The 214641-nt window shown below is 42.7% G+C and overlaps 3 protein-coding genes across 34 annotated transcripts; 1 reads left to right on the forward strand and 2 right to left on the reverse strand.

The window, feature by feature from the left end:
- The first annotated feature begins 2970 nt into the window (after positions 1–2970).
- ranbp3b (RAN binding protein 3b) lies at positions 2971–15170 on the forward strand. Of its 8 annotated transcripts, none has more exons than XM_034613748.1 (18): positions 3142–3416; positions 5387–5442; positions 6081–6117; positions 6203–6280; positions 6391–6462; positions 8929–8994; positions 9199–9291; positions 9502–9611; positions 9701–9820; positions 10115–10215; positions 10318–10393; positions 10504–10600; positions 11003–11080; positions 11714–11838; positions 11930–12050; positions 12609–12751; positions 13151–13352; positions 13954–15170. In XM_034613748.1, the coding sequence occupies exons 1-18, from the start codon at positions 3395–3397 to the stop codon at positions 13995–13997; spliced, it is 1641 nt and encodes a 546-aa protein (XP_034469639.1). In that variant the 5' UTR covers positions 3142–3394; the 3' UTR covers positions 13998–15170. The 8 variants fall into 8 exon arrangements, with proteins under 8 accessions (XP_034469642.1, XP_034469645.1, XP_034469644.1 ...); XM_034613747.1 differs by having other exon boundaries at positions 3143–3416; positions 11711–11838; XM_034613751.1 differs by lacking the exon at positions 11003–11080 and having other exon boundaries at positions 2971–3416; positions 11711–11838.
- Positions 15171–28246: 13076 nt separating this feature from the next.
- On the reverse strand, positions 28247–35992 carry LOC117778862 (neurturin). 2 transcript variants are annotated; one of them, XM_034614724.1, is made up of 3 exons: positions 35429–35992; positions 29509–29800; positions 28247–29063 (listed from the first exon to the last, which is right to left on the reverse strand). In XM_034614724.1, exons 2-3 carry the CDS (start codon positions 29771–29773, stop codon positions 28627–28629), a joined length of 702 nt encoding a protein of 233 aa, XP_034470615.1. In that variant the 5' UTR covers positions 29774–29800; positions 35429–35992; the 3' UTR covers positions 28247–28626. The 2 variants fall into 2 exon arrangements, with proteins under 2 accessions (XP_034470615.1, XP_034470614.1); XM_034614723.1 differs by lacking the exon at positions 35429–35992 and adding an exon at positions 30207–30994.
- Positions 35993–41161: 5169 nt separating this feature from the next.
- On the reverse strand, positions 41162–200699 carry LOC117778858 (receptor-type tyrosine-protein phosphatase F). Of its 24 annotated transcripts, XM_034614700.1 has the most exons (37): positions 200416–200699; positions 200193–200281; positions 146061–146235; positions 134304–134449; positions 133169–133310; positions 114048–114236; positions 112384–112401; positions 109729–109839; positions 102582–102851; positions 101111–101692; positions 100729–100862; positions 100032–100176; positions 96395–96700; positions 93806–93999; positions 88772–88798; positions 85652–85769; positions 84734–85306; positions 83903–84003; positions 82475–82722; positions 80724–80802; positions 79322–79546; positions 72897–73042; positions 71329–71343; positions 69087–69199; positions 65149–65181; positions 63651–63748; positions 59995–60118; positions 59539–59714; positions 54433–54552; positions 53508–53662; positions 52790–53075; positions 50835–51013; positions 47373–47499; positions 45996–46121; positions 44702–44856; positions 44203–44338; positions 41162–43311 (listed from the first exon to the last, which is right to left on the reverse strand). In XM_034614700.1, exons 3-37 carry the CDS (start codon positions 146158–146160, stop codon positions 43243–43245), a joined length of 5766 nt encoding a protein of 1921 aa, XP_034470591.1. In that variant the 5' UTR covers positions 146161–146235; positions 200193–200281; positions 200416–200699; the 3' UTR covers positions 41162–43242. The 24 variants fall into 24 exon arrangements, with proteins under 24 accessions (XP_034470591.1, XP_034470592.1, XP_034470590.1 ...); XM_034614701.1 differs by lacking the exons at positions 200193–200281; positions 200416–200699 and adding an exon at positions 162091–162426 and having other exon boundaries at positions 71329–71340; XM_034614699.1 differs by lacking the exons at positions 200193–200281; positions 200416–200699 and adding an exon at positions 162091–162426.
- Between the last annotated feature and the right edge of the window lie 13942 nt (positions 200700–214641).

Here is a 214641-nt window from a genome sequence, read left to right on the forward strand (position 1 = left end):
TTTCATTCAGATTTATCCATCACTCAGCTGTTTTTTCATAGTATCCAGAAGATGTGTTCACACATGACACAAGATGGTTTTGAGGTTAAAAGAAAGAATGTCTGCATCATAATTATCCCCATATCGCTTCCAGTCAAATCTCCCTGGATTTTACATGAAAACTGACAATGAACATTTAGCTTTATTATAATCAGAGTTTAGTAGGAATTAATGTCCTTAATTAATGGCCTGCTACCAATTGATACGGTAAGTAATTCATAAACAGTGGACATTGGACGTATCATACGGTGGTGATGGGTTAATAAAAAAAGAAATGAAAGGAAAACTGTTATAGCTCGAAGTACAAGCCGAGCTCTTTTGACAGATGAGGGCCTTCTGTGGCAAACAGCATGAACACATGCAGCAGCTTGTCTGCAAACTGAGTCCTGCCTGAAGGCAAAATTGAAGTATGAGTCTTTCTGAAAACTTTGGGTCACTGTTGAGCAATACAGACTCTTAAGAAATGTTCTCTTTTCACTTTTCCTTCACCATAATTTGAACCTACAAAACAAACAGGGAGTTCATGTTTATTTCTGTTTTGTACTTGTCCAGTAAATTCTGCCTAAGCCCTGTTTCTTTATGAGACTGAGAGAGAAGGTCAGAGCAGGAAAAAAGGTTTTTACTCTTCAACAGAGAAGCTACAATTGTTATCACTGATTAAATATCTTTACCGCAAGGTCATAAAAGGGGATCTCATTATGGCAGTTCCATTTTCTAATGATAACAAGTTAATTTCCTTTTTTGTGCTACCAGTTGGTCTGGAACTTACAAAGATGAAGAAATGTGCCTCAATTAAAAGTTGGTATTAAACAGTTTGTGGCCCTATGGACCCATTCTCATGTTTAGAACATACTGGTGCTGAACTTCATGCAGCTTATCTCAGGTTACAGGAGGACAAAGAAGACGGTTTTACATGCCCCTTCATTTAATGTGAACACTTTAAATCAGGAACATTTGATACTCATAAGTGTGTGAAATGTGGTGCAGACTGTTTGGCCTTAGTCGAGGTATGTGCTGTGTGCCACCCTAGTGTTATCTTACTTTGTGTTGTATCGATAGAGCGTTAAAGGAAAATCAGTGGTGCATCTCGGTTTTAAAGAAACCTCAGGGTGAAACGTTTTACTCACCCTGATAACTATCTTGATCTCTGAAAGTTAATCTCAAAATTTAACTGCTAATTTGCCCTCTGGTGGAAGGTGCGTTGACCTGCATTTTCTGTACGACCAAAACTGACACATGCAGAGCAGCAGACGAGCACATCACTGTCTGTACGCAGCATAAATCAAATGAAAGTAGTTTGATCAAACACAAATGTCAGATATTAATGCTCTGAATGAAAGATGTTCACTTAGAATCTGAATGAAAGCTTCCTAGAGTCACCAAATTTCTGCACAAGAGCCAATCCAGGGTTCAGTCATTTTGGAGCTGCTTTGTGTTCCCAGTTACAGGAACAAATCAGCACTACAGTCCGGTCCATGATGCTTTCATGTTTGATTCCCAGTGAAGTGAAAGTGGCTGTTTAAAGGTACAAAGGCAACAAAAAAAAGAGAAGCTGGTGCGAAAAAAAAAGATTTCAAAACATCCAAAAACTCTGTGTACATATTTTATGAGGAAGGAAATGAGTTCAACATGTTTCTCAGACACTGACAGTAAATGACTAAACATCTACGACTGACTCCAAAGATTGGGGCTTATCATCGTGGGCCTCATAGATAACATTACTGACACATTACAGAATGAGTTTGTTCTTTTGTTTGGATTTTATTTCCTCTCATCAATCATGCCTGTTTTGTCCCTGTCGTGTGGAGTCTGGGTTTAAAAGAAAGGCCCAGCTGTCTGCTGTATTCAAACCCTCTCACTGTGAGGCAGCACTGCGCCACCGCGTGCAGAAACGTCAACATGGTGAATACAATACGGGAGAGGGGGGAGGGGGGAATCTGAATCAGTGAAATGTCGACTATGCCTTGTTTGTTTTAGTTCACATTCACCTCCTGTGCAAGGACACCTCTAGGGGAGAAACTGGAGAGCTACATAAACAAGAGGGAGCAGTAAAAAGTGTGTCAAGAAAGAAATAGATTAAAAACTGAACGTTGAGGATTTGAATGTCCCTCAAACTGGGAATAATATGTTGTCAGGATCATCCCTCGTCTGTCTTATTTTTTTTCACAAATTACTCATCTTTTCTTATGACTCCCACTCATGCCTGTCACACATGGCATTCCTCAGGAGCTTCTGCTGAATGGGAGATTTCTCATATTGTTTCTTTTTGTTGTGCACTTTAACCTGATTGTCATGTTTATACAGCAAGTCATCCTCCTGTCAAGTGGTCTCATATATCATTATTTATTTATTATTATTATTATTGTAGTTGTTGTTGTTAATGTTATTATTGCTGAAATTGATCATAATAATCATTATTGTTATTATTCCATTGATAGTTTTAAGAAACAACTGAAGACTTATTTCAATGATCTTGCTTTTAATTATTTATCCTTTTTTTGAGACCCTTGTGTTTATGTTAACTTGATCTATCTTATTTCATGTCTTTGATTTGATTGTAAAGCACTTGGAGCTGCATGTTATGTATGAAAGGAGCTGTATAAATAAAATGTATTATTATTATGTTGTTGTTGTTGTTAATGTTATCATTACTGTAATTGATGATGATGATGATAATAATAATAACAAACTTGATTTGTATAGCTCCTTTGAAAACACAGATGTTTTACAAGTCCAAAATGAAAACTTGAATACAAACAATAGGAGACAGTTCCAAAGCAAAGGTTAAGAAGCAATTGAAAGCAATCTTAAAATCAGAAATAGAGAAATTAGAAAAATAAAAAATTTCAGAGATAAGGACAATGATGATGATGATGATGATGATGACGATGATACCGAGGAAGACTGTGCTTGAGAGGTCAGGAACGGGTCAGTAAAGGACTTTTGAGTTGTCAAACTTTTCTCTTAAGATCAGTAAAGTCTGTTGCAATCGAATCCTCGTGATGTAATAACTTTATTTTTAAAAGTCTGTGTCATCCTCGCGCCGCAGCTCATCACATTGCTCGGAGGTCCTGGCGAGCTGCTGCGGACCTTGGATCAGTTTCTTGGAGCTCATTTAAAAAAGGCTTTAGATTTAAAAAAACAAAAAAAACAACAACACTCTCGCGGGGACAGGGCGACGACGGGCGGTGTTTCTGAGGCGGGTCGAGGGGCTCGGACGCGGTCAGGGGTCGAGTGACATCTCCAGGAAACAGGCCCAACGTGCTGCTGCCCCGCCGCCGACAACACATCCCTGCGTGGACCTGTGTGTGTTATCTGCGCGGTGGGTTGTGGGTGTGTTGAGCGTCGAAGTAAAATGGCGGACTTGGCAAACGAAGGTGAGTGAGTGGCAGTGAGAGAAAAACAATACGGCCGCCGCGGCGTTACGAGCGGAGCCCGCACACCGTCCGCGCGTTCGACCGCCGGAGCGGGGCTGCGTGGCGGCGAGTGGTGCGCCGAGTCCCGGGGAATTGCGAGCCCCGCGGCGTTTGCAAGACCACGGCGTTAGCGAGCGGGGCTAACGATGCTAACTGGCCCGGCTGCGGGTAATTCCTGGAGCGCCTTCGGAACGCCCTCGAACGTCGCCTGCCGCTAGCTGGGCTTAGCTCCCCCGATGCTAGCACCCGGCTATTTATAGGCGGTGTGTTTTGCCATTTGCGGCGGGCTACGCGATCTTTTTGTGGGTATAAATCAAAGCATGCCGGGGGGCCCTTGGGTGAATCGTTGTGGAGCTAACCAGGCTAATGTTTTATCTCCACTGTAGCTGTTTACAGTTTCACATCCTTGTTTGTTAGTGCAGTCTAGTTTTGTCAGGGTTCATTTAGGCGCGTAGAAACGCAAACGTCAAACAGGAGCTAATGCCTCAGTGGGATCGCTTCTTTGTGGACATTTGCTAAGTTCCCCCGATCGCGTCCACTTGTTATCATGTTGATTTGTTGGGGGGGGATCGAGCGAGCATCTTGGTGTCCTTGCCCGGCTGAGATGACTCACGCGGGATGGAGCGCATTAGCAAGCTAGCGGTAGCCGGCCAGCTAAGCTACGCTCTGCCCCCGTTAGCGAGCAACCGGCGGCGCCGACTATTTGCTGGAGCGGCTCAGATGTGTAGCCAAAAATGCTAGCTGGTTAACATAAGCCGGGAACGTCTCCCGCTGCCCGAGTTTCAGAAGTGAACATCGGCGTTGCATGCTGGTTTTCTAACAATCATTACAACAGGACAGCTGAGCAACGCAGAGGCAGAGGTGAACACAAAGCTGGGCGATTAGTAGAGAAATGTAGGTCACACGTTATTGTCATGTTTTTTTTTCTGCCATTAAACGTGTAGCCTACATAAACAGCCAGTGTTCGGCCATGAGGGGCTGTGCCGGGGGAGGCAGGGGCTTGGCACAGTTACCGTGTCCGCCTGCGTGTTGTCGTGTATTTTGGACTATTTTTTCCACGAACGATGCTACACCTGCTCGGTGCCACAGGCCCAAACCCAGACGGAGGGAAACCTTTGTCTGGTAACGTTACAGGATTACACCTCCTTAAGAGAGGTTTCACTGTGGAGAGAGACGCATCAAGTGGCCTGATGGGAGTTCAGCTGATCACCTGCCCTGGGTTGAGTGTTGCCCTTGTTGCGTGTGACAGTGGCTATAAGCACAACAACAGGGGCAACACAATATTGGTGGGATTAATTGACACAATTCCCCCATTTGATTACAAGAGCACCGTGGCGATGTGGAGTGACAAAGTTTGATGGTCTCTTTTCAAAACGTGGCTATTACAATATCGCCCTTTTCATATTTTATTTATTTCGTCCCCTTGTTTTGGTATTTAAGGAGGATTTAGTTTAGGTCCACACATTGTGATCTCTTTCTTATTGGTACTTGTTTAAGAGCCGCGTGGTATCGTGGGATTGCTTCTGAAAGTCAAGTCATGGTTTTTTTATCTCCACCGCCACCTTCGTCACATTGTTCTCACGCTTCCCTTTTACTGTTTCTTTTTTTGGCCGAGCTCAACCTGACACTTGAATAAGCTGTAAATTAAAGAAACAACATTTTAACCTGTCATATGATCTGTTTAATGTGGAATGTTATGGATGACTTTTTGCATCGTATGTTTATTTCTGTGCGATATAATTCTGTGCATTTCTTTGTTGCTGATTATCGTCAAAGGCCTGAACAACATCGATGTGGTCCCTGCTTTTAAGGGGGGGTTAAGGCCACATGAGTCAATTGCCTTAACTACTTTTTCAACCCTACAGTATGAATGTGATAACTTCCCACCTAATTTGGTGCCTGGATGACAAGCCTCCATCTTCTCTTAACAGACAAGCCTGCCATAGCGCCTCCTGTGTTTGTTTTCCAAAAAGAAAAAGCACAGAAGGTAAGTTTCTCTAGATGTCAAGTGTTTATCAAGACTGAAAACCAATGTTATGATTGAGCAGATTTTAAATATGTGCAGATTTTAAATAAGTCAGTATTCATTCAGGAAAACTATGTCTCTATGTCACTGCTAAACTATTACTGTGTAATTTGTAGTATGTTTTTTATGCTGCTGTTAAATTGTAATTCTGTTATACAGTGATGTGTTGTTGTTGTTGTTCGCTGGTCATTGATATAAATAGGCTGAAAAATAAGAGAATCGCTTTCTGTATAACTCTAATAACAAACTTCAGCCTCCAAAATGATCATAAACTTGAATCAACACCTCTCCTAAACAGTTTCAACACAAACTGAACATTTTAACCTTCATAAATGTAGGATATATGGCATGACTGCTGTATTAGGCTGCACTAGTTTAAACTCTCTGTACCAAATAAACTGCGGATTAAGTATATGTTGACGTCCAGTCAACCATATCTTGCTAAAACGAATACCAGTTCTCACCTTTATCCATTATTGCAGGTTGGGATTCAACCTTTTATTTTTTTATGTGTTCTCAACTTTGTAATGATTTCATAGGATAAGGACCCTTCTTTCGGGAGAAACAATAACTAAATGACTTATTGCGTTTTCTTTCAGCGATCTGCAGATGGCTCAAGTGCAGAGGATGGAGAAGGTGAATCTAATGTCCAAACTGCCACTTTCTTTGTTAATAGTTTCACATGAATTTATTCAAACTAATATTTTATTACCACCTTCAGATTCAGACAAAGACGAAGGAAGCTATTGCCCCCCAGTGAAAAGGGAAAGGACCTCTTCGTTTCCACCCCCACATTCTGGTGAGGGCCAATGGCGACCAAACCAAGAGCATTTGTTTTGTTTTTTCTTGATTGCCTGTGGTGTACACAATGATTTGTATGCTGAGTGCAATGCCTGTCCTACTTTGCAGTTCCCAAGAACAATGTATTCATGCCCTCGAGTTTCTGCCAGTCTCCGACTGGGAACTCTGACTCTGAGCCAGGTGAGACATCTAGATCATTACTAGTTTCTCTTTGCAAGTTAAAGGCCACATGTCCATGGATTATAAATCAAAAGTCATTCTTGAGGATGTTTGTTTGTTGAAGTCGTAACAGCAGTGGTTTCAAATAAGATGTCAAATAATCTTTGTGTATTCCCTGTCTGCAAATGTTCCCCTTTCAAATCCTACCAGCTCTGGTTAATTCGCATGTTACCTCAGAGGAGGAATTCATTGGTGGTCCTCCAGATTTATTATTGGTCACGCTGGTAAAATGGATGTTTCAAGTCAAAACACAACATTAGACATCTTTTATGTTATCATGAGAAATGTATTGATAAGTTCTAGGTTATGGAAACATTAACTAAATGTACATTGAAGATCAGTGAGTGCCGTTAAGTTAAATATACAAAATATTAACTTAATTGTTCCCTTTTTACATGTATTACTTTGAATATGTTTTCTAATCTGAAGAAACTTGCTGTTCCAGATTAGTGAATTCCCAGTCAAGTTGGATATCTGTCGGCTAGGCTCATTTCTTGTGTTAAGGTCTGGTTGAGATTTGGTTGTTTTAAAGGAAATTGGTCCTCTGTCCTCTCTGTCTCTGTTTGTGTCATGTGTTGCAAATAGATGGTGGAATATAACAAGCATAGAGAGGAGAATCATATAAGTTTTTATTAGCCTGGTAAACTAATTTTCAGTATTAGATCAAATTGAACTTGGTAAAAAAGTAGCTTCTTCACTGTGGGAACACTATGACCTTGTTTGACTCATGAGGATATCTGTACATAATGTTGTAACTGTTCTAAATTATGACTGTCTGAACTCCCAAGTTCGATTAGGAAGTTCAGAGTTTATCACCCAAATGTTATGATGCCAGTATTGTAAAGAGGCCAAGTTTACTTGGATATTGGTCAAGGCAAAGCGTTTGTTGCTGTGTGTGTGTGTGTGTGTGTGTGTGTGTGTGTGTGTGTGTGTGTGTGTGTGTGTGTGTGTGTGTGTGTGTGTGTGTGTGTGTGTGTGTGTGTGTGTGTGTGTGTGTGTGTGTGTGTGTGTGTGTGTGTGTGTGTGTGTGTGTGTGTGACTCCTGAACATGTCAGAGGAATGGATTATAAGGTAGTTGTGTGTTTTGCTGGTGAGCATATAGTCACAGTTCCCGTACAAGTTATTTGAAATTGGTGGGAAAATCTTTCAATTTGTCTCTTTTTAAAGACTCCAATTCAGCAGCAGTCAGTTGAATTTTAATTGGATGTTGGTAGAGACCGCGTTCGGGTCTCAGCTCCATGCCAGTGCCGTCCTTTTGATGTGATTTGGGTCAAACTCAATCAATCACATTTATCACTTAACAGCTGATCATTTTCAGTTTGACACCAAGTTGGTTATGGTTCATCACATGTATTTTACTGGAGTCACTGTCCAATGATGAGGCATTTCCATCATTAATATTTAAATCAACCGTGGTGGACTTACTCTGAACAGGATGAGATTTCTGCTAGGAAGGAGAGCCGAGATGAAACTGATTAATTTGGAAAAGAAAGATATACTGAAATTCTAACTGCAGTTGGACTGTTTATGATTTTGTGAATTATTTATAGTTAAATGTGTTTAACATGTTGGAAAACTAAAATACTCCACAGCTTTTGATGAATAGATTAAGACTTTATTTGATAACTTATTTTTAGTGTCTGCCTATAATTCTTATCGCCGCGATTGATGTCACCAGCGTTACAGACAGGATGTGGCATCCACTATATTTAATAACCACTTTAAGCACATTACATAAAGTACTAACTTAAAAATGGAAACAAATAGGAACACAGTAAAATTGAAACACAGATTCTTGGTACAACTACTTCAAAAGCCGGCAGAAACTCTGCAAAGTACCAGACATAATGATTTCATATATTTCACTTCCCAAGCAATCGGCCTTCTTAATTTAAAACAGACTTGTGTAGATTGCTATGTGGTTGTGTGTATTTTTGAATCATTGTACAACTGTGTGTGGTTCCTCTGTGTCTTATGAATTGGGTTGGTTAGGGAAATGAAAATAAGGTCTGGGCTGAGGAAACACAATATGACATTTAATTAAACATGAATGTTTGCTCGACATGGGGATAAGCTCATAAATGTTGAGGGAAAGCGGGTTGCAGTTTATTTTTTTCCTTTTTTTTTTACAAGTGTTTAGGTTTTGTACTTAAGCCCTGGTTTAGTCCAGGTCATGCCAGGCTAATAAAGCTGCTGAGATGGAGAGAGACAGAGGTAGAAATAGATCAGAGGCCCTAGAGCCCGTCATGTTATGGCACAGGAGTCGGAGCGCTTGACAACTATTGAGGCTATACAAGGGTTGTTGTGGTAACTGGCATTGTGGTTTTGAAAGTGCAAAGACAAAGGGAATGTGCCCTTTGTATGTTTCTGTGTAACTCTTGGATCTGTTTTTTAATGTCCGTCTCCTCTTGTGCTCTATCTCGCCAGAGGAGAAGCCTGTGGGATTCCGTTTAAAGCCACCAACTCTCATACATGGACAGGCACCAAGTTCAGGTTGGTTGTTTCATTCATAAACATTGTCTCACACAGAGTTTACTGAAATGGAAAATAAATTCATGAACCTGAGCCCAGACTTGCACTCATTTATATGACCCCTCTCACAAGTGGAAAAGGTACATCTAGACTTGAACTCGTAGACTTAAAACATCTTATTGTGCTTAAAAAAAAAAAGTATGAGACAAGTTTTGTCTTTTGCAGGTGTCCCAAGTCAGAAACCCAAGGAGCAACAACGCAGTGTCCTCCGCCCTGCAGTTCTCCAGGCACCACCCTCTAAATCACATATAGAGTCCAGTGAGTTAGCTTGGAGTCACCTGCCCGCATTAGTTGATAAAAACTTTTACTCCTCATTAAAATCTTCTTAGTCTGATAATTCTTTAACTGTCAATACTGATGACTTATGTGTTTTTTTTTTTGCATGTGTGTCACAGGATGAATTTCCTTAAGAATGGTAAACAAACAGTGATGTAAATGATCAGTCTTCTTTTTGTCTGTACGTTAAAGATTCCAGTTGTGGAACCAATGGTGTGAAAAAGTCATCAGATGGGACACTTGCGACCCCGTCCCTCTTCCTGAACAACACAGAGCACTCGGCCACCCTGACCAAGTCAATGGTGAGGAGAGGCTACTGGTTGAAAAACTGCCACGTGGTAAAACACATCTGTGAAAATGGACAAAAGATTGTTTGTTTTTCTTGTCTCAGAAACATGAAAATGAGGAAGATGGAGCAAGTGGTAACAGCGATGGAGGTGGGAGAGAGATGCAGGAGACAGATGAAGCAATATCTTTTGTGTTTGGTCAGAATATTAAAGACAGAGCAAAAGTAAGTTGATTTCCAACTGTTCACACCAGTTTGTGATTTACTCGGATCATACAAACTTGATATGTGACAAACAAAGAGACTAAATCAATTAGAGGTGGCTCTCAGAGGAAGGCCCTTTCCACCTTCTTTGAATTTTCACTCTATATTAGCTTGTCATAGTCCACATGTTGTCACTTGCTATGCAACATGTGAATCAGAATTTCATTAAATATAGATTTGTGAATTTTTGTTTGTTTGTATTTAATCTTGGATTTTGCATGATTCCATATCTAACACGTCAGGGTTTTTTTCTAGGTGGAGGAAAACAGTACAGAAGGCAAGTCAAAGGATGGTGTGCCACTGGACTCTCAATCAGAGGGCACTAATTATTTCCTACAATACATCTCTACCCCAAGGTAATGAATGTGTCCTCCTTTGAGTATTTTTAGAAACTCATCTTCATTTATGATTAACTTCCATAAACTCACTACTGGTTTTTTTTTTCTTCCTTTTTCCAGTTCAAAAAATGCCACAAACAGTACAGACAGTGCAGCAAAATTTGTTTTTGGGCAGAACATGTCTGAAAGAGTTCTGGTGAGTATAACCGCCTGTTGCAGAGACACTCTGCATTTTGCCAAATCGGCAACACTCCTAATTATTCGGCTTTGAGCGAGTTCCAGTGACACGGTTTGTTGTATTTCCAGAGCCCTCCCAAGGGTGAGTCTGCAAATGAGGAAAATAAAGAGGTTTTGGCTGCCCCAGCTTCAGAGCCCTCATCACAGGAAGCCACCCCAGAGAAGGGTAAGAACACAACCCCACTGATTACTCAAACAATGCTTTGTGTTTGATTAGACACCTGGCTTCACAATCATAAACCACAAAAAGACCTTGCATTGTTTTAACAAGCAGCTTATCAGACATCCAACATGTGTTGTAATCCTAACAGCAATAGTCATTGAAAAATGTTACATCAAGTCTTTTGATTTCAGCATCACATTGAGTAGTTTAGTAATTGTGTGTTTGATCATTTCAGCCTAAAGAACTGTCTGTAATAAATGCTCAATCTGAGATGCGCATACCACCAGTGATGCATCCCAACAATTAAACATTAATGCCGGTTTCTGTGTTGATAGCAGTGACTGATTTCATTTACATTTTTCCCACTAAAGAGGGTATTTAACTGTCCCCTTTCTTTCCCATCAGACTCGCAGTTTATTCACAGTGCATACAAATTACTGCTAAAGAGGAATGAGGTGCCACAGAGAATTGTGTCACATTTGTGTGAGTGTGAAGTGAATTCAAATCATTTGAAAATATCTCCTGCTTGTTTATAGGGAAGAAGTAACAGATTACAAATGTAAGAATACTGTAAGATTGGGTTTGATGGAGGCTGTAATTTTATTTTGTTTGTTTTTTAAATATGAATTTTGTTTTTATTTGGTTTCATATTCAACCAGTCATGAACATATACTTTGCAACCAAGGCCAATATTTCATGTATGTTATATTTTGGGGGGGGGTCTCTGATTTGCTGAGACGATGCTGTACATAGAGTTTTGGACCTTGAGAGTGACTGTCCACTTTGTTCAGTGACAATGAAAAGAAATCCAGCATTTCAAAGCTGCTGCTGCTCAGACATTCGTCAATGTGGGAACAGACAAGTGCTTATTTTCTGCCAATGATCAGCAGCGGCCTTTGCAGCTCTGGTGTAAGTGATAGAGTGCCTCCACGTATCCTTCACAGTTACAGCACTGTCTCGTCCACAGTTCTGCAGAAAGTATTGCTTTTGTGTCCCAATATAATATCCTGGAAGAAGGAGCACACTTCACACATGCCCATGAATTGATGAAAAGTGAAGGGACCAAACATTTGGAGTAGGATTCTAATTTCTCTCTGACGTGTTTCATCTCAGCAGTGAACAGTGTCTCGGAGTCTTTGGAGGAGTCTGCAGCAGCGTACACCAAAGCCACAGCCAAGAAGTGCATCTTAGAGAAAGTCGACGTCAAAACTGGAGAGGAATCAGAAAGCAATGTTTTACAGGTAGAGGCCGGGCTCTCTTGATCCATGACATGCACTAAATACACGTGTCAGGAAGTGCTACAGTCCTTGTTTGTCTGCACTTGTTTTACAGATGCAGTGTAAGTTGTATGTTTTTGAGAAAACCGCTCAGTCGTGGATAGAGAGAGGTCGGGGTTTGCTGAGGCTCAATGACATGGCATCGACGGACGACGGATCGCTACAGTCCCGTCTAGGTAAACACACCTGCACATGAAAACAATGGATTTAACAACATGTGTACAGCTGAATTTGTCTAGTTTGCATGTATTTCTGGTTGGTTGGGTCTGTTTGCCAGAAAGAGCTGGGATTAGATAGTTCATAACAATTGCTATACAAGACATTGAACACAAGGGGGAGCCCTTTAGTGGACGAGACACCACAACAAACTTATACACACTGTAAATGGGGCATGATGTGTAAAACATTTTATTCCATCAAATAAGCAAAACAAAAGTTGAGATTTTGCTTCATTTTTAAAAGTATTGAGTTTTTTTGTGCATGTTTTGCTATATCACAGTTTTAGATCATGAGTTCATTGTAAGTCACATTTCTTAATCCTGTATTTATGCTAAAGGACAAAAAACATAGTCACTTATAACATCCACACTAAAGGCCTATCGTTATTACTATTTCTATTCCTATTGCTGCTGAGATCATAGTCGGGTAGAATGACATGGACTGAAAAGACAGTGAATCATGTGGCTGATTGTGCCTGTAATTCATTGCTGCTGTTTGTGGTTCCATTTTTCCAGTGATGAGGACCCAGGGCAGCCTCCGGTTGATTCTCAACACTAAGCTTTGGCCCCAGATGCAGGTGGACAAAGCCAGCGAGAAGAGTGTACGAATCACTGCCATGGACACAGAGGACCAGGGGGTCAAGGTCTTCCTAATATCGGTATGTCCGTCATCTTTAAGCTCGGGCAATTGATGGAATTTATCTGATATGTTGCTAGTCCATATTTGAATGGGGGCTTTATTTCAAACAGACCTTTTATATTTTAGTAATATATTAAATTGCAGATCCAGTCAAACGGACAAATCCTGGGAATTTCTTTTTTATCACTTAACGTTTCAAAGCTTTTTTATCTTTTCATATTTGTTTAGATCTATGGGTTTGTGCAATTTGGTGAATATTATCAGACTGCTTATCTTTTTCTTTTATTTTCCATCATTGGAGCAAGAGAGCTGTGTTGTTTGGCCTTGTTGGAGGAATGTTCTCTACCTTGGGCCGTTCTGGTTTGTCTTTGTTCTCCAGTGAGGCTGACTTGTCTGTACCCGTGTCTCTCTCCTTTAGGGTAGCTCAAAGGACGTAGGTCAGCTGGCTTCAGCGTTACATCACCGTATCTTGGCCCTGAAGAGCAGGGTGGAGCAGGAGCCTGAGACACCGACAACAACCATCCCTGACACCGATGTACCACAGTCCAACGAGGACGACAGCGACGAGGATGACAATGCCTCCGCCTCGGCCTCAGCCCCAGCCTCCGCTCCTGCTACAAGTCAGTGATTTTTATATCTTGGTTCAAAGTTTTTTCTGGTTTGCTTCAATTCAAATTATTGTCGTGATTTTCAGTGTTTATTTTGTTGTTACCTTTTGCTTGTTTGTGCCACAGCAGTGGTGATATGCACTCAGTTGGCAGTTTATTAGGAACACCTAGCACAAACGAATGCAGTGTAATACAAGTATCCTGTATTAAATCTCTTGAAGGTTTTAAAGTTCAGTTTAGTGTTTAAACAGTTTTAGAGAGGTGCTGATTGAACTTCCTGTTTTGGAGGCTACAGTTTTGTGGTGATGTTATGTTGCATTATACAGTGACAGGGTTTCTATTATTTTGTCCATCCTATTTATTATGGCAGGAAGGCTAAATAACACCTCTTGTATAAAACAACATTACCACAAACTACATCCTCCAACGTGTTCATTAAGGTGAATCAATGCTGCTTTAAAACAATTTAAATACAAACTGGACATCATGAAAGAAGGATATAGCGTTTGTTAGCTGTAGCTTCCTAATAATGAACTGCCAGCTGAAGGGACGCATATCCAGACCACTCGCTGACAAAACATTTGCCAACCTGCTGTCACTCTTCTTACTGCAGGTAATTCAGAGGGAGAAGAGAGCCAGGCAGCAGGAAGCACATAGCGCCACTCGTGGACAGCCTGCCAAGATGCTGCTGTTAAAGCTTTTTTGCTGTAGGCATCTCCATGGACACCCCTTGACCAACATGGGTCCTCCAGACCAGTACTTTTGGATATTAGAAGTCTAGCTCCAGGAAATAACCCCCTGTGCCGGAGTGTCTCACCCAACTTGTGCAGTTCATCTTCTCTGCATTCAGCGTAATATCTGGAGTCGTTTTTTTTTCCCCTCCCTCTCCTGTTTTTTGTGTTTTTATTTTTGTTTTCGAGTATTTTTTTTATTTTTTTTCCTCTCCCCTATAGCAAAAATAAAGACTTCAAAGCTTTGGTTTGGGACTTTTCTGCTCATCATATTGATGAGCGTAAGGGTGTTTTCCTCTACATTTTAAAGTATGGCACATGTTAAGACTGCAGTTTCTACTTTGGGACCTTTTTACTCACTCTACAGCCGTGCCCCTGGACACCACACATCCAGAGGAGCTTCATTCACAGTGTATTTGACTAGTCATCCAGTCATTTGTTCCTACATCCAGTCCCATCCTCCCTCCTTCCCCATCCCGACCCGTCTGTGCGTTTAGGTTTTGGAAAATGTAATTTATTTTGGGCCGTCATTTTCATGAAGCATCTCAACACGTGTGCTGTTTGTAATGGCTAGCCAAGACCACTCAAGTTGTCATTAATAGAAGTTTCTTAAATTTCCCATTGACCTACATTCTAGTGATAAAGGACTGAAACAATGCGGTTTCTGCTAATGTGAGTGAAATGTGAGGACAAAAGGGCAGAAGAAGGATTCACCTCAAAATTTTCTCCAAATTGACAGGATGTGTAAGTAATTCACCTCGAGGGTTTATTTTTTATTTCTTTATTTTTATTTTTTTTCAATCAAAGAAAATTAACTCATCAGTCTACATTCTGCATGTAACTGTTATTTCTGTTTTCAGCATTCTGAGAATTTATTGTGTTTATATTTTTTATTTTGAAAATATACAAACTTTTTATCCATTTACACTTGGAGAACATGTTGGAACGAAGACTTAACTACATGTGTGGAAAATTGAGTGAAACTGTAATACCCTTTGAATGTCATGTACATTTGAATATATCATCATTTAGTAGCGCACCATGTTTTCTCATCTCCTCCAACTGCCCCCTTTACAAAATAAACCATTTTGGACTGACATCTGTGATATATTTTTTTTCCTGATTTAAATTTGATTATAATCGCAAGATCCTGATGATTAAGACATTAACAGAGTATGATGCACTTTGGCCACTTATCATCAGGTAGCTGTGTTAAATCAAAACACTCAATGAGGAGTAAAAGCCAAAGAAAACGGATTTTAACCTTGAACATAAGGAAAATGCGTGGAATGAGTGATTCATCTGTTTTGTATGTGTTGGATCTCGCCCACAGTTTGATGAATGCTGTGCCCCGACTGCACTGAGCAGGAATCAGACCAAACCTTGCTTATAAACACTGTGCACAAGGTTGTGAGTATTTGATGCATGAATCTATCGTAACAGTCCAACACAATCTGTAAATACAAAGTAGGAACAACTGCCGCTGCCCCAAACCTCTCCTCCCTATCTGCCTTCCTGTAGTGACTCGCTGTGAAAGTATATTTCTAGTGTCTCCTGGAAATGGAAATGTTGAAGCAAAGTCTGACTTCAGATGTTGGGGCAGTACAATCCAACACATGGGTTCTCATTCAGTTTCACAAAATGTGATGTCTTTGAAAAGTACTTGCATATAGTACAGAATACTGATTTTGGTCAAAGCTGCAGGTTTTTTATGCAGTTTTCCCAGTTATATATAAGATAAGTATCAGCGAAGAACCTCACCGGACTTATTTCACAAACTTAAACGTCAAATCAACACTTTATCGACAAAGCATGTTAGAAAAAGGCGAGTGAACTATGTGCAGGTCTTTAAAGAATATTTACAAAGTGCTTTCAAGATCAAGGGGGCAAAGGGACAGAAGACAAAAAGCTAAATTAAATATACAACCCTCAGTATTCAAACTACTCAATTATCTGAGTGCTCAGCAGTTATCACGACATAACATCAGCACTCGGTCTTTACATTATTCATTTAGCCTTCAGTAGTTATTGCTGCATTACTACCTTAGTACTCAGTAGTTATTACTAAATTAATACAGTAGTTATTAGTACATTATCACATGAATGCTCAGTAGTTATTACTACATTAGTACACATGTACACTGTTATTACATTGTCACATATGACGATTGACTGTAATTTACTCAGTGGAGATTGTTTGAAATAATCATTTGTCTGTAGAATGTCAGAAAATTTAAATACAAAACCCCCCAAAAAGACGTATACATCCTCAAATTCAAAATCATCTCTCTAAATATCTCAATGTATCGGACCGACAGTCTAAAAGAAGTTCAATGTACAATCATATGAAAAAGAACAAGGCAGTAAATGCTGGTACCACCAGAGTCTAGTAATTTCTGTTTGAAAACCATAACGTATATTAATTGTTTGTACAGTTGCAAATAATAAAAGTCAAACTAATATGTTCCAGCATTGGTTCTGTCCCTTGTGGCTTATTAAGCTTATTTGTCTAAATATTTCCACCAGAATTATTACTGGACCTTATGTTTGTCTTAGTTTGTTGCTATAAACATTTATTATTTTATTTTAAATGTTTATTATCCTCCCCATCATCCCCAGATACAATTCTCTTTCCCATTTTCCTTTGTTATTCTGTAATTATTTCTCTCCATGCTGTCATTTGTATGATCTTTTGTTATTTTAAGGCCTTTAAGTGAAAGTCTATCCTAACGAGGGACCGGCTGTGACAATAATTCGTATTGAGTCTTCAGCCATTGTTTTCCTCTGTGTTATGTCGGCATCAAAGTGATTTCCCCCCTCATTCATGGGATGGAGTTGCCTGTGGAGTAATAAAAAACACTCCACTCCTCCTCTCTCGTAGCCTTTGTTGATTTATGAGGATTAGGGCCATTCTCTCCTCAAAAAAAAAATTGTTGCGCAAGGAACACTGCAGCAAAATAAACAAACACAGGCCCAGTGAGAGCAGTGTGCAGAGCTGGAGGAGCTGCTGTCCAGTAGGGGGCGCTGCGGTCTGAGGATGTATACATGGAGATTGAGAGATCTGCTGCTCGGCCACTGGCTTCAGGCAAGGGAAGGACTGAGGATTGTAACTTCTGTTATTTATATTGACTCGAGCAGGTCATTCCTCCTTTTACGAGCTGGTTTTATAAGCTGCTGTGTTCAGTAAGACAATGTTTCTTCCTTTAATGCCTCATTAAGGTAGCACACCGGCTTAATGTGCCAGTGGACTTCATCAGGGTTTATTATCTTAAGTAAAACCACACATTTATATTTTCACTCTGAGTTTCACAGGTACATTTGTAATACAATGTTGAGAGCTGGTCATACCTGTTCAGCTGAAGCATGTTGCATAGTAACATAACAGTTTTTCTGGTTCGTGCCTTCCCTTTAATTGTTTGCTGTAGGCGTCAAATTCTTTACGATGCACAGCGGTGGTTCTTAAGCTTTAATGAAAGGATTATAAATAGTGTATGAAGATACAATTTTATAACCCCTTGAAAATGCAGCAGTGGCTACCTGGGAGCAGATGTCGTGACCTCAGTGTGGACGCGCATAAATATATATACGACCACATGACCACACGACTAAACACAGGTCACTTCACTGGTGAAAATGTCTTCCCTAAATCACCAGCTTTCCTCACCCAGAGGTTCACATTTGTGGTTTGGAGGGAATCTGCTGGACGTACGGCTGATGGTCTGTTTGGATGATACGGACGCTGCTGCAGACGGTTTGGTTCCGCTCAGAATAACTGATCCTCTGATTTGTCACCTCGTGCTGCCATGAGGTCAATAACGTTTTTCTTTCTATTTCTTTTGCTACTGACAGAATATCTGTAGAACTACAGACACTCACAGCCCCAGCTACTGAACGTGGCATTAAGAAAAGTACGACAGTGAACATCAGTGTTTGTATTCGAGCTGCCACAGTGAACACGTTAGCACGCTGATGTTAGCATTTAGATCACAGCACCACAACAACAGTCAAGCATCCCAGAGCTCGATTTAATACTTTATCTGAAGGCACTTAGAATTGGCCCTTATATTTAAATACTTTATATTTACATAGGGACTTTCTATGGAGGCCACCATGTTTTTTTTTACAGTAGCCCAGACTGGACAAACTAAAAACCTTTTGAGTTTTTTATTACGACTGAAGGTTTCCTCAGGTTCTCTTTCATGTTTGGAAGCGGAGGGTGAGATGAGGGGGTATTCAGCTGCAACATGCACCTTCACCACTAGATGTCACTAAATGCTACACACTGAACCTTTAAAGTGTGGTCAGCATTGCAATGATTTCTGAGGCTTAATATTTTACAGTTTAACCATAAACTTTATCATAAATAACGAGATAGATAAAAAGAAAACACTCATTCAATAAAAAAATATATAGAACTTTAACTAAGATAATTAACATATATATTTATGTGGAAAGTAAACACATCTGTTCTCCAGTGTTACTTCCACCAAGGAGGTTATGTTTTGTCTGTTTCTTTTTTTCTCTGTCTGTCTGTGTGTCTGTGTCTGTGTGTTTGCAGGATTACGCAAAACCACCGGACTGATTATCTCAAAACTTGGCAGAACAATAAGGTTTTGAAGCAGATCTGGATCAGGGGGTTGCTTCAAGGATGTTTTCTTTTTTGTGAGATAAGGCGTTTTGCCACATTTTCGTGGATTTCTCACAGAATAATATCAAAGCAGAAATATTTAGTGGACTGATGTTCATGGGTGGGTGCAATTTGGTGCAGATCCCCCCTAAAAATCTGTATCTAGTCAATTTAAATGTGATTTCATAAGGGGACTGTTGGTCGCTGAGTGCCCTTCTAGTTGATTCTGTAAAATACAAGTGTTCCTATCGATCAGCAAACAAACAAGTGCTGATATGTCTGTGAAAGGCTCATATCGGCCGGTACATCGGTCGGTCTCCCTTCAAGTATTTAATGTTGATGCTGCTCTGAATGAGACGTCCTCCTTCGTCCCTGCGGGGAATTCATTTGTAAACCTTTTAGATCCAATGAATATTCAGATCTCTGCCCATTAAATGCAAATGACGCAGCGTGGAGATGCATGACTTCAGACCAGGTGGAAGTTGTTGTAAGATGATACGTCTGTGTTGCAGCGGCTCCTGAATTTCAGTCGACTTCAGGTCGTGACCCGTCGTGATGTCAGAATGAGAAACGGCTCATATACATTGTTAAACATGTAAAAGGCCAGAAATTTATCTCTGGTGTCATTACGCAAACAGCTTCTTTTAAGAATTTCCTTCTGCGCCGAGGACGAATCCCAACGAGGACGAATCCCACCTGCTAACCCTCCACTCATCGCTCTTCTTTACACAGTTGGCTCAGTGCTATAACTCACACAGAGTTAAAAGGCAGTGAGAAATTCAAATTACAGCTGCGGACGTCCACATTTCTCAAGATCTGTTATCACCTGTGAGCTGGAGCATGTTTACAATGGGCCCATCCGTAAATGAGTCATGCCGTTTTAGTCAAGTTGCAAAGGTTTGGCAACGCTTTGAGAAGACCATGTCAGAGTGGATTAGGTTCAGAAGGAGAAGCTGACAAAAGACTGTGATGAAAGTATGAGAATATGTGGGACGCTCAGAAGGAGCAGAGGGAGTGGATGTGTTGTTTTTATATCAATGAAGTGAGGAAAATATATATCACAGCTATATTATACTGTATTCTTCTCTCCGAGCAGCCTGGGAAAAACAACAGGGGCCACATAAAAAAAAATAAAACACCATCAAAACTAGAGCAACATTTATATGATCCCATAAAGAATTCTTTATTTGTGTCACTTGTTTCCTTACAAGGAATCGAGTTCGTCCTGCGAGGGATGGGAAAATGAGAATCACTGCACGCGACTGTCGGCTGTGAGGAATTTACGAGAAGCATCCTCCTCCCCCAGGATGGAAATGTTGGACAAATAAAGTGCGATCACTAACCGGAATGAACGAGCAGCATGACGTGGATTTTAGTTAAAAGTCCTCACGTAACCTAAATAAATACATTACTCAATAGTCAGATATGGTTCCACACTATTATTGGAGTCAGACGCTAGAAACACCCCATATACAGTGTGTGTGTGTATATATATATATATATATATATATATATATATTCTGTTTATTTATCATTCATCTTTAATATGTCATCTGTGTTCACTTGTTTATAGCTTTTACCCAATTATCATTCTCGTGTTATTCCACAAGGGGGAGCTGTTATGTGAAAAAGCCACAGTGTCTCAAATATCAAACAGATACTTGATTTTTGAACACTGATGTTGAAATCACAGCTCAGCAAAACTTCCAGCCTCCTCATCGTCCTTTGTACTTTTAAGAATAATAAATGTGTAATAACAGCAGAGTGTCCTGAAAATCCTAGAGAGTCTTGAAATGATCATCTCATGAGAAGAGGATGCGACTAAGGTGCCAAAAATGTCAAATATGTAGGTTCTGCAAACTTGTGTCAGTATTTCAAAATAAAACAGTGAGCAGAGCTCTTGTTTGAATTAATCTTATCTAGAAATCAAGACCTGCATGGTTTGGAATATAGTCAAATATTTATTATTTGCATGTTCAATTCAGGTACAAAAGGCTTTCTCTTTTCTTCCCGTTTCCATTTAACTTTCTGCTGTTATTTGCATCAACTATCTCTAAATTTACATTTTGACAAAACGTAAGTTGATTAAATGTGTAATGTTCCCAATATTCAGCTTCGTTATCTCGCCAACACTGATGAACAAATGGATTTAGTTCAAATACTAGAAATCTCACTTTAGCACATTTCTCCACCGAGGCCCAACAGTCCCCTGAGATTCCATCAAGCTGCACCAGATTCCAAACACTCGGTTCTATAAACGTTTGTTTAAATTAAGATCCATTAATCACTCCTGAAGAAAACGGTGAAAAGGTTGAAAAACGCCCTTTGTCTCGCAATGTTACAGAAAGTGTTTTTGCATAATCGTGCTTACAAACAACAGACAGGGGTGAAAACGTAACCTCCTTTGGCTGAGGTAACATGCGTGATTCCGTTTTGTGTATTATTCCATTTATTCTATTTGTTTTTACATTTAATCATTACTCCGTGTCATTACTTCACCTTGCTCGACTCCTCCCTCTGATCCAACCATCAAATCCTGCCACTCCCGATCCCAGCCCCGCCCCAAAGCCCCTGCAACACTCACACACCCAACAACACACACACCCACCAACGCACAAGCAAAAACATCCGGCAATGAACAGTCCTTTTCTTTGTTTCAATACATATCTGACTGGAATTAGAAGTATTTTAAATGTAAGTGTAAAGGTGTCAAAGTGCAAAGAGACGAAAAGGAAGAAGAATCCAGAGGGAGAGATAACCTTCAGCTTCTCTACAGAGGCCGGACGTATCTCTGTGTGGCATCAATAACACGCTGATGTCTGATTGTTCAACAATGCACCCGTCTGCTAATCGTCCAACAGCTCTTCACAACACGGGCTATCAGCGGCATCTCCACAGCAAGAAGAACCAAGCGGGACTGTTTGCAGGGACTCGACCGAAGGACATGAAAACCAGAGGACAGTGGATCCTCTGTTCAGCCGCACACACGCCAGCCGCGCTCACAGAATGACCATCATTCTTTTGCACCAGCAGAGACGGTTTCTTACGAGATCTATTTAGAGACGACGCTGCCAAGTCAAGCGGCTTTTGCTCCTCTACCACCGCGGCCTCAAACTGAGAGCGGTCAGTCGGAGATCTGAGCTGCAGCAGCAGCAGCAGCAGCAGCAGCAGCAGCAGCAGCAGCATCTGGACCCCGTCAGACAATAAATTAACACTGTTCACATGTCTCACATGACAGTCGCCCATTATGAGCTGAACTGTAGATTGAACAGTTCCTCTCTGAACATCCATTCATTATCTGTACCACTGATTCCTGAAGGGTCGCGGGCGGCAGCTGGAGCCAATTGGGCGAGAGGCGGTGTCATCTGGACGGGTCACCAGCGAATCGCAGGGCCACCGCTTTCACATTCACGCCTCATTTACGTCAAATTACAGTCTGCGATCAACCTAATCCCAAATCCAGTTAGAACTCCACGCCGGCCGAAATGGGATTCGAACTGGGAACCTTCTTGGTGGGAGGCGACAGTACACCATGCCGTCATCTCTATGAACTATCATATAATTTTAGTGAATTATTAATGATTATTTAGGTATAAAGGTATTAAATATTCATGTTTGTGTGCCACAGGATGCTCGTGAATTATAAATGAACACGAGGAGTCAACAAGTACGTTTCTATGACCTGTGCACATCTCTGCTTTAAAACGATGTTTCCACAACCTTGTGTTTTACAGTAAGAATCTTCTAATCGAATGAAAGTGTCACGCCCAATGTTTTAATGTAATCATGTCATGGGGGAAAAAACAAAACGGCCTAAATGGATTGTGTGAATTCATCTTTGGAGAGTCCCGAGCTGCTCAGGAAGAGGAGAACCACCTGCTCGCTGCAGTTGTTCGAGTCCTCCAGAGTCACCACTGCATCCTCCGTCCGCGCCATCTTTCTCCGAAGAGCTGAGGCAGCGAGCTGCAGCTGGACATGGGAGGGGGGTTTTAAAAGTTTGGCATGTTTATTGTAGATCTTGTCAGCGCCGTTACCAACAACAGATGTCCTGTATACACTAACACTATTATCCTCCAACACGCTAGGATGTTGACACGGATATCGAGGGGGTTTCCTATTAAACCCGCAAACACAAATAATCATTAATTTTGCCTAGAATGTGCTTTTCTCCCGACAGCTCGTTTTACAAGATGAAGGAAGATTATCCAGGAATCCTTGCGTAAAAACGAAGAACCCAACTGAGACGCTAATGGGCGAAGGGGGTTCATTGGGTGTTGCTGGGCGTCCCTGTTAACGTCAAGTCCTCCGGAGGCAAAGAGTGTCACCTCTTTCAATTTGGACCTCGTAAACCCCCGCTGGCCAGAGGTCTCACCTGCCATTATCACCCAGTGAAAAGAACGTCAGGAACAACAAATAACTGTAATGATTATTTTTTTTATTTGTTCTAAATGTCAAACCACAGCCTCAGAATGCTTCAGATTCCTGGGGATGATTCATACTTTGTGATCAAATGGCTGCCATGTGTTATTACGCTGTATTTTCTTACATGTGTTGCTTTTGATCGTACTTTTTTTATCCCCGAACGTCCTCTGGATCTCAGCCGAGCCTCTGGGGACATTCTGCTTGAAGAACATTTACCACAGTGGCAAGTAGCGGAAATGTCTGTTTACATCCGAGACGAAGTGGTTCCACTTTAAGGCAGCTATAAACATTTTAAAGCATATTTTGGGCGCTTTGAGTCGGAAGGAAATTACACATAGAAAACAATGTAAATAAAACCTGCTGGAGGAATGCTGTCCAGGTTTTTCTATTCCCTCTGGTAGCTGGTGTGAAAGTTTAATTTCAAGAGGAAATTCTCCATTTATCAGATTTTCAATTGCTCCAAATGCGGAGTGTTGAAATCATTTCTCCTCCCGCAGCTGTAATAAATACAGTTACATCACAGTCAAATTCAAACATGTGCTCCACTTGGCCAAATAAACGCCAAAGGGAGAGGATTATGTTTTCACTCACAAATACACAGCAGTTTAACAGGACCGAACCTCCGCCACATCGTTCTGTGTGACCTGTCTCTGATCTCTAAACTCAGATAACTCCCGTGCTGCCGCTAAACGCCTGCAGCCATCGTATAAACTCCAAGGTGGTTGTTGTCTCGTTTTGTTGGGATTTGTGTCTGCAGGGCGTAACAAGCTCCCCGTCTTCTCGCATGCGTACCTCAGGAGGAGGCTTCTCCTGCTACCCGGGAGGTTGAAATATGGTGATAACACATTAAATCCCAGATAATTTACATCTGCAGTGCAATAAAGTGAGCGGATTCTTTGCAGGGGTGGGCCGAGAGGGAAGCAAACCCTTTTACCCACATCTCCAAGTCAGGACTGGCATCTGCAGGGCGGCATATAGCTCAAATAAATAGTGTTCTTGAGTTACCTCCACATGATTTATTTCCAGAACACACAGTGTATGACAGATGTATTGCTGCTGTCACATGAAAACACTCGGACTCTCGTTTTGCGTGTTTTATTTTGCCTTTAATTCAAAGCCAAATTCCTGCTCGGATACTCGCAAACTGTTATATATATATTATCAAATTGCGGGAAATGTCTTGAAGTGCTGTCATTCGATTTTTTCTGATTTGAGCACATTACCAAGGCCTCCGCCCCCCCGCCTCTTAGTGATATCCCAGAGTGCATTTCAACACAGCAACAGACCCCTTTTCCAGGCAAACGCGTTGACTTTTCCAGGTGTAACTAATTAAATCAATGATGGGTTTGTAGCGTGTCGGTGTGTCGGTGAGTCAGCGGCACAACAACCTGAGCCTGACTCACATGAAAGGAATGCAGATACAATTAATGATATCAATTACACGTATGCTTTACCTGCCATGACACGTTTAAATGTCTGCAGCGGATCAGACCTATAGAGAGTTGTACCTGGCAAAACCCAACAGCTATGCCCCACAGTCAAAATACAAGATGTCGTGGGCCTGCGATAGTTTTCGCTTTGCTAGTTTTACCCTCGGCGGAGACTTTTGTAAGTTGAACAACACATCTGACCGTCCTGTGTAATTATATGTTCATGCTAATTGTCATTCTTTAGTATAATTTCCTCCCAATCTCATGTCAGTGATGGCTGTTCTGCATTTATAAAGTCATGTTAAAACTAGACCGGCACTCAGTGGAGTGCAAACCTCTGCCAAGGACAAATACTCCCCTCACCTGCGCCAAAATTTAATGCGTTCTTTCTTGGCCCACGTCCCATCCTTCCACCAAGTTTCACGAAAATCTGTTCAGTAGTTTCTGCATAATCTTGCAGAGAAAGAAAATACAGACGGGGAGAAAACACAACTTCATTGTTGGGGGTAAGAAATGTCACTTACCTCCTGTGTTTACTTGCAGAATTACAGGTTTCGATGTTTCTTTCTGGGAAATTGTTGCCTCAACCCAAAACTATTTCATTTGTGATGCTCACGGCATCAGAGCAATTACATTTAAGTCCACGTCTCCCTGACACTTTGGAAAAGCTAAGCTAGAAGTTCTTAATATACCTTAAACAAAGAAACCTCAAATCAAACTTCCAATACGGAATCACCATCAACACACAGAATATACTTAATAAGTTATTAGCCTGATACCAAGTTCTTGCATACTCTTCAAAAACTTTTAAATCTCGTACATTTTATTTAAAATATTTTAAATTTAAACCGAAAAATGGAAATCTAGTGGAAAATTATTTGAATCTAAGCCATAAAAACTTAAAATCTAAGCCAAACCCTTCAAATATAAATCAAAACTACAATTTTTAAATCAAAAACTTAAATTTTTTCCAATAGAAACATCTAAAGAAAACATTTTTTAATCTTATTAGAAATGTTTCAAATCTAATTAACAATTCTTCAAACCTAGATGAAAATTCTTAAAATTCCATCGATTTAAAAAAAAATCTGAACCTAAAACTGAAAATCTAATTGTAAATTCTTTAAACTCTTAAAATCTATACGAAAACCCTCCAAATCTAAAGCCACAATTTAAAATCTCATTGAAATATCTTAAAATTTGTCACGTTTCATCGCAATTTGTCAAATCGAGACCAAAACCTGTTCAAATCTAATCTAATTTTTGAAATCTCATTAGAATCTAATTGAATTTCTGATGACCCTGTGGCACTCCACTCAAATCCTATGAGTTCATTCTGAAGATTTAAATCTAGAAAAAGGAGAAAACTAGGGCGGGGGCTGGTTTCATTTACAAAAAGACGCTCAGTGGTTTCTTTGGTTTTGGTGGTTTTTTTTGCAAAAGTTTCTAAAAATAGACTAAATAGGTCATTTGTTGGGGACTATTTTCAGCGGATTAATCCGGTGAGTATTTCTGGCTGCACAGTGTCATGAGCTATGTGGTATTAACTCAGAATAAACTTCAGTTGCTGTTTTCATGTCGACGGAGGAACACGCCACGCAGTACAATGACAGTGGAGATTCAGGACAAAAGGTGTAACTTGTGTTTTTATTTATCAGTTCATCCTCCTGCTGCTGTGATCCTCACATTTCCTCACAGCGTTCACTTTGTCTTTATTAACAGGATGTTGCATGATAACATTTTTATTAATACGTATTTCTTTATTTATTTTAAATACAGTCTGAGTACAGATTATCTGACACCCAAAGATCAATAGTTTGGGAGAAATGATCACCATCATACCTCTGAAATAACGTTTATTCAGCAGTCAATATAGAATGTTAGATAAAACATTTTTTGGCACAGTTGCTTAATGATAATAAGCTGTCCCTCTTCTGTGTGGTAATCTAAATAAATATGCAAAAACCATAATTTACTTCCCAAATAAATACAATATAAACTACAATAAAGATGCACCGCATCCGCGCCCTGCACTGCACCTCCTCAGAAAAGAAATAAAACAATATAATTTATCGTACTTCAGGCAAACAGTTGCAACGGGTTCAAACCAAATAAAGATTGAAGGTGAAAAAAATGCTTCATGATTAATTTCAACAGCTTATTTTCCCGCTAAAAGTCTACGAGGCAAAACAACAAGGAGGCATTCGATGGGCCAATAGAAGGCTGCTCTGATCATAGCAGGCTACAGGGGGTGTGAGGGGGGGCAAACACATCTCAGATCACGTCTCTACTTCATAGTTTTCTGTCAGCAAGAGAAACACAACTGATCGTAAAGAGCGTTCTTCTCTTTCACACGTGAGCCTGAGATTTTACAGAAACTCTGTGTGTAAACATTCACAAGTTACAACCAGAGACGATTACAGAGGTGTTAACACGTGAGATGTTCATGATAGATAAATTAGTCACAGGCTGTTTATAGAGACGGACGACACGTCTCCGCCTCCTCCCGTTGGGCAAAGACAACGTCGAGTCTTGACCAATCGCTAGCTGACGTTTTCTTTTTATAGCATCACATAACTAATTGAAACCAAATTTACTGGAGAACGAATATCAGTGTGACAAGAACTACCGAAAACGACAGAAACAAGTCTTTGAGAAAAACAATTTAACTTCTACGTAAAAGTTTTTTTAAGCTTGTTTCATGTCCCATCATTTGCAGCACGAGTTGGAAATGTGTTGTTGTTTTTAGCAGCTGGTTGGTGACGCTTCCCGGTCAAATTGCGGGGTTTCCATGTTAATGCTACGAGTTTGATATTTATGATTCGAGATCGGGAGGCTCTGATTCAATCGGTTGTATTAAGATTATTTTGTAAACTTCTCACCCTTCAGGATTATTTGGGCAGATAATCGGCACCGACTGTCGGATGAGACAAATCGGGTCTAAAATCGTCCTGAATATCCTCTAGTGTGCAGCAGCCTCAACACGGAGGAAGCAGGGTTGATGCCCTGTACTGCAGCCAGCCACCAGAGGGCGATCAAGATCGCTTGGTGTCCCTTTTGGGCAGTTTTCTCGTCGTCCATCTTTCTAAACAGTCTGTGATATAAGTTTGTGAATGAATTATGCTCGTTGAATTGACTTGGTGTGTTTTGGCAATTCCAGGGGATTATGGGTAATTGTAATACTGGGTTATTTAAAAAAAAAAAGACTTGTGATTTACTATGAAGAGCAAATGGTAGCAATGTTCATATTGTTCACGTGTGTGTTGTGACGCAGGTCCTCGCTGTTAATCTACACAACATCGATATACAAAACATTTATTAAGAGTGGGTATCAAACCTTGAGCTATAGAAAAAAGTCTTTTCTTTCATCATCAATAACACTTCTTCTTATACCTGTGTAATAACACTGCAATCAGTAACAGTGATGCAAACAAACACAGTCGTGCCCTGTGTCAATATAGCTTATCACGAGAAGCTATAATTAGGTCAATGGCGCAAACTGTCCCGCACAGAACTTAAAGAAAACCTTGGTGCATTCAATGTACTTCTGTTTGTTTGTTTGTTTGTTTGTCTGTTGACATTTGAGCCCTTTATTTTGCCTGAAAGTTGATTCACTGTCTCGTGGATCTGAAATGCAGTAACAGCATTAATCGAGTTTCACCGTGGCTCATCGTCTTCATGACTCTGTCCCATGTTCCACCACTCGGATGCAATATCACAAATAATGTTGCTACGTTGTTGTTAGACCACAGTTTACAGTGTTACTACACAGATAGAAAAGATGATAAAAAACTTTTAAGAACAGTCGTGTTCTGTCTTGTTTGTTTTTTTACATGGAATCCACAGAAATGTCTTTCGTGTGATTCTGTCCCGAGTTGTGGTGACAGACACCAAAAAGTCTGTCTGTCTGGCATGGCCGCCGTGCAGCAGCCAAATACATATTCCCTTCGTTTCCTCCTCTCCTTGAGTTTATATTCCAAAGATTTCTGCGTTTGTCTTTTAAAAGCATCCCTGTTTAACTCATCCACCTGAGGCCGAGAGCAGCATGAAGAAACAATACGTCCGTTTCTCTGGGGTCATACGCACCCACAGTTCTTCGCCGACACATTCTGTATCGTGTGGTAGCGGCTGTTGTTGTCCAGGAAGGAAAAGTCGTTTTCGAACGCCGTCGGCCGGCAGCAGGGCCCGTTGCCGACCTTGTCCTTGCGGCCCTTCTTCCTGAAGCCCGTCCGCATCATGTGCTCCATGGTAATGTCGTAGTTGTGCCGGTGGGCCAGGCACTTGCCGCTGCAGTAGCGCAGCAGCACCGTCTCGTCGCTGTCGTAGCCGAGACCCAGGTCGCTCACGGTCATCTCCAGCTCCCTCAGAGAGCAGGGCTTCGGCCGCCGCGCTCTTTTAGTCCTTCGGGCCTGGTTGTCGCCCTGACGCCGGCTCTTCCTTCTCTTCCTGTCGAGCAAGGTGCCGACCACATGCTGGAGCTCGCCTTCCGTGAAGCTCTGGAACATCATGGTAACTGAAAGAGGAGACAAATCGACCGTTATGGACAGGTGACGAGCGGTGTCTCTGATTTCTGTGTACTGTGGATTCAGTTCTCAAGAAATAGTTCAGATGATCCACAGATAAAACATGTTGTTGTTGGCAAACAGATTAGGTTCAAAGAACAAAATGTTTATCGAGATCATTATCGGAGCTTGTTACAGCTTTGATGCATCATCATCATCATCATCATCATCAGCATCATCATCATCATCATCATCATCATAACAGACACCTGCAGAATGTTGTGCAGTTCCAGTGAATCGCGAGGTGCTTATTGACAGCAGGTCACAGTAAATGACATTAGAACCGGTTCTCTAAACAACAGAGTCAGGTAAGTGTTCGGCCTGAACCCCCGGCGACCTCTTCACACGACACCTGATCAGGACAGGAAGTAAAAAGGAGAAAAGTGTTTATCTTACAATCAGTGAGGAGAGAGTTCACGTTGTCCGCCGAGCGGGTTCTCCGATGAGAACCACCCATCTGCCGGGACAACACCGCTGGTGGCAGCGAGGTTCTGGGCGTCGATCCTGGCGATGAAGACGCTCTCGAGGAGGATGAAGATGTGTGTGGATACTTTGTCTTGGGTCTGAACTGTCCGACGGCGGCCATGTTTCTAATGAGGAGGATGGACAGGGCTGCGCCACAGAGCATGAAGGCAAAAGTAGCACCTTTCCATAACTTCATCTTAGAACACGGAGGAGCATTGAAACTCTGCGGAGAGAAAGAACACGTAAGCGTCAGTCGTCCGGAGCGGTCACTCATCCGACCATGTAAACCAGAAGTCACAGAAATCACAGAGAACAGCGTCATAATTGATTTCGTCTGTCCACGTCTCTCAACGGCGGCTCTTTATTTTACTGTCAGTTTACTTTCGCCTGATTCTGCTGTCAGCTCATTTTCACACCGAGCACTCAGTTCACGATCTGTGGGCTCGACATCACTTGCTGACACCTGAGAACGCAGTGTGTGTTTAAAGTTGCATCGCCCGAGGGCAGAAAAACATCTCGGCAGATTTTTTTGATTCAAACAGATTCAAACAGCTGGATGAGTTATGCAAGGACCATCCCCCCCCTTCTCCCCATGAAAACCTCTTCAAAGCTTGTGTCATTTAAAATACCTGATGTGAATTTAAGCGTCCTTTCATGATTCCTGAAGAAAACAACACACACCTTTTTGCAGATTTTTACAAAACGTCCTTTTAAAAGAGGGAAAATCCATTTCTGTCTTTTAAGGAATCTCTTCACCGCACCTATTTCCTATGCTGTGTATGATTAGAGCCCAAAGAACATGTGGGCTCGAACATCCCTTTATCACAGCCCCTCCCTCCCACTGCACACAGCCCTGCTCACTTATTCTTTAAGTTTTCTCTTTCCTCGCCGTCAGTCCGCAGGTATTTGAGATGTTTTACAACCTGACCTCTTTATATTTTTCGTATCATGTCACCAGTGAGCAAAACATTTCCCCAGAGCCGGAAACGGTAAACTGGCAGCGACTAACAGCAAATCCAGACCGGCGTTACAAAGTGTTTTACCAGACTGGGTCCTGTACGTATACAGACTGCTGGATTGTTTACAGTGGGACAGAATGTCACATATCTCTGTTGGGTATAGAAACAAAAAAGCTGAAATTAATGATTTCTGCACTTTTGAGCTGCTGTTGGAAAATGTTTTGGTTTTCTTGTGGAATTGAACTTTTGCCGGGAAGTAAGTAAAAAAAACACAAAAGAACTATAGGAGAGCTGCAGTGCGTGTGAGTGTTTTGGACGCGGCAGTGGGAAAATACAAAGACGCTGCACACGCGAGCTGCAGTGGTATAAACAGTGTATAAACAGGTAGGACCAGTCCTATCAGTCACAGCTTGACTCATCACTCATAATTCCATATGGGTTTGTGAGTGGCCTCTGCACAATGAAGGGGTTTTCATTTGAAAGTCAAACATTTCAGCTCACGAGCTCATCTGGGAATCAAACATGGAACCACGGCTCCTGCAGAATGAGACTCGCTGCCCGGCTGCACCTCTGAACGCTCTCTGTTTGATTTCCACACATGACGGAGAGAAGCCTGGGTGGAAAGTTTCCTTTAGTTTCTGTCGGTTCAACACCAGAAAGCTTCTCATGATCATTTCTCAATTAAAAAACAGAGTTTATTATGATGTAAAGCGAAAGGATGAGATCATTGTTTTCTTCTTCTATTAATCGGTCAGTTTGGGATAATTACTCATCCTCGGAATTAGTCGCTTCACATCAGCGTCCTGAGCCCGTTCGCTCCGAGGCTCATCTTGATAAAACAATTAGCCTCGCAAAAGACAGATGAGTCCTCCGACGCCTCCGACACTGGACGGAGGCCGGTCGTCGAGCGGTGATCTCATGTCCCCGAGGACACTTTGATTGTCATAATTGCTCCACTCTGAAACACATTAGTTCTATCTCCAGTCGATTGGCACCAATAAAAGTGCCAAGGAGCATTCTGCCGCTCGCTCAGATGGTCGCAGATGATTAATCAGCGCAGACATTTAATATCCACCACTGGCCCCTGCTCCCGTGGACATAAATACACAGATATCGATAGGGGGAGGGAGCGCCAGTGTTTTCTTAGGTGAGCAGCAGAGGGACACGAGGGAGGAGGAGGAGGAGGAGGAGGAGCACGTTCCGACAGCACAAACGCTGCTGTTCTCCAGCAAACAGACAAGAGCATTAACAGAGGATATGGTGGAGGCCCCAGAGGACTCGGCAGCAGAAGGAAAAGCCATCGACAAACAAGAGGCATAAAAAGTGCAGACGAGTCGCAAAGACAACTGGAGCAGCTCCCACGCAGCCGCAGCATGTCTGGCCCTCGCACACACCAGCGCTGATGTGCCCGTGCACGCTCGGAGGCCTGGTCAAACGTGCGAGGGCCAAAAACGCAGAAACTCGTCTATTCACTGGGAGAAAAGGCAAAGTTCACAAGTGTGAATTCCCCATTAGGATGTTGTTTTGATAGTGAGAGTGGTGGTGAGGAGGAGGTATGTAAGAAGCAGCACACCTTGTGTTAGCTGTCAGTCACACGTCACCTGAAGGAGCTACCCGCTGAGGGAAAACAGGTCATTAAAGCGTTTGAGGCAACGCGGGAAAAAATGCTCGGCCAAGAATTCCCCAGTGTCAAAGCCATTCCTCAGACATTATGTATCCTCGGATTCATGCGTCGCAGCCGGATCCTCAACCGACTCTCAACCGCGCTCTTGTTGCGACTCAAAGGTCGCATTATTTCAGATCACACCAAAGAAATGAGTGTTTTCAAAGGAATAATCGGGTCAGTGGCCGTGGCGCTGCTAAGCTGGACGTTAATGTAATTACAGTAGCATGGCACTCGAGTCCTCCCCTCCCTCCCATGCCAGAGGGGGACGCTCAACAGAATGCCACGGCCTATATGGAAGATGAAGTAGAGATCTGTCACCATGAGGATAAGGGGTGTCTGTGGTTGACACTTATGAATGAAGCTGGCAGACGGGAGGTGGGAGGAGGGGGACATGTTGTCAGCTTGCTTGGATCTGGACCAGTGTGACATGATGACAGAGGGATGATCACAGACAGGCGCCAATGAAGAGCATCTTTGTGCGAGATACCAACTTTTATGTGCCACCAGCTCTGTGGCGTTTTGCTGCTGGACATACAGCCTGGTCTGTCTGCCCCGCTCTCCCACGCCGTGACTCACACGCCATGAATACACGTGCATGAGGCACTTGCGTGGCTTCACTTTCACTAACCCTTCCCCAAATCATACGACGCGGTGATTGTGCAGCGGAGATCGAGGCAAAGTCCAATCTTCAGCGGTTGTCCAGACACCCACTTCACTTCCACACACACACACACACAGACACACACACACACACAGACACTCCCTGCAGCACCATCACATAACACCAGATAATCCAGTTTACATAATGCTGCTGCCACTTGATGTCTACAGAAGTCCGCAGGGCTAACTCTGCGCAACCTGAGGCCTCCACCTGGAAACACACGACTGTCACCGCTGCTGTGTGTCTCGGCTCTGCCCATGTGACCCAGCTGCCTCTGAGCGACTCTGAACACACCCCGTAAATACCTGCGACGAAAAGATAACATGAGCGTAACAAACAGCGGGAAAGGCACCTACTGTGTTGTTGTAAGGAAACAAGGTGCTTTAGTGAGTCCTAGAGAGGCCCTTGTCTCGTCTTTTCCCTCTTAAGTGAGCATCAGGAGGCCTGGGGACAGCTAGAGAGTGCTTGGGGAGGTAATAGGGACATATTCCAAAGATCAGGGCGGGATTAGCACTAATGCCTGCCGGCTTTATCTGCAGTCACGTGGGTTAACACCTGGCTGCAGCGTTGGTGGCGGAGCCCAGGCCCTCGTCGTGTGTGTGTGTGTGTGCGCGTTAATCCACCAGACACCTCAAACTCAGGGGTTAGGCCAGCATGCAGAAGAGCACTTCTCATTCTGTCCGTCTGAAAACCGCTCTCCCTGCTCTCGCTGGGAGAGCGGGGACAATAATGAAGACGGGAGAAAGCGACATGCTCTGCGGGCGAGGGCTGTTGTGGTGGCACCAGGGTGGGCCGCAACAGGGCCGTTAAATAAAGTGGATGTTCTGAGCCAGGATTGGCGGTTCTAAATCCAGCCTGGGTTCTAATGCAACTGGAAACGACTTATAGGTTAGAAAGTGCTGTAATTTTTTTACTGGGCATCCACTTCAGTTGGCTGCGGCTCTGTCACTCAGTAACCATAGGATAATTAAAACAAGCCGGTTCCTTGTTAGTGAGAAAGCTGCTGTTCATTATTGAAAAGAAAAGAAAAGGAGGGGGGGGGGACATGTGCGGGTCAGGCCAGAAACATTCTACAAATTCTAAACACGATTCCTGCATCTTATCAGCGTGCGTAGGTGTGAGGCTTCAAAAGATCCCATTTTATTTTGGAGGGCCTATTATTGTGTCCAGAGGATTTATACAGATTAATCCAGTGACCCAACAGCCTAACACGAAAACGCACAACTCAAAGCTGTTGCCCTCAGGGTGGCGTTCGACGAGGTGTGACGGCGAGATGGATTGCACGCTTTGACACCTGTCCCAATTTGTCTGCCCTTTGCTATTACAGGTCGGGTGGAGCCGAGGTACTGAGCATTTAAATAGCTTCTCCTGACGGACAATGAGGCTCTGCAGGGAGACGTCACCTCACTTCATCGTTTTGTTTCACGCGAGCCGGTGTAGAAAAGATTGATGCCATCTCTGCTGCTTTGTGAGGACGAGTCGGTGTGAGCTGCTATTCTGGCTGCTAATCTGTCCGTGCCAGATCCTCTTTTAACACAACAGCCCCGGCTCTAAACCCATGTTAAACATGTTGATGTTGCAGCTACAAAAGGTTGACGGCGATCTGGCACACGTTGAATGCCGTTTCCAAGTATGACCCACGCCAGCAAGCACCAGCAAGTACAGACATCTGAAGTATGACGACGTTTTACATCTTTAAATGTCTGTGGTTTGCTCGGTGCAAAAACAGATCTTCATTTTCATGCGTGTGTGCAGTGAATATTTGAGGGAGAATCTTGCAAAATGAATGCTGCACAATGAGGAGTGGTGCACGAGTGCAGCTTATCCCCTCAGTTTCCTGCAGTTATGACCAGCTTTGGCAGGTTATGAAAGTTGAGCAGCTCAATTGACTTTAGGCTTAACCTCGATCTGGCCTCTCGGGGCTCCGCGAGATACAGTATAATCTCTACGTATGATATGGGCTTAGTGAGAGGGGGATCATCACTTCAGTAAAATGCCCATAGTGAGTATCATCAAGTTTCCCCTCCGGGCACTCACCATTATAATTTCAGATAAAAAAAAGTTTGAGCCAATTATTTACAGCATTAAAGGTGCAGCACTTCAGAAATGATAAATAGGGAGAAGTATAATTAGGTGGAATTAGTGTTTGGTGAGATGTCAGAACGGCGCTCGAACCTTTGGGAACGGAGCGCCAAGGCAATCACACTTGTTAATGATGAAAACCACCATCTTGGATAAGTGTCACGAAAGGAAAATATTCCTCCCTGAAAAAATAAACTTTGTGGCGAGAGATTCAAATCCTGTAAAAGAGATTAAAAGACTATAAATCATTTATTTTTCTCGCCGTTTTTTCCCGACATCGTGGCGTCATCGACCGCTTGCAAACATTTCATGACACGCGCCCGCTGACATGCGGCTCCTGCGAGGGCCGCCTGCTGATACAGATAATCTAACGTGTGTTCTCTGCCAGTCGAGCGGTCGGCGAGGCTTCCCTGTCAGCGGCACCTAACGCCTTCCCCATAAGCTGCTGGCTTAAACTAACAAAAGAAGATGTGGCGTCCTTACCGTTCGGCCGGCTAATCCAGACTTAGCTGCGTGGCGTCGTCTTCAGCTGACCTCCACAGGCAAGTGCTGGATAGGTAAGTCCATCATCATCACAGGCGAGGCGCTGGGACAGGATTCCCGCTTGTTCCCCTGAAAAGCATCACAACTCCCTGTGCCTGCAAGTAGGGGAGGTGTCCGGACTTGATTCAGGTCCAGGCTGTATTTCTCTTTTATCACATTTGTACCTCCAAAGAACTCGGCTGTTAAGTGGCAAAGATCACTATCAACATTCCTTCAGATGTAAGCATGGGCTTCATGGCTTCATGGCTTCACGGCAGGTCGATCCACTCAGACAGACGAGAGGCGGCTGTTTAGAGAAGCCCCCCTGACTTGGCATCTGGTTCACCTCAGACAACTCCTGTCATCATCGCAGAACTTCTGGTCGGCAACTTCACTCCACGGAGGAGCAGGCTGCGACGCAGGACCTGAGGAGCAGTGTCAGGTAGTGAGCAGATGACTTTTAAGATTTACTCCATGTGTTGGGAAACTCTCTCTCCTTCCTCTAGAAACAGTTTTTGAAAAAAGCTCATCTTCTTACCCTCTCTCCAGCAGCAGGTCTCCTCCTCAGCTGCAGCCAGGGGGAACTCTGCGGGACGAGAAGATGGGTGAGGTTGAGGAGGGAGAGCGTGGTTACTGTAAGTGGAGCACAGAGCTTCTCTGATGCCTCGGCCTGCCTCCCCCCCTCAACTGTTGCTCCTCCTCCTCCATAGTTGTGCTTGTGGGCCGAGTCGGATTACTCCTGACATGATAATCTCCCTGGCTCTAGCTCCAGGAGCACTAAAGGATGCTTTGGCCTGACCGAGGGCTTACATTCACCTTCTGCCACCAGAGAGGCTGCCATCTTAAGCGGGAGATTGATAATAGCCTCAATTGGGCAGATCGGTCCGCTGAAGCAAGTGTTTTCCAATCTTTTAGGAGGAATTAAGAAAGTTTACAATTGGTTTAATGGTGCTAATGCAACGTTAACCCGAGTTAAATAGAATTATCACAGCAGAGGTATTTCATGATGATTCAATCTACAGTTGGCGGCGGATAAAACCGCGGCTGTTGTTGTTCAGGATCTCACGTTCATGTCTCCTCCAATACAAACCAGTGTTTTAGCCCCTGAGCCTGGAGCGGCAAATGAGGAACAGATGGTTGTGCTTTTGGAAGGTATCAGGCTCTCCAGACCGAAATCTAAATAAATAGCCCGTCCACGGAGTAAATGCGTCAGGTGTGTGGGGTCGGTCACGTATGTAAACAAAGGCCAACCCGCTTGGGGACCAGCGGAGGGATGGAAGGGAGGAGAGAGGAGAGAGGAGGGGGACACAGGTGCAGCTTAAGAGTCTGATGAATGTAGATTTACAACGTTGACCCAAACACAACCGACGAATCAGATCTGAGCCAAACACGCCGACACAAAGCAGGAACCTCCGGTGAAGGCAGCATCATAACAGGAAACAAATCATTTGCTCTCAAGTATCTCATTCTGACGCCGTGAGTCACTATATACCCTCACGCCAAATTAAACACAAATCACACTGTGTGGAGTTTAACCCTAACCCACACGCAAACTCTCCACGACTTCAAATGTGTTGACGAAGACAAAAATTCCCCCCAAAAAAGCGAAGGAATCTTTACCCAAACGTTGCCTCGCACCAGAAATGTGCGTTGACGGATTTCGTTTGTTATGCCTCGACTTTAGGGACCTAAAGTCCAGATTAGGTGTAAACCCCGAAGTAAAGCCGACACAAATTCTCCTCTTCGCTTAAACCCGGAGAAATCCAGAGGAGATTCTTGCTCTTGAAGTTCGGCAGGTGCACACAAAAAAAAAATCAGAGAAATCATTAGAATTATTAGAACTAACTTGTTTGACATGCACCTCAATTATTGGCCAGAGGAGGCTGCGTAAATACATAATGACTTCCAGTTAGCGGGAGATATCGTGCTTTCTTGGCCTTGAGAAGGAACGTTCAGCGCAGAAACATTTCCTGACACTGGGCAGGAACATTTTTGACTCTATACATATTGTTCACAGATGTGTACGGTTTTCATAGGCCGACCTCGGCTGTAATAAAACCCCAACAGCTGTTAATTGCTAAATCAAGTCAGAGACAAGAGAGTGATACATCTGATCCGTATACAACAGAGTCTCACTCGGCAGCTTCGCTTACATTAGTCAGGGAGACAGTCGGCATATACAAGAGGAAAATAACCCAACAAAGTGTGTTTCCATTTTGAACGAGATAGAATTCCATACACATCGAATTGAATCTTTTCCACTGGGCGTGGATGAGTGAAGAAACACATTTTGTTTAGGTTTGGGCAAGATTTTAAGGAAGCCCTCAATCAGTTACACTATAAACACACCATTCCAGTGGAGGTGTCATTAGAACGGCTGGAAATAAGGCACAAATGTTGCTACTATGCTCGTCTTGCACAAGATGTGGTTCGGTGATTGGACGAGGATCCTTCAGCCAAATGTCATCTCGGCGAGTGGAAAACTACTTTTCGGAGAACCCGAATCTAAACAGGCGTTTGTGTAAAAGATGCACTCGGACAATGAGGGTCTCTTTTTTTCCTGCGGAGCGGTTGAAAGCAAACACCTCCTTCAGGGAGAACGTGGTCACAAGGTAGAATCCCTCCTGGCTACAGAACAAATATACAACGCAATTTGTGCAGTTTGTGAGCAGACGAGCTGGGGCCCCGGTCAGGAGGAGGAGGGCCGGGGGCCACTCGTGTTTCACAAGACGCTCGTGTTGACCCAGAGACACTTTGACTCCAGCTCGCCTCAGTTTGTGTTACAATTAGTCCCCTCAGCTACTTTCTATCAGGCTCCACTTACATGCACTGCATTGCGTTTACTTCACACACAAATACTGCGAGACACGTGAACCACATGTGAGTGTTTGGAACAAGACGCATGTGAACGCGGCTAAATGCTGCCCCCACCTGCCAGAGACTCAGAACTGCACGTCACCCATTATAAAGAGCCTCTCCCACAGAGACCACAGAAGTTAAAAAAGCTTTAATTGTAAATTAAACACAACAAACATTTTGATTTGCTCCAGCAGCGTTTACGACAAGTGGCCGCTCCGTTAATCTGCCACAGTTACTCAGCAGCACAGGTGGCTCTGCTCCGTCAAGGTGAGAGTTTGATCTCTTCTTCTTTTAATCTGCTGCATCCTCTCTGCCTGTAAACCGTTCTGCTGCCGTCAGGGCCAAGCGGGCTGACGCAGCACTCTCTGCATCGAGGAGTGCACGTACAGGTGTGCACGTGCTCTGCGGTTTGACGCAGCGGCTGCAAATCTGGGCCTCATCACCCACCAGGGTTGGAGAACTCCCAGTCTGCAGAGGCCACAGCTCATCCCACTGGACCCCAGGTCGCTGCAGCTGGAGAAGATCTGCTGGAGGCTTCTCTGAGTCCAGTTGTTCAAAGTGTTCTGGAGCTGACGTGTGTCTCCCGTCTCCTCGTGAAGCTTAACTGGAGAAGAAGGCTCCACCTGGTGTGAATCTTCTGAGGTTTGAAGAGCATGTGTTTCATTCTTTTCTTCTGAGGATTCCTCCCTGCTGATGTGGTGCTGAAGTCTCCAGCGGCTCCACACACACAAACCTTCCCTCTGGACTTTGAAGGCCTCACAAACTGCCACACAGCTGTCAGACCTGACCACATCACACAGACGTTGGCCGAGCTCCTCGTGACGTTGTGAAGCTCTTGTCCACTGAGTGTTTGGATGATCCTCTGTGAAGGTGAAAGTGGCTCCAGGCCTCCGTCTCCTCCAGTTTGCTCCTCAGAGATGTTCCGGGCGAAGAGGAGGCAAACGTCTCTGTGTTGTCTTTCACTTCCAGGAGCTCTGAGGACTCTGCTGCTGCTGGAGTCACGTGCCCGGCTGTGGCCTGTGTGAGGAGCTCGAGAATCTGCTGGTTCCTTGTAAGGTGACAAATCCAACAAATGGGCTTCAACAAGGAGGCAGAGCCGCTCGAGTTCACGCAGATGTTGTGACTCAGCTCTACCACAACACATGACTCAGCATCATGATGTTCTGCAATGTAGATTATTCAGTGACCTGTTGGATCGTTCACATCATCTCCTCAGGTTAAATAACACTGAGCTGCAGGGTTGTTTGTTAGTGAAGGAAAGAAACAGCAGGTGAAAGAAGAGCTGAAGAATCAAAATGCTCCACCAGTGATGATGATGATGATTATGATGATGATGATGATGATGTCAGTCGGTTCCTTGGGATCCAAAATGGAATTGTAAGATGCTAAAATGAAAACTCCACATTACACATCATAAAAACAAACAGAATCATCTTTCAGAAACAGAATATTATCACGAAATAACTCGGGTGCATCGGGATCATCATCATAACACATAAAAACAACAGGATCAGCCAGTTCAATGAAAATACATCAGAGACAAGAAAATTTAGTTTGTTTCTATGTTTTCATCAGGAAGGAGAATCTTAATCTACAGGACTGGAGATAATGAAGCTTCACCATGACAACACATATTTACATTCACGCTTAGAGAAACAGTAAAAGTCAAAATGAGTTCAAATCAACTTCGGTTCTTCTATCGTCAAAGTTTTAGACTTCAAAACTAAAAATATACACTTAGTATTTAGCGGTTAGTATTTGCTAGTGATCTCCATGGCAACATAAGCACAGAACTGTTGTTAGGTTGTGTATGACGTCACTCCTTCATTGAATGAATTCCCTTTCCTTGCATCATCAGCAGTAGTGATGTGAGGGTGTAATATTTAAATCCACAAAATGAGACAGAGCATGAAAAGATTTATAGCAGAAAGTACTGTAAATATCATTTACAAATATAAATATAAACTTTCAAAACTCAGACACTAAAATGGTGAAGTATAATTATATTGTGTGTGAGTTTGAATATGATTACTGAGTTATTCTGGACACAGACTGAGCCGATCTGATCGATCAGGACGGATCAGCTGTGGTTTGATTGGAGGTCTCCATGGCAACATGTTTAAAACACACTATAAAGTAGTTGTAAGCAGATATGAGCAAATTTAAGGGCTGATTGTGTGTTTTATTTTTCAACAATATCTCCTCCTAAAGACTTTGATTCATTAAATATTTTGTGTTATTTGAGTATAAGTTTATACACCAGGCTCCACTCGTGTGTCTAATTATTAAGTTGCATCGTTGGAAGAAGTTTCAGAAAAAGCCTTGAAACAATTGACACATTATATTGAAGTTAAATCACAGTGTTCATACATCAGATGATATATTCAGGCAGAATAACAGGCGACATTCAAGGAGATGAAGTGAGACTCATGGAAGGAAAAGGAACAAATTAGAAATCAGTCAGAAGAGAATCTACCTCTGCACCAAAGTTCACACACTTATAAACATTAGTTCCCTTAATATTCTTACATTTTTTCATCCATATCCATGAATCATTCCTTTAGAAATCAGTAAGAACGTCAATAAATGATCCTAAATTACAACGTTGAAGAAAAGTGAAAAGAAATTCCTGGATCAGCACCAACATGTTTTATGGGTTCTTCCCGGACTCAAACCACATCCTTCCACTAAGTTCCCTGGAGATTTGTTCAGTTTTTGTGTAATTCTGCTCAGAAACAAACCAGCAAACAGACGGGTGAAAACAAAACGTCCTTGGTGGAGGTATACAAAAAAACAAAACAACACCTTGAAGGAACAAAACCTCAGAAGCCGGGATTTGTACAAAAACCGAATTATTTAACTTTATTAACATCAATGTTTTTTCTTTTTCATCAACAGTTTCTTTTTAAATTCCAGTTCTTTATCAACAAATAGAAAACAGACTGTGTGTACAACAGATCGAACCCCTACAGCACTAAGCATTCACAAGGTAAAAATGAACATTTGTGTTTTTCGCCAGCGTTTTTCAAGTCCCCCCTCTTCCTCCCGCCGCCGCCGCCTTCCCCCCCACCGCCGCCGCCGCCAGCACCACCGCGACATATAGGCTTCTTGGATCAGACGCTCCCTCCTCCTCTTCCTCTTCCTCCTCCTGCGGCAGAGGACGTGTGCTTGAGTGGTGCGATGGCCTGTGCTGAGTGAGGAGTCGTCTGTCTCTTGGATGGGTGGGGTGGTGGTGGTGGGGGGGGGGGGGGGGGGGGGGGGTTGTGCTGCTGTTGCTCATTCAGATGGACGACCAGCTGTCAAAGTTACTATGGTTTTACAGTAGATACAATGGTGTTTCCATTAATACACACTCTAGGACAGCAGGCTCTCTGCAGTGTCTCTAGTGTTGGTAGATCAGCAGAATTAATCCTTTTTAACAATATACTTTTGAAGCTGTGTATATATCTTTGTGTAATTGTACATATATATAATCAATCATAATTATATATATATATATATTTATAGTTCTATTTCTGTATAAAATAATATCAGGTATTCAGTCCAAAGGGCTGAGTCTCTTTCCCTCGGGTAGGAATGGTTGATTCTGTACAGGTGCCAGCGTTGGTGGCTCCACTTCTCAGCCCATACGAACCACTCCCGCTCCGTTCAGTGTGTGTGTGCGTGTGTGTGTGTGTGCGAGAGTGTGTGTTGGTTCGACTCCAGCGAACTGTCCAGGCTAATGGGCAGCGAGGAGACAGGGAGGGACTTGAAGAGCGTTAATGTTCAGAGATCAGGGAGTTTTCTTTTTCTGTCGACTACCCTTTGGGTATAAAAGTCTGTTTTCCTCAGGTAAGTTCTCCGCCGTGGAGCATGAAGGCCTCAATGCCATTGGCTTCTGATGAAAAACAAACAACAACAACAACAACCAAAAAGAAAAACGTAGAAATCATGTGCTTTCCATTTCTGTACACCTCTTATTTCGTCTCTTGTTAGCCAATTCACTTGGTTTTTTTCTAGCTAGCTACCAGGTTTGCAGAAGGACACCTTTATCAAGTTTGTGCTCGGAAGTCAATTTTCTCTGATTATTATTATTTTTTTTTTGTTAAATCGGAAACGGCAAGTGAAAAGGCAAATTGTTTTGTGACGTGTTGAACTGAATAAGACCATGAAACACAACGTATATGACACATGGTATGAATAAAACGATGATATGATAAAATAAATCTGACAGCAGCTCAGAGGACAGTGGTCCTCCTGTATTAGTATCTAGGAACGTGTTAAAAATACATGTCCCTTGTGCTAAAGTACCCTAAGATAAAATAAAAAAAGTACCGATTATGAAAATAATGCACGCCCGAGGCTGGGCCGTTTTTTAAGACAGGAGAAAAATGTCTGATGTTAAAATGATTATTAAAAACATCCACAAAAAAAAAGTAAAGAAGTATACCAAACAATAAGATAATGACATAATGAATCAATAATATTGACAAGTCGACTAACAGAAAGAAAAAAGTGAGAGAGAGCTCTCTTAGTGCTACCAGTAGCCTTTGACAATCAGGGAGGTTTGGCTTGGACAGAGCCGAGCGGCGGGGGCGTCGCTCGGCTCTGTCGCGTCTGTACAAGAGTCAGAGTCTTGGTGATGTTTCCGTTATTCTTAAAGCAAAAAAAATTTCACGTGGTTGGTTAAAAGTCGTGGACGCGAATCTCTGTGATTGGTTGAAACCCGTCACTGGGTCTGCAAGCACGTGCCATTCTCCTCCCCTCCGGTAGCTGCGGGGGGGGGTTGTTTTTTTTTTTTCTTCGCGGGGTTGGGGGTTGGTTGGAGAGGGGGGGAGGGGGGGGGGGCAGGGGTCAAGTGAGTGGATGGTGGCTGAGATGGGACACTTGGCACACTCCTGAGAGGTTTGACCAGGGAGGCTGCTCGGAGGGAGTGGTTACGTTGCATAGTGGTCAAAGCTCCCCAGGTACTCCAATGCTGCCCTGTAGCACAACTGGTACTGGTCCTGAGGAGAGGAGGAGGAGGAGGAGGAGGAGGAGGAGGAGGAGGAGGAGAAAGAAGAAGAGAGTGAGGACGTCTGTGTGCATCTTTTAAAAAATTACAGATCATTCATTCTTGTGCTTATGGCTTCATTTTAGATGTTAACCTACAGTAAACACATTCTCATACTGCGTCTTGGTTTTGTTTCATACTTTTGACTCCAAAATCTCATCTGACACACATTTATCTTTGTGTTAATTAAGATGAACCAAATTAATAAAGTGACTCTGTAACTTCAGGCATAAATGAAAGTTCAGTTTTCTGCGTCTACATGTCTGAAAATCTACTTTTTAAATTTCATTTTCCTTAACGTACAAAATCCCTCTGAATAAAATCAGTAGCAAACGACCTAGTTTCATGATGACGCCTGAAAATGAAACGTCCTGTTTCTTTGAATAAACTGTGGATTTCTCTGGGTTTGAACCTTGTTGGAAACACTTTAACTGATGTAAGTTCACAAGTCAACAAAACATACAACACAGGTTCCATATTATATCTTTAAAATGACTGTGAACTCATTTTAAATTAACACCATGACTCTTTCCTCTGATGGGCTTTATTATCTCCTTTCCCTGTTTGCTATATAAAGTATTTATCAATCCTTAATTCTTAGAAAATAATAATCACAGCTGAGCCTGTGTGATGACACCAGATGAGTTTGCTGTGTGATTTCTGATCCGCCTCTAAAACCTCTATTAAAGAAGGATTTGTCTCTAAGTCTTTGTTTCAGAGAAGCTTTACACCAAAAGGACACTTAGATAACATCATGTTTACACATTCAAAATATACAACACTGACTTTGAAAACCCGTCCCATCACTGTGGGATTTACATCCTTGTCTGTGCGTCGTCCTTACCTCCGTCTGCACCATGGCAGGCCGCTGGGTGCGAAGTGTCTTCACCGTCTGGAAGAGGTCGACCACGCCCTCGTACCTCATCCTCTCCAGCACGATACTGAGGGTGATGAAGACTCCGGTCCTGCCCACCCCGGCACTGAGGAACACACACACACACAGATATGCATCACATCTACTGTCGGAAGTTCTTTATGACTTTATGTTCAAAACACAGGAATTAAACCTCAGTGTACTTTCAATGATGTCAACTATATATGAAGGTTTAGGAAATAATGGATTATAATACTTATTTTTATTAGAAAACACTATATGTGTATATGAGAATCGCTGGATGCTTTTTATCTCACACGACTTTGCACCAGTGATGCTGCTTCGTTATTTTGAAGGAGCTCTGTTACATCAGTAACACGTGTGAGCCTGTTCAAAGCACCGGAGTCGCTTCCACCCTTTGTGTCTGTCGGCTGTGTTTTAATTTCAAGATGAATCTGAGCCGTCTAACCTGCAGTGTACAGTGATTGGTCCGTCTTGTCCAAACTGCTCCTTGGTTTTGTGAACTTGTCCGATGAAATCAATGAAGCCCTCTCCAGTTTTTGGCACTCCTTGCTCGGGCCAGTCAGTGAACTGGAACTGGCGGATTGTTCTGGACTGGCCGTCCTGGGGGAGAGGAGGAGTTTAAGTGCATTTGAAAGGCAGCGGAACATCCAGAGAAAAACTAGATTGATGTGAATTGTGTGTTTAACTCAGCTTTGCTCACTTTAGTATTTCCATTCATCTCTTTAATAAGATAACACACACACACACACACACACACACACACACACACACACACACACACACACACACACACACACACACACACACACACACACACACACACACACACACACACACACACACACATCTCTCTGTGGCCTTTGCTCCTATGTGCACTCAACAAACACAACAAAACACCACAGCCGTGTCTCTCAGGTCGTCCCATGAGTGTGGAACCCCTGCTGGTTTGTTTAACAGCAGCCATCTAATCACCTCATTTACACCTGGGATGTGATATGAATGAAGTTGACAGGCAGGAAGGAGAGAAAACCAGCGGGGCTGTGGCGTCCAACCACCAGAGCTGAGACACTGCACACGTTTCACACGTCTGACAGCATCGAGGCTTCAGCTTGTGGGACTCAAAAGCTGTTTTTTGGTACAAATCGAGACTATATTTCCAAATCTCCCTCTGTTTAAATGTATGTACACACAGTATAGATATGTAAATGTAGGGGAAGGAGTGGGATGAGTGTGTTGCTGCACTGGGAGCCTTGAGATCACAGTATATAGTGTATTTATAGCTCATTGAAACTACTGCATCACAGGGAGTTTTGGCACTGGCTCTCGGGGATAGGAGGCTATGGTTTTCATGTATTTTCACAGTGATCTCGAAAAACACACATGCACTTACACACACCTCCACAGGCACAAACACACACACACACACACACACTGACACACACATACATACAATCCATGGAGCAGGCATACTGTTTACTAAATCTAGATAAACATGTTTGATGGCACATTCACTGGATGTCAACCTGTCGGGAGAAATAACACGCGATGCGTTCACATCATCTCCACCTCGGAATCACAGGTGTAATTCTTAACACTTAGAGCGACTGTCAGCATTTGAATGAAAACAAGCATTAGGATGGATTTGGGTTGGATGGTTGTGTTTGAGGGAAAATGTAGATATATCGTCATCCCCTCCCACACACACACACACACACACACACGTAGAAAATCCAACATACCCTGGCATCTGTGACTTTAAACTCTCGGAGGATGTACTGGGGCATGTTGTACTCAGCCATTGGATCCACCACAAAGTACTGGTACCTGGCTGAACGCTCTGCCGGCCAGTACTGGTGACACTTCTCCTACAAAAGAAGAAGAAGAAGGAGGAAGAAGAAGAAGAAGAAAACATTAAGCATTTCCATTTGAAGTCTTTTACATAATAACTGCCGGGGTGTTATTAGAGAAGGTTACTGTACGGTGTTAGTCATATTGAGTCATGTGAAGGACTCTGCTCACAAATGAAAATCCAGATCGACTAATCTGCGGCTGTGAAATAATGTCTGATTCATGTTCAGTGGGAAAATATTTACATAATTTGTTTGTGTTCTTAAGCGATGATGTCTTTTCATAAACTCTGATTATGGGATGAGAGGGTGATAGAAGCTGTGAGAGGCAGTTGAGTGCCGTCGGAATCACAAGCATTCACATGATAGAAAAGCCCAGTCAGAGACATTATGGATTCAATCAAACAGGTACAGATGTAAATGCGCCGATGTTTGTTTAAATAAACAAAGTGTAAAGTTTTGGGAGATGCGTTTATTTGCTTTCTGAGATGATTGATACCACTTCTCATATCTGCCCTGAAAACGCGAAGCTGGAGTCAGCAGCTGTTTACTCGTGGAACATCGATGCGATCTCTGCCCAAAGGGAAAAACATGTGTTGACTAGCATCTCTTTGTTTGTTTTCCTTTGGTATCTTAGGCTTTATTGGGCAGTTGACAGAGTGGAGGCAGGCAAGAAGCCACAGGAGAGTCAGAGCGAGAGGGTACGACATCCAGCAGAGGTGGAATCAAAGGGAAACTAGAAGAAAGTACAGGGATGCACGTCTGGCACACCACTAGTTTCTGCCTGTTTCCAGCAATTGTGCTAAATTGTGACCAGGATGCATCGACTGCACGTGCTTCAGGTGTGAGGAGGTCTGACACCAACTACATTTGTACAAAGCAGCTTTAAAGGCATATAAAGACGTTCCCAGCTATCATAAGAACAGCATATACCTGTAAACAACTAATCTCAATTGTTACCAGATTACATTTTTATGAAAGGGTAATACAGCAGGAAATATCTGTATCCTTGGAATGCATAATATAGTGACAAATGGGCACAGTAGCATGTTTCCTTCCATGCTGATAAGGAAGCTGATTTTTTATTTAAGTTACAGCTCAGAGCTGGAATGAATGAATATTTGAGCAGTGCGACGCGGAGGCTTAGCTGAACCGACTCAGCATATAAAGATCGTTTCATCTTCCATTGAAATGATCCAGTGGGTCTCATACATGTAGGTGCTGCATGCGTTGATGTAAACCACAGTCGGCGTGTGTGTGTGTATTTACCCGCCCCATCTCTCGTAGCTTGGTGAGCATGACGACGATGGTGGAGTTGTGCTCCCACAGCATCCTCCAGAAGTCCTCGGTGGTCTCGGCCAGTGGGCCCTGGGTGGCCAGGTAAGCCTTCTGCTGTCTGAGGACGCAGATTCACACAGAGGAGGCAGAGGGTTAAACATTAGACAGAATAAATACAACATTTACAGCACAAAGTAATGACCAGGAAAGGATTTTGTTGTTGACTGGTTCACAAAGGATGTCACTACAACCCTCACTGTGATAAGAGACATACAGAGGATATAAGACGTGCAACTAAACTGAATATTAAACGATCAAACACATTCTGACACAGATCCATTCAAATAGAATTGCAGCGGAGCTTTCTCTCTTACTCCACTTTTGTTCAATGAAAGCAACGTACCCCATCTGGGGGATTTTTTATATATGAGGCACCTTCAACAGACTGACTTGTGGAAAATCTGATTCAAAACCCATAAAAGGCACGTTGTTAAAAGCATTCAGCTGCAAACTGAAGATAAAGAAATGTTCCGTCGTCCTTGCACTGTCTGTCAAATCGTCTGTGCCATAATGCGGACGACAAATTCCTACACATTTAATGAAGATAGCAAATAATCCCTGGCAGCCACGCTCATCATTGAGCTATTTAAGCCTGTATAGATCCTCTCCCTCTTCCTCCTTCCTCTCTGTAACACAACCCAGAATGAGAGAGCCAGCCCTTGATATGCTCACAAAACTAAAGATGAGCTCATCCTCCGAGCTGCCGGAGCTGTGCTTGTGTCCTACGTGACTTTGGTCCGGCGGAGCAGTTATTCTGTCAAACAGCAGGTGGCAGCAGCGCACCGATCGACAGCGAGCGAGCGAGCTGAGTAATCCCACACAAATGCATGCGTGGGCGTGCATGCACACACTCACATGTTTGTGGCACATGTAAGCCGCATCCAGGTGTGCACATCTAGGCGTGCAGCAGTTTGTATGTATATTCAGCCACGCTACTACGAACGCACACACTCGGTCACACACTGAGCCACGGCTGAACAACTAATGAAGGTGCTGCAGGCAAAGCACTAATGTGGAACCGGGAGATTAGAATATGCTCAGGGCCTCGCTCGCACAAATAAAGAAACAACAGATCGGTGGAGAGGAGCAGAGATGGTATAAGAAGAGGGGAAGGCAACAGAGAGAGGAATGAAATTAAAAAGATGAAAACGAGGGAGGGGGGGGGGGGTGCAATGCAAAGAGTGGAGGTTGTGCTAAGTACAAAGAGAAGATGTAAGGAGGAAAAACGTGAGAAGATGAAAAGGGTGAGCACTGCTCTCTCAGCTGGTCATTGGAGTTGCAAAGTAGGACTGACTGCTGAGGAGGAAGAGGAGAGGAGAGAGGAATAAGAAGAAGCAAGGGAAAGGAAGGGGATGAGGATGAGGAGAAGGGGAATTAAATAACAGAGGAGTCAGGCAGAGACGAGAAGGAGAGCAGGGCTAAGCAGGGGATGAATGCTTAATTTTAAATTGATAGGGTGGACCCCTCTAACCTCTCCAAAAAAAACAGCCCCTAGCCAAAACAAAAACAATTCTAACCGTATCACACAATACTGACTTCTCTGCACACATTGTCCCGACGAGCGCGCTGCCAAACAGCACAACGCGCTCTCTGCATCATCCCACATGACTGTAGTGCTGGAGGACATAGTGTTTCATTTCAACCTCATTACAATGCTAAAACTCCAGCCTGCATCAGAGCATATCCAGGCTCGCGCCCCTGATAGCATAGCTGGAATCAATGGTTCGCCTCTCATTAGCTTAGCATATTATTGGCTTTTCTTGAAGGCGCTGGGGTGAAGGGCACTGGAGGCTCCTGTTTAGTTTTTATTTATGCCTGGGCTTTAAAAGCAGCTTAATTACACAGTGCCGCCGGTGCACACTACAGGTCCCCACCCGGATATGTCTGTCTCTGCCATGATGTGGGGATAGAAAATTAAGATGGTGAGTGGGAGAAGAGGGTGGTGGGAGAGAGAGAGAGAGAGAGAGTGAGTGAGGAAGTGCACTGAAGACAGATTAGGGAGGAGAATGGAGAGAGACAGAGATGCAAGGGAGGAGAAATAAAGAGGGAAAGGGAAGGAAAAGGAGAAAAGCAGAGAACATAGAGGAGGGAGGAGTGTAGAAAACACAGTTCATTACATCCTCTCTCGCTGCAATTATGCCATTTACACAGCAACAACAGAGGGTCGGCCTCTGCGGAGAGCCTCCTCTTTAACAACAGGGCCGGAGGAAGAGAGGGAGCTGGGGGCCGGGGGCCGGGGGGGTGGGGGGGTGGAGGTGTTGTCTCCGCCACAGCCCCGTATGAAGCAAAGCCTCGTATGGACTGAATGGCATTTCATGGCTGCTAAATCCATCTCCGCGCTGTACACTCCAACCGCAGAAGAGTCGGCTCTGTCTGTCTCTGCCTGTACTTATATAGATATAAAACAGAGGGCTGCCTTTTCATCTTCCTCCCTCTAGGAAGCAATTTGGACTCGCGGAGCACACGAGGACATGCGGCAGCTTCGATGTGAAAGTGGTAGCGGCTCAGCGGATGAGAGCCACATCAACAGAGCAAGGAGTAATTCTTGCAACTTGATACTGGCCACTGCAGCCTCATCCTCAGTCCCCTCCCATACATCTTTATCTGGTCCGCTGTGAATACCTCCTGTATTTTTCACACCAGTGGCAATCTCTCAGAGAACAGACCTGTCACATCCAGAGCAAGTCGGGACAGTGTCAGGACAGTGATGCAATTTCTGTCGTGTCGAGTCGGCGCTCCGCGACATTAGACTTGACATTAAAAAAACGACTGAGGTTAAAGTGCTGACTCTCTGATTTAATTAAAGGATGTTTTGGCATTTGATCAGTCTCCAAAACCCACACACATAAAAACCACAAACATTCATGTGATATGAGCAGAGGAGTATCTGCGAGAGGAGTATCTGCGAGAGAAAAACCATCCTCGCAAAAAATAACATTTCCCCTGAGACGTTTCCTGTGACGAGCAGCGGCTCGACCTTCCTACATGCTCGCCACAGAGCAACAAATGACGCCTCTGCTGTTTTGATTGGTCACTTTGAACACTGTTGAGTATTATCTCTCTATTTAAGCAAGCAATTTAGAAATATATTCCAATCCCATTCCAATCTCTAAGTTAAATTATCCATAGTAACATCCATTTCCACCATAACTTTATTACAAGGAAACGTGTTTTTTTCCAAACATATTCAACTGGACAAAACTAAATATAAAATATCAAAAAATCCTAGTTAAATTTCAGATATCCACAATTATTCATACATCAATAGTTAGATATCGTTCCTTCTAGGTCATTGTCCAGTTTCAGATACCCACATTTACATTTTTGATATCCAGAAGGAACATTATTTGGAGTAAAGAAGTCATTGCATTCAGCTCAAATCTCAAAGTTTACCTGTAGCCATCGATGCAGCTGGCGTTGATGTAGTCGGAGCCCTCGACGCCCCGGATGGGCTGCAGGCAGACGCGGGTGGACTCAAAAGGCATAATGTTGACCAGGCGGTTCTTGAACTTGTTGCAGGGTAAGTTGGCGCTGATGAAGCGTGACGTGTGGGCTTTGGAGTTGGCCAGTCTCTGTTTATTAAAAAGAAAGCAGACAGGAAGAGAGAGAGATGGAGAGAGGAAAAATTAGTGACCCGTGACCTGAAGTAAACAAAGACAGAAGTCTGAAACGTTTCCCTGACAAGTCTTTATTCAGACATAACGTTTTCCGTCAAGATAAATAAGAAATTCAGCCGAGGAGGAGGCATCGGAGTCAAGAAGAGGTGTGACAGCTCCTCTGTTTGGTTTACTCTGCTTCCTGTCACCAGGGCTGCAGAGCATTCTGGGGCTTAATCAGCAGCTTTGGAACACACCCAGGTCCACTGTGCCCCAAACATTCAAGTCAGAGCAGCTGTCAGTACCAGGTCAGTCTGGCTACATCCATAATACTACGTTATTGTTAGAAAATGCATCAACTCTGCTACAGATTTGCCTGCGTCCACACTACTCCGGAGTTATAGAGACACTTAAACTGAGAAGTTTGGAATTGCTGCTGGCCCTGTTTTAGTTTAAAACTCAGCGGCTGTGTTTTAATGGAAACATTTGTTAATGATGACCCAGTCATTAGATGAGGTCTGTGGACGTTTTAGTCTGAAAACAACGTTTTAAAATGAAATAGTAGTAGTTAGGATGTAGCCTCAGTCCTCCTTACCTGACAATTCTGTTATTGTTTCCTTTTCTTTGTTTTTAAAGCTCAGCCTACACTCGCTCCCTCCCTCCCCACACGACAGATTGTTTTTCTTTCTGTCGTTTTGCTAATTTAATTGTGAATAAATTACTTTGTTATTTCCTAAACCCCCTTTTGTCTTCTGTTTTTGTGGTTGTCTACTAGCAATTAAATATCTACTGGTGTAACAACATGCAGTTGACTTGTCTCCCAAGGCGTCCCAGAGCTTCCTCGGAGGACTGCCTGCGTTACAGTGCTTGGCCCTGGCAGTGGACAGAGCACAGATGGACGACACAGGAGCGAGCACGGACAGTCATGGCTACGTCGGGAGAATTTGTGTGTTGCGGCCAGACTGTGTGGGCACGGAGGCTGTGGCCCCCGTATACGCCACAATCCTTCTCTCACTCTTTCCATTCTCCGTCTTTGGCTGAAGTGTAGATGTTATTATTACTTCAAACAGAATGGATTATGGACATAAGAGGGCTGATGCTGCACTGGGAGGAAAGTGTGAAATAACATCACAGCTGATGGCTATTGACAGACGGTGTGTGTGTGTGTGTGTGTGTGTGTGTGTGTGTGTGAGATTTCGAGTAACCTTGAACAGCAGCTGTGTGTATGTGTAAGTGCCAGTCATTTTTCTAATTCTCCATGTGTAGGTGTGTTGATGTGTTTGTGTTCTGGTGCCTGAAAAGTGTTTTTCTTTGTGTACTCGTGCTTCTGCTGTGACGTTACAGCACCGTTGTCAATACAAATTGTTCTGCATTGAATTTTTTTGGGGTGAATTCATTATTTCTGACACTGACATGCGGTGACACCACACTGAAGGTCGGCCTCTGCAGTGTGTTGTAGTTTGACAAGTGAAGACAATGAAAGACAGAGTCAAGGGAAGATGGAGAAACACAGGCGGACTGGAAAGATGATTTTCTTTCTCTTAATTATTAACACTTCCTGTACAGTCTCACCCCTGTGAACTACCCAGTAAACTATAATTTAAAAAACAAGCTGTTCTAAAATGTGTTTTGTTGAGTTACACGCTTCATTTCCTCCTGTAGGAGTCAAGGACACGACTAGTGAGGCTCATTCAGTGTGGACTGAATGAGTAATCAAGTAATACATGACTGAGGTGTGTGCTTGTCAGTCACCTTGAACTCCAGCTCCATGGCAGTGACCGTCTCGCCGGGCGGGGGCTGGGTGAGTTTCTGGATGTGTGCATACAGGTTGCGGGCCAGCACCTCGGTGTTGCCGCAGGTCGCCGCCTCCAGCAGGGCTTCGTGGATGAAGATGTACTGGTCCTCGGTCTGGACCATGTAGTTCCTCTGGGCGCGCATGCACGTCACGTGGCCGTAGATGTCCACGGACTTCTCGTGCTTCATGCGCTCCAGCATGGCATCGATCACGATGAAGCAGCCTGTCCTGCCCACGCCAGCACTGGAGGGGAGAGAGCGAGGGAGATAGAGGAGGGGTAAATTATTTAATGTTTAACTTTTGTGTAGCAGGTAATGTCTTACGTCTGTTTACACGGTATTACGAGATCAACTGCAAACACAGAGACAAAACTAGCTCTAAAGCACAGGGCTGAACTGCAAATCAAAAGCCCTTATAAGCAATTTAATCACAACTGAGTTAGAATTTAAGCTTCAAATGACATCATAATTAGAAGGTGTCTTGTTTTTTTACATAGAAATGTTTATTTAATTTCTGTAAGCTTCTCTTCTCCTTGTGTTTACCTCTATTGTAATATAGGCAGTATATGGGTGTCTATCAAAATCTGACTTCACATTATATTAAGTGTGATTGTATATTAAAAAAGAGATAAGAGACATTTTGCAAAAGAAGCAATTCCTTTCCGTGTGCACCAACCTGCAGTGGACCACCATGGGCCCTGCGTCTGGAGGATTGCAGGACTTAACCCGCCGCAGGAAGGACAGGATGGGTGTCGGGTACTCTGGTACTCCGTGGTCTGGCCAGGCCATGAACTGGAACTGTCTCACCTCTCTCTTCTCACTGGAGCCGTTCTGCAGGAGAGCGAGTGGAGCAGCGAGATGTGAGTGTGAGCTCGGTAGGAGACTGTGACATTGTGAAATGTAATTGGCTGCTTTTTTAAAAGGAAACTTGTCATGCTAGGAACAACTGTTTTGAGCAGGTAAAGGTGGCTCTGTCTGATGAAAGGGAATAGTTACAGTTTGAAAAGAACAAGTCATTTAATTGTCAGAAATGTAGCTATTTTAAGCAAAGGTCTGGATTTGGCTCATAACTTTGATAGCAGCACATTACGTGCTCTACTTTCATGGCTGTGATTATTCTGCGAGTGTAAGTGTAGATAAACGTGTGTAATTTCAGGCTTGAACTCCAAAAAACAGTTCTGTGGCATTTTCACCATTCCTGATTGAAACCAAGCAACTGCTCCAGCTGGAGACTTCCTTTAATTTAGAATTATAATGTTTTTGAAATTATAAGCAAGTAATGGGAAGAGGAGGAATTAAAGGACCAAGTATCAGTCACATCAGCACAGCACTGAAGTCTATGAATCAAAGTGGAAAAACTGTAATTTTTCATTGGCTTTGTCGAGAGCAAGAGACAAATCTCGGGCGTTAAAAACCAATTACACCGGTGAAAAAAAACTATTCCAGTGGTAATAGCCTTTATCGGCCTTCAGAAAAATAAGAAATTACATTTTAAAATATGACCCCATTAATGATGAACCGCAAATTACCTGCTGGTAACACGTCCTTCATGACAATCCCATGCTATAAGTGTAACTGCAAAGAGAACGGCAGCACTGTACCTTGTAGAGGGCGAATGTACGAACGCTGTAAGTAGCCAGCTCCACAGTGTCCAGCATGGTGACCTGGATCATCCCGTAGGTCTCGGTTCCTCGTGATGGCCAATACTGGTCACACTTCACCTGGCAGAGGGAGAGAGAGAGAGGGCACAGTGTGAGGAGTGAACTGCCTCCCACATCCACCGTGAGGCAGGTGAGAGGCTTGTAGGATCACACTGATTAGCAAGGAGGGAACAGAAGAGAGGTCAGCCTTTGTCCACAGACTAATTAAAAGCTGGAGACTCTGAGTCAGCTCCTCTATACTTAAAAAAAACAAAACAAGCACCAGCGTATCAGGCGAGTGCATCCATGTGTGTCTGCAGCTGAAACAGGAATCAAAAGGGCATTAAAAAAAAGCTGACGTTGTCTTTTACCAGCCTGTGATCATTTTCAATAAATTAATTGCCAGGTGGTTTGCAAAGCCTTTGTCATTTATGCTTTTGGTGCATTTGTGAGGATTGGGCCTCTGCATTGTGGAGGGAGACGTGTCTCAAAGCCAGTTCTGGTCTGCGGTGACGGGACAGCAGGCTCAGCCACCTGGCTCCATATGTGCAGAAAACACATTTAGCTGTTGAGATCCTCCAAACACTGGCACTTACTTCACTGTGTGTGTTAGAGAGTGACACACTGGCCTTTGCTACAATCTTTTTTACTCCTTGTGGTTGGCGAGGCTTAATTGGCCACAGTCCCTACTCAGATATCTACACAGAGACCTTTTTCACCACAGTGATGAAATGGACGACTGGCTGTCTCTGAAGTTTGCCTCTGGTCGACAGTAAAATGTCTTTTGCTGGAAACAAGCACGCAACGGTGCTTCATTTAGATTTTTACACCTAATTCCATAGTTTCTCATAAGGTGTGGAAGTTTGAGGTGAGTCACATCATTATCTGAACACTCTGCACAGCCAGCTGAGCTCTGTTGAGTCTTCTGGGTTCAGAAAATGTCCAGTAAATGTCTAAAACACCCAATGGCACGGTGGTACAGTGAGTAGCACTGAATCTGGAAGAATCTAACTTGTCCATCGGTGTGACTGAGTGTGAATGTGTGTTTGTCTCTGTGTGTTGGCCCGGCGACCTGTCCAGACCCTCTGGGGATAAGAGGTATAGACAATGGATGGTCTTAAACACTTTTGGAGCTTCCTCCCCTACAAATCTACTCTGAATTTATACTCTAAAATCCAATTGACAGAAATCCGTTGTAGTGACAGTGAACTTTAAGCCCTGAATACCACAGGTCTTCTATCAGTCAAAAAGTCATTCTGGAAAACAAAATGCTGAACATTAAAGATTGTAAAGAAGTACGTGGGTAAAATGAATCATCTCAGAGAAGCACTAGCACTATACTCTGCTATATCTCTTTGTCCGTATAGAAAGTGAACGAATGCAGGCCCAGTTCTAATGTCAGGATTTCTGGGACAAGGACCTGCTGCTATTGATTCGGATCACATGAGGGGAAGAGATGCGATGCGGGTAAGCTAATCATATCCATACTGCAGCACTGAGCTGACATTTGGAAGGACCTTGGCTGTCTCAGCGAGCTGCTGCAAATCGACAGACACAACGCGCTGAAATTCACCCTTCATAATTCACCTCGTCCGGTGACAAGCCTCCATTCAGAGGCAGAGGGAGACATTGCAGGGGAAACTCAATTGACTGATAGGGGACCGCTCGCAGTACAAACATATGGATTAGCAGTCACCACAGTAATGAATATCTCTGTGCAGTCTGAGGTTGGGTGGCATATTCTCCCTCGGAAACACACACACAGATTCTGCTTTGAACTTCTCACGTGTCATCACCTGGCCTTCTGCAGGATACACAGATGATATGCACTCACTCACACACACAAACATGTGCCTCTATCATTGTGAGGACACTCATTGACATCATGCATTCCCTTCACACTGACCTGAACATTAAAATCAAATCTTCACCCTCAAAATGCCCTTTGGGAAATTGCGGGGAAAAAATTGTGAAATGTTCCCACTTTGCCAGAATGTCCTCTGGAAGGTCTGTAATTCAAACTGGTCCTCACAAATATAGAAGTTCAGGTTCTTGGGATACAAACACACATAAGTGGGTAATATATTTGGTCTCATTTCAAGTTCTGACCTTTTAGGGTTTTACTAACTTGTTATGATAGCACTGAAATTTTCCTTCTTCCGGATCTTATCATATTTGTCAAGCTCCTGCTCTGTTTGGCACAAGACATCAGTCTGCCTGGGTGGTGGGAGGTTGACTCATTCACCATATGTGTGTGTGTGTGTGTGTGTTTGTGTGAGAGGGAGATAGTGGAGGATGTGTATTTATGGAAAGGGCCGGGACAAAATAGCAGGAATCCCTGAAAATGCAGCCATAACTGATGTACTGTAATTATCTTATTAAATGACTCCTCATTATCAACTTGCAAACATTATTTGTTTGATGTAATTTGCATTTTGATAGTATTGCTCCTCTTCTTTAGTAATTATTAAATAATGTCATTTTCAACACAGAGGCAATTTAATCATTTCGTGATGTTGAATCGCATTACGCTAATTGTCATTCAACTAAACAATTACTCTTCAGAATAATGGATATTTTGACTTTAATTAATATACACTTTTGTTTAAAGAGTAATATAATGTACATATTGTAATAATTTACAAAAACGTTTAGCTACTAGCATTAATTTATTTTATTTACAGTAGAATAAATGTCAGCCAAGACTGTTTTCGGGGATTAAAACAGGAGTTAGTCACCATCTTCTGGTTTGGAATTGCTGCTGCCACTACGCCTCGTGAAATGATGTGACATGAAAGATTTCAAAGTACTCAGATATAAGTTGGCAAAAATGTTTCTGCCCCCAGCAGGAGCAGGGCAGATTTGGTTCTTTGAGTCACTCTCCATAGCGCCGGAGAGCGAATTGATTTTCAGAAGTGTGTAGGAAGTGGGGACAGGCCGAGCAAATGTTTCATTTCAAGTCTCCTCCATGTTGTGAGGGTTCCATCATTTTGTCCCCGTGGAAAGATGTGCGGCTGTGACTCTGGGATCGAAGCACGAGCGCTCGGTCCTGCCACTCACACACATTAAAGACTGTACACAGAGGGATGAGAGGTTGTGTGTATCCTCACTGAGATTGACTGAATGTGTAATAAAAGTCCTCCTATCTGGCCCTGCAGGTATTCTCAGAGGTGCCTTTAAATGAGCTCTGCTCCAACAAGACTCATAATTTGCCTTAATGATTGATATTATCAATAGCTCAAAATTAAAACTGAAGGATGTCATTTTGAGTCTTTACCTGACAGTGAGTTGTTTTTTTATGTACTCACTTTAAATGAATGATTTTTCTCCCACCATAAAAATCAATTTCTAAGATTTTTGGAAATTAAATCTTTTATTTACAATCTCTATTACTTCCACGTCTTATTCTGGGGACTCTCTTCCATCAGGGAACCGTATGCACTCACTAATAATGCACCACATACTGGCAGGGCCCCATGCTGATTCATTTCCTCCAAGGAATTCATGAACATGATTTTGTAGTGGTAATTAAATAAACCCATCCCAATTTGGAATCTCAAGTAGCCCATGTGCTCCTTTTTTTAAACCTGCTTTTATTAACTTGAATGTATTTTAGGAGCACACGTGTTGTTGGGTGACAATCCTCCAAACTCCATCTTCAGAGTTTTCATTATAGCTTTCAAGAGCCAGATTCAGAGAGTGCACACAGAGACACTCCATGTTTATAAAACTTTGGCACGCTGTTGCAAAATATAATATGTAACAATCGAGTTTTGAACTCTCTGTGCAATTTTCTAAATAATGAATGAAAGAGAATTTGCATTATTACGAGCCTCTCAATATAAATACACTGTTATATGCATTGAACCATTTCCGTACTCTCAGTAGAGGGTATGCGAGTGTTGGCATCACATGCGAGGTTGCAGTGGTTAACTCCGACGAGCAACGGGAGGGAAAAAATGCTAAAAAAGCTATTTGTGCAATTTTAGTTGGCAAACAGATTTAGAAGGAGTTCATGGAGAAGTTTTTAGAGATTGCTGAGGACTAAGGAGAAGAGAAGCAACATGAAGCGATACTGTCCACAGACAACCACAATATTCTTTGAAGTGCTTGTGACTTTGATCAGGCTGACAAATCCTGCTTTAAAGTAGGGCTGGGGGTCTGGATGCCTCCAGGCTTTGTTGGGTGTAACGTTACTCCTCTGCTGTCGAGCTACATCAATATATACATACGAATGTCAGGAAAACTCAATTTCTGGCCACATTTCAACTCTCAACAACTCAGATTGTCTAATATGTCATTGTACTGTCAACTTCAATGGTCTTAAGTTTTACATGAAAGTAATTTGTTTTTCCTTCTTGTGTTGCAGCTGTCCTCATTCACTGCAGCCTCCTGGTGGTTGGCTGAGTAACAAGGTAAAGGATGTTGTATCACATGCAAAGTGACATCAAATAATACCTTTTTTTATTTTTTTTATCATCATCTGCAGAGGGCAAGTTTGTTTTGATGACATTTCCCCGACAGGAAATGTATTTCTGGTTTCTTTCTTTCGCTAGTTGATTACCAATCTCACAGAATCCAGACCTATCACCACGGTGCTGGAGAAAGGTCTGGCTGCACCTTTTATCATTCTGCTACAGGGAACAAAAAACCCAACCTCGCTTGTTTGTATTTCTTTCACCAATTACAGTCTGAGGTGACGCTAATCCCAGGACGCAGGAGCGGTGCCCCTGTAAATAGTGTCGGGGAGGAACTTGTTTAAGTGGAACATTTACAGGGAGGGGAACACTGTCAGTAAAATGGCTAATTCGCTGCAAAGAAAATGGTGTAAACGATGCATTTCTACTGAGTAACTGCATAATCCAAATGTTGCCACTTTCACAGTGTCGGTTGCTGGTTCCTAGGGGATCTCATTGTTTACCCCTAGCAAAGGGGATTTTGAGTAAGTTTCTCACTAATAAATTATGCAGTAATCATTCATATGTTGTTGTTGTTGATAAATAATGTAAGTAAATCTTTTGAGTATGTGCAAATCAATAAATTAATGCATCAAGGGTCTCTCCTTACCCGTGACTTCTCCTCTAGTCTCGTCATCATGACAATGGTGTTGGATCTTTGCTCCCACACCATCCTCCAGAAGTCGCTGAGTGTCTCTGGCAGAGGCCCCTGTGTGGCGATGTAGGCATTCTGCTTCCTGTAGCCGTCGATGTAGTTGGAATTGATGTAGTCACTGCCTGGTACAGCTGTAACAAAAAACACAGAGCGTATATCACATATGTTACACAGTACGGTTATTTGATCTGATAATATTGAACTGGTGGTGAGCACTTTTACACTCAACAAAGACAATCTGGCTCTGAATGGTATTTTCCAATCAAATCAAACACTCTGTATCAAAGGGAAATGGGTGCACGGGAGATTTCTGAGCAGCGGCTGCTTTTCACACACAATGTCCTTGGAACCGGTGGAGGAGGCCTCCGTCAATGGCTGCCTGAGGGGTTAAGTGGTTACATGAGCTCTTACCGTCAACAGAGGTGAGCACCACTCTGGAGTGGTCATAGGCGATGACGTTTGCATAGCGATTCTTTGGCTTGTTGACTTCCATGTTGGAGTTCTCCCAGGTAAACTGCTGGCCAGGATCAATGGACTGAATAGATGGAGAGCAAACAGAAAAGATGGAGAGAGGACGATTATAAGAGAGTGGACAGAGAGAGACACAGAAGACACAGAAGCAGTGGGTAAGATTAAAAAAGCACAAAGGGAGGCTCTTGTGTTTAACACTGATAGAAGGGATGGGACAAAATTACACCGCTGTCTGCTGTCACCTCTTCTAAAGCAGCATCCTACGGACAACAAAGCCTTTTAAAAGGACCGCATACCCACAACGTGTCCCTTCAAAAGCCACAGCGGAGGGCTACAGGTAAGTGGTTTTAAATTGCGTGGGACACTGTGCCCGGCTGAAGCCATCAGTTAACAAAGTGCCATATTGCTACACTGCGTCTGCTGTTGGTGCATTAGCAGGTTAATTATTTGCATGGCACTTGATGTCTTGAATGCCAATGAGGCAGAAATATAAGAGCACTTGTTTTTCGCTCGCATCGTCTCCATCAATTGAGGCAAGAGAGCCGACGTGTTCCTCCGGTTTCTAAACCAACATTATGAGAACGAAATTAGGTTTAAGGAGTCGCAGGCAACCGCAAATACTCATTCTGTCCCTTTAGGATAGTCCTATTGAATTACATGATTCTCCAAAGTCACATGCCTGACTGCTTGCGGTAACCACTATTCTTCTCATTCTGTTTTCTGTCCTTTCTCATTTTTCTATTTCTGTTGCCTCTCCTTATGCTCTATTTTGGTTTCACCTTCTCCCTTTCAGCTCCTCTCTACTTTTAACCCTTTCCATCTGATGTCATTTGTCTTTCGGGCTAAGACGACAGCAGACTGCATACCTATCGATCTAGGGGGAGATATGTGACGGCCTCCCATCCCTCTGCTCAATAAAGTCACAGTCTCTTGTTATTCTGTATCGATCTCCACTGGCTCACACCGGAACCTTGTCCACTAATTCCCCGGACCTTTTGACTCACAAATCCAGCAGGACTCGGAACGACTCCTTTTGGAATTCTTTCACTTACTTGATGTGGCTGAGGCACTAAATTAATTATTAGAGATGATTTTTTTGTCAAAGCTTGACAGATAAAACATAATAATTATTATAAGTGGATAATGGATCAAATAAAGGGAGCAAGGTGAGGTCTGGGGAGAATTCCGAGCCATGAAATGATCAGCGCAGCAGCATGATTAAAAGTGTTGTCCTGGTCTTGTTGGTTTGCCCGTCTATAACAAGATAGAGTCACGTACAGCAATGTGGCTTCAATACTCTTGTACAACAGCAGTGTTCATTAATTTGTCCTACAGAGTAAAGTGACCATCTCAAAGTTACATTATGAACAAGCGGTTTTAGATCTGACTATTTAAGTTACCAGAGAAAGCCGTGTACGTGCTATTTGACTTTGAAACGAGATGTGAAAAATGTGGAGTGCTCATATGCAGGAAACTTTTACAACAGCTCCAAATTGCTCAGTGGAGAGAGTCATGTGGGCATAGGCCTATTGCTGCTGATGAGCTCGGCACTGCCAATTTCTCTGTCCATGCCTGCCAGCGTGAAGAGAAAGATTTAATTTGCAGTCAAAACTTGTCATATCCATATGAGAGCTCGGTGAACGCAGCGGGCACACTACACCGCTGACAACTAGCAAACAAGTAAGCTAGAGGTGGTAGGAAGAGGTGAGAAGCAAACGGCAAAGGTATTCTCGCTCGTACACTGGAAATGCTTTCAAATGAATATAATGATGGCGCTATGACGAGTGCAGCGTGATATTGCTTCCTGTCAGGAGGAGCTGCAGCAGGCCTGATTGACAAATCCTGCTCATTACCCAGTGTGCACATAGCTCAGTGTGCTACGGACTGGCGTTGGTGGTATAGGAAGTGTCAGGCCGCATAAAACATCAGGGAGACGTAGTGGTGCAGCCTCGACAAATTCCGAGCCATGATGGTAAAGCACAGCGGGAGCAGCCGGCGAACGTGAGTGTGACAAAGCACCATGAGCTCTGCCACAGCGCCTTGTTTGGCGCGGGGACGGGTGGCCATCTGCCGGGCATGGAGGGGGTCTTCCCTGGCTCGGAATGACTGGTGCAAGGAGGGAAAGGGGCCAGGCCTGGCGGCCTGCAGTCAGACAAGCCACTTCTCTGGCTTGATTCGTTTACACTAACTCAACAGGCCGTGAGGGCAAAGTGCTGGAGAGGCACTGAGCAGCACAACCAAGGCCTAATTGTCTCCCCAGTTAGCTGCTGATTTCACAGCGAACCACATCAAAAATCATTAAAACAAAGTGCAACTCTGCATACATGGATAAAACATATATTATAACACATCTTTCTCATGCATTATAATGGCTCCTCTCAGATTTGAAGACCAAAGTTTTATTCCGTCTTCATTGATATAAATGGGGTGGATGAAATGTTCCTATCAGTATAACACAATACAGTTTGACAGCACAACAAACCACATCCTCCATAATGACCATGAAGTTGAATAAATATCTCTCAAACAAATTTAACAACCTTTGTGAGGGTTGGATTTATGCATGGTGGTTCCGTTAGAGCGCATTAGATTGGAACTGAGAATGTAATCACATCTCAAATCTGAAATGAAGGTCTAAATCATGTACGAGAAAAAGCACAAACATGAATTACTAATAAAATAAAGTACCACTTACAGCTGTAAATGTATTTTTTTTTAAAAGTGCGCAACACTGGTTAAATGATAGAACAGTTATATAAGGCTTTCAGATAGATGTTTTTTTTTTCACAGCAAACACTGGACAGAGCAGAAAGCACAACAGTTATGAAATGTTGGCTAAAGTTTGGGGCTTGTAGTGATGCTCGGGGAAAGGTCACAAGGCCACTAAAATAAATTTTCTGTTTCTCTCTGGAGTGTGAAATTGCACTGCCAATTTCATACTGTAGCAACACATGCTGGTCACAGACAGAGGCAATCGCGTAACCTTTTAGGTTATGGTCGAATGTAAAAAAGATCTACAGTCACTCCAGCTGCCTTGTTTCGATCCATCAATCTAAGGAATAGACTTGATCAGACAAAACGGATCCAACGATCACAGCAAATAAATAAAAGACGCCTCTTGTTTTTCTGCATTCAAGGATGCCTCGTCTCTTGATCTGGCCGTGCTTTTAGTCCCCACACCATCCATGTGCCACTTTAAATGCAAATTTGCTCCCTTTTTTGGAGGAAGAACACTGACAAGAGATAATCCCTCACAGAGCTGCGTCGCAGAGACCGCCTGCAAAATAACATTCTTCGGGGAAACATCAGGACGCACACAGATTGCTTAAGCAACTCGCCACCTGCTAGTTTCGTGAAAAAGCATCTTGCAGCATTTAATGTAAGTGTTGGTTTCCTGGTGGGATTGGTAATAGAGCTGTAAAAAATGACTGAAGAATGTCTGCGAAAGAAGTCTTCTATAATCCATTTGAATACATGCATATGGGATCAAAGAGACATAAACACAAAATGTCCTCCCAGACACCATAACAAAGAAACACATTTGTACGCTTGAAAGACACTGATACGCTATTAGCACAATGGCACATGGCTCTTACCTCATACTCCTGGGAAAAACGGAGGCCGTCGTTCGCCTTGAGTCGCTCTATGTGGTCAGACAGGTCAACGACAGTAATGGGCGGGTGCTCCCTCATTCCTGGGAGAGGAAGAGGAGGAAGAAGAGGAGGGAAAAAGGACAAAGAGGAGAGTGAGACCAGCCTGTTCCTCCTACATTAGACATTCACAGTGACATACACAAACACTGGTTGGACCACAGGGTGAGTGAGGCTGCCGGTGGGACCATGAGGTGGCTGTATAACAGTGAGGAGAGTGCACTTTGTTCAACAATGCATGAAGAGAGGGAGAGGAGAGAGGAGAGAGAAAGAGAGAGAGAGAGAGAGAGAGAGGACACAAGTTGAAACAGGCTGGTGACATTTGGTGATATCGTCATGCTAAGTGAGGAGGACAGAGGTGGGGCTGGCTCTGCGATGCACATGAGTGACTGGGTGAGCATGCTCCTGGAAGGAAGCAGGAGGCAGACATCTCTGACTCCACAACGCTCAATCGGTGGCAGAGGTGGGATCAGAGCAAGAACCCACAAGTCTCTACAAATCAGTCACACTGTCACTTCCCAGGGAGGAAAAAAAACTCGCTGGTCACCAGCCAAAACTCATTTCTTTGAAAATCTCTTTCCCTACAATAGACTATCTTTCGGCCAGCCTGGAGCGCTTGGGCTGGATTAATTTCAAACAACCCCCCCCTGCCGCTCCCGAGATTTCTCATCGCCGGGTTATTGGATGATTTATTGCTAATCTACCGACACAAATTCCCCCTGTGCCTCTGAACTTGGCAAGGCTCTGTGCTTAAACGGATTGCTGGGAACTTGCCTTATGTGTAAAAAGTTAACTGTATGACACGCATGAAGACGCCCTCAAGTTATACATGGAGCATCATTAACCTAACATAAAGCCTTGAAGTCACACAGAGATCAGGATAACACTTTAAAACGGTGGAAATATTAACATTAGTGCCTTTGGCTGAGCGCATCTGTAAGGTCATGGGTCACGCTTTTAGACTAGCGACCGCTGAAAGCTGATTATTGCTGCAATGCTAATGGCTAATGCTCGGTAACTACAGCCACTGCACAAAATGAGACCTGACCAATTAGACTAATTTAATACTATCGCATGGCGGCACAAAAGAGCACATTCACATTAGTGTGTATGTGTTTGTTCGGCCAGGTCTTTTATAGCCACGTTATATGCTAAACGGCGAGTGAAGTCATAGATAACAAGGCTAATGTACAGCAAGTGTAACTGTCCGCATTGCTCAACCATCCGTGAAGCCATCTAGTCTTGTGCATTCGCACCAAATAGGTGTTGCGGGAAGTTCACAGCCTAGAGTGGACCTCGCTGTATCCTTGAAGTGCCAGAGGCATCAAGCTTGTGGGCTTGTGATGTCTGTCAGGATTGCGACATGGGAATGGGATCGGGGGTGAGTGAGAGAGGAGAGACTGCATGTGTGGGAAATACACAGTAGGTGAGAGAGCAGACTAACTTGGAGTGTTGGGGCAACGATGAGAGCTGGGACCTGTGGAGAGAGGAGAGTGAAGGAAGGAGGAAGAAGAACACTCAATCAATGGAGACGGCTCAGGATCAGACCAGGGCCTCACAAAATCTGCAAATAACCTTTAAAGCTGGTTTGCAGCTATTAGTGTTTGCTCTCTTAGGACAATTCAGGTAGTGTACTTAAATAGGCTGATACACAGACGAGCATACAAAGCTTGAATTTGTAACTGTGAGCCTTCATAGCAAAATGTGGCTAGTGGATTATTTTGGTGTTTTGGTCGACAGCAAGATAAAAGCACAAAACCTAACAGGAGTGTAGTTAATCTCAAAATGAGGAAAGGTGTGGTCCGACCGATAAGTACTGAGTACAAAGGAGTAAAGTCTACTGAGTACACATGGGTCAGAACGTCGCCACAAGTGCACTTTGTCCTGCATGCTTGACTCTGGCTAATCTTTATCTCCTCATGTCGTGATCCTGTCATCTGTCAGGTATTTTTATTATCTTATATCTATGATAGTTTGTGTGTATTTTTAACGCTTGGCTGCCACTCAATGACCTTTAGATGGGGTAATACATTCGACTCAAAATGGTCCCTCGTCACAGATGGCAGTTTGGGTGATCATTTTACCTTTTGACTCTGTGTTCAAATTCCAAATTTGACTAAGCTGGTTGTTTGTTTCAAGCCTGTATTACCGTCTGATTGCCCGCATTATTTGCTCCATTGGACTTGGTGAGTACAACCTTATTTTCACCGAAAGAAATGATGCCCAACACTACGACCCAGGTTATGAGACCAGAAATTTCTTTTGAAATGCTCCCCTGTGAATACTTACTGCAAATTGCCCTATGCTGTAAATGGCACTGCACACTTTATCTGAAGCGTTCAAATACCTAACTACAGTGATCGTAGTTAGGTATTTGCAAATATAATCTGATCCAGGTCCGGGAAGGATGAATCATTTATTCATAAAACAACATAACTGCTGCTGGAGAGCCAAAAGCTACAGCCCAGGTCTGTTTAAAGGATAATTCTGGTATTTTTACACCTGGGTCAAAATTATAAATATGTCTGGGTCTAAATACTATAAATAATTAATGAGGAAAAAGAAATGTTTTGAATGAGCTGAATATTTAGTTGTAACCTCAAAAAGGCAGCAATTTAAAAGTGCTCTGATATGTTTAGATTGTATAGTCTGGATTCCTCGAGATAAATGTGAGTCTCGTTCAGGCAGAAATCTCATGAGAGATGAGATTTTGCAGGAAAGCGAGAGTTACAAAGAGCAGGCTGCGACAGAGCGGAGTAACAACACTGAGTTTGAGGAGGCGTAACTTACCGTTATTGAAAAAAAAAAACACTGACCACAGTTTGCAAAGCTTTCCCAGGCTTATTTTAGTCGATAGGGACATGTTGAAGTTGTGGCTACTTGTGCACCAAGTCCATACACTACACCTTTGTTACCATCAGTGTTTGCAGTGTTTCAACCACTGCCGGTCAAATAGGAGAAGAAATCCAACACTAAAGCACTTACTCCTGGAGGAAAGTGCGGTTTCAAGAGCAGGGAGAAGTGCGGCAGACCCAGTGGAGGTAATGTTATTAGCTTAAGATATTCTGTTGACATGGCATCAGTACTTTGACGTGGACAAATGCCCCGTGGGATTACATTACAGCCGTTTCGCAGTTTCCATATATAGTGGTCTCGCTCAATAAAACATTTTTGTCCCTAATCATTAATCATTTACATCCAGAAATGGGGAAATAGGGCTCACGTTTTAAAGTACCAGAAATATCCTTTAACAAAACCAACATGCTGGAGACAAGAGCTATAATCTGCCAGACCACTTAACAACAATCAGAATCAGAGCAGAAAGGTTCACCTGCTGCGGGCGAATCAAAGTGAGAGAGGAGCGAGAGACAGAGGAACGGCCTGTTCAATATTCACTCAGCTCAGCCTTGGAGTCTCACACATGAGATTTCTTTGATAGTCACAAAACAGGAAGGTGGACAAGGGTGAGAAAGAAAGAGATAAATGTTGACGTGTGAAGACAGAGAGCAGAACAGTGAGAGAGATCAAGAAGGAGAGGGTGAGGGAGAGGGAGAGAGAGAGAGAGAGAGACACAGAGAGAGAGAGAGAGAGAGAGAGAGAGAGAGAGAGAGAGAGAGAGAGAGAGACATTACCCTACAGGGGGAAATGGAAGACGAAAGAGGAAAGAGGTGGAGTGGGAGGATGGAAGAACAGGCCTCCTTTAGAGCGGCAGCATTGCTTAATTCCTTTGCAGGGGTTCAAAGGGGCTCAGTGTGTGTCTGTGTGTGTGTGTGTGTGTGTGTGTGTGTGTGTGTGTGTGTGTGTGTGTGTGTGTGTGTGTGTGTGTGTGTGTGTGTGTGTGTGTGTGTGTGCGTGCGTGCGTGTGTACGTCGAATGGGATCTTTAAACACACAGACACGCACAGACGCTTGTGCACCGGGGTTGACATTTTCTCTCAGCTCCATTGTTCCCTCTGCCTGGCTCACCTTGACATCGGAGGCAGCAGGACTCATTACCAGCTGGGTGGAATGAAAGGAGCTCATGGAGGAGGGAGGAGGGAGGAGCGAGGACCGGGGGGGGGGGGGGGGGGGGGGGGGAGATCAGGAGGAAAAATGAAGAAGGCTGATGCTGAGGCGGGCACCCCCCCTCCATCACCTCCAGCAAAACCCGCCCCACTTCACTAACGCACGCGGCTGGAATCTGAATCACTCGGCCGGACTCCACTGATTCTGATCGGAGCTGAATATGATGGTAAACACGATTCGTTTATTTTCTCTCTTATCGACCCATTTTTCTTTTGTGTGTTTTTTTGAGAGCTGGTCGGATTCCTTTAGCCGACGGAGAAATAACAAAATAAGCAGGACACATAAATTTCACACAGCAACATCTGTTACAAGGCGCTAATAAACAAGAGACCCGTCAAGAGAAAAAGAAGAGGAAGGCAGGTGTTCATTGCAGAAGCATATTGCTTCTGGAGAGGCTGTTTAGAGTTTAGATGAAAAAAAAAAGAAAAAAGAAAATGAAATATCCACCATTAAAAAAAAGGGTGAAAATAAAATATATTAAGGAACAGTATTATAGTTATGAGTCACCTTTAGAAATCATCTGTTTTTTAAATTACTGCCTGATGAATTTCACATAGCAATTGTGTTTTCAAATCCCTCGTCACAAAGGCAGAGTGTACTTTTTATTCAGTTTTATGAAAGAACAGTCGACTGAACCTTTGCTCTTTTTCCACCAGTGCTCTGATTGAAATTCACAAACTGAGAGTAGAAAGTCACAAACTTTTCTTACTCGCTCCCATGGACAACTATACAGGTTCATGGGAGGTTAATTCTGCATTCAGGTCCTGTCTGAGTTACTGTTATTATGAGTTTCCAAAGTTGCAATCATAATAACCGGTCAAGGCAGATGGCCGCCCACACTGAGTCCGGTTCAGTTCAAGCTTTTCTTCCTGTTTAAGGGGAGTTTTTCATTTCCATTGTTGCCAAGCATTTGCTCAGAACAGTTGGGTTTCTCTATAATACTGAAAGCTCTCAACATTACCGTGTAAAGTGTAAAGTGCCTTGACTAGTGACGCGTTAACATCAATTTCCAAGTCGTAATTAGGGCTGGGAAACAATATATACTCGTCTTGGCACTTGCTTCAAGTACATATATGCCTCACTGTTGTTCAGTGTAGTTTCATTTTAATGTAAAGTCAACCACACAATCAGCTCTTTAATCTGAAACTGTCTTGGTGATGAACACAGTCCTGAAAATGGGATTTTCTCCCGCCTCTACCATCAATCCCATATAACACAAATGCAGCATGAGTTCATTTCTCAGGGGCAGTTGAGGGAAAGCTTAGCAAACTTGACCATGCATAGATAAAGCTATGATTGTTAGACCATTGTTTGTTACCTGGGGTCTGGTAGTTGAGTCTTCTCATCTCCACAGGGTCGGAGGAATTGGCCAGCAGGGAGTCTTTCACCCCACCTGAGTGGTCGTCTTTGGGTAGAGGAGATGCCCGTTTCCTGCGGTAGCAAAAACAGGGAGTACAGCGTTGAGGACACCATGGCGAGACGAGCTAATTGCTCAATACAGGGGTGGTAACTTGGCCGTCAATTTCAAAAGTTACTCACTGAGAATTATTCATGTTTCTTCTAAATGGCTAGAAAACAAGACTAACGTCTTCACTGTGCTGCACACTTGATGAGGTTAATTGCATAGTTAATGGTTCTCAAAAATTCTTTTCTGAGGACCAGCAATTCAAGAGACAGTAGGTAGCAGGGCATTACCCCCATTAGTTTGCCAACTGGAGTTTAATGTGTTTGAAGAAATGCCATCATTTTCCTGGAGTGGGCTAAGTTGAGTTTGTTTGCTGCTGGATAGGTGACAGCTGCTGTGTGGGGATGTGTACTTGAGCGTGTGTGTTTGTGTGTAGCAAAGATCTAAATGTGTGATTTTCTTTGCTGTGTGTGTGTGTGTGTGTGTGTGTGTGTGTGTGTGGGTAACCACACATTGTGTTTACTGGCTTTCCAGATTGAGAGGAAAGATGCTGTAATTAGCTCATCAGCTGGGTGGCACAACACTGGGTAATTAGACCAGTTCTGCAGCACCTGCACTGCCAGGCCTGGCCTAGCTCAGTCTAATATAGCACAGACACGAGAGTACAGCTCGGACTGGCTCAGCTCAGTCGGCCGTGAGTCTGTCCATCGGGTGGAGAGAGGAATAGAAAACCCATCCTGCCTATAGTCTGATGTTCAGACAGGCAGCATCTGTTGACATACGCACACAGATGTACGCTTTCCCCCCTCTCTCACTTACAACTGCACACTCACACAGATACAGCTGCAGACTCACATGCCTCCTGACTGCAAATGGAAATGGGCGGAAGAAAGCATCAGGGTGCCCTGTGGAAATTTCACATCTCATTGCACTCCATTTGCAAGTGGCGAGCGTGGGTTTTAGGCAGGAGCAGGGCCTTCTGTCTGAAACCCAGCGTGGTGAGAATACATAAAGCTGGGGGTGCACACGCAGCCTAAACCCAGTCCACCTCAGCCATCGGGGCTTGGGCCTCACTGCCACCTGTTAACTTCTGCAGCAAAGGCTTAAGCTAATGCTAGCAGCGTGACGGCTAATCTATGACAAGCATCTCTTCCTCTCCAGCCGAGAGCTGAGCCAGACCGTATCCGGTTCTCCCACTGCTGGTGCTGGGGGGTGGTTGCGTGTGTGTGTGTGTGTGTGTGTGTGTGTGTGTGTGTGTGTGTGTGTGTGTGTGTGTGTGTGTGTGTGTGTGTGCGTACATGTGTGAAAAATGTGGGCATCTGGGATCTGTTCTCCACGACCCTCATCTCTAACTCTCCCCCAATCAGATGCCAATCTACATGACACTTCAGTGCTGGATTTAAGTAAACATAGCAGCAATCTCAATGGGATTATTCTTCTCAGGCTCAAAGTGAGGGTTAAGACGTGTAAGAATGTAAGTACACACAGACTTATACACAGTGTGTGTGCCGTACAGGGAGCACTTAATGAGGGTAGGACAGGGCCTTTTGTTAAGACTCCTGCTATGAGAAAGCGGGGGGGGGAGGCTAAAAGTGGAGGAATGGGTCTCGGTGGAAAATGTCAGCTTAAGAGATGGGAACATTTCTTTTTCAGCAGTTTCCTCGTCTGGCATTTATTTCACAATGGCCCATTCAGCAGCAGGTGATGCCTTGGCATATTCAGATGGGGCCAATCTTGAAGGGGTGCACTGACACTGGCTGGATAATGAAACACAGCACGGAGACAAACCGTGGCAGACAGGACGATCTGAGGGGGAACACTGGCACTAGATGTGGAACATGCACTGCTACACAGATGTGACCTGGGGTTCCGTTAACCCCAGTTATCAAAGGGTGCAGAGTCTGCTGCTTCTCGTGTAATTCTTGTAAAACGGGGCAAATCAGATTAGGCAGAACAGTTTGAAGACGTGCCCTTGTTTTTATATTTGAGTGATTTCTTTTTGGGAAGACCAATTGGAGGAGAGAGAGAGGAAACTGACTCTGCAACCATTAAGAGCTGGTGAATACCAACAATTTAACAACACAAATGAAGGGGTTTTGGGTGGTGGAGGGGGGGGGGATGAAGTTGTGACTGACATAACAGTAACAGTACCCACCTTTCCTGTTTGCTGCTTTCATAGAGGGCAAAAAGAAGGGGGTGGGGGGTTAGTATGTAATTCTTTCTCACATGGACCGATAACGTCCTCACTCAATGCTCTTCTGACTCTGTGCTATTTTCAGGAAGTTGAATGTACTTCCTCCAGAAATTTAAACCACAGCATGAAAAAGTTATCCTAATACTTATTGGAGACTTTCTGAAAACAACCTTGTGATGACTGCGGTTGGCACTGGTGAATATGCAGGTAGCAATAACAATCCAAGCTGAGAGAGTGATTATTCCTTTGCACATTTGCTGCCAGTCCACTGTGACAAGGGCACACAGCCACCTCCCACAGTTCCTTCTGTCAATCTGTGTCTGTGTGGAGAAAGGGCTTCCAAACAGAGGACGTGCTATTCAGCAGTGAGCTGTCTCCAGACCTATTATTAACCAGTCCCTTTTCTCAGTCTGCTGGAGATGGCAGCCACACGGCTGTCTGCAAGGCTGTGGATGGCAGGTTGGAGGATCGTGTGATGGGAAATGGGACATTTTGTAATGGAGCCATTAAGAGGAGATATGCAGGTGGGACTTAATCAGGAGAAAGTCAACTGAGGTAAATAATGGCTTACATGTAGGTAATAGATTCCTAAAATGGTATTTTTTATAGTGTCTAAAACACATTATGTTATCGTTAATGAGGTGATATCAACATATAAACAACGGTTTAATACCAACAAGCCTTAATAATGGATGGTTGTATTTAGGTCTGCCACTAATGATTATTTTCTTTTTTTATATATAAATTTATCATTTGGTCTATAAATTTATCTTGTTTTGTTTATTTTGAATAAAATGTGAATAAAATGTGAAGGTGTAAGTCACCTTCACATTTTATAAGCAGTAGTGACAAAATATTTCACATTTTTTCTTAATAAATGACTTAAATGATTATTCAGTTATCAAAATAACAAAGAAGATACTAGCCAACTGATTAATGAAGCATTTGCTGTATTATTTTACATGTATAATAATATCATCTGTCTGTGAATCCCCAGTTCTCTGTCTGTTTGTGTGTCAGCTGCACATGGGCACCTGAGGAGCTTTTCAGAGATACAGCTCGAGGTCTTAGCTAAGCCCTCTGTTGCAGCCTTCTGTTTGTTACCTGAAATGACCAATGGCGTTGGCCAAGGCACACTTCCCACTCCTACCTAAAAGTTACAGACAGCCGAGCTATACTTTTCATTAGGAGGTCAATGTCAGCTGCCTTTCCAGCTGACACCTCATATAGTTCTGTTAAAGAACAGCCAACTGGGGCCAAAATCTTTCAGGGAGAAATTAGAGTTTTCTGAAAGACAAATCAATTCGCCTTTGGCTCCTTTGCAATTACGCCATATATTATTGTAAGGAAATTGGATGTTGCAGTTTGGCGTGTGAGCAGCCTGGTGCGAGTGGCAGAGGGGAGCATGTCTCATTATTATTCCTGATGCAACTAGAAGAAATTTACAATCACACGTGTCGCTGCAGTTCAACCTCAAACAAACACAGAGAGGAATCAGTGAGGAATGACACACGGGCACAGCCTCTTACTTCTTAAAGAGCAGGATGGCGATGACGATGATGACGATGAGGACCACGGCCAATACTGGGCCCATGACCCACAACATTTCCGGCTGCTCACTCATACTGGCAGCGACTTGGATCGGGTCTGAGTAGGGACTGGCTGAAAACGTCATCTGTGAGGGGACAGAAGACAGAAGGCATGAGACACTTCAGAGTCTGCAAAGGTTTCACTTAAGACATTTTAAGAGATTCTGAAAAGTTGAATTAAAAACAGCCTCCACATTTGAGGAGAGCTGAAATTTAAGAGAAGACCCATGTGAGCATGTTGTTACGATCAATATAACATTAAATGCATAGTTTTTAATTGTAAAGGAACCATATGAGGTCTTTTATGGAATAAAAATGTTGAAGTTTTGATCTGAGGTGAAGAACTGCTGGCTCCTAACACTACAACAAAACCTCCAACTCACAATATTAAGGTAAGCAACCTCTTATATCTCTAAACGAGAGAAAAACACAACGATTAATCAAACAAATTAAATAATAGACATTTATTACACAGGATTTTCTGTACCTGTAACAATGTTGGAAAAAAATGAAATTTCCTGCACCCGGAGAACCAAGTTATATCATGCTAATAATAGACCCCGGTTCATGGGTGCAGCAGAACAAGGCATACAACTATCCAGAAAACTCAAAGGACTCTTTCCCAAAAACAATAAGCATCTCGGCTAATGACGTTATTATTATGTTTCTATTAAAGCTTTGCATGACATTAGAGGAAACTGCGACTGCTGCTGACAGAGCAAGTGAGAGACAGGAGAATGAGAGAGGTAGAGACGGAGAGGATTAGTGTGCATGTCCCTTAGCCGCTGAGATAAATGGGGGCACAGGAGAGGACTCATCTCTTCTTCATTAGTGTTCACACCGTGACGGAAGAGAAGGAGGAGAAGGAGGAGGTGACTGTGAGGGTGCGTTTCCACCTTGGCTGTAAATGAGACATCTCCCCCGCTCCTTCATCTACAAATGACGGTGCGGAGGGAGGAGGCAGGGGTGTGCGAGTGTGTATCCGAAGAGTGGGTGCACGAGGCGACGCAGCCAGTGTGGCGTTTTAAAACAGTGTCCTGAAAGAAGAGGGAGTCCAACTGCGGGTGACAGGTAAAAAAAGACAGAGGGAGGTGCGAGGCATCTGTTGTTAAGAGCCCAGCGTGCCTCCTATTGAACGACGATGGGAGATGCGGATCGGGGGGAGTGTGTGTGCGGAGGGGCATGGGTGACAGATCGCAGCCCTCGAAGGGAATTGGGCTCACAGCATGCAGCGGGAGTGGCGGGGCGGCAGGCAGCAGTAATCCGGATCATTAGCCGCACAGCAGCCCGCTCCTCGGCACACAGGCAGATATTAATTAGAAAGATAAGCTGTGATGAGCTCAAAGACTCCTGCACTCTGTCATATAGTTGTGTTATCTCTCTCCTACTCTTGGGCAACTGCCAGACAAATTTTAATGTTACAGCATGTCTCAATCATGTACATGCAAACCAGCACACTCTGCAGGAGGCACGGACGCAAGATAACTCAAGTGAGAGAATAAAAAGTTTCACGTTGGTATCATAAAGCAGTAGTTTACAGCTGCAGTAGTTTTCCAGTTGTCTTTTACACACACAAATACACGCACCAGGCACATTAGACCAGTTCTCTCAGGATCTGCGTGCCTCCGGGAGGAACCTATTATCTAAGAACAAAGAGAGAGGACACCGCGGTGGGACGCCGCTGATGTGACGACACCACAAGGCTTCCTGTTCCTCTGGGAGGGCCCAAAAAAGGCTGCAGGATGTGGCCCTGCTGGGAATCCTGGGAAAAGAGAAAGTTTTTTTTTCTTCTTCTCCCGTCGTAACAAATGACTGCAGCTGTGCTTTCAGAGAGGAATAAGGGGCGGACGAGCGAGAGGAGAGAGGGCCCAGCAAAAAGAGAGGGCTTTTTGTCTGTTGGTCACGGCGAAGTACTGGGATCATCCATTTGAACGGCTCTAATATCTGATAAAAGCTCAGTCACGCAGCTCCAAATGCTTCTGCCCTCGCAGAGCGGGATCACAATGGAGCGATGGTGCAGTGATGGAATGTGCGAGGTTGGGAGTGAGTCAGAGAAAGTGAGAGACATTAAAGTAACGGTTATGTGTATGTGTTATTTGTGTACAGTAAGCACGTGGGCAGGTTGTGTGTATGAGAAGCAGAGTTGGCTGCATGTTGATAAAATACTTGGATTCCTTCAGCTCAGAGGACAACAAATATAAAATCTTTTTAAAATACCTATAGAGCAGAGAACTGCATATAAAAGATTGAGGTTATTCTGCCTTGAACATTTATTGCAAGTGTCACTCAGACAACAGAGTTTTTTTCGTTATTTCTGACCTCTAACATTTTAATAATATTTTTTAAGCAACTTAATTGAAACAGGTTTCATAAAGAAAATTAATTAATTTGTTATGACCTATAAAACAACCCCATCCATGATGAGAAGAGGAGAGAAATGAGCGTTAGGGCTCCAATTGAGAACTACTACTGTTAAGAAGAGGCTGTATATTCAAAGCATTGTGTGTGAATGATAGTAAAACGTATTTGCATGTGTAAGGAAGCGTGCGCATCTGTCAGTGAGAGAAAGAAAAGGTGTGTGATTGCGTGTTAAGACTAAACAAATGTGTGTAGGAGAGTGTGTGAGTGTGTGTGTGTGAGCATACACAAAACACCAGCTTTTCTGAGCCTTTTCTCCAGCTGCTCTGAAACTCCAGAGTGTTTGTGTTTGTCAGGGTCGCAGCGGCTCAGAGTTGTGTGTGCGTACGGGTGGGTTGTAAGTGTTTGTCTGAGACACAGTAAGAGAACAGGAGATGGAGAGTGAGAGAAAAAGATTAAGAGAAAGGGAGAGAGAGAGAGAGAGTGTGGGTGATGAGAGATGGCAAAGAGTGACGAGACAGAGAGGCAGAGAGAGAGAGGCTGAGGCAGAGGTGTTATGGTAGCAGCAGTATATCAAGTCTGCTATCTGGCCCGTGGGCTACACAACTTCCCCAGTCATCCGCTGCGCCGCCGTCCCCTGAGCATAGAAGCCGCTATGTGCAGAGCAGGCACATTAGTTTCAACATGCCTCTGACCTCTAGCGCACGTCTCTCCAAAAAAAGGCTTGAATTAGCCGCGGGGGTGTGCGCCAGACAAACATAACAAAAAAAACATGCAAGGATTCCATTATGTATCTGTTGTTGTCTCTGCCTCCACAGGGAGGCTGAGGAGCCAACGTCCTCATTGGTGCTTGACGTAGGCAAAGGGAAGGGGAGGAAGAGGGCAGGAGAAGAAAAGAAAGCAGAGGTGGAAAAGCTGAATGGGAAAGATGGTACAGTATGTGTGTGTGTGTGTTTGTGAAGAACAGAAATGTAGCTGCAGGGTCTAGTCTATACTGTAGGATGACCATTCTCCCTCACACTGCACTTCTCTCTTCCTCCTTTTGTCTCTGCTCCATTTTATCCGAACATGCCCTCCTTTCCAGATACTGCTCTCTTCCCTCCTTGGCTGTCTGAATACAAAGCACCCAGATATCTCGAGGCATAACTAGAGGGAGAAGCCTCTAGGAGGAAGTGACAGAGCAGGTTGAACAGAGGATCCTGTCAACGTTGCCTATTTTTTTACCACCCTTGGTGAAAGGTTGGGCTTGAAAAAAACAAACCATGATGCTCTTTTGATATTGTTTGTCAAAGGCTTTTACATTTAGAACGAGCCAGTTAAGGGTGTTTCTGAGCCCAGGGCACTGACGGACATTAGCGCCACAAAGCCAAATCTTGTTGAGAATGAGTTGAATATAAATTCCTGGACAACAATACAAAGGGAAAACGTTGGTAAACACTTCTGAACACTCTCTGTTTTTTTGGTTCCTCTCCGTTTGCCCCACTCTCACCTCGTCCTTATCAAAAGAAAAGCACACATAGGCACAAATCTACCCGTCTTCCACAAGTTCACTTTCTCTCATCCCGGCTTCACATGCTGGACGGGACACAAGACAAAACAATCTCTTGCTTCCCTCTTTTCCTCTCTCCAACACCACCCTCCCCTTCGTCTCACATCACACAATATTTCATGCTACCTCCCTCCCTCACTCTCTTCTTGCATTAAACGATACTGTTTATACACACCCAGCATCTATCATCCCATTTCACACTTCCCCCGGCTTGTTTATCTGCCTTGGGTGCTGGGGAGACATGAAGGCACACTCACTGTTTCTTTCTCTCTCTCTCATCCCCCTTTGCCTTCCTTCCTTCTCTTCTTCCCTCCAACCACTGCTGGCTGCTTGTGGCCATTGATATACGAGGGCTTATTAAACCCTGGCGGTCTTTTTGATCTACGCTGGGGGAGTTTGGGTGGTGGCAAAGAAGTGCAGTAAAGACACAAGTCATTTACTCCAGTACTTCTTGTCTCATTCTCCCGGGTCTGGTGAAGATCCTGCTCGAGGCAGCTTCTGGCGACTGCTCGATCTCCCCGCTCGCTTTTTACCTTCTGTACTCGTTTGTGTTTGGTAATAAATGTTGCAAGTGCTGTGTTGGGGGTGACAAAAACAAACACTGCTGTGGTATTTGAGATTCCCAAAGAGTGCAGTTAGGGGATTTGTGCAGCAATCAATGAAATCCTGCCTGTAGTTACCACCTCAAGAGCTAAGTACATTTAGATGTAGAACTAAAAAAACTGGTTATTGGGAGAAATGAGAGAATTAAGCTGTTTACATGCAATTTAAATAATCTTGTTACTGTAAATTCTGCAGTTATTATACTGTATGCAGCAGGTGGCTTATTGGACTTAGTCATATCTCCTACAGTATTGTTGAACCAACCAAGTTTTATTTCTTCCTGAGTATTTGGACGGAGTTTCAGTCAAAGTATAGGATCTGTCGTTCAGTGGGAGTTCTGTAGTTTTTTGTTTCTTTATTCAAAATTAGATACAATGGTCTTAGGTGTGAATGCACTACTACAAGTTATGATGCAAATGCAGCTTTTGTCCCTAATTCAAATGCAGCAGAATCTTCATTATAAATGATAATGCATATAGGTGTTACTAGAGATAATGATTTTAATGAGCTGCTTTCTCTCAACACCAGCTATGGAAAACCAGGAGTCTTGTTTACATGAAGTTGATTAATTGGGTCACTGCATAGCACCTAGCACCGCCAATAACCAGGTTACTGAAGTGAAGGTAAACACACAGACTGACTCACTGAGCGAAGCCTGATTAATCCGAGCGATTAGGTTTAAAGGTGGGAGGGTGCTGCACAGTTTAAGGAGGGGGAGAACACAGAAAGAGACAAATCTTGAGCGCCACTGATCCAACATGGTGCGCCTGGCAGGTGCAGTAAGAGTGTTGTGCTGCAATGGGGTTTAAGCATCTCCTTTGAAGTCGAGTGTATCATGGCTGCCCACTGTAGCCCCCTGCGCACCTCCCTTCCCTACTCAGAGTGAAGGAGTGGGGGGATTACGGGGAGAGGGTGGGGGGTGGGGGGGTAGCGGGGGGGGTGGCTTTAGAGACATTTAAAGCAGCATTTCAAGGGAATCAGGCCTGCTTTAGACTCCCTAGGCCCTGTAACCAGGCCCTCGTTCTCCTCTTAACTCCAGCCGCACTAATCAATCTCCTCTGCTCTCTTCACGGTGGAGAAAGATGGAGAGAGAGCGAGAGAGAGAGACACACAGATAAGCACAGAGCGAGCGAAAGAAAAAGACAGAGAGAGAGAGAGAGAGAGAGAGAGAGAGAGAGAGAGAGTGAAGTGGAAAGAAATAGGTGAAATGTCTCGGATTTGGTTTCGGACATGGAGCACTCGCTCTCTCTCCCTCTGTGGTTGCCCAAGGCCCAGCTACTGAATATGCATGTCCGGGGTAGCGGAGGAGCCCAGAGCAATCGCAGAGTCTCATTCTTCCTGCACTGAAGTTTACCCCTGACCATCCAATGGAGAGCCGGGCCTGCGTGTTATTGCTGTTTGATGAGTGTATAAGGCCTCCACTTAGAAAGCCAAGAGTCTTGTATAAGCATTGTTAAGAGATCTGCACCGGGGCCCTGCTGGCTGCAGAAATGGCAGAGCCGGATCTCTGATTTAATTGTCCACTGATAAGGGAGTTATCAGGACAGGCTGCAATGACTTTTATAGGCAGCAGTATTAAAGGCTAAATGGTAGTAAAAAAAAAAAAGAACAACAATTTGGCTCGCCACTGCCATTGTGGAAATGCTTGAGGGGCAGTGTAGTTACAGCCTGAGGACGGGTGATAAAACCTAAATAGTTTGTACGAAAAAAAGAGAAGGTGACATATGTACTGAAACGGATCAGATGAATTAAATAAACCCAAACTCTCATATGAGGTATGATGTTGAAAGAATGATTGTCTGTCTTAGATTGGCGATTAGAATTTTTACTTAATGTATGTGCATGTGTGTCTTACATAATTTGCAGCGTTGTCCGTCCCGTCGGATCGGAGCATGGCCAGGACGAAGCAGAGGTACTCCTGTGGACTGGTCAGAGGCTTGTTGTAGAAACCGCTGTACCTCTTCTCATCCCCCAGGGTGAAGCTGGCGGGCAGCGATTCCAGTTTAGCAGCAATGTAAGGTTTGGAGGAATCCAGGTGACGCCGACGCCTCAGGACAGGACCTTCGCTTGACTTGAGCAGCTGTGGAAAACATCGAGGCAAAGGTTAAGGTCAAGTTCGGTTACAAAGGACCCTGACCTCTAATTTCCTGTCAAAGGAGAAAGCAAGAAAAACATTTATATGTAATTAGTATAAAAGCTACATTTATTGCATCACATGGTGACATGGAGGTCTAGGGTTAATTCTTCACAGCAATCACTTTTTGTGTAATAAAAATTGTGGGTTGTGTAAAATCCTCAGTAATTAACATACAAAAAGCAACTGGATCCTCAAACATTAAATCTAAATCCTAACTACGTCCAGGTCTGGGTATTACCATGACTCTGAATGAGATATAATGACTCCACACAGCTAAAATGCCCTCTGCTCATTGAAATAAGTTTGCAAACAATACAGCCAAGCTACGAAGTGAGCAATTAACACTTGCTCCAGCACACAATCTCAGCGTGACTGCCAGCCTGGTTAATAAATGAGCAGGAGCACACAGCACTGCGGCATTGTGTTTTCAGCAGCATTTTGTTTTCTGTCAGTGATGTCTCACGTGCCGCTTCAGATGTAGCTTTATTAAATCATTATGTCGGGGGGGAGGAGACAATGGCCTGCTCAGTGTTTAATGACTCAGGGAATCCCATCTCTCTCCCTCTCCTGGTCTCTTCTGTTATGTCTAAACAATGCTTGAACAATAGCAACTCAACCCAGCGAGCCCGGCAGTTTACTTGAAAATCATGCTATTAATATTTAGGCATGTCATTAACTTAAATTCCCTCATGGACCAAGAAGAGCAGCAATAAATCTTTATCCTCATTTGAATACCTTGTGCAAAACTTTGTGTGGAGTTGGCAAACCCTGACTAATAAAAACACAAAACGGGGTACTAAGAAACCACTGTATTAAAAAGTGCCACATAAATAAAGTTTATTTCTGGTATACAAGGTTAAGGTTATTCTCTGACCAATACAAGTGCTGCATTCAACAGCAGGGCACTGTCTTCAGACCTGGCGTCCAATCAGGACTCTCCACCCACCCCATGAGTCATTGTTTAAAATCTCTCTGCCCTGCCAACCCCCCCTTTCGAGCCCAGGAGGGTGGAGCTAATTAGCTGCAACCCATGACATCCCACCCAGTTGGAAAAGAGAGAGATACTATTGGAAACCCCTGACCTGGCACATTAGCCAATCAGCCCCCAGCTGGCACTCACCTCATCCAGGTCCATCTCGTCTGGATTCTTCCACTGCCGCTGTGACTGGGATACTGGCACCACCACAATGTAGTACCACCTGCCAAGAATAATAAAGCGTGTGTTTAAGACAGACTGAGTAAAGCACATAGACGCTAAGATCAATGTTGGCCGAGCACATTAACGCAGTCAAATCCTTCAGAAAGACATTCTTTCACTTTGTGGCTTGCTGGGCAGATTTCAAAACTTAAGTGCTACACAAGTTGGTACAACCAAGGTCGAACACCAGCAGACTGGCGCTGCGTTCTCCAATTAATGGCTAATCACTGAGAACATCTGCCATGCAGACTGGAACAAACACTATCCCAGTGAGAAGAGCCTTCAGTTAATAGAGATCCCACTAGGATTCCACAGGTTAATAGGAGCAGCTATGTGACTACTCATGTGTGTTTTTTCACTGCCATCATTATTAACACCAAAAATAGAAGGAAAACAGAAGCATTAGAAAGACATTTAGTAGTTTATGTTCAAACTGAGAAGTTGAGCACACTTGCGCGTATTGCACAACTTGCAAAATGTACAAACATCTGTGTCTGTGTTTATTTATGTGCTGGCTCTCTCTTGCTGTCTCGCTCGTGTTCTCCCCGAGTCGATCCTCTCTCAGCTCTAAGTTTTCCCCCACTGCTGCATTCAGCCACTTGTAAAATCAGCTGCTGCTGACAGTGAAAGCAGCTGCTTCACTCCCCTTCTCTCCAGGCCTCCACTCCGATTCAACAGTCAGTCAAGTCTGGGAGTGGGAGAAGACATGTATAACAAGACTCCTCATCCCACCACTCTTTCCCCGCACACGCACACACCCCTCCATTCCCCCCTCCTCAATCACCTGCGCTCTTTGCCTGTCAATCCAAGCCAGAACTTGGCCAGCCCTGACAGCTCTGTAATCTTTTTACCAATCAACCCTGTGCACTCCCCACCCTCACATTTATCTGTGCATGTGTGTGTGTGTCTATGTGAAGGAAAAGCTTTACTCGTCAGGGTCAGCCACAATTCTGCTCTTGACAATTTGAGTCGAAAGATAATACAGCCCACCCTGATGTTAAAGGTCACAATTATAATCAGCTGCTGTGTGATAAAGTTGGCTGAGATTAGAAGATGCAACTTAAAGTTTGAAAATAGGCTCAGTATTGATCAGGTGCAATTGTGCCACTCGTACTGTGGCTGCAGTTAGAAAGGTTGTTCAGTTTTCACAGTTGTCAGTGATTTAGCTCCACAGGGATGATGACAACAAATAAGTGGATGTTAAGTGGTGCAGGGCCACAAACTAGAAATTACACGCGGAATTCCCTCTGTCATTATTACGTCTACATTTATTTACAGTATTCACTCAATTTGATGTTTTTATAGTGATTATATATTTTTACTGTAAAAAGACGACGTGATTTATTTGTGACTAACAGCTGATTGATTGTGGTTCTGCACAAATAAATGAATGTTTTCTAACTTAAAACTTCTAACTGCCACCGTGTGGGTTTGAGACAATAACTGTCCATTTAGCAGTAAGCTGAATAAACCACAAGACACTTCACTAATCGCTGGAGGAAAAATCTCGGTCACTGCATCAGCCAAAAATCAAACAGACATAAAGCTACGTCGTCCCTTATGCTAATTTAAGAAAAGGTCGACTGGCCAACAAGAGTCATGATCTGTCGGTGGATCTGTGCCCAGTGTCAGAGCAAACCTGTGTGCTCGGTCCAATGCCTCTGATCACTGACCTGACGCGTGTGGTGGTCTGGACTTTGGGCAGCTCGATGGTCATCTTGCCGCCCTCAGCCTGATGTGTGCTGGGCTTGGTCTTGATCAGGTCAGGAGCAGTGCGTATGGACACCTGCTGCTGCAGACCACCAGCAATGTTGCCCCTGCTTGTCAGCACAAAGGAGTAGTCTGTGTCCGGCTGCAGCTGCGAAATCAGCTTCCTCTTCAGGTTTCCCTGCACTTCCACGCTTTGCTGGTTATATAAGATCTGCAAGCACACGAGGGGAAAACGTAAGAGTTAATGGTGTAGGGTTCTATACATGTAAAGCACATCTCTTAGACAAACACAATCCTGTCATTCACACATACACATGGACAGAAGCAGTAAAGTCTTGAGGGAGGTGTCCATCTAATCCGACACCTCATCTCATCGGCTTCAGGGTCCCACTTTCCCATTGGTGCATATCTAATATTTTCTTACACTTCAAATTGTCTTTGCTCCATTACCACAGAGTGAGAATTGATAGATCATTTTGACAGATTATTACACCTCATAAGTGAACCTGAGTCTGTTTTTCTCTTTTTCTTTTCAGAGCGAATAAGCAGAGTCACAGCATCACACTCTGGTGAAAGTGTTAACCACTAATAGTGTTGCGCTGTGATTCAAGGATGTTACATTATGTAAATGTACATTTTTAAGTTCAAAGTTACTTTCATTGCCACACGGTGGAATTAATATCAGTACAGATGGAATAGCTGTAACATTAAACCACGTAAAGACATCAAAAGTATCAGCATAAGTGCAAACGTCTGGTGCACGACTCCACGTATCAGACAAACTGTCTTTTGTGTATTTAAAGAAGCTCCATTCTCTCCTGCCTCCGAGTCACCTACACCTCCTGCCTGTACCTCGACGGACGATGGTCATCAGACTTGAGACGATACACTGTGTGTGCAGATGGAGTTCAGTGAGAGGAATTAGCAGACTATGATCTTTGATGCTCTGATGATAATTGTGTACATTTTGTTTTATATACCCTTAAGTGCATTTCCACATCAGATAGCAATTGAAAGAGACAGGATGCTCTGGATTGTGGCAGTGTAAAATTAGACAAGCAGACTCGGCCGGGCTGTGTTTGTTGAGTTGTCTCAGTGAGTTGAGTCAATTTTTGCATTAAACGTTTTGCATTTTGGTCCCAATTCAGGTAGAAAATAATAATGACAGTAATATCTTTCCAATCAATAAAAAATATTGTATTTAGTTAGGTTGGTTGAAAACATTTAATTTTACAGTGCCTTATTGCAATTACTAATATTCAAGTGTAATAATTAAATGTATTGCAAAGTATAAAAGTAACAAAAGAGCATTAATTTCAGGTTTATGTAAATGTAAATAGTGTTCAAGGTCAAATTTGTACCTGTACTTGAGTATTTGGAAGGAGACTCACCTTAAAAGGCACTTGGGGTTTGTAGTTCGCTGGCAGATCCCAGCTGAGAAGGACGGATGTTTTCATCACAGCTTTGACGCCAAAGTTTAGTGTTGGAAAGTCTGGGGGTGGGAAAAAATTGTTTGATTAATATCTTAACTGAGACATCTTGTACACCACATTGTAATTTTTCTGTGTGTAATTGAATTTCACAGCACTGTACAGCATGTAACCCTCTCAGTAAACAATGTGAAGAATGTGACCAGACTTGACAAGCCACTGGCAAGTTGATCAAGACAATAGCCTGAAAATAGCCTTCATCTCCTTAAGCCTTTCACTTGTTACACTGCTCTCACAACAAGAAATTTGCAACGGGCCTAACTCAACAACATTATTACAGAGAAATGTATACTGCAGTGGGAAGGGGCAACGTGTGTCTCAAAATAGGCATCACACACAACTGGTTATAAATAAAAAAACATTACATTTATAAGATTATAAAAGAGGAGGTACATGCTGCGTACGCGTTAGATTTGTGTGAAGTGGGAGGGAAGATGAAGAGGCATGGTAATGTGACTGCAGCGTGTAATGAGATTAGTACTCTATAAATCAATAAACAGTGCTGTACAGTACTGAGTGGTAGATGGGAAAGACATGCGGCTGATAAAGACAAGAAAAAGAGTCGGTTATTGAGTGTTCAAAACATCAGCAGGCGAGGTTTGAGTTCTCGCTCACGAATGTATGCGGGGAGGGTTTGTACAAACGGAAAGGTGCGGCGCTGATGTGATGTTTTCAAATCAAATACCTCAGCTATGTGTACAGTATATACAAATGTTCTGGCGGTTGTCCTACCGTTTGACATGGTCCTGCTCTGAATGCTCGGGCTGAGGGGTCCAGCGCCCTTGCTGGTATACGCCTGCACCCGGATGTCGTAGGTGGTGTCAGGATTAAGGCCCAGGATGGTCATGTGAGTGTCGGACGTGCGGTTGGTGGTGTTCTGCTGACTGTTAATGTCCCTGTACACCACCACGTAGTGGACGATTTTGCCGTTCCTCTCTGCCACCAGCGGCGGCTCCCAGGTCAGCTGGGTGCTGGACTGAGTCAGTCCTGTTACTTGTAGGTTGAAGGGGAAGCCTGCGGGCACGTCTTCGGTGGTACTGATCTCCTTCACGTAGGCCTCGCCAATGCCTGCGCGATTGCGAGCACTGAGGCGGAAGATATAGGTCGCGCCTTTGTGCAGTCCGGTGACAGTGTAGTGGTCATCGATCTTCCTCAGTTCACGTGAGGTAAAGGTTTCCTCATCGGTGCGCTTGTACTGCAGCTGGTAGCCCATCAGCTCACCCACCATGTCCTTAGGTGGCTGCCACTGGATCAGCGCTGTGTTTTCCATGGTGGTGCTGATCATCATAGTCGGCCTGCCTGGCACTGAAGAACAAATTTAAGAAGAGCGAAAACAACAAATGAATGAATTTTAATTCTTCAAAATACATAGGATCTATTTCAAACTGCACTCAGATTTAAGAAGACAATGAAACTGCCTGATACAACATCAGGAAGCTGAAAGGGAGCTAATACCATTGTAACAGCAGTTCTAACTATTATAGCGAACATACGTGAGGCTAACATACATGTGGTAGACAGTCTTCTAATGATAACACTGTCTTGAATGAGGAAGACAGAGGTTTCAAGCCTAACGGATCATACCACTGTATTCATTGTACACAGATGGCACACATCCAATCTTTTCTCATGATATAAACCAACTCTGACCTGCCCCCGTCGTGGTGATGACTTTAGCTTTGCTACGGGCTCCATCCCCCTTGGTGGTGTACGCTGCTACAGTGACAGAGTACGTGGTCTCAGAATGCAGCCCGGCAATGATGGCCTCCTGCAAAATGAAAAACAAAAAAAACGAGATCAGAGGTTAAAAGGAATCAGTGAGCAGAATGACACCGCCTCAGTGGCATTCCGCCGCCCCCCCCCAGCAACAAAAAGAGAAACCCTTTTCACACAAGCGCCTAGCCCCTGAAAAATCACACAGCACCAAAACAAGCCATGATAGGATTAAAACCCCTTCTCCATCCACTGGAGGCTTCTTGATCAATTTGCCTATTAGGAAAAAATATTAGGCATTAAATTATTTTGAAGGCACACAAACACACACACACAGGACCAGGAACTTTTCTTGGTCAAGAAAAACTCCTCACCCCGAGTCGTAAGGCACACGCATAACCCATTAACCAACAAACCAACCACATGAACCAGAACGTCACCGGTGTGTCAGTGTTCATGTCTGCTGCGTGGATAAGCATGAGATTATACCCAGAGGATTTTAGGATCATCACTACACTACCCACAAAACAGAACACGTCTGACTGTGGGACGTGTTTAAACTCTTCAAGATTAATCTTAAAGATGAATAAACATCAGAAATTTTGTTTTTAAATCCTTAAAGTTAGCTTAACGACCTCTGGATTCTCAAGTACGGCAAATATTCACGCAGCCCGAACACAAAAACAGACACACTGAGGTGGTTGAACAAATCAGTAACTCAGCAGTGAGGAACAAACAACTGAGGTAACACACTGTTATTTGTAACCTGCTGCAGTGCTGGCACTCACTTCACCAGACTGCATCAGTCTGAATAAAAACACACCCACACACACTAGAATTAAACACCCTGAGCTTAAACAAAGAACGTATGTAAACAGACACACACACACGCATATGTGAACGCACATACTCACCTGTGTACATTAAATGTACTGTATATAAATACACACTTTAATATACACGTATGCACACACACAATGATACGCGCAGACGTGCACACACTCGATACAAAGAACAAATTAGCGCCTGCGGATTGGGCACACACACTAGAGCTGCCTGTTTCTCACTGGGGCCACTGGGAGGACGAATGCACCGATGCCTAAGAGCCTTCCTGTTGGAACTTCCTGCAAACTTCCCACACCCTTGGAAAATGTTATATGGCTCTATCCTAACGCTGTTTCTCTAACTAATGAAGTTTTAATTTCCTGACCATAGAAGAACATTGTCTATATAAGCCAGCTCTGTTTGACAATGTTTTTTACTGCCCCTCTCTTTAAGGGACATTTGGTGCTCCCATACTAGCCTTTAAGAGGGACGGGCAGGAAAATGCTAAATTACTGAATCATAAAACCATTTTAACTTTATGGAGAAAGTCTCATTACTTTAATCATACAAAATGGCTTTCACAGTCTCAGCCGCAGAGATCTTTTTCCTCCCTATTCTGGCAGGAACGAATCTGGTCCAGTAACACTTTTAAAACTCAGCAGAAAATATAAAAGCGGGGCTTCAAAGTTTCCTTCAGAGCAAATGCTTAGAGCAGCACCAAAGGGCATTACAGAGATTATCAAGTCGACTAGTTATAGAAATGGATTCTTCTCTACAAGCCTCCCTACACCACGATCCTCACTGGGGTAGAAAATGCCAGGGGAAAAATGGGCAGCTTTGTTAAAACAAATACATTTGCTTCAGATAAGCTTTTGCCTAAGCCCAACATTTGATGTTCTCCATGTGTTGTTTGCATTAAACCTGCCATAATTATGTGAAAGATGAATATTGCTTCAACTCAATCAATTCCGTCCTCTGTGAAGGAGCCACGGGTCGACAAGACATGCTGTTGTTGACACTGGTCTGCAGCTAGTCACACAGAATGATTTAACTGGCTCACAGGCTGCTATTGCCTAAACATGGCTGTTAAAGAAATAATACAGACGTGTGAACAGATGTCTTCCTCAGACATCTATGTCTGTCAGGTGTTAATCAACACATTTGGAGGAGAGGCAAGCCTGACTCATGCAATGTGGCTGTCGCTGGAGGAACCTGGCCATGTGTGCCATGCATCCAGATTTTTCTGTTCAACTCAATGTTATCAGATAAATAAAATGATCTGCACGCATCCCACTGGCTCACTTATACATAAAGAAAAAAACACTATGTTGATATATAAACAGATAGAGCATCCATCAACCTTTACGGGTGGTCACCAATCTGATTAATCCTTTTTCTATCTTTTCTTTCTTAAACAATCCATCTGCCCCTGTACGAATGCTGAAAACATTGTTTGTTATTCTGGCAGGTTTTTATTGAATTTCTGACTGGGAACAGTAAGTGACTGCATTTAAGCTAGTGCAATCTGACTTCTGGGAAGTAATAAGCCATAACAAAGGGCTACGTGACAGCCATGGAACAGTGGGCTGCCATCCAGGCAAATGAAAAGAACATGAAAGGCTGGTGGCAATCTTGGAGATGTGTGGAGCTGATAAAACACACAGCTCCTCCCCTCAGATAGACATGTCATCTGGAACAGTGGGGGAGACAGCAGGTTAGGTGAGCCTGATTAATGTCAGTGCCGCACTCGGATAGTGACACACAGCCTTCGACTGCACCGTGCGCTCAGTGGGGGTGGGGGGGGGGGGGGGGGCTCTGCATGCTCGCTGCAGTAAGTGCCTCCCATCCAAGTGACTGCCCAGCTGTTACTTCGAGCTTGTCATACAGTAAAATGTTTAAATATTAGACATGAATGCAATCAGCAGTGGAAAAAAAACTCATGCTCTGTGGTTGTAGTATCTCTTAGAGAACATCACACACACACACACACACATGAATATAAAAACCCGGAGCCATTAGAGCACACATCTCTTGCTGTGGTTATGATGGGGTTATGATCTGTCGCGAGGATTCATACCGAGTGGATTACAGGCACGGCTTGCACAGAAATAAACACACACAATTCATAATCCAAACACTCAAGCACACACAAATCCCGCAAAAAAAAAACTGTCAGAGTGGAGAAGGCCTGCCCTGCAAGACAACCCAGCAGCACACATGAGGGTTACTCACATGCTCGGTGGACTCCTCAATATTCCACTGATGAGAGAGAAGACACAGGACACAGGGTTGGGGAGAGAAATGAGTCAGAGACAACACAACAGACACGCAAAAAAAAGCACTGGTCTTTTTTTCGCTCGGAGACAGATGAATGTAGGTGTCAGAGTCATGCAGTGTAAAAAACACAGAGGGAGAGTGATGGAAGAGAGGGAGTAGAGAAAAGAATGAAGACATGTTGAGTGGCATAAAACAAATTGTGTAAACCGAGTTGAGCAATGATTGTGAAACTCAGTACTGTTTATGATGCACTGCCTTGTTTCTCATTTTCCTATGAATCAAATAAAAACTTTCCCCTTCCTCAGCTGCACAATCGCACCTCTGTTCAGCAGAAAAACTATATCTCACTGGACATAAACCAAACGCAGAATCTATGAAATATCTCCTCTTTCTTTACAAACGTGGAGAGTGGGGCTTTTATTCATTATATTTTAATATGTTTTCAAGATGTTGCTCCTTGCTGTGCTTGGCCAAGTGATTCCTGGGGGAAGTGAAAGCCCATTTTTGTGCCGTGGGGCTCCGTTGGTGCAGAGCGTGAAATCCTATTATCAGTGCCGCTATGCTAGCCCTGTGACATCAAACCCCATCGATGCAGAACGCTACTGCTGGCGTTTACCAGCAACTCGTTCTACAGTTCAGCTACTGCAGAGGCGCTCACTGATGGGTGGCCTGGCTGACAAGGGGCAGTGGGGGTGGTGACACCGGTGACACTGATGAGGGACAAAAAGGAGACGGGATGGATGATTTGGGCGGAGGAGGAACGGTGGGTGAGGGTGATGATGGAAAACATTTTGATTTGATCATTAGGGTGCATAGCTGTTGTAACAGCTGCCGGTGGACCACTAGGGACAAGAGATGGAGTGGATTAGTGAGTGATAATGCTGGGACATGAGGGGATCACAGGAGGAAGTGGGAGAAGTTACCAGACCAGAAACTGAAATTTTAACCGTTGAGAATTCTAGGTAAAGGGCGAATTACCAACAAACACATTTTTCACCGACCTCTGGTGGTAGAATCGAGGCAAGACGGTTTTCTATTTACCTGGATTTAGAGATCTCTGGGTCTCTTGACTCTCTAATACAATGAATGACATTTTGGTAGTTTTGCTCATTGCAGGAACAATCACACTGTAATTAAGGCATTTATTTGAATGTTAGGTTCATTTGAGGATTACTGCAAAGTGAGAGCACCAATTATTTATCATTAGACACGTGCCCTTTAAGGCAAGACAAAATGCTTTTGGGATCCTTGCTTTCCTCCTCATCTATCATCCCCTTCTCCTCCAGACTTTCACAAACACAGGGAACGAGCCTCACACACTGTAGATCCATTGTGCATAAGAGAGACCGCGTTCATCATCCTCCCATTGACCGTTGGGATATGAAAAGACAAAAGACCCTAGCTTCTCCTCCCAGCTCCCTGCGGATGGGTCTTTATCACCAACTGGCTAACTGAAGCATGAGCTAGGACTCGGCATGGTCCCTGCTGCAACTGGTCGAGACACCTGGTGCATCAAAATCTGCTGCCTCACGCTCCCCTGGCTTAGCGGGACATTAAAGAGTAGCATTTAAGAACAGCTGCTACTTAACTCCATGAATAACAGTTTGCGACGTGCCTAATTGCTTAATTTGTTTACCGTCGACTCCACACAGTATGTCAACAGATCAGCGAACATGGCTCACATGAGTTCCTATCTCATTTGGGCTTAATCCCTTTCTATTGCAACTTCTTGAGCTTTCTGCTTCTATCCATGGGAGAATTATAAATTATCCCTCATTTATATTTCGATTGCCGACGCAAGCTGAAAACACATCATTGCTGATAAGCGTCATTTGCGGGAAAGGAGCGGTATAATTTGCAGACGGGCGAATGCAAATGTGATGACATGGGCTGAGATGTGTGGCTATTAAAATGGGAACGAGGAGGGAACGAGTGATGTGGAAGAGAAGGAGCTGTCATGATTGATGGAGTGAAGCAGGCTGAGGTGCTTCTTTTCTCTTTTTTTACCCCATTCCCATTCAACTCCAATCTGAAGGCCTCAGAGGTAGTGAAGCATTACCTCGCTTTTCTCGCGTGCACACAGACACACACAAACACACCGACCACAAAAAACGCATGAGTGGTCAAACGAAATGAACCTGGAAAAAAGGCAAACCTGTGCAGTAAAGCAAAAGTGTGCAGAAAATGTACAGACGGCTGGCTAATGACTTTAAACTCGATCATGCCATTTTGTCCCAGGTTGTATGGATGACTATGAAAACGGGAGCCTGGAGGCTGCTGTGACTCCGTAGTGATGGAGCCGGCCATGTGGTGCGGTGTTGCCCACTCAGGGTCAGGCCACTTTCCCAACAGAAATATGGCTGGAAAGGGGTCGATAACATCACACTGTCAACATGGCCTCTGGTTTAAATTTAGCAGGGAAATGAGGGCGCTGTGTGGGCTTCTGCTTGAAAAGAAAAGAGGCGCTTAAAACGCCCACGCACAGGCAAGCTTTCCTAGCTCTCCTCCCGGCATTTCAGCTAACCCTGAGAGAGTGTGAACCGGAGAGAAGGAGCCAGAGACAGTGAGACAAAGCTAAGGGGGAGAGGTGATAACGATTTTGACAGAAAACCGCAATCAACTTAGATTTGTGATTGAAGTCTCTGGTATGTTGTCAATGCTGAAAACTCTGGATTCTTCTTTTCCTGCTGGCAGGCATGCTGTGTATCCAATGCAGGTGAAAAGGTGGCTATGGAGCTCATTTCACAACACATTAGGTAAATTACTCAGAGAAACACTATGGGATGTACCAAGATGGAAGAAAATTGCTTTTTCTTTCACCATCAATTACAGGTGTGCGTTTGAGGGATTTGCATGACTCAAGCATGAGTCATGAACTGTTCTCAGCCAGCTGGAACGCCTACTACCGGGTTGATCTACATTGAGCATGTTTGCTCAAGTTATCTGCCTTGTTTTTCCCACTTGTTGTTGGGGTATGTGAATGGAAAAACTATTTGAGAAAACTAAAAGGATTGTCCTGAAACCAGTTTGGCAAACATGCACGTTGGAGCGTTGGTGGACTGTGACATCCGGGCAGGTTCGTGCAGGTTGGTTACTCAGGGCCGGCCCGCAGAAAACAATTTGTGAGATGACGCCATCAAGGATAACAAACTCGCACGCAAGCCTCTGGTCATTACTCAACTGGTTTCTCGGGCTGGAGTAGTGCAAAGAGGCGGCTGAGAGAGAAAGGGAATGCAGATGGAGGGAGGGAGAAAAGAAAAACACTAGAAGGGAAGAGGTCTTCAGGTTTCTGCCTGGGGAGGGGACCGCGAGTTTGAGAGGTGTCCTGGGCGCCAAACTGGAACATGAGAGCTATCTCGAACACCAAATTGCAGTGTGTCTTTGTGTTTGCTGTGTGAACCCGGCGCAAATGAGACACGGCGGGGACTATTGTTTGCACAACAAGTCGGGTCATGTTCAGTTCAGTTCAGTTTTCACAACGCAAAACAAAGTCATGTCGAACATGTCGACATGAAGAAAACACTTCCAGGAAGACAAGCAGCCACCATGTTTTTCTCCTCTTCCAGACCAGAGGATGCTGCCCTGGCTGTCAAGCAATCTGCTGTACAGTTAGATAACAATGAACTGTCAGAGAAAGGTGCCAGAAACTAGCGCTGGGAAACAAAGGTGTTGGACTGAGAGTTGAAGGCAGACTCTTTCTCCAGATGTAGAGACAGAAAGTCACTATAGCCTCTGTTATACAGTTATTCAGCATCTTAAATTCACTTAATGTCAATGTTATGCTCAGAAATTAATATTGAGTCTCAGGTGAGATGACTTGAGTCACTTGAGTCACTTAACAACTTTTTTTTCTTCATGTACTTATCACTGACTGCCCTGTCCCACAACTGAACTCCTACTTTGCATCATTTGGGATTTACCACACATGACACATCATATCAAGGTGACTTTGACAGGGCTTCCTCTTCTGTAGAGATAAGACGAGAGACAGTGGGGGGGGGGTGTTCACAAATGAGGGTTCATAGCTCCACTCAAGGACACAGCAGTGTGCACTGCCTGGAAACTGAACCAGCAACCTGCCAGTCTCCCCGCAGCTGCTGCTAAGTATTTATCAGCAAACACTGCTCAGACACACATACAATGCTGCTCTGATTTTTTTTTCATGTGATGTTCCTGCAGCCAGAGAGTGTGTACTCGTTCAAATTAGATGTTTTTGTTGGAGGCCATCCAGGGTGCGAGTGAATGCGTGTTCACGCAAATGTTACTCCCGGCAAACAATCAGAAAAAAGGCTCTTAAGCTGGTCTCTCCTCACCCAAAGAGCGGGAAAAGTAAGAGTAGGGTTTTTGGCTTTAAGATATTCATGAATCTGTGAATCCTTCTTAAGGATTACAATCTCTCATCCATCTCACGACGTTGCACAGCTTTGGGGCGATTCAGAGCCGCCTGCATTAATGTGTAAAGGACGGCGTCAGGAAAATAACTCTAATTTATAAACATGGTAACAAGGCAGTGCATATGTATTACTGCTAAACTCGCGATGAGAGGTGCATTGATTCCACTAAGCCCCATCCCGATGTAACACATATAAAATATTTAATAGCTATTACTGTAGAATTAGAATGGATCTTGTTACGACAGCTAATCCAAAGCTGTGGGAGCAGGGTACCAATTTAGAGTCGAATGTCACATGTGGAGAAAGATGAAAAAAAAGAGGGGTCGGAAGAGTGTGTGTGTGTGTGTGTGTGTGTGTGTGTGTGTGTGTGTGTGTGTGTGTGTGTGTGTGTGTGTGTGGGGGGGGGGGGGGGGCTACTGCAGTCGACAGTAAGAAAATTCCATGTGTGTCACCCAGTATGGGGGAAATGAAGTGTGAACTCGGAGAATAGGGGAGCGGTGGAGAATGAAAATAATGGGAAACGATCATAAGACAGATACAGCGAGTGAATGGGAGACAGAGAGAGACTGGACAGAAGTAAGACATCATCCAGTACCTGTGCCTCTGGCAGAGCAACGTCCATGATATTAGGCTGGCCTCGAGGTTCGCCGTTTTCAAGCCGGGAGAAGATGACCTGGTATCCTCGGATTTGGCCGTGTTGCTTGCCCTGCAGCGGCGGCTTCCAGGTGACCCGGATGGCTGTGGAGTTTATGGCCTCAACCTCCAGCTTCCTGGGGGGTGCTCCTGGCACTGGAATCCAGAAAAGGGGAGAGGGACAGACGGCAGATTGCAAGAGTAAGACAGGCAGCAGCTCCTTTTAGAATAACAGAGAACTTGCTATATCTATGTTGAGAAGACCCCTCATTAGCCCAGCTTTGCTTTTCCACACTGAGCCAAACAAAGCCAGAATAATGCTGCTCCAGGGTGTGATTTCAGAGAGTATGGTGGCACTCTGGAATCAGAGGCGTGACGTGTAACGCAACAGCTTCCGCGTCTGTTCTGCCTTGCCAGTTCTCCCTTCTGCACAGACATCGATGTGCTTCTGTGACTACATCTGCTGCAGGCATAAAGGAAACGATGCCCCCCCCACACACACACATTTATACAGAACTGGAAGACAAAATAAAGGTTTAACATTCCCGCCTAAAACAACCGCTGTGAAAAAGGGGCTAGTGAGGGAGGGAGGAACGAGCAAAAATATGCCGAGCTAGTGTTTTTTCCTAAGTTCCATGTGTTTTGTGATGAGGAGCCAAAACTATCAAAATAATGACTCCTGAGATTTTTATAGACTCTGGTGCTCTGTAGCAGGAAGTGCTACAAGAACTGGCCATGAATCAAAATGATCTCCACTCAAATTCAGACCTTCTGTGACGGCCGTGTCCCGAAAACACCCCATGCGGTACAGCATGTGGTCTAGCGATGTCTGTAATGTCCTTAATTCCGGTATGAAATTAGCTGTGTTGCAGCAAACTTCAAACACATTAATTATAGACGATTCTCTCTGAGGAGCAGCCGCTCTCTATCACACTGCAAACAAAACGAGGAAGGAGTGAGAAACGGAGGGAAGGAGGGAGAGTTGTGCTCCACTTCTGCTCCTCGGAACAGAAGAAAAAAAATAAGAAAGCATTTAAACAGTGAGAGCAGAGCAAAGTATTGCAGAGCCGAGGCCTGGGGGTGATTTGAACCTGCCATAGGTGCAAAGTGTTAAAGCTTAGAAGAAGAAGCTTGGAAGAGGGGAAAAAAAGAGAAGTTGACCCCATTTTCTACCACCGTCACCTTATTAACTCATAATTGATCAACAGGACAAAGAGAAATGTGCAGTCGAAGTTGAAGAGAGCGAAGAAAAACAGTGACAACAGCCGCAAGCGAGAGTCTGAAAGCACTCTGCTTCAGGAGAGGTGTCTACGGAGTCAAACAAGGGTCACTCATACTTTGAGCTTATGAAATGATCCGTCACAAATAATCTCACACCCTGCAGATGTTTACAACCCATTGTGTGTGTGTGTGTGAAAAATATATACATGTGTGTGAATGTGTTAATTTGTGTGTAGCTGTAGAGAAGTTAAATTCCAAGTATATTTTCTACGGTAATGATTCACAAAGTTTCACAGACTGATGCACACATTTCCTATCCGTGCATGTGACACTGAAGTTATGAGCCAATCGGGAGACGTTGCCCTCTGACCGCTCAATCAGTCAAACCGTCCAATTGGATCAGAAGACGACAGGTGCAATGAACTTGTCAGGAGGAGAAGCATTCAGCTCCATCAGCGCACGTTGTTTCAACCACGTGCAAATTAACACGAAACACTGAAGCAAAACTTGTTATATCTGTTGTTGAGATTACACCACCACCGTTAAGTTTTATCAAAGTTATGAGTGTTAATTGGATTCTGTCAAAACATTTACTTGTGTTTACTGGGAAAAATCAACGAGGTTGCGTGATTGTTGTTTTCTTACTGTTTCGTGCTTGATCACGTTCAACCTCCTGACACCGATGCCACATGTTAACGAAGGAAATCAATTATTTGCTGTGAAGTAGTTTATTGAAAGAGTAAAAAAAACAACTTTCACAGTATTTTTAACCAAATAAACTTCATGGAGTGATGCTATTACGACACCAGCACTGGGTTTTTAAATAGCTTCACATTTAGCAAAAAAAAAGCTAAAGTGCAGGGAACAGAGTGAACGTGGACCTTCCCTTGAAAACTATGAGCAGTAAGAGCAGTTCAGAAAATAAAGGTGCTCCTAGTACTTCTTGCGATGACCTCCAGTATTTCCCGTTTTAGTTTTGAGCTGACAAACTGTGGAATTAAACCCAATATACTAGTGCACTTAATTGTAAATAAATATGTGGCAGAAATATAAATTAAAACACCTACAAAGCTTTTTTACATGTTTGCAAATTACGTCTGTGTGCACCAAACTTTTTCCTCACACGCACAAATCTGCTAATCTTTGTTATACAAACACAAATTTGTGAGATTCTTTTGTTGTTGTTTTTCAAATTCAAACATTCGTATCGGTGAATTAATTTGATACATGCATACGAAGTGTGACATACAATTGCATGGTGTGAGATTTGTGAAAATTCTTTCATACACATATTAGTAACCCTCATGTCTCTCAACAGGTTTCAACCTACCATCCTCTTTGGTTTTCATCTTCACTGGGGCACTTTCAGGGCCCGGGCCCACATCAGTGTGTGCCCTCACCCACACCTGATACTCAGTCCACTTCTCCAGGCCCACCAGCACATAGCTGGTGGCGTCTGCACCGATGCCAGTCACCTCGTGCCGCTCTGTGTCCTCTCCAGCCAGGGCCTGGTAGCTGACTGTGTAGCGCACAATGGCGCCGTGGCGGCTAGCGGCAGGCGGCGCCACCCAACTCACCTTGAGACTGGTGGAGCTCAGGCTGACCAGGTGTACCTCTTGAGGGGGAGCGGAGGGGGCTGCAGGGAGGGCAGGAAGGGGGAGCAAAACCACACGGAGGAGGGGCATGGATCAAGCAAACGAAAAAAGAAACTAAACACAGGCAAACATAAGGCAAAACTGTGGAATCTTTTTGTACAGTGGTCAATATAAAAATTAAATGTCAATATACGTATACGAATAAGATTATATAAGAAAACTGAAACTGCTAATTTATTGCATTGCACATCTCTACTGAAAGAGACAGACAGTGCAAATTAAGCTTGAAAAATAAATACTGTAATTATATAATACTGTTATTCTGATTATTTAAGTTCATGTAAATGTAAACAAAGCTGGGTTTAAGATACATGTGACTACCGGACAAAGTCGGAGGGTTAAGATTTTTATTCTATCTGAAGTACATGACATCAACGTCCAATCAATCTATTTCATATTTGAGACATCTCCTCTGGATGCATACTGTAGTTGATACATTCAATAATATTAGATCGCAAATGTGAATATGACATTTCATTTTTATGCTGAATACAAAAAGCTTCCATTCTAAACAGGGTGCTGCCTCTGGACTGAGAGACTGGCTGCAAAAACACATTACCGGGCTACTGCTGAAGCTGTGTTTGGCACTGAATTTATGCGAGAGGCCGTGAAACTACAGGGTGAGGTGAACAAAACATAAAATGTGCCAACATTTTACAAGGCAGCGTTTTTTTTTTATAAAGACGTAATTTGCCCTTAATCGCCCTCTCTGCTGCCTCTCGCAGGGCTCAGGAGGAGCAATAAACTGACCGTAGATGTACCAGTGTGTGAACAAACGCTTAACCGTGTTAAACGGCGTTCGCACATCAATGCGGAAGCTCTGAGTTTCCTAACAGTGGTGTCAGACCCGGTCAGAGCTGCTGCTGAGATACACTGAGCTACTACTCAGGTTATACATAAAGCTGCAATTTCATAATCAGCAGTTACAATTTCAGCCACTATTATTATTATTATTATTATTATTACAAATTCTCATTTTTTTGGGGATGCAACATTTTTTGGGACTCAGTTATAGCCTGTCTACCTCATCCTGTTACATTTTATAATCATAAACTCTTCTGGTGCGCTCCCCCAGAGACACAAAGGTATCTAGATTGAATTGGCAATCTCTTGCGACACCTCCAGTCTGGAATAATAGGATTACCAAAAAAAAGATTTATTTATAAGATTTAAACAAGATTCAATTATTATTCAAATTATAACGGCTTAAAAAAAAAGAATGTCATCTCTCAAGTCCAGAGGTAAAAGCAGAAAATAATAAACCATTCTAAAATGGAACACAAGTACAACACGGAAAACAAACTGAACAGCATTCATGAATTCCATGCATCTAACACAATCACAAACGTATTCAACTCGACAAAAAAAAAGGGCTCCTCAAAAGACGATAAAATGAGAAACTGAGGAAAAGAAAATTCGAGGTCGGGGTTTTTCACAAAGCATGCCCATGACATTTCTCTTCTAATCAGCAGAGCAATGGACAGTGAGCTCAAATGCAAATCCAATAAACTAATGTTAGGACATGGAACTCTACCTTCTCAGTATATTAAGGCTTAACAAAAGAGAAGTGAGTCACATCAGGTGGTCGCTGATCCACGAGAGAGAAAACTACCAAGACCTGAGAACACTGTGTGTTTCTGTTCATCAAAACAATGCAGATGAATCGCTCAGGATATGTAGAAATCCAGGTCCTGGTGGAAAATGTGATGGATCCTCGTCGAAATGGATGAGGGGGAAGTATGAAGTACACACCCCTCTCAGATATAGTCCAATACATAACTCTTTGACCATATATTGTACATTTAAAGTATGGTCACACACATAATTAAAGAGTTGAACTTATATATTTCTATTTGTTTCTCTAATATTGATCTCTTTTACTGCTGTCATTAACATTTACAATAAACACTAATATACAATTACTTATGTATAGTTGTTGTTCAATGTTTGTATAACTGATAAGAAGGTCTGATTAATTCTAATTTCTCACGATGGAGATAAGGTTTGCTCATAGTTGTATGTTACTTAAAGTCTTATGGAACTTTTCCACCTGTCGAGTCCTTCACTGAGTGGTAGAGTTGCAGTTTGAATAAAGCTCAGTAATGTTCAGTGCTCTGAATCCTAATGAAAACAAAAGTGAACATTGAAATGCAGCACTTTGGAAAAATGTCCCTCTGTCCCACCGTCTGTTTGCTGCTGAACCTTCCCGAGGCTTCGCTGTGTATTTCATGCACAGCGTCCTACCGTCACATGTAAATCCAAATTTGGTGACCTTGTTGCTGCGGCTGGCAGGAGGCACAAGGACACAGGCTCATCACATCTCTTGATCTTGATTGACGGTTATGTAACTTTGGGGTTGGCAGAGGTGTTAGTTCTTCAATGATTTTGTCTGTCCCGATGGGGGGGGGGATTTTCAAAAAGACATATCCATGCACCCCGTTCCGATCTTTTCTATTCTAATGGTGCAGCCACAGCAATTACGACTGGAGATGGATTTTAGTGTGAATTGTTACTGTCCATCTGTTATTTTGGAATTTCTTCGACACCATTGAATAGTTGTCTTTTTGCAGAAAAACGCACCAATATAACTTTAGTATCTTAAAATTACAGTCTTACGGTTTAAAGTGTTCCCCGCTAAGTAGAACAACGTGTGTACCAACAGCAATACGTGTGATTACACATTTCTTTTGACAGTATCACAATGTTTACCAAATCATAAGTTGCAGAAGGTACAATTATTCTTTTTTATTTTGAACCTCCTTATTTTAAAAAAATGTACCTTTGAACGGAATGTGCACAAGGATAAAAATATACTGTGCATAAGCCCCCCAGGGTGAAGTGGTACAAGCACGGCAGCAAAAACATCAGCAGTCAGATGGCAGAGGGACATTTTGGGTGCTGGCTCTGTAAAAGCACATAATGATATGAGGTAAAATAACGCAGCCCCGCTCACAAATGTGGGACCAGGACACATTAAACGTACCTTTGACAGTGAATACAGGGCCTGCCCTCACATAAGACGGACAGGAGGGTTAGTGTTGGTGACAGAGGGGAGGTGGTGGAAGGGTGAGGCTGGCAGCGACGGCTGCACTGTCAGCATTTTATGTCGTGCTGAAATTGACTTGACATTCAAGTTGCCCACAATCTCTGTTTTAAGCTCCATGAAAGTCAACTTTGTCCTGCTCTGAAAATAATGACCTTAATCTGTGTCAGCCGGCTGTGGGTGACCGTCACCGTACGAAATCGCTGGTTAGTGGACGACGAGGAGAGGAACTCAGATGAGAGGAAAGAGGAGAAGATGGTTGGACTTACTGGACTGGGCGGTGCGGGCCTCGATGGGCTGTGTGTAAACGCCTAAACCCATCTCAGAACGGGCGGCCAGCGAGAAGTGGTACAAGGTATCAGGCTTTAGAGCATCCACGGCATGAGAGCCCGCCGGGTTGAAGGTCACGTGTATCTGTAAGGGGGGAGAATTGGACAGAAACTGGCTAATGAATTACAATCAAAGACAGTTAAGTCGCTTCACATCTTGAGCTCCAGGAATAATAATCTTGGACTGAAATTCTAAACTGCTGTCTCTCCGACTTGCATGCAGAGAACACATTTGAGAGCATCTCTCACAAAAAAACAATTTGTCCTCTGGTTTACTGTTGGTGCAGTGGTCCAGCAGAGTTGAATGAAGGGCAATAACACTGAGAGACAGCACTGAACAACTGCGCTGTTACAATACTGAATCTTTCTCATCAGCTGGGGAGCTGACTGCAGAACTACAATAACACTTCTCAGCCGAGGCTCCCCCATTCAGAGAAATTGCATCATAAAGAGCGAGATTCCTTTGTCTTCATTCGCACAGTAAAATATGAGATGACCACAAATGAGACAGAGAGACAGACAGAGAGACAGACAGATAGATATATAGATGGATAGACAGACATACAGAGATAGATGCAGTATGTGGTAGAGAGAATCAGGTCATGAAATAATTATATCTTCGTGTTGTTATTCTAACCTTGTTGTCTGAGCCAGCCTCCCAGTACTGCAGCTCATACTTTGTGATGGGGCCCTGCACAGGCCACAGCCATGTTAGCATGATGCGGTTGTCCAGCTCGGCTTCGGCCTCAAAGCTGGACGGCTGCGCAGGGACTGGGTGCAGAGGGGAGAGGGGATAGAGGTTAGAATAAATAAAAGAATAAAAAGCTAAATGTCAATATTAATAACCACATCCCCAAAACTGATTGTATAGGAAGGCTTCCATAAAATAATATAATACATGCTTTGTCTTATCTAAACCTCATCTCAAGTTATCTGAAATTATATTTGATACAAAATAATGAAAGACATTTAAACCATGCATAAACACACAGAACCATAAACAGTGGCTGGCTGCTCACCTCCCTGCTGCGTTTTCACTTGCAGGACATCAGAGGGTGGTCCGTCACCAACGGAGGTGAAGCCCAGCACCCGCAGGCTGTACGTGATATCAGGAGTCAGGCCTGAGATGGTGGTCAGACTGCTGTCATCTGTGTTGTGTTTCTGCCAGGCGCTGAGCGGAGCCGTCAGGTCCGAGCTGTAGTACACTCGATAGCCCCTGATTTGCCCATTGGGTTCCTCGGGCGGTTCCCACTGGACCAGCATTGTGCTGGCACTTAGCATGCGCGCCTGGACGTGCAGCGGAGGTGAGGAGGGGGCCTGTTCACCGGTGCGTGTCTCCACGGGGTCGCTGGGCGGCCCGCGGCCAATGTTGTTGACAGCCATGACGCGGAACTCGTACTCGGAGTAGGGGCTAAGTCCGCCGATGCTGTAACGGGTGGTCGCCACACCTTCCACTTCCTGGAAGCCATTGTCTGAGGACTTGGCTCTGTATTGGATCATGTAGTAGGACACTGGTTCTGGGTTCCCGGAGTCCCAGGTGAGTGTCACACTGGTGGCTGTGGTCTCTGTCACAATGAGGGAGGCTGGGGGCTTTGGCAGGGCTGAGGAGTGAGAAGCAGGGCATTAGCTTGGATATCAGAAGTTGACTTTTAGGACTTGTGGGTAATTTGATAAAAAATTGGATGTCTGACACATTTGACAGCATAACTCTCAGAATGCACACATTACGGCTGAATTCGCTCTTGTGGAGAAAAGACATGACTCCATAATGCTCCGTTCTGTAACTCATTGCACTGAAATGATTGTTTTATAAGCTAATCCTTATAGTACTCTCAGCAGCCATTATCCCCAAATGAAAGGAAAAGCTAGACTGAAATCACAATTTTGTGTTTTATATCCGACCGGGCCATTACAAACAATATGAGAAAATTGCCAGAGTGGTGCCTGTTGTGACTGAAAGACAACGGGGAAAAAAACAGGGGGTCTTCATTATTGTTTCCTTGAAGATGGGGGGGTGGGGGCTGTAATGCTGTGGTCCCTCTAAATGGCTGTGACATTCTGTGTATCGATCAGCTGTATCGAGTGGAAAGTGGGATACATTTTTATGACAACTGATAAGAGAGGCTGCAACGGGTAGACAACACAGTCGCATCGTCACAGACACGCAGGCTGGGAAAAGCCACGTTCACACAAACATTCGGGCATCGAGAGAGAAAAAATAACTGAACCAACATGAAGACAGAGACGCATAAAAGACATCGATGCTCATTGACAAAGAGACTGCGAACAGCAACAGCCTGTAATTTTTACCTCTGAGTATAAAGAAAAACCACAGGCCACAGCGCCACAGATGTTTAAGTTTGAATTGACTTGAGTGGTTTATTTTGTTCTTATTACATTTCTGAATCTTATCTGGATTTGAATCTGAGACTCAAATGAACAGAATTCCCATTAAAGCAGGATTCAGTCTGAATGGTCGAACCCTCTCACCTTTGACAGTGACCTGAGCGGTGGCTTCGATGATGCCCAGAGAAGACATGGCCACGCACGTGTAGTTGGCCGACACGCGGATGTTTGTGACCTCCAGCACATTGCGTCCCAGCGGCATCTCCTCCTCCTTGGTCAGCTCCACCTGGCCCGTCGTCCACTTGACGTAGGGCATCGGAGAGCCCACCGCCACGCACGTCAGATTGATGCTGCCGCCTGGCATCACCTCTTGGTTGGTGGGCGGAATGGAGAATCTTGGTGGGACTCTTCGCACTACAGAAACGAACAGGACAAAGGAGTTAATACGTTGGATATGTAAGGTGAATCTAATGTTCAATGCTAAACTGCAACTAAGAACAGCTGACAAAATGGAGGGCTGATTGCTTTTGTCCGAATGTGTGGGCGAGCACAATGGGAATAATAGGACTGTCACAAGATGGCTGTGGAAACTCCACAAGAAAACTTAGAGGGGGCGTTTTATCCGCTTGCCTACAAAAGGGAATATAATGAAAAAATAGCCCAGTTTAGCTGGAGACTATGTCTGGCCCTCTTTTGTCAGAGTGTCAAATGGTGGCGAGAGTTGCATCATTGAGGGACCCTGTGGAGATGGCATTGTTTGATTTCTCCTCCTGCTCCCTCTCGCTGGCTCCTTCTGCTCAGCCTGTCTTTCTCACTCGCTCTCCCTCTCTTTGTGCAGTTCTGATATGCAGATAGGCTGACATTAAAAAGGGGTTCCCATGGAGACAAGAAGGGCCCGTTGACGTCGCCAGGGACAAGGCAAACACCGATGCAGAGGCTCCACGCAATACTGAAAAGCTGGCCCAGAATAAACAGGCAGCCGGCATTTACATATGACTCGTTTTCTATCTAAATAAAGATACACAGGCAATGCTTACACTTAAGATCTTCCTCTGGTAAGTTTTGGCAACGACAGCAAACTTGCCTGACACGATAAAGAAAAACCATACTTGACACTGCTGTGTGAACATCCATCAGTGTCAGACCTGTTGGATTTATGACACGCTGAACACTGCCATAGTGTGCAGCGCAATGCAGGAAGGAGGAGCTCTGACTTCTTTGACCTTGATTATGTCGAAAGTGAGGCCAAGCCAAACATTAAGCTCCCAAGTGAGAAGCCATTATTGCCACCTCACTACTTGCTGCTTGTATGTATTCAAAACATTGAGGCATGAAGCTTTCCCTGCAGAATTCATGCTGCTTGTTTCCCCTAATGCACTACAACATATCTGTGTCTCTCTAGAAAAAAAAAAAAATACCTCACTGTAATTGCTCTTTTGCACCGGTCCCCATGAAAATGGATTTTAAAATGCGAATCTCCCTCTACCTTCCCTTACCGCCCCCCCAACCTACCCTTCACCCCTCCCTCCCGAATCTAATTTGAACCGGAACGTCATTACAGCCATGCTTGTTATTCCCCTCATTATGTGGTGAAATGGAAAAACACAAAAGCACGTTTTGAGATTCCAGTCAGGAAGAGGCTGGTTCTCGTGGACTGCGCTGTAACAAGGAGGAGGACCCGCTTCACACTCATCAGAATTTCCCCCAAAATAATTGAGTGGATGTATATAGACCCTGAAGCTGGTTTTTAATTAATACAATCATGTGAGCTTGAACTTCTTGGCTGGATATGTCAGTGTCTCAATATTAATATTCCAGGTCTGTGCCGCAAAACTGACAGACTGATACATGTCGTGGAGTTAGGTCTTTGACTTACTTTTTGACAATTTCCAGGGTAAATCAAAAGTAAATTTATTTCTAAAGGACTTAATTATTCAGAGAGATTTGTGGCAAACAAAAAAACCAAGGAGTTCAGCCAAAGTTTAGGTCTCAGTAACGATGGCCGTTGACTATTAATACAGAATAAATACTTAAATCCAAAGTTTTTAAGATGACTCAGTGAGCAAGAGGGAACAACTTTATGAAGTTACGACATCATGTTGAGGGATTCATGCAGGAATAAAGTGACACACACTGACAGAGAGACTAACAGATTATCGGCCATGACATCAGCTTTCTGGAGTTCACAGGGACTGAGATGATTTTTACATGCTTAGATGGGACAGGTCGACTAGTGTTACCAGCCTGGGAACAGGACGGAGACAGCATTCTCAGGAAAGGCATGCACGGGAAAGATATGGGACGGGATCAGAAGCCTGCGCACGCTGGGGGAAGAAGATAAAGGAGGGACTTGGTCCAAATCTCTCATAAAAATGAGCGAACATCTGATTTCCACAGTGACTAATGCACAACAGATGAGTTAGTAAAAAAAAAGGCTTCAGTGTTCCACTCATGCCAGCGACCACGTGCGTCTTCTCACACGCTGGCAACTTCTCCAAGTGCTGCTATTTTTCACAACATACGCTTATGAAACAGTGAAACCGTGGAGAAGTAGACTAAACAGTGCTAAAAGCAGTCAGTCAATGGGGCCTGTGTATATTGAACACTTAATGTTGTGAATAATTCATGGCGTGCGGTTAAGTTTGGAGAGGTGCTGTGGAACAAAATGACTAGAGGGCAGGTAATTGTTATCGATTCCCCCGAAGCCTCTCTCCTGTTGAGAGCAGCTTGGAGAGACGAGCTCCAGGACTCTATCAAAACCACAAAATAAGCCCTGTCTCCACTCTGCCTGCCCGCTTGCTGGATACCTATAAATTTAACTGCCTTGACAAAGTGCCCAAGGATAGCAGAACCTGTTCGGTGAATCAATATCTGTGCAAACTGGCACAGAGTCAGCAACCTCCCCGGCTTCCTGGCAGCAGCACTGGGCGACCATGATGGCTGATCATCCCCCTGTCAGCACCCTGCCAGCTCATTCTTAAATATTCCATAGGTCAGCTCTTTGTGTGGCTGTGTTTTGGAGATGGTGCGGAGTGAAGAAATCACTTCCAAAACATAACCTCCCGTGGACGGTGTCAATGTCGTTATTCATCAACACTAAAAGCAGAGATTCTACTTGTATATACATGTGGATAAAGGAGCAAAGACTATACGATCAATGAGTTATTTTACAGTAACTTCAATAGAGTTTACGCTTCTTAAAAAGTCTTGCAGCACCACATCATAAACTTTTCTTTCCTGCTTGACTTCCTGCTGCAAAATTACAAGGAGACGCGGGGGCTGTCCTCTCATTACACTAACATGTACCCATCTCATCCTTCAGTCTCTGGGTGGAGGACATCCATGGCAGTAAAAAAACAAAAAAAACAAAAGACAATCCCTTGAGAACAGCTTTGTCCCTTCTGATACTTCTGTCTCTCAGTAGGAGAGCAGGGGTGTTGCTGCCTAAATACCTGACACATCCCATTGCCAGCTGAATACAAGAGTAATCTATTATAGACTTGATGTCCCTGCAGGGGTGGAAAGTCTGAGAGTGAAAGGAGCTATAGCTTTTGGTGCATGACGCTGACAGTGACACTAAGGGTGCGGTTGGAAAAATACGCAACACAACAGAGATCTAATAATGACTGAAGTAAGCTGCACAGGGACGGTTTACAAAGGGTAATCATAACACAGTTTGTGGGAGTGACGTTGTGTAGCATGCAAGAACTATTCAGGGTTTCATGCAAACATGTTGACAAAACGACATATTCACATTTAGGAGGATTAGGGGAGGGAGCTACTATTAATATTTGGGGGTTTTCAAGGTTGGGGTATCTGTGTCTTGATCCGAGGGGCTGGGAGGGGATGGGCAAACCTTGTCTAAAATCTGCATCAAATTGAAGGGAAGGGATTGAAAGTGAAAATGACCAACCTTCACGCTGATCTGTTTGTGGATGAAGTGATTTGGATGGAGGTGAGCGATGGAATGAAAAGACAGTGGGGAGGAAGACAACACAGTGAAACCAAACAGTGTTTTCCATAGGCCCAGTGGAGGTTAGTGACATGGTACAGATATAAGAAGGGAAATGCATACATACGGCGCCAGGGAGGGAATCTCACTCAATTTATTTATTGTTTTTTTTATTTTAAAACGTTATATTTTGTTGTTATAAATAAAATGTACAGTTTATTTCATTTTAGAACTCCGAAAATGATAAGTGGAACATATCAAGACTTATTAGATTATTTCAGATATTTGTCTGATAGCACACTTAAAAAAATTACTGTGCAGTTCAAAATGCTATTGCTCCATTAGATGATCAATATTATAGTATTGTGTTTTATCTGAATACCTATATGAATGAAAAAGTTCCTGATACTGGACTTTTTATGCCTCATGCACAATGCATCCTTCAGGAGCACTTGCTGACGTAGGGGTCACTCAACGTGCTCCTGTACCTCATCTTCTTCCTCATAGAAATGATTTAGATTGATCATATTTGTAAGTTTCCCTCCCTGACTCCCACACACACACACACACACACACATAGAACAGCATGAAGACATTTTGGTAAAAAGAAAAGCCCAGCTGCAGCACTTTATCCTCTGTGACATATTGACATGTCACATGGATATATGAGGGAGTGCCGGCAGACAGAAGCTGACATCCCTCCTCCGTTGTGGGATAAGCGCTTGACAAATGAGCGCTCATGCACAATCACAGCGCGCTTGTGATTCTGCCAATGTTGATGGAGTCCTTCTTTAGAGGGGGGGGTCACCGAAAGCAACCCGAAACAAACACACACGCACCCGCACACCTACATAAACATGCACGCGCTCTTAACGGATGAGAAGTGGAAGGACAATAAATAGATATATAGACAGCAAGAGGAAAACAATCCGTGAGCAGAGCAGACCCCCCACCCCGCCGCTCGCCTCACCCTCCCACACAGAAATATGAGGACATTCATTCTGTGGCGGCTCTAAAATGTCAAGACAAGGGAGGTGGCGGCGGCGCTCGCAGCGTGGTAGTGCACCTGCAGACAGGAATTGGATCAGGTAGCGACGGTGAGTGGAAAGAAACAGAAACGCTTTCTCAGACACCAAACCCATAACGAGCCCATTTAATGGAAGTCTGACAGGGATGTATGTGTGGGCGGGTGTTACAAGGTTGTTGATGGAGAATAATAACACAATTCTTTCTCCCTTGCTAATCTTTTCATGTCGCCTTCAAGTAGCGGTTATTGACATTTCAAGGCAATAAATGTGGGGAGGAAGAAATTGTTGGAAGGCAAAACATATAATCAAGTGATAGATTCTTAAAGCCTACACTTAAAAAGTGAGACTGGAATATTGAAACAGTCCATCAGGGCATTAAATGGCGATAGCGTGTGCATCACAAGGTATTAATAACTGTAACACCATTGTTTTTTATTTGTTTAGAGCCCAAACGTCATTTTAAAACTGTATTAAAAGTTTGACATCGGCTCAATTTTAACAGCCTGCTGCCAAACATCAACGCTGTAAAAATGTAACAGTTGTCCAATGACTCGTTTGCTTCCAACGCTTGTTATGTTTACAAGTTTGAGCAGACATTGTAAGCCTAAATCTCCCCTCTGGTGTCTTTCAATGAAAGGAAGAGAGTAAAGGAAGAGTCGCGTCAAAGGCCACTTGTCTGGAGTCCCTCATGTTTTAAACCCAATCAAGCAGCCCAGTGATAACACCGCCCCGGGTCTTGTCTCTTCATTCTTGCAGTGGCAACAAAGACAGAGTGAAAACATGGCTTGAGCCTTTGTTCCCCATTGCAGACAAGTACACTTTTAAAAGGTTACGGTTGGTTTGATTTCTATCTCTCCACTGGTGTGGTGAGGCTGGTGGAAAGAGTCGGTGTTGGGGCCAATGGGTTGACAGCTACCTGGGTGGTGTGTTACAGACTAGCAGCCCCGGGGCCCTGCTGGCGCCACGCCACACAACTACTGTAATTACCTCTGTGGAGAAAAAAAGGCCATGTCTGCACCTGTGACAGACACGGCCTGATTAATAGACGAGGCTTACATCCATCCCTCGCCTTTGCTGTTTGGCTGACTACCTCCCTCTGTCAAGATTTAAGATCTAAACCTTCTGGAGCCCCCGGTGTTTAATCTGTAAATTTGACGCTGCGATGGTCCTTGAAGATGATTTTACCTCTGGTTCCTCTGATCCAGGAGCCACTGTCTGCTGAAAAAACATTTTCCCTGGATTTTTTTTTACTACTATTAGAGACGGGGGGGATTTGTCTGGAAAAGATCATCATCTTGATTCAAATTTATGATGGATAAAAAATAAAGTCTTAGCTAAAATGTCTTTTTCTTCCCCAGACACTTTCTCACTCCCAACTCCACCCACACCAACAACTGGAGCAGCTATTGTGTTTCATGTATATCAGACATGGTGGTGTTAGTCACAGGGCCTGACCTCGACTATTCTCTCCCCTATACCAGCACTTTCCAGGACGGGTAGAATGGTGCCTTTGTCCTGCATTAGTCTGCTCGCAGACACACCACAACAAAAACAAACCATGAAACTCCAGGCACCTCCATGCCTTTTGGTGCTCTGGGTTGTGCTGAGGGGGGGGGGCTAATGGAGCCTTTCGATACAGTCAGACGGGTAAAAAAAAAGAAACAAGGCCTGTCATGGCTTCCAGTGCCAGCAGAGGAATCTGTTTCAATGCAGCTGTTTTCACAGAGACCGCACCTGGTCGAGTTCGCAGCCAAACAGGACGTTGAGGTTAGACAGTTGGTGAGAATAATCGCATTGCACGGATAATGGTGAGAGAAGCTGTTGAAGGTGAGCGGAAGAAAGAAGAAGTGGTATAAATGGCACGATTAGACATTAATGAAAGGCCCTGCACGTTTTTTTTCACTCATCCGGGCCGATTCAAGCTCTGCTCAGGTTGGAGGTGGACGTTGGGAATTACCCTTTGCACAAAATAACATTATTATAAAGAGTTTCAGTTGTCCCACCCTGGCAGGTGCAACACAGCTAGCAGGAGAGTGAGGAATATGTCAATCACACACTGCGACGCACTCCTGAGAAGAGCTTTAATCACCTAAAATCACTAAAGTAAAACAAATCACACGAATAGGTGTACTAACGGGATTCTGGGTCTTTAAAAGGGAGATTAGACACAGAGATGCATGGTTGCTGGAGTGAACAACATTTAGAATTAAACAGCCAAGAATTTTCAAAGGGTAACATAGCTCTTTGTATTTTGCAAATACATGACACCACAGAAATATTAGAAGTGAGAGAGAGAGACGTTGTACTTTACCTCGTACGTAGAGATTGGCAGGAGAAGAGTAACGAGTCCCGGCACTGTTCATGGCAACGCATTCATATTTCCCCTGGTCGGACTCCTCGCTGTTCTCAATTTGCAGAGCTCCTGCATGGAGGATTAACAAATTTAGCTGTCTTGACAGTTGTGGAATATGAGATGTAACTTTGCATGAAACCACAGCAGATATCTGTACAGTGACTCGCTTGAGAGCCTGTAGTCAATTAGTATAACCCAGTTCAAGCGTAATTAAGTGTCTCAGACACGGACGTGGTTTTGTCAAAAAAATAAAATGCTTACAGCAACACAAGCCTTTCGCTTATTTGGCAAGTTTACAGGAACTGCTAACAGAATATTTGCCTAGTCGTGTTAAGGAGAAAAAAGACCATGACTGAGGGTCAATTAATCATCTGAATAACATGTCACAACAATCACAGTCTGATTGGGCTTTCTGCTTATGGAATTAATTGACAAACCAAAGTGTTTATGTCACTGAGGGTTATCTAGCTCAGCCAGATGTTAGAACCCAGCTAAGCTATACTGCAGCTATACTGCACGAGAAAAGCAGCCGAATTTATGTTACATCTTAAGAAGCCATCAAACTGCTGCGGCTTAATATCAACAACTGTGCAAAATGTGTTTAACACTGTTTTACCAAGGGACATTATTTAGACCCTCAGGAGGGATGTTACTCTGAAGTGTTTTGAGCTGAGAATAATGTTTTCAGAGATGCTTAATGGTGACATTAAATACAAATGTGACCGTATTTAAGTACAACACAAATGTAAATATAACAGGAGACACTGCTCCATTTGCCAGGGCAGATATATTTCCTTCAGCCTGCGAGGACACATTTAGCAGTGAGGCCATTTCAGTGTTCTTTCATTACAAACTATCTGACCATGTCTCACTGAAAGCCTCAAGGGGGGACACTCCTCCGCCAGATGGCTTGGATTAGTATTCACAATCCCAAGAAGCTGTAGTGATCACACAGAAGGCTAACATGTTGTTTCTAACAAACCATGAAAGCCCAGGAGTCCTGTCTGTGGTGGTCACTTTGACACACCGTGTCCAGAAGCATCACCTAATCATTGCTACTGATTTGCAAACGGCCGACAGATGAGGGCATTTTATAATTTGACAACTTGAAAAAAAAAAGATCAACAACACCAAACTTACCTGCATCCCATGATTTTACAAATACACATTTCAAAAGAAAACTTTTTCTCAAAAAGCAAAAAAAAAAAAGAAACGGTAACTATACGCAAGTGAGTGATAACAGTTATCATGTCTCCAACACAGCATGGTACGAGGCAGTCAGCCACCATGCAGTTTGAAAATGACAAAAATACTCGGTGTACGATGATGTCAGGATACATTTTTTTTTTTCACATCATGCAGTATGAGATGAATGCAACAAACAGGTTCACCACCAACCGTAGGGGACTCGAATCAAGGCGAGACCAAAAAAAGAGGAGCGGAACAGGGCGGGGCAGTGACATGTGATAACACCGCCTCAGATCTCATGACAACACGTCCCTCCAAGGTGTTTGCTCTGCTTGCTGAGCTCATCGCTGTCTGATTCAGCACTGACATGCAACTGCATACTAATGTTGGTGTCACGAATCTGTCAATCTACCCACTCTCCCATGGGAAAAAACAGTGGAAGTACTACAGGAATGTGGAAGGTTGCTGGTGTGACAGTTTCCAGAGCTGAAACACTAAACTCCTTCAATTACTCCCAACTACAGGAAGCCTGGATCTTCCACAAGGTCATTTACAGAGCAGCAGGGACAGAGAGGCTGTCATGAGGCTATCATAACTCATAAAGAGTTAAACACCTAATTGAATATGGACTGTATTAGTTGCCGTGGACGCAAAAACACTCAGACAGACTGCTGGCGGTCCCAAATGTATGCAGCTTGCCCCAGACGTCCACTTTTTACCTCTCTGTTGTTGATTGGAAATCCTGCTTTTACTCTTGAGAAAAGCAGGATTTCCATAAAAGGGGAACCTTCCACCTTAACAATCTCAACCAGGCATCCTGTTCCCATGCTGGGGGGCAATGCTGCATCGGCTGTATGCAAATGCAGCCATTTGAATTTACATTAACTGCATGGAGGAGGCAGGTGGATCCTCTAGTGGCGACGGTGGCCTTTAGTTTAAAATGCAGCTCCTTGCCCCTTTTTAACTGAAAAGCCTGAGAAGAGGCTGTAGAAGAGAGATGTTTTGTTTCTGTGTGAACGTGTGTGTGTGTGTGTGTGTGTGTGTGTGTGTGTGTGTGTGTGTGTGTGTGTGTGTGTGTGTGTGTGTGTGTGTGTGTGTTTCACTCAAAAACATGGTTCATTTCTAACAGCAAAACAGGAGACTGGAAAAATCTCATTTACGTAATAACACCTTGGACTATCTTTTTGCATTTCCATTCTCCTGGCATCAGGGTTGGTGATCATTTGTTTGTTAAGGAGCAGACAGAACATGATCAGACAGAACATGTTGGGGTAGAGACGAACGGGGGAAGTGGGGGAGGGCGGGTTGCTGCTGTAACAGCGTGAATGAACCTGGTAATGTGGAACTGGTGGGGATGCAGGGGTCTGATGTGGGGGAATGGTCTGAACGTGATAGTTTGCAACACACTTTATTCATCATCCTTACCTCTAATTGGTGTACCACCTAGGTGGGAGTAATTTTGATGCAAACAGGGTTGAGAGATTAGTTAGTAAAACATGGCTTCTGCCACAGAAAAAAAAACTGATGCAATGTGACATAGTATATCATCAACGCTATGAAGGAGGTGTACATTTTTTGGACTGTACATGATGTCTGTAAATTACCAGAAACTACACAGATTTAGATTTTCTTTGCTTCTGCAGCTACTGTATATCCCTTCCCATGTGACTTAACAGCAGCATTTGTTATTTGAGTTAAGATTTCCAATTTAAGATGACCCCCACTCTTTGTGCAGATAGCAGTTAGTGAAATGGGCAAGAGGAGTGAATGAAAGTAATACACAGCAATTAGAGTGATGCAGAGCAAAACGTATTCAGGTCAGAGGTATTAAATTCATAAAGAAGTTTACAGATTTCGACGGCGTGAAAAGAGAGAGACTAATGTGTCCAATGTGTGCTAACTGGAAATGTGTGATGCAATATGGGGAACTGGGCTCTGGCTTTCCCATTACACTGCGGCAGCAAATTAATGCACTTCTAATTTCAGGTCATATGGCTGATGCTGATATGGCGGCAGATGTCAAGAGAAGGGTGGCGGATAAGAAAGAAGTTTGAGGGCATTACATATCAGCACGTTTTCAGACACTCTCACTATGTGCAAGGAAGAAAACTAATTAAGCGTGTGTTGCTGGGAGTAAAAGAAAAAAAAAGATAGAAAAGACCGTATTATTAGGCACAATTTTATTCTTGCTATAAAAACATTATCAAACAATTAGTAGATTTGTTAGTATCTAATTTGTGATGAATCTAATTTGGGTTGTTCTCGTAGTAGAGCCAGGATTTTATATTGCAAGAACATGTACACTCCAAGTGAGCGTGCTCCAGTGACCTGTATTCAGCGTCCACTGGGCAGCTTTAGCACCTGGCTTCTTCTGGAGTAGCTCTCCTCTTTAATCTTCGGGGCCTCAGAACTGCAGCCCGGCCTGACACTCTCTAAGTGAGGTAGATTTAGTAAGGAGTGACAAGACCAAACCTGGTCAAAAGCCACTAATCTTTCAATCTGATCCAGGTCAGGCGAGCGCTGTTTATTTATCAAGTGCACTGATATAGCGAACAAAGGGTACCTCATTGATTTTTGTATTTTTCAAGGTTGAATCCGAGCTAATGCATCATCGGCTGGCCTCATTGTGACCCAGCCGTATGTTTAAGAGGGGATTACAGAATATTTAATGCGGTGAGGAATTCTCTTTCTGTACTTTGAAAGGTTACAAGCTCATGTATCACTGTCAGAGATTGCAGGAGCGCACGAACAACCTCATTGCAATTTCTGTGCTACTTTAAAAAGTGGCTGCAGCTGTTGTGAGAAATAGAATCGTCTAAGAACCCAGTCAACTAATCGCGGCGACAATGACAAGCTGTATAAAACTTTCATGTGCTTTGTGATGAAAGAGAATAAATTAAGTCATACATGACAACAAAGGCCCTTTGTGTTTTCACATCAGTCTCATGTCTAACACGACTACCAGTATGTCTGTTGGCATTTAATGTCATCTCTTAGCCTTCAACACGCCTTTGCTATAATTAACATGTTCCGTATGTCATGTAGAATAACATCTTAAAGAAATTGAATCAGGTCGAAATCAATTGTACCTGAGCGGAGCTGTTTGATTCGCCCGTTGCTGCTGCTGATGTCCACAGGAAGCATGTCCTTGAACCAGGTGATCTCTGGGTCTGGGTTTCCACCGGCAGCGCACAGCATGGTGGCAGTTCGGGTCTTTTCAACCACCTTCAGCTGGGGACCCATGTCGATGGTGGGGAAGCCATGGGGGACCTGGTTCTCTGAAAATGTGCAAAGGTAGAACTTTAGTATGGCCGCTGACACACACACACAAAAAACAATAAGAGGAAAAACAAGATTCTGACAGAAAAGGCTCTCAGGCGCTGCGAGAGGTGTTGAGTTGAGAGGAGGATGAGAGAGAGCTACTAGTTTCAGGTGCTGCAGGCCAAACGCTGATCAGGAAACACACATACATAAACATTGTGCCCTACTGTGGAATAGTAGATCTGATGATGATGGTTTAGATTTCAAATTCGGTTGGAAAGAAAATTTGGTCCCTGATTGATTATCATAACAAGCTTATGACCCAGCATGGGGAGTCTCAGGTTTAAACAGAGGAAGGATAGTTACAATCTGCCTTTGGGCACCCCTGCATTAATGAGCCGCCTCCACAAGCTCAACAAACCTATTTGAATAATCCAAGTCTTCGGAAACAGTGATTCAGCTCGAGGGTTTTTAGTTATTGAAATTGAATGACCGTCGCCATCCGGCCGCTGTTTCACTCTGTGATGGCAAGTCATGTCGTTGTGTAACATCAGTCACGTGTTTTCAGCAAAGGGAAACAAAATGAGTGCGAGGAGCCCTCGCACTCATAATGAATCCTAATTTCACCTTTGGACAACCTTAATAAAGAGGAAACCCGATGGCCCTGGCAAGGGATCATTATCAGGTTGCTCTCGAACATGTAATCTCTTTAATCTGTCTCCTTGTATGTGGATGAATTCTCGGTGTGGTAATGACATGCTGCTGCCTATACGGTTCGGCATGAAAAGATATCTAACGTCAGGTTAACAATGAGCAAAGATTAGTCCCTTTGGAAGGACGAACAACATCAATACCAGATGTACATTTTGGTTATTTAGGAACCACGAGGGAAATTGTGTCTAAAACGGGTTTTACAACAATACAAAATTAAGACTGAATGGTTACAACAGAATGGTCTACTCAAAATCAACTCATGATTATTCAAAAATTCAAACGTATGTAAACTGCTGTTTTCTTTCCATTCACCAGGGAAAACACAAAAGCTGTTTTGATATTGTCTGTTGTAAGAACTATGTGTGAGGAGCTTGGTGATGTTTTAACTACACACACTGCTCTCTTGTTAGTGGGACTGTCTAAAGTCTGAGCTGTTCATAAGAAACCCACCAAATGCTTTGGTAAGACATCTATTGACTCATTCACAAGTGTCCATCTAATTAGTTTCATTCTACTCTGTAGGCCGACGCCAACAGTATATCGTCTGAGTCAAAAAATCTACATGTAAACACACAGTAAACTATATGGCTGGAGTGTGAATACGAGTGTCTGTGATGTTCTTTGTTCTGATCTCCTGCAGAGCAGTTGTTCCTCCTTTCACCCTTGTGTTTGGCCTGCAGCCCGGATCGTCTCATATTCAAATGTAGTTGACAGATCGCCGCGTGGCATCTTATCTCTGTGGCGAGGCAAACTTCCTGTCTGACGATATAGGATTCTTTTTTTTTTTTCAGACATCCAGACCGAAATCAGAATACCTCGACAAAAGACACAACTGAAAGCACAGTGAAATTATAGAGTGCAATTTGTCACCGTATGAATAATGGTAACAGTATAGCGCCCTGTGTTCCACTGTGGTTTGTGCTCTCTACAACAGTCGAAGAGAGAGATAGGGGACAAGGGCAGAGAGGATGAGAGATTGAGAAGGAGAATGGAAAAGAATAAAAAAGAAAAATACCTTGTAGATGTGTGCCTACAAACTATTGGGTTTGAGGAGGAGGACACAATGGAAGTATACCAAACCCAGAGGGAGCTACACCTCAGCATCACCTGCTTATAATTCACTTAAGATACAGTGTGTTCATAATAATAATAATAAACTTTATCCGTAAAGCATAATTATAATTTAGATAATAAACTACCACACACTGTCACTGTTATAGTGATGTGAAATCTGTGTGTACGTCACCTTTATTTCCAGTGTTCATGTTTCATCTGACACCTGCTGTTCGAGCAGGTAACACATGATTGGGCTTCCAAAATTTAGAAATGCAGAAAATGGTGCAGCTTCCACTCTGGGTCGACTACATATTAACTACATGGTGGAAACCAATTGAATGAATGAGGCGTGACACTGTGCTGTCAATCACAGCGAGCCAGTTACCTGAGAGATTGTACAGAAGAGGTCAGGAGAGTCTGACATACCATATTCATGAGTTGAATGTCTGAATATTTGATTTCCTCCAGAATATACCTACAGCTTCTTCAAGGGTTACAACACACAGTTAGGCGCAGAAAGCAGAGTCGTGTCTTACAGCTGGGAAAGGCTATATATGCAATGGTGCTTTGTGCAACTGTGAAAAAACAACAACTGGAATATCAGGACACTTCTCACCAAAGCCACGTGTTGGTGCCTATAGAATATTTATGATTGAGATTATTGGCAAATGTTCCTGAGCTGTGAAAAATGCAAACCATTGGGAAAACAGGGTGAGAGACCCCAAAGGAGTTATTACACGAGTCAGCGGCTCTGTCATATCAGGAAACGGGGAATAATTTAAAAGGCAAACAGCTGCTGCACAGCCTCTATATAAATCTATCCCCTATACAGTACCTCTGCTTAATGTTTGCACTGCAGGTGAACTGTTATTACAACGGCTGGACATTTCTCTCACAGTGTGTCTGATTAGTGGAACCTGCACCATGACTTTGCATGGTATGTCCACTCTGGGACATTGTTGGATTAAAGTGTGGCTGCGCTGTAAGTACAGTTATATAAAGGCAGAGAGGTGCTTGTTTGGAAAGATCCAAAGTTAGTCACTCTGGGTCACTCTTGTTTTCAATATTAACTGCTAAGCTGACTTTCTGGCTGCCTGTCACTACATAACACTGTGCTCCCAGTGGCCAGGCCACAGACCGACGATGATTAACTCTGTGACACGCTGGCCTCCCACATTTTGAAGCACCCTGCCAGTAGAGCCTTGGTTTGCACAATCACTGATATTGCACTCGCATTGAAATTACATACTGTCAAACTGTACAAAATATAAGTACATAATGAAAGGCTGTTTAAGAAAACACCTATAAAAAACCTTTGGAAAAAAAGTTTACAGTTAATCATTATAACTTGGTTAGACTGCTAACACGCTGCCCAGTATAGAAAGGTGAAACTATACATTTCTTATAAATATAGCTTTCTAAAATTGTCCCTGGCTTTTAGTAGAAAAGGAAATAAATTCAAAGTTCTCTCCATGCGTTTATCACAGATCTTGCCGAGCCATTGTGTGAGGTTTGAGCACTGCCTGTCTATTCCTACTACTCTAACTCCTGCTGCTGGCCTTGTCTGCCAACTTGTCATCCCAGGAAGACAAAGATATGCCTTTGTTCAGTCCTCTTTAATTTGAAGGGAAGAGAAAAGGCACGGGGAAATTTGGAGAGAATCCAATGAAATAGTGCGGGCAATGCAGGTTGATGTTTGTCAAGATAGGGGGCATTTTTAATAAAACAAGGGCCTCTTGTGCTGGAGTGTAATTCATCAAAAAAAGCTCCACTCCTCTGTCTAGGCAGGGCAAGAAAATACGAATAAGGCGAAAATCCGACGATAATGTCACCATTACCAAGACGAAGAGTGCTAGAGGAGGGGGAAAAACAACAACAGAAAAAAATACTTGTGTCATGTGTGGCATGGAAGTAGATTGTTGTGTTCTGCTTCTCAATCTTACTATCACACCGGTGGTTTATTTTGTATATATGCAGAGTGAACAATCTGGCATCGCACGCAGGCTGCATGCAAACCACTTGACCACTGCTTAACTAAATACAGTGCAGACGGTTGTTAGCACACAAAAATAGTGGAAACGCCCTGGAGTTTGCAAATGAGTGAGGCCAGAGGCAGTGCCAGGAACACCTCAGAGGTAAAGACAGGTACGCACGGACTGGTTCCTCCATGATTTGGAAGGTAAATAGGACCATTGTTCTGCCAGCAGCAGTTTATCACGCACAGTCATACTGCAATATGAGCAGCTTAGCAGATGAACTTGTTTTCAGAGGTTAGAGCGCCGAAGTAGAAAAGATGGGGGCAGAAGGGGGAAGTCTTAATGTGGTTTTCTGATGGCACTACTCAATTAGGATAGCAGTGGGGGCCGCAACTATACACAAAAGCCATGGGGAAACACTGGCAACATCATTTGTAAAGAGAAGAGGCACTGGTAATATGGTAATTGGTAAAAATTAAGAAAACATGATACCGTAATCTTAAACTATTGTGTCAAGGAGGTGTGCCTCGGCTGTAACAGCCACAGGCAGGTGAGGTAAGATTTAAATGAGAGAAGAGGGAGGAAAAAACTAAAAAAGGAGAGGGGAAGGGAGGAGAGGAGGAGGGGTGCATGCCAACCTCCTGCCAGCTCCAATTACCAGTGTGAGTGGAGCGTGGCAGCTAGGGCGATGGGTCTAATCAGAGCCCTGCTGAAAGAGACCCATCCCTGTCCTCCCGTCCCACTGGGAGGCTGCAGGAGCTCAATCCCACACTAACATCAGCCAGCGTTTTTTCCCTCAGCCCAAACATACTCATCTCAATCGGGGGAAAACACTCCAGACTCCCCATCCCCTTCATAACAGGGGAGCCCCTGACATACTGCCACGAGATACAGCACTTCTGCATAAAAAAAAAAAAGCCTGCCTCATTTCCATTCCAGTGTTCCGAGGCATCCTCTTCCACCTCATACTCTCAAGTACACAAAGTGCTGAATGATATGTTCTGCCATGAATGTTTTAAGTGAGGGTTTCACCGGGGAGGCGCGCCCTTCGGAGTGAACATACATTCATGAGACATACAGGGGGGGAGCACACGGCGTGCCTGGTAATATTCATGAGAAAACATCGCTGATACATGCTCGTAAGCTGCCCACAGCATCTTGCTTTGCTCTGTATCAATAGTTAATCGAATTCGGCGTCAATGTGCGGCATCAAAAATTAAGTCGATACAGTGAGTCTCTCTTAAGTTATTTAGATTAAACATCTGAGTTGAAATAATAATAATAAAAAAAAGGAGTAAAAGGCCTTGTGATCTCGACGTGTGCCTGTTGCCAAGTGATGGATGACAACAATTACAGGTGATACCCCCTTTGATAGTGCAAACCAAAGGACCACAGTGGCAGCAACACAGGCACTTGCCTCATGAAATATTACTGCTCTAAAATCCCCTCTTTTAAACATACATCAGTGCACTGTCTTTATTGGGGGGGGAAAAAGGTTTATGCAGCTCTTGAGAATATGTAGGCCATTTTGGTATTTCAATTTGCCTGCGTGTGTTTGAGAGTGTGAAGCATTTAGCTCTAAAGTGATCACTAAATGTTTGAAAGCGGAATCTGTTCTGCTAAATTTGTTAGGTGTGAGAACTACAAAGATACAGCCTCAGTGTTTTCTATTTTCAACCGATAAACTTTTAATCATCCACCTGTCTGCTCGTCCGACCTGAGAGGGAAACTAAATACAGAGCAATAAATGTTGTGTCTCAACTGGTCCTGAGTCAATCTGGCTCTGGAAAGCAGACAAGTCGTCTGCGGAGACAAAGCGAGCAGCCCGCCCGCGGCTGTTTCTCGCGAAGAACATCGTCAACCCAGACATTTGCATCTGCCTGAGACACACGGAAGAATGTGAGAAGTGTCAGCGGCGTCTGGAGGTGCAAACAAAGAGCCGAAGCTAACCTGAGATCGACTTAAGAGCTCTCAGAATAGTTTGATTATTGACGTGTGTAACAACAGTCAGCAGGTTCACATGGGAAATGTTTAACCGCAAGGGATTTATGAGGAACACAAAGTTAATGGTGGTGTTAGACTCTGCTGGACAGTGGTTATCCATTAACGAATCTGGAAATAACAGTGTTTCCTTTTACAGTAACTATTACATTGTCGCAGTTGTTCCTTGTTAACATTTCCTGTGGTGCAGTGTGTGAGTGTTTGATATATGGTGGTTCTTGCAGTTGTTTCTTTCTGAAATCCTGTGACATTCCGGCAGCGACTAATGGGCCCTGCAGCGAGGCGAGTATTCATGTAACTACCTCTGCCTTTTTTGACTTGCAAAGCATCGGAGGGCAAGGAGTTTCCTCACATGTTCTGCCATGAAGGGCATGTGAGCAGGACCCTCCTGCACTTCAGAGCAATATCACTTGGCAGAACTCCCACTGCAACATCAAAGACCCGGCAAGGAGGCCATTGATGTAATACTGTTGTAATGGCGTGAAAATGGCGAAAATCTCCACGGAAAAGAAAGAAGAGAAAGAAAAACAAAGACAACAAGATAAAAAAAAATTCCCAGAGTCGGTGTGAACAGTGACGTCGTTCACAATTACACAACAGCAGCTTTTTTTATCAGATGAGTGGATTTACTACAGTCGGGATTAGGCAGCAAGAAAATGAATGCAAATGTACAATGTGCTTTGAAATGTGCATCTAAATAGTCCTTGTCGAGCCTGTTGTCTCTGGCACGCTATCTCCTAGAGCAGGTGTTATGGCAGTTGCCATGGAGATGTTGGTGCATCAAGCAAACAGTCCTCGGTGTGTATTAGCGGTATGCACAGACACACCCGCACGCAACGGACCATCGCAAAAACACAGTCATAACAAAAACACGGCTAATGTGGCTGTTCAGACGCTTGGTCCTACATGCTAGAGGATGAATCGGTGTGCTGTTATTCTGCTGTTTAACCAAGCGTACTTAGAGTAAAAGGCTGTAATGCATGCCATGACCTTTGAAATAATACACTTTTTTGTCTGGCTGAGCAGAACATTTGGCCTTACTTTCTTGCCTACAGGCAGATAATCAATAACAGACATCTAATCCCCCCCCAATTCCTTCCTTTTCTTACCCCCCTCTCTCTCTTTTTACCATCTCCACTTTCCTATTTATCTCCACTTCTCCCTCTTTCTCCGATCTGATATCATACTTCCACTGTCGTCAGGATGATCTACGGCCCTGCCAGATGCCCCGCACCTATTATTAATGCCGCGGCGCACCGGTTAGTACATAACCATGGCCTCCGACCCATTACTGCAACCCAAGGGTGGTCTTCTGAATTCACATGGTTCTGCTGACCGAGTCACCTTGTGGGACAAGCGCTGCTGCACAGAATCACATCCTCCATTAACTATGCTATAGCTGTAGCACAGCTGTAGGCTTTCATTTTGAGATTACAGCTCTACTTCTTGCCTGGTGGTCCTACTAACAGGAGTTTGATTGAAGACCCTTGAGATTATGGTATTACAGGGTACACGGTTTGTGGTTTACAGCTCATTTTAATGTAACTGCCTCTAAGATGGTAGAACCTCGGGGCTCATGGTAAATTTCTGTGGTAATGCGATGTGGCTAATAAGACAGGTTATTCCTCCAGGTGTCTGGGAAGAAAGAAGAAAGGACAGGACCAAAAATCAGGAAGCGTAACGATTAATGAAATGGGTTCTACAAAAGGAAGCAGTGCGGCCGTTTGCAAATAAATGAATTAATTGATCCTCTCCACAACTCAAATTAATCATCAGCAGAGCTTTATTGGGACATGTTTAGTGTAATTACGACAGATAGGGGTGGCTTTTATGAGTTCTGAGAAAGGCAGTGGATGTAGTGAAATGTGGCAGGTTCTGTTAATTAAATCCTCACTGACTGGGCTCCTGTGACAGCCTTTACTTATTCCCTCAGTCACAGATAATGAATAATACACAGAGTCTGTGAGTCAATGTCGACGGCCTCAACTTTGATTATGTAGGGGGTTTGCTGAAGTGCTGGGTGTTTGCAATTATCACATTGCAGCCTGTTAAGTGGTCACCTCGAAAAACAAACTGGCAGGGTGCAATACTTCTCGCTAATGCTGATCATCAGTAGCAAAGGCGAGAGAAACAAGACCTTTGACCAGGTACACATTTTTCGTTATAGCAACATCTACAAATTATGATGCTTATGTCAAAAAGTTATCTGACTCTACTACCTGTGGGGAAGGCCAACATGTTTTTATGACTATTTTCTGACGTTGATTCGATCACAATCTTGATTCTTATCTCACCACAATTGCATCCGAGACTTGTTTTCCCCAACAGTCATAGTTGATAAATGGGAGACTGCACAAATATAAAGGGCTCGTTCTTGCCTTAGAAATAAAGATACAGGAATGTGTACGTCCTCCTGACTGCTGAACATGCCCTGACACTGCGAGTGTGGAGCGGCGCAGCATACCGGAGTCGGAGTGTGCTTGTTTAGTCAACCTTCCCTTTGCAGAAGAGGTTAAAAAATATTGATGCAGATGTAACGCATGCAAAATCAACAGTGCCTTTGACAGCTGTAAGCAGAGCGATCAACCACAGCCTTGAAAAACACAGCTTAGCAGCTTAGTCAAAATGGGCCCATGCCTCTTAAACATGACAAAAATGTCAAGCGTTCGCCTGATAGTGAGTCAGGCCGTTCTCCCCTACTTTCCATGGCCCAGTGGGTAAGCCAAGAGGGCCTGGTGTGCAAATGTGTGAGGAAAAGGGGTCAGGGTGAAAGGACTCCCATTAGCCAGCTCATTGAGTGTAGGTATAGAATCCCCTCCTAACATGCAGCAGGCCCATCCATCTATATCCAGTCAGGGCCTGGGGAGTCGTTGACTTGTTGGCCTGCAGAGCTGCAATGAGGACCTTGCTCTTTACCTGCAGGAGCACAGGCCCTGGCTGTTATTATTAACCAATCGAAGAAGAGAAAACTGTCAGGTGTTTTTTTTTTTTGTGTTGCCAGAGACAATATTTCATTGTTCTTGTACGGAAATAAAAAACACAATGTGACAAAGATGCAATACGAGAAAAGCACTTAGTAGAACCCACACCTCCGCCAAGGTCCAACAGTCAACTTGAATTCTATCAAGCTGCACCGAATTGAACACAACCATAGATATCAGCTCTTTAAACGTGAAATAAATAAAAGTCAAATCATAATAAATTATGTCACATTTTTTATGGAAATGTATAATTATTATTTACATAATAATAATACAAGTGTTAGTTTGATGATTTCTGAGGTCGTGTGCGTTTTGATAACAAATGCGGGGGGCAAAAGATTAGAAACACCTATAATTGACGATAGAAGTCAATCAATTTGCAGAGCTTTATATAAGATTGCTAATTGTGCTCTATTGTGCAGGGATTTCTATTTTCCTGGTGCGAGTGTTGTCTAATCTTTGGTTCCGTATGACTCAGACGAAAGGAGACAGCCGCAGGCAGCTGTATCCAGCATCTAAGCATTCACATGGAATCATCTATATGCACCATACAATGCAGCGTGCAGTTATGAATCAAGACTAATAATATAAAGCAATTGTTCGATAGCTATGAAGCCAGAAGTAATTTTACTCTGAGGTCACCATGCTCATAATCAACATGCAGATGAGAGTCAGAAGTATTGGCTCTACAGCAGTGTCCGATTTAATATGGTTTCTTATTCTGTACTTTTTCAAATAGTCTGCTTTTCTCCAATGTTCAGTCATACCGGAGCCATTCTGATTCATGATTTACATTATTATGGTTTTCCTGTGCCATGGAGAGGAAATTGAATATTAAAAAAAAAAAAAAAACTCTTTATTAACACCTGTTACCGGCACCAAGTTTGAGAGACAGGTTGTACCTTAGCTGTGCACAAACAATTTCAAAGTAAGAAAAACAGAATGAGGAAATGAACAATTGAATATGATGCAATATTACACTGACTGTGGCTGCCTGCAGGGTTAAGAGCACTCACATAAAGTCAGCATACGACTTTTAACCCCTTAAAATATTAGTGTGATTGTGGAGCATGTGTGTGAGCGAAAGTTTCTATCAACTTCTGTGTTTATATTCACTTATATTTTGGCAGAATTGATATTTGATGATAACAGTTGGACTCTGTTCCCCCGATGGCAGTTTAGAGAGAAACATGAAAAACCTTCTCTGTTTGAATCCTCAGAGCAACGATGTACAAATGTAACAAACAAAGCCAACAAAAAAAAAACACGTGATGTGTTTACTCAGTCAGTTTGAATGCATGCATGGTGAAAACTATTGAAAAACACATCAGACATGCTCTCACAAACAAATCTTGAGTAAAATCTGTAATTGAATAATGCAAGCCTGTTGCAGTTGCCTGTGGCAGATGCTTAATAGCAGATGTCAATTCACGGACATTCTATTCTGCTCCTGACAATGTGCAGATATTAACAGATGTGCATGTCTTGTCACATCTCCAATATCTCCTCAAATGCAGAGACAACATCCAGACGAGCGGTTCAATATGTCCTGACAATCGACAGTGGCCATAACTTCACGTCTAAACACTGACAGAAGACATCTCTGCTCCGAATAGATGTATGACAGCAGCCAGAGAAGACACTGCTTGACAGTGCACGTTATGTAGAGTGGATATATTAACCGGAACACCTATGCAATACTGTGCAATACGGTACAATAGCTTTGCAAGAAGTGCCACCACTAGACAGCTAATAATGTGATTTATTAGCTATTTTTATGGCCACTGATTGCGGCGTTATACTGGTTATGTATATGACATATTATGAGCATATTCTTGTTTTTTCTGCACTGTTATCTTCAAACAAAGGGGCTGTTACACTTCTTCCTAACATAGATCAGACAAGTGGACTCTCGCAGATAGACCACAAATATTTGTCCAGATAAACTACGAGCGCTGAAGCGTGATGAGGGGATGGGATGTTTTAATAATTTCTCCAGCTTGTGAATTGTTATGATTTAGATTGGCTCTAATAAAGAGTGAAATTGATAGATTGTCAGAATAAAAGAGTTATCTTACAAGCTAACAAGCCACTTGTCAGGTTCAAATTCACAGATTTAAATCTTTAACACTAGGGCGACATTTGGCTTCGTGTGTTTAGTGACGTACGGAGCAGGTTCAAACTGCTTCAAACACTGGAACAATCTGGTTTTTGCTAACTTGCTTGTCCACATCGCATCACGTTTGGACTCATGTTAGTCTACTGGTGTACACCTTCAACTAGGCATAGTCTGGAGCGAGTCCACCAAGGGGACTGGTTCTGATACTTGACAGGAGCTGATATCAGCATCATGATTGGATCAGGTTACAAAAAGGTGGAGGATTTCATCTGTGCTCATTTTGCATTTTTCTCGCTCCAGCTTTCTGTAGCAAATGTGTTCTTGAGAGACAAGTGTTACGGCACTCTTTGAAAATCAGTGGCTCACTTAAATTGGGATTAATATGTCCCAGCGTGAGGTTTACCTTGACATATCAGGAAGTTCAGTGAGTCGCAGAAGTTATGGGATAAATTAGAGAAATGTAAAATCACAGTTTGGTTATTTCGACAGTCTGCAGATGTGTTTTGAGGTTTTGAAACAAATTACATGCAATCAAAAATTTTCGACGATTTAGAAAATGCTGGGAAACCACAACAAGCTGCACTGATCACATGACTTTTAAAGAACGGCTCTAATTCATTGGTTGTGCTAAGACAAACAAAGACTGCGCTAATTTCCACACTATTTGTCTTGGTTCTCCTATTCTAGGAACTGCTTTTCTTTTGCTGTTTTTTTATTCATTGACCTCTCTCTCCCTCTCCCTCTCTCCCCTGAGGCTACAGACATGATCAGCACTGACAACGCAGACATACCAGACATCGCAGTCTTTACAGATACACCTTGCCAAAAGCACGGAGCAATTGATGGACAAGTACAGATGATAAAATGCTGCCTCAAAGAAAGAATGACTCCATCCAGATGTCTTACATATAACTCGCAAAAAATAAAGCCCGGTGTCAAGTTGTGCAGGATAGATCGAGCAGCCAGGATCAGTGTGGCTGGCGATTGATCATTTGAAAGTTTATCATCAATCATAGCACATCCATCATACCTTACAACTGAAGATAATAACCTTGAGGGGTCTATTAAACAATTGAGTTTTGATTTTTTTTATGATAATTTATCGATCACACAGAGAAGGAGTACAGCTAAAGGTCAGATTGCTAGAGTTTCTTAGAGCTTCAATGTCTTGCTCAAGGACACTTCGTCAGGGCGGCTGTTGCTGATTAAAGCCACAAAAAACATGTAACAGCAACGACAATTGTGAAAATGTTCGTGCAAGGAAGCAGAGATTATAGTTTTACCAGAAACTAGTATAATTGGTTCCTGACAAACCCTTAATATCTTGACAAACCGGTTATCGATATGACGATAAACCGAACTGAAAGACACGATTGGCTGGCCCGGGACAATGTTGTTGTTTTTCTATATCCTACTGTATTTTCTGGTTCATTATATTAAGTGATTAGGGTTAATATTTCAAAGACAACCAGCCCTGAACCAACCTAAAACACTATTTGTCCTCCATATAAAGCCTGTCCTTGGAAGCAGTGATGTAAGGATGCAGATTGGGTGGCCAGCACAGTGATTTCACCTCGCCATATTGTGTGAGTCCTTGAGAGAAGCACGCAAAGACAGATGCAGTTTGTATCTGTCAGCCTGGATATGATCTACGACGCTGGGCCTCCAGCCAGCAGATGGTGGGAGAAATTAAATCTGTGACACCGACCGTCACAATGGAGCTTGGAAATACAGTGTTTGGGAGGTAGCGGCAGTCCACCTGCAGATTGGTGTGGGAGTGTGTGTATAGAGAAACATGTCCCTGAGTGCTTCTGTGTGCGTGCAACTTTGTTCCTCTGTTTCCCTTCCCTGCCTGTTTGGAGAAATAACAGCCCTGCCTAAAATGGAAGCCAAACCTGTTCCAACAAACCTTCACGCCCTGCACCACTGTCATCAACAACCCACGGTATTTAATGTTAAACATGAACCGAACACTCACCTTTTTTTAACAGCGTGAGGGAACTGCTATTAAAACGGCAGCACACACATTACTGAAACCCACGAGCATTCAGAGAGAGAGAAAAAAAGTAATGTGGGGGAATAGCCGTTACACAACAGACTATATTTTGGTCATTGTGGATGATTTGAATAGCGCAAAGGAAAGGAGAGGATTAAGTTGTCGGAGGAGCATGGCGTAGTATTAAATCATTCCGATATACAGTGGCGTGTGTGTGTATTTATCTTGCCTGGGAAGAGGAGCAATGAGATTTCTATGCTGTTTATCCAGTCGGGTTTGTTGTCCGCACTTGCCTGGCTCCTGAGATATTTATTACTGGCATTGTGTCGCAGTCATTTTCTGCCTGTGCACCAGGGACTATAATGCATGCCAGGCAAATGAAGGCCTTTTCTAACCGGTGAGGCTGTAATTTGTTTACTGCCTCCAAACATAGGTCCACTACAGCAAATACAGGCAAGACATTAAAGCTAAACTAAATTCAATTAAGATTTCTTTTTTGAAAACAAACAAGTTTTCAACACTGGTGTTTAGTTATGGTGTTCCTTCCCATCTTAAAACTAAAGAGGTATATAATGGACTCATATGACCGCTCTCTATTAACAAGGAGCAATTATTTGATGGTTTACATATTTTCAACGAACAAAGGGCTATTTTTTCAAAAGGAGGATCTTTGAGTTCTTGCATATTTCTTGTTTGACCTTTAAAAGCATAAAAAAACCCGTTCCCCTCGACATTACAAGTTCAGGAAGGAGTTGCCAGGGAAATTCAGCAAAAGGTGTGCAGCTGGTCTGAAGGAGAAGCTTTCTAATTCACATTCAGACAGCGGAGGATTCCAGTAATGAGGGGGGCTTTTGATCTGGTACCATTAGATAACATTCCTCCTTTCCGGAGACAGGTCCGCTGTCTCCCAGAGGACAAGCCCATGTTCTCCAGCGCAGCACAGAAGTCACGGAGTATATACCTAGTTTCTTCTCATATTTGAGGAATTTCCTCGAGTCACAGCGAGTTTCGCAGCAATCAGTTTGACAATTTTATTCTTGTTTGAGCTTTTTTATGTTATTTGGGGGGGAGTTTTGCCAGAGAAGCTTCCCAAGAGAGCGGGTCAGCAGGTGAGGGTTAGGACGTTCACGGTTTGATGGGATATTGGATTATTGAAATGACTCCAATCGCTTTGGCTGGAGTAAAGATTTATGGCTTTCAAACACTTGCATTATTGCTGTGAAAATACAGAAGTAATGCAGACCAAACAGTAATGTGAGCCATTTCGTTCTCATGCCATAAAAGGGAAATAAAAAATCGAGCAGCGTTGATTTCTCAGTGATATGCGACCTCCAATTAAACATTTGTGTCGAATCCCCTCACTCAGAAGGATTGTTTTGTTTTACTTGGAAAATGTGACTTATTATTTTTAAGATACAAGTAACATTCTGTGGAGACGTTTCCCAGGACTTGTCAATGCTGTAATTCCCTGGTTGCTGATAGAGGCCAATTAAAACCATGTTCTTTTAAGGATTTTGCTTTAAGCGGTTTCACTAGAATTTGACTGTGGTTTTGCGAAAAAGAAAAGTGTCGGCGTCCATATGTGCAAACAGTCCCTCAATTCATTGCACCACAGAGCCCTCATCAGTTTGATCATCACCATTAGTGCTGTGTGATGGTTCTGACACCACCTCAGTCATTTCTGGATCTGAGTCATTGCATTTCACATTTTACATGCTCCTCAAATGTTAACCGCGGTGAAAATATGAACCATTGCCTCGACATGGAGAGGCGGCAGCGCACTGCTTTTTAAGACTGATGTTGTGAGCGGAGATGTCTTTTCTGGCCAGCAGTAGCTTATTTCATACATCACAGAGACAAGCACCATTTACCTGGACATTTACTGAGGCAGTTCAATTCAAGAGGGGCGCTCAAGGTCAGAACATCAGCATCGTTACCCGAGTAATGAGTCATTGTTCCCTCTGGTCATCTCTCTATAATACTCTACGACGTCATAGCACCACCGCCACCACACTGTCCTCTGTGTTTACCAAAGATAGGAGACACAGATAATAGATACAGGGGTAGATACACACTGAGAAAAAATTATAAATAAAAAAGTTATAGAACAGAGGAGGCAGAAATAGAAGTAAAAGAGAGGGGAAGAGAAACAGACATGAAAGACTGATGGGAACAATATTTCTCCATCACACCTCCCCTCTGGTCTCAGAAGCGTCTGCATCATTATTTAACCATACAGGTCAGACCTGCACACAGCTGACTGACTCTCTCTCTCTCAGACACACAAACACACACACACGTTTGATGGTTTGATGAGTGGGTTTGTACAACAACATTATTCAAAACAAAACGATGATTATAGACAAGAATCCTAAGATGTTGACTTGGGAACGTGTGACAACTTGAAAAGAACACAAGTCACAACTCTGCTTTCAGTTGAACCACACACACAATAATGAGGAATTGCTGAGCTGACTTTGGGCCTGTATGTAAGTCTCAGCGGAGTGACCTCTCGGGCAGGGGGGGGGCGTGAGAACCACGACTAACAAAGAGCGGGGCTGTTACGGCGTGACAGAATTACAGAGTGACTCGAGACTCATGACTGAAAAGGTGCTAAAGCTCCGACTCAGCTGGTATGAAAATATGCCTGAGCAGCTTCACACAGGTGAGCGACTCGCCAGACTACACAGCGCCCAGCCTCCAATCATCTGCTCAGGTTAGGTAAACAAGAGAGGGACCATTCATCATCCAGGAGACATCTTGTGTGGGCCTACAGTCAAGAACAGGCTCAGTATAACAAGCATTTCCACTTATATCCATCCACCTATACAGCAAGTGAAATAAAGTGAAATAGATAGTGTGAAAAAAATTATAAATCATAACAAATTAATCGTTATTTTGACATGATTCATTATTTTATGTGGAAATAAATTCTATAAGGGGACTTCCTGGCAAGTGTTACATAAGCAGCAAACACAAAATGAACATAGATGCATTGAATTACACTACAAATTACAAGCAAATGATCAAGACACTCGAATGTGTTTCTGAAATTAGCCTTCCTGAGACGGCAGTGAAACCAAGTGTAACGCTGCACCAGTGTGACTGTTATAATCCATATTTTGCATGATTGGCATTACAAAATAAAGAGCCACTATATGAAATAATCATAATTAATGTGCAATCTGCCTTTGCTCGGCTAAAACCTATAATCCAGATCGACTTAGTGGTATAATGACTTTGCCATTCTTATTGCCTCTCTTGATGGGGGGGGGGCTCAATGACAAATTCATGCAGATGCGGAAAAAACACGTGGGGGGGTCCTTTCTTTTTTTAATGAAAAGGGTTTTTCACTCTTTATTTATTCAGGGAAGGTTAACAGAGAAGTTGCATATTTTTCAGCAATCCTCAGCTCTTTATTTTTTTTCTTCTTTCCTTAACACGAGCACACCTGGAGAGCTCCCTGCGGTTTCTTCCTCCCTTTCCCCAGAGTCTATCACTCTGTCCAAGATCGGAGGCAGACACATTCTGACGTGACTTTTCAAACCTCCAGGCTATCACGAGCCCATTAAGGAGGGGGATCATTAGTCTCAGGCGGTTTGCTGCTGCCCCACCGTTTTCTTGTGTAGCTCTGCTGATATGAACTTGATGTATCGCTGCGTTACAAACAATAGTCTAAAAATAGAGCCCAAATGACGCCAATGCTCAGTGAGGGAGTGCGTGTCTGCGTGAATATATAACATGCGTGGATGTGAGTGTGTGTGTGCGTGTGCACGTGTGAACACACTCCAAGTTGTCCAGCACATCCTCAGGGTTGTGGGTGAGCCGATTCAAGGAGTTGTTTTGATTAAATACGATGTGAGGTTCTTTTCCAGCCTCTGTAGCTGCATTAAATACACAAGTCTTCCTCCAACTGAAAAGTAATGACACATTTTTACATATTCCTTAACATTTGTAATTTAAAGTAGGCTATGCTAATGAACACTGACAGCATGACTGTCAAATAGTCTGTATCTGTTGCTAACTGATGAATACAATTATAACAATTACATATACTTACATTTACAGTTAAAATCTGTGTGAGGATATTACTGCAGAAAATATTCAAAAATAGAATCACAGCAACAGACCTTTAAGATTATTATCAGTTTTGACAGGTTGTTTACTTGCGATGCACATAACAAGTTGACATCGTCCTCTTAGCCTCCTGGTGTGGATCTAACTTTGCCTTGACAAAGCTTCAACACAGACGACAACTCCACCAGCCACTCGTTTGCTTTGGCTGTCTGCCATGTCACCCTGTGCAGGTAGCGTGGAAGGGACTTGCCTGAGCTCGTAGGCTGAGCGCAGCTGTCCACAGCTCTTTTTTTTTTTTTTTTCATGAACCTACATTATTTTGGTTTTGAGAGACGAAAACAACGAGACTAAAAGGTGGCTCAGCTCTGTGTAGAGGAGCAGACTCAGGTGATGATTATCACAGACGGTACTTATTAAAGCAGCTTTAAATATGTGTATGACATGAAAAACTAATGGGGAATGTTTTCTTTTTGTTGAGAGATTAAAGACTGTGTAATAACTGGAGGGTGGCACATGGTGGTTAGCACAGCAAGAAGGGTCTTGGTTTGAATCCCGGTTCAACTGGGGCTGGATTCTAAATTAACCATAAGTGTGAATCTGAGTATCTATGTGTCTGTGTGTTGTACCCTGCCTCACACCAATGTCAGCTGGGTTGGCTCCGTCACTCCCCTGCAACCCTCAAAAGAATAAAAGCTATAGATAATAGATGGATGGATAATACTTATACTTGAACATGAGGCTCAGGCCAAAAAACAGAGAGGTTTAGGGTGTAGCCATGGTTAAAAGTATAAATACACAGTGAACGTGTAGCATAGAAGCAAAGCCCTACAAATAGAAAACTCCATCATATGGCATGTGTCAGTATGTTACTTGACTCTGAGATTAGCAGCTCCAACAGTTGCTCACTATTGAGTAAGATGCTTTTCTGTCTTTCTCGTGCACTTACAGAGGGAATGTGTACTTTTCTCCTACTTTGCCCCCCAACACTAACACTGTGATTAATCTCATCTCATTCATGTGCACGACATGTCATGTTAGTGCTGTTTGTTTATGCAGACAGCTTTCCTCATGATACAGTGCAAAGGAAGGGTAGAGATAGAAAAAAAATAACTTTTCTCTGTGCAAGAGAAAAGTCCCTTCGGGAAGATTACGCAAGCCCGGCCAGTGATATCATCAAATCAGCGTGGACGGAGAGAAAAAGGGAAGGGTGGGTGTTATAAAGACAGAATTCAAACTGGGGCCGGAACGGCTGTTTCTAAATGAGGGGGGATCTGCTTTAATACCAGTGTAATGGCTATGGACAGCTGTAATCCTCCCCCTGGCTAGCTCTGGAGATTCTTTTCCTGAAAGTTTCTAATGGAATCAACTCCTGTGGTGACTGGCGCCCACATGACAAAATTACAATCAATTAAAGGGGAAATTCCTGTCCACGGCTCAGTGATATGGAAGGCTGAGCAGGGAGAGGTGCAGAACCCCTGTCCACATGAATCACATACATTAACTTATTATGGGTGGGATGAGGATGAAGGTCTACAGATGTCAAAGCAGCCTGCAGGCATGGGGGGGAGTCCTATATGTGGAAAACACTATAAGAATTGTTTATATGGCCAAGAAGAGCATTTTTCTTCTGAGTTTCTGAGTTCTCAGTGACACCGACTCTCATATGTTACTATAAGGATTTAGATGAGACAAGTGATTCGCCAAAAATGCTTCATATAGTAAATGTAGATTCAGTGTCATACATGTGCTGAAATGTACAAAATATAGTTTAAAAACACATTCCATACATTTTTCTCACCTTGTAGAGTTAACATTAAGATATATCTGCTCCTCTGAGCCAATACCAGGAATCCTCAGAATTAGCAAATGTTTATGTGTGTATCATTAAGGCAAACGCCAATATCAGCTTTTGAATATATTGGAATGAGAACTTTTGCAGCAGCAGCGAGAGAGAGAAGAAGGAGTTAAAGAAAAAAGTGAGACTGAAGGCAAGATGGAGAAAGAAAAAACAAAAAAAGGCTTATCTTACCTTCAAGCACTGTAAGCTTAGCACTGGTGTTGATCTCGCCAGCGCTGTTGGTGGCTGTGCACTCGTAAATGGCTTCATCTCGGTGTGTGCGCAGTGGCTGGATCCGCAGTACGGAGCCCGAACCGTCATCAAACTCAATCACCTAGGAGAACCAGGGGAAAGCAAAAGGGCAGGAATGTTATTTATTTTCCAAGTATATCGCTTCATTGCAAGATGTAGATAACGTTCATTTCTACCCTTGTGTGACCGTTTCACTGATATTTTTGTTTCTAATATGAGAGAATTTGTTTAACGTTTGCATATGTTTCAGCTTGACCAGTTTCTTAAAGGCCTGTTTTCATTTCCTGCTGCAGAATTAGATTTTTCAGGCAGAGAGTCGAGTCTGTCTTTCCCCACAAAAAAATGGCAAATGAAATTATTTCTTTCCCAAAAACATTCATCTTGAATACAAGTGGGAATCAATTGTGATATGTAGAGTGAACGATAATATGAAATCTAATCCAAAAATATCGATGCACAGCAGAACCACAAGTTAGATCATATCCAGGAAAACCAACCAGGAGCTTAAACCAATAGTCCTCCCAGCTGCCATGGCTACATTACATTACAGAGGAAACACTGGTCAGAAACAGTGTGAGATCCCACCTAAGGCTCTTCCTTCTCTTCCTATGGGTTCAAAAGGGGGAGGGAAAATACATCAGGTAATACATCAAGGAGGTGCAAGGCCAGAGATGGTGGAGCTGAGGAACAGAAGGGGAAGGGTGAGGGTGTGGAAAGATTGAAAGAGATGAAGCGGACTTTATAAATCAAGATGGGAGGAGATGGTGGAGAAGGGAAGCCTGTCTATTCTTGCTTAGAGAAGAGAAGAGACGGCGTGATGCTCAATAACAGGGCAATTGAGTGTGTGTGCTGAGGGAGAGGAGACTTTGTGTGCACGCTGCGAGCGCATGTGCATGTGTAGATGAACGTGTGGACGAGTCATTAATGAGAGAGGGTTACCGAGGCTGTCTGACGCCCACGTCTGTACAATGTTTTGTCACGTGAGTTGTGTTTGTGCCTGCCCGTGTTTACTTGAGCACATGCGGGTGTGCACCGGGACTGTTCAGAGATCTGAGAATCACGCATGAGTGCTCACCTCAAAGCGCTGGGAGCTGACTTTCTTGCCTTTCTTCATCCAGGTGATTCTGGGTTTAGGGTCCCCAGTGGCCTGGCACACAAACGATGCAACTCCGCCCGAGATACCCGTCTGGTCCTCTGGGGATTTCACGAAACTTGGCATGCCTGAGGAGGATGGAGAAACGGGGGCAGAGGGAATTGGAGAATGATAAAGGGAGGGAAAGAAGTCAATGACAGGGAAAGAGGGAAGGACAAAGGAGAGCAGAAGGGAGGGGGAGAGGTGATGTTAGTCACGTCATTATGTAAAACTTCTGTGGGAAACACTTTCTCCTCACAAATGAGGCAACCCACGCAGGTTTTGTTGTTTCACACACCTTCAGTCTCTTTGTGTTCCTGCCTGTTATTGTATCACGATGAATTTCTTACTCTTGCTTCAGCACCGTTTAAAACAGGGCAAATAATCAGACAATACTCTTCCTCAAAATATAAAAACTGTTTGTGAATTCAACATGTTCGGAGTTAACCAGGTTATTTAACAGGGTGTCCTAGGATCCAATTAAGGCTTCTATTGTGTTTTGATTCTGAAATGTCTATTAGTTCACTCTCGATAATGTTTGTTTATAAAACTTAGATTACCTTGGTGAACCTCTAACCGTGGTTCCTGTGTTTGCCTTTAGGGTGTTTCTACCCAGCACCACACCCCAACGCCATTGTTCACGGGACAATGGCGTGCGTGTTTCAGTGACAGCCCCCGTCTTAGTTGACATGAGGCTACAATAAGCACACCTATGCGCCAAGCTATGGCTTCAATGCTTTATGCTGTATTTACACCCTCAGATGTGCATTATACAAGCCAGGCTTCAAAAACATAACTCGGTGTCCTTATTACCAGCTCTGTCAGCTTGTGTTTCATCTCCAGAGTCATTAAAGAGGGAGGTGGGGAACACCTAACCCGCAGTTATGACGAACAGACCGCCCCGTAGAGACACGCACAAACGGGTGAATCATTATGCTGTGTACACACAGAGGAGACGCCAGCCTTCCCTCGCTGAGCACACGCTGGGGAGAAACCAGCAATGGCTGCCACCATTCTTTTCCTTTTTTATGTCTTCTACTATAACATCGGGTAGAGGTGGGGTGTCGGGTCAATATCTAGTTGTGATAACACGGTACCAGGTTGTGGTATAGATGGGACTGTTAGTGAGAACATTTTCCAGGTCTTATATTATCACCCTCTGCCCTTGGTTGGCTGTAGAGAGAGTGGTGGTGCTTGCTGTCTTTGCTTAAGGACATCTCTGAAGAGGAGCTTTCAGTGTACAACAAAAGGGGGGATGCAGCTAGTGAGGAGTGTGCACATACATAGATATATGAATGCAACTGGATGGACGGACAGATGTACTAACAGAGGTATTAAAACTGGCTCCAGAAGAAAAGGTCACCGAACAAAGCAGAGCAATCCTTAAAATAATGTTTTCAATTTACAAATATGTGTGATGTACAAATATTAGTATAGCTATATACTTACAGTAAAAGAATAACATGGTGATTTAATGAGAAAAATACCAATATTATGAGGTAAAAAAAGGAAATAAGCAGCCAGGAGAACACGTGCTCTTCAGAGTTACAATCAATATCCAAAATCGTACTTATTGCTAATATCGTTGTTTCTTGAGAATCTACGAAAACCCCTTTGATTAGCACGCAGATGTAACCAACGATAACCTCACAGTTAATCACTACCAAACATTTTGTCCTCCACAAAAGAGGCAAGTTCCTTATTCTGTTATTTTAAAAACGTATACTAAAGAGAAGCTCCATATTCCTCGCGACAGCCTGATCTTCTCATTTTCCCTCTCTAGAATAACAGCCAGCCCAAAATTTGTTTTATTTTCGTAATATTACAACCTTATTGTCAAAATATGAGATTATTTTCCCTTTAAATGGTCCTAAAGCTCTGGCATACATACACACATACACAGTCTTGTAAAGCATAACATTTTTGGCAGTTGTCTTACTTCTTAAGAGACATTAATTGCAGACACAAGTATCTGGACAGGTCTGTTGTCACATGTGATTAAAGATAATACACGTAGCAGCAGGGATGCACTGAGAAACACCACCTCTTCCCAGCTTTAAAAAGTAAAATGAGAGCATCTATCTGGCATTATTCATTCTGTTTATAATCTGTTTTATGTGTCTAAACCACTGTCAAATAAGTGTCACATTTGAAAAACAGATTAAAGCTAATGTGGTCTTTTAAAACCAATCACGATAAGCTAACCATGACAAACAAAAACACTATCAAATCCACGGCATGGTACACAACAGTGATAAATTGTGGTGTATTGCAGTGCAGTGCGAGAGTAGGCAGTTACACAAGCCTGGCGATGCACAGTAATCCAACACGTCCATCCACCCATCTGTGACCTGTGACCCCCTCATAGTACCTAATCCCACCTGACATTTGAATGATATTTTACCCCTGCTTCTCCCAGGGACCAGATTTAGACGGCAAAAGCACAGTAGTAAATCCTTTTCTATGACGTCAAAGTGTGACTGAGGCGCACACACAGCCAGCAGCATTGCTAATGATTCAGGCCTGATAAGCTTTTAAGAGTGTGTGCCTGAGCATGCATCAGTGCATGCATGGATGGTGAGTTGGAATCCCCGAGACCTGATTATCAGCAGTAGTTCCTGCTAACATCTGCCCCTAAGCGGGGGGATCAAGCAGCATTAAACAGTTCTCGGCACATGCTTCAAATTAAAGGATGCAAACTCATGTACTGCCACAAACATTTAACTGAGGAACCAGTGGATGTTAGGAATTGTAAGGATTTTAGGGATAAGTGGAGGAAAAGGGGCAAACTGGCCCTTGCTGAGCCTTTCCTGTATTAATCCTCTTAAACAAGCTTCCCCCTGAATTTTGATAGTTGACCTGTGACTCTGAGGCGAAACTGTGGCACATTCTGAGCTGTCCATTGTTAATACAGGAACTGCCAAGCATCAAATCACAAGATCTCAAGAAAGGTCTGCGCTGACCCCAAACCCCAGACTTGTGGACAGGGTTAATAATGTCCTAACACACTTGAATGGAAGGGCAGAGGTATTTTTTTTTTTTCGACAGAGGCTCGGCTGAGTTCCTCCATCACTGTGCCACCACTGGTGTGTGAGGATATTGAACTGTTGGGTTTGTCAGTTCTTTTCTTAGAGAGACAAAATCCAGACTCTTGCCTTTTTTTTCTCTGCCTGTGTCCCATTTTCCTGGCTGTCAGGCAGTTGTCACATGAAAACAATGGCAGGGACGAGGTGGAAAACACATAAGCCTACCTATGCAAATCCCTCTCCCTACCACTGACTGCAAGCTTTGAGCCACACTCCTAAGCTTTGATACGTCACATTGAAAACTCCTGTCTTGACACACAAAGCTTGAACGCACGCTCTCTTCTCACTGGCAGAGTGTAGAAAGTGCTGCCACATCTGTCAGGCTGGTTGGTTGCAAGGTGCTATGGATTTCAGGGCTGAGGTTATCGACACGTGAGTGCCTCATGCTTACCAGAGTAATTTATTCACACCAACCAGATCAAGGGATCACTCTAATTACAGCAACTAGCACGTAAACACCTAAACTGGGTTATCTTCATCACTATCAAAGCAGATAAACATGTCTGAATTACAACTCAATCATTGAAACTACTGGTTTTAATTAACAAATTAATGCAGCAGAAAGATCAAAAAGTGATCCACATGCAAAACAGTACACGAACTGCAGCATGGCTGCTGGAGTAGAAAAAAACCAAACACACATTTTTAACAAGAGCAAAAAGGCTTTCATGTTAAAACTAATGAATGAAATGAATGTTTTAATCTAAGCAAAAACAATACAGAGTGAAAACCCAATTTTTTGGGGGGACTAATAAGGTGTTTCTTGTATGCTACAGATCCTGATTCTCAAACTAATTATAGAGTTATTAGGGAAATTAATTCTAACCCATGTTGATGCTTAATGTTTAAAAGCGTAGTACAAAATGAGACGGTTTAGCGTTCATGCAGGCAGGAGTAATATCCCACATCACAAATATGCATACGTGTGCCCTATTGACATGGAATTCAAATTTGACCTAGAGGGCACGGTATTGACAAGTGTGTATAGATTCTGGTTTAGACGGTACTGAAGGAGACTACAGAGCGGCTGACTGCTCCATGTGTGGGATTAAACAGCTTCTCTCAGTTAACCTAATGCCTTCAGTTCTATCTGTGGGGTTTCAGATCATTAGAGCGATGAAAAGATGTGGGGGATTCCCAAACTCCAGCGTTGATACAGGTGTGCTTTTCTTCAATAGACAGACAGACACTGCACTAGACAGGCAGGACAGATGGTCAGGACCAACTGTCCCTGTACAGTCAACAGTAGATGACTTGTGTAATGATGTTGTAAAAGTGGTTTTGTTTTCAGTCCACACACGACAACATGAGACCGTTCCAGCTAAAGGAGCTAGCAGCCGTTAGCCAGTAAACACAGGAATCAGGCCTCTCTCCTTGCTCCTCTACTGTGGACGTCATTCACTCGAGAACGGAGTGAAGACGAGACCAAACGAAAAGCAAGCAAACACAGTCACACAGCTTTGAGGGTGGTTTCCTGTTTCTTCTATTCCTTTCTACTTCTATTCTTCTTCTGTATTTGGTTTTCATTCTGCGATGAGTACCTCACGTCTCTGTGTGTATGTGTGTGTGTGTGTGTGTGTGTGTGTGTGTGTGTGTGTTTGGGCCTCAGAGCAAGGCTCGTAATAAATGCAGAGACAGCAGGGAGAGCCAAACAAATAGCTCTTGTGTGGCTTACAATTAGTGTATTCCCAAGCCCGCCACAGTGCCCGGTGAGAGCTACTGTGTGAGTGTAGAGTATCAGGGATCGATACACACGGGGCAGAGAGAAAACCATTAATTCTTATTAATAATGGATCAGCAAGTTATCATTTTCACGAGGCAACACTTAGTGTGAATTTGTCTGATGGCATCAGCACTGGTTGTTTTAATGGAACTCTTCCATTAACGCCTTTTCAGGCCATTAGCATGCAACTTGTTTGCAATTAATTCCATATAACGCTGCCTCCACTGCGAGTTATTTACTCCGGTAAAGTCAACTGCACTTCAGGCTGTTTGTTTAAACCAATAAACATCATGTTTGCTATCTGAACTTCTGTTTTACACCATGGAGCATTGTTATTATTATTCGTTTTCCAAAAGACACGTGTATATGTGCACATGTTAGAACTTTTGTCGAGCGACCAAAGGACTGAATGATGTGAGGGAGGGTTTCACATAATCATCTCACTTTAGTTGAGGGATTTCAGGTCAAGATGATTTATTTTTATTATCCAGTTTTTAAATTTTAATCTCTTAAATCTGTTAAATTGATATCACCTTATAAAGAGTCATAAAGCACGATGCAATTGCAATGAGCGGCCCGTTCACCGTAGTTCATCAACTCCTCCGCTTGTTCTCGCTGAGTCAGCCTCGCTGTGAACTAGCTGAGCGCACACGATGAAAGGTGAGTGAGAAAATAACTTCAGACTAAATATTTGAAGTTTGATCGGAACTTTGGTGAAATCGCAAGAGCAATGTGATTAATCATCACTGGGATACTGTACTTAAGACAAAATGTCTAAACCTGAAGAGGAGAATATAAAAAAAGGAAAAACATGAAACTTTCAATACCCCGTAGACCACGAAGACGAGCTTTCTATCAGGCCTTCAAGCCTTGTGTGAATTATTCAAGACAGTGGAGAAGAACAGGAACTCTAAGTGCAATTACCCTTCACTCCTCTCTTCCCAGTGTGAGCAACATTAATGTAATGGCTTTCATCTTCTCAAGCCGATTATGAAAGAGGGAGGCATCTCTCAACTCTGCACTCTCTCTCTCCTCTCGTCTGTCAGTCAATGTATGACTCTTTTTTTTTTTTGAGAACCACAATGTGCTTTCGGTGACCTGAGCCTGGAGTGGGCATTAAAAAACGACTGTTTAAAAAACACGCGAAGAACAAACGCTTCATTGTGTACTTTTTTTTGATGGCGCGGATTGTGGGTGTTCCTGGTATCACACGATTGGGAGTCGGAGGTTTTATATTACCTGTGGTATTTAAACTGGCGCCCTACCTAGATCTATTCAAAGATGACTCACTACCTGTGGCTGCTTTCAACCCACCTCATTCCTTAAGGGAAAGTCTCAACAGCCATTAGATAAAGGCAGACACGGCTCCGGGTTTTCTTTGTTGTCCGCTCTTAAGAGAAAACCACTACTTGTGTTGTTGTATTACATATTGAAAAATATACAACTTCATGCTGTTTTGAAATTATGGTAATAAAATGAGGGCAAACTATACTTTATATTTTACGGGTTTCCTTTTCTCGATGCAACCACCATAATTGCCTGCTGGTTGGAGACCCACCATATAATTAACTGAAAACAACCGCTGTAAAGTCTGAAACACAATGTGGAGAATGTAAATGTAAAAATGCAAAACCAAATCCGTACTGTATGTGGCCTGAACCTCCAAGAAAAGCCTGCTAATGTGTCGCCAGAACTGCGGCGCCCATCTGCATAACCCTGGGGCTACGTCACCTCCGATGTTCATTTAGCTCGCTTGATGAAATGTTCTCATTTGCGCTGTCGTGATACTAAGTGTTTTTTCCATCTAGAAACTGAAGGACGACTGACTGCTGCATTTGAAGGCATGTGTGGGCGGCTAACTGAGTGTCAATCTGGGGACACTTGCATGCAAAACAAAATACGAAGAGGGGGAAAAGCGCATTTTCAATGCGGCTTGAATATGGAATAAAGCATATAGTGTGACACCTTTATAATGGAAATCCAAACCACTCTGTAAAGCTGCTGTGGGAGTTCGAAGGAAGACTCGGGCAACTGGTGGGGGGGTTTTGTTAATGGTGCAGCGCCAAGACCAATGGTCACCCCGGCTTGGACTCTGACATTAATAAACCAGTGTAGGGAAAATGTTAAGTGTGCTAAGCGATCCCGGGAGGGGGCGGGTTAGGGGCTAAGCTGCGGAGATGCCTCCCTTCTTCTGAGCTTCCATTTTGGGGTTCATCATCCATCACCACGCACCCCCCTGTGACCCCACTAACCTCATTAATTTACCTCCCCTTGATTACCCCTCCCTCCGAGACCACAAAGAAGCCCTACCATTGTTCTCATCTTCTCACCCACACAGCGCAGAGGCCTTAAGTAATTCAACTCTCCGAAAGCTAAAATTGAGGAGGAAATTAAATTATGCTACTGTAGGGACATAAAACAACAATGGAATTCTATCTTTACAGGCGCCAATAGGCTCTTTGTAGCTTCCCTTACGATTTAGAGCTTTAAAAAAGTTAAGGTGACCATTTATCCATGAAATACAGGAGATCCCACTAGAGACCAGGCTACGTTTTATACTGCACCATGTCCTCAGGCTGTTTGGGTTGAGTTAACTGCCTTAAAAGTACCTTAGAGGAAACTGCAAAAGTAAACAATACATGGGTGCTTTGTTCCAAAAGGATACTCAATTATGCCCTATTTAACGGCAGCTATCTTGAATTTCTCCGAGCAGAGTCTGATCACAGATCGGTATGCGCATGGGCATCCTTTAAAGCTTCTAACATTTCCCACATAATATCTCTCAACCCAAATTAAATCCAAATCAGTTCTTCCAAATCTCTGCTAATACTGGATTATACCAATACATATACACCAAGATTAAATGAGCACGTAATAAACAATAAGTTATAATTGGCAGTGATGTATTTAGTCGTGTTTTGTCAATAACGCCGTCAGTATGAGCAGAAAATTAAAATGTCTCTCCCCATCTGCCCTTTTCTGGAAGGACACCGGCGCTTCTTGTTGTCCTGTGGCATCGCCGAAAACGGGACACAGCCGAGGGTTTGGGTGACTGCCTCTGGCCGTGCCACTGAGCTCCCTAATTAAACTATTAATCTCACATCATTAACCTCCTATGACCCCCTCCCTCCCTCTATTCTGACACTGCTGCACTGGCTTATGAAAACAACTTCCCATCAAATCTCTCCAGCCTCTAAATTGCCTTCCTCCAAAACATTATCTTGCAGATGTTTCCCTCACATATATAGTGCTTTCTCCCGCTGCTTCCTCTGAGAACATCTTCCTTTGTTTAGCTTTATCTCCTCCTCAGCCTCCCTCTGCGCAACTGTCTGTATGATGTGTGTGGACCACAGCTGTGTGTTAACTGTATTAGTCTCCGAGTGGCTCTCCAAGGTGGATATGGTTACTTTTAATTAAAAAAGAATCAATTCCTTTCCTTTCAGTTTTTTGAACTGGGTGACCATATGGACCCTTAAAAATACAATCCAATTTGCAGCCACCCATTCCCCCCCGTCTGTCCGCTGCTTTCCAAACCGCTTTGGCACTTCCATCACGTCAGTCCGGTGTAGTCGCTTTAGAAATTGCCAGATCAATCCATGAACCTTGTTTTATGGGTTTGTGTAGTACATGGCAGTTTTTAGGATTCAAGAGGTGTTAAAAGCCCTTTTTTCTTGTTAGAATTCTAGTAATGGAAACTTTATTAGTTATTTGGGGATATTTCCGTTTACAGCCATTTATATTTAGCGTAGCATCCCCATGGGACACCTCTTTGTGGGCTAAGGCTAAGATATTGTCTATAGAAGTAATTAAAAAAAAAAAAAAACTGCCAGTAGTCTATTTGTGGTACATAGGGGAACACAAATAATATGCTAAAAGATAGTCTTAGTGTGGTTTGATACAAAAAGTCACTTTAAACTTAAGACGGCCTTGCTGCACCGCACACGAAAAGCCGCCCGAGATCACAACATGTGAGGCACGGGAAGGCGCCACATACATCAAAAGCGTATTAAAGCCAATGGAATAACTCACAATGACAGCACTACAAAAAGATAACCATTTCATTTAAGTGCTGGCTATGTGCGACTTTGAGACTGACCTTGGGGGCCAGTGGCCTATTGTGTACCAGGGGGCTGTATAGAGAGCTGGTTGATTAGGCTGAGCTCCCCCGGGATCGATGAGACGTCTGCGATCAGCACTCGCAGTAATCACACTGTATTCTGTGCTGACTTAATGGCGATATAGGATCAATGATGTCACAGAGCGTCACTGGTGCTGCTGGTCGGGGGACTTTCCGTATTTGTGGTGTTTAATCATTATGAATTGTCGCAGCTTGGGAATCGGGCCTAACAAACAGTAAGACAACAACCTCTGAAATGTAGCCATCCTAAATCAGCAAACATTGCACTGTAAATGGAATAACCTTTAGTTTTTATGAGAGGAGATGGCTCAACTCTGCTCGCACATTTGCCATCTGTGACAGCTTTTGCTACGGGGAGACAAGGACACCAGACTGAACCCATGTAATCAGAGCCTTGCCAGGCACAATCCGCCCATAATATCTGTCTGGTGTCTGCCCTGTAATACAGGAAATCCAAACCAGAACTATCAAGTTCACATAACTAAGTTGCGTACAAATTACAGACACCAAACGCACACAACCCTGCCATTAGTGGTAGGTGTTATTTTTGCCCCCCAACTGTCTTATTTTAATTCTATGTCTGTTGGCTTTAGAGACAGACTCCTTTTTCATAATGGCAGGGCTACATCTTTTCCAAAGTGTGCTTTCATTAAGCTACAACCATAGGTTCACCTCAGACCAGAGCCAGGCTTTTCTATCAACTTATTATTTCTTTTATCTTCCTTTTAAGATGAAATTCCAATTCCTTTTCTTCTGCCCCGTATCCAAGTATCAGTGTCCGGGTGGTTCCTCGGTAAAAAGGCTCGTTCCAGCTTGTCACAGCACGACACAGCAGAGTATCTCTATCTGTTAATGAAGAGGCTTGTTTCTGTGTTTTTATGGGTAAATGATACGATTACTGAAATTAGAGACCGGGGGGAGACTTTGCTCTCACGGAGACAGAGAGAACACAGTCAAACTATTAGTCCAGCAAACTACTGCACGCTCAGGTGTATGTGCATATTTAACTCTGGCCAATGAAGTGTATATATTCAAAATGTCCTGAAGGCACAAAATACTGTCACAAAACATGTATTTCTCATAATTTAAATAACTTCAGCAGTCCTGCAATTTTGCAAAAATAATTGACTTCGGACATATCCGCACAATATAGATTAAAAACAGCCCAATAGCATTACAGCTAAATAATCAAGGTCGCATCCAAACTGTGCACTGTGCATCTGAGACTCAGCACTTTTAAATAATGTATTGGAACCTTCCATGCCCCTGACAGTACCTTTTCCTCCATAATCTCTAAACAGCAAATGCAGCTGAATCAATTTTGTTTCCTCCCTTGGTGGCAATTAAAATGAAGGTAAAGAGGAGCACAGGTACACATCATAACATGACAATAAATATGGTGAGTGAATAAATAAATGAATTACTGACTACGCAGATCTTTTTGCAGATTATTTGTTTTGTCACGAGAAGCAGGATGCCACTTATTCATAGCCCAAAGAATATCTTGCAGTTATTCCTTTACTTTGTTAAATATTATTAATCATCAGCAATTCATACTTAATGTGAATTTTTTAGCGATTCAGAGTTTGTTATTTTGAATCAGGGAAGAATCAGAGGTTTAGCAACACGCTACTATGGTTTTGAGTGCACAGGAAAAGGCACTGCCAATGTACATGAGTCAGATACATGGCACTTTCAACTCTAGGTATGAAGTAATCTCAGGGCAAATCTCCTCGTCTTACTTGACCACTACTACTCCAGTCAAGGTCGGATTTGGTCTAATCCCATTTGGAGCAGAACAAAGACAGTCTCGCTGAACCACCAGAACAAAGACAGGAGAGCAAAACATTTCTACAAGGTCAGGTTCACGACTCTAAACTGTGCAAAACTCCAGACACACTGCGAGAGACAAGGGGCTGAGTGAGAGGAGGCAAAGGGTACGGAAAAACAAATCCTATTGGGCCCATGTACGAGAGGACAGGGCAGTTGGCGTGGCCGGGCTGGAGGAATGGGAGGGGTTGGGGTATAATTGAATTACAGTGACCCAGTGACAGCACTATAGGTGAGGTCATGTGTTGAATTAATTCTGTCCCTGACCCCGTCTTTGGCAGGGCCGTGCCTCTTGTCTACCCCTGAGACCCAAAGGCACGGGGATGGCGAGACATCTTTCTGAGAGTACTCCTTCCAGCCAAAAGCTTCGTTCAGATTGACAGGCGAGCACAGAGGCCGATGGAGCTTCACTGCATGCACTGTACACTTATTTTTAGTGCACATGCTAAGGCTCTCTATACTCTGGGGCATGCATTGGAGGGGGAGATATTTCTGTTCGCCTGGAATCCACCAAAGACACCTAATTTAAATAGAATCTATATTTTATTTTGAATTTGCATGAATCCACAACTAGAATGGCAATCAGGGAGTGCATACATATCTCTCAATATTAAAGAAAGTAAAAATAAATCCTGGATCTGCCTGTTTATTCAGATCCACTCAAAAATTATACAGTTTCTTCCTTGGGTTGTACCCCTTCACAAAATGTCATGGATTAGGTAGTTTTTGCGTAATCCTGCTAATTTATAAACAAACAAATAGATGAACAAACCTGATTGTCATAGGCAACTTATTAATATGATGTAGTGGGTTAAGTTTAGCTTTGATAATGTTGGTCCCTGTCAAAAGAAACTAGTGCAAAGTGCAATTTATTAAGCCTATTAAGCTTATTAAGGATTTCCTTTGTGAATGAATTTACTTACTCTCTGCCACAGAGGAGAACACCATGCAGCTGAAGAGAAGCAGGAACAGCAACGCCCCTCTGGGCAGGAGGGGCACTGCCAGGTGAATATTAGGCACCATGTTCCAAGTTGGCACCGCTCCCTCCTCAGTCCCTTGCTCGATGCGTCCCACTCCGACAGGATCAAAGACTAACACCTGGGAGAGCAAACACAGGCAGAGAAGGAGAGGAAACATTAGTATTCAAACTCACCCTACATTTGCATATATTTGAATGAACATAATAACACGGTAAAGCAGAAAATATCAAAAACAAGTCGCAAGGCAGAACCAAAGCAGACTGGAATTTTGTATACTTGTAAAGAAAACAACAGCGCACAACACTGGGGATCTTTGGTCGCGATAAACAAGGCACCCACTAACCACAACAAAACCCTGCTCGGGGCAGAGGAAAATACATGTGAAGCGAATGTAACACGCAAAAACTACATCAGCAGAAGAGTTCGAGAAGATATGCAGTGCAGCGCCACAGCGAGAATTCATGGGAAGAAATAACAGGAACAAAGGGGAGGTCAGGACGCGGGATTAAGCTTCTCCGTCATCCTCTCCCAGTGAGGATCAGTCAAAAACCCAGAGGACCTCCTCAACATTAGTCCCAGGGGACCGCCGCCCACTCAATGTTCCCCATTAAGAAATTGAAACTGTGTCTTCCAGATGGGTTCGAATCAACAAAGTGCCATGATCTCATTCAATGACATGTATGCATTCATAAACAAGCACGCAACACAGCCCAGGGGACACACACACTAAGACTGGTCAACAAAGGAGTAGCAGGTGTACGACAAATTAACCATAACTGACCAAGCCATAAAACAGAGAGCACATCTCCATCACTTTAAGTAGAAGGTGGAGACAAAAACAAAGGCCATCTCTCAAAACAGACGCACCGATTCTGTGTCTTTTAAGAAATTGGATTTAGTGTAGGAAATGACTAAGCCCACTGATAAGATTTAGATAAATTACCTCCAGTTTGTTGTAGCCTGCAGTTTAGATGTCTAATGCTGTTACAAACAAAGTAACTGTGCATCCCCATAAATTCAGCTAACTAAATTTCTTATCCCGACTCTCTAGCCCATGGCCATCTGTGATGAGTCATCATAACGCAGTCAAGCAGGCCACTGTATGGTAAGGATAGAGATCTCTCTTTTGATGGAATTAAAGCAGTATCTCCAGAAGACAACAGAAAAAAAAACGAACCAAAATGAGAAAAGTTTTAAAAGTTTCAAAGTAACCCTACTTTTGTCTTCAAGGGCTCCACGACAATGATTCTGTACAGAGCTTTTACAAGAGGCCTTTTGGAATGGAATTGAAGACTTTCTCAGCTCATCTGTTCAGTTTCACTGCCCAGTTTATAGTGGGTGCCTGAACAATACTGATATTTGTGAAAAGAGAAAGAGAGGCGCTCACAATGTGCAATATCTCCAGGCTTGCTGGGTGGCCGGTCAGCTTTGGTCTATTCAATTCAGCTAAATAAGTTAGAGTGTCAGGAACACAATGCCTCCAGTATCTAGTGGAAAAAACCTTTCCATTCTTAAGCCTGTGGAGGTGTTGAGCAGCCCATTACTCACGTGGTGTTTTCAATGCGTGATGTGGAAACACACCGGGCACCTCTTCGACCACCCTCTTTGTGAAACAAAGAAAACACTCTGTGAGGCATAGTTCTTGGGAGCGCAAAATCGTAAAGGCACTATATGTTCGTTTTCTTCTGCGCCAAATCTGTTTTTTTGCCGGGAGAGGGTGGTGGTGATGGTCACTTGCCATTAGCTTCAGCAGACTCTGCGTTTAAAGGCAAAGAGGTTACAACACGCCCTCTGAGCAGCGTTTCTTCTTGAGGGCGGACTGGCTGCTGCAGTGACTCACTATCAGAAAGTGACAAGATGCGCCAGGGCTAACCGGTTAGCATGCTAGCCGGAGTAGAATAAAAGAAGTGATGGAAATAGAAGCAAAACACGGGGGAACACTGACTTTGCTTTAAGGCCACAAGAAACCGATCTTGGAGAATGAAGAAATTAAACTGCTGTTGCTGAAGTTGATGCTAAACTCCCCATGTTTCAGCTGGTAAACAGGTGTTGGCTGACATTGGCTATGTAACAATGTACCGTTCCGTGTTTCATTGTCTTCATCTGAAGAGAAGTTACTTAATTACTTGGCAAAGGAAGAGACAGGCATGGCTGAGATGATGAGAATTCCTCACATGAGCAGCTGCAGACGGGTATCATTGACGGCTACGTCTTCATCACTGTTTGATACTTACAGGAATTGGCCTCAAGGCTTCAAGTCTACCGAACCTATTTCCAAAGCATCCTACCTTGCATCTAATGAATTTAAAACGGTGAATGTTGGCAGCCAACATCATCTATTGTCAGTGAAGGTTCATGCTGTGATTTTATCAATCAGTATTACACTCTTCCCTGCATGTAGATTTTCCAGAAGTACTAATAATTTAAAACCTCTAGATAAAAACCTTCCATCCGTGTCTTCACCTTCACTGATAATGAGACTGCAGCTCATTGTTGGTGTGTTAAGCTGTAGCAGTCTGTTGAAGAAAAAAGATCAACAAAAACCCTGGTCAGGGAGCCAAAGAACTGGATCACACCCCCACTCTGCAGACAGATTTTAAGACATTCAGGCCCCGTTTTTATTTAACGTTTATGCCCTAAGTTAGCTCTGCAAAATGAGCACAACTCACATCAAGTTTGTTGGCTGAAAAATGTGTTTTGACACTCATTTTATATGTATGCCGGTGTTGCGTTGGTTCACGTCGGTGGGTAGATAGAGTGAGCGAGGCTGATAGAGCTGGCTACTTGCCGTGCTCCAAACCCTTGGCGGTGGAGGGATATCTTTCACAGCAGATGCCAGAGAGAGGGAGATGCTTTTCATCTTCAATGAGACAAATTCCTAGAGCGAGGTTTATTCTTTATTTATTTAGCTACTTATTCATCCCAGTGCAGCTCGGTGCCTCCCAGACCCACACAAACACTACGGGACAATGCGTGCCCCCATGTGCATTTGTGTTGCGGTGGAGGAGCTGGGGAGAGACGGACAGGGCATCAATGTGGAAATGGTGCAGTTTGATCCAAAGAATCGGAGCAAGTGGCTCAGAGCACAGGAAGACGCTGTTTGCCATTATGTGGGAGAGCGAGAGAAAAACAGTAAGATCACGTAGGGGTGGATGTCTGCCCTCGGAAAATTGTATGTGTATGCTGATGTTTTGTAAATGATTTATTCTGAAACCTGTTTTTTTGTGTAAGAGTAAGAGAGGGAAATGTGTGTGGGATAAAGAGCTACCCCGGTATAATTATGGCTAAAACGATCGTCCCGATTATCTTGCAGAGACTCAGACCCTAATGCATAATTAGTCAGGATGAATTCAGGAGCTGAATTATTTTACAGCTACAGTGGATGATCTTAATTAATAGTTTAAAACTGTAGTGCACAAACTAAACTAATATTTTATAAATAAGTGTTTCACAACATCTGCCAAAGATCTGCATATTTTCAAAAATTTGAACAGCAGAAATTATGGCATGCTAATTTGGACTCGTGGCTGAGCCTGGATTTGTGTGCAAGGTAAACAAATGAAAACTGAATTTTTCACATATTTTGTTTACGCAAACCCAATTAGATGACTACCCAGGTTAGAGGGCCCTAATATAGGAAAATAATAAGAGGCAAGGTCAAAGATTTGTTTGATCCTTCCACCTCATTATCACTTAAGCCTTGGACATGTATTGACGAAACAAAGGGGAGGATGTGTTAAATAAATTCAAGCCTGGAGCTCCGTAGCCCCGTTAACCGCTGTTAAGGAACAGCCATTCACAACCAGCCGCACCGAAATCATTACTCTGAATCGCCATACAAAAAAATGTGAGATGTATGTGGTGTTTCAGAGGTTTGCAACCAGGCTAAAAACAATTTATGGTGTAGCTCTGGGGTTTCAGTCCAATTTGTCAAGATGTCAAGATCATATATCCTAAACATATAGATATATATACAGAGAGAGAGAGAGAGAGAGAGAGAGAGAGAGAGAGAGTCAGAGAGAGAGAGAGAGAAAGAGAGAGTATTATGTGGTGGCAGTGTTTCATCTAAACACAAAGACACTGTGGAAGAGAAGAGAAGGTTATAAACTGATACAGGAGTGGAAATAACCCTAAATGTCCAGTCACTCTGGAGGGCATCCACTCTCCAAGTCCTTTAGAAGAGGCTTTGGAGTCTCGAGTGTCTGGGGAGTCTCAATATTGCAGAGCAAAACATACACGCTCTATATATACAGCATTACAGGCAGAAGAGGTTTAGTGAGCAAATTAAAAGCAGAACAATGGATTGTGAACATTTCAAACGGTGAACTTTAGAGGACAATGGAGCTTTTGTGGGGAGTATAATGAAAAGTACACACCTATGCCATTTGCTTGTTTGCCACACACATCTGGTGCCTGTCATTCAAGTTATTACCCTGTGTTTGCGTGAGGCAAGGGAGTGGCCACCCATGTGGAGGTAGTAGTCTACCAACAATGCAGAAGCTGAGTAAACACTACTATTACACTAACTACAGGTAGTATCTCTGCTCTCCACAGTTCCCATCCCTCCTACTCACGTTGTCTCTCTTTCTCCATCTCCATTTAATGGGTCATCCTGAGCGTGGGGAGGTGGGACAGCAGAGATATATGGCTAGCAGTGTGTGGAGCTAATCACGGCCATCTCTGGAGGTGATAAACCAAGACCAGCGAGGTTTGTGTTGGCACAGCCTGCAACGGCTCCATAAACACAGTTACAAGCTGAATTTCGACAGCAGTGTTTTGGCCCTTGATTAGTTCTCCATGCCCTAGAAGTCTCAGCTTCACAAGTCTGCGCTCCTTTTTTTTTTTTACCTCTGCGGCGAATGCACACCCCAAGACCCCATGAGAATAGCTGCAAACTAGTGAGCCACATACTGTAAAATGAAAAGTGTTAAGTAACCAAATTAGGTTTTCACTCTTACTCTGAAAAGCCTTGCTGTATCCACATACTCAGTGGTGCATGAATTTTTTACAGAGCTATGCTGAAATCCACCTAACAAAGGGTAATGTCCTGAGACCTATTGACTTCTACAGCACTTCTGTTTACAAGCTGATTCCACTGAGTTAATTGTTAACGCTTTACTGCCGAGAGGAAGATTGAGAAACTGAAAGACGCCTGTAACAGGCGAGTGCACATCCTCAAGTTGAGCAATAGAAAGTAGGGAGTGCTGATTATGGTGACCTACAATGAAAGCTCTCAGGTAATAAATCACACGAGCAAAGTGTCTTTCTGTGTGGATGACTCACAGAAATCTATCAGGTTGTTAAAATAAGACACGTCAATAATTAAGTATAACTTACAACTGCCATGTGAAATGCATGCAGATATTTACAGGAAATGACCGAGTCAACATGACGCACTGTGACGTCAACTGTGACGCATGAGGGCTTAGTCGTCATGCACCATGCTCCTGATAATCTCCTGATACAGGCACAAACTTGCCTCTCAACAGAAAGCAAAGACCGTGGCATTTTGGCCCAAAACCACGCGATTCGACGTCGATCAGCATTTAGTCTGGTCCAGTGAACATTTAACAAAACTCAAGCACCTTCATAAATTACCTCTGAACTGAACTGGGGGATTTACAATCACCTCTGGGGGGCTACCAATCTTTGCGGCTACAAAACAATCTGGGAATGAAAGGTGATATGTATTACTCTGATATGTATTACACAGAGTAGAAGAGACATACCAGAGTGCCACTTCCATTTGAATTTATTGGAGAGTGATTATTGGAGTTGTCGAGCTGCGGAGCAACGAGAAAATGGCTTGCACTACAAAGTGCTGGGCAAAGGGCCTGCAATAAATCAAAAAGCAGACTCAATGTAAAACAGACATTCATCAAATAAAAGCAATGCTGTGTATACCTGGAACAATCGACTGTATGAAGCTGCTCATTGTGAAGTGATACCAATCTCAGAAGCCATGTCGACAGAATATAAACCAGTTTGGTTTAACAATACTTAAACTCCAATGGCTTTTGTATGGAATGTGTATGTTGCTTATACAATTCATCCTATTTGTTGACATCTCTATAGGCTTGCTTTGACACGTCTACTTATATTCATAGGTATTATCATTACTGTATATATACATTTTTTCTTTATTACTTATCTGTCCTTTTAAGTTAAGTTCAGGGTTTCTAAAAGCCAATAGCTTTGTCCTACTTCACAGACTGGAAAAGAAGATTTTTTATTTTAGCTTTAACTTTACACAATTTTAAAAATGAATAAATGCATAAGGGTGGTTATGTGCTATGGCCAAATATTAAATTAGCAATATAAACTGAGATGCATTCTCAACAGCAGATGTGCATATATATCAAAAGGAAATTCACACTGTCAAGCAAGAGATATGGGCTAAGACGTCGCCACTCGACAGTTTGCTCGTGGACAGATGGTGCCATAAAATGACTAGGCAGGCAACACAGAAGGCACTGACTCCCCCCCCTTACACCAAAGAGAGGACCTCAGCCACCCCCCTCCCTCGCCACCTCCTGGGCAGAAAGCCTCGTCTCCGCCAGTAAAAGACAAACAGTGAAGGTATGTGAGCAGAGAGACTGGCAAATACAGGGCTTCATAGATCAATAGCTGGCCAAATACAGGTAGTTGTTCGAGCTCAGCTCAATCCGCTGATCTATCACGGGTGGATTTTCAGCAGCAGGAGAGAGCTGACATATTAGAAAAATTAGGCACAGGAGAACTACAACGGAGCATGGGAAGATATGGAATACAATACAAACTGTAAACACACTGTGAAGTATGTTCTCTCGGTGGTATTGCCCAACTTGAGCGAAAGCTTTCCCTTTATCTTCAGTTTTAAGCGTATTTCTCACAGGTAGCATCGAGGTGAGAATATCGAGCCTAACTTTGTGAGGAAGCATGGGATGGGGCTTCGGAGGGCTTCATACTCTTCAGCAGGTGTCTACACTGTTCTAAATCAATTACTTCTAGTCAGCCAGTGCTTAGGGTAGGGGGTATTATAAATCAGCTTGGTGTCAGGCCAGATTAGTGACTGTAACGGCCTGGGACAGAAGCTCTTTGGCCAGCAGGGACCCTGCAGAGGCTGACATGTGAAAGAAGCTGTGGCCTCAGTGCTCGGTGACAAAGCAGCAACTCTTGTGATTGTTTGCCACAGTACTTTGCACTGGGGCTTGGGCTATTTCAGGATGTATACTGTTAGACATTTTCCCTGTGGCCTTTCTATTCCTTTAATATGCATAGTCATTGCAGAAAAATGATGCAAATGAAATGGCAAAGCCTTCTGCCACATGTCCAGTCTTACAACAGGGGGTTATGCTATTTGATTTCAGGTATTTTGACAGAATTATACTTTATACCTTGACATGTGCTACTCTTTATTCCATCTATGTTTTGATCAAATTATTATATTTCTACAGAGATTGGAACCCATTACCTTGGACCATTGAACTTCAAATGTGGAAATGAATGGATTCGCCGGAGTGCAACTATTAACTATTCATCAGATAGTCGAGATGATTCACTCATTCATGAGCACTGGGTGGATTGTCCAACTGTAATCTTGAAAGCAGCTCACTATCTCACTTCATCCTTTTACACAAATCGTATTCCCTTCAACCACTAAACACAGAGGCGACGTCATGTAACTAGCTTACATCCACTTCATGACAGAATACATTTGTTATACTATACTGGATTGTTTGTCTTCAGTTAGAGATGAAGTGGATAAATATAGGGGCAAAATCCGCCCTGGTTTAAGGCTACAGAGGAATAAACCTAGTGTTTACACAGGGAAGGGATGAACTAACGCAGGCAGGGCTGAGAAAAGCACCTCCTCTATAATCAGGCATCTGCGGTGAGAAACAGAAACAGTCTGCCTGATGGTGTCTGAGGCAAAGCATACGGTCGGATTTAGAAAGGAGGACCCCTTGACGAGAAACGTGTTTGGAGGAATTAAAAAAGGTACACAAACAAATGCTGTTGCAAGACAAAAACCCCCCCTATGTATTACGCAAAGAACAGAGAGTACTGGTGATACTGAAACGGTTAAGTCCTAACAGATTTAACATGGGTTAGTTGCCTTTGCAAATGTAGAAAAAGAGGATCCCTGGGGCCCTAATCCAACTCCTTCCCTGCCTTCTATTCCAGGCAGTTATCCTCTCAGTCCCTGTCTAACTAGAGAAAAAAGGCTGATTCTAATAAGCTGTTCTGTCTTTCTGACAGTGTTTCTCTCCATCCCCCCTGTTTCCTCCTCTCTCTCTCTCTGGCCATGTCTCCTTCTCTGTCTCTTTCTCTTTGTGTGAGCCATGAGCCAGTCTGTTGGAGCAGATGGAACCATATATCCCCATCGCTCTCCGGAGGCCTGAGGATTTAAAATGTAAAAGAGATGAGTGCGGCATAGGCAGGGGCTAGTGGATGAAGGGCACGAGAAGCTGGGTGTCTCTGCTTAGACCACGTTCATCAGACAAGTACAATGCCTCTAACGACTGCACATGTGCTATGGAGCAATAAACTAAAGATGCAGACTCTTAAGTTGGCATTTCTGTCCTCGCTGAGCGTCTGCAGAAAACTGTTTTTTTAATAGTAATGGCATTCATCCAATAATTATGTGGTGCTGTGGATAGAAAATCCAGCAACAACAAATTTGATCATCAACTGATATTTACTGGGGGGAAAAATTACTGGGATGTCAAAATTTCAGAAATTTGGTGGTTGGTACAAATACCATTGAAATTCTATGATTGTCAAAAACCAAATTGGATACAACAGCAAAATGTCATTCAGTAGAGCGCATACTTCCACCAGGGCCCGACAGCCCCCTCATGAAATCACATTTAAATTCACTAGATAAGGAATTTTATTTAAATCTGCACCGAATTGCACACACTCATAGATATCAGCTCTCTATTTAAAACTAAATTTCTTTATGAAAATCCTTGAATTATTCCCTGGGAAACCTGCAAAAATGCCTGGAAGAAAACAGTAGGGGCTGCACACACAATGTACTAACACCTATATACTCGAGTGCATGCCCCCCCCCCCCCCCCCTGTGATGTAGAATTTAAGCATCAACTTGGTGCAGATGTATCGGTTCTCGAGACATCGCTAATGCTGATAGTTACTGGCCATGGGCAAAAAGGAAAATAAATAAACAAATAAGGAATCAATTGGGATGCTACTCTCGGTGGCTTTCTGTCAATTGGCTGTAAATGTGGAGTCAGACCTGCCTTCCTCCACATCTTACCCCAGGCCACCTCACAGGTAATGAGAAAGTAACTGCACACTGTATCTGTCGTCTGGGAGAAGATTCTGCCTCGTCCTCAATCTCAGTGTGGCAGGTTGACAGACAGCCAGAGCGAGGAACAACTGGAGGACAAGGTTGTGAGCAATACAATCGATTGCCCGCTGACTAGCAAGGTCCATTATACTGACAGGCCAGAGCCACAACACGACGACCTGCACTCCTCCAACGCCCTCATTACTACCTATGAATCTCTCACCGTGGCCAATCTCTCCCCATCGGGCTCTCCTCTTTTTGACTTCCTCTTGATTTCTCTCAACTGTACATCTGCCTGACAAAGCAGGGGGACTTAATTTTACTCAAAGAATCTGGTGGAAACAAAAGCCACCTCTAAGCTTCTGCACTTTGCTTTGTGTGTAGGCAAGCAATGGATACAGAACAAAGAAGACATGGGCTAATACGCTGTTCTTCAGAGCGATGTTCTTGAGAAAATACAGCCCCAATGTACATTTAAGCCGGTGCTATCTCGGAAGAAAATTTAACTGCCTACGAAAACCTCATATTAAACATTTCTCCCACTATCTCTCTGTCTTTCAGCTATGCTATCTGCTCTTCTTGTCCTCCCCCCTAGCATCCCTCTAGTTATTCTGAAATCCTTAGTCCTTGAAAGACTTATTTATACTCCCTTCCCTTCCCCACCCCTCTGCCTCACAGTACAGCTGCAGATAGGATTTACCTGCAGCTGAGACAGCCTCCAGACTATCAATTACCACCAGTGTAGAGTCGCTTTTCTGTAGCTTGGCTAACAAGACAGACACACACACGCACACAGCGTACATGCGCACGCGTGCACACACAAATCTCCTGGACACATCCAGTTAGAGAAATTCTGGGTTGATTGAGAGTCATAGGATTTTACTGACTAATCAAATAGTTAGATGAAAATCCACTTCATACAAAATCTACATAAGAGCTTCTTTAGTGATTCAGTGCCGGTAAAAATTCATCCAATCAGGAAATTTTGTGTTTTTTAACAATTCAAGAGATTTAATCTTCGAAAAAGAAAACAAGTGGCATTCAAGGACAATCAGTAACACTTACAAATTGGGTCACTTGAAGCAATAAAATCACATGTTGAAATGTTAATTATGAATCCTCAATAATAAATCAACTTGTGCTGTGACCCACCAATATACATGTTGTTCAAGGACGTGTAAGAAGAGTCTGGAAAGTGTGGCGCTCACATTTGCAAAATTGATTACAAAATCCAAAAAGGACAAACGTGCAAAACTTGGCGTCCTCACCGCAGTTCATTTGATTAGTTGTGATGTTTGGCTGGTCGGCAATGTGCTGAAAACAGAGATCTCACCAAATTCTTCCTGACATATCATCTAACTCACTGACACTGATTAGAGTGAACACCAGGCCGTTACACACACAGAAAGACACGCAGGGACAGGACCCGTCACTCACCTAACCAGATCCACCCTGAAGCCTAAAATGCCTCTGTCAGCTCAACAAATGAGAAGCCATCACAGCCACTGTTGTAGTCATCAAGTTGAAGTTATTTCATAGATTGGTTCTACGCTATCTTGCCAGGTGCAGTTAAACCTGGCTGAGCATGTCTGGGCACAGGGCATCAGTTTTGATTCTCAGGCTTCGTGTTTTGTTGATGCACCATCACAGGAGGAGAGCAAACATCCAGAAAACAGAAACCATGTGAGGGGCATAGGCTAACATTTCCTAATAAAAGTCTTATGAGGACTACAGGCGAGAATCTATCAGTGCTCAGTCATGTAGTCAGTCCCCACAGCCCAGTGTAAGCCTGTGAAGAAAGATCTAAGGAAGTGAATTCCTTTTAAGTGAGCCATCGTGTCTAGCCGTGACAGTAGCACACTGATCATTAGGATCAAATATTTGGGTCAAAAAGCGAATGAATGTGCATTAACAATGGACTCTCGAAAGCTTTGAGACACCGGCAGCTCACTTACAATCCAGAAAAAAAAAACTACCAGCCTCGTAGGTTACTCAGCAAAGGGATTATTTTCGTCATGCTAAAACCAACACGTGCAAACATACATCGTTTACCTCATTTGTATAAAGAGATCGACTTTGTGAGTTTACAGGACAAGATGTAAAGGGCCTGTCCTATTAACTAAAAAGGGGCAACTGGTGATCTCTCTCCTTCCCCTTCCCTTAACCATTCCCCTTGTCTGACAGTCAGCCAGTGCAGCCAAGTCTCCCATGTTTACTAATGTAGAAGCAACCCCTTTATCAGGGAAGAGATTTGTAGGGAAGAGGCAGGGGATTAGCCATCAAATTACCAGGCAGACAGCATCCCTGCTCCAGGGTTGTGAGGCAGTAATCTCTGAGGCTGAAGGGGGAGATCCAGATAAAGGTTTGGGATTGGTGCTGTGGCACTCCAAAACTCCAAACTGTGCATAAGTAAAATATGAAAGTGCCTTTTTATTTTATTTTATTTTTTCAAATCAAGTTCTTCCTTTTGCTATTTTTGTGATAACGACATTCATAGGACAGGATAAAATTATATAGTTTCTCCCGTGTTGCTGGGGTGTTAGGTATCATTGCATGGCATGACACCCCCACAGTGCCAGACTTTTGGTAGGGTACAGCTCTCAAACAGGAATGCTGTAGCTAGGGCAGGGCTGGTAGAATTAGATTTCAGTGGCCTTGCCCGTGGTTCTTACATTGTCACCCGGCTGCCCTCCCTTAAACAAGCAGTGCTCTCCTCAGAGAATACCCCCTGGACACAGGAATGTTTCATCAACGCCTCAGCCCCCAGCATCCTTACAGGGCCGCAGTGGGCCAACAGGCGCTGCAGAGGCAGGCTATAAATAAGTCAGGCATTATAATGAAACAAAATGAATCTCCATCCATCTTCCCAAAACAAGCCAGGGACCTCTGAAGGAGGTAAAGTCATTGTCCGTGTTTGAGGATGAACAGCAAGACGAACGCAAGCTAAATGTTATGCTGATGCTGAACGTCACGCTCTAAAACATGCCACACGCGTGCTGTCCTCTCAGGTGCTAGTATGACTACAAAGAAGCCTGTGTATAGCAAGACCATTTGATGCCATCTTATGGACAGCGAGAGGCAGAAAAAGTCATAATTCAGGAGAAAGTCAGAGGAAAGCGGGTAAAGTAATCACATAGAATGTCATGTTTAAGCCAGACATTTGAAGAAATTGGGAAGCTGAGCAAACAAGGGTGCTGGTGCAGGGAGAAGTATAAATCAACCACACGATGATACTCCCAGAACGAAGCACCAAATAAATCATGCCTACATTCAATTTTATTTGCTTTACTGCAGTTTAGCGTCACAGTTATACCCTCATACTAAAGACCAAGGTAAAGCAGCAACCTTTAATTCTATTGTAACACCAGCCCACAGGCAAACACGCTGACCTTGTATTTCTGCAGAAGTAAACAGTTTAAGGTATAAGATATTAGCCTGGTGCCTTACAGTAATTCAGTTATATAACACCAAGGAGGTAAACAGTGTCATGCAAGTGACCACTGAACAGTGACACAAAGTCGTCTCCTGTTCTCTCTAATACTTTAAAGCAGAGCAGAATTTGTGAATTATTTGTCATGGTCCCTGTTTGTCTCCAACCTGCATCATTGCACATTTCACACACACAAGCACAAGCTTTGGCCTTGTCATACATACAGAGCACATAAAAATGCAGCTGCCCCTGAAAATGGAGGCTGTTTCAATCAATGTGGAGGCGTAATGGGATGATGTGGAATTGAAATGAGTTTTGTGCAAGGAGGGAAATGTCCTCTCTGACAAAGCGGATTTGTGTTCCCATTGAGGAACTCATGGCTGTAATGCATAGAGCTAAGATTTTAAATGGAAGGTGCAAGGCTGTGAGCGAATAACAGACCTCTGATGGCCGGCTAGAACCAGGCATAAAATGTAGACAGAAACGTTTAAAAAAGAAGAATAGAATGTGTAATAGAAGAATAGAAAAATGAAGAGGGCTGAAGGAAAGTAAGAGCTGAATATGATCTAAGCCTGAGCACCATGATCCACTTATTTTCATATCACTTTAAAGAGACGGGAGCTGAAGCTGCACTCCCGCAGATATAGTGGGTTTTCACAAGACAATTTCCAATCATCCCTAATTGGCAACAAAAATAACATCAACGAACTTTAAATAAACCTGTCTACCTATTTGGATATGATCTCAAGCCGAAGCCCTAACCCGTGTTGAACAAGCTAGTGTAGATGTCAAAGCACAGACCTAGTTCTATCAAATGTGCTCTGTGCTCGGGGGCGGCTGAGGAAAAGTGTTATTGTCAAAACAACAGTGCTTTGAAAAAAAAAAGCCCCATTTTCTAATCCTTCTCCTCAGCACCTGTCACAATGAATGATCGACTGTCTTTGAGAGAGAAGTGTCACAACTGAGCCCAGAAAGTGACTATCAGCACAGCCAACACTTCACACAGGCGGTGGCCGCTGAGTGACATTGCACATTACACGGGACGAGTCTTGCTCACTCACCCATCGCTGCATAAACATGTTATTTAGCACAGAACAGGGGATTGACAATTAGACCATGTCATCATAAAACATCTACTCACGACCTTGTCACCATCAGGCAACATCTCGTGACACACGGACAAATGAAAGGAGAAAAAAAGGTCCCACTCTCCTGGTACTTTTTTACAAACACGTCACTACAACGACAAAGCTTTGAACTTTAATATCGCCAACAAAAGGTTTTTTGTCTACTTACAGTATGCGTCATAGACAAAATGTCTGGCTCCTCTGACACAATCGCCTTCACAGACATTGATCGGTGATTGTAAGCAACCTCTTTCATGTCCCAGCTGAGACGAGAGTGATTAAGAAGATCCATCATGCATTAACAGGCCATTACACATCACCCAATTCAGCAATGATGAGAAATCAAGTTCTATGGAAAGATCCATATGTTCAGCCTATAATTACTTTTGAGCAATCCGATGGGGGGAAGAAAGAGTGATTGACTGTTCCATACTGGGTAATTCAATAGGAAAGACTTTAGCCAAAGTAGTCATTGAAGAGAAGGATAATTTGTATGTTTGAGTGAATATAATAAAGAGCAGTGGTACACAAATGACCGTAGTTATTTCCTCAGGTCACATCCAAGAAATCACTTAATTTTTCTCTGGAGCGTTGCCAGTGACGAAGTGACTGAGGCACAGTCATAAAAGTGGAATGGAGGGTCAGTGGCCTGCATGGTAGAGGTGAAGGAGGACGACCTACAGGTCAGCAAGTGTGGACAGGACTTGGCTTTATTTGAACAAATAGCCGTGGCCGACCGTCTTTTGTCTCGATTGTTTATGCTGCCGAGCAGCTGAGCAGACATCTTAACACTTGAGTCCATAATAATTTTTCCTCAAGATTACTTTACTTAAAATCAAGTCTGGGTTACCCCTTCAAGTCAAGACTTGAAAGGGTCTGTTGCACAGTGAGGTTTGTAAAACTGAATCGTTAACTCAAAAGGAATATATATATATATATATATATATAAACAATAAAGAAAGAAAGCTCTGCTTTGACTAGAAGAGAAAATACAAAGTTCTCATTGCAGTAAGACAGACCTGTAGGGAAGTCTTGTAATTTCAACAGCCAAACAAAACCAGACAGATATGTTGGCTACAATACGTTCTTTGAAAACTTGAGACGCCTTTGATGGAAAAGAGCAAATTGCTAAAAGGATGTTTTTCCCACTGACACTGGCTGCTTGTACTTTGTACTGTGCAACAACTGCCATATTTATTGTGTCTACGAGCGAGATGAACTCAGAGCAAAAGTTTCTCATAGCTAAAGATTTATGTCGTAATAAAAGAAGATGCATGGGCTTTAAGACTTAATTAAAGCCGAAGGGGACATTTAGAGCTGGTTAGTCTTGAATGTTTTTACGTGTGTCTTAGGTCGAGTCATCTGATCATTCCAGAAAAAGAAAAACAACTTTAAACCTTTAGATAGTTCAAGAAACAGGACTTGCAAGTTGTACTTGTCCTTTGGAAAGGCACAAACATTTTTCCGAAAATCATAATTTGTGACTTCCAAAAGTTGTGCTCTACAATTATCTGGGATTTCAAAGCCTTTCAGTGTCTCCTTCAAGCTGGAATTCTTGTCGCTGAAACTTTACCCTCCAGATTGCCCAGGGAGATAAAGACAACTGGAAAAACAGGTTGTTTGGCCTTAGTGTAGGCCTAATGCAGTAGAACGGCAGGGAGCCTCACCTTAGCAGCGGTAGCTAGGGGACATTCTATGGCCCTTCTATTCAAAGTCCTCTGAATACGTAGGGGAGGGCTTGCACCAGACAGGGCAATTTGCCAGAGAGCCAGCCAATAGAGCTAAGCCTAGACGAGGTTAAACTATTGTTTTGGCTTAACAAGCAAGAGTGAGCAAGGACAAAAGACAAGGGGACAAAAGAATAGTAAGAAAATACCTGACCATTTAAGTGTAACACATCAACTTACTTTGTTACTTTTATTGTGAGAGGAGAGAAAGGTGTATCCCAAGATGAAATAAAACACAGTGGTGCCGGCAGATAAAGACAGATTAAGTTCAGAGTCGAGGGCAGCTCCGTCAATTTCAAAAAAACGTCCCATGCCTCATTTGTTTTTTGAGCAGCAATAACTTAAATTTTTTTGGCACATTGCAATATTTCTGTGGTGCAAAATTCACACTTACCAATGCATATCAATTAGGTCCACTTATAAATAAATCCTCCTATTCCTTTTTAGTGTGAGGCTCTTATTCCAGAGAGAGAGAGAAAGAGAGAGAAGCAGTATCCAAACCCTAGAAAAGACAATCCAGCAGGATCCAAGAAAGATTATCCCTGAACGACGTCTTATAAAAAAGTGTTTTAAGAGAAAGTAGTCTCCGGTTCCTGCTCAGTTATTCCATTTTCAGCGTTTCAGGAACTGTCTTTTGGCTCCCACAGCAATATGTTTCCAGCTGTGGCTGTAGAGTGATATGGCTTGGGGAGAGATCCTTCAGAGGCAGAGCTTGTTCACACACTGAGCGGGTGTTCAGGGACTGCCTGGAAGAAGCCAAACCCACCGTGTGATGTCACTGGAGTCAAATTTCAGAGTGGAGAGGGAGGAGGCTGCGGGGCCTTACCTTTTGAACCTTGACCAATGAAAGATAACTTTGCAGTTCACCTGCATGCAGAAAAAAACAGGTACACGTGATGTTATGTATTCACGCTGCTTAGAGACTCCATTAAGGCTTATCTATTGACCACCTTCCAGGGGGGAACTGTGACCTAATGTACGCTCATATGCCGTCTAATCAAAAACCTGACGGCTGGCTGACATGGCCAACATCTCTAATTCTAATTTTAAATGGAACTCCTGCATGTATTTCAAAATCAATTTGCCATGTCATTATCACAGAAACAAAGGGGTTAACAAAGTTTGACCTTGAAACGTTCAAGCATTCCCAGGGGGCCGTGCCAATTCAACACATGTCCAGCACCACATTTTGTTGCTAATGAAACAGTTTCAAAAAATAATTTGGCCTTCTCGCTCTCTTCCCGAAAGAGGTTGGAAGAAAATAAACAGGCAAAAATTCTCATTCTTAAATCAGCAAGGCGTTGAGTATGCACACGCACACGCACACGCACACGCACACACACACACAAACACACTGCTTCTCCCTCCCTGCGGTCAAACTAGCTAGCCATGGAGCTAATCATCCACAACAGATGTTCAGAAATGTTCAGTCGGATTTATGACAGAGCTCAGAGGAACAGCCAAGTCAGCCTCTGGTGCTGTTTTTTTCTTCCGCTCTATAAGGACAAGGGATTGCACTGAGAGAGGATGTCAGCACAACCATTCTCTTCCCAAAAAAATACCCTCACTCTCTGAGATTCACCATCCGAGACGACAGCGCCTTAATAGATCACAGAGCCTCGGGACCTTGGGGAGAGGTTTGCTCATTTATCCCAATAATATTGTGTGGACTGTAACTCGCCCTCCACATAACAATGTTATTTTAAATATATCAGTGGCATTGCTGACGCTGCAAGCCATGACCCAGACCGAGACCAATGTTCTTAGATGAAGCCATACTTAGTATTGTTGTGTTGCATTAATAATTAAATTATACATAACAACTATATCATAATATGTTGGTACTTTCTGAACGGGAAAATAATATTTTAGCATTACTACACTGTTGAATGTATTCTTGGCTTAAACTAGCAAATAGAAAATGGCAAACTGAAATGTGTTGTACATTTTTCTTTGTTGTTAACAATGGGAGACATTTTACTGGAGGCTACAGGATCTGTGCACACAACAGACTTTTCAGCATGATAAAGAACAGTTTTATCTTTAACTTGCATTCTAGTTTAGTACAAATGGGATTTGGGTCATCTTATAAAAAAGTAATTCAATTTTAAAACCCTTAAATATAAATAAGATATATTCCAACTGTCCTGCCATAATCTAACTAATAAAAATGGAATAGCAAGTAACCACCATTGACACAAACATCCTAAAGTTTACATCATAACTATCTGCAAAAAGAAAAAGGAGGGAACAACCAATCTGGACATTTCTAAAACCAATCATCCTTTGCAAACTAATGAGATTTTGAGGGAACCTTCAGGAGAATAATTATTTCACCTACACGCCGCTGAGGAGAGGAGAAACAGTATTTTTGGTGGGTGGAACCAGTCTGCACCAGCTCAAATGTCACATTCATTTGAAAATCAAATTGCTGAACAAATTGCACGGTAGTAATAGGTAGAAGTAAAGATTATTGACTCGGAGTCTTAATAGCAGAGTGGAAGAGAAACATGAACAGTTGGATACAGTAATGTTAGTGTAATGTGTCAGTTGCACGACACGATTTCCTTAATTTTTACTGTGATTTTACTGCTGTAAAGCTCAAAACACAGATGGAATTGAGCAGTCACCCCCTGTGCAAGATTATAAACTGTTGCCCCGAGCCACTTCTTCAAGCCCTGGCAGTTTTAAGACTTATCTTTTGCCCCACCCCCCACATGCTTGAAAAGAGTTGAAAACACCCCCCTGCCAAGTCTGAGAATTTATAACACTGTGACAACCACCCATCCCCCACTAATTTCATTAGACTTAAAAAAGGTTGACAACCTCTTCAATCTGCAGCAGCCAGCCTCTCCCAGACTTAAGCCAGTGTGCTAACAATACACAGTTAATAGATTCTAGTGAAAGCTTTGATTTGGTGCGATCAATGTTTTTCTAGCTTTATTTTTCTGAGTTATTGCACGAACAAAATCACTTGAGCAGCTCCAGGGTTTTCTGCAGGTGTAGAGCACCTTGATCAAGCCAGGCACCAACAGTCATCATCCGCTGGGAGAGTGCACTGGCTGCTGCAGATGAATCATATTGGCCCTGGATTTTATCAATATAACTGTCTGCACCATCGAACAAGTCTGCCAAACACATTTTAGAAAGTTACAGCATTGAGGTAAGAAAGTGCGTTTTTTGGTGCAGGGACAGACAAGCACATCGACTGAATGATATATACGAGTTACCAAGAACATACTTTGTTTTTTGTAGTTTGAAACACTGCAGTCTGCAGTTGTCTAGAACCACATCTCAGTGCACAATTGTCTATTGTCTATAACGATGACATTAGAAAAGGCCTCCTTTAAATGGCATCCAAATAGATGTGTTTTATCTTCCCATTCAGATGGGTCACTGATAAACACAATTCTGGCTGCAGGCCAGTGAAAAAATGCTGACCTGTGTCGTAAACACTGAGCTGTGAAAGTCAGTGTGCTGCTGCTGATGGGCTCTTAAGACTTGCACTATGTCATCGTGGCCAAAAGCACAGCTGGGCAACACCTGTTAGCTCCGAATTCCCAGCCCACAATTTATCGAGACTTGGCTGCTGCTGTTGTCTGTTTGTTAACTAATTTACCTCCAGATTGTTATCGGGCTGTTATTTATTTCACATGCAAGGGGCATGTTATGACTGACAAACATAGGTTTGAAAGAGCACAGGTTACAGGGATTGCAGGAAGCAATTAAACATTTAAATGGTTTCTCACTTATTTTACACTAACCAACAAAATTAGCATCCATCCCAATATAAAAAGAGCAGCACTCTAGTGAGGGTATCAAGTTAAGCACCTTTAAACATGCAGAGTAATGCATCCCTGTGCAAAATTAATAAAAATGTCAAACACTGTGCATATCATACTTGAGCTCCACATTCCAAACACGAGCAGCACACTTTAGGCCATGAATTTTTCTCAGGACTGCAGATAACACTGGCTCCAGCACTGAGAGGGAAGGGGATGGGACATGGCGACAGGAGGTGTGAAAACGACAAGGAGAGTGGGAAACAGAGCACATAAAAACACAGATAAGATTGGCTTCACGGTGCTGACCTTCAGCGAGTGCTGGCATGTGTACGTGCCTGTTCAGATATGTGACCGTGTCCTGAGGCCTCAGTCACTATATATGTCCATTCAGGTGGACGTGCTTGTATGCCTGTATTGACATGTTACTTACACGCAGGTAACAAGAAAACGAGTGATCGAGGAGGGTGCCTATTTTTTTTCAAATACTCATTGAAAGTCTAAAACAACGAGCGCTCACCATTACACTCTGTTGCTGACAACTGGCAGGGCACGCTCTCTAAGGGGAACAGCAGAGCATGCCGTAGAATGCATGAGACAAATCATTTTTATCTGGGACCCCGGCGGGTATTGACAAACCGGGGATGCATTTAGATAGCCCAATTAAAATGGGGAAATGAAGCGACACTGAGGCACTTTACAGCATTGTGCCCCTTCTCTACCCTCTAGCCCCCCCGCGCTCCCTGGACCTCTCCAGAGAGCGACTTCCTTGCATACTGCACTCAGCGATGGGTACGGGGTGACAATGAATGCAAAGAAGCGGGTGGCTCAGCAAAGTCGCTTTGAGCGGAAATATGCGAAACCGTGGGGTGGTAATGTTCATAAGAGGCAAGCACTAGTGATGTGGCATCATTTTTATTATGTTCCATCTTGCATGGCTAATTCTTTGCACAGTCCTACAGTGGAGTGGGAGTCACTGCTCCGGCACTGTGGAGATCCCCAGGGTGCTTTATGGCAAGGCATAGAACCGGGTCAAGAGCAGCGAGCAAGACAAGGGGACTCAACGCAACTCTGCAACTTCAAAAGGGCGAGTTGAAAATCAATGATATGGATGCTGGCTCCATTTATCCAAACATGTCTTAGCAGTTGACCTTCAATGTCATCCACGCCCTCCTCTCCAGCCTGCATGGATCAGCTCACATCTTCTCTCACCTGAATATGTCTTCCTCTGCTCTATTTACCGAGATCTCGCTTTGTTTTTTCTTGATCAATGATCAATCCGCAGAGATTCCTGTCAGGAGCATTTTTTTTATTTTTGAACTGACAGCCTGACAGCGCCGGCACACAACACAAATCTCATTCATCTGCACCCCCCTTCAAGTTGACTACGATGCTACGAGACTAGGATAACATAAAACAGCTCACCTTCTGCGAGAGTGAAAAGAGTGATAGCGAAAGCAGCCTAGTTAGTTGTCCAATCAAGGAAAAGCCACAGAGCAGCTGTTGAGCAGTGTTACATTTCACAGGCTACTGTCAACAGTCCTGCAAGGATGCAAGCTGTTTCTACAATGCATCCTGTTTTGCGAGGCTATTTTCAGAGAGGAAATTGATACCTCCGCATCTTTGTGAATGTATTTCTTCCCGAATGTTTGCAAACCTCGTCTTCATCCAGTGTTTGAAATTGTCTGCTACAAATAAGCAGTGTGTTATATGACATCTATAATTTACATTTTTCCAGGGATCTTTAGAAAATGAAAAACAGTCACGACCAAACAGAAAAAAAGATTAACAACGCAATTCACAACACAAGTGTTTTCAGGTGGATTTGACTCTGAAGCAGATTAGAATCGAGGTGGATGTGGCTCAGATACCAGCAGCAAACCTGAAACCTGCACAGAAACTCACTTTGTGCGAAAATACTGGATGTAAACAGGGGCCACTACTTTCTGCAATTCCTCAGACGGAGTAAGTAAGAGTGTACTGAGGAGACTTTGATAAATCTGAAAAACTTTCATGGAGGTTCCTAATAAAAGCCCCACAGAACCAACCCGGGGAGGCTACACTTTGTCTCTGACAAGACAGCCTTCCAGATGCTTTCCCTCAATACATTTCTGCCTCACACAGAGGATAAGGTGCCAGCACTCAGGAAGATAAGTAGCCTGACCGGCTATAGTGAAAAGTGTCAACTGCTTTTCAAATACACTCTAAGCTTTCACGGATGTTCAATGTCAATATGTATTATACTTCAGCCACACAAAAACAACAACATACGAGTCCGTGAAGAGCTTCTCGAAATTGTAAGGACTTCTTTTTTTCTTTTCACAGAACAAACTGGCGCAGTTCTCATAAAAAGTTCTAATATTCTAATAATGTCCCATTGGCATGCAGAAAAAAACAACTCGGACACAAAGGGATGCATTCAAGAACACACAAATCAACTTTAGCATTGTTAATGGCTCTCATTAGGAAATCTCCCCAAGCTTTGCACCAGAGTGCATCACTTTACTGCAATCAGAAGGAAGGGGATATGAAATTATTCCCTCTGTTGGAGAAGGCTACTTCCACAGCTAAAAGGAAATAAACCACAAATTACGAGATAGCCTCTTGCATGAATAACTGAAAATGGGCTGCATGCTCATGGCTTGGGCTGTGTAAATAATAGGGATATTCATAACCACTAATTTCAACTTAACATAAATGTAAATTTAGACGATTTCAGAAATGGCCAAGGAGGGACTGAGCGAAGCAATGGTGCAAACTACTAAGCTACACAACTTTTATATTATTATGAGAGGTGTATAAATATTTTCTGTTCATTATGAAACCGTGGTGGGACAAATTAGATTGTTTACTGTGGAATGCCAATAACGTCTCGGTAATTAATGGAAAATAATTAGGTCAACAATTTTATATTGGCTTGCTTGCTAATGCTAGCATTGCTAGCATCAGCAGTCAACATGATTGTGCTGAATGTGGTTACTCATTACACAAGTTTATTTTGACAGAGCCAGCAAAGAAACTTAATTAATCAAAATCCTGCCAAACCACTTTGTTTTATGGGATATTATTAGTGCGGTGAGAGAGCCCCGCCTAATGGCAGGTAGATGTGTAATATATAGAACACAACAGTTCACTGGCATTTACAGGAATAAAACTTTGATGATTTGTTTAATTGACCAGTATTTCTAGTATGAGTGGCGAGGTTAGCAAAGTTTAATTGTTTAGCTGAATAATCACACAATTCCCTATTAGATTGATATTTTAAAAGCTTGAAAATATACCAAAATAGTTATACTACCCAACTGTAAAATAAATACATTAAATAAAGTATGATCATTTACATACAATGAATAGAAGAGGCTGCTCTCAATAACATTATGATTTTCTGTCACATGGTTTTCTTCCCCTGTTTAGTAATTAATCGTTATCGAATTTAAAAGTAAACAATAGAGTTTTCTTGTTGTTTTTTTTGCAACATCAGCATCAGTTATGTTGTTCCAAACAAGAAGAAAAAAAATCTGAGGGATACACTGCACCAACAAATTCTCCCAAACAAACACAAACATGCATGCCTGAGCGCGCACGCACACACACACACACACACACACACACACACACACACACACACACACACACACACACACACACACACACACACGCCATTTCAACAGATGAAAAGCCTGCCAAATAAAAGAGTAATCCATCACTGGTGCCATTTTGCATTTGCAGGGTCCCTCTCTTCAACAATGGCTTGACTGACAGGGAAAGATAAGGGCCCTCTGTTGACCAAAACAGTCGACACATGGGGGAACAATGGCAGAGTCATCATTCTACGGCACAGGGAAACTAAAATTATATGACGTTTTGCATGTAAATGAATATTATGCATCCAACTTTATAACGACTAGTGGTAGAAAACAACCAATTAACAGAAAGAATGGTGATTTTCGAACTGCTTTCCACGATGCCAAAATCTTGAGTCTTAACTTTGAGTATAATTCATGGCACTTATTGGTGAGACTGGATAGTTTATATTTCCGATATTAAATGGTAAGCATTAGGGAGTAAGTTTCCTGAAAAAGGAAAGCACAAAGTTTAAATACACTCAATAAATGACTAAATATCTACGGCTAAACAGAAATCCGAGCCGACCACAGCTTTACAGGAAATGTTGGTGCTTTGCTCTTCATTAACCATTCATAGCAGGGCGTAACAAATGGACTTCAACTGGCTGACTAGAAAGCTAGCCCAAAATAATTAAGGAAATTAAATATTCAACATAAACTTCTTATTATAGCATCGGTGCCTCATAAATTTATAGAGAAGAAACGAGTGGATTAATTTGAGTGCTAATGGAGAAGAAAGACAGTAATTTCCCTTTCCACCCGTTCAACTTCATTTAGCCCTTGAAGAGTTACACCTTCTCTTTCTTATCTCAGGGATTTCTGCAGCATGACAGATCAGGAGAACTCGATTCAGAGCATTGGTCTCCATGGTTATAAAAGAGAATTCTGTGGCTAAAGAAGCAAGCTAATAATGAAAAAAGATGTGAGCATGAGTGCTCCAGGAGGGAAGACATTTTTTTTTCAAATAGTTCAGAGATCTCTGTGCCATTTTTACCTCTTGATGGGGAAGTTTTGCTAAATGTAAAGTGCTAAAGTGCAGTGCTCTTTGAGGCGCAAATAGAAAGAGAAAAAAAAGAACTGTGTACCTCAGAGACAGTCTTGCCCCTGGAAACCTCGTCTGGGAAAAATACCTGCACATCCCAGCCATACTTAGCAAGAGAATTCAAACCATCAAGCTTTTAAAGGATTTCCATTTTTTAAACACACCTTAGGCATATCCGTCTACTAATACTTGATAGCTTTCACATCATTTCATTGGCAAATTTATCATGCTATCAAAAACCTTCTTGCCGATTTTTTCCCCCTATATGTGTGGCTTCTCTTGCTTTTGGCAAAGTGTCTAAGCTTACAAAGAGCTCTGGGACATTGACAGCAGAGTCAGGACAACTGTCAGCTCACTCTACACCAGTGGATCATGTCGGGGGGGACCTATAGGGATGTGATCAGCAACCCAAAACACAAGTTAAAAGAAAGGTAACACTCAAAACTATCTTATCTTCAAATTACTGGTTCACTTACATTTTAAAACTAAAGATGCAACACCATTTAAATCCACTTTGAATCAAGATCTCAGTTAAATTCCTGAGGACTGAAATATGAAACAAATTCAACATTTTAATGATCTTCAGGAGACGTTATGAAACTAAACTTTAAACTAAAATTCAGTAGGTTAGTTTTTATCGCAGGTTTTATAGCCGAGTGTTCGCAGTGGGTGCGGCAAAGGGATCAGCATTCTCAGAGTTACTAAATTCCATTAAGGCTCCCTACTGTCTGACCCACCAGCATGGCATTAATGGGGCCACCATGCTGGTAACACGGAAGCATCCCAGTACAATCCCCCCCTCTTCCCACAGTTATCAAATATTTCAGACTGAGGTCAGAGCAATACTCTAGGTCACGCTAGGGGGGCTGCGAGCCAGTAAACACAGCATGCCATCATGATCACAGGTCAGCTTTTAAGAGGTGCTGCATGTTTAAAGTTAGACTGTCCAGAAAGGTAAGGCGCCTACTTGTTCCACAAGTCGTTGTCCCTGCTCTGAGCCTTGTGGCTGATCCCATCGGACAGCCCCAAACTGAAATGTTCGGTGAACCGTGATGTAATTTTCCCCAGCATCTCCCGATGCGTTTCGCCCGGTGTTCACCTATGAAGAGGCTTCCCACCAGGAAAATGTTCACATCACTTCTGATCTCAGTAACTGGTTTTGCCACTGCAGTTATATTTCTGACAATATTAGGAAGAGCGCTGCCGTGGACAAATGCCACCTTTCCATCAACGTGGCCTTTGGGTTTGGAAACTCGTCTGATAATAGCTTTGACATGCAAATGTGAACTCAGTATGTGGATTTATAATGCGATCTGTCCTAAATACAAATACTTGCCACATCTAGACTCTCTACAACACACATTAATAAAACATAGTATGGTAGCTTACAACAAAAATACAAATGTAACAACACCAGTACGAATTTTAACATTATCTGTATATAGTGCACATTTTATTTATTTACTTTATTCCAAAAAAACAATTTCAACACCCCCTTTTAAAGATTTTAGAAATAGGGGCAACTTGCTAAGAAGGTTACAACCACCAGAGGACTATAAAATAAAGAATAATCCATATTTTGCTATGCTGTTCTCGTGCTGGAGAGCTCGGCATAGAATCATATTTTCTAGTGCAGCCTACTAGAATAATAAATGCTACTTAGTCCTCCCATCATAAACATACAGAGGGATAAATAAAGTGAATATCCTTCACACGACTGACATGCATACGTGAAAACCGCAGCTAATTTGGACCATGATAACGGAGTGTTTAATTTAGGGCTATTGTGTGAGTCTCAATTACACTATACAGGTGTTTATGTTCTTGTGTCCACCCCCTCTATAGTACCATGGTGATAAAAATGAGTTCTTGAGGAAAATAACTCCTTTGGAAACCCTATGCCTAATTTTCCTGGGGAGCAGTTCCAAAATTGTGTCACCAGATGGCCAATACTTGTGGGCGGACAAGCCACCATGGCAGCGAAATATGTTCACTGCTGAATTAAACTAACCCTGTGTCCCTAAATTGACTATGCAAATTAGTCTACATGTCAAATACCCTAGACTAAATTGGCAATTTAAATCAAGCAGCTAAACTGTAACTAAATAATACAAGTGGGGGAATGAGAACAGTCTCTGGGGCAAAGTATGACTCAAATTTTGAGCAGCAAGTTGGTCACATCAAATTTTAACAACTAAAACTGACAAGGGAGTCACATTAACTTAATATATTTATTTTAAGGGTAAACTATTAGCTTATATCATTCAACCAGCTATTTCGTGGGATATGATCAAATTTTCATCCGCTTAAATCAATGTTGCTTTTAACACAGATTTATGGGTTCCTTCTGTGTGCAATTTATTTCTAATCCCACATGTGATTCACACATTCTCCTTTCTGAATATGCTGACAGATTCAAAACCCTCTAGCTTTCCCCTGAATAAAACAACACACATTTGCAAGAGCAAAGAGGTCAGTAAAATCCAATCAATACCCATTATTGGCTCAGCAACAGCCAGGATTTGTTAGAAAACAAAGACCCAGTCTGACGGGGGGCGGGGGAGCCTTCAAACCCTTTAACTTGAAATGTAAAATTAACATTTCCTGTTCACTAGAGTGCACACCTTATCATTTATGTCAAATGGAGACCACGCTACACTTTCCAAGTGTAAAAGCTAAATGACATCTGCTTTCCACAGGCGCAGCACCCGAGTTAAGGTGAAAATAATCAGAGCAGACATGAAATTACAAAAACATGCTGTGACCTTTCAAGTCTGAGGGGGAAAGGCTGTGTATACGTTTACAAAATGTGAGGGGACAGTAAAAAAAAAATTCCCATCACAGAAATTAGAGTGTGACTAATGGTTAGTGAAAGAGCTGGTCTGTAACCTGAACTCTAAAATAATCTTGCCCAAGTCTCCATGGCCACTTTGGGGGAGCAGTGGGGGGTTTGACAAGGGGAATGGCGGACCACCTGCACAACCAGTGGAGCCAGCTCTGCACTGGCACCACCATTTGTTACGCTCTGGGTTCCCATTACTTTAGAGCTAGGTTGGCTGGGAAATCCATCTCCTGGTGTCGGGTTTATCAAAGTTCTACGCAAACGGCAGAGGTGGAGAGTGGAAGAAGAATCAAAGTAAAGCCGAGTCTACAGACGATAGACGAGTTCTAACTTAAGGGGCAGGAAATCCAGCGTGTGAAAGTATGCCTCGCTAGCTCGGATATTGCATTTTATTATAAATATTAAATATTATAACATAATTTCAAGGTTGTTTGAGGCCAAGGATACAAGCCTCCACATTGAAATTATAAGTACGAGGGGTGATTGATAAATTCATAAGGTAGAAAGACACAATTTTAGAAGTCCTGGCATTTATTTCCCATAGTTTGTTCTGTAATTTACACACGTACTCGAGATGTCAAGGAGCATATGGATCTCATCTGTGTAGAAGTTGCCATCTTGAACCTCCAGAAAGTGGAGGCCACTATTTCACTGAGCTGTAAGATGGGGAAACCCCCACCCCCCCCCCCGTGTTTCCACCATGTCCTCACAGACCTCCTCGGGTGATAAGCCCTTGAGACCGAATGGATGACTGCACGAAGGCCGATGTTGTCCATTTTCTCAGACAGTGCTGACTTGCAATCTTCAATTACTCGAAACAGAAATACCACAAAAGTTATTAACTTCAAACTTTCTGCACGATCACTCAAAGAGTTGAATTGCGAGTGCATGTAACGGGAGGGGTATAACTCATCTGCTTCTACCTTAGGCCACGAACTTATCAATCTCCCCTTATAGCAGCATTATATGCATGCACCACCAGTCGCAGCCAGCTTAGTGTCAGTCCTGAATTTAATAGGTGGTGAAACACGCACTGAAAGTGACTAATAGAGGTAATGTATGCTGTACTGGTTTGAATGCTAGCTTGGAAAATAAGCAGGAGGAAGTCTTTAACCTTATTCATTGCATTTGAACTGATCACTGTCAACAGTGGAAAACTACAATTACAGGTAGTGATGCACCGGATCTGCTGGCTAATTAAGGCTGGTATTTAACAGTCATAGAATATCAATCTCCTTTAAATACTGTTTCCTGGTCAGCAAGTAATATAACGTTAATTTTAGTACGGAAATGTAATTATTCATATCATTTATGTGGCCATTCCTTCCAATATATTATTGTTAAGTGAATATCTTTTAGTTCAGGAATGCTGATTGGACAAACCAAGAAATCTGACAACGCAATACTCAGATAAATAATCACGTGATTACTCAATAAACATCATAAGTTTTTGTTTGTTTTCGTAGTATGATAATTTTTTCTTATAGTTAAGTAATGAGGGAGCATCCCAATTAATACCACAATGGGAAATGAACATATCATAAAGATAAAGAAAGAGCAATGGTGTTAGATAAGCTTTTGGAATCTCATTTTATGTGTCGTGATTAGCATTAGGATCCCTACTTCCAGATGTAAATGTTCGTAACACTTGATGCAAACTGGGAATTGCATAGAAGTGTCTACCTACCTGCTTCGTCCTTGTTAGTTGGCAAAGGTTAGAAAATAAGGGCAACGGAGGTTTTTTCTACAAGAGACCAAAATCCTTGAGGCTGATTCTTTCTACATGTTTCCCTGCATCAATAATACAGACTGACATGCACAAGATACTCTCAAGGAGAACCAGTCAGTTTGTGTCACCAGACTGCTTGCCATGAAACAAACAAATGAAAACTGACAAGCCTTGTGATAGTCCATACATCCTCATGAACAGGACACATCCTTGTCCATGCTGTCCACCCACTATAGATTTTTACATGCAATCTGGTTGGCACCTTTTCATACAATAAAATACATTATAGAGACAAAAGAAGCACCACCCAGGAGATATAAAAATAGTTAGAGCTAATTGAGGGCCCTTTGTGTTGTGTGAACGGCTATGAAATACAGATCAGATGCGCTGAGCATCTGGGAGTGGTGGCACGGAGAACGTGAACCAATAAAATGTCTGTCAGGAGTTGAAACAGACCTTGAAGAGTGCAGAAACTGTACGAGCTGCAACAATGGGCGGCTTCCAGTGGGATTTTACAGAAGAAGTGTGGGGAAGAACAAGGATGGGCTACAAATGCATTTATCTGTACCGGTAATCTACTGCACTTTGTATGAGAGTGATAAAACCACCCAGTGGTGCTACTGGAGGCCTAAATTTCCCTGGGGATCAATAAAGTATCTATGTATCTATGTATCTATGTATCTATGTATCTACCTATCTACCTCCCTATCTATCATGACACTGTTTACATCATTATGTCCAGAAGATGTTAAAGTAAACTGCAGCACCCAGCCCAGATATATTTGTCTGAAAAGCTGGAAGTAAAAATATTGTAATACTATTCTGCCTGATTGGGGGCAACCCATGTGATATTAATTTGAAAAAACTTCACATTAAAATGAAAATTACTTTAAAAGTCATTTTTATTAGTACCAAGGTCTCCTGGTGGAGGTGCCAAGGTCAAATGCAATAAAAATGTAAATTTGTGCAGTTAAAAGAGCAGATAATTTTAAGTATACAAAATTAAATAATGGAAGAAATCTGGGCAAATTTTGAATCTGGGCAAACACGAGTCGATATTGGTTCACTTGAGTTCAAACACATTAATTCAAGATTTGTCTTCTCCTGCTGATAGTCCAACATGTCTCCTTGTAAAGCACAGCAGATTGTACATCCGTATGTTACCCAGGAAACTCATGAACACTACACTCTTGTTAAATTACAGATATAATTAATACAATGTGTGGTTTCTCTGCTTTTTGCATTATACACATGTGACTAACATAATGTATTAAGGTTTGTATTTCTGAGGCATAAAATGTTCAAACATTTCCAAGGGGTAAAAATTCTCCATTTGTTCATTTTGCAAAGTATGAGACTACAATTGGAGACATTACCTGTAATCATACAAAATGAGCAAAGCCTTTCAGCTGGAGGTCACTTAAGATGAAAACATTTAAGCTTTTTAGTGAAACAAAAAGCGTAAAATATGAGAGAATACAGTGGGCCCTGGTAAAAAGGAAATTGAGGAACAAAAAGGTAGTCATATGATGCATTTCCACAGCTTTACTCTAAAGCCCCTAATTAGTTGAGACATTTTGCTTAGTGGCTTGGCATTTTAGCCACAGGGGGGCTGATACAGGAGATTGTATTGGACATGCTAGCAGAAGGACACAACCTGAACGGCTGATTCAGGTCTAAATCCTCGACTAAAGCTCTGCTCTACTAAAGCTGTGCAAAACTTTGGGGACAAAGCAGAGGGGACAGTATTCGAGTTCCATGGTAAAATGAGAGGGGAGTAAAAATTGCCATTCTTCTCGCAAAGCCATTGTATTTTTAATCAAGGTGTGTAAAATAAGCATCAAACCTACCAATAGGACACTAGCAATTTCCAGATACAAGCCATTACCCGTTTTAATTTCCATGCAAGTTTATCCTACATGCATTTGTTATCACAGGAGTTATTCAACAGAAGCGAGGCCTAGATAGAGATGTTCATTAGCCTATTGCTGAGACAAACACATTTGATGGATTAAACAGTCAAACATAACAAGATGCTTGAACTGCTGTCCTGGTTGTTAAGGGAGATCAAAGTGGGGCCTCGGGGTCTGGTGAGTACGGGGAGCAGGATTGGTTCAGCAGAGCTCCAAAAGAACAAGTGCTGGACCGAGGAGATATGACATCAGACGTGTGCACTGCATTCCCCTAGGCTTGTTCTTTCGGAGCTGTCAGCCTGCCCTGCACCAAATGAGCTGCAAAGGAGGAGGGCACAAACATTCTTTCAGAAAGCACTTCTAATCTAACAATAAGTATAAGCCTCATTTGGTAATCTGCCATCTTAGTGAAGCTGGTTGAATACGGGAAAAAAGAAAAATTCAGGTTTTTTTTGTTTTTTTTGAAATGCCGTCCCCTATAAATTATCATCCAACTGTGAAAAATGTGACACGATTCAGAGAGAAAACTATAAAAGCAATTATGGTCCCACGTATCACAATAGGTATACTTTCAAACACCCATTTCAAAAATCGAAGAATAAAGAAATGATTAATTAAGTAATTAAAAATGTATAATAACGACAGTGAAATGCTGTTCAGCAGTAAAAGCTTTCCCGTCATGACATATTAAGCTTGGAAGGAGAGACCCAAGGTTTTGAATTTCAAGCCAGGAAGACCTAACGTTGCATGTGGACATAAAAAAATATGGATGTGTGTGGCACTCACTCTGCTGTCGGAGTACTTTCCTCAGTGACACATACTATATTTGCCTGATGATGGATTGCCTGTCTGCCTGCACTAGTGCACACACAGTAAGGAGACAAAGTGCTGATAAAATGTTTTCTGCTTGGCTTTCAGGCACATTAGAACACCCAGGCCCAGTTTGTCACTTTCTTCAACATTTCAGAAACTCAATATTATCAAGTTTGTGTTAAAAAAAAAAATGCAGGTTCAAACATTTGAAATGAAGACTGTGTTTACTTTTCTATCCTGTTTGTTAAAGACCAGACAGTCTGATCTCTTAAGTACTGGTGGAGGTTACGATCACTGCAAAGTCAGTTATAAAGGTGAGCTGCTAAATATGTATTGGTTTGATCTTGTTTTTAATCTCTGGGTTTAAAAGAGCAAAACATGCTACATATGGTGATTTTTTGCATATTTCAGCATTTGTTGACATTTTATTCAATAAACTATTGATCAGTTAATGGATGTGTGGTAAGAATTATCAATAGATGAATTGACAAGGAGATGAATCATTAGTTGCAGCCCAACACCCCCCCCCCCCAAACTCTTCACTGTTCCCTGCAGTCATTCTGAAAAAGTGTAACTGCCTGCGTTCCCAACATGGTGGATGATGCAACTTACAGCTTGTTCTCTTCCAAGTTCTTTCCCAGACTTAGAATTAGTCATCCTCTCAGTCAGCAGTTGTACTTTCAGTTGTACTTAAAACTAAATTGAAGAGGAAGCATGCAGCAGAGAAGGGGTATAGGATGTGGTGAGAACATCAGCTGAGGAGCTGTTACTGGTGCATTGACTTGACACGCCAAATAAATCTCTTAACGCGTCTAAATCCACATAGGAATGCATAACGATATGTCTGAGAAAAAAAATGGCACCCAGTACTGCATTGTTGCCATAGGAGGACGTGTTACCGTCGTCCTTGTGCAAAGTGTGACCAATCGATTTAACTTCCGCCTGAAAAACAACACGGCAAGTGGGGAAAATGGGCATCTGCTGTGTCCCGCCCTCTCTCATATCTGCGGACCATTCAAAGACATATGATATCATACAATGCTCAGTTTTGAGACACTTGAGCAAGGGGGCAAGAAAAGAGGAGGAAACTGTGAGAAAGGGAAGGAGAGGGAGGCTTTTGTCTCCCCATTTCTCACGGTGGGTATCGGAAACAGCCAGATGCTGTCCATCACAAGTGAAGGCCAGAGAATAGGCTGCCCTATTTATCTAATGAAGAGGTCAAGGGATGGGGGGTGGGAGGTAAGTGGGGCAAAGCCAACGCTGTCATGATGCCAAAGCCGAAGAACTTCCAAGGACGCCAGATCACCCATCACATAGCACGGTAGTAGATTTTCAATGTATACATAATGGGTGGGAAAGCTTTCTCCCCAAGGAGCCACTTCGACAGACAACTCTCACTCTAGAGCTACAACGACAGAGTGCCGTTTGTTTAAGTGAAGGATTTGCTGATTTTCTAAATTCAACAGTTTAAGCTGAATGAATCTGTTGCAGTGTTGTTAACGCCACACAGATTTCATGGTTCATCAGAGTTGGGGTCACGGTTGGACACCGTTTTAACACTGCAGTGAAAACAAAGGAATCATAGAATCTGACTTTTTTTTAAACGTGCAATGATGACTCACTGGACACAAATCTGGTCAAAAAGTACATTACACACACTCAGTGCAACTCTTCAAATGCTCACACTAAGGCAAAACTCCTTTGAATTCCTTGTTTTACACAGTTAAGTAGCCCTGGAGGTGCATCCATCAGTGGAGAGAACAGATTTCAGGGCAGTGGATCTTGTGCTTATTTATACTTTACGGTGCTGGAACGCCACAAACGGTTAAGCATGTGCCCAACCTCCTTTCAACATTGTGGACGCACAGTTTCAGTCTATCAGTCTTGCCGCAGTAGCCGTAACATACTGGGAAACCATAGCGCTCCAAAGTGACACTGGAGGCTCGTCCAGCTCTGGTTTCCCTTTGGCATTAATCACACCAATGACACTCACTGTATAAGCTACAGTTACAACTGACCCAACTAGCTACTAGCATGACATAGATATACTGTAAGAGAACTGCCCCACTGCAAACAGTCTGAGTGGATCTCTGACTCTGATGTATGTTCCTCAAGATAGATCCAACGGTCATTATTTGGTGTAACCACAAGAAAATTCACCAAACGAAGCTGAACTGAATTCTTTGGGAATAATAAACAAACTGTTTCTTAAATGTTATTGGTGGTGGTTTTGTTTTGTTTCATATTTTTGTTTGTTTCGTTTGCCTGTTGTTCAGCTTGTACTGAAAATCTTACAGGTTGTTTAAACATATGTCTATTTGGGGATGTGGAGGTCACCATATTACCACGGCTGTAATCATATGGATGAACGACTCCGAGGCCATGCTGGAGCACAATGTGCATTGATTGGTTTTTGAAAATGGATAAAATTGCCCAAGGATTCCTCTGAATTCAAACCTCCAATAGTCATGTTCTATAGGATGGTTGGATTATATTCACATTTCACAGAGACCTTCCGTTAACAAGGCAGTGGAGTGGGGTACTAGCTGTAAATAGCCTGTTGGACTCTCACTCTCACCTTCTCAGGCTTGAGGCTACAACTCTGAATGAAAACATCTTGAACAACCTCTTTTGAAGCAGAAACACTCGAATAGACCTTTGTCATGACTATTATCACCAGCGGGTTCAATACCACACAGTACTTAAACCTGGCCATCCACAGTGGGAGATCCAACTTGTCTACAGCAGCCATTCTTCTGTCCACAGGACAAATAGGACATCTGCGTTAGCAGTTTCTATTATATGTTCTGCAGCTTCAAGGCCAACAAACAGGCACTAGGAGTTTAGATGGAAAAATGTAAGTACAGTGTAAAGTAAAAAAGAAAAGAGTCAAGGGTTTGCGCTGCTCTGATTGTTATAACTTGGCCCTTTTACACAAAAAAAGATGATTGGATTTCTGATGATTGTTCTGCAAACCATGCGTGAAAATTACCATTTATAAATAGCATCCATAGAAGGTATAGGACTTTCACCAAATTTGTATAGTTGCTATTTACACAAAGACTGATTTCCACAGGCACTGGAACTCGTGTGTGGTATTTGTGCGACCTCTCTAGGTGCAACATACATTTGACTACAACATCTGCATAACGGCTAATGCTGTTACCATAGCAACACCTGTGATTGATGGCTTTGTTAAGAGAAATAGTTACACGCCATTAAACTGGTGTAATAGTGCATGGCAGTCATCTCAATAACCAGGGACAAAGCAATTAACAAGTCGTTAAAAAAAAAGAGAACAGACTAATAAAACATGGTGCACACAAGTATGAGTGACATGCCTTGGGATCCGCCTGTGTGAATATTTAACTTTCATAAAAAAACGTTTACTTGTGTGTACAAACTGTGTGGATTTAGTTTAGATAAATTCTTATTATCTTTGCATACTGTATGTACATTTGCACTGATATCACCTACGCCAAGGAGGTCACATATTTGCCTGTGTCCGGTTGATTAGATTGCTTGTTTGTTAGTAGTTCAGCAGGATCGGGCAGAACTACCGAATGGATTTCCACGAAACTTGGTAGAATGATGCGACTTGGGAAAGAACTCATTCAATTTTGGAGCAGATCCATGAATTTTTATATGACTTTCTTTAAAAAACTGCAAAATAGGACTTTTTTTTTTTCATTTTCACGGATGCATGGATCTTGATGAAAAAAAATATCAGGCAATTGCGGGGACTGATATCAATGAGTGTGTGCAATTTGGTTGCAGCTTGATTGGATATAAGGGGACTGTTGGACCTTGGTGGTGGTTTGCGCTTGACTGAGTGCTGTTCTACTTTCATAAGTGTGAAACAAAGTTGGCCTGCCATTTCACATTTCCTACGTTACCTCGTCTTACACTACATATGCTCTAATAGTGCCGGCTTGAATGCTCATTTCCACTGGGATTACGTTTCGCTGTGCCTTGATAATAATTTGATGGCCAAGTCAAGAGTACTTGTTCACAGGAACACCGTCCTACCCTGCAGCCCAGAAGCTGGGAACTGAGCACAGCAGCACTGGCAATGATTGAGAGAACTCAAAATTCAAATGAGAGAGAGAGAGGAGATGGAGTGAAACAGATGTGCTGTTGTTCGCTGAGAGCAGCATGCATACAGGGTAAGCACGCACAACCGCACACCACCACACATGAATCTATATACACGTGCATAGACAGCCGAGCCACTCCATCATCGTGGTTGAGGGCCAATCCATCTATTGCTGGTTGACTGGGATCCAATCACCATTCCCAACAGGGCCAGAATGAAAGAATGGCAGACAGCCTGTGAAGAAGCCCACTCTCTCATCGCAGATTGATGGGACAAATCTTGGGGCGGTTCATGAGGCGTCCCGTATCGAGACGAACATACCATAAAAAATCTCTGTCATACAGCACTTGAAAACAGGCTTTTAACCTCACTCTGTGTCAGAGCGTGTATCTGTTGCTTGTTTCGTTGTAGATGATGGTTTTTCTTTTTTACCATTCAACCATGAGAAGCCCATTAGGATGTGTCATGAGTTTCAGTTTTTATTTGTCCCCAGCGGATAACAATAATTTTCTTGTGTTTAATGCTGCAAAACATTCTCATTTCTTTATTGAAATGCAAAAGCAACTCGGGATGAGTGCGAAGTAGAGCGACAGTGGACATGAAAAGAAGCTTAGCAACGACTCAAAGTGAAAAAAAGAATAATAATAAAGGAAAACAAACTTTTGTGAATGTCAAGTGGGGGATTAAAATGCTTTCAGTGTGTTAGCTGGGTCAGCTCTGCAGGATAATTATATCTTACTGGTTGACAGAATAGGTGAGTGTGAGAATGTTGCTCCCAAAAGGAGAACAACAAATGTGAGAATACTTTGAGTCACAAAAACACAATTCTGAAAAAGAAAAAAGAAAAAACGTGTGGCACATTTATGATGGAAAAAAACCCTCAAATTTAAACTTAATTTTTAGTTTTGGGCCGGACAGGCAACAAACTGAATTAATTATTTTGTCTAACCAGATTTATCTTTTCATTAATTACCATTCTGCTTAACATTAGCTGTTTTACAGGGCAAAGCAAAGCCTTTGGGGGAAAATCCCTGGGAAAATCCCTTAGTGTTCCTCTAACTGACTCTGAATAATTTAAATGTATTATTTTTAACAACTCCATAATATTAATTGGCCCCTTGCAGAACATTTTGTATTCATGAGTGAGCCCTCTTACCTAATAGAAAGAAGCCTTTCTCTAAATGTAATCAGCACTAACATGGAAAGAAACCACAGAGAATAGCTATTCAGGCGGGTGGTTAGTCTTCACATCCGTTTTTGCCACAACATTAATGGGTCCTGATGTGAGGGTGCGTCAGAGCTCCGTTGCCAAACTAACAGACTCAGTGCTGCTGGCTCTCATTACACCGTGGCCATTTAATCTGTGTTTGTAGTCGTTTTTCTAAAATGTACACGATACCTTCCTCCGCATAATATGAAGACGGTGATGGTTATCATTTTAAACCTTCCTCGTGGTTACACAATGAAACAAACAACACACGCTATTTCTTTGCGTGTCAAAGTTGCTTCCTGACATACCATCAAGTGCCGCTCTGACTCACTCCGAGGTGGCATCCAGAGAGGCTGTCAGAACAAATTTCAATATTTAAATCGGAGTCTGATGTGAAAACACATCAAATTAAACCATCTCAAAATTAATTGGAGCTCTTTTATTTCTTTTATGCACATAATTCTCCTGATTCTCTTGCAATCACACAGTCTGTTTCTACAAGTAAAAATATATGTCCGTTCCGCTGTAGAAGGCAAACTAACGTAATACAAAGTTAAAACCCTTCATGAAGATAAACAGTGCAGGGCCAATGTGCAGAATCAACTCTATTTATAACACGTTAAACATTCATTGTGTCTTGCTTCAATGCATCACTAGCTAAGGGACATTAAGTCCAAAGCAGCTTGCATGAGTTTCATCCACAAAATGAAAAACATTATAAATTTCATTTCATGCAAGATACTGAATTTGTTCCTTATTAATTTCAGTGACAAAATAAGCCTGTAAGCCTGCAAACCCATTTTTGATCATGCAACAAATCATCAGTGCTCACACAGCACATGGAATTGCATAACCTACCATTTACCAGAGTAATTATTTATTAAAGTTAAAGAATAATTGAGCTTCAGTGGATATTCTTTCAACTTTAAAAGTAGGTCGGTGTGGGGCTTTGATTGCAACACCCACAACAGAACCATAATTAAAATCTACTTAATAATGAATATGCATAATTGAAACCAAAAGGGATGTGTGGATTATCATTATGGAGGGTGACCATGGACAGATAAGATAATAATAACTGTGGAGAGCATCACCTCAATTACCTCAACGGTTTATTTGTAAATATATGTAATTTCATATTGATGTTATATAGATTTCAATGACCATGTCAAATATGTTAAATGCTCATCCCAAAAATAGTTTTGAGTAATTAAATGTATAAAATATCTCTACATATCTTTCTGTGTAAATGGATAGCTATCTAATTACTGCCTCACTAAACTCTACAAATTATAATCAATAAAAGGTCTGACACAAGTTTTAAGTGACTTCATCTGAGTAGCAGGAGCACGACCTGTCGATTTGAACTCATGCTTCTTGCTCGAGGAAAAATGAGGTGAGGGGCATGAGAAGATCTGCAGCGATAAAATAAGGGGCCAAGCCGCGTGTCTCTTTGACTTAGGTGATCATCATCCATTACTTTGAGGTTTCAGTCAGTTCATGGTCAAATTTAACCTTTAAGACAATTGCATTATGAATTGATCTAGTGTATTGACAAAGGATAAGAGAAATGAGTGGGATCGTAGCAGAGCAGAGAGGAAAATATAACAGGTTTATCACTGGGCAAATATTAAAACCCAAAACCTAGAGCAACTGTCCCCCGAGCGACAGGATCATTCTACCTGTCGCACACTGCTGTTGAGTCTAATCCCTATTATGAAGATCAATAACATATATAGCAGCCAAATTGTAACGTATTCTTTGGAGTTTGGCCTCGGGCAACGCTGCTATTTTTCCTATCTTTCTAGATTGACAGGAGCAATATAATCCTCATCTTTTCTGGCTGTTTTATTGACTTGTGCTCGAGGATCTGGTCTCGTGTACTGTTGTCGCCCTGTGTCAGCATCACACACAAACACTGTGTTGGCCTGTTAAACTGTTCAGTCAAATGGCAGCTGCAGCGTTGCTCTTGCTAATGCGAAGAAGCACATGCTCACATTAGAGCAGTGCACCAGAGGGGAGAAGAGCCTCAGGTTGGACACCTACTGAGCTCTGGTCCCGTGGCTGCCGCAGCGCTCTTTAATATCCAGCGTGAACCCTGAAGTGTCACTCTCCTGTCGTTTAATGACGGAGATAACCTTGAAATGTATCACACAGACGAGGAACTGTTTAATTTCACGGCTTTTCCTCTCTAATTTGGATATGGGCAATTTGTCTGGTACTCAACAGGCTTTGCAGGATTTGTATTCAGTTCATATTTGGATATATTCAGATGAATTGCAGCCAGCACCAGAGAAAATACTGGGTAATATGATATATGAATTTCAACTCCCTTCGATGGATATATCTATTGCACTGAATGGTTTTATTTGGAAAACAGCTTATTTGTTACTTGATGATTGCAGGAATATATACTCTATAATGAGTATGCTGCTGAAAAACATTTTAGAGCGGGTTTAAACAAAAACACCGGTGTGATCTTTGAGCACTGTTATTAAAGATGCAACAGTGAAGAAGAAGTAGAAGAAACAATGAATTTATCATTCTGTAGCCTGGGGTGCTCAGCAGCACCAGAGAGGGATGCACTCACCCAAAATGTTGAGTACCACATTCACGTCAGCATATCCCAATGAAAAATACAATAAAGTGTTTCTCCAGTAGCAGGAATTGCTTAACATAGCGAGAAAAAAAACACAAATACCTCAAACAAAACAGCCGGATATCATCCCATTGGTTGCAATTACCTGCTGAAATTCCATTATTGGAAAAAATAATATGTTGGTAATTACATTTTCTAGTGGATTTCCTTTGCGGATAATTTATTGCTTTTGCATTCCCATGGTATATATACTGTATATATGGATGTCCAAGCTATCTCTAACATATCAAAGCCTCTGTGGAGATACAAGGATTGAGCTAGAAACTACAGTATATATTAAAGCAATGCACATATATATTTTTTTCTCCTTGGCTAAAAACCAATCACTTAGACATTTCACAGTTTATGACGGTCACACTTGATGCTGATATCTACGTTGTCACACATCCAGAGCGACACATGCCGTACATTCATCAACCCAGATGGACTGACATATTATTGACAAACATTTACTTGCACCTAAAATCTGTGACAAAAAAAAAAATCCTGCATACGGAAAGCCTGAGGGAGACAGCTAATTGGCAAGACTCACATCGCAAGTCAAAAGGCTTGCTTTTCCTTAAAACTTCAAAGAATAATAAATCCATTGATCTGACAAATCCAATTAGGTTATTAATGCATATTAAGCGCTGATTACAAAATAGACACAAAGGTGTTTGTTGTCCTAATTTAGAACAAGGTCAATCACTGCCGTGGTTCTCTTTGAAGCTTTGGAACTAAGTGACTGCTCATCTGCTACCACCACAGGTCAGGCGTTCTCTAATCAATTGGCTCATCTCTTGCTGCAGAGACTCAACTCATTGGACTGCTACAGAGGCTGTTGGGTGGAGGTATACACAGTCCTTGACCATGATATGCTGCTTAAAATGTAAATGAACCTCTGAACAATGGGACAAGTCAGCAATGAATATGCAGACGGTGACAAATTTTTCTTGCTTATCTTATAAAATAATATTTTGTCTGTTTGCATTTCGGAGGAGACGGTTTAATTCTCAACCAAAACCACCTTAATTCACTTAACCCCAAGATGTGGAAAGTTCCTGTGTCTACGACCTTGTTCCCATTCATGACTGGAAAGTTTCCTAATACATCACAAATGGGGTTAGGTTCAGACCACTCCAGCTGCAGTCAGGATTTCCTCTGTGGTTAGACGAATGCCCAGAGTTGGGATCAAGGCCTATCCAGCCATTTTTTAGATGGGTCAATATTAGTTTCATAAAAATGTTCACTCTTTTCAGTGTTTCTTGTACACTTACTGTGAAGAATGTCTAATATGATTTAATAAAATTCTTATCTGCTGAATAAATACCCTTTGCAGTTGTTCTTACTGAAATTGGCAGCATGAAAGTTGTGATTAATTTTGTTTTTACTGATTCCAAACCAACCAACTTGGATTTCTGGATACAGGAGGTTGTTTGTTGGTTGGATTTTTGTATTGTGTTGCATTGTCCGAGGACTAAGACAAGAATAAGTGGTCTAAAATCATAGGATTAGACTTGGTACAAAACGTAGATGCAGTTCTGTAGTCTGCTGTTTTATATCAAATTAGGAAGCTGATTAACATGTTTAAAGCTGTTACCCTTTTATCAGTTTGTGACTGTTCTGTGTCGTAATGTGTTTCCTGCTTTCTAAGCAGATATCAACCAAAGGTTCACCTCATTAGGAGTCAATTAGAACACCAATTAATATTTCAATTAAGATAATCTTTGTTATTTCCCAGCCAGCTAAACTTTACTTTGATGTATGTTTGTTGGGCTGTGGTGCTTCCTTCTGGAGATAAAGTTTGCCTTCACGTTACTTTCAGATCAAATCAAAGTGACTTGGCTTTGTGCAGGTATAAAAGCATAGATAAGACTTGCAGTAAGCAAATGTGACAAATCATCTTGTTATTAAGCAGTTGTACTTTGCTTTGCCGTATGTGTTCATCGGTTTTTAGAACAAAGAGATTAATACAAAACAAAGCCTGGTGTCATGACAGTCACCGCAAAATAAAGAGACAAGGACAAAATCCTAGAAAACAGTTGTAAATGCTGTTGAAATATTACATTGTTTTTTTGTGAAATCAAAGATTGATGATCTTCACCCTTTGAGAGGGGAAGATAACGAAAACTTTAACAGCTTTCTTTGTTTGCCTTGGTTCTGTCTCTTGCTTTTCACTTCAAACCCCATTTTTTAAGCTTTGTATGGGTGGGCAAGTCTTGACTTTTCCCTCTATTACTTCAGAGTTTCATATATGAGAAGCAATCTCGAATACCACTACCAATGCACCTTTCCGTCTACTTTGAAAATGTTCAATGAAAGCAAAAATGTAGCACAGAGATTACGTGATGTGGTATTCTTGAAAAGTTTTAATACCTGAATTTCGCTGAATGCACTTTTTTTCTGCCAATTATCACGTAGCTTTGTCTTATCTCCAAATCACCATACTCAAGGGTGAAGTTGCCAATTATTATCTTGCCAAGCCACAGCAGGCTCATTAAAAGGTTCAAAGTGATCAAACGTGAAATGGAAGATAGCCTGAACAATAAACTGAGAAAGTGACAATATAAATACAAATTAAACACCTCAAAAGGGTAGAAAAAAGAGTATACCCTCTGTAGAGACAAATACAAAAAGATCATTCTTTTCTCTAATTTGTGCAGACAACATGCGGCTAGTCGTTACTCTATTGCATTCACTCCCATACGAGACTTAAAGGGATTAACCATTCCCTGGGAGTTCTCTACCTTAATCACATGAGGTAAGTTAGCACAGAAGACTGAACAGCAAAGCAAGGAACGCAGAGAAAAAACAGCTAATCATCATGCAAAGACAGAAAAACCAAGTGAGTTCAAGTCAAGCTGCAAAGCCATCAGATAAAGATCTGTCTGACACGATGCCTTTAAATAATCTACTTTTAAATACACCCTTTAGAAACATTAACATCCATCTTGGGAAAGGAGATTTTCTGGTTGGGGCGCAGAATGTTTCAAAGATGGATGATAGTGTGTACAGACACCATGTGGAGACCTACGAGACACACAGACTGTAGATGTCACTCATTAAAACCCAAAGCAACTGCTGATCCTCTAAAGAGCTCCAGCGGCTCCTTGGAACGACGGGACACAGGCTGCCTTTCTCTAGATCTTACGTAACAATGGTGAGACGGAAAAGGGTATTTGCTAATGGGATGGACTGGAATACTAGAAGCAGGTGATGTTGGCTAAAACATTCCCTGTCAGTTTGCATTTTAAACGCTTCACAAAGTACGTCCAAACCGGTTTGTGCAACCCTTGTTTGCAGTCTGACTTTCCCACCCCCTTGTTCCGCCAGGCTGTGCAATTCTGATGAGAACAAGCTAAGCACAATCACAGGAGATCATGCTTGATGTGAAAACATACCGGCAATTCCGTCATTGCTTACACTCTATTGCTTACACTCCGTCTGTTAGTAAATCCTTGTTGATTTAATAATGAGCCCGATACCTGCTTGCATGGGAAGCATAAGACCATCAATGAGTAATGCGCAGGAATCAGCGTGGGAATCAGGAGTTTGTCTGATTTAAAAAGGACTAGAAAATTCTCAGCCCCTCTGACAGGCTCAGTGAAATTGTTTGCCGTGTTAATTGCTTCGTGACAATTGAAGGCTTTAAGTAAATCTGAACCATTTCGAGTGACTAAATCTTTTTCAAACATTTTCAGTTTACTCTGTCAATTAATTATCTCAAAAATTGTGGGCCATATTACCTTGCTGAAAGTGGGAATTCAGAGCTGCTGGGAGGCTCCGGAGCTCAGACAGGGATAGAGAGCTTATTAGGGAGGAAGACAGACAAAGCAATCAGCAGGCTTTCTGAAGATTTAAGTATCCGGCAGGACTTGACCACACTATTTCACACTATTTCAGAGGGAAGACTTTTCTCTTCAGATTCAAGATTAAAATGAACAATTTTCAGGAGGCAGTTCCTATTTTTCTGACAGTGGTTCTACTTCAAGTCACGGATAAGGCTCATATCTATATATAAGCCTTGACAAAGAAAGATAAAGGGGGAAAAACTGCTTATCCTTGGGCGTGACATATTAAGAACAATAGGGCTACTTCTTTCACTCTGCAACTTTGGTGTCATAAATTTAAGTCTTTCTTTTTCTTCTTAATATATGGCCAGGACAAACTTAAACTGATGATGCACAGATTGTGAGCAGTGAAGTGGGGAAGTGTGAGCTCACATGTGAGTTTGTGTGCATGTTCAGTCATGTGGTGGTGGTGGTGGGGGCTCATACCTATGCTTGGAAAGAGAGCCTAACTGTTCAGTGCATCTTGAGCTATAAATCAGTGCCTTGGTCAACCTGGCCAAGAGCATTTTCAAACCCATTTGCAGAAGATAATGCCAGCTATTCCTCCCAGCCCCAGGGACAGGGGAGCCAGCGTCATGAATCATTGCCCTTTTAGAGGAGCAGCAGCATGGATCTCACCTTGCTGCGTCCATAGGGTTCTCTTGACTCTCCCTGGTAGGCAGAAACAAAGGTAGACGGAAAAGGTTTGAACTCTGAAGAAGTACTTCCAAAAGGCGCTGTCAATAACCAGGTTCTGGTTTTAGTTTCTCGCAGTGCCAACTCTATAGTTAACTATAGTTAGTCTACAGAGAAAGTGCATCCATAACAAGTAAGGATGTAGCATCGGCTTACTACGTGGCAAATCTAAAGATAAGTCTGAGATAATCTAGATATACCGTCACAAATGAATAGTTGAATGGTTAGAGCACTGACAAGTTAATAACAAAAACTGTTATGCTCAGTCTATAAAAATAATTTAAGTGACATTTATTAAAAATGCTTCTTTCTGTTGTGTCTTTATATGTCACGAGTTTTTAACTCCAGACTAACTTTATTATCTAATATATATTGACTGTAAATCTAAAACTATTTTGCAAAAAAAAATGAAATGGCTGCATACAGCTTTTTAAGAGGCTATATAACTATGTGGTTTGGGATTGAGAGTTGGTAATATCTGGCCTTGGTCTAAAGACATTATATACATTAAGTTTTAATACTATCATTAAAATTACAAATGCAGACTTGCAGACTATAAATGTGTACGTGACAAGGATTGCCTAAGGTGTGGTGATACAGTTTAACATCTCAGCATTCCTGGCTCACTTATTCTAGGTTGATCTAAGGGGACTTGTAAAATATCCTTTCATATAACAGTCCTTTGGACAGACAGCTTGTTTCTCCAGGGTTTCAATATGTGGAAATTCCTTACCTGCCTAACTTCAAAACGGGGATCATTTTAATTCCAAGTCTCTGAATCTGATCAGGCAAACAGTTATGGTTGATCATGTGTCATCTCTTACAGTTTTATAAGCGATAACACATTTATTTGTTGTATTTTATGTTTATAGTGGCATACGTAATTTGTCAGGCTCTGTTTATGTATTTCCTTTTAGTAGAAATTCAGCAATAAACATTACAAATTAGCTCAGGCTGTAAATGCTGTGATATGTGGTATTAGCCATTTTTAATGGAAGTTCCTTAATTATTCATCTGTCCCATTAAAAATAAACATAAAAATGAAAACATGTATATTTCTATGCAGGATCCATCACATTCATTGAAGTGCGGCAATGGAAAATATACTGTAGACCCTGTTGAAATGGAAAACAGCCATTTATCCAGTGTCCATAAACATTAAACATATAATAAATTCCATTTATTACGGTAAGAGCCAAATGAGTTTCCCTCCCTCCACCACCAAAGCGACTCCATGACCTCATGCTGTGATATTCCATTACTTTCTGACTACAGTTGGGAAAATTCCACATGATCTCAGCACTGCACGATGGTGTGTAACCTTGAAACATACTTATTGTCAGCCTGATGAATGCTGCTTATGTGCGACTGCATATTGGGTCATTTATATTATCATAGCCCATATTTATATACAAACAGGATACGGGAACCAACTTATCATTTCGCTGCACGGACATTCCATTACAGCAAGTTCAAAAGTTTCAGTGCTTCTTCATTCGCTGTTGCTTCATTTACTCGCAGAGATACGAGAGTGGGGCAGTAAAACCATGCCCCAATGGAAAATAATAGGGATTTCAGCCTTATCTCTTGGCATTTTTCTAAGTAATATCACTTTGGCTTGACATATAACAGGCACTGGAGTATTGTGCCTTATTCAGAGAAAGGTATAAAAACAAAGCATGCAAGGGGTGATATATCACAAATATTGTCGGGCTTAATGTATAAAATTATTTGAAATGAGTGTAATCAATTAAATTCAGTGTTAGCTTAAGCATTCATAATCTCACAACAATATATTGACATACACATTCCTTTGAGTCAAATGCTTTACTATTCTTTCTTTAGTGAAATGTTTTAAATGTATATGTCATCAAGTAGAAGAGAATAAAGCCAACATGCATGTTTGGGGCAAATTTGTCTGGTCTACCACGTAAAATTGAATTTAACTTGATAACACCACAGAGTGTGAACGTATACGATAGTCTTCTTTGCAGTCTGACCATGTGGGCATTCTTCACACATTTCAGCATTTGAAAGGCACCAGCTCGAGCGGAGCCCACAGAGTAAATTATTTACAATAAGTAGCCTCACACTAAACTCCTAAAATTTGTGTGCAATCTGTGCCTAGCTGTGAGAGCACCACTCTTTTCAGCCTTGCTTAGCCTTAAATCAGTCGCTGAATTATTGCATTACTTGGCTTTATTAGAGTCACTCATCTAAGGGTGAGCAATGCTTAAAAGAGTGCCGGGAAAGCCGCACTCTTTTTGGCTTTGCTCAAACTTAAATCAGTCACAGAATGATTGCATTACATGGCTTTATTAGAGTCACTCATCTTCACTTGTGTCATATATTTGGGTTTAATCAAATCACGCCATCTTGAAAAACATCTCCAACACGAACTGTGAAGGCTCTCTGCTGAAAGCAAAGGCCACAGGGCCAAGAAAGCACTTGGACAGCAGGGAAAATATCGCCAATGAAGCATCATCTCTGCAGCACGTAAAACTGCTGTAGACAAGAGGGCAGAGATCTTTAGACTTCCATTAACAAAATCCTGTTTATTTCCAAGTGGGCTATCTGTATTTACTCTTCTTACTCATTCATTGCTTGTCCACGAGGTCTAGTGTGACACAATGACATGCTGTCAACCCTAATGGTCTCTGATGGCATCAAGGCTCTGACGACACGGTAGGTGCTCAGAGGCAAGGCCATCAGTAGCCCTCCATGGAGGAAGAGCTGTCATCTCTGTCCCTCACTACCAAAGCTCCCCCCTCCTGCCCCCCACTCGCTAAAATCCCATCCATCTGCCATACCAGCAGGGCAGACAGAGTGCAAGCGTTGCACTTTTCTGCCGTTCACTGTTCCGCTTTAGCACACCCAGCTACTGGCAGCGAAGCTTCCTGTGTCATATTCTCCGCTTGCTACAATCAACACATGAGCTGTCATTGTTGGTTTTTCTCAATGCATAAAATTGAATTCAGGCCGTCTTCAGTTATCATAATGCTGCCAAACTTAAGTGCTCCAGCTGCCAGGCACGAACTACCTTGCACTGCTTCCATAAGCTAAAAGCCACCTGGTGGAGGGTCCCGAAAAAAAATGTCTTGATGCCAATTTCAAATCCGTTTCAGTCAGCAAGATTTTTTGCACCTGAAAGTACTCACGAGAACCTCACTCCATTTGCTTGTATGACTGTCTTCTCGCCAAAACCGTTAATGGCTTGGACAGATATTCCCTCTAGGAAAAAAACTGGGAAAAGCTATGGTGTGCTGACATCGTTCCAAGGAAAGACACTAAATCACGCAAAGTCATGATTCCTTCTCCAAAAAAAACAAAGAATAGCTCTGTGACTGTCACATTGCAAACATTTCCATCCCATCATCAATTATGCAGCAGTTCTAAAGTATGTCACTGTCAGTGAATAATAGGGTTTGTAAGAGTAGAACAACATGTTTCCCATCTCTCAAAGGATGTTTTTCTTAGCATACACTGCTAGTATAAATGACTCTTGATAACCACCCAGGTCAAACTATGTGAAGACTGTCTCTTTGTTCACTGCAGTCAATGTTTAATCTACATAACCTATGTGAATTTGTCATTTCCCTTCCATTTTGAAGCATGGAGTGTGTGACATTTAAGTCTAGCCTGATAAGACGTCTGACTGTTCGACCTTCATGTAATGGTCTGCATCAATTCCGGCAGAGCTTGTGTCTCTGTGTGTGCACGTGTGTGTGTGTGTGCACGTGTGTTAGCATGTTTTAATTAGATGGGAACCTGAAAAGGATAGGTTGACAATGCCAAGGAAAATGAATGATGGTTGCTGACGCTCCAATTGTCCGTGATGAAAGAATACGTCATCTGTGCACATGTGCTGACTGGACAAATGCTCGCCAAAGGCACGAAGGTCTTACATGCATGTCACATGTTCACACCCATCAACTCGCTGGTAAATTTGCCAATACACAAGATGTGATAAAACTGTTGTGTGTGCCATAACCCTGGATGAGCATCCATACAGAATCTATGTGAGGACCATAAAGGGAAGATTAAATCACACACATTAGACAACTGTAGCGGACATGAAGCTATTTGGGATCTAATGATTCATAAAATTCACAGTTGGATCTGATGCATTACAGTGGCATCACAGTTTTACATATTTCCGGCGGCACAGAAATAAGAACAGCCTGACACGATCCGCACATTTCCTTTTTTTTTTAAATTCACTATAACACTCAACTTTCTAACAGTATAAAAGTACAACATTCGAGAGCAGCAAATTAAACAATGGATGTTTGTCCCATTTCAAGTGGTTTCCCAGCAGGATGACACAAAACAAAAGCGGTGCTTTACAATGCAACAAAAGCAGCCCGACGTGGTGTCAAAACAGGAGACATCACTCCAGCAGAACGATCACATGACTTCATTGTTGAGCAGATATTGAGTAAATGGAATGGTCAATTGTTGGATTCATCAGATTTACCAGATCAAGCACAGTGCAGACTATCCCTGGGTGATGCTCAACTATTAGACCACATGGATGCACGCTATAGTATTTTCATGCAAGTTAATACCAAACGAATTAAAAAATATTGCCAAAATATGAAGCCAAAATTGCCCGAATTATTCACAACACAATAACATATTACTCAGCAGCAAAGTTAGAACCAGTTATTTTCAATCAACTACTTCACCAGTTATTTACGCTCTACATTTTATTTCATTTTAATTGTATGTAATATAAACATATAAAACTTCATTACCTTGTTGAGAAAACATTTTCCTACACTACCAGCAGGCATGTTATGAGTAAGCACCCAACTCATCAGAGACCCTCAAACCTGTAATTACCATGTTTGGAAAAAACAATCATTTATGTTCCCATGGTTGAGCTAGCAATGCCACTGATGTTAATACTGGTTTGCTAAACACACTGTTATTGATACTTAACTATTTAAGCCTCTGTAATCACTGACAATAATAGAAAAATAATAATAAAAGATAATTATACCGGCTGCAGCTGAATGAAATGATTCACATAATTACCTTTAAATGCCAGTGGAGAGAAATACCACAAACGGTAAGACATGTATGCACCCTAATCTGGGAAACAAGGAGAAATAATACAAAAAAACAACGACACCTTAAAGAATTGACTCTTATGTGGAGTATTTGGTGGTTTTTTTAATTAGATGGCGTCTGTGGTAAGAATGCAAAGCCATCTTGGGCCATCTGAGATCACAGGCACGACAGACGAATTGCAACAGTTTCTACATCTCACTCCAGACTTTGTTATGAATACCAATGGGCGGCTAACTGCACATTGAGTGCATGATATTCCACAGTTGTCTGAAAGTTCCATTTCTCACATCAAAATATTTCTCAACGGCAAAAAAGAGAGCGCTGCGCTTTGTTTGAGCTGTCGGCAAATAATAAACTGAGGACTTGAAACTACTTACTTTTTCATCTCAGATTTATATACTGTGAACGTGCATGAAAAAAACCAATTTAATTAAGCAAACATGAATTCTTTCTCATGCCGGCTGCTGTTATATTGACAATGGGATCTGCACTTACAAAGTGGTTATCAGTTCACAAAACTAAAAAGTGAAAACATCCAAATGGAGACAAAAAATCTTTCTTTACCCAACCAACACTATTCCAAACCTAATAAAATGATGTGGCACCACTAAGGGCCATAGCTTATTACATTACATACTTCTATTGCTTCACAATAAGACCATGGTCAATTATGTTTGCCAGAAAGCCTTTACTGTAAAGCAGCTGCAGCTAGCTAGTGTTGAGTTTTAGTCAATAACAGTACTGACTTCCTAAAACTAAAAACCTAAAACAGCCTTCAAATTACAAAACCCTTCGCCCATTAGTCTTTTACAGCTTTCTTCTAGAGAAGTCTGCCAACCTTTTGACTCTGATGAGTTGTGTGTGTTTGTAAGACTTAGGTGGTAAAAACATAATTAAGGCTGCTTGGTCCATTTGCCTAATGGCTGCCTCCTAACAAATGTTGATAGAGATCAAGTGCAAAAATGTCCCGTGCAGACACAGCAATTTGCCTGAGCCAATTTTCACAGAACCCGGGCGATAGTTCTGATTCAGACGTACTGAAAACGCTTTAGCACTTGCAGAAAAGGTTGTATAATTCAAAGCAGAAGGTCTCCTATATCTAGGAGGTCCTTGTGCTTAAATGAAAACCAGACAGAACTGATTAACCTAACACATGACCTTTCAGTTTCATCCATATTCACTACTTCACTCAGCAGCACTAACACTCTTTGAGGTAAAACAACAAATCACACAAGGAATGGATAAAAATAGGCCTCGCGTGTTAGCGTAGGCCATTTTTAGGCTGCGTCTGTTTCCACTTTGCCCATAGCAGGGTTGTCCTATAAAACACTGGTGTAAATGGTTTATAATGCCACCAGTGGACTCTGAAATGAGAGACCTGGTTTCAATCAGCAGTCAAATTGCTCCTATATTACCCTCGTAGACAGAGTAGTAAATCACTCTTTGCCTCTATGCTGCTGACGTTAAGGAACAAGCATTGTTAAAACTCCACCAAGCGTGCGGCTAAGAGCACCCTGTCTCCAAGTGGGGATGGGTTGGTAAACAGGACAATAGCCGTTGCTCCAGGCCCAAAGATGAACAAGTGAAACATCCTGATGTCTAAGCACAAACTCAGCATATTTTGCATCTGCAGCAGAATTTGATCTTGAAACCTACACTTACTAACAGATTTACATGCTTGAGATCAGCTTATAGCCTGGGTCCTATGTAACCCTCATGCCTGGGTCCTGTAACCCCCATAGAATCCAGTTTGAGCCAGTTCGCCTGGTTAAAAAGAGTTCTGGTTTTTCTGTGCCAACGCCCTGACAGCGGGCCAATGCGAGGCATCTCAGAGCAGTTATAATCCCCCATAAAGTCGAGAAACGTTGATCCCGCCCACCACAGACCAGCACACTGTGGGCATAACCTCTCATTAGAACTCCAGGGCCCTGAAATTACTAAGATTTTACCCATATGGAAAGCATGAGAAAGCGTCAGCTGGGAAAGGGTTGTGCCGAGTGGTTTTTCAGCGTGTGGCCACAGAGGAGCTGGAGCCCTTTAACAGTGCCATTCACCCCGGCCCTTGCCAGAGAACGCAGACAAATGAGGAAGCTGAGGCAGATGCCCTGGATACTATCCCTAGACCACAACCTGCTAGGAAATACCATCAACAAATACATACAAATGCTCACGCAGGTCATGGATGTAGCCAGATGAAATAGCAGAACAGATTCAGCATCAAACAATAAGAATTATTTGGTTAAATGTGTTACCTATTTAACAAGTCTTTCCGAATATGGAATAACAACCAACAAGGAAACTATGATGGTTTCTTAAGCTGTTTGAAGTATTGATTGTAAAAAGAAGATATAGTAATAAGGCCAATATTTTTTGGTTTATTAGCATGTCAACAATGAACAATCTGTTGACTGGGGCCTTAAAATTAAACTTGAGTTTCTATGTTTGCCAGAATTAAACCACAGTCCTAGCATGTCTCTCCGCTGACGATTAGTTATTGTTTTCTGTGTAACCAAGCTTTTCCCAGTATGTATGCCAAGCAGATGACGTCACCAGCAACAGGCCCAGGAACTGTTTTAAACTCCTTTAACCGAAACACCAAATTAACTGTTGACTCATCCGGCAAGAAACAAAAAGAATAAATATGCACTGATCCATTGTGGGCCACCCTGTAATCCCCCAGGGTTCATGGGGATTAGGTCAAGTAAATCAAATAAATTCTCGTGAATCATTTTTGTTTTGAAGTGGCTTCAGTATAAAGTAGGCCGCATAGCTTGAGATAATGTGCCAAAATTCAGCAAATAAACACGAGTGCTTAACATGGTGAAAAATATTCTCTTTTTACGAAATAGTCAAATAAAAATATGATTCTTTGTATAATGTCTTTCACAGCCCACAAAAATGGAGAATAAACAGGGAGATAAACAAGAATGAACACAGTAAGGAAACCCTGGAGCTTCCCTGCAATACTTGGCCGACATGATTGAAGATAACCATAATGCTTCAGCAGCATGGCACCTAACAGGCCTGTCCACACAGGTTTCAGTGATAAAACATCTTTTACATGTACTGATCCACTTTCTTTTTTCACTTCAAATCCAATTCCAATACCTGAGTTTGGATATCTGACACAACTGGTGCAGATTCCAACACTGTCAAATTGAATAGTATTATTAATATTATGAAAGATATATGAAAAATATATGCAAAATAAACTGGCAACTCATTTAATATTTAAACTTGAACAAATCAAGTGCATAAAAAGTAGATTTCCTTGCATGAGTTCAAAGGTACTAAGGAAATGGAGGCTCCTGGATCCTAGTAGCACAGTTTAATTACTGATTAGTTAATCAAGTTCAATCAATTTGTGTTTAATTTTGCTTACATTTTATTTTTATACATCTATGATTAAATTAAACATCAGACTATGGAATCTGGATCAGTGTGTGGTTGATATGCATGAGTATTGACAATATACGATAGTGGATCTGATACTCATAAGGTCTAGGATCTCCACAGGTAACTATGAATTCTTGATTCACAAAGCACCAGAGACAGTTGCCTGCTTTATGAATAAATTAGCATTTTCCCCCCCAATCAGCATTCATTCTTTAGTGTTGATGAAATTACACGTAAAACCCACAATGCTTTACAGTAGACTGACACGCATATACAGTAGCACAGTGGGGGCCACAGCCTACAGGACAGTTTAATATCAAATTACCCTCAATCTAGACTAGAAATACACCATGACACTTTCTTTTCAACTTGCAGGAGCTTAAGGTTAAAAACCCAAACATGCAGCGGGGCCTGGGGTTTATTTGCAGAAAAGCTTCTGATGCAATTCCAAGAAACTAACCCACCCTGCATCATCCTGTTACAGTTTGGCTCGTGGTGAAGGTCTCTTCATTGTGCCTGTGACAGCTATAATCGGATTCGTGTATTGATAAAGGATGGCCATGAGGCTACTTCGGCATGTCACTCGCCCTGCAAAATTGCTTCCAATCCCTTCTTTAAATAAACTTGACAGGGCTGCGGGGCTGGATGCAACGCCGAAAACCTTTCTGTGTATCCACCAAGTGAAAGACTCCCCCCCCCCCTGCACCACCACCCTTTCAGATCCGTTTAATACCTCAAGAGGGATTTATTGCTATTCAGTGAAGTGACACACCTTTCACAGAAAACTGTTTGACAATTGAGTTCTCTCGTCGATGATTGCTGAAAAATGTCTAACCCTTTTCTTTCTTTTTTTTAGCCTCAGCCTGCAAGGAGCCCAGTCATGGCATCAAACCTGTGTGCGCAGCCGGTGCTGCAGCAGCAGTGGGGATGTCTGAGGGCAGATGAATGACACATGCATCATCACATAGGAGTGTGTGCATGCTCCTGGACACACAGAAACTCAGGATGCATGTGTGTGGTGCTGATTAATAAAGACACTGCAAAGACTGCATGTTCCCTGAGGGGGGGGGGAGCTGTGGTACCTTTATGGCGACTCGTTTTCCAATGCAAGGCCACAAATGGAAGGGAAATTATAACAATGCAATTAAAATACAAAATAAAAAGACCACGGACGTCACAGACCACCGCTGCTCCTGTTGATTTGTTCAGGATCATTTGTGTGTTTTTTAAATTCTGCACAGATTCTGCTGCATGATTGACGTGTTCATCCCCTGCGAACACACAACACAGCAGTACGTGCATTTCCACGCAGAAAAGTGCACGCGCTCAGGAAAAAGAAAAACCACTTGAGAAAGAAGTGACGAACACTCAGCACCTTCCTCTTCTTCCTCCTCTTCCTCACACACACACACACACACACCTTCATGTTGAAATAAAGGCTACGTGTGTGTGTGTGTGTGAGCCTCGTTAGCATCTGCTCTCATTCTCAAATAAAAGTTGCTAGCTGCGCATTCAGAGTTAGCGCAATTTTTTTGTATTTTTAAAAAAGAAAACAGCGGCGACTCGGGACTGTGTTCGCCGACCTGACGTTCGCCGGAGCCCGGTTCAGCCACTGAGACAGACCCGGGGAGCTGGCTGCCATGTATTCCACACGTTTTAAAATAAAGGCAATGTCTTTTTCAAAGTGTCTCCAGCTCAACACAACACACACACACGGACACACAACGTTAGCTAACCCCGGTGTCACAAAGTTAGCTGCGTCTCAAGTTCAATGGGGGACATGGGAGCGGATAACGGGTGCACTCACTCAATCTCCTCCGTGTCACCGCCGTTGGCATTTCTCTCCTTCCCCCTGACCCGCTGCGTGTAGTCCCGGCTTCAGTTTGTAGAAATCCACTTCACGTTAAAAAAAAAAGAAGAGAAACCACAAAGGGTGAGCGGACTTGGAAGGAAAACCAGCCCCCGGGAGAGAGGTGGAAAGGGGGGTTGAAAGATACGAGTCCACCGCCGGAGGAACACGAGGTCCTTACCCTGCTCCGCCGACCGGGGTCGTGGATACCGGATCTATTCGTGGCAGCTCCCTCGGCTAACACGTTCACGTCAGCCCGGCTCGAGAGCTCCGTGTGGCGGCTCGAGCGAGAAGGGAAAAAAACACACGACAAACCCAGAAAGGAGGAGAGGTCTCACTTCTTTTCTCTGTGTCTCTCTCTCTCTCTCTCCGCAAGTAAATTTCAAGTTGTGCGGCAGAAGTCGGTGCGCACTCGGTCCGTCCCTCCTCCCCGTGGAAGGAGCAGTGGCAGGCAGGGAGCAGTGCGCGGATCTCCCCCCTTCACGGTCACGCTTCTCTCTGCCTCTGTGGACAAAACAAACACGGGTCGATCAGCGGGGTTTTTTCGGATTCACTCGGCTGTGTTCGATGCTGTGGCCCCTCGACCCAACTGGAACCTGGGGGACCTCGAACTGTCGTTTTTTATTTCTGTTTTTACACCAAGCACCTGCTGGAAAGGGGATGTGAAACTGCGTGTGCACGTTTTTTTTCTTATCTTGAGGAAACACTGCCAGAGATGATTTTGTTTAAAAAGCCAACAGCAACATGTCCCACGACTCATGATACCATACAATACATGATCCAGGATAACGATAATGTTACGATACATGTCCCAGGATACGATACAATACATGATCCAGGATAACGATAATGTTACGATATATAATCCAGGATAACGATAACATTACGATAGATGTCCCAGGATAACGATAACATTACGATAAATGTCCCAGGATACGATACAATACATGATCCAGGATAACGATAATGTTACGATACATAATCCAGGATAACGATAACATTACGATACATGTCCCAGGACAAAGATACCATGCGATGCATAGCGATAACATTACGATACATGAGCCAGGATAAAGACAACATTACAATACATGGCCAAAGATAACGATAACTTTACAATACATGACCCAGGATAACAATACCATTACGATACATGGCCCAGGATAATGCTAACATTAGGATACATGACCCAGGATAACGATAACATTACGATAGATGTCCCAGGATAACGATAACTTTACGATACATGGCCCAGGATAACGATAACATTATGATACATGTCCCAGGATAACGATAACATTACGATACATGTCCCAGGATAACGATAACATTAAGATACATATCCCAGGATAACGATACCATGCGATGCATAGTGATAACATTATGATACATGACCCATGATAACGTCAACATTACGATACATGACCCAGGATATCGATAACATTACGATACATGTCCCATAATAACGATAACATTACAATACATGTCCCAGGATAACGATAACATTACAATACATGTCCCAGGATAACGATAACATTACGATAGATGTCCCAGGATAACGATAACATTAAGATACATGTCCCAGGATAACAATAACGTAACGATACCTATCCCAGGATAACGATAACATTACGATAGATGTCCCAGGATAACGATAACATTACGATAGATGTCCCAGGATAACGATAACATTACAATACATGTCCCAGGATAACGATAACATTACGATAGATGTCCCAGGATAACGATAACATTAAGATACATGTCCCAGGATAACGATAACATTACAATACATGTCCCAGGATAACGATAACATTACGATAGATGTCCCAGGATAACGATAACATTAAGATACATGTCCCAGGATAACAATAACGTAACGATACCTATCCCAGGATAACAATAACATTACGATAGATGTCCCAGGATAACGATAACATTACGATAGATGTCCCAGGATAACGATAACATTACAATACATGTCCCAGGATAACAATAACATTACGATAGATGTCCCAGGATAACGATAACATTACGATACATGTCCCAAGACAAAGATACCATGCGATGCATAGTGATAACATTACGATACATGACCCAGGATAACGTCAACATTACGATACATGACCCAGGATAACAATAACGTAACGATACCTATCCCAGGATAACAATAACATTACGATAGATGTCCCAGGATAACGATAACATTACGATACATGTCCCAGGACAAAGATACCATGCGATGCATAGTGATAACATTACAATACATGTCCCAGGATAACGATAACATTACGATACATGTCCCATAATAACGATAACATTACAATACATGTCCCAGGATAACGCTAACATTACGATACAGAAATTCTTCAATAATCCATGTGTTGCAAGACAATCATCTAATGATACATTCTGATATCTAACTGATCACATATTAATCACATTGTGAAGAACTATAGTTTTAGTGTTCTTTATCGATCAAGACACTGTTTTCCATTCACTGTAAGAAATAAACTTGTTTTACCAACATTTTTCATTATGCGGATGTTGTACATCAGACTGCATCTAAAACTCATCTTCCTCCTCTAGACATACCCTAAAATCGACCATGTAGATTTGTTATTGGCCCATTACAACGCACCACTGTATAATGTACAAAACCCTTAATCATGTACATTTCAGATATCGATGGTGCCTTACTCGTCCAATTATCTATTGAGACACTCTACGCAGCTCTTCTTCTCTGTTCCCGCAGTCTTTCAGCCAATATCCCAGAAAGCATTTATGTTAAAAGCTCCTTCTAATTTACCAGCAAATATTTCATCCATATCATCTTTCCATGTGTTCAAAAATGCCTTGTGTTCTTATTATAGGACTACCTATTGCCCCCAATAATAATATCTATTATAATAATAATGTGTGATAACGTTCTATAATTTCTGTACTGATCCATTTCATTCATTTATCTTTATTCTTTTTTTTTTTCATTTTACTTGTTATGTTTGTATTCTTTGTTTTCTTTGTGTATGTGTTAAATATGTTGTCTAAAGGTCAAAATGTACTTATTGTGTTGAGGACCTGGTTTATACTGACAGACTTTAATCACTGGGACATTGTCAGAAGACTCTTGAGCTTTAGGGTATCATGCATGTGGCTGTTCCCACTTTCATGTACACGATTATGTGTGTGTGCAATTGAATATAGTCACATACATGTATAATGGGCAACACAGTGATGCAGTGGTCACTGGGTTCCTGGTTCTAATCCCAGGTCGTTATGGGTCTTTCTATGGAGTTGGCATGCTCTCCCCAGGTTTTCTCCGAGTACTCCTGCTTCCTCCCACAGTCCAAAGACATGTGGGAGTGCACATTGGGGTTAGGATAATTGGATATTCTAAACTGACAGTGGGGTGTGAATGTGAGTATGAGGGGTTGTTTGTCTCTGTTTGCTGGCCCTGCAATATGCTCGCCACCTGTCCAATGTCAGCTGGGACGGGCTCCAGCTCCCCCAACGACCCTCACAAAGATAAGCAGTATAGATAATGAATGGATGGATGTATCATGCATGCATCTGTGGTTCTGGATGCCTGTGTGTGTAAATGTATCTCATACCATCATGTACCACCACTCCCTCCAGATTGCGTGAGTCAATACCTTCTGTTTAAATTGCAAAAACTAGTTATTTACTATACAGTAAATAAAAAAAAAAAAGAATGATCATGGAGATATGATGGCAAATAGGAAAGATTAAATACAGAATTGTTAAAACGTTCTCTCATTAAAATAGTGGAATCAAACTATTCCTGGTTTTCCTGGGGAGCCCCTCCAGCTCATCCAGGTGGTCCCCGGGCCCCCACTATGGCAACCTCTGCAATAAGCAACTTCATGTATCATCCCTGAGAATAGAACATTTATAAATACTGCCCTATTATCCTCATTTTCTAGAGCAAATAAAACGCATCCAGCCCCCGGTCCTCACCCTCATCCTTGCTCTCACCTTGTGAAGGCTCAGGACAAGACTGTAATCTATAATTTATAAGTGCAGGCCAACTTTCTGGCTCTTTCACCAGGACTTGAAATTGTTTTTTAAGACAGCCTTGGGAGACGGTTGCAAGAAATATTCCCCCGCTGTTCAGTGACCAACACCAACATGTTAACAAGCTGTCTTTGGACAAGGAGAAGTGTAATGACTTTGCAGTTTGCTCACATTCAAATGTTAAGAAAGGTATGACCAGAGACCCTTTGCTGCACAGTCCTTGCAGCTAAAATGCAATTTTGAAATTTGAAGAAGGTATCAATACCTACAAATCTAGATTTGATGTTTCCAGCTGAATCACAACCCACTGGCAACCAAGGCCAGATTCCAGTAAGTGCAGAATACACAAGTGAAGCAGTGTAATGGGGACAGAGAGAGGGCTCTGCTTACAGTGCAGCTTGACTGTTAGTGCATGAGCACTCAAGCGACTCGGCTGAACGTGCAGGGCATGGACACTGTGACCCCCGGTAATGAGGACCTGAATATCTTTAGGATTCTGACAACCCATCTACTCCGCCTTCTAACCTCTCCATGATCAATCGTTAGCTTGGCAGAGCCCCCTCTCTGAACTGTCGCCCGACTTTCCACCACACCTTCCATAATAACGGGGACAAATGACATTTACACAAGGTTTCACCCTGTCGTTAATGTCTCCTGCATTTGGGCAACCAGGTAGGTCCTCCATTCAACACACACAGAGACACAAAGACACGGGGACACATTAACCCCTAATTCATGTGACAAAAAGAGTTGCTATGCCACCTCAAAGTGAATGAAAGAGAACATAATGTACACAATAATGCGTAAAGAAGGTCTTTGACCAGAACCTTGTATAAAATGTTCTTTATCGAGCGACAGCCTGCTGGAGTCTTCTTTTTCTTTGAGTATACAAACGATAACCTTGTGCAGGGCAAAATGATCCAGGAATAGGATCCTCTCAGACAAATAAGAGGCCGAGGCAGCACTGTTACACTTAGCGGGAGGCCATTGTTTTGATAAAACGATCGTCAATATGTAGGTGCCAGACAGAGAAATTGGCGCATGTGCTCAATAACGCTGTTACGCATCTCTGGTGGCCAGAACCGAGCCGGTTTTTCAGCTTCACACATCTTATGACATTGGCAGCAATGGTGCTAAAGAGTCCTTCGAGGGCAACCGTGCTTTGTCTTTTCCAGACATCGAATAAACTTCGTCCAATCAGGTTTCTCAGAACTATCCTCATATTGAATGTAACACAGGAGATATGCTGCTTCCTGCTCAGGGATGTTTCATTAAGGAATGAATGACATATAGAATCATGAATCCTATTTTCTTCAGCCAATTAACAACTTATATCCATCTGAGTATTGGAACAATACTCGCACTTTTAACTTTTTCCTGTTATTAATTATTGCCGTAACTTGGAATAAACGGTCGGCTAAATTACTGCAAATCAAAAAGAGTGTGCAGCACCAAATCATCCTCTAACCATAACACTCCTGGAATGAAGCCTCATACATGGGTCCCTTTATCAGCTGTTCCTCCTTATTAATTTTTTATACTGAACTCTATGGGGAAATCAGCCGAGAGAAATTACTTGTAAAGAGATTCATTTCTATCGAGAAGCCCCTCAGTTAGTACTTGATGGTTTGAAGGCGGATTTAATACTGGTGCATTTACTTTCCTGCTGAGTCGTGGGGCGGCTGTGGCTTGGGAGGTAGAGCGGGTCGTCCACTAAGTGCTCGGTGGTTCAATCTCCAGCTCCTCCCATCTAAGTTTCCTCTGTCAAAACACTGCAAACGCTGTAGAGAATGTGTGTGAATGTGATTCACGGCTTTGAGAGGTTGTGGAGACAAGAAAATACATAAAGCAGAACCTTTACCATGGTCTACATTACAGTGTCATTAAAATAGCATATATACTGAGTAAGAATCCTAAGGTGATGCAGATAAATGATGGGAATACTTGCTTTTAGTGACAGTTGGTGTATTGTGTATAGTTGTAATTTTGAATGGATTATCTGGTACATGTCATTTTTGAGGGGGGATATCATATATCTGCCTGTTGGCTGCGTTCAAATGAGGAATGTGGATCAATTTAAGCATAAAAATACTTAAACAGACTTGGAGGAAGAGGGAGCAGAACATATTACCTAAAATATTTTTCTTTATTCTCATAATACTATGACTTTTTGCCCATTAAATTATGACTTTATTCTTGTATTAGTACAACTTTCTTCTCGATTTTGACATTATTCTCTTAATATGGCCACAATACTCATTCAGAGGATGCATTTCAAGACTGATGCATCACAGTGGTGCAGCTAGACCCATTTCAAAGGCTCCTCCAGAAAAATGCCTCCTTCTACCCCCGAGCGATGAAGGTTCTACCAGGTGGATCCCTCCAGACCCAACATATCCCATGATTCATTGCTCTGTAGACCGGGTCCTCTAAAAGATCTGGTCGCTGAGACACAGCATTGAAGTCCAGTGAAACCAGAACATACACAAGCAGCAGAAGTCAGTGCTGATTGGTGGTCAGATTATCGTTTACTTGTGAAATTCACCGGCAGAGGAAGTCATTACCTGTGGTATTTAGTGTGGTGATGATATTGTGTACCTTATTATCCAAAAGATAAATATTACATACACAGGTTCTGTGAACTGCCATAAGAAATTTAAGACTTTGACACATGAAGAATTAAATGAAACCTGAGGAATTGAAATAGTGGTGAAAATCCTGCATTTTTATTAAAACTGCAAATCTTTCACTGCATCAGAAAAGATGACTGACTTCTATTCAGTCCTTTCTCTCAAGTAGTCCATGTTTAAAAAGGCTTGTCTATCAAACATTTGGGAGTCAAGGGTTCCAACCTTGTGTTTTAACATCGAGCAGCGGGGCCAAATCCTTTGTTTACACTTGAGTCATGAGCTGTATAATAATTGTTTCATTATTCCTGGTTTAATCTGCTTCAAAGTAGGACAAAAGGAAGAGAACCGTAGAGCACACAAAGATCTGCACCTGTGGAGACTGAGCTGCTCTGGGTAGAGAACCAGATCGACTAATATTGAAATCTGAACAATGAGAAGTGAATGAAATACGTGATGGAGATTCATGTCGAGAAATATGTAAAACAACACTGGAGTGATATTCTGCTGTCCAACATACAACAACAACATATATTACCAAGCGGCTGCTCCTGTGGTTTGTTCTGAAACCAAATTGCATAGTACATACAAGAAAATTACTAGTGTGAAGATGTTTGTCAGTTGTTCGCCAGTTCTATCAACACCATGATAAGTTATAGGCTTTCTAACATTTATCTATAGAAACTGGCTCCAGCGTCATCTTGTATTTCACAACAGAAATGACAACCAGTAGTTTTCATGTAATAACAAATGTGTCCTGCTGCATAATGGGGAGAATAATATATTTTTTTTTTGTCAAGTTAACATGCATCGGTGATTTTGAGGCTTTTAAGTAAACATATTCTCTTTTCATGGTCTTCATTAGAGAGAAAAAACATTTATTTTTCAATATTTGAACAATATTTTTGGATTATCATTGTAATCTGTTCTACAACGGAAAAGGAGCAACTGTTCAATAGATGTCCTCGGTTATTCTCCCCTTCGCCCCAGGATTTTCATTAACTAGCCTTTTCAATTTATCCCTTTTGGTGAGATGGGTGGTATTTTTTCTCGTTCATATTTTTCTTCAGAAGTGGAATTTAGCTCATTTCAGCTCAGGGAAATCTTTGTTTCTCAGCCGTCTCTGCCAATTCTTTATTTGTATTTTGTTCGTGGTGCATCTCTGGTTTTAATCAGTTTATTAAACTGAGTTAAATGCTGCTTATTCCTTGACTTCCTTCCTTGATTTTTACCAGAAAATGGTAAACCCAGGAGACCGCCTGCAGTCGTTAGCGTGTTACCGTGTTGCAGCCCATCTGCATTTCATCAGAAAACATTTGGTCTCCCAGGTTTAATCTAATAAATGAATTCTCAGACTCAGCAGACGTACACTTACACGTCTGGCCGTGGTTATCAGGGAAAATTTGAATCTAGGGAAACAGCTCTGAGCAGAACAAACATCTTGGATTGGATGTGAAACCAGAGACAGACTGTTAGCTGATAAAAACTGGCCAATATGAGCCCAGCACAAACGTTCATTTTAGTATTATTATTATTATTTATAATATTTATGGTTAAAAAATATTTCTTGGATACAAATATATCCAACAGTCAGTTTATCTACTATGTTGTTAACGTCATAAATGTATTTTGTCCTCTCTTAGAATATAAATGAATTTTAAAGTGATAAAATGTAGTTAATATTTAATTTAACATTCACGAATAAGACAGTTTATCAATATATTCAAGAAAATATAAGAAATATAAAATAAAAACCTCTATATTTTGCCACACGATCAAACCTTTTTCCCCAAAACCCAATCTGTAATAAAGGCCGTGGTGATATTATTCTAAACATATTTCATGTATTATTAATTGGATTTTGCATCAAAGGTGTTTTGCTCAAAGGTTAAACACAAAAGTCAGGAATGTTGTTGGTACACAATGATCAAGGGACCGAACACAGTCTCCAGAGCAGGATGCTTTCATCTTACAACTGTTGCACAATTAACGCAGGATTCAATGAGGCAGGAAAACAGTTAATGGAAGTTAATGATGAGAACACACAGAGCTTTGTATCATTAACCAACATGCAGTGAGACATGGTAATGATTGCGGTTACCGTCTCAGCAGTCGGACAGAATGAAGACCCAATTTGAAGGGATCACTCGTCAAGCTGCTGCTGAACCTCCCTTCCTGAGAGGAAATGGTCGGAAGAATAAAAGTCACACTCGCACTCTGTTGCAAATTGCATCGAGCAGCTTGATAACTGGACACGATAATGTGGTTTCAGTCTCAAAGCCGGGGCGTGAGTTAGATGCAGCCGCAGCAGCAGCAACGCAACACAAATGAGCAGGAGAGATGAACATTGGAATATTCCTGGTGTATCTGCATGATATGAACCCAGTTAAATTGTTGTTGCTTAACAGATTAAAGCTTTGAATTCAGTCTGTGTTGCTGCACATTTCATTCATCTTTGATCAGCTGATGCTACAAATCCTCTGTAAGATTGACGACTGTTGATGATGAAATACTACTACTACTACTACAACCACTACTGAACAAACAGTGGCATTATTGTGATAAAGGTGCACGATTTAATCCTCAGAGCAGCAGTAATATAGACAAAATAACAATAATGAGACATTTTTAACAAGAAAAACCTCCGCAAAGGCCCAGTAGTCACCTTAAATTGGTAAAGATAGATAGATTAATAGATAGATAGATATTGTATAGATCCCGGGGGAAATTTAGGCTTCCAGTAGCACACAAAACACATAAAACACAAGAGCATAAGAATGATAAAAGGTCAAAATTAGTCAAGAATAAGTTCACTGCAGTGAGATGAAAGTCTATAGCCACAAGAACCACTACAAAGCTGTCACTGTAAAGAACTATGTGCTAATGGAGATATCGACTGTAGAAATGTTTTGAATATAAGGAGATCGAAAGACACAAGTAACCGAGGCAGAGTATTGAAGCCAAATCTAAATACAGTTTTAAAGATAAATACCTGAAGCTATACAACGTTGTGCATTAGACGAACATAGCCTGTAAAATTATGGTACAGCAGATGTAAGTGTATTTAAAAAAAGTGAAAACATTGCAACAGTAAAACTTAAATTACAAGATTAGAGATATTTCAAAGAAAAAAAAAACAACTGACTAAATTGCCCAAACTTACGCAAAGCTAAAGGAAGTGAAATTCCTACATCCCCCCCGGATCTGGATCTGCACAAAAATTGAATAGGTTCTTCCCTGACTCATGCCCCATCCTTCCACCAAGTTTCGCAGAAATCCGTCCAGCAGTTTTTTGCATAGAACCAGTAAAACAAACTGACGGACAGGGGTGAAAACATAACCTCCTAATATCCACTCATCAAAAATCTATATTATTTTACCATCAGAGGAGGAGGTGTGAGTTTTATGTTTTTCTCTCAGTGATGACACCGATTTCAAAAAGCTCTTCTTCTCTCTACCATGCTACTCACGTCCAATATCTATAATATATTCCTGTCTGATATCCACCGTACTGATTTATCAGCTGAAGGCTTGAGATAATATGAATTCCCTTTAAGAGCGCTATTATATATGAAGTGATCAGCTAAAACAACATTTCACTGCATCACAGGCGCACCTCTTAAGCCATGAGAGAGAGAGAGAGGGAGAGAGACATGAATGATCTGAAACACTCCTTCAAAGACTGGAGCTACAAGAAACACACAGCATTTTCAAAGAAGCTATATTTAAAAAAGGGGAATGCAGAGAAACGAAGAGGAAGAGACAGCAGCGGTAAGAGAGGCCGAGAGAGAGAGAGAGGGAGAAAGAGAGTGGTGGGCTGGAAATGGATGAAGGACACGTAAGCTCTCATTGAGTTGGCAACAGTGAAAAGAGCCCTTGGTTATTGAAAAAAAGAAGAAATCAAAGGCAGAAAATTCCTGCAGAGGGACGGGGGCAGAGAAACAAGCCTGTCCTCTTCGTCTTTGTTTCTTTCTTTCCTCCACTACGGTAGCCAGCAGGTTGGCGAGGCCCTTGAGCACAAAGATCTGAGAAGGAATAGGAGACGACACAGCACAAATTGTTTTTATATTCTGCAATGTGGAGGATTGTGCTGAGTGTTGAACGCTGCTGACACGCGGCAGCTCCCCTGCCCGTCGTAGATGCCACAGACATGTCATTCTGTGTGTCCCCTCGCTAATTATTCATGAAAATGTTAAATATATCTATATGTTGCATGACATGGCAGAACATGCAGCATGTTGCGTGTTGCGTGTTGCGTGTTGCGTGAGGTGTGTCGTGTCATGGGTGCACATGTAAGGACACTAACAGCAAGGTCGTGATGCAGTGCTGGGCAGAATGCAGCACAGAGTAATGTGTGCTACATGACAGCACAGGAATAGACTCTAGTTTTATGGAGGAGGTCATCTCGCGGTAGCCAGCTGTTGGAGACGTGAGTCAGTGGTGATGGATGTGATGGACGGGCATTATCCCTCCGTCTCTTCCTGCCGTCCCTGTCAGCGTTTTCCCTGCAGCAGATTGGGTTCCACAAGTCATCCCTCACGGAGCATCGCTGGGGGAATCTGCTGTTTCAACCTCGCAGAGCATCCCATCAGACAAATGGATATTAGCTGGTTAATTTTTAATTCCTGAGATGCAAGGGAGCCGCGCTCTTTCATGGCTGGAAGGAGAGCTAATGGTCCCGGATTAGGTATCACGGGCGGATATCTGGGAACAGCCCCACGGGAATGCAGTGTGGCTCTCTCCATTGAACACCATTAGGAGTCTTGGAGTAAGGAAGAAAGCCTCTCAAAGACACACTGTCCAGCTATTGACCTTTCAGAGGCACAATGGAGGTCCCCACTGGAGAGATATTGAGTGGATGCTGGGAGCGGTTCATTAAGCCATGGTGGGAGTAAAAACACTGTTGTTGATAAGGTCTGTACCCAATCCAACGCAGCCAGAGATAGATTTCTGTTTCCCACCAACCGACTGCCCGAGCCCACCAAGAGAGATCAAAATGAAGGATCGGTGTGATAATACAATGGCTGGATCACTGCGAGGCTGCGGCCGCCGTTGTTTTGCAGGAGAACAGCCCCTGCTGTGATCATCGGCGTATTTGCAGCGGCATAAATACAGAAGATTGCGACTGTAATAGGCTGTGGGGCTAAATGCACATCAAGACACTCTCTGGACAGATAGATTGAAATGCTTCAGCCGTGTTTTCCTTGACCACCTAAAATAATTTCCTTGCTTTCAGTGGGATTGGCAGTGATGATTGTTTTTATTGACTCTGATGTTCCATTAGCCGAGGAGCTGCTTGGGGTAAATGGCTCCTGACAACAGCACAGAGCCGGCTGATGATACCCCGTCACCAGACCTCACACCGGGGTTATTAACTGGCCGCCGCTGCTGCACAGCACCAGCACTCCCCCCCTGACAGTGACACGTACATGAATGAAATATAACACGGTCCTCGGGTCCCTCTCATCTCCCAACGGAGCGTGGGTGAGAGCAGAGGACTGATGACGGCATTTGGAATTCAAAGGAGGTTTAAAGACAGAAATTAACTGAGATCTGTGAGAAAGCGTGTTGACTCCCTTCACTGGTAACGTCAGAGCCAGTAGAATTATGATGAATAGCATGTGTTGCTTTGCAGAAATATTTCCCCTCCTCGGTTGTTGTCTACTGTTCAAACTGCCACATCATTTTACTGAGCGATACAAATGGCTGGAAAACGGGAGAGAGTGGAAACGGCATCCACATAAACTCTTATTGGGCTGCAATTAACAATTACTTTTTATCTTAGATTCATGCGTCGATAATTTTTTTAATGAAACAGTTAATTGTTTAGTCTATAAAATGTGAGATATAATTGTGAGAAATGCTCGACTGAGCCCAAGGTGACGAAAGATATTTAATCAGTAAATTAAATGGTAAAAAAATATATTTAGCAAAAAGCTGCAACTCAAATTGTGCGTGACTTTCAGTAAACAAGAAAAATCATGGACAATGAAGCCAATACTCTATTATTTATTATTATTATATTACATCTTGACTTACAAATTGTTAAAGGACTCAAAAATACAGGACGGCAACATCATCTAAATTAGTCCTTCACAGAATTTGTTGTGATGTTTGGTCAAACAACAAGACACAGCAGAGAGAGAAGCGGTTCAGTCTCATCCTGGAACTTAAAAAAAAGAAAAGAAACTTTCCTGACAACTGCAGTGGAAACCTGTGGTTATGTCCACTGCCGTTTCATGTCAGGGTGTCAGCTACAAATCGAAATGCCAAATAATGCGTTCGCCGGGATGTCACCTTATCCTTTCAGCTGAAGTCCGCCGGAGAAAACAGACATGCAGGTGTAATGCAGTGAGTGACAAGGTGCATGGCTGTTCCAATTGGGAAACACACACACACACAGGCCTCGTCAGCATTTTTTTAATTCGCACCTATACACACAGCGGAGAGGTGCTTGTCACTCCATGAACACGCCACCTGTGTGTGCCAGCCTGTGGTACCAGATAGAGCCATGCCGTCACGCAGAAGTGATTAGAGCCTCCTTTTATAATCTCCCTCCTTCGTCCTTTCTCCACACATCATTACAGTAATACAGCAGGCTCTATTACCCCTCCGCAGCCCGCCAATGCCCCATCGCCACCGCCTCCCGCCAGCCTCCGAGCAGACCTCACAGGGGTGAAGGACCGAGGTCCCAGCAGCATGGCAGTTTTAATTTCACGCTTTGTTAATGTCGCCATTGCGAGTGCTTGTCCCGCCCGATACCCTCAACCAGGCAGCCCCTACAAGGGTCACATCCGTGCCGGCTGCCCTCTGGTCGGCTTGAGGGCTGCGCCCACAAGGAGAGACAGGAGCCCTCCTTACCTTTTTTTATTTTTTTTAATTTTCTTTACAGCTGTCGGCCATTTGTTGGAAACCTCTCCCTCACAACCTCCGCCCCCTGCTTACCTTTATCTTATTCTCTACCCGTTGTGCACTCTGTCACTGTCTGTTTCACTCTCGACCGCCCCTTCTCTCATTCCCTCTCACCCACGTCGATTATCTATCTCTCTTCTATTGCAGTCTCTTTCTCGTTCGCTGCCTTCCCCTCTCTGGTAAACAGCTCTTTTCTCTCGGCTCGGCCCACTCTCTGCCCATTCACTGTATCTTCCCCATGTACTCTCACTCCACCTCGATTGCCGCTCTTCATCTCCTTCCCTCGTTCTGTCCCATTATCCCCCCCTTTAATTCCAACACACTCCGTTTTCATTCGGCTCCGCTCGCGATCTCAATTTGGACGAACACGTCTCATTGCATCTCTCCCTCCTCTCTTTCCCTCTGTGTCGCCATCCTCAAGCCTCCATTTACACACTGCACCATCTGTATTTGCTAAGCACTGAGAGGCTGGGAATCATCAATCTGTCACCCTGCTCCTGCTGCAGTCGCCAGCCACTTTCAGAAGTCCCGAAAAATGCTACTGTAAGCACAAACTTGTTGAACTGCAGCTTTTTTACAGTCAGCCTGAATATTTCAGCGCTGGGGCGAAACAAAGCCTCGCGACCTGCCACTCCACTCTGTCATGAAAACAATGTCCAGAACCCTCCTGATCTTTGACTTTGTTTTGCGCACGGTTTGGCTCCATTGTTACTTATACTGTCGTCAGGGCTTTAACATTAACAGACTGGAAAAATAGATAAAACAGACCGTTTTTCCTTTATGTAACTGGGTATAAATATATCTATAGCCTAGCTGCTCCCATACAGAGTGCT

This window comes from Hippoglossus hippoglossus, chromosome 17, assembly GCF_009819705.1.
Source record: "Hippoglossus hippoglossus isolate fHipHip1 chromosome 17, fHipHip1.pri, whole genome shotgun sequence".
In the NCBI taxonomy this organism is placed as follows: Eukaryota; Metazoa; Chordata; class Actinopteri; order Pleuronectiformes; family Pleuronectidae; genus Hippoglossus; species Hippoglossus hippoglossus.

Excerpts from the sequence above, each read along its gene's own strand:
- ranbp3b (XM_034613747.1), top strand. The coding sequence starts at position 3,395 with ATGGCGGACTTGGCAAACGAAG. Across the intron at positions 12,051-12,608 it reads ATCGCTACAGTCCCGTCTAG|TGATGAGGACCCAGGGCAGC; the intron begins GTAAACACACCT and ends CCATTTTTCCAG. Across the intron at positions 12,752-13,150 it reads TCAAGGTCTTCCTAATATCG|GGTAGCTCAAAGGACGTAGG; the intron begins GTATGTCCGTCA and ends TCTCTCCTTTAG.
- LOC117778862 (XM_034614723.1), bottom strand. The coding sequence starts at position 30,233 with ATGAAAGGACGCTTAAATTCACATCAG. Across the intron at positions 29,801-30,206 it reads GACGCTTAAATTCACATCAG|AGTTTCAATGCTCCTCCGTG; the intron begins GTATTTTAAATG and ends TTCTCTCCGCAG. Across the intron at positions 29,064-29,508 it reads GAACTCTCTCCTCACTGATT|TTACCATGATGTTCCAGAGC; the intron begins GTAAGATAAACA and ends CTCCTCTTTCAG.
- LOC117778858 (XM_034614700.1), bottom strand. The coding sequence starts at position 146,160 with ATGGTGCCTAATATTCACCTGGCAGTGCCCCTCCTGCCCAGAGGGGCG. Across the intron at positions 80,803-82,474 it reads CAGACCACCACACGCGTCAG|GTGGTACTACATTGTGGTGG; the intron begins GTCAGTGATCAG and ends TATTCTTGGCAG. Across the intron at positions 63,749-65,148 it reads TCGTTGCCCCAACACTCCAA|GAATGAGGGAGCACCCGCCC; the intron begins GTTAGTCTGCTC and ends TTCCTCTCCCAG.